A 288,358-nucleotide genomic window follows, 5' to 3' on the forward strand; every position below is an offset into this window, starting at 1 on the left:
CCCAAGGGGGGCAGAAATGGCCTAAATACAATTTGTCCCCCAGGGGAGCGACTTTTGCCTGATGGGTCGCTCCCCATCTCTAAAAAAAAAAAACAAAGAAAAAAAAAAAGAAAAAAAAGAAAAATTCCCCTGGCGCCTAGAGGTTTCTGCCCCTGCCCCCCGGGGGGGCAGAAATGGCCTAAAATAAATTTGCCCCCCCAACACCCACCCCCCCCGGGAGCGACCCTTGCCTACGGGGTCGCTCCCCCTGCGTGACATTGGTGCCAAAAAACAAATCCCCGGTGCCTAGTGGTTTCTGCCCCCTTGGGGGCAGATTGACCTAAAATTGGCCAATCTGCCCCCAGGGGGGCAGAAATGGTCTAAATACAATTTGCCCCCCCCAGGGGAGCGACCCTTGCCTGATGGGTCGCTCCCCATCTCTAAAAAAAGAAAAAAAACAAAAAAAAAAACACAACAAAAAAAATTGCCCTGGTGCCTAGAGTGTTCTCCCCCCCCACCCGGGGGCAGTTCGGCTTAATAATAGGCCGATCTGTCCCCCGGGGGGGCAGAAATGGCCTAAAATAAATTTGCCCCCCCAACCCCCACCCCCCCCGGGAGCGACCCTTGCCTACGGGGTCGCTCCCCCTGAGTGACATTGGCGCCAAAAAACAAATCCCCGGTGCCTAGTGGTTTCTGCCCCCTTGGGGGCAGATTGACCTAAAATTGGCCAATCTGCCCCCAGGGGGGGCAGAAAAGGCCTTCCCAAAAAATTGCCCCCCCTGGGAGCGACCCTTGCCAAAAGGGTCGCTTTGTTGCGTGACATTCGCGCGCAAAAACAAACTCCCTGGTGTCTAATGGTTTCTGCCCCCCTTGGGGGCAGATTGGCCTTATCAAAATAGGCCAATCTGCCCCCAAGGGGGGCAGAAATGGCCTAAATATATATTGCCCCGTAGGGGAGCGACCCTTGCCTAAGGGATCGCTCCCCACCTAAAAAAAAAGAATTCATCACAAAAAAAAAAAAAAAAAAAAAGGTCCCTGGTGCCTAGAGGTTTCTGCCCCCCCTGGGGGCAGATCGGCCTAATAATAGGCCGATCTGTCCCCCGGGGGGGCAGAAATGGCCTAAAATAAATTTGCCCCCCCAACACCCACCCCCCCCGGGAGCGACCCTTGCCTACGGGGTCGCTCCCCCTGCGTGACATTGGCGCCAAAAAACAAATCCCCGGTGCCAAGTGATTTCTGCCCCCTTGGGGGCAGATTGACCTAAAATTGGCCAATCTGCCCCCAGGGGGGCAGAAATGGTCTAAATACAATTTGCCCCCCAGGGGAGCGACCCTTGCCTGATGGGTCGCTCCCCATCTCTAAAAAAAGAAACAACAACAAAAAAAAACACAAAAAAAAAATTTGCCCTGGCGCCTAGAGGTTTTTCCCCCCCCTGGGGGCAGATCGGCCTAATAATAGGCCGATCTGCCCCCAGGGGGGGAAGAAAATGCCTTCCCAAAAAATTGCCCCCCCTGGGAGCGACCCTTGCCAAAGGGGTCGCTTTGTTGCGTGACATTCGCGCGCAAAAACAAACTCCCTGGTGTCTAATGGTTTCTGCCCCCCTTGGGGGCAGATTGGCCTTATCAAAATAGGCCAATCTGCCCCCAAGGGGGGCAGAAATGGCCTAAATATATATTGCCCCGTAGGGGAGCGACCCTTGCCTAAGGGATCGCTCCCCACCTAAAAAAAAAGAATTCATCACAAAAAAAAAAAAAAAAAAAAAAAGGTCCCTGGTGCCTAGAGGTTTCTGCCCCCCCTGGGGGCAGATCGGCCTAATAATAGGCTAATCTGCCCCCAGGGGGGGCAGAAAAGGCCTTCCTAAAAAAATGCCCCCCTGGGAGCGACCCTTGCCCAAGGGGTCGCTCCCTTTTGCCAATTTCAAGAAAAAAAAAAAATCCCTGGTGTCTAGTGGGGTTTCAAAAGCCGGATTGCAAGCAATCCGGCTTTTGAAACCTGTGAGAGACTTCAAAGGGAAGGAAATACATTTCCTTCCCTTTGAAGCCTCTCGGGGCCTCCCCCATGGGATTGAAAAAGAAATGCAAAAGCATTTCTTTTTCAATCGCGCTGGAAGCTCTGCTTCCAGCGCGATGGGGGAGACCCTGTGACTAATCAGCGCGCGCTCGCGCGCTGACGTCACAGGGGGGGTTGGGGGGGTCGGGGGTGGGAGGGGAAGGGCTTCCCCTTCCATCCCTGACTTGGGGGGGTGGGGGGGAACCCCACAGAGGGAGCGAGAGCGCTCCCTCTGGGCTCTGTGCACAGGACGTAATGGTTACGTCCTGGGCACAGCAGCACTGTGCCTCAGGACGTAACCATTACGTCCTGGGCACAGAAGGGGTTAACGGACTCAATTACGATGTCTACAAAGGCTAGTGCATCGTGAACCGGGTCCCAAGCATGTAAATACATGGCTAACGCTAATGTCCGGTTTCGGACTACAAGTGAATTTGGGGTGCCCACTAGACATTGCAGTGCCAGCCTAGTGAGGAGCTAATCCCGATGATGATGCTAGTCATCCATTAGGATGCTTGAGGGTTCTCGCTCCTGGAATTACAGGTTCTGTCTGTTTTAATGATCTTTGGCATATATATCTCTTTTTGGAACAGTGTACATTTACATTTTTGATTACTAGTGTAGGGAGACTGTACACTGGACCAGTAATACTCCCGGTCCCTCCCCCCGAATTTTGTTGTTAGCATTTCATGTACAGCTGCTTAGCTGTGGGACATTTTTGCTGTTACCTCTTTCCCTCTCATCCTCCCAAAGTTTTGGTTAAGATCCGCTACAATGGATAATTTTCAGGGTCTGAGTTATGATGACGAAATGGTAACGGCTATTTTACAAACACCCTCTATTTTAGACAACGATGGCTCTGCCCCGTCTGGCAGTTTAAAAACTGAATGGGACAAACTTTCCACCTTGAAACGAGAACTCATTAAGACTGTAATGCATGGGACAATAATGACCGAGTATCTACGTGCTAATATTGCTCCAAATGGTCTCCTTGTATCGAATATACCACGCATTTTTCTGCAAGATCTAGCCTTTAGGAAAGACTGGGCACAAATAGCCTGGAAATGTACGAGAGATTGGCTTGTACTCATTATCAATACTTCCAAGAGGTTAGCCGATACCATCACTATTCAGATAAATGCCATTGAAAATACACTCAAAACCACCATCTCCATCACTGCATTTAAGTGTCGCCTCTCTGAAATCACGGCCGAGTTAAATGATACTAAAGAATTTCTAACCCAACAGAAGATCTCCAAACTTCAAAAAGACATCACTAAATTTAGCCGTGAAAAGTTTACCCCTATATTAGAGACGATTTTGATTGTGATAATCGATCCCAGTCATCCGATGAGGCCCCTGCACCAATCAGAAAATCTTGCAATTACAGCAGTGGTTCCTCATCTGATGGATGGAGTACGGCGGAGAATCAACCACCACAACCATTTTATAATTACCCTCCATATCCGATACATCAAGGAGTACCGTGGCAAACACCTTATCCCTTCTTCCAACCTCGTCCAATGATGCCTTTTGCCCCTTTTTTAGGCCGAGGCCGGGGCAGAGGCAAAGGCAGAAGAAGAGGCAGAGGCAGACACGTCCAGTGGTCCAGAGACGAACCACAGATGATTACCAGGAGCCAGTCAAAAAACCCTCCACCGAAGACTTAGTTGTTAACCTTTCATCTAGGCAACTCTCAGACGATGAAACATCTGTGCTTAATAGAGGGTTAGGTTTTGTTCCAACCCCCCAAGACGACTTTTTTCGTCTTCACATCGAATTAGCACAATTTTTCCGCAAAATCCGTTTGAAATTCTTTTTCAAAGATAAGACTGAGGAACCTCAAGCCCTTGACTCTGGTCTCAAAAAACCTTCGACCTTCGTCCCCCCTTCCACCATGATACCTAGTGAGGTTTTAACATTTGAGAAAGCAGTGCTAGCTGATTTGAATAAGCTTCAACCTAAACACACTTACATGAATATTTCGTCCAAAGAAAGAATAGCTCTGACTTCGCTATCATCCGATCTGGAGATAACTATTAAACCCGCTGATAAGGGAGGAGCTATAGTGGTTATGGATACTGTTGACTATAGAAGTGAATGTTTACGTCTTCTCAGTGACCGTACCTATTATGCGGTAATCAACAATGATCCCACAACGAGATTACAGACACAGATTAGAATTATGATTGTAGAAGCCAAGAACAATTTATGGATCTCCCCTAGGGAAACGCAATTTTTGGATACATCATATCCACGGACACCATACTTTTATTGTTTGCCGAAAATTCATAAACAAAAAACTCCCCCTCCGGGACGCCCCATAGTGTCAGGATTGGGTTCTATTTTGGAACCACTCTCGATCTTTTGTGATCACTTTCTGCAGCCACTGGTGAGAAATTCTTCTACTTACCTGAAGGACACGAAAGAGGTGCTCAACCTTATAGAGACTATCAATGAAAGTGACACCATACAAGCAATCATCACACTAGATGTAGAGGCACTGTACACTAATATTCCTCAAGAAGCAACCTTACTGGTGATAGAAACCGCCCTACATGAAGTGGCATCAACTCTGTCCTCGCCAGTCCATTTTATTCTACAGTGTGCCAGATTAGCCCTGACTGAAAACTTTTTCCTCTTCGAGGATCAATTTTACCATCAAATCCAAGGCACCTCAATGGGGAGCACCTTCGCTCCGAGCTTAGCATGTCTTTACATGTTTGATTTTGAGAAGAAACACATTTTACAACCAAGCAAGCCATTCTTCAACTTTGTTAAGCTATGGCGCCGCTACATAGATGATATTCTCGTCATTTGGCAAGGACCTATGACTCAGGCAGAGAATTTTGTTGAATGGGTTAATACTCTCGATCCCTTTTTGAAATTTACTGCCTCTGTGTCTGTTCATCAACTACCATTTTTAGACCTAATGATTACTATTAACAATGGTAAACTACAGACCAGTGTATATCACAAACCGACAGATCGGAATTCCCTTTTACTCTATCAAAGCCATCACTCTAAGGCCCTGCGGGATAATTTACCCTTCGGTCAATTCTTACGCCTACGTCGCAATTGCAGTCTACTCAAAGAATTTGATCAGCAAGCGGAGAAGCTACAAGAAAAACTCTATGATCAGAATTATCCGTCCAAGATGATTACCCAAGCACGCAAGAGAGCCAGGAACAACAATAGACAGGCACTATTAGCGCCTAGAGAACATCAAGCCCAGACTAAACTGACATGTGTCTCAACTTACACTCCTCTATCAAACTCAATCAAAAAAATGATCAACAAGAGGTGGTCTATCCTCACAAGTGGAGGTTACGACTTACAAAAACCGCTATTTGCATTCAAACGGACGGCCAATATAAAGGATATGGTGGTGCAGACACGTCCACGAATTTTAGATAACCCCACACACCAAAAGACCTTATGGGATCTTCCACCAGTTGTGGGTCATCATCCTTGCGGTACCTGCAATGTATGTAGTCTTACTAGACCTCTTAAGCAAATCGATTTTGACTCTATTGGATCTTGGTACCTCAAGAAACACACTAATTGTAATACCAAGAACTGTGTATATATGATAACATGCCCTTGTGATCTACATTACATTGGTATGACATCAAGACCTGTAAAGATCCGTATTAACGAACACAGAAGCAATATCAGATGTAAGAAACTCACTACAAAACTGAGTATACATTTTTTTGAGGTGCATCATTCCCCGAATGATTTATGGTGGGTGGTAGTGGAAGCACCCTCCATCCATCCTTATGATTCTTGATCCTTGTTTAGGATTGAACAAAAATGGGTGTTCAAATTGGGAACACATTTACGTGGACTAAATGATGATATTCCTTGGTCCTCCTTGTCATTTTAGATCAGGGCTATCTATCCTTGTTTGCTGTTTTCTCTGTACATTAGGTACCTCTGCGTTAGAAATCACTTAATTTTAAAATATTTTTTTAAATAATGTTTTTGACTCACAGTCATCACCACATTATACATATTTTGCTTCAGTGAAGTTACTCTATACACTGGCTTCATCTCCGTTCATTCATAGTGATGCCGCCAGTCATCCTTTTTCTGCCTCCCTATTCACTTGTAGTCCGAAACCGGACATTAGCGTTAGCCATGTATTTACATGCTTGGGACCCGGTTCACGATGCACTAGCCTTTGTAGACATCGTAATTGAGTCCGTTAACAGTTTCGATCAAGCCGGCACGTAAGAGATACCTTTGTATCTCTTCGCCAAGACATCATCTCTGAGTCCTTCCTCTATGTCTATTAATAAGACGCGCGCGATCTGGCAGCGTCTATTTATAACCCGGTAACCGTCTAACCCGGTTGTTTCCGTGTGACGGTCTCCCAGGCTAGGTCCCGATCGAGGACTTCTGACAGTAATTGTAAGTACTTTGTCACTGTGTTTATGAGACTTGTCCTTGACTCGGCAATGGTCCTTTTATTTACCAATCAGTTGACCATATACCCGAGCTTTTTGTAACGAACGATATCGACTTTTGGAACATGATCATAGACCATTTCATGTTCATTACGGGTGCACTACACCGTTTAGAAAGATAACTTCACGATATATTTTTGTGTATTCTAATTTCAAACGATTAACTACCCAAGAAATGTGTATAAAAGTACAGCCTTTCAACGTATTTATTAAGCGTTTCCTAACGGTAGAGTCTAAACCTAGGATTCATCACATGTGTTGGCACCTTAACAAATAGGCATGTAACTAATGACTTTTATACATTTATCATTTTTAATGTCCTACCTTGGGGAAAATTTAACAATACCTTAAGCATGTTTCTCATTGTACTAGCACTGATTTTGTTCTATTAACATTTATAACCAGTGTCATCTTGAGTCCTAGAGACGTTTGACCCATGGAACCTGTTCTCACCTAGGGGGTGGTAAGCATTGTCTATTATGCAATGTACTGTTCAGTGTTTTATACCTTAAATTGGTTGTGTTGAATATTTTTCTTTTTTGAGATACATCACAGTGATGAGATCTTGTGCCTCCCCGTGCACCTTTTCTCTTGTGTTGCAGGGAACCTGTATTACCAGTCATCTTAAGTAAGTGACCGGTTTTGTTGTATCTATATTGATGATACTTACTTAAAAGAGGTTAGTTATGTATTGATTTAGGTCCTGAAGAAGCGTCGATGGATCCGGATGGACCAACAGACGCGAAACATGTCGACCGTATTATAGAGACTCTTTCCTATTCGAAGAACACTCTACTATATTTAATCAGTTTTTGAAAGGTGTTTTGAGCATAATCCTCTCTAGCACTTTCAACCCTTTTTTAATCTTGGTCCTCATCCTTCTAGCAGTAATCTGATTAAATAATGGAGTTTAATGGATGAGTAACCAATTTTAATTCTCCTCTTTTCTCTCTTTTTTTGATGGTGACTTATAGCACCTTTATCACATATTTTTTTTTGATTCACTATCTTAAAAACTGGCTGAGAGCCCCCTCTTTGGGGTGCCCACTAGGCATTGCAGTGCCAGCCTAGTGAGGAGCTAATCCCGATGATGACACTTTCTAAAAGTGCCATTTCTAAAATAGTAATATTAAATACAACTTCACCAGTCAGCAGGATTTAGTATTAACATTATGGCCATACTAAATATGACCTGCTTACTCCCTTCAGCCTCACAGCAGTGTAAAACGAATTTAGGAGTTTTACACTACCAGGACATATAGAACACATATGTTCATATCCTGCCTTCTACCTACCTAGCTCACTGCCCTCTGGGCTACCTAGGGCCTACCTTAGAGGTGACTTATATGTAGAAAAAGGGGAGTTTAAGGCTTGGCAATTACTTTTAAATACCAAGTCCAAGTGCAGCGGCAGGCCTGAGACATAGTTAGGGGGCTATTTATGTGGGTGGCACAACCAGTGCTGCAGCCCACTAGTTGCATTTAGTTTACAGGCCCTGGGCACATGTAGTGCACTTAACTAAGGACTTACAAGTAAATAAAATAAGCTAATTGGGTATGAGACAATGTCACTATGTTTTAAGGAGAGAGCACATGCACTTTAGCACTGATTAGCAGTGGTAAAGTGTGCAGAGTCCTAAAGCCAGCAAAAATAGAGGTCAGAAAAAGAGAAGGAGGAAGGCAAAAAGTTTGGGAGTGACCCTGCAGAAAGGCCATTTCTCAATACCCCTTGTTAGATATTGTGCATGTCAAATGTATGTTACACATAATTGTTATCCATGTGGGAAGCACTTATTTGGGAGATCACAGAATCCTATTTTGCTGCAAAGTTGGAAATCTGAAAGGTAAATTAATACAGAATGTACGTCTTAGGGATGTTGCACCAAAGTTAAGAATTGTAGTCTAACGTTATGATACATGTGAGCAACAAATGGTTGCAAATTGGTTGGTATGAGGTTACTTGTATGATCTTCTTTAACATCACTGTAATGACCCTCTCCCCATAGCACCCCTTGTTCCTGCCTTGTTCCTCCAGCACGTAGATGACATCATCCTGGTTTTTGTTCCTTATCCTGTCCTCTTGTGGACGTTCCCCTCCCAGGTGCCCCCTCCAGGTACTCAGATGGATTTTCTTTCCTGTTTCTCCTGACCCCCGGACACACGTACCTTTTCCCCTTCCCCCTCTTCCCCTTACCCAGCTTTGCGGCATGCTGCCCCCCACACCACCTAGTCCCTTGCCTCTGGATGTTGTGCAATCATGGTCAACTATGTCCAGGTGCGGCAGGCTCCTCCACCCCAGTACCGGACTACAATCCATTCTTTTGTCCCCTTATTTTTTTCTTTTGCCCCCTTGGGTATCATGTGGGCTACTTGCGTTGCTTCTCGGCTCTGCATGTCTCCAGCAGCTCACCTCCTCCTTGATGGTTGATCTTTTGGTTTCTATCCATGATATCTGATTGGTGTATAATCTGTTTGTGTTTTGGAAAAACGGAAAAAATCCTAGTAAAGAATTGTTGCAAAAAAAAACATATGACTAATAATCATGACTGTTAAAATGTTTAAGGAAAATATTTTTAAACACATCAGATCTACTGGACTTGGAACAAGTTTCATTTAGCAAAATGATTTTTTTTTTGGGTGGAATTAGGGGACATGTAGAACATCACCTGATTCTAGAGAGGATATTGGGATGTGTAGATGAGACTAGTCCCGAGAAAAAAAAAAATTCACAGTGCAGGATTTGCTGAGAATGCTATCAAACCACAGAAAACTGTGGTTACTTTCTTATGAACACACCAACGGTGCGATCCCCCATGGACTACAGAGAGCAAGGAGTACCTCAGCACCACATATCCTCTGAGATATTTTATTTCCACATCTGTGTATTATTTAAATAAAATAATCTATAATATTTAGCGTATTTAGGGGCATATTTATACTCTGTTTGCGCCGGATTTGCGTTGTTTTTTTTTTACGCAAAGCTAACTCCATATTTATACTTTGATGCTAGACCCATCTAGCGTCAAAATTCTTGGAGTTTGTGTCATTTTTTTGCGTGGACACCTACCTGCGTTAATGAGATGCAGGGTAGGCGTTTCCACGCTAAAAATTACTCTAGGGCCTTTGCGCCTTATTTAAACTCCTGTGTAAAAATGACACACGGGAGGGGGCTGGCCTTAAAAAATGACGTGCAGCCGCATTTGCGTCATTTTTTAACGCCTGGTCAGGGCAGGCGTTAAGGGATCTGTGGGCTCGGAAGGAGCCCAGAGGTGCCCTCCCATGCCCCCAGGGACACCCCCTGCCACCCTCGTCCACCCCTGGAGGACACCCATGGATGGGGGGACCCATCTCAGGTAAGTACAGGTAAGTAGAGGTAAGTATTTTTTTTTAAATTTTTAAGTGGCATAGGGGGGCCTAACTTGGGCCCCCCTACATGCCACTGTGCCCAATGACCATGTCCAGGGGACAGAAGTCCCCCGGGCATGGCCATTGGGCAGTGGGGCATGACTCCTGTCTTTGCTAAGACAGGAGTCATTTCCATGGTGGTTGTGCGTCATAAAATGATGCGAGTCAGGTTAGCGTCAAAAATTTTGACTCTAACCTGACTTGCACCATTTTTTGACGCACAACCCCCATTATTCCCTACGCCAGCGCTGCCCGGTTTGCGTCATTTTTTTTACGCTCACCAGGCAGCAGCGCCGGCTAGCGTATTTCCATAAATATGACGCCCGGCTGGGGCGTTGGAATGGGGTTAGCCTGCGTTAATTTTTTTTACGCAAAACTGCATTAGCGCAGTTTTGCGTCAAAAAGTATAAATATGGCCCTTACTGCGCCCAGTGCAAAAAGTGTGGTGCAGTAGACTACATGCGTTGGGAGCTCAGTGCAGGGCCTGGAAAATGTCAAGAACCTGCATCGAACCCCAAAGATACTGGGGTGGGTACAGGGCCTTACTGAAGGTCATAACTGTTATTTTTTTAATGCCTTATATACTTTATTGGTTTAACCAAGAAAAGGATTCTGGTGATTGCTTATGAGCAGATACATTTTCAATGATACAAACAATACCATTCTAGCCAGTGAATCAATGTAATCAGGCTATAGAATCATATCATCATCAACATTCCTAAAAGTAGACAATAAAGAAATGGGTTTCTACTTACAAAGTTAGTCCTCACCTTCGAGGATTTCAGGGTCTCCTTATATATGGGAACCCCACCTCTATGATTAACTTACCATGGGGTACATGAAGAAAGTGAAACATCTATGCAATCGAACAAGTTTGTACTTGTGTCAGCTTCAGGTTAGGTATGAGTTCCAAATGGCTTTAAAGATATACAGTTGGTCGTTAAGTTGCAAATTAAGGTATGTAGGTTCATTCCAGCTGCAGACTATGCATCGTTTTGTTATAGTCAAGTTATAGGCCACCCAGTGTCTTCTATGGTTAGTCTTACCTTGGATTTTGTGGGTATGGTGGAGCAGAACTAGCTTTATCAAGGGGCAAAGTGCAAGGCTGCTGGTCCTAATCAGTTTCTCCCAGATCTTTTCCTAGAATTCTTGGATAGCTTCGGATAATCAAAGTATATTGATCAGATTGCCTCCAGGCTTGCGGCATCTCCAGCAGGCATCCGTTTGTGCCAAATGTGTCTGGAACAGTTTCTGATGAGACCAGTGCAATCTGGGGAGCATCTTAAAGTAACTGGAACTAGTCTGGCCTCTTGGAGGCTTTTATCATGCAAAATTAGAAGATAGGCTCATGCCTATTTGATCAGCAACGGGTGCGTATGCGGATGCCAGCTGGAGAACAGTCTCACAGATGTTGGTGCTGGATACACGTAATTTATCAACAAACAATAGAGTCCGGAAATGATCTTCTTATAAGCCGCCCATCTTTTGAAGGTACAGGTGCACTGTAGAGCCCTGTATCTGGTCTTGCTTTCAATGGAGAGTGGCATTTACCCAAATCTGCAGCTGATTATAGTGTAGGAGGAAACTCCGATGTGAGTGGTTTTCCTCTTGCAATTCCTGGAAATTCTTTACCCTCTCTTCTGTGAGAACTTGAAGTGCCACTATGATTTTCTGCTTCCGTTTGTGCCAGCTGAAGGGGTGGCCCTCAATCAACAGTTCTGCATTGTGCGAAATGGGTGGATGTGGACAAAACTACCCAGCTGAAGGAAATGATGCCTCTTATTCCATATTCGAAGGATAGTAGAAATGACGGAGTTCACTTTGACTTCCCTATTTCATAGGTACTGTATTTGCATGCTCGTCATGCCGTATTGGAGGGTCTTTCGAGTATTTCGAGTATTACCCAGTATCAAATGTTGTGCATAATAGTACATAATACTGTGGTCGTATCGGCATATAGATTCACTATTGACAATAAAGGATTTTTGTCAAATTTAGGGGCTGATTTAAAAGCCCCCAGCACCTCCTTGCGCCACAGTAGCGTCATTTTTTAGGCTAATTTGGCCCAACGAGGCCAAGTCGCTGCACCAAATTTACAAAGTGTTGCAATGCATGCATTGTGCCACTTTGTAACGCTTTGCACTACATTATGCGTTCGCCAGGCATAATGTATGCAAAGGGGACATTCCCCCATTGGGCAAGCCAAACAAAAGCCGCAAAGAAATCTTAGTTTGCAATGGGCCTCAATGGGCTTTGCAGGATTAGCGTCACAATTCTGATGATAATCCTGCAAAACTTTGAACTAGCATCAAAAATGTTGATGCTAGTTCCCCTAATTACCACCATGGTGCACCGTATCATATGGCGCAAACATGGTGGTGTTAGGTGGGCACTAAGGGGAACAAGAAAAGTGGCGCAGCACTGGGTACAGTGCCACTACTCTTAAATCCGGCCATAGCATTTAATCATGAGATCTATCTGGCGAAGCAGGTGGTGCAGTACCGTTAAAGGCAGCATCCCCAGCGTGTGATTCTAGCGGGTACTATGACCATTTTTTACAGTTTGCACGTGGCCCATGAGCGACAGTTGCAACACACTTCATTTCTCAAGATCTTGTTGTTTTTGTTCTCAGTATCAAAATGCGGGTCCTGTTTCCATTGGTCCTGTGAGAAACTGGGGCTGATTGCAGAGGCCCCCTAACTTTTTGCCTCCATTTTCCACTTTATGCTGGTGTTTTCCTGACTCTGATGGTGCCCTGGGTACTGCTAACCAGTCCCAGGGCCTGTGCTCTGTGTAAAATGGATATGCAAATTAGGCTAATTATAATTGGCTAAGTTAACCTACCTATAAGTCCCTAGTATATGGTAGGGCATGTAGGTTTAGGGACCACAGCATAGGTGGTGCACACCTAGGTGCATTGCTGAGGTGCCCAGTGTCATTTTAAAAGCAAGCCTGCCTTGCTGGCTGCTTTTAAATTAAAGTTATATGCAAATTCGACTTTGGAATTAAAGGTACTTCCAAAGTTTTAAACTACCTTATTTTTACATATAAGTCACCCCTAAGGTGTGCCCTATGTGCCCCTAGGGCTGGGTGCCATGTAACTATAAGCAGGGACTTTATAAAAATAGATTTATAAGCCCTGGTGAGGTAAAAACAGCCAAATTCGTTTTTCCCTCATTGAAGAAAATGGCCTTCATAGGCTAGAATGGGCAGACTTTATTTTAAATTTTAAAGTCTCCTTAAATGTTACATACCAAGAATTTGGTATCAAATTGATTGTTATAATAAATCCCACAACTTCCAGTTGTTGGATTTAATATAACTAGTGCAGGTAAAAAGTTTAGACTTTACCTAAAAAGTTGCCAATTTCAGCTCTGCATTGTTTTTGCTGCTGTGCTCTGATTGGCCAGCCTGCAGCAGCTTCTGCCAGGCCACTTTAATGAGGTGTGAAGTGGCCTGGCTTCACACAAAGGAATGTGCTTGGGGGAGAGAATCTCCCCTCAGCAGATGGGGAAGCAGGAAGGGGGAGGGCTGCCAAACTGGTCTTCAAAGGCAGAGAAGGACATCTGGAGCACCCAGCAACACCCCCACATCCTGCAACCCCAGACAGCTAGGTGCCCCCTTGATTAGATTAGGAGAGGGCAGGAGAGGGGTGTGTTTATGATTTTTAGCCACACCAGTGGGTGGGCTCAGCCAGATCTCTCCTCTAAAAATCAGATTCATCCATTTTGGATTTTTAGAGACTGTTGCCTTCTGGGATCGATTTTTGCCACACTTCCCAGGAAGTGGTCATCACAGGGGGACGACCCTGTCCCTGATTGGAGGACCAGGGCCCCCCTGCTTTTCACCCAGGAGCAAGGATAAAACTGGCAGACCTGCACCCATGCCTCAGATCCCCACCAAATTTCAAGAAGAAAGAACTACAAGGAGAAGAAGGACTGCCCTGCTGGACCCCTGGCCTGCACCTGGACCCTGCACTCAGAAAGACTGCACCAGCTGCACACTTGGGCTTCACCACAAGAAGGACTTTGCCTGGCTTCCACTGGTTCAAGGAGGGACTCCCTGTTTGCTACAGGTGAAAAATTGCTAACCAGAGTCCCCTGCACCAACTCCTGAAAAAGTGACCAGCTGACCACTGTCCAGTGGCCAAAAAGGAGTTTGCGCCAGGTGCATTCTGGGAGTTGAAGTCCGCACTTCCCAAGGACCATCACAGAACTTCTGGACCCTTGGGGTGAGCTGTGGACCCCAAAAGAACCTTAAAAGAACATCTGGGTGAAGCCCCAGAAGTTTGGAAAAGATTGGAGAAATTTTAGAAAAAAGCTCCATAAAGTGACCGACTCGACGCGGAAATTCTAGCCGGCTTGCCTCAACCGCGACCCGGCCTGACTTCGTGGTTCGTCCCGGTCAAGAAAAACATCAGAAAAAAAGACTAAGTCCGAACGTAAAAAGTTGACCGGGACCTTCCAGCCATCGTATCCGAGAAGGGCTCCACGGACGTCGGATCAAGATCCAGGTTTACCCCGGTCGAAGGATTTTCATCTCGAAAAAACGACTAAGTCCGAAGGTAGAAATCACCACCGAGGAAACCGACTTCGCGTATCCGGACAAGGGCTCCAGGAGGTCGGATCCAACTGGCAGGTTCGTCCCGGTGAAGAAAAACTTCAAAATAAAGACTAAGTCAGAAGGTAACTTTTTAACCGAGGCTTCCCGCGACCTGTAGCCGAGCAGGGCTCCATCGCGGTCGGCCTGAAAGTTTGACTTTGTCCCGGTCCTGGTGCAACCAGATGACCCGATTGGCGCTTTTTGTTTCTATGCGCTAGAAAATAATAATACTTTAAAAATTCATATCTCCGGTTCCCCTGAACCGATTTTAATCGTTTTTGTGTCATTTTAAAGATAAAAATATAAGCTATTTTTATAAATTGGTTTTGGATTTTTAAACTGTTTCCTGTGTTTTATTTAATTACTGTTGTGTGATATTTGAATGCTTTACACTTTGTCTCCTAAGTTAAGCCTTGACGCTCGATGCCAAGCTACCAAGGGTAGAGCTGGGATTAATTTACTGAGACCTAACTGTACTTTTGTGGAGGTTTGTGGCTTGTTGCTAGGTGTAGGTACCTACCTGCCCTACCAATAACCCATTTTCCAACATAATTGGAAGCAGCGACGGGATCCTGTACTTGTGTTCAATATCACGTTACAGTTTTAGATAAAACAAATTAAAAATCCTTTAAATTGTCCTAGTGCAAAAATTGTTTTTAATTTTTAATTTTAATTTTTTTTTAATTAATTTGGATTAATTTCAATTATTGAATTTTTTTAATTTTTCTAAATTCTTGTTTCCAATTTTTGCAAAAAGTTTTTGTTGACACAAAACTAGGGAACCATGGAGCTTGATCTGGCTAGCCTACCCACACTGACAGTAGTCCAGCTTAGGGGGTTGTGTATTGAGAGGGGGTTGCCTGCAACCCCTGATCTCAGGAAGCAAATCCTGATTAAATCCCTGACAGCATGGGCTGAGGCCCAAGAGGTAGAGACAGAGGAACTCCAGAGGAGGAGGAAAAAGAGGAAGATGCTAACTCTAACCACTCAGGGGAGGGAAGGCATCAGACCCCAAGTGAGGAAGAGGAGGAACGGACCTCAATGGATACAGTCACTAGGGGCAGACCCAAAGCTAGTGGTAGGAAGAGGGTCCTTTCAGGAGGAGAGAACCCATCCATCAGGGAAAGAGAGCTGGAAGCCCAGCTAGCCTACATAGCTTTGGAAGCAGAGAAGCTGGCCCTAGAAAAGAAAAAGTGGGCATACAAAGAAAAAAGAGATGGAAGCAGCGATAAAGAAGCTGAGGTGTCCATGGGTGGGGGAGTTTGCCCCAGATTACCCAAGGGGGTGGTCCCTGCTTATGTAGAGGGGGATGACATAGATAAGTGGCTGGAGGCCTTTGAGAGGGCACTCCAAATGAGAAGGGTTAGGCCTCAATACTGGGGTTCCCTTTTGTGGGAGTTGGTCCCCAACTCAGGGAGGGATAGGCTTCTGACCTTAAGGGGGGAGGAGGCAGATTCATACCCTAGTATGAAAAGGTGCTTAGCCAAGAAGTTTGGTCTGACCCCAGAGCAATATAGAATGAAGTTCAGGGACACCCAGAAGGTCAGTACCCAGTCTTGGGTTGACTTTGTAGACACCTCACTAAAGGCACTGGAGGGCTGGATTATTGGCAACAAAGTTAATACTTATGAGGGGTTATACAATCTGATCATGAGAGAGCACATCTTGACCAATTGTATCCAAGAAAGGTTACGCCAGCATCTAGTGGACTCTAAGCTGACCAACCCTAGAGAGCTAGGGGAGGCAGCTGATGAGTGGTTGAGAACCAGGGTGGTTGTCAAGTCCCAGGGGGGAGACTCCAAGAAGGGGGGGACAGGTCCCCAAAAACCTAAGGAGGGAGGTGGTAAGCCCACCACAGAGACTCCCTCTGTACCCCAGAACCCTAAGAAGGAGGAGAGTAAATCCCACTCCCAATCTGACATGCAGAGACAGGGAGACCCAGGGTTAAAAAAGCTCTTGGACAGTAGGGCTTGCTTTGACTGTCAGCAGACAGGTCACTTCAGAGGAGATGCAGCCTGTCCAAAGAAAGTGGTTAGCACTGGGCTGTCCAGTGTAGCCATAGAGGAGGATTCCTCAGATGATGAAGTCCTCCTAGCATTGTGCTGGGAGACAGGACCAGATGGTAAGCTGGTGATCCCTGAGGGTGGGAGTAGGCACTTCCACCACATTCAAGTGAATGGGATCCCTACCACTGGCCTGAGAGACACCTGTGCCAGTCACACTGTAGTGAGTGACCGGTTAGTGACCCCAGACATGTATGTCCCAGGAAAGACAAGGAAAGTCAGGATAGCCACAGGGGAGGTCACCTCCAAACCTGTAGCCATAGTGCCCCTAGAGAGGGAGGGTATCCTTGACTGGATTAGGGTGGTAGTCAGTGCTGACCTTCCCCTAGATTGTATCCTGGGCAATGACCTCCCAGAGGTGAGTCTGGTCACAGATGGGGTGGTCGCCCAGGGCGCCCCCCCAACCCAAAGTCCTGGGGAGTCAGTCCCTACAGTTAGGAGACAGGGGTCCCCAAGAAAAGGAAAGAAGAAAAGGAGGGGTAGGCCACTCTTAAAGAGAGTTCCAGGGAGCCAAAGGCCTTCTGCCCCAGTAGGGGGGGAGCCCAGAGTTGGCACTGGTGAGGCCTCCCCTGACCCCAAGGAAGTCCTGAATAGTCAGGCAGCTGTCCAGATGCAAGGTGTTGCCCCTGCACTGACAGAAGGGAGAGTGGAAGGAGGGTGTCTGCCACAGGAGGTGGTAGCCCCCCACTCTAGACAGCAAGAGGGGTGCCAGGACCCCAAAGATGCCCCTAAAGCAGCTCAGCCACCTGTCAGTGGAGAGCTTAGGGTGTGGTTCTGGGTACTGACAGCTGTCAGTAGCCTCTGCTGGGTGCTAGCCTTCCTGGCAGCACTGTACTTGGCCTGGGAGGCAGACCCCAAGGCCAATAGCAAAGTAGGCCCCCTGACCCTGTTGGTCATGGTGGGGTTGCTCAAGTGTTGGGTGACCTCTTTAGGTAAGCTAGGTGTTGCCCTAGCAAAGTTAGGAGTAGGGGAGGTGGGCACCTCACTACCCAAGTTGGCAGAGAGAGAGGAGGAAGACCCCCCTAGAGGGAAGTTTCAGTTTGGGTTGGGTCCTTTTACTGTTGGGATGGCTTCACTACCCAGAGGGAGTGACCCTGACAGGAGGATATAAGGCAGAGTAGGCCCTGCAAAGGGACAGCCAGTTTTCTTCACTGTCTTCCTCGCCTAACAAGCCAGGAAGACTCTCCCAGGGTTGGGCTGAGTCTCCTGGGCGTGTGGGCTGGGGGGGGGTTGTGTGAGAAACTGGGGCTGATTGCAGAGGCCCCCTAACTTTTTGCCTCCATTTTCCACTTTATGCTGGTGTTTTCCTGACTCTGATGGTGCCCTGGGTACTGCTAACCAGTCCCAGGGCCTGTGCTCTGTGTAAAATGGATATGCAAATTAGGCTAATTATAATTGGCTAAGTTAACCTACCTATACGTCCCTAGTATATGGTAGGGCATGTAGGTTTAGGGACCACAGCATAGGTGGTGCACACCTAGGTGCATTGCTGAGGTGCCCAGTGTCATTTTAAAAGCAAGCCTGCCTTGCTGGCTGCTTTTAAATTAAAGTTATATGCAAATTCGACTTTGGAATTAAAGGTACTTCCAAAGTTTTAAACTACCTTATTTTTACATATAATTCACCCCTAAGGTGTGCCCTATGTGCCCCTAGGGCTGGGTGCCATGTAACTATAAGCAGGGACTTTATAAAAATAGATTTATAAGCCCTGGTGAGGTAAAAACAGCCAAATTCGTTTTTCCCTCATTGAAAAAAATGGCCTTCATAGGCTAGAATGGGCAGACTTTATTTTAAATTTTAAAGTCTCCTTAAATGTTACATACCAAGAATTTGGTATCAAATTGATTGTTATAATAAATCCCACAACTTCCAGTTGTTGGATTTAATATAACTAGTGCAGGTAAAAAGTTTAGACTTTACCTAAAAAGTTGCCAATTTCAGCTCTGCATTGTTTTTGCTGCTGTGCTCTGATTGGCCAGCCTGCAGCAGCTTCTGCCAGGCCACTTTAATGAGGTGTGAAGTGGCCTGGCTTCACACAAAGGAATGTGCTTGGGGGAGAGAATCTCCCCTCAGCAGATGGGGAAGCAGGAAGGGGGAGGGCTGCCAAACTGGTCTTCAAAGGCAGAGAAGGACATCTGGAGCACCCAGCAACACCCCCACATCCTGCAACCCAGACAGCTAGGTGCCCCCTTGATTAGATTAGGAGAGGGCAGGAGAGGGGTGTGTTTATGATTTTTAGCCACACCAGTGGGTGGGCTTAGCCAGATCTCTCCTCTAAAAATCAGATTCATCCATTTTGGATTTTTAGAGACTGTTGCCTTCTGGGATGGATTTTTGCCACACTTCCCAGGAAGTGGTCATCACAGGGGGACGACCCTGTCCCTGATTGGAGGACCAGGGCCCCCCTGCTTTTCACCCAGGAGCAAGGATAAAACTGGCAGACCTGCACCCACGCCTCAGATCCCCACCAAATTTCAAGAAGAAAGAACTACAAGGAGAAGAAGGACTGCCCTGCTGGACCCCTGGCCTGCACCTGGACCCTGCACTCAGAAAGACTGCACCAGCTGCACACTTGGGCTTCACCACAAGAAGGACTTTGCCTGGCTTCCACTGGTTCAAGGAGGGACTCCCTGTTTGCTACAGGTGAAAAATTGCTAACCAGAGTCCCCTGCACCAACTCCTGAAAAAGTGACCAGCTGACCACTGTCCAGTGGCCAAAAAGGAGTTTGCGCCAGGTGCATTCTGGGAGTTGAAGTCCGCACTTCCCAAGGACCATCACAGAACTTCTGGACCCTTGGGGTGAGCTGTGGACCCCAAAAGAACCTTAAAAGAACATCTGGGTGAAGCCCCAGAAGTTTGGAAAAGATTGGAGAAATTTTAGAAAAAAGCTCCATAAAGTGACCGACTCGACGCGGAAATTCTAGCCGGCTTGCCTCAACCGCGACCCGGCCTGACTTCGTGGTTCGTCCCGTTCAAGACAAACATCCGAAAAAAAGACTAAGTCCGAACGTAAAAAGTTGACCGGGACCTTCCAGCCATCGTATCCGAGAAGGGCTCCACGGACGTCGGATCAAGATCCAGGTTTACCCCGGTCGAAGGATTTTCATCTCGAAAAAACGACTAAGTCCGAAGGTAGAAATCACCACCGAGGAAACCGACTTCGCGTATCCGGACAAGGGCTCCAGGAGGTCGGATCCAACTGGCAGGTTCGTCCCGGTGAAGAAAAACTTCAAAATAAAGACTAAGTCAGAAGGTAACTTTTTAACCGAGGCTTCCCGCGACCTGTAGCCGAGCAGGGCTCCATCGCGGTCGGCCTGAAAGTTTGACTTTGTCCCGGTCCTGGTGCAACCAGATGACCCGATTGGCGCTTTTTGTTTCTATGCGCTAGAAAATAATAATACTTTAAAAATTCATATCTCCGGTTCCCCTGAACCGATTTTAATCGTTTTTGTGTCATTTTAAAGATAAAAATATAAGCTATTTTTATAAATTGGTTTTGGATTTTTAAACTGTTTCCTGTGTTTTATTTAATTACTGTTGTGTGATATTTGAATGCTTTACACTTTGTCTCCTAAGTTAAGCCTTGACGCTCGATGCCAAGCTACCAAGGGTAGAGCTGGGATTAATTTACTGAGACCTAACTGTACTTTTGTGGAGGTTTGTGGCTTGTTGCTAGGTGTAGGTACCTACCTGCCCTACCAATAACCCATTTTCCAACAGGTCCTGTTTCCATAGCTTGGATGGAGGGACAGATTCCCAAATCTTTTTATCTGGGTGGGTTTACATTTAAAGGGCAAGTTTCGTAACGAAGTCAACGTGGTAATTTTCGTCATTGCCTGGCCTCGCTTATGGCCCAGTTTACTTTATAACAGAAGAATGCTGAAAATGATTCATGACTGTCATTATGGTTCTCCAGAAAACCCAAACCATCCCTGGCAATTTTTTCGACCAGGGAAAATTACCCCCCCCCATTACTATCCCCTGGGGAAGGGGGCACAGGGGGTTAGGTTGAGGAGGGGCAATGCTTGGCCCCAGTAGGCTGGAAATGCTTGCTTGCTGCTTTCAGTACTGGGTGCCGATACTGCAGCAGCTCTGCAAAACTGCCCCTAGTAACAAAACCGGGCCCACTGCTTCAAAACTGGCCCCCACCCTTCCAGCCTCTTGGCAAAACACCTAATGCCTATTGCAGCCAGTCCAGCCCTGGGGCTCTCACAGAAGATTCTGGAGAGGTCAGAGTTAACCGGATGTTGTCTGGAGAGAGCATGAGTTTCAAGTGTGTTGCAGCTGTTGGTATGCCCAGAGTTTCGAATTGCGATTGCCAACATCTCCAGTACCAGCAAGAAAATCAAGAGGGAGAAGGCACAGCCTTACAGGTTCAGCGGTTAATGTAGAAGGTGCCAGAATGTATGCTGTTATCAATTTCGCCATTTGGTTGCTATACAGCCAAATTGTCATGGCAATAAAATTGTGGCCAATTTCCATTTGACCCATAGTTTGAGTAAGCAGTCCCAATCCACCTGATGGAAAGCCTTCCAGGAAGAGGCACACTCTCTTGGGCCCATATTTATAATTTTTTTTAGCGCCACATTTGCGTCATTTTTTGACGCAAAAGCGGCGAAACCTTACAAAATATAATTGTATTTTGCAAGTTTGAGCTGCTTTTGCATAAAAAAATGACGCCAATGCGGCGCTAAAAAAGTATAAATATAGGCCTTGGTGTCTGTGATCCTAGAGCTCCACAGTAGTTGAAGTGATGTGTCAAGATGGTTCCATGAAGAGCGTCCGTGGGGGAAACCCACCTGACTTTTGTGTATTAGGAATGCTATTACTTTCTTCAGCCTATTAGCCGACACTTTGGAAAAAATCTTGACATGCTGTTGATCAGCAATATTGGGTTATTATTTCTACAAAAATATATTGTATTTTAGAGGCTTTGAAATCACTGTTATGTACGCTTGTAAAAAGTCTGCATTCGGACCACCTTCGAATAGTATCTCTTGGAATAGCTTACCTAAAATGGGCACCAAGGGCCAAATTTATGAAATTTTGCTGCAGGGCAGCGCATCAAGTCATCTTGCTGCATTGCCCAGTTTCAAAGGGAAAGGACAGGAATGCACTGTGTCTTTGCAATATGGCGTTTTTACTTTCCTTTCCAACTGCACTGGTACTGTAATGACTGTCTAACCCTAACGCAGACACCCTTGCACCATGGTTCAAGGGTGTGTGCAAGGGTGTCTGCGTTGTCGCCAGGATTGGTTTTGTGCAGGAAGGGGCACCTTCATTCACAAAAACAATCGAGGGAACTTTTTTCCTCTTTCTGTAGAAAGAGTTAGAAATGTGGAAAAATGAAAAATATGTCTCCTTGTAGTGCCTCCTCTGAGGAGATGTAAGGTTTTGGCTCTTCCTCAGGTTTAAAGGCTCACGTAAATTTGGGGATGTGTCAAAATCCATGGGTGTTGCATAGGAAAACCTACCACAGCACCCATGGAATGCCTCCCTGGTGCAAAGTAGGGAAACGCAGTGACTTGCACTGCCTTGCCTTACTCCATAGCTATGAGGTCATTCAAAGCCACGCAAAGTGGCTTTGCATGGCCTCATGGATATGGTTGAGAGGTTTGCATGGCCGGTGCATCACTAAAAATGACTCAACAGTGGCGCAAGCCTCTCATAAATAACCCCCAAATGTTTTGCTGTTATCTTGTAAAATTCAATCAGGAAGGAGTCTTGCCCTGGGGCTTTACCAACTGGCATGTCTTTAACTGCCACTGCTATTTAAGCATTTGTGAGGTTCTCTGAGCATTTCTCTCATGTCCGCTAGCGGAACTGCTAGTGTCAACTGATCCATGAACTGGCTCTCTGAAACAGTGGTAGCCAGGGATTCAAAAACATTGAGGATAGAATAGTAGGACTTAAATTCCCCATTGATGGCCTGAGACTTTGCAGGAATGTTGCCTAGGTGATCGTGTAATGTTGGTTAGCCGTTCATGGCTGTCTCTGTGTAAGTTGCCAGTCAGAGAGCCCTTCTCCTTTTTGCTGTGTTTGTTGCTCATGCTTCTAATTCTATGTAGGCCCTTTTTGGCTGATTGGTAAAGGAGGGCGTTAAGATCATATTTTTTCTGGGTCAGAGCCTATAGGTGGTGGGCTCCCTTTATAGTAATCATGTGCTTCTTTGTTATCTTTTACCAGTTCTCTGTGCATTGTTTGAGCTTTGTAGTGCAGGTAGGCCTGATCTCTGATCATTACGCCTCAGATTTACATTTTCCCTGTTGCTGAAAGAGTCTGCTGTGAGGGGACAGAGTGCTCATTAAGGGATAGATCGTCTTTAAGTTGAGACTGCATTTCTTCCTTCATGTCCAGTTGTTGGTAGTATTGAGCATGTATTCTCCAAGGCTTGTCTACCATGAAATGGAAGCACTAATAAAGAATTATTGAGATCAGAGTGTGGTCTGAAATTGCACTCTCACAAATAGTACAATGTTAGGTAGTAGAGGCCCCTTTACCTTGAAATAGTCAACCCAGGTCTCTGTACCATAGGGTCATGATAGGAATGTGTAGTCCCTGTCTTTTGGGTGATGTAGTCGCTAGTGGTCGATTAGTGAGTGTCAGTCATAAGATCCTTGAGAAGGCTCCTATCATTTTTTTTTTAAAGGATCAGGTATTGGAGTAGTCCAAAACAGGGTCAATGGTGGTATTCCAACATTCCAATGGTTGTCTTGGGAGCATGGATTTCCACAAAAACACTGTTCAGCTGGGTGAAGAAGGATTTATTCACTAGATTCAGAGTATAGATCGAGCACACTATGAGTGAGTGTTTGTAGTTGGAGAGGGTAGCAAAAACATAACAGCTGTGCCGGTCCAACAATGCATTAGTTACTCGGGCCGGTAGGTTCTTCTTAATAAGGATTGACACTCTAGTCTTCCTTTAAGGCGCTTGATTATTTAATTCCGGTGAGTCCATGTCAGGGATTATTCTTGAGGCCAAGAGTTCCTGTTCTAAGCAGTCTCTTTGCAATTTGGCAGATTTCAGTGAGGACATGTGGGACTCTAGAATTAGTACATTAGCACATTTTTTAGACTTCAGTTAAGTTAACATCTTCTTATGATGTATAAAACTTGTCATGCTATTGACACTCATGAAACATATTGCAGGGGTCTGGTGAGTGCCATTGTGGTCACCTAAACATCCTGCAGAAAGGGAATTGCTTTTGCAGAGAAGAATTTAGCGGGAGCTACCGCAATGTCAGGCTGACTTAGGATGCACCTTCGGTGGATCGGCTGGCAGGTAAGTCTGGTCTTCTGTCAATTCTCCAGAAAGCTTTTGGTGCAAAATTTTCTAAGTCACAAGTTTTAGGGTTAGGCAGAAGCAGTACCACCAACACCAACTCCAATTGTCCAGGACCTGGGTGTTGCCACTTGGGGGGTTAGGCCTCACTACAGCAGGGACCATGTGCAGATTTCCAGGTCTCAGGAGCTTGTTATATCCCTGTAGCTCACACAAAAATTCCAACCAACTAGCCCTTGGAGTTACTTCTAGTGGTCCTGGGTTCAAAGAGATGGTCCAGTTCTCCTTCAAGCAGCAATGTTATACAGTTCCCATGAATAAAGTAGGGCTGTGTATTTGGTCAACATAAATGTCAGGTAATAGGGACTCAGTTTATCCATACCACCAGGAAATGTCATGAAATGTTGGCATGATTCTGAGTTAGCTCACAGTGCCCCATCTGAACCCCTTAACATCAGAACCTCACAACCTCAAACATGACTGCTTAGATTTCCTAGAAAACTGTGGAAAATGACCTACTCATTCGTTGTCACTCAGAGTACCCAAGATCAGACAAAAGGAAGAATGCAAAAGTGTTATTTAGAACATTTATTGCAATAGTCTTAATTTTGCATAGAAAATAGGAGCTGCGATTATTAGGCAAACATGGTAATCGGCATTACAAAGATAGTGAAAAAGGTAAAGTTTAGCCACAGTTCTGTGATTAAGTTGGTAAGCTCCTATCTGTAACTATATACACTGCTGACAGCATAGTGGATGCACCCTCTGCCAGATGTATTTGGAATCTCGTCTCCCCAGGCCTGAGTATGATGTACCAGAAGGCCAGGAAGCCAGTCTGCTGTGGTTCAACTATTAGTCCGGTGAAAGGTAGAGATAGGATTCAGAATCGGTATCAGATTTAGCTAGGATGCATCTTGCATACTGGTGCGTGCAAGGTTCCAGGTTAAGCCCAGTGGGAGTGCTTCCCTGCCTCATACAGTGCAGAGCTGTTTTTATGATACAAGCACTCCCCGTGTCGCACTGTGTCAGAAGTGCAGCTTGACGCTGTGATGTGCCTAGAAACACGGAGCTGTCTCCATGGACAATCAATATGTTCAGGCATCTTGTTCTGTTTGCTCAGCCTTGACAGAGTGTGCAGATTAGATGGCATACTAGGAACAAGCAACATGTACGGCGATCTCCCAGTACATTATTACATAAATGAGAAGCAATGTGAAAGGTTACAGACAGAAAGAAAATGCTAGGTTAAAAACGTGCACTTGAAAAACAGAGTCTCCAAGCAGGCCCTAACATGTCCTCAGTACAACCCCCCCAACCCCACCCCCCTTTGGCCATGAGAGAAAGTGGAAGTTAAAATCAAAATATAAAAACATACTAAAGCTATAAAAGTGTGACACATAACAAAGAAAAATGCATTTCTATAATAAAAGCAAATGAAAGGCATATGTCTCAAAAATATGCTAATTAAAATCAGGAAAACTAAAAACATTTTAATAAAAACAAAAAGCCAGAATCATAATCTAGGGAGTTCCTGACACACGTCCATGTACAAAGTCAATGGAATCCACGATGGAACATCCAACTGCAGATGACAGATTCACCGAAGCCGGAGTAGCAAATTTTAGAGAACAGAGATAGTCAGGTCTAGCCAAATCAGCAGACTTCAGTATCCAACTATGTAGCTGCATTATCCATAACAACCAGAAGAGAAAGCTGTTAGCAGCAGAGGCATCCTCATGGGGCAACACTGACGGTGGATCCTTAATGAACTCACATGCAGATTAATGTCCACAGGGTGAATTATTTACATAGCTAGACACAGTTCCAGTGCACTCTCAGAAGGGCACAGCAGAACACAGGCTATAAATTGTTACCAAACCGGTTAAAACTGATTCAAAATTAATTCCCGGAGCAGGGACACTCCAAATATCTGTATCATGTGTTCACAGCAGCAATAAGTGTGACAGATTCATTGCCATCTGGCCACGTGATGGTGGAACATCTATTGCGAAGCAGAAAAAATGAAAATAAATAGCGATGACCAGGTAAAAGACAATCAGCATCCCTGTAATACACTGGCAATCAAAGAGTGCAGAAAGGGTAGAATAACTCAAAATACTGTCTGGAATGTGCTCATAAAGCCAGACCCAGCCATTTTAAAAAAGTGTACCATGCCAGCCATATTTGAGGCATTGAATATCCAGTGAATAAGCTCACTAAGGCCCACATTTATACTTTTTTTAGCTGCATATTTGCATCATTTTTTGACGCAAAAGCAGTGCAAGCTTCCAAAATACAGTTGTATTTTGAAGCTTTGAGCCTCTTTTGCGTCAAAAAGTGGTGCAAATGCAGAGCTAAAAAAGTATAAATATGGGCCTAAAATATTGGGAAAAGCTAGCACGTCGGAGTGATTGTACTTCGACAGAGGACCTTGCTTCTTGTAGATCAAGGGTCTCTCTAATAATAATGATTTCAGTCTTCACAGCTTATCAAAATGTATGCCAAAAATGGGTCTGGAAGGCCAAATCATATTTTCCCCTATTACATGCGTGAACAGAAATAACACATTGCTGCAGCAGATCATGACCTTGGAGACCATCACCACACATGGGACATGTGCTTTTATCCTACAAAAAATTGATCATTCAACACCAAATAACACCAGTTTGAGAGAAATCAGAACACTGGACGAATCGAGACAAATGCACCTATCAGGTAACACACTAAGGGGGTCATTCTGACCCCGGCGGTCCTTGACCGCCGGGGCCAGGGTCGGCGGGAGCACCGCCAACAGGCTGGCGGTGCCCCGCAGGGCATTCTGACCGCGGCGGTTTGGCCGCGGTCAGAACAGGAAAACCGGCGGTCTCCTGCCGGTTTTCCGCTGCCCTGCTGAATCCTCCATGGCGGCGCAGCTTGCTTGCTTGATTCAGACACCCCATACCGCCATCCTGTTCCTGGCGGTTCGCCCGCCAGAAACAGGATGGCGGTATGGGGTGTCGTGGGGCCCATGGGGGCCCCTGCAGTGCCATGCCGTAAGAGGGCCCCACAAAGAATTTCAGTGTCTGCTCAGCAGACACTGAAATTCGCGACGGGTGCAACTGCACCCGTCGCACCTTCCCACTCCGCCGGCTCCATTCGGAGCCGGCTTCCTCGTGGGAAGGGGGTTTCCCGCTGGGCTGGCGGGCGGCCTTCTGGAGGTCGCCCGCCAGCCCAGCGGGAAACACAGAATAACCGCCGCGGTCTTCTGACCGCGGTGCGGTATTCTGGAGGGGGGAACTCTGGCGGGCGGCCTCCGCCGCCCGCCAGAGTTAGAATGACCCCCTAAGTTCACCATGGAGACATTGCATGCACCATGCAGCGTGACCTCTTTACAAAGTCCTAAGTGGCCAAATGAAGTCTCACAATCATTTCCACTAAAGAACACTTCAGTTTCCTCATGCACACATCTGTTATCAAAAGATAAAACCCAGGATTCATGCACAAAACTATCCCCCATGACATCATATCTGGTAGTATTTTAGACATGATGTAAACTGAAATGTAGAGATTGATAATGAGATAACTCCATGGATCAAACATACTGCTGATGGAGTCTCAGCTACTGAAAAAAAAAACTTTTCTAAAAGCTCAATATTAAGCATGGTGTAACTTGGATATTTCTTTGCTATGATTTTCTGAATGTGTGTTAAATTAAATGGCAGAAACAACTTTGTTGTTTTCAGGTATTTAAAGGGCACTCAATTTGATTTTAAAACCTGCAATGTTCAACTCAATTGCATTACTGATCCTAAGTGGTTCTGACTACGCTGCAACTGAGACATATCATTTTACATAATATTTAATGCAGATGGCATAACATTACTCAAAGAATGAATCTGAGTTGAAAGAGTGGTCATACTCTTGTCCAAAACAGTCAAGGATCTATTAAAGTTTCCCCTATCAATGTGTCTCAAATGTTTAGCAGCACATTGAATTTTTCCCAAATCTAATTTGTTATTGCATATAACAACCTTTTCTGATGTAGTGTACTAGGACCTAACAAAAAATCTTGTAAATCTATGTAATCAGATAGGCGAGATAGATGTTGTTTAATTGCAGCTAATATGGAATGTTGTAACCATTGTTTGCATGAATTCTCCACACTGTAAGTGGTCACTATCCTTGAATGTTGTGACTGTGAATTTTGAGGGTCAGGTCTACAAGCTTTAAAACCCAAGGTGGAGTTAAAAAAATGTGCTTGATAGCCATTGGTGTCTACTAGCCACACTAACCACCTGTCTGGGCCTGAAAGTGAAGACTTATAAGTACCATTCTGCATCATGTCATTCAGTTCATTGTCAGAGTAGATCACAAAATGTTGCCAATTTTCAAAACATGGAATAGAGGGAATGCAAGGTGTAATCATGTCTTTCATTTTAGCCAGACCAATACATGTTGTTTGTTGCACTGTTTTGTTCCTGAAAATCATTTGTTGTGGATTTATACATTCTCCAAATAATGCCTCTGTACCCTCTACCCAACATAGTTTCTGTGAGCATCTTTTTCTGAGCTCGGGAAGATGTGAGTTTGCAGTAATATGAAGATGTGTCCTGGCAATTAAGTCCTAACAATATGCAAACTTCATATATGTTTTGGAACTTTCTGCTGAGTCAGACAATGTTCACATTGTGTGTAATCAAAGACTGTATGGGGAGAACTAGCCCTGCGTAGGTAATGGTGAGCATAATTATGATAACAAAACATTTCACCATAATTCAAAGAATTCCGATACACGTCTTCATTCTCAAATACGGAAAAACTTTCTAACTCATAGAGAATACTTCTCATCATTGTCACATCCCATTCATCGGAGATAGGTCCAGGAGCAATAATGTCATCTAGTGATATTTTAAACATGCATATTATCTGAAGAGTTTCAGTGGGACCAAAAATATCAAAAAGGACCTTATCCCATACAAATCCAACCAAAACCAGAAAGGCAGAAACATTCACCAGGGACAGGTCTCTTTGCACACTGTGCAAGGAAGAATGAGGCTTTTATAGCTCAGCCACGAGATCAGGAACAGTGTGATCTGGAAAACAATGTGCATTCAGAATCAAGAAAAATACTGTGACAAACCCAATTCAAACAAAGAGAAAATTCAGTACAATAGTAATACAAATGCAGGACCAAGGTGGAATCAGGTAAGTGTTTTTAAGTCACACAAAAGTGTGGGAAGAATTTGAAGAAAAAAATCATCAATGTTAAAAACTTAACCAGAGGCAGTTTGTGCAAAACAGGGACCTCATGTGGTAAAGGAGAACTTGTAGCCACTTACAAAGCTTGTTGGTAATATATAATTTCATTGCTGGAAACAGCAGTTGGAGACTGTAAACTCACATCTGGCACTTTTCATAACAGTAGTGGTAGCAGGACTCAGTGGGAAATTAGTATCGTCATTGCCCAGCCGGGGAGCAATGTTACTTGTGTTCCTTAGTCCTTGTGGAGGAATTCCATGCAGAGTAGTGAGACCGATAATTACTCAGGAGCCCTTGTGGCCTACTGTGTAGAGCTGTCCACATGGCACTATGTTATCTGGTCTATTGAGACAAGCGATTACTTTTACAACCAGAAGGCGGTGGTAAAATTACAGTTCTTGTACCTTGAATGCCTATGACTGGTACCGGTACTCTGTATGCTGGTCCAAATTCTTTCTTATTGCAATCTTCTTGTGCATTAGATGCCCAAACTTTGGATTCCAGCTGGGAGTTGCTGCTTGCTATTTCACTCTATCAGTGGCAGATCTTTTAGTAAGTTCATTTGAGTGCTCACATCGGAAATCTTATAGTTCCTGTAAGAAAGCAAAATGTTCATTTATGTCAAAAGGTGTGTTCGTAGACAATGTGCCAGCATTATCACGATCTAGAACGTACATTTGAATGCCAAACAGGACCTCGTATTGGGTGGGGCCATCCAAAGATCTTTTAGGCATATTATTTGAAGCTCTATGTACTCCATACAAGTGATGAATCCAACAACGACTTGAACTTAATACTCTAGCTAGTAAGTATTTGTGAGAGAACAGGGCTGATTGCAGAGGTAGTCTTAAACTACCTTATTTTTACATATGTCACCCCTAAGGTGTGCCCTATGTGCCCCTAGGGCTGGGTGCCATGTAACTATGAACAGGGACCTTATAAAAATAGTTTTATAAGCCCTGGTGAGGTAAAACAGCCACATTTGTTTTTCCCTCATTGTAGTGAATGGCCTCCATAGGCTAGAATGGGGAGACTTTATTTTAATTTTAAAAATCCCCTTAAGTAACAGATACCAGATGTTTGGTATCAAGTTAATTGTTATAATAAATCCCACATCTTCTAACTTCATCCCTGCAGTGTTTTTGCTGCTGTGCTCTGATTGGCCAGCCTCTGGCAGCCTGACCAGGCTTCCCTGATGAGGTGTGAAGTGGCCTGGCTCCACACAAATCTCCCCTCAGCAGAGGGTGAAGCAGGAAGGAGGAGGGCTGCCAAACTGGTCTTCAAAGGCAGAAAAGGACATTTGGAGCAACCCAGCAACACCCTCATCCTGCAAACCCAGACAATTAGGTGCCCCTTCATTAGATTAGGAGAGGGCAGGAGAGGGGAGTGTTTAGGATTTTTAGCCACACCAGTGGGTGGGCTCAGCCAGATGTAACCTCCAAAAATCACTTTCAGCCATGACGGATTTTTGAGGAATGTTGCTCCCTGGGATTGATTTTTGCCACACTTCCCAGGAAGTGGTCATCACAGGGGAAAGAACCCTGCCCCTGTTTGGAGAACCAGCCCCCCCTGTTTTTCACCCAGGAGCAAGGATAAAACTGGCAGACCTGCACCCACACCTCAGATCCCTATCAGATTCCAATAAGGCCTGTCCTGCTGGACCCCTGACCTGCACCTGGACACTGCACTCTGGAGGACTGCACCAGCTGCACGTTTGAGCTACACCACTAAAAGGACTTTACCTGTCTTCTACTGCTTCAAGAAGGGACTCCCTGTTTGCTACAGGTACAAAGGAGCTGCCCAGAGTCCCCTGTATCAAGTCCTGCAAGCAGAGCCCAGCTGACCAACGTCCAGTGGCCATTTGAGGATTCTGACCAGGTGCATTCTGGGAATTGTAGTCCCAAATCCCAAGGAGCAACTCAGAGCTTCTGGAACCTTGGATCAAGTTGTGGACACTTCAAGGACAGAAAAAGGACCTCTGGAAGAAGATTCAGAAGTTTGGAGACGTTTGGAGCAATTCCATAAGTTAAAAAGGTGCATTGTGGGAGTTGTAGTCCCAGACCCCAAGAGGCACACCAGAGCTTCTGAACCCTTGGCTGGTGATCTGGACCACTTTCCTGAATAAAACACTTCTGAAAGTAAGTGTGACAGTGTTACCTCGTTGCTGGCCTGAACTCTGGACCTTTTTTAACCCTTTGAACGCTAGTTGCTTCTATGCGCTAGAAAGCATTATTTCTTTAAAAATTCATACCGCCCGTTCCCCTTATCCGATTTTATTCGTTTTGGTGTCATTTCAAAGATAGAAATATAATCTATTTTTATAAATTGATTCTGGATTTTTAAACTTTTTCCTGTGTTTTATTTAATTACTGTTTTGTGATATTTGAATGCTTTACGCTTTGTCTCCTAAGTTAAGCCTTGTCGCTCATTGCCAAGCTACTAAGGGTTGAGCTAGGTTTAATTTACTGAGACCTAACTGGACCTAAGTGGAGGTTAGTGGCCTATTGCTAAGTGTAGGTACTTACTTGCCCTTACCAATAACCCATTTTCCAACAGCATTGCTTCAAGTCAAAGTTCTTCCTCTCCACTATTGAATTTCCTTTCGGATGATAATGAAGAAGAGTAATGCACAGCAACACCCAGGGTTCCCATAACATCCCCGTAAGCCATGCAAGCAACAAAGGGCTTTGGTCTGAGTGGAATGCCCTTACTGCATATATCCCCAAAAAGACTTGCAACAGTTTGTGCATCAGCTGATCACTCTGGCCACATTCATAAGAATATAGAACATGAATCTACAGCTAGGAGAACACATTTAAAAGTTCCATCAGAATACAAGAGCCTACAATGATCTTAATATACAATGGAGAGATTTATTGGAAACTAAAAGGGGTGTCTGTGGTGGGCATTCAGTGGTAGAACTTTTAATTTGTTGGCAAATGTCAAAACTAGGGACAATTGTTTTGTCTGTTTGTATCGATCATGCCACCGGTAGTGCTTCTGAAGTAAAGAAACTGTGACTACCACAATAACACGTGCAGACACTAAACCCTTATGTGCAGCTATTGTTAGCTCTAGCCTGTGGTTTTCATTTGGTATCAATCAATCACCCAATCTGGGAATGCAACCAAAAAGGATGTTTTTGAAGATCAACAAACAGGAGTATTTTGAAGAATATTTTGTAGGTAAAGGAATGCCACTTCAAGAAGCAGTGACTGCAGTCATGATGTCATCATCCACCCTCATGTGAGAACAAGTAATTGCATTTCCTGCAGCAGTCTGAACTGTGGCTTACATAGGTTCATCAGCCAATTAAATTCCTGCAATGTTTACACCAACATCAGCCCATGGCAAACAATCTTTAAGATGTGCCACCTTTCCCCAAAGTAGTTTATGCTTGATAGTATTTCCCTGGGAGTCTCTGTAACCATTCAAGTGCCAATAGTATAAATAAGCCTGGACACAGTAATATTAATCACACACAGTCAGTGTGAGGAATTCATAATCCATATTTTCTAGAGGGAGAAACAGTTCAGCTAGCTAGGCTGTGCAGTCCCCTAAGGACAGTGTGATTGTATCAGCTAGAATTCACCATTTATCATAAGACTATGCACCACTACACAAGCAGTGAGTATTGGTCTTTTTTTCCTATCACAGGTTGCGCAGAACCATCTGTATAGATCACATAATCATACTATTCAAAAGGCAATACATCACTTGGCACAGGCTATTGTAGTTAATTTTGATGGCATTTTTGAGTCTGCAAAGTTGGGTAAAAAGCATAATGTACATAAGAAGCTGTCAGGGAAGTGACCCACTGTATCCATCTTGGATTTAAGGCTTTTACATTTGGGACGCATGCCTTGGTAACAGCCACTAGGGCTGGGACGGGGGTTATGACAATTAGATGTTTTCCCTGAGCCAGTGGTTTTTATTTTATGACAGTTGTCTGAACTGCAGTCAGTATTTTTTCAGTGGATGTGAAACGCATTTCAGCCTTAGACTATAGATGCAATTTATATGCTGTAGACACTGTGTCACCCTAATTGAAGGTCATAAGTGGAACCCGTACATCCTTCAGCGTAGCATATTACCAAATTTGTTGTGTTGATACGAGAATGTAAGTTTCTGAATTCTAGCATGTCAGTCTATAATAATCTGAGTATTTGTGTGTTTTCAGGTGTCCAATGTGTGTTGGAGAAATGTGAACAAATTAAGTCATCAAGCTGTTTTTTCCATTGTGTGTAGTCTGGTATGTATGTTCTACCAAAATTTAAGAAACCTAACAGTGACTGCAATTTCTTTATGGTGTTTGTTGGTTGCAAGAGAGCACACTTCTCTAAGTACTGCAGGACAAGGCTTCTGCCTTCATTGGACAATTCATATCCTAGGAACAGAATATTTAAAAAAGCAATTTTTCTTTTTTTTAAATGTGAATTTATAGCTGTGTTCGGTTAATCCCAACACTATCTGCTTATCTTAATTGTCTGTTTAAGTCATCATCAGTTAGGAAGATTTCATCAACAAAGGAAATTGCTTCTGAGTCAATGTAATGTAAAATTGATGTTACTAGGGCAGTGAACAGTTCACAACTATTCTTACACTATTGAGGGATTCGGCAAATCCAACGTTGTGAGCCTAGAGAACAGAACATGGTTAGATCCTTGCTTTCAGGCCCTATATTTTTACAGAAAAAAACATTGGAATTGTCCAAAATTGTTATGTATATTTTACTGACTATGTTGTTCATTGGAGCTGTACTGTGTGAGTTTGAATTGCAAAGGTATGTGTGTGACTATTTAAGGGTCTGTAGTCTAAAACTATACAATAGGAATGATCTAGTTTCATAATCGGAAAAAGAGGATTATTCATAGGAGGCACACAGGTTTCTATTACACCATGGTGTTCATGCTGTGAGAGTATTTCCCTCACAGGAGCTTTCACTTCATTTTAATTGGGTATTGTGCTTGTACCTGTGGGCTTGAATATATGGGTATTATATGGTAGAGGGAACCTTTGTCCCAAACCACATAATTGTGATACAGCACATGGTCTTCTGCAAGAGCCCAATCTTCAGCATACCCTTGATTAACTGCTTCCAGAACATGAACCAAGAAGGACAGTAGTATAACAAACTCAGAAGGCCCATCTACATCAGCCAAGAGAAAGTCATAACTGCATGTTAATTTTCCTCAGAAAATCACTCTAGTAGTGGAAACGTGCCCCCCTCAATTTGAATGTCCAATTCATATAGACTGCTTGGGGGGTCTAACCCACTGATCTGGTGTTTCAACTTTTACAAATTTACTAGTTGTCTTGAAACCAGAAACGCTTGAACATTTTTGCAAACTATTTTGACCTCTGCTGCAGTGTCTAACACTGTCAATGCCCAAATCATGTTCAGAAGGAGCATTCTCTGTATGTGTGGCATATTTAACAGAAATACCTGCCACTTTCTTCTTCTTGAATTGTGGTATTTGTTGTGGAAGATTCTCTTCCTTTTAATGATGATATCAGATGAGCGTTGTGAGTCCGTTTTTAGTTTCACATACTCTTTATGCCTGCATTAAAATTGCTCTCCTTAATCAGAATGTTGGTTTGGTGAATCCTGAAAAGAACGAGAAGGATCGGTATTAGTACATTGATACCTATCAGACTGTTTAAATGTATCATGGTTACAAATATAATAATGTTTCTCAGTGTGCTCCGGATGTGGAGATCCATCCTGTGTTTTCATTCTTTCTTTATTTTTTAAGTGTTTCCCCCTGCATTTTTAGAGTACTCAGATGTCTGTTTGGAACGTTCTTAGTCTAATTTGCTTTAAGCTGGAGATTATTAGGCCTTGTTCTCAAACTATCTCTAACCTATAGATGTTTAGGTGTCCCTGATACATTTTGGTAACTCACATTCCTGATCCTGTAGCTTGCGTGAGTCATTGGGGCACTGACAGCACTGCTGCCTTCCCTTTGATATTGCTTAAAAAAATAGAAGAAACTGCAGCAAAATTGCCAATTAATTTCATACCTAAGTCCACATCAGGAGCAGACCCATACTCTTTTTTAATCTGTTTTAGCACCTCAGGCAAAACAGCTATGGATAGTGTACCATGAGTTATGGTATAGACTGCAGCAAAGGCTGTGCCCCAAGTGGAACGATCGTCAACAGGAAGAACCATACCAAGAAAGGCACATATTTAGAATCCTGAGTGTTGGAAAGTGGAATATTGGTAAGGGCAGGGAAGTACCTACACTCTGCAATAGGCCAGAAACCCCCACCCAATAAATTAATCCCAGCGTAACCCTTGGTAGCTTGGCAACGAGCAGTAGGCTTAACTTAGGAGACAGGTGTGCAAAGCATTTAAAAATCACAAAACAGTAAATAAGTAAGACACAAACACAATAAAAGTCTAACACCAATTTATAAAAAGAGAATATATTTTTTAGTTTAAAATGACACTAAAATTACAAGAAACCAATAAATGGAACCTGAGATATGAATTTGTAAAGATTAAGGTGGTCATTACAACCCTGGCGGATGGTGTTAAAGCGGCGGTAAAACCGCCAACAGGCCGGCGGTAAAAAAATTGCAATTACGACCGTGGCGGAAACCGCCAACAAAGACAGCCACTTTAACACTCCGACCGCCACGGCGGTACAAACAAACAGCGTGGCGGTTACCGCCAACAGACAGGCGGGAGGCAACGTACCGCCCACATATTATGACAGACCAATCCGCCACCTTTTCCGGGACGGATTCACCGCGGATAAAAACACAGCGGAAACAGGAATTTCGAAGGGAAAATGCTCACCTCTACACACCCCACGAGGAAGAGGACACCATGGACCCGGAACTCCAAATTCTCCCTGCGATAGTCTTCCTGCTCCTCTACCAGGAGCAGGAACACCAGCGGCGAAGACCATGGTGAGTACTGCACCTATGACACAGGGGAGGGGGGAGGGAAAAAACAGGGACACACACACACAACACCCCCACCCTCACCCACTACAACACACACAAATACATATCAATACAGTAACCCCCCCATACCCCCCAGAAGAATGCAAAGACAATAGAAAATTAGTGTAACCATTGTAATATATTAAAAACAAGTAGGCAGAAATATATATACACCATGTACAAAATAAATACCAAGCATAGTAGTCTAGGTAGTGCACCAAGATAGGCCGTGGAACACTGGGACCACACGGTATGGGCGAGGCCCACACAAGATCCCCGACCATGACGGAGACAACACTGCAGGGGCATCAGATACCAAGAAAACAGGCACCTCAGGGGGAAGGGAAGGTTGGGCACCTCAGCCGGATAAGTGCACAACGCCAGATCCACGAGGAGGCTCCATGCCCACTGCTTTATCCTGTGGAGTGCAAAGCCACAGTCTCACAAGTGCAAAGCCACAGTCTCACAAGTCTTTCCAGTGGGTGGTTTGCCCACTGCTTTATCCTGGGGAGTGCAAAGCCACAGTCTCACAAGTCTTTCCAGTGGGTGGTTTGCCCACTGCTTTATTCTGGGGAGTGCAAAGCCACAGTCTCTCAAGTGGATAACCGTCTCCACTGGTTCTGGACGGGGCTTTGTGCCCAGAGTGCTTCATCCTCCCAAGGACTGAGGTAGTGGATGTCAATCTCTACTGGTTCTGGAGGGGGCTTTGTGCTCAGAGTGCTTCATCCTGCTCGTGGCGGCGTCAGTAGCGTCGGAGCTTTTGGCGCTCATTGGCCTGCGGTGCTTGTGGTGGCGGTGTCCTTGGCAGCGGTGCTTGTGGCGGCGGTGTCCTTGACAGCGGTGCTTGTGGCGGTGGTGTCCTTGGCAGCGGTGCTTGTGGCGGCAGTGTCCTTGGCAGCGGTGCTTGTGGCGGTCTTGTATGCCGTGCAGGTTTTTGGCGACTTGCCTGTTTTTCTGTGCCCCTTCCCCACCTTGGATGGTGGCGCAGCTGTCTTCCCACTTGCAACTGTACTCCTGGGAGAGGCTTTGGTGGTAGATGTTTTGCCCTCTTCCGCCGGGCAGTGGCCATCTTTTTATGCTTTTAAGGTGGGGGACTGTCCGTGGTCTGGCTCCTTGGCACACTGGCTGCCCTGCTGCTTGGCGCACTCCAGAAGCCGGTTACTGCTGGCACCACTGTTCCCGCAGATGTTGTGGCTGAGGTGCTGGGTTGGGACCTGGAAAGGCGGGCCCTAGGGGACTGAAGGGGTGGGGGAGGTGAGGGGAAGAGGTCAAGGTTGGACAGGAAAAGTTTTTTGGACACACTGGGACGGGTAGATGGAGGGGGTTTGGGAGTGGAGGAAGAGGTAGTGGTTGTAGGAGGTGTACGTTTGCTGACTTTGGGTGAAGGTGCATGGGCTGGAGGCTGTCGTGAGGTGAATGGCTGTTGGGTGGGTGTGTGGCTGCATTTGTGTACCTTGGGAGGTGGGCTCACAGACACACTGGGAGAGGACACAGGGGAGTGGGGGTGGTGAGTGCAAGTGACCGGGGTGTGGTGATGGCTGTGCTGGTGATGAACGTAGTGGCTGAAGATGTAGTGCATGCAGGTGTGAGTGGAGACGAGACAGGGAGGGAGGAGGGAGACGAGGAGGAGGGGGACACAGTGGAGGCAGTGGATGTTGGTATGTGTGCATGGGTATGATGCTTGTGTGAGTGCCTGTGGGATGTGTGGTGCTTATGTTTGCCTGAGCTTCCCTTGTGTGTTGAGGTGTGTGCATGCTGGTCAGATGGTGTGCTTAGGATAGGCTGAGGTACAGGTGTTTGGGTCTGGGTGGAGGAAGTTGGAGGGGGGAGGCTGGACACAGGGACAATGGCTGCCATCAGTGCTGAGGCCAGAGTCTGAAAAGCTCGCTGTTGGGCTGCCTGACCAGAATGAATGCCCTCCAGGTATGCTTTGGTCTGTTGCAACTGCCTCTCTACACCCTGGATGGCATTCAAAATGGTAGACTGCCCAACAGTGAGGGACCTGAGGAGGTCAATGGCCTCCTCACTGAGGGCAGCAGGGCTGACAGGGGCAGGGGCTGAGGTGCCTGGGGCGAAGGAGATGCCCACCCTCCTGTGTGAGCGGCCACGGGGCACACGCTGAGGGGCTGCTGGGAGGGTGGTGCTGGTAGGGGGGGTGGCAGCTGTACCTGTAGATGCGGTGGGCAGAGAGGGTCCCGCCACTGCAAGGGAGCTCCCATCAGAGGAGGAGTCTGTGTCGCTGGTTTCAATTCCTGTCCCCGCCGTGGAGCTCCCCTCGCCCTCCGTCCCACTGGTGACTTCTGACTCCGTTGTGTCGCCCTCCAGGGCCCTGTGGGATGCAGCTCCCTCCTGCTCCGGTGCCACTGCTCCTCCGCCTGATGATACTAATGCACACTAGAACAGGGAGACCACAAAAGTGGGGGGGAAACAGAAGAAAGACATGTTGAATGCATGCAATACCGCTACCGTTGGCGGACACTACAGACACAGAAGCCCCATGCACTACGCCATGCACTTTGAGTTCCCTAATTAATCACAGGGACATGGGGTACAAGGCCTATGCCCGATTGCTCCACACATGGAGGTCACAGGAGCCTGACTAGGTGTAGTTGGCTCTGAACACAGGTGGGGTTGGGGTGCCACATGGCCTGCCTTACAAAGGGACCTTGCCAACTAAACTCGCCCTGGCCTACTGGAACCCACAGCCCACCTCCCCCACCCAGACACCTCCAATGCTCGCTGAATAAGCAGAATGAGAGTGTACTCACCCCCTTGTGGCTGCTGTGATGCCCTCAAGCGCCCATCCAACTCTGGATACGCCACAGCCAGGATCCGGAACATCAGGGGGGTCATGGTGCGACGGGCACCCCTCCCACGTTGGGAGGCCATCCCCAGCTGGGCCTCCGCCGTCTTCTTGCTCCAGCGGCGAATGTCCTCCCATGTTTTCTGGCAGTGGGTGCTCCATCTGTGGTGGACCCCCATGGTCCGGACTTCCTTGGTGATGGCACACCAAATATCCTTCTTCTGGTGGGCGCTGACCTACAGGAATAGTACAGGGGCAAAGGAGAAGATATAACCGTCCGCACCATCACAGTCATTGGCCCCCATCCCTACCCTTCCAATGATGCACATGTACTCACCGTTGTTTCATGCACGCCTCATTCTCCCGCCCCCTATCTTTCATCCACACCACTCCACACAGGCATTGCCCATTCGGCATGCTCACAGTGTACTTACCTGTTTGTCTGGAGGACTGTAGAGTAGCGTGTACTGGGGGAGGACCCCATCCACTAGTTTCTCTAACTCCTCTGTGCTGAAGGCAGGTGCCCTTTCCCAAGACACATGAGCCATTGTCTCTTCCAGACTGAGGTCACAGCAGCATTTGCAGTGTAGATCCTCTCCTGTCAAAGATCAGGTATCAAGTGATTGAACAGACAGAAAATGGCGGTCACGTCCACGGCGGTGCGTACCGTCACCGCCGGCGTACATCGTCATTGGCTCCTGGGATCCATAGGGTTCAATGTTAACCAATGCATGATTGCTCTGCGGTCTTCGACCGCCTACGGCGACGGTGTAAAACGCCAGAGCAGTTACCTCATATCCCCTTGTCCCACATTACAGGTCAGGCAGCCGCCATTTCACGGGGCCACATGGCATTAATTTTAACTGCGTCACACATATCTAGGCCTTGCATACACACTAATACAGGCACATAGCAGTTTAAACAAATTGTGGAATCAAGTTGTGTTTATGTTCCTCAGTGTTGGTTGACTCTCTGCTCGCTGTACTCCTCCATAGAGCACGTCCACTGGGGCAGGTGAGGAGATGACGGCATCCTCCGGTGTACAGACCGCTGGTGGACCTGTCGACAGTGGAGGAGCGACATTTAATTGTCACCTACAGACTTGATCGTACCACAATCCTGGAACTGTGTGCCCAGTTGGAGCCAGACCTGATGTCAGCTATCTGTCATCCCACAGGAATCCCCCCTCTAGTGCAGGTGCTGTCAGTACTCCATTTCCTGGCAAGTGGGTCTTTTCAAACTACAGTGGCCATAGCATCATGGATGTCCCAGCCTATGTTCTCCAACGTGTTGTCCAGAGTGTTGTCTCCCCTGCTGAAACACATGCGCAGCTACGTCGTGTTCCCTCAGGTGGAGGACTTACCTACAGTGAAAGGTGACTTCTATGCCCTGGGACATATCCCCAACATCATTGGGGCCATTGATGGGACACATGTGGCCTTGGTCCCCCCGCAGGAGTGAACAGGTGTACAGAAACCGGAAGAGTTACCATTCGATGAATGTACAGATTGTGTGTTTGGCCGACCAGTACATCTCCCATGTGAACGCCAAGTTTCCAGGCTCAGTGCATGACGCTTACATTCTGAGGAATAGCAGCATCCCTTATGTGATGGGGCAACTCCAGAGGCACCGTGTGTGGTTATTAGGTGAGGACATGGACCCTATACAGTGTGACTAGGTGTCTGGGTCTGAGGATGTCCCTAAGAGTTAGTGTGTGTCTAACAGTTGTCCCTCGACATTTGCAGGTGACTCTGGTTACCCCAACCTGTCATGGCTATTGACCCCAGTGAGGAATCCCAGGACAAGGGAAGAGGAACGCTACAATGAGGCACATGGGCGAACTAGGAGGATTATAGGAAGAACCTTTGGCCTCCTGAAGGCCAGGTTCCGGTGCCTCCATATGACAGGTGGTTCCCTATTCTACTCACCAAAGAAGGTGTGCCAGATAATCGTGGCCTGCTGTATGCTTCAAAACTTGGATTTGCGACGACAGGTGACTTTTCTGGAGGAGGATGGTCCAGATGGAGGTGTTGTGGCAGCTGTGGAGCCTGTGGACAGTGAAGACGAGGAAGCAGAAGTAAAGGACATGGACAACAGTAACACAGTGATTCATCAATACTTCCAGTGAGACACAGATAAGAAGACATCAATGCCCGCTACATCTGATACCCTTGTTCTACCTCTCATCTGTCTGTCACTTTCACCCAGTATATGGACCCTGAGTTGTCACTTTCCCTTTCAATTTCACAGTTGTGGGTTCCACTGTGTGACATATGCTTTGTTTCCACATGGACTAGAGCTGTGTGACATAGGTATGTTGACAATACATAGGATATAGCATTTTTCCACAGTTATTGCAAATAAACATTTTCGAAAACACAGACTGACTCCAGATTGTTTTGTGATTTAAGGGTGTTTATTTAAGTGCTAAATATTGGAGGGGGTTGTAAAATGGTCAGGGGTGATGGTGGAGGAAAGTCCATGGCAGAGTCCAGTCTATTAGTCTCACAGGTGCCATGTCCAAAGGGGCATAGGAAGTGGAGCTGGGGCAGTTTAAGGATGGACAGGGTGACAAAGTGGGACAAAAGGATGACAATCAGGGTGGTCTCATTTCTTGGCGGTGTTCTTGGCATTCTTCTCTGTCTTTGTCCTGGATCTCAGGGACTGTTTGCGGGGTGGTTCTGCATATGCAGGGGGTGGGCTGCTGGTGTCGTGTTCCTGTGGCGGTGCTTCCTGTCCACTAGCGCCGGCAGAGGTGGTGAGCAGTTCATCGTGCAGGCTAGTGTCAGGGGCCCCTTGTTGTGCCACAGTGTCCCTCCTGGTGTTGACGAGTTACTTCAGCACCCCTACAATGGTGCCCAGGGAGGTATTGATGGATTTGAGTTCCTCCCTGAACCCCAAATACTGTTCCTCCTGCAGCCACTAGGTCTCCTGAAACTTGGCCAGTACTGTTGCCATCGTCTCCTGGGAATGGTAGTAGGCTCCCATGATGTTGGAGAGTGCCTCGTGGAGAGTGGGTTCCCTGGGCCTGTCCTCCCCCTGTTACACAGCAGCCCTCCCAGTTCCCCTGTGTTCCTAGGCCTCTTTCCCCTGAACAGTGTGCCCACTACCACTGCCCCCAGGTCCCTGGTGTTGTTGGGGTGGGGGGTTAGCCTGGGTTCTCTGTAGTGGTGGACACACTGCTGTTTGACGTGTCCTGGGGACAGAGGTATGGGCCCGGTGGGTGGGTGCTGTGCTGGTGTTTCCAGAGGGGGGAAGCTCTGTAGTGGCCTGTGACTGTGTGAGGGGAACAGACTGTCCCGAGGTCCCAGATGGGCCGGCTGGTCATCTTGATCCAGTTGGACAGAGCTGCTGTCATCACTGTGGGCCTCTTCTGTGGGTGGAGTGGACATGTCTGGACCCTCCTGTCCGGTGACGTTGGGTAGGGGTCCTGCAGGGGTGCAAAGGCATGATTATTGCATCTGTGTGTGCAATGGTGTGCAATGGGTGGGTGACCAGGTACCCCAGTGCTTGCATTCTTGTGTGGGACCTTGTGTGATAATTGTTTGGGGGGGGTTGGTATGTGCAGTGACCATGCATTGGTGATGGGTGTCCATGCTTTGGTGTTGCATGTAGGGCTTGGTGTTGGGATGTGTGATTTGTGATAGTGGGACATCTGTGAGGAGTTGGAGTGATGGGGGTGAGGGCGAGGGTGGGGTTATGTGATAGCATGTAGGTAGGGTGGGGGATGAAGTAGTGAAAGAGTTGCCTTACCAATGTCCATTCCTCCAGCTACTCCTGCGAGGCCCTCAGGATGCAGTATAGCCAAGACCTGCTCCTCCCATGTTGTTATTTCTGGGGGAGGAGGTGGGGGTCCGCCGCCAGTCCTGTGTACTGCAATCTGGTGTCTTGAGACCACGGAATGCACCTTCCCCCGTAGGTCGTTCCACCTCTTCCTGATGTCATCCCGTGTTCTTGGGTGCTGTCCCACTGCGTTGACCCTGTCCACTATTCTGCACCATAGCTCCATCTTCCTAGCTATGGTGGTGTGCTGTACCTGTGATCTGAATAGCTGTGGCTCTACCCGGATGATTTCCTCCACCATGACCTTGAGCTCCTCCTCAGAGAACCTGGGGTGTCTTTGTGGTGCCATGGGGTGGTGTGGGTGATGTGTGCGGTGGTGTGTGTTGTGATGTGTGGGGTGATGTTTAGGGGTGTGTGGTGTTTTGTGCGTGGATGTTGTGTGAGTGATGGTGTTGAGTGCCTGTGGATGCTAGTTTGTAGATGGTGGTGTCTCTCTCTGGCCTTCAGTCGCAATTGTGGTCGTAGGGGTTTGTGGGTGATGTGGGTGTGTGTTTTATATTGTATTGAGTGTGTGGGAGTGGTGTGTGTATGTGTATCAGGTGTGTGTATTTGGAATTGTCCAATGTGGTTGTGTTTTGTAAGTGTGTGTGTATTTTGAGCAGGGCGGTGTGTACCGCCAATGGAATACCGCGGTTGAAAGACCGGCGCATGGATTCCTGGGTCGTGATAGTGTGGGCGTATTCCTGTTGGCGTGACAGTGTCGGTTTTGTTATCGCCAGTTTATCACTGACCTTTGGTGTGGCGGACTTGTGTGGGTGTCTAAATTTTGGCGGATTCCGAGCTGTGGGTCATAATAGCTGTGGCAGAATTCCGCAGCCGCAGCGCTGTGTTGGCGGTCTTCTGCACGGCGGTAAGCAGCTTTTACCGCCAATGTTGTAATGACCCCCAAAGTCTCTCCATGTTAGGCTATAAAGCCTATTCACTACAATGGGGAGAACAAATGTAGCTATTTTTCCCTCACCAGGGCTTATAAATCATCTTTTATCAAGTCCCTGCTTATAGTTACACTGCAGCCCACCCTGGGGACACCTAGGGAACACGTTAAGGGTGACCTATATGTAAAAATAAGGTAGTTTAGTCTTTGGAAGTACTATTAACTCAAAAGTCGAATTTGGGCTTCACTTAAACTTAAAAGCATCCAACAAGGCAGGACTGCCTTCAAAATGACATTGGGCACCACAGCAGTGCACCTACAGGTGCACTACCTATGCTGGGCTCCCTAAACCTACATGCCCTAACCTATATTAGGGGCTTATAGGTAGGTTGATACAGCCAATTAAAATTAGCCTAATTTGCATAATCCATTTTACCCTGGCCCAGGGACTGGTTAGCAGTACCCAGGGCACAGTCAGAGTCAGTAACCACCAGTATCTGTCCAAAACGCTTATGGGTGACCAGGACAAAAAGGAGGACTTTCCCATACTGTGTTAATCTTGGGGTTCCATGTGTGGAAAAACTGGTTCAAACTGATTTGATTTTTCTGCAATCCAAAACAGAATCTGTTACCATTGGTGGGAAGCTGATAGAGATATCACTGTTCATTTGTACTAGCCTGATATCCTGACCCAGCGGGCGTGAAGTTTTTTGATTGCCTGACCACACCCTCATGTTTTTTCTGTTTGTATAGTCACCGTAAGTGGCCAAGGTATGCCCAGATATGCGTTCCTTGCTCGCTGTACCACTGGATTCAAGGTGGCCTGGCTGATGAGGGATGGTACCCCCAAACCAGTCCCAGGATGTTTGTTTTCGGTCCAGGGAGGATCTGGTCTGGCAGTTCCGGCTAGACTATTCCCATGGGGAGCAGGGTCAAGACTGATTTGCATATGGCTGGGTTAGAACTGGATAAGCATGGTAAGGAACAAAACAATGAATTTAACCCAGATCTGTGACTGAGTGTGTGTGTGTCTTAAATATTTCTGCACTCCATTCATCACCTTTTGTTATTGCTATAGTCACCCTAAGTGGCCAGGGTATGCCCAGATGTGTGTCCCTTGCTTGCTGTGCCACTGGATTCAAGCTAGCCTGGCTGATGAAGAGTGATACCTAGAAACTAGTCTCAGGATGTTTGTTTTCTGTCCAGGGAGGACCTGGCCTGGCAGCTCCGGCTGTCCTGTTCCCTTGGGGAGTGGGGATCAAGATGTATTTGCATATGACTGGGTCCAAACTGGGGTTACATAGTAATCAAAAAAACAATGGATTTAATCCAGATATGTGACTGGGCATGAGAGTTTGAAAAGTTTCAGCACTCTGTCCATCATCTTTTTGTGTCACAGCCTCTAAAGCTCCATGGACTACTATGCTACTGTCCAGATTAGCAATAAAGGGAATGGGGGAATGGGACAAAATAATAAACAAGATCTGGTCCATTACTTCATGGAGTTACCCTTGTCTGTGAAGGTTACCACTTGTCACCACTACTCTTCCTCACACACTCTTCTCACTACTCATTGATCTCTTAGCATTACCTCTCATGTGGCCTGGTCAGCATAGAACCTATGATGGCTGCATAGTGCTTGAATTCAGGTATTGCACCCCCAGGTACAATACCACATCTGTCACTAGTCGAAATGTCTTATAATGGCTCAAATGCCCATTTGGCACTGGAGTGCGTGCAGTACTGCCTGGTTGCTGTGCACTTTCAGATTAGTCTTTGGATAGAAGCACTGTGCACACACTGCACACATTATGTGGGAAAGCCTTTAGGAGGCACAATCACATTTGTATATTTGCCTTGGTTGCTCACAAGTCTTGGGAGCATTAATCTTTTGTTGTTAGCATGTTTCTGTGCAGTATTTTCTTTGTATGCAGCATTACAACATTAGTTCATTTACAAAGTTTGCAGCGTTAGTGTTTTGTATCCAGTGTCTTTATGCTGCTATTGCACGTGGGCACACTAGGATTTGTGCAATTAGTTATGGTATGCACCGGTATTGTATGCAGATTAGGATTGTGCTCGTATTTGTGCATGCAGCCTCCATGTGTGCTCAGGGATAAATCATTGGTGCCTAGTCAGTCGACTGACATCAGGCTGAGGCACGTGGTAATTGCTAGGACTGGTTTTGAGTTAAGGGATGCAGGCATTGGTGGACATACTACAGTCTCTTTCATGGTTCACTGGTCCAAATATGCGGGGAACCAGGCTGGATGCTGCAATGAAGACTGGAGCAGATCAGGTGAGTGCTGTCTATACCACATAGTCCTGATTGCCAAGCAGGCGGGAGCAGTTGGGGCATAGCATTTATACTCATAGTGCCTCAAAATGGCCGCTGAGATCCAGCGGTCTCTCAGGACCTCATGCTCATTCTCTGCACATGGAGTGGGCCCGCTTGGTGTATTGCTCCACTTCCTGGATGTTTAATTCTTATGCTTAGCAGTAGTCAATCATTCTCATTGCACTGCGCATAGTGGTAATGCTTGGCAAACATAATATAGAGCTTAGCAAACATGCTATCAGGAATAGCCCATGTACACATCCTCAACTGAGTAGTATTCTGTGCACCCTAAGTGCATGTATCTTCTCTAAGAATGGACCGCGCTAGTCCAAGACTGTGTACTATGCCATGCTTTGTGAGTCACTAAGGGATTTGCATATGTGTTCATGACACCATCATACCCATTATTACATTAACAATAACTGGACTAATTGCAAGCACAGTTTGGTCTGGATGGACAGCCTGAAGAACTCTCACTGGAACAGCTGTTATTGTTTAAAATGTGCGACTCAGTACATGTTTGTATCCACTTTTAACAGGAGATGAAATTTCCTTGCGTTTCTCATATCCTTTATGGAGTACCATGCATGAACATATTCCCTCAGTTAGGTCTTCTTAAAAAGATTTCATGTCTTTATTAATTCATCCGTGATGGTCCATATATATATTCAAATAATAGTCAAACTAGCCATAGCCAACGCGTTCCGCCCCGACGGACTTCTTCAGGGCTAGAAACATACAATTTCCTCTCCTGTTAAATGTGGATACATACATGTGCTGAATCTTGGGTTTTATTGTAGTACTAGGAGTCCTGGTGATTGAGGATTAGGGGGCTGGCCCTCAAGACTCGTGCATTATTAATATACACTAATCATTGATGTAATAGAATGAAAAGGTGCAGCAGCAATCACCTTGGCCCCTAAGCTGTTACTGTTTGTATAGCAATATATTCTTACAAAATTATTGTAAAACGGAAAGAGTTCATTATCATTCATTGATGCTGTATTGGGCTGTGGTGTGTAACCAGCTAGTACTGACCTGGTCATCCCATCATTACTGAGGCCTCCCAGTCCTGAGTTTTGTACTGCATGTGGAAGAGCACCTTAAACCCAATCGTGGTGTTCCTGATATGTTAATGGTATTTATAAGTGTTGATATGATCTGTATTGGTTAGGTGCTGCCATCTCAGTGTATGCTTGAAATGTCTGTGTTTTTTGGGTCTGTCTACTGCGGGAAATTCGGCCCATGAATAAAAGAACCTTTCAACCTATAGTCTAAAATGCGGGTTTCCTACTAAGCTGAGGAGGATTAATCCCTAACACCACAAACGTTTCCATATTAGGTGAAAAGGGCAAATTTGGGTTCTTAACAACTACTTTAGAGACCCATTAAATAGGTCCCTGACCTAGAACGTTGGTGGGACCATGTTATATGGTTCTCATGAATGAAGTAGGACTGTGTTTTTGGTCCATCCACACCATCTGGAAATGATTCCTAGCTAGCGCACAGTTTCCTGCATGAGCCCCTAAACATCAGTGTAAGCTCTCAACCTCAAACATGACCACCCACATTCCGAAGGAAACTGTGAAAACAGATCTACCTCTTCACTTCACTCTACACTGCTGAGAGCATAGTGGAAGCACTCTCTACAAGATGTATTGGGAATCCCATCATCTTTTACCTGGGTATGATGTAACGGAATATCGGGAATCCAGCCTGATATGGTGCGGTCATTGGTCCAGAGAAAAGTACAGGTAGGATTCATAATCAGCGTCCGAGTCAGCCAAGCTGCATCTCGGGTACTACATGCAAGGGCCCAGGATAAGCATAGAGGAAGTGGTCATCTGCCATGTATAGAACAGAGAGTGTCTAGAGATGCAGAGCTGTCTCCACAGACAATCAACATGTTCAGGCATCATGTTCTGTATTTTCAACCATAGACAGAGTCTACAGATTAAATGCCATACTAGGAATGAGCAACATGAAAAATGATTTCCCAGTACATTATCACATAAACATGAGTCTATATGAAAGGTTACCAACAGGAAGGAAATGCTAAGTTAAAAAATGTGCGTCTGAAAATGGAGTCTCCAAGCAGGCTCTAATGTGTCCTTGCTAGAGCAATGCATTCCTTCAAGCAGGAGGGCAGTTTTCTGGTAACAGCAGGGCCGTCCTCTATTGGCAAACCAGTTCTCCTGAAGTCTTCCACAGGTCCAGAAGTGTAGTAGAGAGGCATTTTGAGGATCTAATGCCAGCTTGTGAAGGTTGGGATTCCCTATACAACCCCCACATCTGATTTTTAAATGTTCTTCCCTTCCCCTGTCCCGCCTCTAAAAAGTCTGGAATGACAGAAGACTAGTGTCAGGTTGTCACGTTCCTTTGTATGTCCAGGAGGCAAGCCCCTTTCAAATGCAAGTGGGGCAGGAAACAGCTCTGACCCAGCCAACGAAGCCGGATGGCCCATCCTGTTCACATCAAATTCCCTTTGTGTCACTTTCTGGGAAGATTATCAAAATCCCAACAGCAGAGCCAGGTACTTCAACCACATCTTTCATCTCACAGAGCTCAAAGAGATGTCTACACTGCAAGTATCAAAGCTTATCCTATGCTGGAAGGCATAGCTTAGGAAAGGTTTCCTTACCAAAGTATGGGACCAACTGAGACATTGCAACTACCATTTGTTTTGAAGGTTTCAATGAAACGTGATTATTTTAGGAACTATGTCAGATGAATGGGATACGACTGCAAAACGAATGATGTCTGATTTACAGGCATATACCACTTTGACTAATGAAGATCCTTATTTGAATGAATTGAATTATAAAGTCATTATTTTCATTATTACACAGACTATTACATTCATAGAACAAGTTACCATAGAGACATATACAATTACACACAATGGGAGCATTGTGAGGGTCCTCCTTTCAATAACCACCCAATTTCTTACAGAAATGTCACTTGTTTCAAGGGTGGGTCCTCACGTTCACCAGCCTTTTATTTTTTACACAATCCAGAGTAACGCCAGAAAAAGTTAATCATGACTAACAAAGCTGATTTATTCAAGTGAATTTAATGAGAATTTATATAGCCAAGTATATGAGTATTAGAAATAAAATGTTGATGGGAAAAGCATTTTGGCAAATTCAAGGCAAAACATCATTATTCTGGGCACGTATTGCTCCTAAAGCATTTTTTTCCTGAACAAAGATATCCAGCAGACTACCTGTCTGGGATTTAGAACCATGAAAGATATTTAAAAAATGTTGATACTAAAAAAACATTTCACCTTGTTCTATAATTGGAAATCACAAATTAGCATGTCAAATTCTGAAATGAATTGATCAAAAATGGTAGGTTTAATTCTTTTCGATTCCCTTCTGAAGGTTCAGCCTAATGGCCCTAATACCTGCATGCTTTGTTTTGTGTACAATATCTGAAGCTAAGTGCCCTGATCCACAATATACACACACACATCCATGGTTATTACCACATATAGAGTCTAATTACGAGTATGGCGGTAACTAGACCGCCAGACTCACGGTGGGGGTCTGGACAGCCACTGCTGTGGCAGTCCGACCTCCACATTATGACGGTACTGCCATCTCCACTGGGATCTCCTGGCAGGTGGCAGCATTGCCACTGGCCCGATTACGAGCCGGCGACAGTGCTGAAGCCATTTTCCCACTGGGCTGACAGGCGAAAACCTTGGCATCTGCCCGTAATCAGGGCCATAGTATGGGCAAGATGTTCCAACAATTGTTTGAAGAATCCAGTCTTTTGGTTTTGACAAATGCATTTATTCTTAAATAAAGGAAAATTGATCTTTCTGATTTTCTCCTGGCACCAACGCTACTAGAACTAAATGATTCATAGCTATGGGAACGTATGCCATTTATAATAATTGGAGTAAAGGAAGCTAAAGAATGGATCTAACAAATAGATAAAGAAAACCTCCAAACAGTTATTTAAATTATCAACAATGCCATGTATACGCTTTATAAAAGAGTATATTTATTAAACCACATCACGTCTTCAGCTATAGTTCATCTCAAGGAAAACTTGGGTTTGTTACAACATTGCCAGACTCAGATAAGGGCTATCATACAGTTCAATTGGGCCTTACAAACCCTTAAAGCAGGTTCTGTGCCATCGATACTTCTGAACGAAACTGCAATTTTTGAATCTTACAATTTAACATTAATATTGAAAACAATGATGAAAAACAATCCACATATATTTGTTGAGTATCGAACAAATAGAAAATGAACCATTTTTAAATATAGAAAATCCACCTGTTACAAAGTTGATATGTGGTATTATTTCTGAATCTATTACAACTTTTCTGTTTCATGACTGTCAGAAATATATATTTATAGGATGGTATGGAACAATGCACAATTCACCTCTGTTCCATTCAGTAATTCTTCTTACATGTTTTTACTTGAAGATGACCCTGTGTTGATCACCACATCTAGCTGCAAAATCCTCTGGGTTAATCTCTTCTATGTGATGCAATTTCTTTGCATGGAATGTGTATTGCTTTGATGCCACAGTTAGGTTGCGCTCAATCCATTGCTCCTACTTTATCCAGGCCCACGCACCATTAACTACGGAACAATAGTTATTTAGAAATGATAACTAAAATCAGTTGTTGCACGTTGAAACCTGGCCAACTTTATGGTATTACGGTTTCTAAAACAATACAGTGCTGTGGAAGAACCTTGTACCCTCCGCCCCCCAAAATGTAATAAAAAATGTCAGTTAACCTAGTATTGTTAGGAGAAGCATGCATTATGACAAATTTAGAAAATTAGTTGCTGTGTGACTATAAAAAGAAGTCCCTTTGACTTTTGCAGCAGAAACTTAAAATGTGCAGACATCCGAAATGTGCTTTGGAGATTTAGAATCTGTTAGAGACAAGAGCCCTCATTACAACCCTGGCGGTCGGTGTTAAAGCGGCGGTAATACCGTCAACAGGCTGGTGGTAAAAAAAATGGGATCACAACCACGGCGGAAACAGCCAACACAGACAGCCACTTTAACACTCTGACCGCCACGGCGATAGCAACAAACACTGCAACGGTCACTGCCAACAGACAGGCGGAAGACAATGTACCGCCCGTCCCATCACAGCCCGCCAATCCACCAGCTTTTCCGGGGCATTACCAACGCCATCAAAAGCACAGCGGAAACAGGACTTGGAAGGGAAACCACTCACCGCTTGACACAAACGAAGAACCAGGACGCCATGGAGCCTTAGCTGCAGGCCCTGCCCATGCTGGCCTACCTCCTCATCTACCAGGAATACAAAAGGCGGCGGAGAAAAAAGAGAGTGACACACACAAGCAACATGCAACACCCCAACCCACAACACCATACACACAAAAACATGCATCAACATTACATTTACACCCCGTAACCCCCTGGAAGAATGCAAGGAAAAAAAGAATAGAGTCAAATCAGTGATACATTAGAAATAGGCAGATATACGTAATAAATAGAAAAACAGTATTTACAAAAATATACAATATGTACATAAGGCGGTACATTGTCCATTCTAAATGTCCGTGGGCCACTGGGCCACAAATCGTGGGCCAAGCCCACACTTGACTACTGCCTCAATATGGAGAGAACACTGCAGGGGCATCAGGTCGAAAACACAAAGGCACCTCAGGGGGATTGGGAAGGGGGGCACCTCAGCCAGAAGATGGAATGACGCCACTGCTCCTCGAGGGGGCTCCATGCCCACTGCTTGGTCCTGGGGAGTAGAAGACCACAGTCTCTCAAGTGGGTGGTTTGCCCACTGTTTGGTCCTGGGGAGTGCAAAGCCACAGTCTCTCAAGTGGGTGGTTTGCCCACTGCTTAGTCCTGGGGAGTGCAAAGACACAGTCTCTCAAGTGTGTGGTTTGCCCAGTGCTTGGTCCTGGGGAGAGCAAAGCCACAGTCTCTCTAGTGGGTGGTTTGCCCACTGCTTGGTCCTGGGGAGTGCAAAGCCACAGTCTCTCTAGTGGGTGCCTTTCTCCACTGGTTCTGGAGGGGGCTTTGTGCCCAGTCTGCTTCATCCTGCCAAAGATTGGGTGAGTGGATGCATTCCTCCACTGGTTCTGGAGGGGGCTTTGTGCCCAGTCTGCTTTATCCTGCCAAGGATTGGGGGAGTAGATGCTTTTCTCACTGGTTCTGGGGGGGGCTTTGTGTCCAGTGATGCAACACTTGTTGGTGTGACAGTTCCCATTCCCTCACCTGGGTGTCTGAGGCATGAGATTTGCAGGGACCAGGTTCCATGAAAGTCCATGGAGGCAGGGCTAGACTCCATCCTGCGTCGGCTAAGGCTGCATACTGGTTGTAGTGCCAGTGCTGGTGGGGGTGCTGCCAGTGGTGGTGAGAGGCTCCAGCCCTTCTCCTGCAGCCTCGGACGGCTGTCCACTGGGGCTGCTGCTAGTGGTAGTGGTGCTATTGTCAGCGATGCAGGTGGCGGTGCTTGTGGCGGTGCCTGTGGCGGTGCTTGCGGCAGTGTAGCTGGTGGTGCTGGCCGCGGTGCAGATGCCGGTGCTGCCATTGGTGGGTGGAGGCCCCAGCCCTTCTCCTGCAGCCTCGGACGGCTGCCCACTGGGGCTGCTGCTGCTGATAGTAGTGGTGCTTGCGGCGGTGCAGGTGGCAGTGCTTGCAGCGGTGCTAGCCGCGGGACTGCTGGCGGTGCTGGCCGTGGTGCATGTAATGGTGCTGGCTGTTGTGCTGGTAGCCACCAGGCCTTCACCTGCAGCCCCCAAAGGCTGAAGTGCCTTGCCTGTTTTTTTCTGCCCCTTACTCACCTTGGCAGATGGTAGTGTCACCTTAGGTCTGGCAGCTGGAGTCTTTGAGGTGGCCTTGCTGGGTGGTTGCTGCTCCTTCCCCTTGCTGCATGCTGTCCCCCTCTTCACCATGGCAGGTGGTGGAATGGTTTTGTCCTTGGCAGGTGTTGGTGACACATTGGCTGCGATGACGGGTGCCCCCTTTGCGCCTCTGTTAGCTGCAGGTACCACAGCGGACGTTGACTTGGTGGCTGAGGTGCTGGGCTGGGTTCTGGACACCGTGGCCCGAGGGGAAGGACGGGAGGAAGGGGTAGGGAAGAGGTCAATGTTTGCCAGGAAAAGCTTCTTAGAGACAGGGGGGCGGGAAGAGGGAGAGGGTTTGGACTGGAGGAAGATAGAGTGGTTGCAGGAGGTGTCTGTCTGCTGTGTTTGGGTGCAGCTGCATGGGGTGAATGCTGTTGTGAGGTGGATGGCTGTTGGGGGTGTGGGTGCTTGCTTGCACTTGTGTACTTTGGGAGGAGGGGTCACAGACACACTAGGAGAGGGCACAGGGGACGTGTGCATGGATCTGGGGGTGGTGACTGCCAGTGAGGGGTGTGTTGTGATGGGCGTGCTGGTGATGGAGGTAGTGGATGAGGATGTAGTGCATGCAGGTGTGAGTGGAGACGCTACTGGGAGGGAGGTGGATGATGAGGAGGAGGGGAACACAGTGGAGGTAGTGGATGTTGGTGTGTCTGCATGGGGATGGTGCTTGTGTGAGTGCCTGTGAGATGAAGGGCGGTGCTTGTGTTTGCCTAAGCCACTTTTGTGTGGTGATTTGGGTGAATGCTGGTCTGAAGGTGTGCTTGGGATAGGCTGGGGTTGAGGGGATTGGGACTGGGTAGAGGAAGTTGGAGGGGGGATGCTAGAGTCAGGGACAAGGGCTACCATCAGCGCTGAGGCTAAAGCCTGAAATTCTCTCTGTTTGGCCGACACGCCAGAGTGAATGCCCTCCAGGTATGCATTTGTTTGTTTCAAATGCCTCTCAACACCCTGGATGGCATTCAGAATGGTTGACTGCCCAACAGTGAGGGATCTCAGGAGGTCAATAGCCTCCTCACTGAGGGCAGCAGGGCTGACTGGGGCAGGGCCTGAGGTGCCTGGGGCGAAGGAGATTCCCACCCTCCTGGGTGAGCAGAAACACGCTGAGGAGCTGCTGGCAGGGCAGTGCTGGTGGGGGGGTGACGGCTGTACCTGTTGTTGGGGTGGGCACAGAGGTGTCCGCCACCGCAGGGATCATCATAGGAGGAGGAGTCACTGCCTGTGGTGTCCCCTCCTGTCCCCGTCGTGGTGCTCCCCTTGCCCTCTGTCCCTCTGGTGCCCTCAACGTCGGTGTGATTCGGCATCCAGGCCCATGTGGGATGCAGCTCCCTCCGTCGCCAGTAGCTCTGCTCCTCCGCCAGATGATGCTAATGCACACAAGGACAGGATGACAAGACAAAAAAGGGGAGAGAGAGACAGAGGATGCACTTGGTCAATGCCAGCAACACCACCACCGTTGGCGTACACAACACACAGGGAGCAGCCCTATGCACTAGGCCATGCACTACCAGTTACTACGATAGTCACCAGCCCATGGGGTACAATACCTACCGCCAATCAGCTGCACACCTGAAACCCACAGGACCATGCCCAGTAGTAGATGCCCACTAACACCATTGGGGTAGGAGTGCTCCAGAACCTGCCCAACAAGGGACCTACCCTGCCTTCTTCGCCCTGGCCTAGGGGCACCCACAGCCCACATTTCCCACCCAGGTAACCCTTAACGTATGCAAAGTCAAGATTCAGAATCTGTACTTACCCCCTTGTGGCTGCTGTGATGCCTTCAAGCGCCCATCCAACTCCAGATAGGCCACAGCCAGAAAGCGAAACATCAGGGGGGTCATGGTGCGACAGGCACCCCTTCCTCGTTGGGAGGCTAGCCCCATCTGGGCCTCCGCCGTCTTCTTTGCCCAGCGGCGCAGGGCCTCCCACCACTTGCGGCAGTGGGTGCTCCCCTTTGTCAAAGACCCCCAAGGTCCGCACCTCCTTGGCGATGGCACGCCAAATACCCTTTTTCTGGTGGGCGCTGACCTGCATGGAAAAGACATCAGAAAAGGGAATTAGTCAACCGTCCGGATCGTCACACTCATGGCCCACCAGTTCCCTCCCATCCCCTGACGCACATACATTGACCACCATACATGCAGCACTTTGGCCTCCCCCCCACATGTGGCTTACACACACAGCAATCCCTACATTCGTGGCCCATGCATCATGCTCACAGTGTACTCACCTGTTTGTCTGGAGGACCGTAGAGTAACGTGTACTGGGGTAGGACCCCATCCACCAGTTTCTCCAACTCCTCCGCAATGAAGGAAGGGGCCCTTTCCCCAGACACATGGGCCATTGTCGCTTCCAGACACAGGTCACAGCAGCACTTGCAGTGTAGGTCCTCTCCTGTTGAAGGTCAGGTAGCAAGTTAGTGAAGATATAGAAAATGGCGGTCACGCCTGCGGCGGTGCGTACCGTCACCGTTGCCGTACATCGCCATTGGCTCCTGTAACCCATAGGGCCCAATGATAACCAATGCGAAGTTGCGTGGCGGTCTCCAACTGCCTACCACAACGGCGCAGAACGCCAGCGGAATTACCTCATTTTCACTTGTCCCTCCTCACTGGTCAGGCAGCCGCCATTTCATTGGGGCACAAGGCATGGCACCTAACTGAGTCACAGCAGACATTGGCACAGCAACTGATTTTTGGATTCACATACTGGTTCTTTTAAGGAAAGAATGCATCATTAGTGCAATAGATGTATGAATATGACCCACTGATCACCGTTTTCTTCCATAGGCTTCAACCGCTGAGCATGAATATGAGATGGCAACATCCTCCGGTGTACAGCCCCCTGGTTTACCTTGCGACAATGGAGGACACATTATCATAACATACATACTTGATCAGGCCACAATCCAAGAACTGTGGAGCCAGACCAATGTCAGCTATCCGCCAGCGCACAGGTATCCCCCCTCTAATGCAGGTCCTGTCAGTGCTCCATTTCTTGGCAAGTGGTTCCTTCCAAACTACAGTGGCCATGGCATCAGGGATGTCTCAGTCAATGTTCTCTAACGTGTTGACCAGAGTGTCGTCAGCCCTGCTGAAACACATCTGCAGCTACATCGTATTTCCCAGGTGGAGGATTTGGCCACAGTGAAAGCTGACTTTTATGCCCTGGGACATATCCCCAACATCATTGGTGCCATTGATGGTACACATGTGGCATTTGTCCTCCCCCGGAGAAATGAACATGTTTTCAGGAATAGAAAAAGCTATCACTCTATGAATGTGCAGATGGTGTGTTTGGCGGACCAGTACATCTCCCATGTGAATGCCAAGTATCCTGTCTCTGTGCATGATTCCTTGAGGAATAGCAGCATCCCATTTGTGATGGGACAACTCCAGAGGCACCGGGTGTGGCTAATAGGTGAGCCCAAGGTCCCTACCCAGTATAAGTAGGTGTCTGGATATGGGGTTGTCCCTAAGGGTTAGTGTGTGTCTAACAGTTGTCCCTCGATATTTGCAGGTGACTCTGTTTACCCCAACCTCTCATGGCTACTGAGTCCAGTGAGGAATGCCAGGACAAGGGCAGAGGAACGTTACAATGAGACACATGGGCGAACAAGGCGGATAATTGAAAGAACCTTCGGCCTCCTGAAGGCCAGGTTCTGGTGCCTCCATCTGACAGGTGGATCCCTGTACTACTCACCCAAGAAGGTGTGCCAGATTATCGTTGCATGTTGCATGATGCATTATGCACAATCTGGCCTTGAGACGGGAGGTACCTTTTCTGCAGGCGGATGAACCTCGAGATGGTCTTGTGGCAGCGCTGGAGCCTGTGGACAGTGAGGAAGAGGAGGCAGAGGAAGAAGATGTGGACAACAGAAGTAATATAATACAACAGTACTTCCGATGACACACAGGTAAGACACTGTAACTTCACTTTACATTTCAGTTTTCTGTTGGACATTGTACATGGCAGCCTCATTTCCCTATGTCTATGGCCACTTACTGTACCCTTTGGCATCTCTATTTTCATATCTCTGTGGCCCAATCTGACTCCTGGTGTATTTACTGCTGCCCACTAAAGGTCATTCCAATGAAAATGTAACTGTACATATGAATTGCTATGCTTTGATAGTATTGTACTAATACATATTTGAATCATTTGACAGACTCCAGATTTGTATTTGTTCCAAGGGTGTTTATTTAAGTGCTCATACGTAGAGGGGGATGTGCAATGGGCTGGGGTGATGGTGGAGGAATATCCAGTTAGAGTCCAGTCTCTTGGTATCATAGGTGCATCGTCCAATGGGGCATGGGAAGGGGAGTAATGACAGTTCAAGGTGGACAGGGTGACAGAGTGGGACAGAAGGGTGACAATCAGGAGAGTCTTATTTCCTGGCGGGGGTCTTGGCAATGTTCTCTAGCTTCTACCTGGATCGCAGGGACCGTTTGCAGGGTGGTTCGCATTCTGCAGGGGGTGGGGTGCTGATGGCCTGTTGGTCCTGTGGCGGGCCTCCTTTCCACTAGCGCCGGCGGAGGTAGAGGGATGTTCTTTGGTGTGGCTAGTGTCAGGGGCCCGTTGGTGTGCCACTGCCTCCCTCATGGTCTTGCCCATGTCAGCCAGCACCTCTGCAATGGTGACCAAGATGGTGTACATGTTTTTTAGGTCATCCCTGATCCCTAGGAACTATCCCTCCTGCAACCGCTGGGTCTCCAGCAACTTGTACAGTATCTGGCCCATGGTCTCCTAGGAATGGTGGCATGCTCCCAGGATGTTGGAGAATGTCTCCTGGAGAGTCGGTTCCCTAGGTTTGTCCTCCCTCTGTCACACAGCAGTCCTCCCAGCTTCCCTGTTGTCCTATGCCTCTGTCCCCTGAACCGTGTGCCCACTGACCCCAGGTCCCTGATCATCCTGGGTTTGTGGGGTTGCCTGGAGTCCCTGTAGTGGTGGACACACTGCTGATTGATGTGTCCTGGGGACAGTGGCCTGGGCCCGCTGGGTGGGTGCTGTGCTGGTGTTTCCTGAGGGGTAGGCTATGTGGTTGTTTGGGACTGTGGCAGGGTAACCGACTGTCCGGAGGTCCCTGATGGGTCTGGTTGGTCATCCTGATCCAGGCGTGCAGAGCTGCTGTCATCACTGTGGACCTCTTCTGGGGGGGGACTGGGTGTTGCTGGCAACTCCTCTCCGGTGACATTGAGTAGGGGTCCTGTGGGGATGAAAATGCAGTGTTATTGTATCTGCATCTGCCATCTTGTGCATGGGTGTGTTTTCCTGTATGGTTGTGATTGCCCTGTTAGCTTTGCCTTGTGTGCGTGATGATTTTGTGGGGTAGGTGATTCTCTCTAATGGGCATGCTGTGGTGATGGGTGTCCATGCAGGTCTGTGATGGGGGTCCATAGATTGGTGTTACATGCAGGGCTTGGTATTGGGATGGGTGGGTTGTGATAGTGGACTATATGTGAGGTGATGGAGTGATGGGGTGAGTGTAGAGGCAGGTATTTGTGATGGCATGCAGGTAGGGTGGGGATATAGTAGTAAAGATTTGACTTACCAGAGTCCAGTCCTCCTGCTAATCCTGCTAGGCCCTCAGGATGCATTATTGCCAAGACTTGCTCCTCCCATGTTGTTATTTGTGGGGGTAGAGGTGGGGGTCCACCGCCAGTCCTCTGTACAGCTACCTGGTGTTTTGCAACCACGGAACGCACCTTCCCCCATAGGTCGTTCCACCTCTTTCTGATGTCATCCCTTGTTCTTGGATGCTGTCCCACGGTGTTGACCCTGTCCACGATTCTCCGCCATAGCTCCATCTTCCTAGCAATGGACGTCTACTGCACCTGTGATCCGAATAGCTGTGGCTCTATCTGGATGATTTCCTCCACCATGCCCCCTAGCTCCTCCTCTGAAATCCTGGGGTGTCTTTGGGGTGCCATGGATGTGGTGTGAGTGATATGTGTGCGGGTGTGTGGGGTGCTGTGTTGGAGTGTGTGGTGTGAGTTGCGTGGATGGCATATGGGTGAGGTTGTTTTGTGGCTCTGATTGAGTGGGTGCTCCTGGCTTCTATCTCTTTCACTTGCTAAAATGTTTGGGTCGTAGAGGGTTGTGGGTAATGTGGGTGTGTGTTTTATAGTGGTGTGAGTGTTTGGGTCTGGTGTGTGTATGTGTGTCAGGTATGTGTAGTTTGAATTGTCCAATGTGGTGCAGTTTTGTTAGTGTGTATGTATTTTGAGTGCAGTGGTGTGTACCGCCAATGGTTTACAGCGGTTGAAAGACCGCCACAGTGATTTGTGGTTCGTGATACTGTGGGTATATTCCTGTTGGCGTAACGGTGTGGGTTTTGGTACTGCCAGTTTATCACTGACCTTTGGTGTGGTGGACTTGCGTGGGTGTCTGTATAGTGGCGGATTTCTCAGTGTGGGTCATGATAGTCGTAGAGGAATACCGCCACGGTCACAGTATGTTGGCGGCCGTCAGCACGGCGGTAGGCGGCATTTACCGCCAGGGTTGTAATGAGGGCCAAAATACCCAACTCACTTTGTGGCTATTGCTCATACTATTTTAAATTCCTCAAAAACTATTAACATTGTTAAAAAATTGGATCTGGACTGATGACCGGATTTAAGACTGTTTTTGGGTGGATACCAGCATTTTTCTACTCGTTATTCTTTTTGGAGGATTTTTTATCATTCTTCTGTTCGGCGTTTGTAGTATTGTCACCATTCTCCTGATCCAACAAGGAAATTATTAACATGGACAACATCTATCCAGCTGAAAAGAAAGACAGAGAACCCCTAGCATGCTATCTGGGAGAAACTTAGCAAAAACTAGATGGTGTTTTTTTTTTTGGACCTCTCAGCCTCAGGGTGGTCTTCCTTCAAAGTTTTTCCCTTTACCTTGTGTTTGGACAAAATATTGTTGTAAAAATATTGCGTACCAGAAATATCGAGTTATATATATCGTGACATAGAACTCTCATGAGCAAAAATATCGTTAACAAAAATATTGATGTTTTAAGGTAAGAAATATCATTTTTTAAGGTTCTTTATGTGTTTAAATAATATTTTAATTGTTTATATTTTATATTGTTTGTATAATTGTTGTTAATTTTTCAAATTTTCGGGCCAGATGTACCTAGATGCAATTTTGCATTTCCTAAATAACGACTTCATAGAAATCGCTATTTAGGAAATGCAACATGCAAAAGTAGGAATATCTATTAGGAAATTGCAAATAAGAAATCCCATGCCATTTGGGATAATAGGCCGGTTTTGCATTTCTCAAATAGCAATTTCCGATTTGCATTTCCTAATGGCGATTTCCTATTATAAGTCTGGCGGTCACTAGACTGTCAGACTCACAGTGGCAGTGAGTCTGGTGGTCCTATTAGGACATTGCTATTTGGGAAATACAAAATCAAGGATGGCTTTGGGCAAAAGGCCCCCCAAAATGAACCCCAAAAATAGTGTTGCACATGTAGAACATACATATGCTCAAGGGACATGTATGTGCTCTACTGCAGTTTAAAAAAAATATATATATTTTTTAAATTGGACATGGTTACCATTGATTTGAAGTCGATGTTAATTGCTTTTTCTAAATGCCCAATTCACATTTAGGAAATTCTTTGGACATCTGAATAGTTATCGCACATAGATAATCCCTATTTGTGATTTCCTATTCAGAGAATCGCAAATTGTGTTTTATACTGGGTAGAATTCACAATTTGTGATTACCTAAAGGGCTTTCTAGTCTGAAAACCCCATTTTGCATTTCTTAACAGCCCGAAATAGCTATTTCGATCATTAAGAAATGCAAAATGGCTTTGTACATTTGGCCCTAGTTTGTGATTTATAAGTTATTTAGATTTTTAATTTAATTGTAAAATAGTAATTTATAGTGTCATAGTTGGTTGTGAGGTTTGAGGGGGTATAGGGTGGAAATGTAATTATATATAATTAATTGATATATATTTAAATTAATATTGATTATTTACTTGATTATTAATTATGTGAATTCTGCAAATAACATTTTTAAATTAAGTTTTAGGTGCAGGTTGTTGGAATTGTCGGGGTATAGGGTGGGAAGTTGATTCAATACTAAATAGTAAATTATTAATATTTTTTAAAATAATTAAATGATAAATAATTGTGTAAATAGTGTAATTATTATAATTTTTTAATTTACTTTTAAGGTTCGGGTTGTTAGATTTATAGGGCGATAGGGTGGAATTAATTAATAATTGATTAATTATAATTTATGTATTTATAATGAATTAATGGTTAATTAATTATGTAAATTGTGTAATTATAATTTTTAAATGAAGATATATTTTAATGTGCTACTATGTTGTGGGAATCTAATGAAATATTTAATAAATAACATTTGTAATAATAAGTATTAACAAACTGATAATTATTTTAATTGTTTAATTGATTTTTAATGTATATATTTAATGTTATGCTAATAATTTCATAATTTTATGACATTAATAATTGTATTAAAATAAGGTGTGTGTCTGAAGTAAAGTACTTTTCCTACTGTTGCGTAGACTGGAGTAGAAATAGTCAACTTTACCCTTCCTAAGTCCAATGTTTTCCCTACTGTTGCACCAACTTGAGTGGGAATAGTAAATTTTACCCCTCCTAAGTCCAACGCTTTCCCACTGTTGCACAGACTGGAGTGGAAATAGTAAATTTTACCCCTCCGCAGTCCAACACTTTCCTTTCTATCTTACTGACTGGAGTGGGAATAGTAAGTTTTACCCCACCTGTGTCCAACACTTTCCCGACTTTTGCACCCCCTGGAGTGGGAATAGTACATTTTACCCCTCCTGCATCCAATGCTGTCTCTACTGTTGCACAGACTGGATTGGGAATAGTACATTTTACCCCTCCTGAGTCCAACGCGTTTCCTCCTGTTGCACAGATTGGAGTGGGAATAGTAAGTTTTACCCCTCCTGAGTCAAAGGCTTTCCCTACTGTTGCACAGACTTGACTGGGAAAAATAGATTTTACCCCTCATGAGCCCAACGCTTAGCTTACTGTTGCACAGACTGAAGTGGGAATATTATGGGGGTCATGACCGCCATGGTGGAGGGCGGCGGAAGCACCGCCAACAGGTTGGCGGTGCTTCCTGGGCTATTCTGACCGCAGCGGTAAAGCCACGGTCAGAAAAGGGGAACCGGCGGTTTCCTGCCGGTTTTCCCCTGGCCCAGGGAATCCGCCATGGCGGCGCTGCTTGCAGCACCGCCATGGGGATTCCGACCCCCTTCCCGCCAGCCTGTTTCTGGCGGTGTCCACCGCCAGAACCAGGATGGCGGGAACGGGTGCCGTGGGGCTGGGCAGTGCAGTGCATGGGCAGTGCAGGGGCCCCCTAACAGGGCCCCACAAAGATTTTCACTGTCTGCTTTGCAGACAGTGAAAATCGCGACGGGTGCCACTGCACCCGTCGCACCCTGCAACTCCGCCGGCTCCATTCGGAGCCGGCTTCATTGTTGAAGGGGCTTTCCCGCTGGGCCGGCCGGCGGTCTTCTGGCGGTCGCCCGCCGGCCCAGCGGGAAAGCCGGAATGGCCGCCGCGGTCTTTTGACCGCGGATCGGTCTTTCGGCGGGAACCGCTTGGCGGGCGGTGCCCGCCTCCCGCCGCGGTCAGAATGACCGCCTATATGTACTATTCCTAGAAATGTATAGTTTTGTTTCTATTGTTTAAAATTATATTATTATTATTATTATATTTCTGTGTAATTTAAATTATATTTTTTTGTTAATAATGTTTGTGATATATATTATATTTTTAGGAAACTGCATTTTTTAACATTGTTTGCTTTTTTATATGTATTTAAATTGGTATTTTTTGTTACAGTTTTCAATTTATTGTGTGTGTGTGTGTGAATGTGTCTGTGTTGTTATATTATTACATTACAAAAATAGTAAATTATAATATAAATAAAAAATATTATTTTAATAATAGATTTACATTATATATGTGTAAATAAACATGCACACATATATATGTATGTGTGTGTTTGTTTAAGCAAGCATACATTTACATATATATTTTATATGTTTTAACTATGGATTTACATTATATTACTTTTACATGTTAATATATTTAGGGCCTGATTACAAATTTAGAGGTTGGACCACCAGCCCACCAAGCCAGTGGTCCCAAAAAGACTGCTGAGTCGACGGTCTCTGGCTGCAGTATTATAATGTTACCACTAACCCAGCTGCGCTCCACTTAATGGCGGTGGGCCAGCGGGGGGGCACGGTCAGCAATACAAGGTATATTTCTACATTTGTGTTGAACCAGAGACAATGCAGAGCAATGCATCTGTCCCTACTGCAAGGTGTTGATTATGGTGGATCAACATCACCAATGTCACTCTTCAACAAGTTGCCACAAGATTGGCCTCAGTTACTGCTATTGTCAGAGCCTTCAATTGCAGTACTCTAACCATTGCTGAATTCTTTGGATTGGCAACCGCTTGCTAGCCCATAGACTAAATGAGCTGTTGACAACAAGCATGATTGACATGCTTTCTCTCCAACCACATGTAGTAGCTGCATGTGAACATGATGGCATTAAAATGTCGTCAGATGAGGATTAAGATGAACTTGTAATTAGAGAAGAAGCATGGACTCAGGGCCTGATGATGAGTTTTGTGGTCCGTGAAATGCCATGGTGGTTGCCTGACCATCGGCGGGTTGGTGGTCGAACTACCAGTTCCATTGACGAAAGACTGTTGTAGTCCTGTCAGCATGGCCAGGAAATGCAGACCACCGTTACCACAAGATAGGCCAATGAGGCTGTCAGAGGACTGCCTGCTAGTGTTTCCGCCAGACATCATAATGTTGCTTTCCGCTTACGTCACTGAGGCTGCCCAACCACCATGTCTCAGCTGGTGGAAACGGAGGCATATAAATCAGGAACCCACCTGTGGACAGCTTCACACATCCTGTGCTGCAATGGAGTGGTTCTTCATGTGCTGCCGCTGCTGCTGCTTACAGAAGAAACCCAAAATCAACGCTGCATGGACGCAACCAATGGTAAGTCACAATACTTACCCATGTCCCCAAACTCAACAGCAAATCAACTCACTGGCATAGACCTGGTAAGGGGCTGTGCGCCATGGACCAAGTATAGATTTGTGTGTCTAGGGTCAGAGTAGTGCACAACGTATGACCCAATCACAGCCCCATGACACTCCACAAACCACACAAGTCTGCTCATCCCAGTTTCAGGGACAGTGAAGCGTACATAACATTGTGTCACACAACAGCAACACCACATCGATATCACACCTACTAATTGAACTGACATCCTCACACTGCTCACATGCCATGGCCTGTCGTGATATTGAAGACGCATATGTGGATGAAACTAAACACCCCTTCCATGCAAAATCGCTGTAATGGACCCAAACATATCACCCACATTGCAAGAGAATGGAAGGTAAATGGGATGAACGTTATTTTGTGAGACAAACATCAAAAGGTCACAATGGAAACAAAACCTGCAAAATCAGGATGGCGGCATCAGGGGGATCCCAGGAAGGATTTTGCCCGGAGACACATTTCATTTTGCACATGCACAGCAACTGGGGCTCCATGTATCTCAGGACCAACCGATTGTATAGACTAGTGCCATGCCTATTTGCCAAAATGTGTAAGTGCAGGTCAAGGGAGCAAATACAAAAGCAAAAGCATGGGTCACACATTTAGATGAAGTAGCTCAAAGGTATTCACATGAAAATGGATATATGGTCAGTCAAATGTATTGGAAGGTAGCACAATTGAACACCCTCCATGTGTGGACAAAAAAAAAACCTCTAGCTTGCACACAGGAGGCGAATTTCCAATCGATATCAAGGGGACAAGTTAACTCAACAGATGTTGACGCTGGCCAAACCAAGATGAAATACTTACCATATCAAACAACACACAATGAAATGATACCATGTTATTCCTGAAAGCCTTAGGGTGGTCACCACCAACTTTTTGCCTACCTCCCTCCACTTTTTTGACACTGTTTTTGCTGGTTTTAGGACTCTGCTCACTTTGCCACTGCTAACCAGTGCTAAAGTGCATATGCTCTCCCCCTTTAAACATGGTAACATTGGTTCATACCCAATGGCATATTTGATCTACTTGCAAGTCCCTAGTAAAGTGCAATACATGCGTTAGTGGCCTTTAGCTTGAATGCTAATAGCGGGCCTGCAGCACTGGTTGTGCCACCCACATAAGAAGCCCCTTAACCATGCCTCAGGCCTGCCACTGCAGAGCGTGTGTGCAGTCTTACTGCCACTTCAATTTGGCATTTAAAAGTCCTTACCACGTCTTAAACTCCCCTTTTTCTACATATAAGTCACTCCTAAGGTAGGCCCTAGGAAGCCCATAGGGCAGGGTGATGTGTAGGTAAAAGGCAGGACCCACGCCTGTGTGTTTTATATGTCCTGGTACTGGAAAACTCCTAAATCCGTTTTCCACTGCTGTGAGGCCTGCTTCTTTCATAAGTTAACATTAGGGCTACCCTCATATCCAGTTTGAGTGGTAGCTTCTGATCAGAAAGGAGTGGACAGGTCATATTTAGAATGGCTAGAAAGGTAATACAAAATACTGCTGACTGGTAAGGTTGGATTTTAAAATTACTATTTTTTAAATGCCACTTTTAGAAAGTGAGCATTTCTCTGCACTTAAAATCCATCTGTGCCTTATAGCCTGTCTCTGGTCCACGTCTGCGATGGGCAGGTTGACAGCTCCCTTGTGCATTTCACCCAGACAACCACAAACACAGGATGCTCAGTCACACTTGCACACATCTGCATAGCGAAAGGGTCTTCCTGGGCTGGAAGGGAGGAGGGGCTTGACCCTTACATTTCAAAGGCTAGTGGCTTGCCCTCACACAAAGAACTGCCAATCCCCCTCCTGGGACCCTGGCAGACAGACCTGTATTGAAAGGAGACGTTGTCACCCCATCACATTATCACCTCACATATACCCCACCATCACAACCCACCCATCCCAATACCAAGCCCTGCATGCAACACCAATGCATGGACCCCCATCACAGACCTGCATGGACACCTATCACCAAAGCATGCACACTAGTGACAATCACTTGGCCAAACCAAGCACAACTCACACAAGCCAAAGCTGCCTTGCTAATAACAACCATAGAGGGAAACATATCTATGCACAGGATGGCATACGCAGATACAATAACACTGCATTTACGTCCCCACAGGACCCCCACTCAACGTCACCGGAGAGGAGGTGCCAGCCACATCCAGTCCCCCCCCCCCCCGAAGAGGCCCACAGTGATGACAGCAGCTCCGCAACCTGGCCCATCAGGGACCTCTGGACAGTCGGTTACCCAGCCACAGTCCCAACACACCACAGAGCCTCCCCCCTCAGGAAACACAACCACAGCACTCACCAAGCGGGCCCATCCCTCTGTCCCCAGGACACATCAATCATCACTGTGTCCACCACTACAGGGACCCCATGCAACCCCACAAACACAAGATGACCAGGGACCTGGGGTCAGTGGGCACACGGTTCAGGGGACAGAGGCACAAGACAACAGGGAAGCTGGGAGGACTGCTGTGCGACAGGGGGAGGACAGGCCCAGGGAACCGACTCTCCACAAGGCACTTACCAACATCCTGAGAGCATACCACCATTCCCAGGAGACCATGGGCCAGATACAGGCCAAGCTGCAGGAGACCCAACGGCTGCAGGGGGGACAGTACCTGGGGTTCAGGGAGGACCTGAGGGACATCCACACCACCCTGGTCACCACTGCACGATGCTGGCAGACATGGCCAACACCATGAGGGAGGCTGTGGCATACCAACGGGCCCCTGACACTAGCCAAACTGAAGAACAGCCCTCCACCTACGCTGGTGATAGTGGACAGGAGGCCCCGCCAAAGGAACAACAGGCCACCAGCACCTACCCCCTGCAGAAGGAAAACCACCCTGCAAAGGGTCCTTGCAATCCAGGCAGAAGCCAAAGAACATTGCCAAGACCCCCGCCAGGAACAACTCTCCTGATTGTCACCCTTCTGTCCCACTCTGTCACCCTGTCCACCTTGAACTGCCAATGCTCCACTTCCTTTGCCCCCTTGGACAATGCACCTAGGATACAAATAGAATGGACTCTACCCTGGACTTTCCTCTATCAGCAACCCAGCCCATTCCAATACCCCCTATACTTATTAGCACATAAATAAACACCCTTGGAACAAATGTCAGTATTGAGTCTGAATTCTATGACAAATGTATTAGTTTCACAAATTGTAAACATTGCAATTCAAATATACTGTAATTTTCACATAGGTATGACCTGTAGTAGGCAGCAGTAAACACACCAGGAGCCAGAATGGGGCACAGAGATGTGAAAATAGAGATGCCAAAGGGTACAGTAAGTGGCCATAGAAATAGGGAAATCAAGCTGCCATGTTCAATGTCAAACACAAAACTGCAATGGAAGGTGAAGTTACAGTGTCTTACCCGTGTGTCACTGGAAGTACTGTTGAATTAGTGTACTTCTGTTGTCCACATCTTCTTCCTCTGCCTCCTCTTTGTCACTGTCCACAGGCTCCACCGCTGTCACACGACTATCCCCAGGCTTATACTCCTGCAGAAAAGGCACCTGGCGTCTCAAGGTCAGATTGTGCAACATGCAACATGCAACGATGATCTGGCACACCTTCTTCGGTGAGTAGTACAGGGATCCACCTGTCAGATCGAGGCACCGGAATCTGGCCTTCAGGAGGCCAAAGGTTCTCTCAATAATCCTCATTGTTCACCCATGTGCTTCATTGCAACATTCCTCTGCCCTTGTCCTGGCATTCCTCACAGAGGTCAGTAGCCATGAACGGTTGGGGTAACCAGAGTCACCTGCAAATATTCGAGGAATACCTGTTAGCCACACAATGACCCTTAGGGCCAAACCCACACCCATATACCTACATCAACTGGGTGGGGACCATGGGCTCACCTATTAGCCACACCCTGTGCCTCTGGAGTTGAGACATCACATATGTAATGCTGCTATTCCTCTAGATAAAGGCATCATGCACAGAGCCAGGATACTTGGCATTGACATGGGAGATGTACTGGTCCGCCAAATACACCATCTGCACATTCAGAGAGTGAAAGCTTTTCCTATTTCTGAACATTTCCCCCTGAGGGGGGAGAAATGCAATATGTGTACCATCAATAGCACCAATGATGCTGGGGACGTGTCCCAGTGCATAAAAGTCAGCCTTCACTGTGGCCAAATACTCCACCTGGGGTAATACGATATAGCTGCGCATGTGTTTCAGCAGGGCAGACAACACTCTGGTCAGCATGTTTGTGAACATTGTCTGAGACATCTCTGATGCCATGGCCACTGTCGCTTGAAAGGAACCACTCGCCAGGAAATGGAGCACTGACAAGACCTGCACTAGAGGGGGGATACCTGTGGGCTGGCGGATAGCTGAAATCAGGTCTGGCTCCAATTGGGCACACAGTTCTTGGATTGTGGCCCTATCAAGTCTGTAGGTCAGGATAATGTGCCTGTCCTCCATTGTTGCCAAGTCCACCAGGGGTCTTTACATGGGGGTATGTTTCCATCTCCTATTCATCCTCAGCAGTTGAACACTAGGGTTGAAAAACAACGAGCAAAGGGTCATATTCACACATATGTCAATATTAATATGCATTCATTTCTTCATTTACAGAAACAGTATGTGAACTTGAGAATCAGTTGATGTGCCAATGTCTGCTGTGATGCAGTTAGGTGCCATGGCCTGTGCCCCCCTGAAAAGGCAGCTGCCTGACCTGTGAGGAGAGACAAGTGGAAATTAGGTAATTCCGCTGGCGTTGTGCGCCGTTGAGGTCGGCAGTCGATGACCACCGCGCAACGTCGCATTGGTTATCATTGGGCCCTATGGGTTCCAGGAGCCAATGGCGATGTACGCAGGTGGTGACGGTACGCACTGCAGTGGACATGACTGCCATTTTCTATCTGTTCACTCATTTGCTACCTGACCTTCAACAGGAGAGGACCTACACTGCAAGTGCTGCTGTGACCTGTGTCTGGAAGCAACAATGGCTTGAGTGTCTGGGGAAAGGGCCCCCACCTTTACTTCGGAGGAGTTGGTGTCCTACCCCAGTACACTTTACCCTATAGTCCTGCAGGTGAGCACACTGTGAGCATGATGTGTGGCCCATGAATGTATTGATTGCTGTGTGTGTAAGCCCTGTGCATGGGGGGGCTGACGGGTCCTGGGCCGAGTGCTGCATGTATGGTGGGGAATGTATGTGCATAAGGGGATGGGAGGGATATGGCGGGCCATGAGTATGACAGTCTGGATGACTAATCCCTTTTTTACTGTATTTTTTCTGCAGGTCAGCACCCATCAGAAAAAGGATGTTTGGCGCGCCATCACCAAGGAGGTGCAGACCCTGGGGATCTTTGACAGGCAGAGCAACCACTGACGCAAACGGTGGGAGGACCTGCGCCACTGAGCAAGGAAGACGGCAGAGGCCCAGCTGGGGCTGGCCTCCCAACGAGGAAGGGGTGCCCGTTATACCCTGTACCCTGACCCCCCTGATGTTCCGCATTCTGGCGGTGGCCTATCCGGAGTTGGATGGGCGCTTGAAGGCATCACAGCAGCCACAAGGGGGTGAGTACAGATTCAGAATCATGACTTTGCTGTGTTAATGTTTTACCTGGGTGGGGGATGTGGGCTGTGGGTGCCCCTAGGCCAGGGAGAACATGGCAGGGTATGTTCAATGATGGGCAAGATCCGATGTGGGCATCTACTACTGGGCAGGGTCCTGTGGGTTTCAGGTGTGTAGCTAATGGCGTTAGGCATTGTACCCCATGAGCTGGTGACTAACATTGTAACTGGTAGTGCATGGCCTAGTGCATAGGGCTGTTCCCTGTGTGTTTTGTACGCCAACAGTAGTGTTGTTGCCGGCATTGACCAAGTATAACCTCTGTCTCCCCCCCTTTTTGTTTTGTCACCCTGTCCTTCTATGCATTAGCATCATCTGGCGGAGGAGCAGAGGCACCGGTGACAGAGGGAGCTGCATCCCACATGGGCCAGGAGGCCGAATCCACCGACGGTGAGGGCATCAGTGGGATGGAGGGCGAGGGGAGCACCACGGCGGAGACAGTAAGGGACACTACCGACAGGGACTCCTACACCAATGGAATCTCCCTGGCAGTGGCGGACACCACTGTGCCCACCCCAACAACAGGTACAGCCGCCACCCCTGTACCAGCACCGCCCTCCCAGCAGCCCCTTAGCATGTTTCCTGTGCCTGCTCACCCAGGAGGGTTGGGCATCTCCTTCGCCCCAGGCACCTCAGGCCCTGCCCCAGGCAGCCCTGCTGCCCTCATTGAGGAGGCTATTGACCTCCTGAGATCCCTCTCTGTTGGGCAGTCAACCATACTGAATGTCGTCCAGGGTGTACCAGGGCATTAGCAACAAACAAATGCATACCTGGAGGGCATTCACTCTGGCATGGTGGCCCAACAGAGAGCATTCCAGGCTCTGGCCTCCGTACTGATGGCAGCCATTGTCCCTGTCTCTAGCCTACCCCTCCAACTTCCGCTACCCAGTCCCAGTCCCCTCAACCCCAGCCTAGCCCAAGCACACTTTCAGACCAGCAATCACCCAAATCAACGCACAGAAGTAGTTCAGGCAAACACAAGCATCATACTTTATCTCACAGGCACTCACATGAGCACCATCCCCATGCAAACACACCAACATCCACTGCCTCTACGGCATCCCCCTTCTCCTCATCGTCCACCCCCCAGTAGCGTCTCCACTCACACCTGCATGCACTACATCCTCATCCACTACCTCCATCACCAGCACACCTATCACTACACGCCCCTCACTGGCAGTTACCACCCCCACATGCATGCACACGTCCCTTGTGTCCTCTCCCACAGTGTCTGTGACCCCTCCTCCCAAAGTACACAAACACAAGCACATACACACCCAACAGGCATCCACCTCACAACACCATCCAGCCCATGCACCTGCACCCAAACACAGCAGACTGACACCTCCTACAACCACTCCCTCTTCCTCCACTCCCAAACCTTCACCCTCTTCCCACCCCAGTGTCCCTAAGAAGCTTTTCCTCACCACCATTGACCTATTCCCTACCCCTCCCCCCGTCCTTCACCTTGGGCCAGAGTGGCCAGAACCCAGCCCAGCATCTCAGCCACCCAGTCCATGGCCACTGTGGTTTCTGCAGCAGTAAGAGGCTACAAGGAGGCACCCGTCAGCCCAGCCAGTGTGCCAGCAACACCTGCCAAGGCTAAGAAGGGTCCTCCACCTGGCAAGGGCAAGAAGGGGACAGCTGCCAGCAAGGGGTAGGAGGCACATCCAGCTAGCAAGGGCAAGTCAAAGTCTCCAGCTGGCAGAAGTAAGGAGGCACCACCATCTGCCAAGAGCAGGAAGGGGCACAGAACACCAGCCATGGCACTTCAGCCATCGGAGGCTGCAGGTAAAGGCCTGGAGGCTACTGCCACCACTGCCAGCACTGCCACTTGCACTGCGGGCAGCACCGCCACCTGCACTGCGGCCAACACCCCCGCCTGCCCCACCGCCAGCAGCACCACTGCCAGCAGCAGCAGCCCCAGCGGGCAGCTGTGTGAGGCTGCAGGTGAAGGCCTGGAGGCTACCACCACCACTGCCTGCACCTCCACCTGCAGCGCAACTGGCATACACTGAGCAGCCGTCACTGCCAGAGAACAGTGTGTAGTGGTAACAACATAGACTGCAGTGCGTCCTGGCCCCTGCAAAACCTGTCATTGTGACACCCAGGAGAAAGACCTGCACTCCAAAAGATCTGCATCACAGGGCACAATGCCCCCTCCAGAACCAGTGGAAGAAGGCATCCACTCACCCTATCCTTGCCAGGATAAAGCACACTGGGCACAAGGCCCCCTCCAGAACCAGTGGAAGAAGGCATCCACTCAGCCCCTCCTTGCCAGGATGAAGCACACTGGGCACAAGCCCCCTCCAGAACCAGTGGAAGAAGGCATCCACTCAGCCCCTCCTTGCCAGGATGAAGCACACTGGGCACAAGGCCCCCTCCAGAACCAGTGGAAGAAGGCATCCACACACCCTATCCTTGCCAGGATGAAGCACACTGGGCATAAGGCCCCCTCCAGAACCAGTGGAAGAAGGCATCCACTCAGCCCTCTTTGCCAGGATGAAGCACAATGGGAACCAGGCCCCCTCCAGAACCAGTGGAAGAAGGCATCCACTCAGCCCCTCCTTGCCAGGATGAAGCACAATGGGCACAAAGCCCCCTCCAGGACCAGTGGAAGAAGGCATCCACTCAGCCCCTCCGTGCCAGGATGAAGCACACTGGGCACCCCCATCCAGAACCAGTGCAAGAAGGCATCCACTAACACTATCCTTGCCAGGATGAAGCACACTGGGCACAAGGCCCCCTCTAGAACCAGTGGAAGAAGGCATCCACTCAGCCCCTCCTTGCCAGGATGAAGCACACTGGGCACAAAGCCCCCTCCAGAACCAGTGGAAGAAGCCATCCAGTAGAGAGACCGTGGCCTTGCACTCCCCAGGACCAAGCAGTGGGCAAACCACCCACTTGAGAGACTGTGGCTTTGCACTCCCCAGGACCAAGCAGTGGGCAAACCGCCCACTAGAGAGACTATGGCTTTGCACTCCTCAGGATCGAGCAGTAGGCAAACCACACACTAGAGAGACTGTGGCTTTGCACTCCCCAGGAACGAGCAGTGGGCAAACCACCAACTAGAGAGACTGTGGCTTTGCACTCCCCAGGACCAAGCAGTGTACAAACCACCCACTTGAGAGACAGTGGTTTTACACTCCCCAGGACCAAGCAGTGGGCATTGAGCCCCCTCCAGGACCAGTGGCATTGTACCATCTTCCGGCTGAGGTACTCCCCATTCCCTGTCGCCCAGAGGTGCCTGTGTGTTTTCGACCTGATGCCCCTGCAGTGTTGTCTCCGTATTGAGGCAGGAGTCAAGTGTGGCCTTGGCCTATGTGTTTTGGCCCAGTGGGCCACGGACATTTTTGAGTGGGCATTGTCCCTCCTTTTGTACACATTGTATATATTGTACATACTGTTTTTTCTTTATGAACGTATTTCTTAAAATTACTAATATTACACTCATTTTACTCCATTCCTTTTGTCCTTGCGTTATTCCAGAGGGTTACTGGGTGTATATGTAATGTTGTTGCATGTGTTTATGTGTATAGTGTTGGGGGTGAAGGTGGGGGTGTTGCGTGTGTGTGTAACTCTCTTTTTCCTCCCTCCTCCCCTGTGTGCCAAGAGCAGTACTCACCATGGTGCTTTTGATGGCGATGGTACCGCCCCGGAAAAGCTGGCGGATGGTCGGGTTGTAATGCAGTGGACGGTACATTGTCTTCCGCCTGGCTGTTGGTGGTTACCGCAGCGGTATTTGTTGCTACCACCGTGGCGGTCAGAGTGTTAAAGTGGCTGTATGTAATGGTGGTTTCCGATGTGGTCATGATTCCATTTTTGTTACCACCGGCCTGTTGGTGGTATTACCGCCACTTTATCACTGACTGCCAGGGTTGTAATGAGGGCCTAAAAGTCATAATCCCTAGATAACAGAGAGGATGTTTTTGTTACACAAAGTACCTGGTTAGCATAAAAAATAAAGCCGTTCCATCGAGCGTGCGTCAGAAAAGTCAGCGATGCATCGATTCCTTATTCGCAAGTGAGGCCGTGCGTAGTTTCCTTCTCCGGTCAGGTCAGCGATGCGTCATTTTAATCCCTCGCAAGAGAGACATGCATCAATTTCCAGATGGGCATGTGTGGAAAATACGGTCGTATAGTGTTAGAAAACCACACTGTGTAGGGTTTGCGTCGTTATCTGCCTCCGTAAGCAGGTGTTGCTCGTTGTTTCTCCAGCTGGGATGCATTGATCTATCAGGCGCAATGCAGTGGAGCGTCGATTTCAGCCGTGAAGTCGGCGGCGTATCGTTTATCAGCCGCGTTGCGGAAGGTGCTACGTAAATTTCCCCACATGCCGTTCTGTGTGTGGATTTTCAGTTCTTGTCTGCCAACTTCACCTTTCAAGGTCCCAGGGACTGGATAGGGCACCACTTGGAAGGGTCCAGTCTTTGTCCCTTTTCACAAGCAGAAGCAGCAACTGCAGCTCTCCAGCCTTCTCCTTGGCAGAGGTTCCTATTAAATCCAGAAGTGATCTTGAAGTAGTCTACAGTCGAGGGTTTTGGGTCCACTACTTAGACCCCTTTCTGTCTTTGAAGTAGGCAAACTTCAAAGGAAAGTCTCTCTTGTTTGTAAGATCCTGCCTTGCCCAGGCAGGCCCCAGACACACTGAGGGTTGGAGACGGCATTGTCTGAGAGCAGGCACAGCCCTTTCAGGTGTGAGTGACCAGTCCTCCCCTCCCTCCCAGCACAGATGGCTCATCAGGATATGCAGGCTACACCCTTGCTCCCTTTGTGTCACTGTCTAGTGGAGACGTTCAAACAGCCCAACTGTCAAACTGACCCAGACAGGGAATCCATAAACAGAGTTACAAAATGGTTTAAGCAAGAAAAGACCTACTTTCTAAAAGTGGCATTTTCAAAAACACAATCTAAAAACATACTTCACCAAAAGATATATTTTTAAATTGGGAGTTCTTAATATTTCTATCTGCTCCCAAAGGGAATCTACACTTTAATAATATTTAAAGGCAGCCCCCATGTTAACCTATGCGAGAGATAGGCCTTGCACAGTGAAAATCGAATTTGGCAGTATTTCACTCTCAGGACATATAACACATTAGTATATGTCCAACCTTAAACATACACTGCACCCTGCACATGGGGCTGCCTACGGCCTACCTTAGGGTGGCTTACATGTAAGACAAGGGAAGGTTTAGGCCTGGCAAGTGGGTACACTTGCCACATCAAATTGGCAGTTTTTAATTGCACACACGGACACTGCAATGGCAGGTCTGAGCCTTGTTTACAGGGCTACTAATGTCGGTGGCACAACTAGTGCTGCAGGCCCACTAATAGCATTTGATTTACAGGCCCTGGTCACCTCTAGTGTACTGTACTAGGGACTTACTAGTAAATCAAATATGTCAATCATAAAAAGCCAATTACACATACATTTCATAAAGGAACACTTGCACTTTAGCACTGGATAGCAGTGGTAATGTGCCCAAAGTATCAAAAACAGCAAAAACAGAGTCCAGCACACATCAACAACCTGGGAAACAGAGGCAAAAAGTTAGACCACGCCAAGGATGCCAAGTCTAACAGTGGGTATTTGCATCTCTCGGCTTTGAGGCAGAGGTGATAGCTAGGGTGGGTGTGGTGTATGTGGGTGTTGGGTGTAGCTGTGTCTGTGAATGTTGGTGTGGTGTCTGGGGGTATGGTTATGTGGTGTGTGGGTCTGTGAGTACTGGAGTGGTGTCTAGGGTATGGTGTGTGTGGACTGTACTTCTATGTGAGTTGGGGTGGTATCAAGGGCTATGGTGTGTATGGTGTGATGGTCTGTGTGTGTTGGGGTGGTGGTGTGGGAATGGTGGTTGTGGTGTTGTGTGTTAGTGATAAATGCTTGTGTGCTAGTGTGTCTTGTTGTGCTTTTACTTATGTGTGCTGCTTGTGTGTGTTGAGGTAGGTAGATGCTGATGTGTGTGGGACAGGTATGGGAAGATGACAATTTGATGGGGAAGAGGTAGGTGGTTGGGGTAGGATGGTGGGGTGTGGAAGGTAGCTGTCAGTGAGAAGGTCAGAGCCTGAAGAGATATCTGTAGGCCTGACATGGCAATATGAATGCCTTCCAGGTACACAACCACCTCCTGAAGCTGGCTGCCTTGCACCTGGATGGTCATCAGAATGGCACTCTCACCCACAGAGATACTCCTCAGGAGGTCAATACTTTCCTCACTCAGGGCAGCAGGGGTAATGGGGGTAGGTACAGAGGTGCCCGGTGCAAAGGAGATGCCCACCCTTTTGTGTGAGCAGGCATGACAAACTGATTTGGCAAGCAACGGGGAGGGTTGAGATTGAACTGGAGGTGGCAGCCAAGGATGGACCAGGTACAGGTCCTGATGGATCTGCCACTACTAGGATGTGGCCACTGGAGGAAAAATCCAAAGATGAAGATGTTGATCCTGTGTACTCTGTGGCACTCCCCTCACCCTCTGGCCCACTGAGTCCCTCTGTATCTGATATCTCTTGACAGAGGTACTATGGCCAGCTGTTCGGCCCTGTCTACTCTGCTTGCCTGTGCTGATGCTAAAGTTACAAAGACAGATAGGGTCACTACATGTGTATGTTGTAACAAATAGGGTCACAACGGCTTTGATCACCAAACATTATCATAATGTACAGTAGCGTCCAGCCACATGCTTCAACATAGTGGCTTCAACATTTGCAACACTATATGCATACATGCTACATGAACTGTGAACAGTTGCCCACAGGAAAGTCAGAATTACAGACAACTGCAATTGCAAGGGTGTTAGGGTTTGTACACAGCAAAGAGCATGTCCCCTCTCACTGCACTAGTGGGTTCTGTAATAGCTCCCTTTTAAACTTACTATTCAAAGCCTTTCTTGTTATCTCACCTCCCCCCCCCTAGGCTTCTGTGTATGTTGTTTAATGTGCTGTTTTGTTTACACATTGGGCCTTGCTTTTACCAAGGCTTCTTTAAAACACTCCTCCCTAGGCCATGTGTTAATCCAACTCATTTGCATAATAACTGAAACTCTGCACACCTTTCAAGAACATGTGCAGCATGTGAGGACCACACCCAGCTCTTCAAACCACACCCAGCTCTGCACACCTTCCAAGAACATGTGCAGCATGTGAGGACCACACCCAGCCCTTCAAACCACACCCAGCTCTTCGAACCACACCCAGCCCTGTCTATAAAAGGCATCCCCCGAGCCTCACCCAGTGCTTGTGCTCGTCTACCTCCCGCTTACCTGAGAACAGATCCCTCGGCGCTGGCATTCCTGCTCTTTACAGACTTTCTTTGACTTCAATTGGCGCAGCTGCTGGCTCTTCCTTCTTCCGGTTTCCGGTTCCTCCTTGCCTCAGCCTCTCTCCTACGAGTAACCTGCAAAAGAGAAAGAAGACAAGGTTAGACTGATCAGTATCTCTTGCCAGCAACAAGTAAGTGCAAAACTTTTTAGTACCTGAGAGAGCTTTGACGGCAATTTCTGGATTCGTGTATAGACAGTTTGAGGCGAAGTGCCTTCCACGAGCATTGTGATTAAGGCTCTTTGTTGCAGGATTATTTTGCAGGACTTTGTGAAGCGGACATTGTTTTTTTTCATGGAACTTTTGGGAATCGAACAGTGGAAACCATTGACAGCAAGGAAAACAGTAAATCAAGGACTTGCACAAATTACATGCTGTATTTTGATGTAAAAGTACAGTATTTGTTTTATAAAAGATTCTGGAAATATGCGAAAAGTGAGTCTGCTATTGGGAATTTAGGCTTTAGTTATATTATGATGAATGTTTGATATTGGTAATTCTGATAACGGTATTTGTTTAATTTTTTTAGAAGCTTAACAGTAATAGAAAACACATCCCAGAGCAGTAACACATTCCAAACCTGGAAACTAGAGACCAGGATCCAAGAGGTACTTTTAGAAGAGAATTTCCAATAAATAAAGGGATAGTCAGGAACCCATTTAGGAATAGGTTGCACTTATCTGTTCTTTGTTTATGTTTCATTAGGCACCAGTTTCTACAGAAGTCAGAAAGGGCCGCAGATTTGTGCAGCACTTCAACAGTGGAAACGCAAGAACGGTGTTGTCTCTCTTTTTTTGATTTTATCCACTTCCCCCCTTCCCTTGAGCTTCTGTTCTTAGTGCACTGTTTTAAAAACTAGTGTGCTGGAACAAGCAGTTTCAGGGTGGGGTCGGATTGTCTTCAACCTCCATCAGAACTGAACAAGAACTCAGGTGAGCTGGGCTTTGACAGAAGCACAAGCCTTAAAAAATAATTTCAGTTCTGGTGGACGATGAATACCGGGGAAGAAATAGAGGGCATTGACGTCACGGATATGGCGCAGGCCCTAAATGAGGACTTGGCTCATAATGAATCAGTGTCTGGCATCTTGCAACATATGCAAGAGGAAATAGAGAGATTAAAGATGGAGAATACCTCTTTAAAACAGGATTTAAGCAGGTATAAATTTAGGGGATCTCAGTGGAACACAGCTTCTACGCCTTTGTTTAAAACCTCCTCAGAGACAGGGGCGCCATCAAAACATACAACTTTGCCTTCCCCAGTTGAGGTTACTGTTAATGTTCCTAATGTTGTGCCCTTAGCAGCACCTGAACGTTTTCATGGAGATAGTAACAAATTCCATGTTTTTATCAATCAATGTCAATTACACTTCATTTGTAAGCCACAACAGTTCCCTACTGATGATACTAAAGTGGCATTCGTCTTGTCTTATTTGGGTGGCACAGCAGCCAATTGGTCAATTCCGTTCGTGGATAGAGATGATCCCATCCTCCATAATTGGAATCAATTTAAACGTACCATGACCAGCCTTTTTGCAAAACACACTTTCATGCAGGCAAGTGATAATGAGCTTTTAAATCTTAAACAAGGTAACAAGGATTTATTGACCTATCTCACTAGTTTTAATCGTTTACTCACCGAGACACAGTGGCCAGAAGAAAAGCGTGTCTCCCTTTTTTATAAAGGTTTGAGAGACGAGTTAAAAGACGCGCTGGCTCATATCTTTGATTTGCCAAAAGACTATTCAGACTTTGTAGATTTACTTGTGAAATTAGAACATAGACTAGGAGAAAGAAAGAGAGATAAATACAAACTGGAATCACGGTTAAGTTTTATTAGACACGAGAAGAAAGACACAGATAATAAACTCCCTGAACCAGAGCCTATGCAAATAGGGACACTCAGAGGTCCACTCACATCAGAGGAAAAAGAAAGAAGGAGAACATTTCAATTATGTTTATATTGTGGCAGGGCAGGTCACTTTGCCAGAGAATGTCCAGTAAAGCCTAAAACTCCACAAAAGGGTGCTGTTTCCTCCACCTCCTCAACTGAATTGGGAAACGATTAAGCTCGACAAGGGGAGAGGTTACTTGTTCGAGAAAACATCTTAATCAAACCTCTAATGCTGCAGCCTTCAGGGTACCGCACATACCTAGACATTTCATAATTCAGGTCGTTTTAATTGTTACTACCCAAGTGAGGCATTCTCTCCCTGTCCTACTGGACTCAGGCGCGACAGGAAATTTTGTGGATAATAAGTTAGCTGAAATCTTAGGACTTCCTATGTGCCTAAAGCCTTGTCCAGAAGCAATATGTGCAGTGGATGGGTCAGAATTGACCTCTGGATTAATCACAAAACAAACAAGTCCACTTGTTATGGTCTGTCAGAACGGGCACACAGAGGTGATTAGCTTTGATCTGATAGATACTCCTAATTTTGGTTTGATTCTCGGGGTACCCTGGTTAACAACTCATAACCCAAAAATTGATTGGGTGAATAGAACTGTTACTTTGGATTCCTCTTTCTGTAGAACCAATTGCTATCAAGAAGCAGGTACAGAACAGAGCACAGTATTACACTGTGCTAGTGTTACACAAGATGAACCAAGTCTCCCTCCTGAATATTCTGACTTTAAAGACGTCTTTGATCCAGTAAAGGCTAGTGTGCTGCCCCCACATCGGTCTTATGACTGCCGTATAGATCTTATCCCAGGGGCCCCTTTACCTAATAACAGAGTATATGCTTTGACTGACGAAGAAACCAAATACTTAAGAACCTACCTAGATGACCTACTACAGTCTGGGTTCATCCGTCATTCCACATCTCCAGTGTCATCTCCACTCTTTTTTATCCCGAAGCCGGATAAATCCCTGCGCGCGTGTATCGATTATAGAGGACTAAATAAGGCTACAATAAAGAATAAATATCCTCTTCCTCTAATACCTGTGTTGTTGGATCAATTAAGACATTCTACTGTATACACTAAACTAGATCTGCGGGGAGCTTACCACCTGGTCCGAGTAAAAGAGGGGGATGAGTGGAAGACAGCTTTCAAGACAAAGTTTGGTTTATTTGAGTACACAGTAATGCCCTTTGGGTTATGTAATGCCCCTGCGGCCTTTCAGTTCTTTATAAATGAGGTCCTACACGAATTCCTGGACGTTTGTGTCATAGTATACATAGACGACATCCTCATTTACTCTAAGAACTCAGAAGAACATACCCAACATGTTCGTGCAGTATTATCAAAGTTAAAAGAAAATCATCTTTTTGCTAAGTTAGAAAAGTGTACTTTTAATGTCAACAAGGTGGACTTTTTAGGATACTGCCTGTCACCTCAAGGAATAACTATGGATGTAAAGAAAATCAGTGCTATTGCTGATTGGCCAGAACCATCCTCTGTAAAAGATATTCAGAAATTTCTGGGTTTCGCCAATTTTTATAGGAGGTTTATTGCACATTTTGCAGACATTGCAGCCCCAATAACTACCTTATTGCGGAAAGGGCAACGATTTCTTTGGACTGATGAGGCGGCACACGCCTTTCAACTCCTAAAACAAAAGTTCACTTCAGCCCCAATTCTGAAACATCCTGATCCTGACTTGCCCTTTTTTGTTGAAGCGGATGCTTCACAAGTAGCTTTAGGAGGAGTTCTCTCTGAACGAGATGCAGTAGATGGCCAGTTACATCCTATAGCCTTCTATTCCAAAAAGTTATTACCAGCTGAACAAAATTACACTGTGGCTGAAAGGGAACTACTAGCTATCAAAGTAGCCTTTTCAGAATGGAGGCACCATTTAATGGGAGCCAAGTACCCAGTTACAATCTTTTCTGACCATAAGAACCTACAGTTTTTTGGATCACTTAAAGCACTAACACCACGTCAGATGCGCTGGTTAAATTTTTTTAGCACATTTGACTTTGTTATAACCTATAGACCACGTGCACAACAAATTCAATCTGATGTGTTATCTAGATACGGACATACCTCATACATGAAACAAGATAAAATAGGAGAACCCATTATTCCTCCCCAAAAGTTGTTGGCACCAGTACAAGAGAAGGATTTCATCACAGATCTATATAATGCACACATGCAAATAGCACCTCAGGATTGGTTAAAGGATTCCCATAACACAATACAACGAGGTTTATTGTATCACGACAACATGCTGTTAGTGCCCACCTCTGAATTACAAACACAGGTGATAATTTGGCATCACGCCTCACCGTTGGCAGGTCATCCTGGTTGGGTAAAAACCCTGGAAAATGTGCAAAAACACTTTTGGTGGGACACTATAAGAAAGGACATTAAGCAATTTGTCACTACCTGTCCAATTTGTGCAAGACATAAATCTTCTCATAAGGCTCCTGACGGCTTGTTAATACCAATGCCAACACCCAAACAACCTTGGCACACTGTGAGAGTAGACTTTATTGTAGGTTTACCACCTGTAAAATCCTTCACAACAGTGTTGGTTATAGTGGATTTTTTATCTAAAATGGCACATTTTGTACCATTACGGAAATTACCCACAGCGGCAGAATTTGCCGATATTTTTATAAGGGAAATTGTGCGTTTACATGGTTTGCCAAGCAAAGTGGTGTCAGACCGAGGGAGCCAGTTCAACTCCAGATTTTGGAAAAAATTATGTGAAAAACTGAAAATAGATGTGGCCTTATCCACTGCTTTCCACCCAGAGACAGATGGACAGACTGAACGACTGAACCAAACCTTACTTCAAACGCTACGTTGTTTATTGGCTGATTATTCTAGTGAATGGTTGGAAGCTCTTCCTGTAGCAGAGTTTGTTTATAATAATACTGAGCATTCAGCTCTACTTTGCTCACCATTCTATTTCTTGCAGGGGTATCATCCAAGAGCTATACCCATTTTGTTAGAAGATTCCCTGTTGCCTACAGTAACGGATAGACTAACGAGGTTAGGTGACATACAAGACAAAGCCAGGAAACATTTATTAAAGTACAAGGAAAGCATGAAAAGACAAGCAGACAAACACAGGTCTGAGGCCCCAATGTATAAAATTGGTGACAAGGTATGGCTCTCCACAAAAAACCTAAACATAGAGGGATCCCGAAAGCTGCAACCACGTTTCATTGGACCCTTTAGTATAACTGCCATAGTAAACCCGGTAACAGTAAAATTAGATTTACCAAAAGAATATCCAGTACATACTACATTCCATGTGTCCTTGCTTAAGCCGTACAACTCAAAAACCCGACCTGAACCACCACCTCAACCCATACCAATTAAAGGAAATCTGGAATATGAAGTGAAAAGCATAAAAGACTCAAAAAGAATTAGTGGGCGTCTGTTTTATTTAGTAGAATGGAAAGGATATGATGAATCTGAGAATTCATGGGAACCAGCATCATATGTACATGCCCCACAGCTGATTAGACGGTTTTATTTAAAAAATCCAGGAAAACCCCGTCCTGTAGGAGGGCCTTTGAGGGGGGCAACTGTTAGGGTTTGTACACAGCAAAGAGCATGTCCCATCTCACTGCACTAGTGGGTTCTGTAATAGCTCCCTTTTAAACTTACTATTCAAAGCCTTTCTTGTTATCTCACCTTCCCCCCCCCCCAGGCTTCTGTGTATGTTGTTTAATGTGCTGTTTTGTTTACACATTGGGCCTTGCTTTTACCAAGGCTTCTTTAAAACACTCCTCCCTAGGCCATGTGTTAATCCAACTCATTTGCATAATAACTGAAACTCTGCACACCTTTCAAGAACATGTGCAGCATGTGAGGACCACACCCAGCTCTTCAAACCACACCCAGCTCTGCACACCTTCCAAGAACATGTGCAGCATGTGAGGACCACACCCAGCCCTTCAAACCACACCCAGCTCTTCGAACCACACCCAGCCCTGTCTATAAAAGGCATCCCCGAGCCTCACCCAGTGCTTGTGCTCGTCTACCTCCCGCTTACCTGAGAACAGATCCCTCGGCGCTGGCACTCCTGCTCTTTACAGACTTTCTTTGACTTCAATTGGCGCAGCTGCTGGCTCTTCCTTCTTCCGGTTTCCGGTTCCTCCTTGCCTCAGCCGCTCTCCTACGAGTAACCTGCAAAAGAGAAAGAAGACAAGGTTAGACTGATCAGTATCTCTTGCCAGCAACAAGTAAGTGCAAAACTTTTTAGTACCTGAGAGAGCTTTGACGGCAATTTCTGGATTCGTGTATAGACAGTTTGAGGCGAAGTGCCTTCCACGAGCATTGTGATTAAGGCTCTTTGTTGCAGGATTATTTTGCAGGACTTTGTGAAGCGGACATTGTTTTTTTTCATGGAACTTTTGGGAATCGAACAGTGGAAACCATTGACAGCAAGGAAAACAGTAAATCAAGGACTTGCACAAATTACATGCTGTATTTTGATGTAAAAGTACAGTATTTGTTTTATAAAAGATTCTGGAAATATGCGAAAAGTGAGTCTGCTATTGGGAATTTAGGCTTTAGTTATATTATGATGAATGTTTGATATTGGTAATTCTGATAACGGTATTTGTTTAATTTTTTTAGAAGCTTAACAGTAATAGAAAACACATCCCAGAGCAGTAACACATTCCAAACCTGGAAACTAGAGACCAGGATCCAAGAGGTACTTTTAGAAGAGAATTTCCAATAAATAAAGGGATAGTCAGGAACCCATTTAGGAATAGGTTGCACTTATCTGTTCTTTGTTTATGTTTCATTAGGCACCAGTTTCTACAGAAGTCAGAAAGGGCCGCAGATTTGTGCAGCACTTCAACAGTGGAAACGCAAGAACGGTGTTGTCTCTCTTTTTTTTATTTTATCCACTTCCCCCCTTCCCTTGAGCTTCTGTTCTTAGTGCACTGTTTTAAAAACTAGTGTGCTGGAACAAGCAGTTTCAGGGTGGGGTCGGATTGTCTTCAACCTCCATCAGAACTGAACAAGAACTCAGGTGAGCTGGGCTTTGACAAAGGGTGGAGTTATGCTATCACAATACCCATGGAGCAAGTAGGAGACCTTATCACCTAGAATGGTCTGGCTTATGTAGCATCCTTCGGTGATTTGTTGTCACAAAATAGTATGGCAATGCCAAGTTCAATCTCATAGACCTCGCACAAGGCCATACAGCCAGCTAATCTTCCTATACCCAGTACCACATCATGATGAGATGATGGCCAAAAAATCCAGCAATGTTTTAAAAAGGAGTACAGTAGCCAGAAGAAGGTGACATGGAAACACTTATGTCACACAGTAAAAAATTGCAAATGGTAACTTTATAATATGTCCATTGATGAAAAACACTGAGGGAAGTTGTACTACTGTTTCTCTCATAAATAACACATGCTGAACAGAAATGTACACTGAAGACAATTTGGATAAAAAGTCTGGGATATTTGTCTACAAATATCCATACCACAATTAATAAGCTTGCCCCAGGGAAATCACCTGTCTTGATTAAAACTGCTGGGAATACCCTGCTCAGATTACAGAAGTAAAAGCCAATAGTCTATTGAATGTTACAGAGGATCAAGCAATCTTGAGTACCTGTAGAAGGCCCCTAACCTGTTGCCTAGTGGGAAGGCACATCACTGTCCCTTTTTGTCATGCAAACACAGTTTCACTTCAATGAATGAGTGTACACAACCAATTATGATTCCTACATTCCTGCAAGTCACTCCCTGATGCATGTCAACAGTTAGGCAATGATCCTTAACATGTGATAAGCACTTTGCAAAATGATTCTACATTAACGGCATGGAAATCTATAGTGTGAGTAAAATCTGTAGTCTTACCTGTCATGGCCTTAATTGCTTCTGGAATTCTACATTCCAAAATACATGGAGTGATGGGTGAGGGCATGTGTGAGCCACCAAGCAATGGTGACACACTCCGGTCTGTGGCACCACATGAACTGTAGCCCCATCACGTATGTCCAATTTAAAACACATGTTGGCATGCGCACACATGTGAGGGAATCAGACATCATCCCATGAAGACAGGTAGACAATGCATGGAACAGCAGTGAAAAGGAAGTATCAAAAGTGAACGGTACACATGCTAACATGCAGGCATAAGGAATGATGGCAACAGTGATGTTACCAAAACATTAACTACTTATTAAGAGAAAGTAATGCTCCGTGACTGCTCCCAAAGGGCAATGTATTATCTGCCACATGTATGATGGCCACCTTCACATGAGAGACAGTAGTAAGGCACCAACACTCATCACACACTGAAGACAAGTAGCCTGTGGGGGACTGATGCCAAAACACTCACTTGAGCAGACACATGGATGACTAAAGTGATCTATTAGATCATGTTGTTTGTTGTTGGGGTTGACACACTGAAGACAGGTGGACTGTTGGGTACAAATGACACACCCAACAACAAACAACATGGCTTGATTGATCACTGTAATCAGCCATGTGTTTGCTCTGGAGAGTATATTGCTAGAGAACTGTACTCTGCTGTGTCCTAGGTCAGTGGGCCAATGGGCAAGGCACATCAGCATGCACCAACTTCCATACCTACACAAATAATAACTCATCTTGTGTGTCACACATGGCCCATCTCTAATCCTCAAGGGGGATGGCACACTGTAGCACTTCAACTTGACAATGGAATAGGCAAGAAAATGCCCAGGACTCAACCCCCTTGTAGCTAATATGCTCCCCTCACCGCCAGAATGAGGGCTTTCAAGTGCAGCAGGCTCTGGCATGCACCCTGTCCACATTGGGAAGACAGCTCCAGCTGGACCTCCACGATCTTCCGAACCCAGTGTCTCAGGTTCTTCCTCCTCTTGCGAGAGTGGGTGCTCCGCCGGCTATGGACCCTGGGGTCCACACCTTCAAGGCAATGGCTCTCCAAATCCCTTTCTTTTGATTGGTGTTGACCTGAATGGATGCAAAAGACAAATGGAAAGGCTACAATTCCAATTCTTTGTATAACTAGTTTTGTAACACACATTTCTGAAACACCAGGCACAAAGATTGTGTGAAGCACACATGCTAATAAGTACAGGGACAGAAATTCACACTTTTGGAGTCATCTGCAAACTAAACCACAAACCTACTCATGGCCTACACTGACTAAGCAAGCCCAATGACATCAGGTAGCCCAGGCTCAAGCAACATGTACTGTGATGTGAGCCACAATGAAACACAACACACCATTGTGACCTTCTGAAGGATAAACTCCTCTGAACCAATCAACTATCTGCACTGTAGGTTTGTTACTTGTGCAATACACCTGCACCGTACAAATAGGACTCATGTAAAGGATGACAACAGTGCTGTGGAAGTAAGGGACCTGGCATAAGTCAATGACACACCTTGCCAATGAGGGACACTGCAATTATGTACTAGGGCAGGGGGTTACATCAGTACCCATTCCTAATGTAGTCACTATACAAAGGCCTTCAGGCCAAGTTGTGCCACTGAAGAATAATTTTGGCCACATCCAAGGATATGCAGGTCAACAGGGAGTGAGACAGGTGCCCAAGTTGCATAACCATAGTAACTCTACCCCAGCCTGGTCTAAGTCACATACTGGGAAAAAACATTTGACAGACCTTAGTCTCTGCAGGCTGAGCATACAGAACCTACATGACGCTTGAGCACACAGAACCTACATGACGCTCACATTTTCATCACTTCCATGCATGACAGTACATCTGGTGCCCATCCTCTATGTGAGTTCAGGATTGTGTGGAAGTGTGAAGGGCAAAGTGAGTTTTACATGGATCTCATACAACAGTTTGGCAAGGCCAGATGTGGGCTATATGATCTCTGGAAATATACACATTGATAAAGAGATCCTAAAATGACTCAACCAGTATACATACACAGCTGATGCTGTCATGCACATACATGTTGTTTTACATTTACAAACATCATATTCAAAGATATGTCATTTGATGTCTGTAAAGTCTCCTTGCACAGATATATGAATGTAACAGAAAGAGGATCTAGGGCTCATCACACATCATACAACACAATGGTAATGTGAAATACATAGAGTACTCATCTCCACTACCAGCAGCATGGACATCCCATGTATGGAACACAAAATGTGACAACAGGCACCCAAAAATCACTGGCACTCAGATGCACATTGCACTCTATGAGGAAGGAAATGATGGTGTCAAACAGTGAACAGTGTCAAACATCATATGCCTATGAGGTTTTTACCTGCTCCTCTGGTGAGCCATAGAGCTGGCGATATAGGGGAAGGATCTCCTCAATGTGCCTCTCTAGCGTCTTAGGAGAGAAGGAAGGGGCCCTTTTATCTGCTTGGCCTGGCATGATTGCTCCAAGAGATGGCAGACAGCAGCTGAAGCAGTGGAGGTGTTTATGGCAACAGTTTCAGAAGTAAAAAGAGTGATTTAGCAAAACGTGGCATACATGTACGCCACGTATGAGGTCATTGACACTGCCAGCCACAGCCATTGTCCTGCGACTGTGACAGTCACCAGCGTTCCATCATGGTTGAAATCACCCACCATGCGGTAAACGCCCACTGGCGTCCAAGGAAGGTACCTAATGTCCAGTGAACTAGGTCAGGCATCCGCCATTTTGGTAGCTTTAAATACAGTGTTGGGCCCTGTTAAATGCATCACACCATCAATATATGTGTCTGATCATCCCAAACGAAGTAAAGCAGCCTTGTTGTGCAGGTACTCCTGCACAATCACCAGTGTAGTGTTTTGCTGGTCACAGATGAGATATTACAGCGGTGCACTATCCAGCGCTGGTAAGGGTACTTTTGGTGATCAGAACAGACTGTTAAATTCTGAGGGGTACATGAGGAGCAGATAGTTGGGTAATGTCCAAATCCATGTTGTAGAAACATGTGTTGGCAACCATGGGGCTCACATTTGCCCCTTGTGTTTTAGACAGTTTTGATGTGTAATTGGTGTAATATTTTTCCAGTCAGTAATGCTTTATCACATGATTTTGGTCCTATTCATCATATGTGTTGGTGTGGATACAGTGACTAATGGTCCAACTCATTTAATTTCACAAATAGGTACCCTGGGAGAGGAAGGAGGTGACAAGCTCCAGTGTACCGTCCATTGCCAGACCTGCAAACAATGGAAGAACGTCACATCATCCAACAGTTCCGTCTGAATGGGCTAACTTGGATTTATGTCATCAGTTGGAGCCAGATCAGATGCCTAAAAACACAAATCCAACATGCATACCGCCCATTGTTCCACTCATGGCAGTATTACAACTCTTGGCCAAAGGGGCCTTCCAATATACAGTGGCCATGTCTGGTGGCATGTCCCAACACATGTTCAGTGGTGTGTTAAGAGACACACTGTCAGCAATGGTGAAACACATTGACAGCTATATCATATTCCCCAGACATGAGGATTTAGCTAATGTGAAGGCTGACTTCTATGGTTTTAGTTGACTCCCACATATGGTGGGAGCCATTGATGACACACATATTGCCTTGGTGCCACCACAGGCAAGTGAAAACGTTTATCACAACAGGAAGCTCTTTCATTCTATCAACGTAAAGTTCTCTGCTTGTCAGATCTCTACATCTCAAACGTCTGTTCCCAGTTTCAAGGTTCAGCCTATGATTCCTTTATAATGTTGAACAGCACCATACTCCAGCTGATGTCACTACTATAACCAGAGAGGGCCTGGCTGGTTGGTAAATCACATCTGTCGTGCTATTGTGTGTTCAATGTCAGGTGCTACAATCATGAAGCGAGTGGCTCATTGTGGCACTTATGTCTCATTCCAAAACAGGAGACTCAATATATCCAAACTGCACTTGGTTATTGACACTGAGGAATCCAACTACGCCAGGGGAAGTCAGCTTTAATGAGACCCATTGAAGAAAACAGAAGGCAGTGGGCTTTTGGGCTTCTGAAGGCCAGATTTTGCTGTCTGGACAAGAATGGACAAGCCCTCCTCTACTCATATGGGAAGGTGTGTTAGATTCCAGTGGAGTGCTGCATTCACTATAATATTGCCTTATGGAAGAATATTCCTTGCATCCCAGAGTAGGGGTAGCCTCCGGTGCCATCGGATGAGAATCCTGAAAAGCCAAATGAAGATGGTAGTGGTGAAGAGGAAGTAGCTGATTTGCAACAAGATCTCATTGACAGCTACTTCTCATGAGTGTAAGTATGTAATGTGATGTCATGACTTTCACTGTACAATGAACTGTAGTTGTGATAATGTATGGAGTATGTTTTTGGAAATAGAGAGCCTATGCTCAGGCAAAAGTTTCCAAATGGTGTTTGATGAAGCAGCTTTTGAAATATTCACATTTTGATGATGTTGAAGAGTGTAAGTTATGATTGGTTATACCTGATTGGCATACTGGATTTACTAGTAAGTCCCTAGTACAGTGCACTGGAGGTATCCAGGGGAATGTATGATGCAACAACGAATGTCTTTACCACGCATGCCTTTACAATGATTTTTCATTGTAAAAGCATGCCTAGTAAAGGCATGTGTGGGAACGACATGTGTGGTTCTAGCATGCAACCCCCCACCTGCGCTAAGGCCCAGAAGTACCCCACTCCTAATATTAAAACTACCTTGACCCCCACCCCTAAAACAAAAGTACCCTGATATCTCCCACCCACTCTGAGCCCTAAACCCTTCCCTGACCTCCGCCACCTGCCCTAAAAACAACCACCCCCACCCCACCCCTAAAAACAAAACTACCCAGATCCCCCACCGACAAAAAACAAATTATACCGATCCCCCATCCCCAAAAACAAAACTACCCGACACCCCCACCCGCCTCAAAAACAAAACTACCCCACCCCACCCACCCCAAAAACCAAACTACCCCGATCCCCACACCCCCAAAAACCAACCTACCCCGACCCCGCCCCATACCAAAACCCTAACTACCTTGAATCCCCAAACCCACACCCCCAAAAACCAAACTACCCCGATCACCCCAAAAACCAAATTACCCCAATCCCACATCCCCAAAAACAAAACTACCCCAACCCCCACCCTACCTTCAAAAGCCAAACTACCCCAATCCCCCACTCCAACCCCCAAAAACCACACTACCTGATCCCTCCACCCCATCCTCAAAAACCAAACTACCCTGACCCCCACCACCTACCCGCAAAGACTTAGCTAGCCCGATTCCCCCGCCTCCTCATCCCCAAAAAACAAACCTAAAAAACAGAACTACCCTGATACCCCACCCCTAAAAACTACCCCCAACCCTGCCTCATCCCCACTTACCTGACCGTGTCCTCTCCCAATGTGCTCTCCTTTTTCTCTACCTTAATCATGCATGTGCATTGTTCAGCAGATGCGTGGTTAAGGCAGAGAAAAAGGGAGTCATTGTTAACGCAAGCGTGGTTCAGCTTGCGTTAACAATGTAATCATTGTTCCAGAGTCGTTGTTCCAGACATTTCCCATCGAGGGCCTATAAATCAAATGCTACTAGCGAACCTGTAGTACTGATTGTGCCACCCACATGGGTAGCGCTGTAAACATGTCTCACACCTGCCACTGCAGTGTCTGGGTGTGCAGTCTTGCACTGCCAATTCAACCTGACAAGTGTACCTACTTGCCAGGCCCAAACCTTCCCTTTTACTACATGTAAGTCACCCTCAGGTAGGCCCTAGGTAGCCCCATGGGAAGGGTGCAGTGTATTTAAAAGATAGAACATGTACTAGTCTGTTTTGCATGTATTGATAGTGAAATACTGCCAAATTCGTTTTTCACTATTGCAAGGCCTATCTCTCCCATAGGTTAACATGGGGACTGCTTTTAAATGTCTTTTAAGTGCAGCTTCTAATTGGGTGTAGATAGTTGTTGGAGTTTGGGGTCTCTGAACTTACAATTTAAAAATACATCTTTTTGTAGAGTTGGTTTTTAGATTGTCTGTTTGAAAATGTCACTTTTAGAAAGTGGGCATTTTCTTGCTTAACTATTCTGTGCCTATGCCTGCCTTTGGAATCAACGTCTCGATCAGAATGACAGTTGGGCTGTTCATGAATTCACTGTAGACAGTCAAACAAAGATAGCTGAGGTGTGTCCCGCATAACCTGATGGGTCATCCTGTGCTAGAGTGGCGGGAGGAGCTGACACCAGCACCTGAAATAGGGCTGTGCCTGTCCTCACACAATACAGTCTCCAGTCCCCCAGAGTGTGTTTGTGGCCAGGACAGGGAGAGGCAGGGTCTTGTACACTACAAAGACTTTCCTTTGAAGTTTACCTACTTCAAAGGCAGAAATGAGTATAAGTATTGGACTGCTGAACCCACAACTTTAGAACACTTCTGGACTGAGGACATTCTGCCAGGAAGAAGAGCTGGATACTTGAGGAGGACCTGACACTCTGCCTGTTACTTTGCTGTGCTGGCCTGCTGCTGTAACGTCTACCCTAGGAGTGAAAGGACTGGACTTTGCTTTCTACAACCCGCTTTCCAAGGTTCTCCAAGGGCTTGAACTGAGCTTTCCTTCTTTTGTGAAGTCTTAGGGATATCAAAGACTTCATCTGCCAGTGCTTGTCCTCTTCTGCTGAGAGTCCTGGCTTGCTAAGTGGTGCCATATGCAGTCCCTGGGCCCTTAGAACCAGAAGCTGGTAACCTGTTGGGGAAAATCCACGCACTGTTGTGTGCACATCAGAAGAATCGACACAGCACCTGTCCCGCAGCTGAAAATTCAGTGCAGTGCCTGTCCCGTGGCTGGAAATTCAATGCAGCACCTTTTCTCAATGCTGACCATTGCCACAGCGTGTCAGTATTTTCCATGCATTGACCCTATGCGTCAAATCTTCAAAATCGCAGCAAAGACCTGAGGCTGCGTGTCTGGAAATTGATGCATTGTTTTTCTGTGGGGGAAAGAATTGAAGCATTGCCTACCCGGCAGGGAAAGATTCGACTCATGGTCTCACTTGTAAGTAAAGAATTGACGCATCACTTGCTTTTCTGACACATTACCTCTTCTGCAGCTTTATTTTTTACGCATACCAGGTACTTTGTGCTAAAACAATGCATCCATTGATTCCTATGGATTAAGACTCTTTTAAATTTAAAAATAGATATCTTTTCTTGTGTATGTTGGATGTTTGTCATTTTGGTCTTGTTTTATTCAGATAAATATTGGCTATTTTTCTAAACTGGTGTGGTGTCCATTTGTAGGGTTTTCACTGTGTTTACAGTGTCAAGTCCTAGCCCACCAGACTCGTAATTGGATCCTTTGTGTGGTGTGATTTGGTAAATGTTGGAGTATGTCTTCATATTTTTTTAAGAATCATCTGTGTTTCCCCGGCTGTTCTATGTAGTCTTGCAATTTTCTTTTTTTTAGGGTTGCTATGCCGAGCAATTGGCCTTAATTAGGAATGTTTGGTATGATTATGGTGAGTGTTGTTCCTGTTGACTCTTGTGAGCTCGTACATGTTTCTTTTAGGCCCTGTTAAATATTTCAGTAACATTAGGAGGATGGATATGTTCCCTAACACTGTCAGCTATTTCATTTTTAGTAATAACCCTGCCATAACCTGCATTTGTTCTTCTAGTGTGTTTTATTTTTGATGGTGTTCTCCTTACTATAAGTACATGTTTGATAATTTAATACTAGCTTTCCTTTTTGTGATTTGATGTATTTTGCTGTTTCTAATATTTTTATCTATAAGCTTTAGAGTATAGAAAATATACATTAATTTTATAAATGGAATAAATGATGTTTTACTAATTTTAACATTTTTACTTTGCAGGTGAACATTTTATCTTACTATCGTGATGTTATCTTTACTTCATCTTAAATGTAAGATTGTGCTTTGTTGGTCGATTTGGAGTTGTTTCGGCACAGTATTTATTTTTTTTGCAGTCTGTTATTGAGAGTATTTAAATATTTATTGTTGTTGATATGGCATTGAAATTATTTTGTTAGTTGTGTTAGTTTAATTTTCAATTTAAAAGTTATATAGGGTTGGGTTTTCCTTTATTTTTGAAACAGGTTAAAGCATTATTTTTTGTTTTATTTTAGTTTTGTGCTTTGGTTCCTATATTTATTTTAGAAGTGGTCTTTTTTCTAATTTTGAGCTAGTTAATATCTTTGCCTTTATTTAATTTTCCTTTTATTGTGTTTTCATATTGTATTTGTAATTTGAATAAATAAAAATGCAGCACAATTGCATCATTTTCCTAATGACATACATTTTGCCAATGCAAGAGATGTCTGCTGAGCCAGCGGACCTTTCTAAATTCAGCAGGTGAGAACTTCCTCAAGCAATGGAGTACTTCTCTCTGTCTCCCTGTTGGAGTAAATCCTGTCTGCCTATCTCTAAATTAGACCCTTTGAGGCATATCTACAAAATGCACTTTGTAGTATATTGTATAGTATGTTAATAGTACTAAAAGCATACTACAAAGTGCTATTCACAAACCACATGAAGACGATTATGCTTTCACTTTTCTTGTCTTTTTCTGTGCAGCGATCCCCACCCCTATTACGAAGTTTCTACACACAGAGGTACACATTTTAGTAGCAAATGGGGTGGAGCAACAAGAGTATTTATATCTAAAGGGAGACGTTTATTGAAGAATAGGGAGATGTTAAGGGAAGGGTAGGAAGAGGAACAGGGAGGGACATGCACTCACAGATAAAAGAGTAAACCCACCCCTATTCATGAACTGTACTTCTTAAGTTACTAAAGCTACCTTAGACACTGCGGTCACAAAGAATCCAGAACATTAGCAAAGGTATTCCAGCTTATCCCTATACTTTACCAAAGGGAGATTCTGCAGTCAGGGCAGAGATCTCCCTGTGGTAAAGTATAAGGAAAAGTTCCCTATAATTTACCACAGGGAGATCTCAATGCAGGTGGTAGAGATCTCTGTATGGTAAAGTATAGAGAGATTTTAAAAAGATTCAAAAACATGGAAAAAACTTAGCAAAAATATTTCTATGTTAGATATTAATATAAATGAATGGTATGTAGTTATAAATGTAGAAGAAAAGAAAAAAAATACAGGCTCGCTAACCTAATTTTTTAATAACAATTGCAGTATTTTAAAAAATTTATTTAAAATGTAAATTATTTTACTGAAGTTTAAATTATAATAAATCCCAACTTAAGTAAAAAAAAAAAAATTGATTGTGTATTAATGATTATAAAAGGTGGTGCATAGAATTATTTAAAACTTATGTAATTCTATTTTAATAAGAAATAATATTACATTCATTTTAAAATTTAAAAAAGAATATTAGAATATCTCAAAGTAAAATAAAAAAAGGTTTTATTTTTAGAGTGTTTTTTTAACATTAAATGATATGAATTTCTATATTTAACAATTTTTAATATGTTAACTATGTTAAGATATTTCATATGGGGTTTGATTTTAAGTCCCTTCCTCCATTATTTTCTGTAGGATGATTTTGCAGCATCAGTGGTTGGCAATGTGTTATGCTGGAATTACTACTCCTCCTTTTGGCAATAATACTTTTACATTTGTTAAATATGCTTCTCCCCCTTTTTCGGTGTTGGGGCATGTAATTGTTAACATTGAGTAACTTTACACTCGGATTTTGTGACTAGCCCAAAGTTGTGAAGCTACTACAAAGTGTGATAGTAAACTTTCACATGTAAATTATCCACAAGTGTAACTTATATTTGTGAATAATCAACCCCCAATTTATATATGTTATAAATCAAATGAAATAAACAATTTATACAACACAAGAAAATCAGGACTCTCAATACAATATTTCTCTATTTATGCATTTCAGTTCACTTTCAAAACAAATATAGCTAGGTGGTACAAAACAGAGAAAATAAGTAAATCCAAGTTTTGTACAGGGCTCTTTATGAGGTTGGCGGTCGGACCACCAGACCGCCTTTTTGACGCTCCCAAAAAGACCCCTACACTGGCGGTCCCAAGACTGCTGTATTACAATTCATGCTGGCAGGACTGCTGTCCACCAATCAAAAAAGGCAGCCCACCAGTGACATAGCAGCTTAGATATAGGCATTTGACCTCCAGTGCCATCAGCGCTGCGGCCAACTACCGAGCCTATTACAGTGCCATGGTGGTACCGTCATGGTGGTCAGCCCATAGCAGTTGACCACTGCAGTCCATGTTCAGCAAAGCAACAGACAAGTACACATTGGATGAATTAAAAAACAACGCAGCTGACCCAAATTGGCTAAGTGGAAACACCTTCAAAGGACACTATAAATTACACCCCCTCACAGACCACAATCCTTTGCATCTCCACTGTAGCCCAGCAAGACAGACCACACATCCTTTTGTCTACTTTTTTAATAGCCCTTCCCTCCCCCCCAAGTTACACGTTTCACACACATTGTCTATTTTGTCTCTATATTCACTTGTCTTGTTTGGTTAGTAACTGTCACCCCCTTTAATTTCCAGTCATATCGCAGGTCAAAAACCCACGATTTTCAGAAGATGAGTTGAGAGAGTCATGGTCTATAAAATCATTAGAGTAGAGCTACAATTGTTTAGAATCCAAGTCAAGCTCACTCCTATCAGTAGGAAAATGGAAATGTGCGACAAGTGAATGCAGTAGGCACCACTCTGCTCACAAAGGAGGATACGAGGATGAAGTAGAACTACCTTAGGTGTAAGGTCTGTTCACGGTCTCCATGCAGTATCTGAAGGCCATGAACACTGGCAGTGGCCATCCAGGTATCCATTAAGACTCTTTCCATGGGAGCAGAAGGTCGTGGCCATCCTGCATCCTGAAGGCTTGACAGGAATACCTGGGGGACTGGAGTCTGGTGAGTTACAACACAAACACTGTCACAAAAATGTAATGTCATGCATGCTCACAGCTCAGCTTGTGACACTGTGTTGTTCATATACCTTACCAACATTCAGTACCAAGAGTATCTGAGATTAACACTTTCAATCCATTTAATTGGATCCAACATCACAGCTGTTGAGGCCCATCACATACCATATGTCCAAATAGTGCCTGGAAATCTCTCAATAACAAAAACACATTCCAGGGTTCATGGTATGTTCCAAAATGTAAACATATGCTTATACCTAAAGGCAGCCTGCATACAGATATGTAATATAAAACATTTGTCAAGTGTTGGGGAGTGTTGGGGAGTAGAGAGAGTGACCTGGCTGCAACTCCCAAGAGGGCTGTTTCTCTAACTCCAAACACCAGCCCAGTGATCACTTGTCCAAATACCCCTGTGTCTTAACTCCCAATTGAAGTGTACTTACTTGGGAGGATACCATTTGTGAAGTATGTGTAGTAAAGGGACTAACCGGACAGCAACTCTCAGGAGGCATGATTTTAGTAACTCTAAACAGATCACTCCAAAGAGTGATGTGACTGCAAAGCACAATTGGCCCTGTTCCAGTACCTCCAATGAATTGGAACAGTGAGATTGTGATTTAAAGCATCACCTTTAATTGTACCCTCAGATATGGGGGTGTGATGACACAAAACACCAGAACAAGAATCATAGAGCATAATAGCAGTATTAGATAGGATATCTTGACCATTAATTTGGTGTCACATTGAAATGAGTGGAGACACTTGGAAAACGACCTAAAATGGACTTTTATTAAAAACAGATGGCCACTGTACAGTCTATCAAATGGCTAGACTGTTCCTATGACAATGTTAGATGAATGCCCAAGTGGGCAAATTAGCACGAACAACCTTCATCACCTTGAAGACTTCACAATGCATCTTCCCCCACCTCGAATTTCCACACAAGGTGCAGGCTACTATCTTGCTTGTACTATCAAAACTGGATTATGCCAATGGCCACTACCATGGATCATCTCTATCTAATATGAAAAACTACAACGCATTTAGAACTCCACTGCCAGGCTGCTATTACATGTAAAGCCACAAGCCCACATCTCACCTGCCTTGAGAGCATTACACTGGTTACCCTTTGCCAGAAAATGCACCTTCAAGCGGCTTTGTATCACCCACAAAGCTATACATGGAACAGGACTGCTCTTTATCAGAAACAAAATAACCTATTACATTCAACAAAGAAACCTCTGCTCAAGATTGGCACCCCGCCTTAGAACATTGCCATACCAGAATAAGACTATAGGTGGTACATCCGTCTCCGTTCAAGCAGCCAAACTATGGAATTCATTACCCCCAAATATAAGATCCACAGATAACTATCTTGTCTTCAGAAGATTACTCAAGAGTTGGCTCTTTCCTTCATAACCAAAATATTCAAACAGCTATGGACTGCATATGGCTGTTTTGATAAATATTTTTAATCTGATTATGTGTATATTCTAGATATGTATAGTTCTTTAGGAAATATGTATTGCTACTATGCCATGCCGGTCGGTGTCCGCCAGGGCTATTGTGGCGGTAGTGCCGCCAACAGGCTGGCGGACTGCATACAACATTTTGACCATGGCAGTACTGCCATGGTAACACCTCCGGGACCGGCGGTATACCACCATGGCAGTCCTGACAGTCGTAATCTGCCAGGGCAGTGCTGCCCTGGGGATTTCGACTCCCCTTACCACCAGCCTGTCCATGACGGTAGGCACTGCCATGGAAAGGCTGGCGGTAAGGGGACTCGGGTTGCCCCTGGGGCACCTGCACTGCCCATGCACTTGGCTTGGGCAGTTCAAGGGCTACAAGGCACAGCCCCATAGTGCATTTCTCTGCCCAATTTGCGGGCAGTGAAATGCTCATCTGGTGCTACTGCACCCGCTGCACATCAGCATTACCGCCGGCTCTATTACGAGCAACACTGTTACCGTCCGCTGGCCCAGCAGAAAAGTCAAAATAGGGAGCCAGTAATACCGCCAGCACTGGCGGTATTCTGGCACCCGCAGCCTTTGCGGTCTTCACAGAAGACTGCCGAGGTTGTAATGAGGCCCATAGTAATGTGTTTTATATGTGCCAACAATAAAATACTGCTAAATTTATTTTTCACTGTTGCAAGGCTTGTCCCTCTCATGGTAATCATGGGGGATACCTTTAAATATGATTAAAGTGTAGATTCCTTTTGGGAGCGGATAGACATGTAGAGTTTGGGGTCTCTGAGCTCACAGTTTAAAAATATATCTTTTAGTAAAGTTGATTTTAAGATTGTGTGTTTGAAAATTCCACTTTTAGAAAGTGAGCATTTTCTTGCTTAAACCATTTCTGTGACTTTGCCTGTTTGTGGAGTCCCTGTCTGGGTCAGTTTGACAGTTGGGCTGGTTGCACCTCTCACTAGACAGTGACACAAAGGGAGCTGGGGTGTAGTCTGCATTTCCTGATGAGCCATCTGTGCTAGGAGGGAGGGGAGGAGTGGTCACTCACACCTGAGAGGGCTGTGGTTGCCCTCACACAAAGCAGTCCCCAACCCCCTGGTGTGTGTCTGGGGCAAGGCAGGATTTCACAAACAAGAGAGACTTTTCTTTGAAATAAGCCTACTTCAAAGGGCAAAATGGGTATAAGAAGGGCACCCAAAACCACAGACTTTAGAACACTTCTGGAAACTAAGAGAAACCTCTGCCTGGAGAAGAGCTAAAGAGCTCCCTGTCTGTGACTGTGATTTGTGGAGCCCTACTGCAGTTGCTGCTTCTGCCTGTACTAGAGGACAAAGACTGGACTTTGTGTTGCCTTCCTTCTTGTGAAGAACTCTCCAAGGGCTTGATTTAGAGCTTGCCTCCTGTTGTTTGAAGTCTCAGGGACAGAAAATACTTCTCTCTGCCAGCACCTGGAGCGTCTGCTCAGACTCCTTCTCTGCCAAGTGGTGCCCATCTAGTTCTGGGACCATGAAAGGAGAAGCTGGCAGCCCAAGAGTGAGAAATCCATGCACCGACCGCCATGCAAGGAAAAGATCAACATGACTCTAATCTGCAGCTGAAAAATCGACGTGCCGCTGGCTTTGTGGCTGAAAATCGACGCTCTCCTGTAACGCGACCGGAAGATCAATGCCTGTGGTTTGAGAAACAACACACAGCATCGCTGATGGAGACCGGTGAGATCGCAACCTGCGCTGCATGGTTTTCGGATCATCGTGCGGCAGGGTTTCTGATGCAAACATCGCTGGCCGTGCAAAAATGACGCAAGGCCTGCCCGGATCCGAGAGTGCGGTTCGAATCGATGCATCGCTCTCCTGCAGAGAGAAGAAACAACGCACGCCGACTCGACTGAAGGAGAAATGACGCACGGTCTCGCTCGTGAGTGAAATCGACGCATCGCAAGCCCTTTTTTACGCTCAATCGCCCATGCGTGGTTATTTTTTTACGCACCCCGGTACATTTACAAGCTAACAGCGTTAGCATTGTTTTTAAAATTACATGAAGACTCTTTTTGGTTTTTAATTGATAACTTGACTTGTGTATTGAGGATATTTGTTGTTTTGGTCTTGTTTTGATTAGATAAATATTTTCTATTTTTCCAAATCTGTGTTGTGTCATTTTGAAGTATTTTCATTAAGTTACTGTGTGTGTTGGTACAAATACTTTACACCTAGCACTCTGAAGTTAAGCCAACTGCTCTTGCCAAACTACCAAGGGGTGAGCGGGGATTAGCTGAGGGTGATTCTCTTTTACCCTGACTAGAGTGAGGGTCCTTGCTTGGACAGGGGGTAACCTGACTGCCAACCAAAGACCGCATTTCTAACAAGGCCCATCAACATTGGTGGCAGCCAATGGAAGGGAGGCCCTACCAGAGAAACAACTAGCCACAGACACCCATGCCTCTGTAGCAGCTGATCTCCCAGCAAGCGGAGAGGTCCAGCAAAGAATCCAGGAGGTGTGGCCGGCAAGACACCCACCACTGTCAGCAATAGCCCTCTTCCTTAAGGTCCTCCTTTGTGTGTCACACATTCACTTTGTGGACTGACCCTGAACAACCTTCCATTTCCAATGGGAGGAGTACTCTGGGCTTTGGACTTCTAATGGTGTGGCATATACTCCAATGATTTCATTCACTATGAATGACTCCTTAACATATCAATGGGCACTTCTGAACTTTCATCCAAACACTGTGCAAGCTGTCTTTGCACAGGTCTCATAGACCCAAACTATGTGACCTACATTATCTGGAATAATCCATGTCGACTTTGTATGCCAGAACAGCATCACATACGTGCCAATATCAAAACTCTGAAATGCCCACATGAGGATGTCATGGTGAAGGTACCTGTACAAAGAGCAAAACAAGGGGTATAGGCTTCAAACCATAAACATGACACAAGTCACATAGCAAGCATCTGGAAAACAAGGTACATTGCAATAATTCTGATACCAACAAAGAAACGTCATCAAGGTAGGGATGTGTCAAAAGCTATCTTATCAATCAGCCTTTGAAGGATTTTTACACAGTATCAGCTCCCTAACTGTTTCAGAAACACTAAACTCTACAAATTCTCACAACTACAGTTTATTGTACAGTCACAGTCTTGACATCACAGGACATAAATACACTCATGAGAAGTGGCTGTGGATGAGTGTTTCCCTTAGGTCAGCTCCTTCCTCTTCACCACTGCCATCTTGTGACCCCATGGTAGTGTTCTATGCTGATGACACCCAATAGGTGGTTTCCTTTTCTGCTAATGAGACCTTAGAAGGAGCTGCTTTCCTTACTTGTATGCAAGCAGTTTCAAGTTGGATGACTCAGAGTGAATTGCAACTAAATGAGGAGAAGATTGAAGTCATGATACTGGGCCCTGAACCAAGGCCTGGAATTTCTCACACTTGTCCTTCGGCATTTAGTGAGTTCCCTCCTCCCAAAAAGCATGTTAAGAGCCTGGGGATCAGTTTGGATCCCCTTCTGACGCTAGACCTGCAGGCTACGAACATATCTACTACTTACTTTGCCTTATTGAGACTTCTTAGGAAGATTTTTGTTATTCTTCCAGCACTGGCTAGAAGACTTATTGTGCAAGCTATTATTCTTTCAAGGCTACACTGTGGGAATGGCCTTTTCCTAGGTTCCCCAGTATATGTTAAAAAGAAATTACAAAGAGTTCAAAATGCTGCAGCTCGTTTATTACTGAACGTCCCGAGAAGGTCTTCTGTGAAAGCTGGATTGGCCACTTTGCACTGGTTGCCTGTTGTACAGCGGATCAAATTTAAGGCTCTATGTCATATCCACAGGTCTTTGCATGATAGAGGACCTATGCTCCTTAGGAATATGGCCTCTTTTTATAGGCCGAATAGAGATTTGAGATCCACTACTCTAGCTTTAGTAACCGTACCAAAAATAAAGAAAGCAAGATGGGGTGGGTCCTCTCAGACGTTTTTAGGAGCTAAATTGTGGAACTCGCTGCCTCTTAATCTTCGGTTGATGGAGCAAGAACTGGAATTTCGAAAGGCCTTGAAAACTTGGTTATTCTAGGTCCGTTTTTCTTATTCCATTCCTTGCGTATCATTCTCATCCCCTCTGTGGTTAGGTTCAGTAGCGCTGGGAAACCTGAGGGTAGCCATGCGCTCTATAAATTGTGTAACATAACATAACATAACTCTTCACACTGGCTAAATCATAACATTGGGAGAACTTGATATAGCTGTCATGTTTCAACATTGCTGATAGGAAATCTCTCAACATCAGACTGAACCACCAGATAGGGCCACTGTATGTTGGAAGGACCCTGTGGCCTGGAAATGCAATGCTGACATAACTTGAACAATAGGTGGTATGCAGGTTGGATTACTGTTAGCTGGCATCAGATATGGCACCAACTGATGGCATAAATCCACTACTGTTTGCATATTCAGATGGAGGAGCTGGATGATGTGGCATTCCTCAATGGACTGAGGGTCTGGCACAGATCGTAGATAGGAGGTTGTCGCATCCTCCATATCCAAGGGTACCTGCTGTGTAAAAAAACATGATTTGGAACATTAATTACTTTGTCCACAGCAACATGCCAACAGTATCATGTGACAAAGCATTTTTGTCTGGCTATACATCACACCCAGTAAACATCACAGCTGTTAAGTACATAAGCGTCAAATGTGATCCCATGGTTGTGAACACATCATGGGTTCAGGGGACACCCAACTATCAGCTACACAAATGTCCCTCGAAATGTGACTATATTTTCCGACCACCAAAAATACCATTAGTGGTAGTGACCCATGCACCGTCATCACATGTCATCTGTGCCCTGCACTGGTGGTTCTGTAGTCAGACCTACACAAGAAGACAGATTGAGGATGTTTGTGATAATATTAAACTTATATAGTTTTTGTGATGCATATAACAGGGCCATATACAGTCTTTCAAACAACAAAAATGGTGGATGCCTGACCTACTGAACTGAACATCAGGAACCGCCCTCGTCTGCCAGCGAAATATATGTGCACAGTAGGCGGTTTCAACTGCGGCTGACACGGCCATATGCTGACGTTGTTGCCTGTGGCAGTTGCGGCCCAATGGCTGTGTCCGTCGGTGGTGATGACCGCGTATGTGGTATACATGTACACTGTGTTGTCCAAAATCAGTCACTTGACTCCTGACATTGCTGCCAGCAACACCTCCACCACTTCAGCTGCTGTATTCTGCTTCTGGGAGCAAGCACACCACGTCCAACAGGTGAAAGGGCCCCTGCCTTCATTCTAGAGGAGCTGGAGAGGCATGTGATGAGGTCCTTCCTCTGTATGGTCAGCTCTATGGCTCACCAGAGGCACACATAAGTACCACACAGGCACAATTGACTCTGTTCAATACCTACCTTTCCCCCCTCACAGGCCGCAATGTGCCCCTGTGTGCCAGTTAGCGTTCTTGTGTGCCTGTTGTTGCAGTCTGTGTGGATCAATAGGATGTACAGGGTGCGGGTATTGGAGACCAGCATTATGGCCATCGTTATGACCTTGGCGGTAAATACCGAATACTGCCACGCTGACTGCCGCAAGCATACCGCCAGAGAGGTGGACATCTGTCTGCCACATAATGACACATACATTCAAAACCGACAGAAAACAGCCACAACCACAAATCTGCCAGACCCACTGAACATGATAAACTGTCAGTACTACCACCCATAACGTTACGCAACTAACACTACGCCCTCCAAATAATGACCCACCAATCACCACAGCGGACATTTAACGACGGTAAACCATTGGTGGTGAACACCACCATGGCAGAAAAGGCCACCCAAAGACAAAACTAGACAACATTGGCCAGAACAAAAAACCCACACCTAACACAAATACACACACCCAACAAAAGCTCTATAAAACACACCCCCACAATCCTTTGCTAACACAACAAGACTGCAATAGCTAGCCATGCAAATCACAGAGACAACTTCACACACACACACACATACCACAACCACCCATTCATACATCACACACTACACACCCCACACTACAACACCTTCTGCACAACACACACACCACACAACACCCATGACCCCACAAAGGCTCCCCGGTTTCACTGATGAGGAGTTGCGAGTCATGGTTGAGGAAATAGTCAGGGTAGAGCCACAGCAGTTTGGAGCACAGATCCAGCAGATATCCATTGCCAGGAAGATGGAGCTATGGCGAAGCATCATGGACAGGGTGAAAGCCGTGAGACAGAATCTACGAACAAGGGATGACATCAGGAAGAGGTGGAACGACCTACGGGGAAAGGTACGTTCCAGAGCAGCAAGGCACCAGCTCGCCATCCAGAGGTTTGGCGGTGGACCCCACCTCCGCCCCCCAGCTGACAGCATGGTAGGAGCAAGTCTTGACAGTCCTGCACCCTAAGGGACTCACTGGAGTTGCCGGAGGACTGGACACTGGTGAGTCAATGTTACTTCCTATCCCCCATACCTGCATGCCACCACCACCCCTCACCCTGAAAGCCATCACTCCGCTCCATCCCATACAGTGCATCACCACCATTAACTAACCCAAATGCCAAGCCCTGCATGCCATAACCACTGCATGCCATAACCACTGCATGCACATCCCTTCAAGCCCTTCATGTACACCCACCACCAATGCATGCATAGCATGGAGAACTAACAATCCCACAATACATCACCATACACAAACAAAGGAGGCAGGGCTACAGCAATGATATAGGGAAGCTAGGGATGCAGAATATGTCACAGACATGAGCATCATATACCACTTACATCCCCACAGGTGCCCCAGCCACTCTCAGCAACAAGGAGGTGCCACGCCTACCCAGTCCCCCACCAGAAGATGCCCCCAGTGATTACAGCAAATCTGGAGTTCTGGATATGGATGAACTCCCTGGCCCATCAGGGAACACTGGTCGGTCAGATACCCCAGCCACGTCAATCAGCAGTGTGCCCACCTCCATAGGGACCACAGACCACACATCACAGGCAAGACAATGAGGGACCTGGGGTCAGTGGCAGTGGGCACACCGTTCAGGGGACACAGGTACAGGGGGTCAGGGACACTTGGAGGATAGCTGTTTGCCAGGGGGAGGACAGGCCCAGGGAACTGACTGTCCAGGAGGCACTCACCAATGTCCTGAGGGCTTACCAACAATCCCAGGACAAGTAGGGTCAGGTGATAGACATCATGCAGGAGAACCAGCGGCTGCAGGAGGAACACCACCAGGAGACCAGGAAGGAATTGCAGGCCCTCAACATAACCATGGTCTTCATAGCAGGGGTACTGGGTGATATGGCTGACATCATGAAGGAGTATGCATCACAACACCGGGGCCCTTCCACTAGCCAGTCAACTGACCAGCCCTCCACATCTGCTGCAGCTAGTGGACAGGAGGCCCTGCCACAGGACCCACAGGCTACCAGCACCCCTCCCCCTTCAGAAGGTGAACCACCCCGCAAACATTCCATGTGTCCCAGACAGACACCAGAGACACTTGCCAAGACTAAGACCACTGCCAGGAAAAGAGCCCCTCCTGAATGTTCCCATGTGTTCCACTGTGTCACCTTGTCCACTTTGAACTGCATTGCTCCCTTTCCGATGGCCCCTTGGACACTGGACCTGTGCTACAAACAGACTGGACCACTAACCTGGACTACTCCCAACCACCACCCCACTCTATTGCACTTCCCATTGTAGAACAATTTTCAATAAACACCCTTGGACACAACGTGTGTAATAGTGCTTTATCTACAGGTAATGTACAATGTAATGAACTGTAATGAACTGCATGATCCTGCTGGATCAAATGTGACCTATTGTCCACATCCTTCTCCCCTTCCTCCTCCTCACTGTCCTCAGTGTCCACTGCAGTCACACCCCTCCTCCTGCAGATAGGGTACATGCCGTCTGAGGGCCGAATTCTACAACATGCAGCACACAACAATGATCCTGCAGACCTTTTCACTGGAGTAGCATAGGGATACACCTGTCAGAAGGAAGCACCTGAACCTAGCCTTCAGGAGACCGAAGGTCCTTTCGACAATACTCCTGGTATGCCCATGGGCATCATTATAGCGATTTTCAGCCCCTGTTGTCGGAATCCAAGCAGGGGTCATGAGCCAGGACAGGCTTGGGTAGCCAGAATCACTTGCAAGAAGTAAGGGACACACATTAGCCCAGCGCAATGGCATGGGCCATGACTCCTGAAGGCATACAGTCACAAACATTGGGTGGGGACACAGGCTCACCTATGAGCCACACTCTGTGCCTCTGTAGTTGTGCCATCAGCTGCAGGACACTGCTATTCCTCAGGACAAAGGCATCATGCACTGACCCTGAATACTTGGCAGTGACGTGGAAGATGTGCTAGTCAGCCAGGCACAACATCTGGACATTGAGTGAGTGGAAACTCCTCCGGTTCCTGTACACTTGTTCATAGGTCCTGGGGGGGGACAAAGGTAATATGGGACCCGTTGATGGCCCCAATAACATAAGGTATATGTCCCATTGCATAGAATCCAGCCTTCACAATGGGAAAGTCATCTACCTGGGGGAATGTGATGTAGCTTCACATGTGTTTGAGTAAGGCAGACAAAATCCTTGCAAGCACAATAGAGAACATTGGCTGTGACATCCCTGCAGCCAAGCCCACTGTCACCTGGATGGAGCGTGTTGGCAGAAAATAGAGAGTGAGAGTACCTGCACAAGAGGGGGGATTGCTGTGGTGATACGGATAGCAGGTAGAAGATCAGGCTCCAATTGTGCACACAGCTCTGTGATTGTGGCCCTGTCCAGACGATAGGTGAGTATGATGTGCCAGTCCTCCAGTGTAGCCAAGTCCACAAGGGGCCTGTACATGGGTGTTTGCCTCCTCCTATTCCTCTGCAGTGGTTGATACCGAAGGGACCCAAATGTAGAAAAGGAATGTCAACAGGAACCATGAGCACACTACTGCAGTGTACACAGAGCATGTTTGTATGTTGGACACTGGAACTGTGTAGGTGAGTACATTCAACTACAATGACACATTTATTAATCTGTACATGTGTACCAGCACTAGAAAATTGCACCCGCCTGTCCTGTATTCAGGGACAGGTGGAAGGGACCTCACACCGCTGGAGTTGGCCTCATGGCAGAAGGTGACCACCATTTCCTTTCTACCACTCCACTTGATTCCAGACTTTCCACAGAACAACATCTCCACTGCATGTACTGCTGTGACCTGTGTCTGGAACCTGCCATGGCTCATGCTACAGGGGAAAGGGCCCCAGCCTTCACGTTGGAGGAGTTGGAGTGCCTTGTAGACGGGGTTCTACCCCAGTATGGCTAGTTGTATGGGCCTCCAGAGCAACAGGTGAATACACCATGGGTACATTGCATGCAACATGACTGCATGGAGATGTGTGTGTGTGCTGGCAGTGTGTAATGTGGGGGGGAGTGGCTGATGGCACTGTCAATGCAGGGGTATGGGTCATGTGTGTGCCTGATGAGGGGAAAAGCTTTTTGTGGGCCATATATGTGACAGGCTAGATTGGCATGTTCATGGTGTAACGCCTTCTGTGTTTTCTCTGCAGGTCAGGACCCATCAGAAGAAAGGATTGTGGCCTTCCATCGACAAGGATGTACAGACCCTGGGGGTCTATAGCAGGCGGAGCACCCACTGCAGGAAACAGTGGGAGGAACTCAGACGCTGGGTTCGGAAGACTGCAGAGGCCCAGCTGGGGATGGCCTCCCAATGAGGGAGGGGTGCCCGTCAGAACCTGACCCCCCAGATGGCCCGCATACTGGTAGTGGCCTATCCAGAGCTGGGTGGGCGCTTGAGGGCATCACAGCAGCCACAAGGGGGTGAGTACAGTGTGTATTTCAACCATCTCTGATGGCTGGCATGGGATTTGGGTGTAGGGTACTAGTCAGTAGGTGCCCCAATATGCCATTTCAGATATTGCTGAATGTCCAGCTCAGGATAATAGTGTGTAAAGCATGAATTAGATAGCTAGGTAGGTGGCGTTCCATGTCAGGCAGGGCTTAGCTGGTCTCAGTTGTTGTGTGGCTGGTAGGGTATGGCTCCTCCCTGATGTGGTACTTAGCCAATGGTATGCCAGTGTGGTCCATGCTGCCCATTCTCAATGTCAGGCCCTCATTCTGACTTTGGCAGAACCTGAACCGCCACGTCAGCAGCGGTCTTTTGACCGCCACCAGGGTGGCGATGCAGACCGCCAAAAAACGAGTGTGGCGGTTTGGCCTGTGCCAAACCGCAATATTCCCGTTGCTGCCGCCAGGGCGGCTGTACCAGCTGGGCTGGAGTCGAGCATCTCCAACCCGACAAGCCACCCTATACTGCTGCCAGTATTCCGAGTCCCCATTCTGCAAGGGATTCCGTGGCAGGAGCACCGCCGCGAAATCCCTGGAAGAAAGGCTACAGGCAACAGGAATCTGCATTCCTGTTGCCGGTAGATGACAGCCCCCCACTCCCAGTAGTGACCCCCCACCTCCCAGTAGAGAGCCCCTCACCCCCCTGATCCCCATACTGCACCCCACCCCTAAACACACACATCCTGACACACACACACACTCACAACACCCTTACACACATGCACACACACACTCATCACCACAATTACACACAAACACACACACACGCACACACAAACACTCCCCTCCCACCCCCATGCATTACACGCATACCAACACTCAGACACACCCATTCACACATCCCACTCCCCTCCCCTTGTGGAGGACACTTACCTCGTCTGACGAGATGCTCCTCCCTGAGGGGACGGGACACAGCTCTTCCACCACCAGCCCTGCACCACCATCACGACAAAGCCAGGCCATGTTACAGGTCGTAATATGGCTGGCGGAGTCATTTTGGCTGACCGCCAGCACGAATACTAGAGGATTTCCACCCAAATTGAAGCGGAAGGCCTTCAATACTCAAATATGGTGGTCGGAGGACCACCAGCACTGGCGGGCCTCTGGCGGCCATGACTTCGGCTGTATCACCAGAAGACCGCAAAAGTTGGAATGAGGGCCTCAGTGTGTGACAGTGATGTGTCTGCAATCTGTGTTGTTGGTGTTGAGATTGACCATGTACTCCCTTTCTCCCTCTCCCACTCTCCTTTTGTCATCCTGTCTATGTGTGCATTAGCATCATCTGGTAAAGGAGCAGGGGCACCGGTGAGTGAGGGAGCTGCAGCCTATGGGACCCAGACGCAGAGGGGACCAGTGGGACAGAGGGCGAGAGGAGACACCACTGACTCTGAATCGTCCTCTGATGGGAGCACCCTGGTGGTGGCGGATCCCTCTCGGACCACCCCAGCTACAGGGTTGGGTTGGCGGCCCTAAAGAGATAGTTTTGAGGCTCTGGCCTCTTCACTGATGGCAGCCAGTGTCCCAGTTTCATACATTCCCCCTCCTAGCACCACTACCCAGTCCTAGTCCCCTTACCCCAACCCATCCCACGCACACATTCTGACAAGCATGCACCCAAAACAACACACAAGACTCGCACAGACAAACACAGGCAGCACAATTCAGTCAACAAGCACTCACAGCCAACAGACAGATGCACACAAACATCATCCACTGCCTCCACTGTCTCCCCCTCATCATCCTCCCTCACATTCACATCCTCACTCACACCTGCATGCACTGCATCAACATTCTTAGATCCTGCCACCTGCACAGCCTTGCCCACAGTCACCACAACAGCAGACCTGCAGACATGCACCCCACACACCACATGTGCACTCACCACTACCACCACCACATGCAGCACACCAACCTCACTTTCAGACACCACCACAACATCCATCCACATGTCATGTTTGTCCTTCCCCACCCTGTCTGCCCCCTCTAGTAACACACACACGCTCACACTCAAACCCCCAACAGCCATCCACCTCTCACACGCACACTGTCCATGCACCTGGATCCAAGTCCAGCACACCTCCTCCTCCTACAACCACTCCCTCTACTCCCATCCCTCCTCCCACATCCTGCCCATTGTCCCTAAGAATCTTTTCCTTTCCCGCCTTGACCTCTTCCCTTCTCCTCCCCTCATCCTGCTCGTATAAAGAAGGTTCCACCACCCTAGGCCAGTACCTCAAGCACCCAGTCCGACACAGCTCCACCCCCAAAGTTTCCAGCTGGCACTATGGGGCACATGAGTGTTAAGCCAGTCCCACGCAACATGGACACCCCCCCAAACAGAAGGCTAAGGTGCTGCCCCCTCCCAAACGGACTGGCAAGAGCATGGGACCACCTACAAAACCCAGGACCAAGGAGGTCCCCGAGATATCAATGTCCAAGGTGGCTCCCCAGAAATAAAAGGCAAAGGAGGCTCCCCAGACATCAAAGGCCAAGGAGGCCCCCCAGACGTCCAAGGAGATCCCCCAGAAATCAAAGGCCAAGGATGTCCCCTAGACATCTAAGCCCAAGGTGGCCCCCTAGAAATCAAAGGCCAAAGAGGCCCCCCAGACATCCAAGGCCAAGGAGGAGCTCTAGAAATCCCTGGACAAGGAAAAGCTCCAGAAATCCCTTTGCAAGGAGGAGCCCCAGACATCCAAGGCCAAGGATGTCCCCCAGAAATCAAAGGCCAAGGAGGCCCCCCAGACATCCAAGGCCAATGAGTAGCCCCAGAAATCCTTGGACAAGAAGGAGCCCCAGAAATCCCTGGACAAGGAGGCCCCACAGAAATTTCTGGAGAAGGATGCCCCCTAGATATCTCTGGACCAGGAGGCCCACAATATAGTGGCCATGGGGCAGCATCTGGAACCAGAGGCCAAGGAGCAGCATCCGGAACCAGAGACCTAGGGGCACCATAAGTAACCAGTGGGCAGCCAGCTCCCTCCTCATCCTGTGGGCAGGAAGCCCCCTCCAGAACCAGTGGACAGCCAGCCCCCTCCTCATTCTGTGGGCAGCCAGTCCACTCCATAACCAGTGCACTAGGAGCCCCCTCACAATCAGTTGCAACCCCAAATTACCCCACCCCCAGCCCCTCATGTGACTGCCCATTTCCAACATGATGCCCCTGAACAGTGGAGTCCTGATGTTGCCAGGTGTCGAGTTGGGGCTTGGACTTTGCCCTGTGGGCATTAGTGACATAGGACTGGCCTTTCGGCCTGCATTACTTTATTTCTGCAGCTATGCATGTTTTTGCATTTTAAATATTCACACAAAAGGAATACCGTGTTTGGAACTGTGTATGTGTCCTGCTTTTATTTACTCTGGGGTTCTGTTGCTGTTTATACCTGTGCATGTGTTTCTGGGTGTGTGGTGAGTGTATGATGTGTATTGTGCGTGTGTGTGTCACTCTCCCCCCCTCTCTCCCATCCTTGTGTGCTAGGCGGATGTACTCCCCGTCGTTGTCTTCGTTGGTGCCCCAGGATGGCCATGGCGTGGTATAGCATTGGGAATACCTGCAGTTCAGGTTCCATGGCAGATGTGGACTCCTGTGTGTCCCTGGAGGTGAGTTGCTCCTTTTCAGTGATGTATTTCTGCCAGGCTTTTGGTGTCATTGCTACCGCCCCGGAAATCCTGGCGCTGTGCTATGTCATAATTTGGTGGGTAGATCCTTGTCTTCCACCTGCCTGTAGGTGGCTACCGCCATGTTTGGTGTTCGTACCTCGCTGGAGGTTGGTGTGGTACATTGGCTCTCCCTGGGAGGGATTACCGCCATGATCGTAATTTGGCAGTCATTACCCCCAGCCTGTTGTCGGTGATACCACCACGTTAACCCTGACGGTCAGAAGACCACCAGGGTCATAATGACCACCTACATGCTGTGCTCATTAACATTGTGTTGTATGATGTTTTCTGGGGCCCTAGATTGTCCTTGTGTTGCATGCACAAAACTAGGCATGGAGACTGCCCTGCCATACAATGACATTTCTTTGATAATGAATATTGTAAATGTTAGACAACATATCTGCAGGACAGCATGAGCTGTGTATTCATCTTGTGTGAGTCATTTGAGGATCTGGTAAGCAATGTGTATTGTGTCACAGATATTTCACCCCACAATTGCTGTCTAGAAGACATATCATTACTCACTTTGCCCTTCAGGTTGACACACAAGCTACAAGCCACATTGCTGATGGTCACATGATGTATTGTTATGAATGGAAGTACTGGAAATGTGAGAGGCATGTAGGTTCTGTGTGCTCAGCCTGCAGAGACCAGGGCCTGTCAAATATATCTCACAGTATAGTCCAGACGGTGGGAGAGTCACTGTGGCTATGCATCTGTGGCACTGTGTCCACTCCCTGTAGACCTGCAAATCCTGTCAGGTGGCCACTATGAAGTTCTAGTGGCAACACTTGCCCTGAATGCCTCAGTCCATTGACTAAATTAGGAATGGGTACGGAGATAAATCCCTGAACTAGTCCATATGTGTATTTTGCATCACTGTCCATGTGTGTCTTTGACTTGTTACAGATCCCTTACTCCCACAACTCTGGCTTCACCTTCACATAAGTCATATTTGTCCTGTACAGGCTTATTGAACAAATGGCAAACCCACAGTGCAGACAGTATGTAGATTCCTGTGAGGCTATGACCTGTGACTCTGTAGCTTGGTTACATTTCAGAAATTATACAATACATACGTTTGTATGTTGGATACCATCTCTTTACATTAGAAACACATGTTCAATGGGGTGTTCTGTGGTACAGGTACATACCTAAGAAACCCACCCTGAAGTGGGTTGAGTCTGTCTTTGGTAGGCCACATGTTCACACATGCACAGGGAAGACACTTTCCGTACCCACCATGCCAGTCTTTTTATTGTTACTTAAATGTAAGGGTGAAATCTGTACTGTGGTAATTGCCTTTAGGGGCTCTATGCATTGGGTCAATCTTGCAGAGTGTAAATGTATTTGTGCAGTCAGGCCTAAGGAGTTTACCTTTCCGAAGCCGAATTGGTGTGTAGTGTTTCATTGTGGCTCACATCACAGTACATGTTGCTGGAGCATGGGCTTCCTGATGCCAGTAGCCTTGCTTAGTCATTGTAAGCCATGAGCACGGTACTGGGTTAGTCTGCAGATGACTCCAAAAGTGAATAGTCATGCCCCTGTACTTATTAGCATGTGTGCTGTGCACTTGTGATATGTTGACAAATTGTCAATTTTTGTGCTTGGTGTTTCTGACTTGTGTGTGACACAACCATTTGGGCAAACACCCATCAGAAGAAGGAGATTTGGAGAGCCATTGACTGAAAAGTGTAGACTCTGGAGGTTCACAGCTGGCGGACTGCCCACTGTATCAAGAGGTGGGAGCACTGGAGGCGCTGGGCCCAGAATATCACAAAGGTCGAGCTGGGGCTGCGCTCCCAACATGGGTGAGTTGCACGTCAGAGCATGACCCACCCATGGCCTGCATTCTGGCGGTGACGTACCAGACCTTTAGGAGAGCACAGCAGCCACAATGGGGTGAGTCCAGGCCATATTCCTGCCTGTCATAGAGCCAAGTTGATGTGTTAGGTTCTGACATCGCCCCATGACGATTGGGGATGGGCCATGTGTGACACACAAGATGAGTAACTGTATAGATATGTAATTTGGTGCATACTGATGTGCCTTCCCAATTAGCCCAAGGACCTAGGACACAACTGAGTACAATCCACAAAATATTGCTCTCCAGGGACAACACATGTCAGTGTACATTGATCCATCAAGTAATGTTTGTTGTTGTAGTGGGTCTAAATTCCACACAACAGGCCACTACTTCTCAGAGTTACAGCTCAAAGAAAAAGAAGTGATGGATCACTGTTCTCAGCCATGTGTCTCTTCAAGTGAGTAAATTGGCATCTTCCCCTAGAGGTCACTTGTCTTCAGTGTGTGGCGAGTGCTGGTGCCTCACTGTCTGTCATGTGAAGGTGGCCATCTTACATGCGACAGAACATGCATTTTTCTTTGGGTGCGTCTACAGATCAAAACCTTCCTTTGGTAAGTGAAGAATGTCCATGTGCATGATTTATGTACCATCATTGTTGACAACATTCCTTGTGCCGACATATTAGCATGTGTCCCCTTCTCTTTTGACAACATGTGTACACTGCAGTTTCATGCATGGTCTACCTGTGTTAATGGGATGAGTTCTATATTCCATAACATATATGTGCATGCCAACCTGTGTTTGGAATTGGACATATGTAATAGGGCTACATTTCATGTGGTGCCACAGACAGGAGTATAAACAACAAATGATGGACGGAATGCAGAACAAATCAAACATTCACCCCCAGTCACAGATCTGGGTTTAATCCATCAGTTGTTTTGCTTGCCATGCCATTCCAGTTTGGCCCTAGCCCTACGCAAATGAGGCTCAACTCTGTTCCCCATGGGAACAGTACAGCCTGAACTGCCAGGCCAAGTTCTTCCTTGACCAGGAAAAGCATCCTGGGTTCAGTTTCAGGGTGTCACCCTTCATCACTCAGGCTAGCTTGAATCTGGTGGCATAGCAAACAAGGGACCCACGTCTGGGTATACCCTTCCCACTTAGGGCGACAAATGCAAAAACAACAAATGATGGATGAAATGTAGAACAAATCAAACATTCACCCCCAGTCACAGATCTTGGTTTAATCCATCAGATTTTTGCTTGCCATGCCATTTCAGCTTGGACCCAGCCATATGCAAATCAGGCTTGACCCTGTTCCCCATGGGAAGGACAGGAGTATGTCACCATTGATTGTTGGCTCACACATACCCTCGCTCATCATTGCATGTCATTCGGCATGTACAACTGCAGTAGCAATGAGGGACATGACAGGTAGGACTGCAGATGTTACCCACAATGTGCATTTCCATGCCATTGATGTGGCATCATGTGGAAAGTGCTCTACACATGTGAAATGGGAAAGGCTTGTTACCTGACAGTTTGGCATGCATCATGGAGTGACTGACAGTTATGTTGGATTCACATGTGGTTGGGTACAACCATTCATCCACTGACATCTGGGACTAAAATGGAGACAGTGATGTAGCTTCCCATTGCCATTGGGTAACATGTTGAGGGCCGTCTACAAGTACTTGCAAATCCCTAGGTCTCTCCAACATACAAAGGACCAATGACTTCTACTGATGCAATCAGAGTATGTCACTGTAAGGGGTGCCATATAGTAGTGGTGATTTCCCTGGGGCTAGCTGATTCATTGTGTTGTGTATTTTAGAAACATATCTCCCCTACAATTTGCACATTTTGTCTACAATGTACATTTCTATGCCAACTGTGTAGTATGTCTGAGTAACATTAGGACTACCTCGATGACTCCATTTGGACAATTTACACATGGTGAAGAGTGCATTGTTGATTTGTTTCCAGTGTGACATAAATATTTCCATATCACCTTCTTCAGGATACTGTACTGTTGTCAGCAACATGGTAGGATTTTGGAGCATCATTTCTTATTGTTCTGTTATTGTGTAATTGACAAATAGATCTATGCATGACTTTGTTTGGGATCTGTTGAAATGAACTTGGCATTGGCCTACTATTGTATGACAACAGGTAACTGAGGTATAGTAAAAGATGCAAAGTATTGAAGGTGATGTGGTCTCCTACTTGTTCAGTGGTTACTGTGATTGCACAACTTCACCCATGCAATTGCAGTTGTCTGATATCCTGATTTCCTGTGGAAAACTGTTAAAAGTTCATGTGAGATGCATGCATGTGGTGTGGTACATGGAGGAGCCACTTCAATGTAGTTTGCAGCAAGGACCTACTTGTCATCATAGTAATGTTTGTTAGCTGTTGTTCAAGTGTGATCAGGAACATGTGGTGATCCTTTTCTTCTTTGTATTTTCAGCATCATCCCAGGCAAGTGAAGTGGGGAAGCATCTGTCCACGGTACCTCCAGTCATGACACCACTGACACAGAAGGGCCCAGAGGGTGAGGGGAGTGCCATGGAGGACACAGGATCAACCTCATCATCTTCAGATTCTACCTCCACTGGCCACTCCCTAGTGGTGGCAGATCCATAAGGATCTGCTCCTGTACCATCCTTGTCTACCACCCCCAGTTCTATCGCCACCCTCCCTGTTGCTCCCCACCCAGTTGTCTGTGCCCTCTCACCCAAGAAGGTTGGTCCCTCCTTTGATCAAGGCACCTCATCCCCAGCCTCTGTTACGCCTGCTGCCATCAGTGAGGAGGCTATTGACCTCCTGAGGAGTATCTCTGTTGGGCAGACTGCCATTGTGAGCGTCATCCAGGGGCTGGCAAGCCAACTTCAGCCGACAAATTCTCTCTTGGAAGACATTTATAAGGACATGTCTGGCCTATGGGGATATTTTCAGGCTCTGGCCTCCTTACTGATGGCAGCCATCCATCCCCCACAATCCTACCCCTACCACCACCTTCTTCTCAATCCAAGTTCCCTATTCCACTTCCTGTCCCAAGCAAACAGACACATCTGCATGCACCCACCTCAACACACACAAGCAGTACAAATAAGCACAAACACCACAAGAAACACCGGCATACAGGCACTCAACATTGACCAACAGACACCACATCAGCCACCATTTCAACAGACACAACCACCACCCCCACTGACCAACACACCACAACCACCATTTCCACAGACACCACCACAACATCCAATTACACATCCACCACATCAACCATATCGACAGACACCACCCCAACACACACAGACACATCCACAGCATCCACCGCACCCATAGACACTACCCCAACACACACAGACACATCTACAACATCCACCATTCCCACAGACTCCACCCCAACAGACACCCAGCACCTCCACCTCCCAGCCCCGAGACATGCAAGTACCCACACTCACAACAAGCAACAGACACCACTCAAACAAAAGCATACCTCACACACACACACACACACACACACACCCCCAAGGCATCTATACCCACAGACAAGCCCACCACCCCTCAACTTCCAAATCTCCAACCCCTTTTGATGAACCTACCCGTTTCTCAAAGGTGAGTTTCATTTTCAACCTTGCCCTTTCCGCTGCTTACTCCAAACTCCCTCCCAAACCCAGGAGGCCCCCTCCCACATCGCAAACCATTCCTTCCACATCAAAGTCCTCACCTATCATGCCTGTCCCCCCACAGGCACCCATACTCCTCCCTAAGAAGAAGCCCACCCACTGAAGAAAAAGCCCCACTTTCCAAGCCCAAACCCACCCATCCCAAATCCATTCTCGCCCCAGTCAAGGAAGATCCCTGAGGTGCCTGCCTGTCTACTTGATGCCCCTTCCTGTTGAAGTCCCTGTGCAGTGATTGAAGTGAAGGTTGGTCACAATAATGTGCATCGAGTCATATGGACTGGCCATTGGCCTTTGCTCTTCAGCATTTGCCCTGCCATTACTTTTCTGCCTTTGTGTTGTTCTTGAGTAACTTGTGTTGTATGCCTACAGTTGTGTGTGTTTCACTCTGATTGCTGATCCATTGCCGTTGTTTGCAATATCTGATGTTGTGGGCAGTGCTGGTGTCACCTAAGAAAGGGTGGATATTCACTGTATGGATATGGGGGTGGTGATCCAATTGGGGTGTCATTGCGCTGTGTTATGTTTGCTAGAATAATTATTTCAGCTTGTGTTGGCCAATGTTAGCATTTATGGTGTTAATTTAGCCCCCTGATATGGATTGTACATGTGTTTCATGTATTGGAGCTAGAGGTTTGTTTGTTCACACATGGAGCGTGTTCAATTGTGCTACCTTCTTTTGCATTTGACTGACCGTGTGTCCATGTTGATGTGTGCACCTTGTAGGTACTTCACCTAGATGTATGGTCCATGCTGTTGCTGTTATATGTGCTTTCTTGACTTGCACGTACACATTTGGCTAGATATGCATGTCATTTGGCTCAAATTATATTTGTCCCTGACGTACATTATAGTTCCTGTGTAAATGGTGTTTTAGAGGCATGTGCAAAGTGAAATGTGTCCCAGGGCTGCAACCTTGTATGAGTTCTCCTGATGCCCCCATCTGTATTGTGCAGGTATTGTTTGCATTGTGCTTTGCATTGTTGTGAACTTTGGATATTTGCTTCACAAATTATTGTGCATCCTATTGACCTTCCATTGTGTTGCCATGGTGGTGATGTATAGGTCCACTACAGGGATATTTCATGGAAAGGGTATTGGTGTTCCATGTCACATCTGTACATATGTGTCTTCAATCTGACGACAGTCCAAGGCATGTGAGCAATGTGAGGGTGTCAGTTGAATTGGTAGATGTGGTGTTGCTGTGGTGTTGTTGTTGTGTGACTCAATGTTCTTTACACTTCACTGCACCTGTGCCTGAGATGGGGAGATGTGTGTTTTTGTGGAGTGTGGCACTGCAGTATCAGTGACCTGCCCAAAGGGGCATTTGATAGCCTGTGAATGTTCCATCATGTGGATAACGGCGTGAAGATCTGTTGTTGAGCCTAATGCACAGGTAAGTGTGTGCTCTTACTGTTGGTTGTGTCTTCGACGGGTGGATTTTGGGCTCCATCGATGAGCAGAAGCAGCGGCAGAACGTGTGTGATGAGCTCCACAGGATGAGTAACGCTGCCTCCAGGTGAGTTGCTTCTTTATGCTCTCTGTTTCTGTCTGCTGGGATGTGGTGGTTGGACCACCACAGTCATGTTGGCAGTAGGCAACATCATAATATGTCCAGCAGAAACACTGGCTCTTTCAGCCTGTTTGTCCTGCCTCGCCATTGCGGCGGTCTGTGCTGCCTGGCGGTGCCAGTGGGACTGCAGCTGTCTTTCCTCTATAGAACCACCAGCATCATAGTACAGTGGTCCAACCTCCAATGACAGTCAGACCATCGCCAGCGCAAAGGTGCATGAACCGCCAAACTTGTAATGAGGCCCATGATTGCATAAAAAGGCACACAGGAATAAGGTAATACATATCCCTAACCAACAGGTCATGACCACACTGACCTTACACAGATCCTGGCATTGTTAAAATTGCCTCCACCTTCCAGTGAGCCTCCTCAGGGAAGCTGCTAGTATAGCCATTTACATCCCATTGCGATGCATGAAACTGTTCCACTAGTACCAAAACTGGGGGGGGGTATATGACTTACCAGTACCTGGGAATACTTAAGCTTGCAATGATTAATGCTGTAAATACATAGCTATGTATGCTGATTAAATAAACATTCTCTCAGTTTACTACAAGTCATGAATATATGAGCTAAGTCAATCTCTTTTTCACAACATCACAAGAACCTAAAATCAGGTCTGAAGCCCCGTTGATAGTGGGCCCAATTCACAAAGGTAAACTTAGACCAAAAGTTTTAAGTTTACACCAAAAGTCTAGATTTAGACCTAGAGTCAAACTTTACTCATAGTAAAGCTAGAGTTTTGATCTAGTTTTAGACTTTTGGCTTAAACTTACACTAAAGGTCTAACTTTACTAAGAGTAAGGTTAGAGTTTTGGGCTAAGTTTGGACTTTTAGTCTAAACCTACACCAGAAGTCTAACCCAATGTTTTTAGGTGTGTAATGAAACCAACAATAGTTGCGTAATACAGCCTCTTCAGATTGGCTGAATAGAGTACACAATTGTGCAGGGAAACTCTCTCACTTACTCCTCCAACTCAGCACTGACCTCCGGTTTTTTAGTCCAACAAGTAGCCTATGCAAAACAAAATTTCTTTATGTCTAGAAGACAGCACTTTACATAATTGCTAAATTATGCTGAAATCCCTTTTTATGAGCACTGGAAAGCAGGTCAAAAAGAGGACTGGGTTCCATATTAGCTTCAACTGGCGGTATTCAGTAAGAAAAGTCTCAAAGGAGTAAATACCCAAAAATACTCCTTCACCACAAAAGAACCACATCATCCTAGAATATCATTAGTAGAGAAGTGTTATATAGATATTCATGGAAATGTTTATAGATATGAAAATATACTTCTAGGGTTTTAAACCTATGTTTCTTATAATAAAATGGTTTAAAAGAGTTTAGAGGTCCAAATCCTGCTCCTGCCAAATAAAGGGTTCCTCAGTCACCAAACCAACAGAGCCATGCCCATAGCCACAGGGATTCTGTATCTTATATTGCACTAGAAATAAGGTCATTGATCAGGTAAAATGGATCAATTGAGGACTGGATCTGTCAGTGATAAACAATTAGATGTCTGACCTTTAATCTTCTTCATCAGCCCATCACACCATAGTTAGATTTACAGAAACGGATCTATAACCTGATATGGGCTTCAGTAGGATCTAGACTTGTGCTTTCTCCAGCAATCCTGGTTCATATAAAATGACATCTATGTGTAAATATTGTCGATCAGGATTAGGCTAGTATATAAAGCCTATAAATTTTGAGTTTTACCTCATTCAGGTAATTCAGGTTACATGTATCCATAATATGTTTACTAGCCCAACACACACTAAAATTTGCATTTGTGGGGTTTAGTGGAATTCTATGGTCTCTACCAGTGATAACTACTCCTGCCCACTATAAAAGCTACAGTAATAGCTGGGAAACATCACCAACATTCAACCTATAAACAAGAAAAACTGTTAATTGGAGCCTGAGTTGAGTATTTCTGTCTGGTTCTCTAATTATTCACCAACACTTATCATAAACCGTTAGTATGCAGGGAAAGTCACAAGAGAAGGGGCACTGTCCTAATGGATCTACTTTCTGTAGTAATGTCTCAATCTGGTCTTGCAACTGCTGTAAAAGTGCTAGCTTGGAATATAAAATGCGGGTTCCTTGAAAACAAACAATTTGTGCTTTTGGTGTAGCTAGTTCCTCATGAACCTCTCTCCTGTTTTGCAATGAGTTTAAACCATTTGCCTTTCAAGTAAGGATTCTCTCATGGCCCAATTGATTTTTAGGAAACATCTTTGGTATGCTGAGTTATCCTATACAACCACCATGTAAGGAAAGTACCCTAGTTCCCACTTTTAGGCTGCACCCTTTCAGCCAAGGATCCAAGCCTCCAACCACACCCATTCTGACTCCAGCCTCCGCAGTGTTTCAAACCACAACCTAGAGGCCCCACATCCAACCATAAGGGAAATCATCCACATCCAGGCTGTCAATCTGATAGCCATCAGAAGAGGAGACCTCTCACACTCAAAGTTGATCCACTCCATCTAAAAGAATGATAAGAGTAAAGAAAAGAAGGGAATATTTTGTTTTAATGATCTTATTCTGCAACCAGTAGACCACTGTACAATCAATCCACTAGCCACACTAGTTAAAGCAGCATCTGAGGAGTACTTGACATAGATAATCATGATCAGACCTCCAGGTGGTAAAGGAAAGTAAGAGAAAGAATATAGAAGAAGCTTAAAAGCAAAAATAAGATCATTACAATGGCCAAGGCTCCCCCATATCGGGGAAGCCATCATATGGCAGGCCTGCCAGGCCGGAGCATGGGGGGCGGTGACGCAATCTGCCGCTGCACCAATGTAAGGCAGGCAATGATTGGTTTTAGCATCCCAGGAGGCACTTGGAGGGCTTCTGGGTTGCACTTCCTTAACACGTGTCTCTGCCCCACCCATAATGGGGCCGCAAGGCAGCAAGTGGTGCTTTCACTCCTGCTCACCACCTCACGTACAGTTACACTGCCGCTCCCTCTCCCGCAGATGCCAAAGAGATTTTCCTTGTGCTTGTTTGTGTCTTTGTGCTGATTACAGGAGGATTTTTCTACTTCCTGAATTCTGTTTTTCTCAAGCTTTGGGGCAGCGCTCCACTTCACATGGACTTCCTTATGCCGAAATACCCCCTTGCATTCATTAGGCAAAGCGCATGCATAATGTGGTGCAAAGGGTTACAAAGTAGGGCAATGCATGCAATGTGCCACCTTGTAAATATGGCGCGGGTAAAAGGACACATTAGCGTAAAACAAATTATGCTAAGGTGTGCTAAAATCTTAGTTTCAAACACAGCAGTACAATTTCCTTTAGCAATCTCAGAATCATACTGCATTTCTCTGCTTGCTATTTGATGCAGTCTACAGCTGTCATATTACCAGACCAGTACACGCCTGACTGATTGCGAAACTGCTCTAGCCAAATGGACAATGCTACAAAGATTGGAAACAGCTCCAGGAAACCTATGCCAGTAACCAACCCAGATTGCACCCACTCCCTGGGCCACTGCTATGCACACCATGCTATCCCAAAAATGGTGAAAAAACGTTTGTTACCTGCTGCGTCTGTGAAGAGACCCAGCTCCCCATTGGTTATGGGCTGCCGGACCGCACCACTGCCCCATTAAATTGGTACAGAAATGACTCCCAGATTCTCATGTCTTCCCTGACCTCACTAGATATTCTGGTGTGATGATGCTTTACCTTAGGCCCAACATGGCTTGGACAATGAACAGGGAGAAGGGGTGACCTATAGGAATGATTCACCAAGTGAAATTCAGATGCCCAACCAAGACTTGTAACTGATGTAATATGACTTTCTTAGCTCTCAGACATGCTTGCAAAGCCTGGGAAAAGGTGTTACCCTTCTCCAAGGGAAGCCTGGAAACCACTGCCACAGAATCCAACTCTATTCATAGGAACTCAGGCCCCAGTGCCCTGTCCCATGCTAGGGGATCCCCAAACTCTACCATTAAGTCCTTAAAGGTTTGCAAGGCCTTGGGGCACTGCCCCATACCAGGTGACACTAGAAAGAGAAAATCATCTAAGTAGTGCAAAACCCATTGGTGTCCTGGCCTCCTCCTGGAAACCCATTCAAGGAATGTGATGAACTTCTCAAAGGAGGAGCATGACACAGAGCAGCCCATAGGCATACAAGTATGAAAGTAAAAGGCACACTCAAATTGAACACCTAGTAGATGATAAACCTGTGGATGTACTGGGAGTAAACAGAAAGCACACTCAATGTCAGATTTTGCCAACAGGGTCCCTGGCCCCAGCTCTTTCAGCATCTGAATTGCTTTTTAAAGGAAAACATATTTAACAGGGCATAACACTACATCAATAGCCTCATTCACTGATTGACCCCCTGGAAGCGGATACATTAAATATCGATCTAAACTCACCCAGCTCTTTTTTAGGAACCACCCCCCAGGGTGAGCAGACAAAACCATCAAGTGGGGCCATGTCAAATGAACATTAAAATTCATGCCAAAAATGGTTCAATTAAATCTTGTATATCAAATGGACCTGCTACTTTCCCAAAGAGTCAGCTCATTCAGGACCTTTTCCCTGGCCACCTCCGGATTGGACCTGAGAGACTGTTGGTTTCTACAATAGGGAATCCCACATAACCCTCTGCTGGAATCCTGAAACCTTTCTCAAAGCTCTCTTGTCTGAGCTGCCAAATGATTATTGCTAATATTTGAGCCATGGGACCATTGCTACCATGTTAACCGGCAAGGGAGATTTGTCAAAACCTAGACGGTCATTCCTGCTTCTTGGTGCCTTTTTCCTTGGGCTTTCTAAAACACATGGATTCTGAGTGGGATGCTTCACCACAGAATGAACATCCCCCACTCCAAGATGGTTCAGGTCGGTAAAGGTGACCAAATCTTGTTGCGTCAGGCCCCGGGTAATGCATGCTACCCTGTGCATAACTTGCAGTTATTGCTAGCTCACCATTCGCAAGGCATGGGGGGACCCTTAGTTGTCAACGCTGATGGAACTCCTCTAACCAGATACCAGGTCTGCAGAATACTTAAGGGGGCCCTGTTGGCAGCTGGGTATGACACTTCAGAGTTTGGGACTCACTCCTTTAGGACTGGTGCTGCCACTGCAGCAGCAGTAGGGGGCTCTACTGTACAAAAAATTGGCAGGTGGTCTTCTGACTTTTATATGAGATTGCACATTATGAAGGCCGAGCCTGATTCCTGTTTTTCTTCTACCCCTTTTTTCTCATGCTAATGCAGGTGGAATGTGCAGAAAGTCGAGTGAGCGGCCGGAGTTCTTGGTGGTCCCTGTCCATGTGGCGACAGCCAGGATCACAGACATGTGGATTTTAGGCCATTCTTACATATGGTGAGCAAAGGAGGTTTATTTTGCAGGTGGATTTGCATCTGGGGCACAGAAGGTGGGTTACCATGTGTTCTTTTATGGTCATGGCAGTTTGTAGCTGGCACACCAGAGGTTTTAGTGGATTCAGTGTTGCCCAAGGACTACAGGTCCTTGATGACATCATCATCCTGCATTGAGGTCGCAATGATTTGTTGCATATTGGCTGTAAGGACCTATCTGACCTATTAATCTCTGAAATTGGTTGGCTCGCTAAGAAATTCCCTAAGACCATGCTGGCATGGTCTAACATCATCCCAAGGTTACAATGGAGGGATGGTAAGTTGGTTAGGGCTTGAAAGTATTCGGTGAAGTGGATAAACAACAAGATTGGTAAGCTGTTCAGATCACCTAAGCTGTTGTCTATACCCCATGGGTACATAAATGGTGAGAGTTTTTTTCTGACAGGAAGGAGTACACCTGTCAAAGATTGGTAATGAGATGCTTTTAGAGAACCTATTGGCCTGGCTGGTGCACTGCCCTCGGAGGCCAGATAGTAGGGGAACTATGCTTGGCCTGTGGTAAGATAGGTCATGATTGGCTTGGTAGGGCAATGTGGCATACCTTCCCTTACTTAAGCATGGCAGCAATGTCAAAGGGCCCTCCATGGGGTGCTGGCAGGGAGTCAAACAGAGGACCCAGGAATACAGGGAGTAGCTAGCAATCACTGATATCTGGTCCTTCTGTTCAACCACCCGTGCATGTACAATTGGCACCAAGCTAGCACTGGGGAGTACTGATGGGTGGAGGGGGTGCCGAAGTTGTTATCCTGGTTGGCTAACGTGTGCCCTACACAAAGTGTTCTCCAGCAGGTGTTGAGGGTGGGTGGGGTCCTGACCTAGGGAAGGACCCACCCCAGGTCACAAAGATGAGAAAGGGCGGTTCAGGACCAGGAGACACCATTGGGACCACTCATGATCTCATTTGTGGGAATTAATCGTGATACGAAGGAACATGTTTAGATAGTGCTGGGAAATCAAATTTATTAGTGTCTCTGTTAAGACTAGTCACTGACAAATGCAAATAAAGCTGTAAAGCTTAAGGGTTACTGGGTATACACATTTGAAATGGTGTGTGGTTTTACTGCAAAAGAGTTTGTATTTTAATAAAAATACATCCAGGAGTTCACGACCCCTAAACCCAAAGATGTGTGTATTCTTGCCTATTAATATGGGTTGTGTGGGGAAGGTGGATTTATGGTGAAGGAGGGAGGCCTCGACAGTCCTGGGCTACATACATAGGGCCTGATTACAACTTTGGAGGAGGTGTTAATCCGTCCCAAATGTGACGGATATATCACCAGCCGTATTACGAGTTCCATAGGATATAATGGACTCGTAATACGGCTGGTGGTAAATCCGTCACTTTACCATAACTTTTGGGACGGATTAACACCTCCTCCAAAGTTGTAATCAGGCCCATAGTGCCAAAATACAGAGGTAAGAATTCATGCTGTATCTAACACAGTCCAATTTTGTTGCAACAGTATCAGAGCAAATTATTAGATACTCAATATCAGATGACCTTTACCTTTTTCAAAGAGTCCAATTGTTCTTAAGCTTTAATCTCAGAAGTGCACAAAAATGGGAGGGTTATTATACATGAGTAAATTTGCAGTATCACTCAAGTACAGCACAGCACCAATATCCTAAGAAGAAGGAATCATCCGTTGAAAATACCACCAAGACTGTGTGGTTACGTGGCAGAATTCGATAGAACATAGAAAGAATGACAATTCACACCCAACGGTTTATTCAGATAGGCCTGTTAATAAATTGACTGGCCTAAAATGAAGTTTCCAATATCTAACAAGTTGGCCCCTGGCTTATTCTTTGGGTTCATGGCTTGTAGAGAGGGAAGCTGTTAGAAATGGGGTCTCTGGTTGACAGTCAGGTTACCCCCTGTTCAAGCAAGGACCCTCACTCTAGTTAGGATAAAAGAGAATCACCCTCAGCTAACCCCTGCTTACCCCCTTGGTAGCTTGGCAGAGCAGTAGGCTTAACCTCAGAGTGCTGGGCGTAAAGTATTTGTACCAACACACACAGTAACTTAATGAAAACACTACAAAATGACACAACACCAGTTTAGAAAAATAGGAAATATTTATCTAGACAAAACAAGACCAAAACGACAAAAATCCAACATACACAAGTCAAGTTATGATTTTTTAAAGGTTTAAAATAAAAAGAGTCTTTAGGTAGTTGTAACACCACACTAGCGCTGCTAGCGTGAAAATGTACCTGGTTTGCGTCAAAAATAACCCCGCACGGGCGGTGGGCGTCGAAAGTAACCCTGCACGGCTGTGTGCGTCGAAAACAACTCGGCACGGCGGTGCGCGTTGAAAAAGCCAGCCACACGACGATCCGAAAGTCCCGCGGCGCAGAGTGCGATCTCTCAGCCTCCGTCAGCGATGCTGCGCGTCGTTTCTCCTGCTCCGGGCGTCGGTTTTTCGGTCGCGTTTCCTGCGGCGTCGTTTCTCAGCTGCGGAACCGGCGTCGCGTCGTTTTCTCAGCCGCGATCGGATTCGCGTCGATCTTTTCTCCGCACGGCGCTCGGTGCGTGTATTTTTGTCCTTAGGCTGCCAGCCTCTCCTTTCAGGGTCCCAGGAACTGGAAGGGCACCACAGAGCAGAGTAGGGGTCTCTCCAGAGACTCCAGGTGCTGGCAGGAAGAAGTCTTTGCTATCCCTGAGACTTCAACAACAGGAGGCAAGCTCTACATCAAGCCCTTGGAGATTTCTTCTTCAAGATGGAAGGCACACAAAGTCCAGTCTTTGCCCTCTTACTCTGGCAGAAGCAGCACTGCAGGAAAGCTCCACAAAGCACAGTCACAGGCAGGGCAGCACTTGTTCCTCAGCGATCAGCTCTTCTCCAGGCAGAGGTTCCTCTTGATTCCAGAAGTGTTTCTAAAGTTTGTAAGTTTGGGTGCCCTTCTTATACCCATTTTAGTCTTTGAAGTCACCTTTCTTCAAAGGGGACTCACACCTTCTTGTGAAATCCTGCCTTGCCCAGGCAAGGCCTCAGACACACACCAGGGGGCTGGAGACAGCATTGTCAGAGGCAGGCACAGTCCTTTCAGATGAGAGTGACCACTCCACCCCTCCCTCCTAGCAGAGATAGCTAATCAGGAAATGCAGATCACACCCCAGCTCCCTTTGTGTCACTGTCTGGTGTGAGGTGAAAAACAACCCAGCTGTCAAACTGACCCAGACAGGGAATCCACAAACAAGGCAAAGTCACAGAATGGTTTAAGCAAGAAAATGCTCACTTTCTAAAAGTGGCATTTCCAAACGCACAATCTCAAAATCAACTTTACTAAAAGATGTATTTCTAAATTGTGAGTTCAGGGATCCCAAACTCCACATGTCCATCTACTCTCTAGGGGAATCTACACTTTAATCATATTTAAAGGTAGCCCCCATATTATCCTATGAGAGAGAGACAGACCTTGCAACAGTGAAAACGAAATTGGCAGTATTTCACTGTCAGGACATATAAACCACATTACTATATGTCCTACCTTATCCATACACTGCACCCTGCCCTTGGGGCTACCTAGGGCCTACCTTAGGGGTGCCTTACATGTAAGGAAAGGGAAGGTTTAGGCCTGGCAAGTGGGTACACTTGCCAAGTCGAATTTACAGTGTAAAAATACACATACAGACACTGCAGTGGCAGGTCTGAGACATGATTACAGAGCTACTTATGTGGGTGGCACAACCAGTGCTGCAGGCCCACTAGTAGCATTTGATTTACAGGCCCTGGCACCTCTAGTGCACCTTACTAGGGACTTACTAGTAAATCAAATATGCCAATCATGGATAAACCACTTACATACAATTTAAACAGGAGAGCATATGCACTTTAGCACTGGTTAGCAGTGGTAAAGTGCTCAGAGTTGAAAAGCCAACAGCAACATGTCAGAAAAAAATAGGAGGCAGGAGGCGAAAAAAGACTGGGGATGACCCTGCATAAGCAAAAGTCCTACACGACCCCCTACCAGCCTAAAGCCAGGGGAGAACAATCAATACCTTGATGTACTTCCCTGATTGGGGCGATAGAACAGGGACCCAGGCCCACAACAGCAGGGGCATGTTCCAGTTCTACGCCGTCCTGACTCCAGTTGGATCCCTCTGTCCATACTCTCAGGGCCCACTAAGCTAACCCATGGGGAACCCTTCTCCACATCTACAGACACCATCTGTGCAACACCTAACTTTACTTTGCTCACAGATGTATTGCAATGGGCAGATAGTACCACCAGGGCCAACACAGTGGTGTTGCCCACTCCACCCCCGGGGTGTGACTCTCGTCCTCCCCCCCCCAGGGGCAACTCTGTCCACCAGGACAGCAAGCCACAGTGGCCCCAGACAACTGTCAGGGATGAGAGCCCGACCTCAGGCCTCTCTAACCACTGTGACTGTGGAGAGTGGGGGGTGGTAGCCCCAGGTGCCTGGCACCCTTTGACCACTCTCTCTTCCACCAGGTCAGGGATGACAACCTGACCCTGGTCCTCCCCTCTGGGGCTCTGTAACCTCCCTGCAGAAGCGGCACCCCCAGAGTCAAAAACTGTCAGGGTGCTTGTAGAAGCAGTCCTGCACAATTCTTCCACCAGTGCAGGGATGTTAACCTGCAACTGATCCTCCAACCTGGGGTCTGTACCTTCAGGTTGGACCAGGGCCAGGGGTGAGGCTTCCCTCCCCCTGCCCTCTCTTCTGGGGTCCTGAACCACCCAACTAGGAGTGGCCCCCCCAGAAGACAACATGGTAGGGGCACTGTTAGCAGTAGCCCCTTCCTCCAGGTCAGGGGGGACACCCTTAACCTGGCCTCCCAATCCAGGGTCTGTACCCACAGACTGGATCACTGCCTGGCAAACCAGGACTTCCTGGGGGGCATACCTACCCCCTACCAGGTCAGAGTTTACCCTCTGAACCTGGTCATCCAACCCAGGGTCACCACCCTGCGGTTGAACCACTGCCTGGCACACCAGGACTTCCTTGGGAGCACACTTACCCCCCATCAGGTCAGAGTTTACCCCCTGAACCTGATCATTCAACCCAGAGTCACCACCCTGCGGTTGAACCATTGCCTGGCACACCAGGACTTCCAGGGGGGCACACTTACCCCCCTCAAGGGACACACTGTCCCGAAGGGCCACACAAGAGTCTGGCTGGCGCAGGTCTCCTGACCTCTGCCCATCTGACAGAGTCTGGATTCCCCCCAACCCAGAAATGGTCTCACCAAGGTCATTCATGGGGGGCTCTGCTCTCAGAGCTGACCCCTGACCCTCCAGGTTCTCCACTGGGGTCCGCAACCCCCTCTCAACCCTCTGTCTGGACTTCTGCACCCCCTCACTAGGAGTGGTACTGCCAGACACCAGAACTGGTGGGACGCTGGCTACAGCCGCCCCCCCAAGTTCTCCTGACACTGTGGGGTCTCCCTCAACAGATGGCCCTATGGTACAGGCTAGGCTCCCCTCCTGGTGTTCCCGCAGGGAACCCTCCAGGACCTGGGACCGGATCTCGGGCACCTTGGGCCTCAACCCATCCCCATTCCCTCTCCTCTGAGACTGGACATGGGGTCCCTCACCCATCCCACTACACTGGGACCTACCTGGGACACTACAATCCTTCCCTACCTCACCTGGTTGGGAACTACCTAGACCACTCCTCTCAGGAGCACCCCCAAATGCCTCTTCAGACTCTCTGGTACTCACCCAGAAGTCTGCCTCCATTGTAAGCTCCCTGGGGTCAGAGAACTCACACTCCACCTGGTGTTGGCATAGCTCTGGAAAATAAGGACTAGACATATGCTCTCCAGCAATTACATCACTCAGCCCCTCACATGAATTAACCAAAGTACCCTTCACCCAACCATCCAGTGACTCTGCTTTGACAAAGCACCCCACATCACCCTCCTGAGACTGGTGAGACAGTACCTGACTGTCCCTGACACTCAACCCACACTCTTCTGGGATGTCTTCACACTCCATACCCAGGACTTCTACCTGGGGGGAACCCCTCTCCCTGTCACTCTCACCTAGAGTCAGTAGAGTGTCCCTCCCACCAGTAGGAATATGACTCCCCATGCCAGTTCCCCAATCCACCTCAGGGACCCTGTGCATCACTGGAGCTACCTCATACCCCTGAACCTCCTGGCGTGTGTTAACTCCCTCCTTCAAGTAGGGCACCTCCTCTCTGGGCATGTGCACTTCTGCAGCATCACTGGATATACAATTGTTGCTGCCACCATTCCAGCTGGACTCAGCCCTCATGACTTCCAGCTCTTTCAATTTAAGCTCGTAAGCATAAATCATTTTTTTAATCTCTAAGTTCCTCCTCCTTTCTTCCAACTCCCAATTGAGCTTTTTCATCTCCCATTGGAACTCCCTCTCTGCCTGTCTGTCCTTTAACTCTTCAGGAGTCAGACCCTTGGGTGACACCCTGCCATCCCTCCTGGGGACCTTCCCCCCAGGCGTAACAGGTTCCTCCACTACACCACTGTGTATCCTCTGCACTTCCCCCCCCATATTCTCCTCCTCTGTGTGCCTTCCAGCCTTCTTGATTGTCACCCAGGCCCTCTGTGCCTGTTGCAGCTCCCCCTCCCTGGTGGAGCTCTCAGTGGGACAGTCAAGATCTTTAAGGAACTGTTTCAATTGAGCAACTGAGTACTCCTTCAGTTTCTCCGTTTCAAACACAGCTCCAGCTGTTGCATCTCCAGATTGAGACATGATGGTCACAAGTGCAAAGTTCCAAAAGGCAGAAAAAAATAATTTCCCAATGAAGTAAAAAGACTCAGTCAAGGGATCAGCAAAATCATGGAAGTAGAATAAAAAGAGTCCTTAAGAGAAAAATCAAAAGATCACCAAACAAGTAGTATGTGGTCACGTAGTGGTCTGAGATCAAAACAGTAGTGTACACTTAATTACTGTATGTCAAGTACAAATACAAGTCCAATCCCGACCGCTGGTCACCAATGTTAGAAATGGGGTCTCTGGTTGACAGTCAGGTTACCCCCTGTTCAAGCAAGGACCCTCACTCTAGTTAGGATAAAAGAGAATCACCCTCAGCTAACCCCTGCTTACCCCCTTGGTAGCTTGGCAGAGCAGTAGGCTTAACCTCAGAGTGCTGGGCGTAAAGTATTTGTACCAACACACACAGTAACTTAATGAAAACACTACAAAATGACACAACACCAGTTTAGAAAAATAGGAAATATTTATCTAGACAAAACAAGACCAAAACGACAAAAATCCAACATACACAAGTCAAGTTATGATTTTTTAAAGGTTTAAAATAAAAAGAGTCTTTAGGTAGTTGTAACACCACACTAGCGCTGCTAGCGTGAAAATGTACCTGGTTTGCGTCAAAAATAACCCCGCACGGGCGGTGGGCGTCGAAAGTAACCCTGCACGGCTGTGTGCGTCGAAAACAACTCGGCACGGCGGTGCGCGTTGAAAAAGCCAGCCACACGACGATCCGAAAGTCCCGCGGCGCAGAGTGCGATCTCTCAGCCTCCGTCAGCGATGCTGCGCGTCGTTTCTCCTGCTCCGGGCGTCGGTTTTTCGGTCGCGTTTCCTGCGGCGTCGTTTCTCAGCTGCGGAACCGGCGTCGCGTCGTTTTCTCAGCCGCGATCGGATTCGCGTCGATCTTTTCTCCGCACGGCGCTCGGTGCGTGTATTTTTGTCCTTAGGCTGCCAGCCTCTCCTTTCAGGGTCCCAGGAACTGGAAGGGCACCACAGAGCAGAGTAGGGGTCTCTCCAGAGACTCCAGGTGCTGGCAGGAAGAAGTCTTTGCTATCCCTGAGACTTCAACAACAGGAGGCAAGCTCTACATCAAGCCCTTGGAGATTTCTTCTTCAAGATGGAAGGCACACAAAGTCCAGTCTTTGCCCTCTTACTCTGGCAGAAGCAGCACTGCAGGAAAGCTCCACAAAGCACAGTCACAGGCAGGGCAGCACTTGTTCCTCAGCGATCAGCTCTTCTCCAGGCAGAGGTTCCTCTTGATTCCAGAAGTGTTTCTAAAGTTTGTAAGTTTGGGTGCCCTTCTTATACCCATTTTAGTCTTTGAAGTCACCTTTCTTCAAAGGGGACTCACACCTTCTTGTGAAATCCTGCCTTGCCCAGGCAAGGCCTCAGACACACACCAGGGGGCTGGAGACAGCATTGTCAGAGGCAGGCACAGTCCTTTCAGATGAGAGTGACCACTCCACCCCTCCCTCCTAGCAGAGATAGCTAATCAGGAAATGCAGATCACACCCCAGCTCCCTTTGTGTCACTGTCTGGTGTGAGGTGAAAAACAACCCAGCTGTCAAACTGACCCAGACAGGGAATCCACAAACAAGGCAAAGTCACAGAATGGTTTAAGCAAGAAAATGCTCACTTTCTAAAAGTGGCATTTCCAAACGCACAATCTCAAAATCAACTTTACTAAAAGATGTATTTCTAAATTGTGAGTTCAGGGATCCCAAACTCCACATGTCCATCTACTCTCTAGGGGAATCTACACTTTAATCATATTTAAAGGTAGCCCCCATATTATCCTATGAGAGAGAGACAGACCTTGCAACAGTGAAAACGAAATTGGCAGTATTTCACTGTCAGGACATATAAACCACATTACTATATGTCCTACCTTATCCATACACTGCACCCTGCCCTTGGGGCTACCTAGGGCCTACCTTAGGGGTGCCTTACATGTAAGGAAAGGGAAGGTTTAGGCCTGGCAAGTGGGTACACTTGCCAAGTCGAATTTACAGTGTAAAAATACACATACAGACACTGCAGTGGCAGGTCTGAGACATGATTACAGAGCTACTTATGTGGGTGGCACAACCAGTGCTGCAGGCCCACTAGTAGCATTTGATTTACAGGCCCTGGCACCTCTAGTGCACCTTACTAGGGACTTACTAGTAAATCAAATATGCCAATCATGGATAAACCACTTACATACAATTTAAACAGGAGAGCATATGCACTTTAGCACTGGTTAGCAGTGGTAAAGTGCTCAGAGTTGAAAAGCCAACAGCAACATGTCAGAAAAAAATAGGAGGCAGGAGGCGAAAAAAGACTGGGGATGACCCTGCATAAGCAAAAGTCCAACAGAAGCAATTAGCTCTTTGGATTAGGCAATTCCTGTCTCAAACTGAAAAGTCTTTTTCATAATTTCTGAATGAGACAGACTGTATTTTTTTGGTTTTACATACCTCATACCCTTTTTCTATTCTGAGAACCAAAAGATTATTCCAACAGGGTTGATTCTTTAGATCCATTTTCCAAGCAACATCATAAACTGTCTCATCATGCATAGTTAAAGATTTATAAACCTTTGTTGATATGTCTTCTAATGTATGCAGTTCTACCACTGCCATTCAGCTGATTAAATCACCCATCTGATTAGCCAGCTTTCTAACAGTATCCTGTATTTCTTTATAGACTGTGCAGGCACCCTGCATGGTCCTTCTCAGTTTTATCACTGCAAGCTAAAGTCAGATTATAGACTGCAGACAATGTAGGTTCAGGCAACAACAGTTGATGCTGGTAAAGTTGCTGAAACAGATGTTGATACAAATGCTGAAGATTCTTGCTCTTAGTTGTTTCTTTTGTATCTATAGCCCTCTGTATCACAGTCCGATTGCCAAATGGTGTTATTATATTGCCAGAGTTAATCCACTGTGGGCATAGCTCAGCCACTGTATCATTTGTGTCTTTGTCTTCAAGTATATGAAACTCCTTACCTCTGATGATATTACCCCAATGTGCAGATTTATCCAAATGAATGCAAGTATCGGAGTCCGGCTAGAAGCAAGACTTTGGAACAAAAACAGTTTTAATGTCATCCAATAGAAAAAAATGTGATGTACCTAAATTAGAATCAACATAGGGCTTAATCTGAAGGATACTACTTGTCTTTCCAGATACCAGTTTAGTTTTAGACTATGATTTAAAATGTACTGGAAAGAATCTTAATCAGTTGGGGCAATAAAATTAGCCGTAGATTTTTGATCCATAACATGGGAGATATCTTCTATATTTATTACATCAGAGCAAGGCAATGAAACACTGTTCTGTGATGACGAGACTTGCATGAATACCCCATTCATAGCTAAATGAACCAGTACCAAACCAGAATGTGAAGGGAGGAAATATATAGATGATTAGGGGCCACAATAGACAAAGGAGTATTCTATTTATACATAATGATGATATGCTAGAAATTAAACACAAGGAGCTGCTTTCTTAAAATAATATTTTTTGTGTTCACAAATGTCCACAAGAGCAGAGCTTTTCATACAAGCCTATGTCAGCACTAAGGAAATAATGTGGTAGTTTTCCCAATAGATGTTTGCGGCTCAGGCCCAATAGATATCTGCGGTTCTGGCCTGGGTTTATCATAAGTTCTGTCTAAGGATTTGCAACCCCCTTAGAACTTGCATGTAGTTACGTGGCATTTAAGTCTGTCATTTTGCACTATTTGTTAGTGTGAAATGCACCCTCACATCAAGTTTTCAAACAGACTTAAAGCCCCCTTGAAAGTATGGTGCCCATTTCAAACCATTGACAATTACAGTCCAAAAAAGGCAAAGGAGAACTAGCACACACTTTCCCCTCATTATTATGCCATACTCAGTCAATGATTCAAGCAAAGGGACGGTAGTGAGCTGTCGTTAAACCAGGGACTTTTGGAATCACAGCAGAGCACAAAAAAAGCCATAGCGACAAATTGCCAGGAATCAATAGTTACTCAAACCTTCAATGTACTATAAATGTTTTGTATTGGGAGATAAGCAATGTCCCTAATGTGAGATTAAATGGGATGATAAAATAAGAGGGACAGAATGAGGGGTTAAGAGGAGAGGGAGAAGGAAAGGTCAAAGGTTGATAAGAGAGACAATGAATTAATAAGCCAGGAAAAGGCTCCTTAAACGGATTCCGAAAGGAATACCACTAAGGGCTTTTAAAAAAAGGTAAGGAAACAGATAACGAAGAAAAGATAGAGAAATGAGTAGGAAAGGATAGATTTTTGGTCAAAGTCAGCTAGGCAGTGAAAAGCAGTTTCCCTGGAGTAGACAATTGTCCCTACTTTGCATTCACTGAGATGCATACCATTCGGTGAATGGTTAGAAACTTCCCCAGTCTTTTGCAGTTCAGTGTGGAATCAAACCAATCCTATCCCATCTAGAACTGACACAAAATTGTGTGTATAACAATTTGATTTGTAATCAACTGCTTTTACACTGAAAATGTCACACCAATTATTGAAACAAAATCAAAATGAAATGTAAAGGTTTTGTTTTTGTATTCTAAAACATATATCTATGTGTGTACATGTAGGAAAGTCCTCTTTTTTGCCTTGGACACCCCTAACGTTTTGGACAGATACTGATAGTTACTGACTCTTGGCTGTGCCCTGGGTACAGCTAACAACTCCCAGGGTCAGTGCTCTGTGTAAAATGGATTATGCAAATTAGGTTAATTGTAATTGCCTGTATCAACCTACCTTTAAGTCCCCAGCACAGGTTGTGCACCCATAGGTGCGCTGCTGTGATGACCAGTGTACGTTTAAAGGCAGGCCTGCCTTGCTGGCTACTTTTAAGATAATGTTAACCCCAAATTCGACTTTGGAATTTAAAATCCTTCCAAAGTCCTAAGCTACCTTATTTTCCAATCTGTCACCCCTAAGGTGTGCCCTAGGTGCCCCAGGATTGGGTGCAGTGTAATTATGAGCAGAGACTTAATAAAAGATGTTTTATAAGCTCTGATGAGGGAAAAATAGCCACATTAATTTTCCCCATTATAGGTAATGGTCTTCATATGCTAGCATGGGGAGACTTTACTTTAACATAATAAGGTCTTATTTCCCATAGAAAGAAGCTTAATATGTCATGTGTCATATCAAATTAAAAGTTATAACAAGCCCAACACCTTGCCACTGATGAATTTAATATAACTTGCACCTAGAAAGAGTTTTAGAACTCTTTCTCAAAGTTACCAGTTTCAGCTCTGTAGTGCCCTTCTCTGATTGGTCAGTCTCTGGCAGCCTGAGCCAGACTGCCTTGATGAAGTGTGAAGTGGCCTGGGCTGACACAAAGGAAGCATCTGGTAGGAGGAGATCTGCCTCAACATGTGCTGAAACAGGATGGGTGGAGAGCAGCCAAACTGGTCTTCAAAGGAGTGATGAACATTTGGGACAGCAACTGTACCTCCCCCATTTCCTGCAAACCCACACAGCCAAATACCCTCTGATTAAATTAAGAGAGGGCTGGAAAGGGGTGTGAAAAGGGAAACTTAGCCACACCATTGGGTGGACTCAGCCAGACCTAACCTTTGAGATTGGATTTTTGCAACCCTGGACTTTTGGAGAATGTTGCTACCTGGGATTGATTTTTGCCACTCTTCCTAGGAAGAGGTCACTCAAGAGGGTGGTGGCCTGCACATGACTGGACCGAGGCGCTCCTTGCTTTCCACTCCCAGGAACAAGTATAAAACTGGCAGAGCTGCACCCCACCTCATATCCCTATAAGGAACAAGACAAGAAGGAGAAGGACTGCCCTCCTGGGCCCCTGACCTGCAACTGGACACTACACTCTGAAGAACTACACCAGCTGCACACTTGGTCTTCTACTGCTTCAAGAAGGGGCTCCTTGTATGCTACAGGTAGAAAATAGCTGATCAGAGCCCCCTGCATCAAGCCCTTGGGAAACTGACCAGCTGGTCAGTGACCAGTGGTAATTTTTGGATTTGAGTCAGGTGCATTCTGGGAGTTGGAGTCCTAACTCTCAAGGAGCAACTCTGATCTTCTGGAACCTTAGGGTGACTTGTGGACTCCTAAAGGACCTTCGAAGAACTTCTGGAAGAAGATCTAGAAGTTTGGAGAAGTTTGGAGCAACTTTAATTGTGAGTCAAGCCGGCTTACTTTGATCACGACCCAGCCTGACTTGAAGGTTCATCCCGCTGAAAAGCTCAGGAGCCCCATACTTCCAGGATTTCACCAGGGGCTTGTGGAAAGGTAATCAGACAACATCAACTTGAAATCAACTTGCTGTGGAGGGTCGTCCGTTGTCAGAGAGAAAAAGCTCCAAAACGTTTCCAAGTCCAAACGTAAAAAGTTGACCGAGGCTTCCCTCGCAGCGTATCCAAAGAGGGCTCTAGGGAGGTGGGCTACAATTTCAAGTTGGTACTGGATGAAGATTTGTGTCACAAACAATTGACTAAGTCCAAATGTAGAATCCTTCACCGAGGTCTCCTGCAATGCATTTCTGAAGAGGGCTCCAGGTAGGTCGGATTTGACTTGTGATTTTGTCCCGGTGAAGAAAATCTTCAAGGAAAAAGACTAAGGCGGTCAGACCGCCGCCCGCCATGTGGTCACCACCAAATGGCTGCTCCGCGGTCAGGAGACCGCGGATGCCATTCTGGCTTTCCCGCTGGGCCGGCGGGCGACCACCAAAAGGCCGCCCACCGGCCCAGCGGGAAAGCCCTTGAACATAGAAGCTGGCTCCGAATGGAGCCGGCGGTGTTGCAGGAGTACGACGGGTGCAGTAGCACCCGTCGCGATTTTCACTGTCTGCAAAGCAGACAGTGAAAATCTTCATGGGGCCCTGTTAGGGGGCCCCTGCACTGCCCATGCCAATGGCATGGGCAGTGCAGGGGCCCCCAGGGGCCCCACGACACTCGTTCCAGCCATCCTGGTTCTGGCGGTGTAAACCGCCAGAAACAGGCTGGCGGGAAGGGGGTCGGAATCCCCATGGCTGGAGGATTCCCTGGGCCAGGGGAAAACCGGCGGGAAACCGCCGGTTCCCCTTTTCTGACCACGGCTTTACCGCCGCGGTCAGAATGGCCCTGGAAGCACCGCCAGCCTGTTGGCAGTGCTTCCGTGGTCCCCGGCCCTGGGGGTCTTGGACCGCCAGGGTCGGAATGACACCCTAAGTTTGAAGATAAAACTTTGACTGAGGCTTCCCGCTCACTGTAGCTGAGCAAGTTGGCACTTTTAGTTTCTATGTGCTAAAAACATTTATTATTTAAAAATTCATATCTCTGGTTTTCTTCATTGGATTTTTGTTGTTTTAGTATCATTTTAAAGATAAAAACATAATCTATTTTTATAAATTAGAGTTTCATTTTTATTGCATTTTGTGTTTTATTTATTTACTGTTTGGTGATTTTTAAATGCTTTACCCACCTGTTTCCTAAGTTAAGCATAACTGCTTGTTGCCTAGCTACAAAGGGTTGAGCTGGGATTAATTTATTGAGACCTGACTGGACCTAGTGGGAGTTAGTGGCCTATTGTGAAGCGTAGGTACTTACCTGCCCTTACCAATAATCCACTTCCCAACAGTACATTTATAATTGCAATTGTTTTTATTCCAAATCAGCAAATTAACGCCTAATAGTCAAGCCTTGAACAATAATGACATTACCACATTCAATTTGGCATGTCAATTCAAGAATATTCTGTTGTGTATACGCCTTGCAATCACAGATACAAAACATTCATTAAAATATGTAACGTATGGACAAACTTAAAAAATTATAATATCAATAAACACACATCTAACCCTGGATTAACTAGGCACATTTTAGGAGCAATGCATATCAAAATAATTGCAATAGCAGAGCACCAAAACACTCCTCATTTGAGTATCTTTCATTAGCAAAAAAATCAACAAAAGAACTCATTGTAAACTTATGAAAAAAACTGAGCTACACAAAACACGTAAGGTGTTGCTGTCTTGACAACTGATTTCATTGCACACTTTATTCTAAAGTAAACCTTTATTTGATTAAAATAAATATTCCAAGAACATTTATAGTGATGCACAAGTATTAGCATTATAATGTATTATTTTTCCTTCGAGATATCAAACAGGGCAGGTCCTATTTGCACAATCCTTAATTTGATTCAATATTTAGGATTCATTATAAGAATCTGGAAGTCTCAACATATAAATCTGAGGGCAGATTTTAGTCTTACTCGGTGAGGCTGAAATACATCCACCAGAGAAAATCCCCAATTTTTTCCATAAGTAAACATTATTGAATTACTTTAAATCTTCCTACCCTGTGGAAAGTACCTTAAATAAATTACATATAAAGCTTCATTAATGATCTAGGTTTAAAATGAGCTGCACATAGGCAATCCTCTATAAAATATGTACAAGCAAAGGAGAGAAAAAGTTAATTTAAAGTATGTTTCTCAGTTCTATTTAACTCTCTGAAATTGGAAGCTCCGCTTGGTCCCCAATCATTCTGCAAACACGTCAAAGTCAGGTGTGTGCAGGACCAGTGATGCCTTTTCTGATTATCCTTTTAGAACACGGAAATAGGCTTTCTAGACCCCGTGGCACTAAGGACTTTGGGCCTGATTTAGAGTTTGGCGAAGGGGTTACTATGTCACAAATGTGACAGACATCCCGTCTGCCACATTGTGATCTCCATAGGATATTATGGAATTGTAATACAGCATACAGAATATCCGTCATGTTTGTGATGTAGTAAACCTCTCCTCCAAACTCTAAACCGGGCCCTTTGTCAATATGCCAACCTGAGAGAGAAAGACAGTTGAACTACAACCACCATACAACCCACTAACCACTGAGATGATTATAGGCAGCAATCAATACTAAGATATCGCAAGAAAAAATGATATAACCCTCTTTCTTAATGGAAAGGCACACTCAAGAACACTAGGAAACCAGGGATAAAATCAAAGATTTTTTTAAAAATCTTAACTCTATCAAAGTACACACAGTATGAATAATATCAATTATAATGATTGACAAAATAGTGGTGGAAAACTTTTCCAATAGAGTGAACAATATAACATCTTGGATGATTTTGATGTATTTGTAAGATTCTTTTGGATTGAAATCTCCAGCCACCACTCTTTGGTATGTGCATTTGTAAAGCACACTATCACCTGCAAAGGCATACTTGCCTAACTAAACTACACATAGCATGTAACCTTAAGCAAAGGCCAATGATACAGTTCGACGGGTCCTCTGCCCCAAGTCATTGACACAAAGTTCATTTACATCTTTTCACACTGTTTTAGTATATAATATGCCAGTTCATTGTTGAACCTTGCTGAAACCTGTGTATTTTATATGTTGCCATTTTTCACCTCATATTCAACATATATACTTCAGAAAGGAAAGTAACCGAAAGGAAAAAAACATGATAATTTGAACGCCAGAAAAAGGGTGTCCCAGTTTAAGGAACTGGAAATATGGCCCACTAGTAGAAATCAGTGAAGGGACAAGCCAACACTGGTGTAGACATATAGATATTTAGCTTTCAATGAAAGTTGCCTGCACTGAGTGGAGACATATGTTAATGAGAGGTGTTTTTCCCTTTGAATTATATACAGATCATTAGAAATGCCACTGCTACACCACAATTCCCCATAAAGTGAGTCAGATAGGGTTGATGCTGATGAAATGGAATGGCTGTATCTGTTGCTTCGGCAGCCGTAGTTCTTGATAATTTGTTAATAATGGTGAGTGCAGATATAGCTACCAAAACAAGAATTAAATCATTTGCTGAAGTATCTATTGCAGATATTCTCTGACTCTGCATTCATGCATTTTTTCACAATATCACTCTATAGTCAAAAGGAATCTAAGTTATCCTGTTTAGAATCTTCGTGGAAGCCTTCTGTATCTGAAAATCTATCACCATATGTGTCAGATTTGTCAATAAGCAAACAAAACTGGTCCCCTCCTTGAATACATTTCATCACAGATTCTTTAATATTTATTTTATCTCTTGCACCTGTTAATTTGATGAAGTAGGCTCATTCGTGGTCACTGTTACTGTTGTTTCTTTACCTACTTAAGTTGCTTGTAGACATAGTCAATTTCCATAAGTCTGCAGACCTAGTCATTCCTATACACTATGGGAGTTTAGAAATATATAAGCCATCACCCCACGTCAAGGCCACACGCAGTTGCTCTGGTCAAACATGTTTTACCTTCATTTCCCCTGGCCCTACATTTCCTTTCATAGACATTGATATATGCACTGAGACCTAGACCTGAAGGGTTATCAAAGGCAAAATCATAGATGACACGGTAATGGTAGTAGGCATGACCATTGCAATATGATTTATTCTATGCCAATTTTGATGACTCCAGTGTGCTAACTTTATTCTTGTAGCACAAAGACTGTTCCAGGACCTCTTGAGCTAGACTTGCAATGTACAGTGAAAGACCTAAAAAGTGAAAATTACTCAGAGGAGAAACAGTAGGAGAGAAGGAAATCAAAAAGAGGAGACAGGAAGGGAAATGGAGACAAACAGGAAGACGGAGGAGCTAGACCTATCCAGAAGTAGGCATACCAAAAAGAAAGAAGACCTGGATGGCAGACTTTAGGAAAGAGGAAAATATGGTAGTCCTTCAGCTGACCTGCAGGACTCCAGAACCATCCAAGAAGGTACAAAGTCTGCCAAGGAGAACAATGGGCTGAGGAAGATCTACAGGCCCAAAAGAAGTCTCCAAGCTGCAGGAGAGGAATTCCCACCTGCTGAGTCACCAGAGGAGCATCACAGAGAAGGCTGGTTGATTGTTTTTGCCTCGACATGAAAAGGCAAAGTGTCTCTACCATGGCTGAAGGACAAGACATGTTTGCTGGGGCAGAGAGAAGTGGGGAAATGATACCCAAACAGGAACTTCAATTCCCACAAATTGCCAAATGGTACATTTTAAGTAACCACCTAGCTGAGAGATGAACAATTACCCATCAGTAGCTAATTGAGTACTATTAATTTTGTTTGGGTTGTTTTGTTTTAATTTACTCCTGCAGAGCTCGGAGTTTGTTTGAGGTGGCTGCATAGACCAGCCATTTTCATTGCTGTCAAACATTTGTTGATAAAGTCAGAAGCCAAAATGCATCCAGCAGTTGTTTGAATAAGAATGTTCATTGATGCTCGTGGAGTGCCAGCTCTCTTTCTTCATGGACAGCTGCTTGATGTAACTTATAGGACCTGCAGTATGAGCACCACCATTGGAGATGGCAGCAGTCATGTCTGCAGACCAGCTGTACCTGTATATATAATCTGCCACTGTGTAGCAATAGTTAGCTTGGAGTTTCCATAGAAAAGGCATGTTTTTCTTATTAACATTGGTGCTATGTGATGACTCTGCGTGAAACATTAAAAAAAAAATAAGCTAATAAACTTTAGCTCGTTCATGGAAAGTTTTGCCATGATTCATCAGGCAGTTGCCAAGAAAAAAATGGGTGCAAAAATATGATTTTCGATTTCACTTCCCGTTAAAAAGATTGACCTCCAATACAAACAAAAATTTATTGACACCAAATTTTGCACAAAGAACTTTACTCAGAATGTGTTCTTGGTTGGTTGAGGGAACTTTTCATCCCATAGATCTTTTCAGTACTGCAGTACGGGTATAGTGTACCACTGTAGAGAAACAATCTGTTTTGCTGGCTGAAAACATTCAGGAAAATGTTGCGACTACCGTTGAGGGACTCAGGGACTCAGGGACTTGGTCCTCAAGCTCTGGATTAGAGAGAAAAAAGGCATGCAAGAGGCCATGGTGAATACATTCTGATCCCAAAGACCACGTTCAGGAAAATCATAACGACTCCCCCAATAAACATGATTTTTTTTTAAAAAGAAAAAAGGCTGATTTTGGTTGTGCTTGCTGTGGTAAACAGTAAGGCTCCATGAGGACCACAGTACATAAAATATTATTAAAAAAGAGGTGGCTACCTTGCTAAGGCTGTGAGCAATGAGGGTTTGCCACTCTCCAGGGATATGGGTGCAGGCCATCGTGTAGGCCAGGCATCTCTGCAGTCGGTTTGGCTCAGGGTATGGCCAAAGACCTGGCCTTGCACTCATTCTCCACTGTGCTACTTTGCGAAGGATCACAAACATGGCAGAAAATAGTATTGCAAGTGACTATGATTCAGTGTTTTGTGAACCAGGCTTTTAATAAATAGGTCACAAAAATCATTGGATTTGCAATAAGTCATTACAAATAATACAACACCTTTTGCAAATCAAACATTACTAGTTATGGACGCAGGTCCATGGAAACATACTTAATAGTTAGAGACAGTCCTTGGACTAGAGGTAGTTCTAGTAAAAATCTTTAATTTTCTTTACATGATGTTATGGACTATTTCTATTGTTGTGGGGATTAACTAAACATAACAGCAAACACAGCATGAAAATATGGGTACAAAACAAATGCATCACTTTTTTCAAGCGGGTCGATGGGGAGCCTCCTGGTTGTCATGAGCTGTGGCACTCTGCTCACCAATATATATCATTTTGGAACACTGTATACAATACAACCCTATTCTTGAATACAAAGGATTGAAATCATGTTGTTGGGCAGGAAGGACTTGTATTGGAACAGAATTGCCAGGTTGCACATTCTGGACTACAGCAGTAGACGTACACACCATCTTTTTCATATCAAATCCACTTTGCAGCATTTAACTGCCCCATATGCCATGTATTTAAATGCCTTAGCATGCCAGGTGTAACACAAAAGTACTTTTTCCAGTGCCTCTGCTGATCTCTCTGGCACAATTTGCAGGAATCAATTTTTCAGACAGCTTCTTTTCTCTAGGAGGTAGGGAGAAGAACTCCCATAAATATGACTCAGGAGATTTTTTTGAGGGTCGTCAGATGTTCTCTGGCCTACTCCAGATGTCAAGTTGTATCAATTAATCAGAGTATTAGCCCAAAAAAGAGAAAAAAAAGTAAACAGAACTACTTCAGCTAACATGAGCTTTTACTTTGAGTCACTGGTACCACATACCAGTTTTTGGTACTATGGTACGCTACACTAAAAAATGCAGGAATGGTCATAAAAACTACAAAGTTTTGGCCTGGCAGAAAACCCTTAAGCTGGAAACATGAAATATGATGTACCCTTTAGAGCAAAGTTAACTTTATGTTAAAAGTTCAGAATTGGAAGTAAAGACCTTGTGGCAATGACTCCATCAGTGATTCTGTGGTTCCCACAGTTTTACCACAGTACCAAAGGGACAGTCCAAAAATAATAAAAACGAAAGCAATCATCTGATTTGCCACTCAGTGTACACAACTCCAAATGTAAGTGCTCTGGCTTAAAATAAAGTCAAAAGGAATATCCTAAACACCATTAGTGTATTAGTGTTTTGCTCAGGAAGATTAATTTTCATTTCCAGCTGGCCAAAAAAAATGACATTATTTATTTACACCTTGTGTAAAGAGATGCTTCCTTCAGGGCAACCCTGTTTAATACTCCACAGGTTTGAACAGGATATGGAAGCACCTGTCGACTATGCACCACAACCACATAGCTAATGGGGAGATGATAAGAACACAACAGAGAGCATAAAACTGCACCAATGGAGCTTCATCAGGAACAGGAGGGTGATGACAATATGCAGCTTATACAAAGGTAAAGCTCTTGAAGTATTCATGTAAAACTGGCATCTTTGGAACAGATATTTTAGGGTCCTCAGGTTAACTAAATATACTTCATAGTGGCTCACTCCATCACTTCCCGACTTTTAGGGATCATGGTTTAAAATGCTGGTGAAACTCTAAAATGCAATATTTGGGTCAACCATAATGACATACTTCATTGTCTTTATCAGAAGGTGTATGACATACTAAGAACAGGAAAACGTTTTAAGATCTTCTGCAATGACTTGAGTAGACCTAAGCAAGATCTACTAATGTCCTGGGTATAAGGTTTTTAAGAGGGGTCTGTATCAAATTCTACCCTGTGATTTCTGACCATTGATGCAGTCATCAGGAGGTCAGATACTCCTGGGGTCAAATGGAGGTGAATTCCAAAGACCAAACCATATGATTTATTAGAATTCTGCTTGTGACAGCTTAGAGGCATACAGTTTGCTACTGTGGCCTGGCATCCCTAAAAACATTCCACCACTGTGGCAGCTAGATTCTGGAAAGATAGAAGAAGTTGAGTATCATCCGCATGAGATTATATTAAAGTCCCATGGTTCAACCACCTTAGCCAGTGGATCCATACCAATATTAAACAGTGTGGGGCCTACTGCAGAGCACTGCAGGACACTCTGGGGGTCATTATGACCCCAGCAGTCAGAGATAATGTGGCAGTAGTACCGCCAACAGGCTGGCGGTACATACCGCCACATTATGACACTGGCGGGTTGGCTGAAGCCAATCTGCCAATGCACCACTCCGACTGCCATTGCGGTAGCAGCCGCTGGGCTTGAGATAACAGTCTCCAGCCTGGCGGCCACTATTGTGCCACCAGCAGTATCATGGCCCTGCCTACCGCCATAGTTTCTGTGGCATTCGTAATGCCATGAAAACCATGGTGGTAGGCCCTATCAGTGACAGAGAATTCCTTCCCTGTCACTGATAGGAGGCCCCCTCCCCCCAACACTCCCCAGACACCTCCATCCCCCTTCATCCATGCTCCCCTCCCTTCCACTCTCCCCCATACACACACACACAGACACACACTCAGCCACACAGACATACACGCACACAAACACGCATGCATTCATTCATTCACGCACACATTCGCACACACATCCAAATTTACAAGCAGACACGCATTCATATTTCCATTTACACACGCACTCACACACATGCATACACGCACTCACACACATGCATACACGCACGCAAACAACACTAAACACACACTCGCATTATTTGACACAATACGGCTGGAGGCGGTCTACTGGTGTGCCGCTGCTGGTCGAAGCATCGCCACCTTACCACCATCCGCCAGTATGGCCACAGCTGGATTTCCGCCCTTCTTTTGGTGGAAATCTGGCTGTGGTCATAATTTGGCAAACGGATGGTAGCCGCGGCAATGGTCTTTTGGCGGCCGTCGCCGCGGCAGTAGGCGGTTTTCACTGCCATTGTCATAATGAGGGCCTGTGTCTTAAATCTTTGACACTGGAAATAAAAAGAGGGCAGTGTACAACCTGTACCCTGTATGAGCAAAATGATCTAATCCATAGGTTGGCCTTGTCCTTCACCCCAATATCCTCAAGGTGTTCCAAAAGCATGCTGTGAGACACAGTATCGAAAGCCTCAGACAAGACTAAAAAATGAAGACAGCTTTGGTGTCTTCATCCAGAGTACAATTAACAATTTCAGAAACCTCTAAAAGTGCCATCTCAGTGCTGTGACCTTTGTGAAAGACTGAGGGGCGGATTTATACTTTTTCACGCAAAACTGCATTAGTGCAGTTTTGCATGAAAAAGTATAGCACTGGCTAGCGCCATTCCAAGATGCCGGCCGGGTGCCATGTTTATGGAATGGTGCTATCTGGCGCTAATGCCTTGTTAGCATCCTTGGAAAGGGCTCTAACAGGGCTGGGGAGGCGTAGGGGGAACTGAGGCTTGTGCACTGAATTATGGCGCTACACTGCTTAGAGGCAAAAAAATTGCCTCTAAGAAGTGTAGCACCATTTTCTGGCACATATCCCCCACGGACTTGCCCACCACCCCAGTGGCCATGCACAGGGGACAAATGTCTCCAGGGCATGGCCACTGGGGCCAGCGCCATCCAGAGGGCCCCAAGTCAGTGTCCCCGAGTGGTGTTTGGGATTAAAAATACTCTCCTGGACTTACCTAGGATGGGTCCCCCATCCTTAGGTGTCCTCCTGTTGTGGGTGGGTGTGGGTGTCCCGGGGGCCAGGGAAGGGCATGTGTGGGCAATTTTCATGGTCTCCAACCATGGAAACATGCCTATAGGTACCCTTGCGCCTGCCCATATCCAGGCGTTAAATAATGGCACTAAGCAAGCTTAGCGCCATTATTTAAGGACCCCATCCCCCATGCTGGATTTTAGCATGGGGGATGAATATGACGCAAAGGCCAGATCGTCCTTTTCTGGACGGGAACGCCTACCTTGCCTCTCATTGACGCAAGGTAGGTTTTCCCCTACAGAAAATGATGTTAACTCCATAACTTTGGCGCTAGATGTGTTTAGCGCAAAAGTATAAACATGGAGTTATGTTTGTGCTGAAGTAGCATAAAAAATATGACAATAATTCAGTGCAAACTGAGAGTAAATATGGGCCTGACTGTGTTGCATAAAGATCATTGGCTTCTAAAAACTGACTAATCTGTTAGCTTACAATTTTTTGGAGAACTTTACCCATAAGAGAAATCAACAAATAGGCCTATAATTACTGAGATTTTATATATCAATATTTGTTTTTTCAAAAAGGGGAGCGCTAATGTTATTTTCCTTCAGCAGGTAACTGAGGCTAGTTGTAGTGATGAATTAAATAACCAGTTGATCAACTTATTATGTATGGGACTATGGCCCTCATTACAACTTCGGCGGTCTTATAGAAAGACCACCGAAGCTGTGGGCGCCATTATACCGCCAGTGCTGGCGGTATTTGTGGCTCCCTATTATGACCTTTCTGCTGGGCCAGCGGATGGAAACAGCATTTCCGTCCGCTGGCGCAGCAGAAAAGGCACATCAACATTGCAGCTGGCTCATAATGGAACTGGCGGCAATGTTGATGTGCAGCGGGTGCAGCAGCACCCGTCACGCATTTCACTGCTCGAAATTCGGGCAGTGAAATGCACGATGGGGATGTGCCTGGGGGCCCGTTACCACCAGCCTTTCCATGATGGCGCTTACCGCCATGGACAGACTGGCGGTTGGAGACTCAAAATTTGCAGGGCAGCGGTGTTTGCACCGCTGCCCTGGGGATCATGACCAACTGGCGGAAGCCTGGTGGTCAGTTGCAGGGGCCGGCGGGATGGCCGTGGCTATTGCGCCACGGTCATAATACACTGGCGGTACACTGCCAGCCTGTTGGTGGTGTGACCGCTGGTGTACAGCCAGCCGCCAGGGTCGTAATGAGGCCCTATATTTTTCAAAATCTGAGGGGGATAATGATATAAAGAGGATCCAGGGCGGACTTTCAAAATACGGGCTTCAGGTTCTGCTAGCAAGATGGCACTTCTCCTGACTGCCTCTGGGTATTATTTATTTATATTGCCTGTAATTAGACAAGCTGAAGCCATGCCGGTCTTTTCAGTAAGAAAGAGATGCCTGGAACACCTCCAGCACTGGCTGCACCTACGAGGGTGAAACACTTTTATATTTTTCTCTGCTGAAGAAAGGATTGACCTTGAAACAAGTGTCCAGAGATGATTTTATAACTTAAGGCCTGGAATAACGAAACTGCTTAAAGAATTCACTGTGAGTTGCTGGCTTTGCTTTTTCTTCCCGTTTATATAACCTGTTGGGAGTGCGCTTTCACATGAGGACAACTTCGTTTTTGATAATTAACCGGCCTGTCCAGCCGGGAAGGCAGCACCACTGCACATCGAAGCAGGTCTGTGTGACTAAAAATGGATTGTCACATAAGAGCAATCAGGTTGGGTTATTCACAGCAAATCTGACAATTTTACCTTGGATTCGCCTACAAAGGTTTTGCACTTTGGGTCATTATTTTGTTTGGCTCCAGCAACACACTTGGGGCAAAATGAAAAAATTGCAGGACCACCACAACCAGCATGCACTGCTCACTTGAGAGGCCCACTGGGGCGGACTAGTATTTAAAGAGACTAATCAGGTGCCTGTAATTAGACAAGCTGAAGCCATGCCGGTCTTTTCAGTAAGAAAGAGATGCCTGGAACACCTCCAGCACTGGCTGCACCTACGAGGGTGAAACATTTTTATATTTTTCTCTGCTGAAGAAAGGATTGACCTTGAAACACGTGTCCAGAGATGATTTTATAACTTAAGGCCTGCAATAATGAAACTGCTTAAAGAATTCACTGTGAGCTGCTGGCTTTGCTTTTTCTTCCCGTTTATATAACCTGTTGGGAGTGCGCTTTCACATGAGGACAACTTCGTTTTTGATAATTAACCGGCCTGTCCAGCCGGGAAGGCAGCACCACTGCACATCGAAGCAGGTCTGTGTGACTAAAAATGGATTGTCACATAAGAGCAATCAGGTTGGGTTATTCACAGCAAATCTGACAATTTTACCTTGGATTCGCCTACAAAGTTTTTGCACTTTGGGTCATTATTTCGTTTGGCTCCAGCAACCCACTTGGGGCAAAATGAAAAAATTGCAGGACCACCACAACCAGCATGCACTGCTCACTTGAGAGGCCAACTGGGGCGGACTAGTATTTAAAGAGACTAATCAGGTGCCTGTAATTAGACAAGCTGAAGCCATGCCGGTCTTTTCAGTAAGAAAGAGATGCCTGGAACACCTCCAGCACTGGCTGCACCTATGAGGGTGAAACACTTTTATCTTTTTCTCTGCTGAAGAAAGGATTGACCTTGAAACACTTGTCCAGAGATGATTTTATAATTTAAGGCCTGGAATAATGAAACTGCTTAAAGAATTCACTGTGAGTTGCTGGCTTTGCTTTTCCTTCCCGTTTATGTAACCTGTTGGGAGTGCGCTTTCACATGAGGACAACTTCGTTTTTGATATAAATATATATATATATATATATATATATATATATATACATATATATAGATAGATAGATAGATAGATAGATAGATAGATAGATAGATAGATAGATAGATATTCTACTTGAAAAAACAAAGGTTAAAGGAACGTTATATTTTGGTGAATCTACACATTCCATTTTGAACTAACTAAATCAGTGGAATTCACCAGCTATAGTTATCTCAAGTGACAATAATTTGTGCTCCCATCATGTACTGTGTTGTCACCAATTATATAATTTGAGATGTTTCAGTGATGTTATCAACTATGCCATAGAATATATTGTGAGTGATTTAATATGGGAAGTGCTTAGCATGGTTGGATGTAACTCGCATGATTCGCTGTAGCGTAACTATGCAAACATTCACCATGATTATCCGGAATTAAGCAAGAAAAGTAATTCTGCATTTAGTTCTATTGTCTTAGCACAAAAATTCTCCCTTGCATCCAAAATGGAGACAAGGATGCATTTTGAGCTCAGAAATAGCACTAAATGCAACAGAACATGAATGACGAGCAGTTGCTCGCACTTGCTAAATTTGTACTTAGATTATGGTTTTCCCCCAACTTTATTCTTCGCATTTAGCACTGAAGTCTTTGTGCAAAATATATCCAAGCATTCAAAAATAGTGCTAAATGCAGCCGAACATAAACAGCAGTATGAGCACCTGCCTGCGCTTGTCAAATGTGCTATTGTGTTAGGATTGTTTTCACCCCAATTTACACTTAATTAATTACGCAAGTGGGCTTAACAGCATTGTTATTGGTAATCCCATGTTTGTGCATGTCGAGGGTGGAGTTATAGTTACTTGAGGGCACAAGTTGCAGTTACTTCAAAGAACTATGTCAGATGAATTTCAGTGGTTTGATCCATTTAAATAATATGTTTTAACTGATATTTTCATCCAACTATAACACCGCTTTAACCTTTTTTTTCCAGTGAAATTCTATTTTCTTTTTCTAATATAACAAATTAGTACAATTTGTAACTACAAAAAAACTTTAGGCTTTCTTTTTTCTGTGAAATTCTATGGTTGTTTTTACATGAAGTCAGATGTTCATCGTCATGCATGGCATGGGGTTGGATGCAGTGCCTGGCTAGACTCCCAAGCCCCACTGTATCGTACAGCTCACTATGTCACATAACAATTTAAAGAGTGCAATTTTAAGATAGATCTACTGGATTGGCCAATAAAGGTTGTGATTTTAAGTAAGGCACACCTATTGGCTTTGTCATAAATTTACCAATAACTATATTTAATTGTATATGTCATAAATTCACACATTACAATGTTTAATAATAATGATTATAATGATTGTCTCAAATTGTTTTTAATAAAGCGTTTCAAAATACTTTTTTCAAGATACAAAGTGCATCCATAGAATTAACCACAAAGGTGCCCTGAACTCCAACTGAAGAGTATACGACTCCAGCTGCAATTGTTTCAAAAATATTAAAAATACAGCAAACTCTCCTGGGATCATAAATTAAATGACCCAGGAGAGTTAGAGCCTGATTTAGATTTCGGCAGAAGGCTTACTCCATCACAACTGTGACGGATATCCTGTCCACTGAAATATAAATCTCATAGGGAATAATGGGATTTCTATTTCCACGTATGGGATATCTGCCACCATTGTGATGCAGTAACCCATCCACTGAAATCTAAATAATACCCATATTGTGCTTTTTTATGTTATGTTGCTAGGGGGCTGCTGCACTCCCTGCAGTCCCCCCATACCATTACAAAAGGCCAGTGGTGCCCCTGTCCCTTATAGGGGCACTACAAGGATTTAAAAATATTTTTTTTAAAGCTCTACGGCATTATGGTGTGCTAATTCCACACAGCAATGAATGACAAATGAGTCACTCTTGCTGCTCATCTATGATTCTTATTTTGCATTTTCTTCCTGGGGAAGAGAACGTGAACCAGAACCTGCATCCTGCCAAGAAGAACTGCGTGGCTACCTAAAGGACTCACCTGTATGCTTTCTGTGAAGGACTGCTGCCTTGCTGTTGCCCTTCTGCCTTGCTGCTCTCTGGCTGTGATGAAGAAGTGCTCTCCAAGCGCTTTGATAGAGCTTGCCTCCTGTTCCCTGAAGTCTCAGGGCCAAAAAGACTTCATCTCTACAAGAAGTACTCCTTGTGTGGCGAACTTCGATGCACAGCCTGCCAGAAACGATGCACAGCCTGCACCGCAGTGAAAATTTCACTGCACGCAGAACTGGAACAACGCAGTCCGACTTCGCATCGAGAAGATCGACGCAGCGCCAGCGTAGCAACCGGACATTCAACATACGGCCTACCGGATCAACGCACAGCTGAGCTGGAATGACTCAGCCCGACTTCCAGAGAGGAATCTATGCAGCGCCTGCCGTGCAGTAGAAAATTTGACGCAACGCTCACCGAATCAACGCAGCTCCTGTGACTTGGTCCTGCCAGTGCAGGAAATTCACGCATCGTCCCCGGGCGTCCGAAATCCCCACAACCTGAAGAGGATCCACAACCGAGCCCCGGAAATCGACGCACAGCCGTCCCTGAGTGAAAACTAAATGACTCATTGCTGTGTGCGGCCCGAGAAATCGACGCACGCCCCTTTGTTTCCACGCATCTCTTCCTCTGCGGTTCTTTGCAGAGATTTTTCATGCGAACCAGGTACTTTGTGCTTGACACAGACTTTGATTGCTTTTAAAAGACTTCAGACACTTTATATCACTTTTACAGTGATATCTCAACATATACTTATTGCATTTTAATAGTTTTGACCTGCATGTATCCAGATAAATATTATTTATTTTTCTAAACACTGTGTAGTGTATTTTTGAGGTGCTATACTGTGTTGTTTTATGATTTATTGCACAAATACTTTACACATTGCCTTCTAAGTTAAGCCTGACTGCTCAGTGCCAAGCTACCAGAGGGTGGGCAAAGGATAATTTGGATTGTGTGTGACTTACCCTGATTAGAGTGAGGGTCCTTGCTTGGACAGGGAGTAACCTAACTGCCAACCAAAGACCCCATTTCTAACAATACATCTATAGTATTGAGGACTTGTTCAGTGGTGAAGGACCTAAGAAGTTTGAGGACCTGATTTAGAGTTTGGTGGATGGATTACTCTGTAAAAAATGTGAAGGCTATCCCTTTCACCTTATAAGAAACACATTATGACCAATCATAGTTTCAGCAAGGCAGATGGGATATGTGTTACATTTGTGACAGAGTACCCATCTGCGATCCCCTAAATCAAGCCATAAAACATATGTATCAGGTGAGGTACGGTTCACCTGTGTGGTCCAAAGGAGGTTCAGGACAGGAAGGGATCCTGTCACATTGATTTATGGGTTGAGTAATTCTTAATGAAATGGTTTTTAAGATATTTGATGCATGGTATTGTTTTTCAGATGAAAATATTAATTTGAGTGTGTTTTTATAAATAATGTCAAAGATACAATAAATTCTTTCCAACAAATAAGTCTTGTCGGACTGCGTGGGGCAGGTGTTGGGGTCAGGGCTTTCTGGTGGCCTCCGGGTTCTATGAACTAACTCTCTACAGTGCACTCAAAGGTGATTAAAACCAGATGGAATGTAGCATTTAGTTTGTTTTCATTGTGCTTATGCGCTTATGAGGTAATTGTGAATGTTGCACTCTGTTTAGCACGCAACTCTTTTCTGCAGTCCCTGATTTTACAGGCATTTCCCCAGCTTTTCCCCTGATTTATCGTTTGTGCAGAAAATGAGACATACCATTGTTTGTGCCGAAGTAAGACATACCAAGTGCAAACATTTTCCATTCATATTGTGCACATTGGTAGGCTTCTACTATGTCATTTTACATCAGGTAATAACTAGGGATAAACTAGATTGCAAAAATATAAAGGAGGTAGTGCATCTTTAATAGGTGCAGCAGTAAAATGTGAAGGTAAAATGTTTTTATCATTTGCACCACTAGCCTAGTTTCTTTAAGAACGTCAGACTACTGAAGACCATGCTATGTGGCAAATCGTCCAGGACCTGGAGGGTTGCACTAGTTTAGTTGAGTTTAGTTTAGTTTAGTTTAGTTTAGTTTAGATTACCAGTGTACCATTTGTTAGGCTCTTTCAACCACACTAGGGTATCTTGGTGCTAGAAAATCCTGAAACAACTTAACAATGCAAGAGACACCACATAAACAACAAGGAAGACAGCAGAGTAAAACTTGGAATGGAAACAGTCATTCCTTCAAAGGTTCCATAAATCTGTGTATATTAGGTTCTTGGTGTAGCAAACTAGGGAAAGAGTTCCATTTTAATGCACATGAAAATGCACATGAAAATGCCCTACCTCCTAAGCCTTCCAACAGTTCTTCAGAATAGTCAGAAAAAGCATAGAGGGTTATTAACAAGCCCCTTGAGCTGCCGGTTCATCACTTTTTATATGGGGTGAAAAGTGACAAACTGGTGGCACAAGGAGTATGTGAATATGCCCCATAGGTTTAGATCTAACCTTGCCATCTGGTGGGTAACAATTGAAACACGAGTTCAAAGGAGAATGGTCAGAAGAGTAGACTGTCGTCTGAACCAAGCATCCATTCTCTTTCAAGAAGTAAGTGCAGTGAGGCCTTCGTCCCAAAAAATCAGTCTCATTGCATAATTCTGAACCAACTGAAACTTTTGATTTGAAAAAGCTGGAAGGTCAAAGTAAACTGGGTTGCAGCAGTCCAGCCTAACAGATATAAATACATACATAATTTGAACCATGTACACAAATATAAGAAGATGCAAAGCGCATTTTAACTTGTGTAGTTGGAAAAACACACTTTCACCGCCAAGAAAATTTGAGCAGCCAGAGTATGCAGGAAATAAATCTTTAGCCTCAGATTTTTTACCACATTCACCTGTGCAAGTGGGGAGCCCAGCGAGGACGGCCAAAAAGATAATTCCCAAAAGATAGATGGCCATTGCTTCCGCTGCCACTGGGCAGAGCGGAATTCCATCCAGGAGCTCAAGCTCTGTGGCAAACAGAGGAGGGCGGCCTCCCCTTCTTCTTCTGCGTGCGCACGGTTCCCCCTTTTTCATTCCATTGCGAGCAGCCGCTTGGTTACTGTGCCTTTTGTTGTCAGAGAGGCGTGCAGTCGGTACCCCGTCTCCTGCTGCGTGCTTGCGGCACCCGACTTAGTAACTCTGTAAAGCGCTCACGCTACGCTATTCCGGCGCCCCCCTTTTTTGGCTCTCCGCTTCTCATTTCTCACTAAGCCCCTCGGTTCGAGACACAGTGCGACTGGGGTGCCCTTTCGTGTACTGAGCCAAGTAACTCAGTGATTGCCTCGTATGGTCGGCCGTAAACACTGCAATCGGGGCAGGTTTTGTTGATATTGGCTAACCTCTTAAAGCCCTAGGGTTTGTACCTCACCCGCGCTACCCTGCATTTAGTAAATACCATTTAGGCCTTCCTGACCTGGCTGGGTGACTACCAGGTTTATTCGTCAATGTGGGCCCAGTCTGGGCCAGGAACGCTCATCAGGGCAAGTGGGGGCATTGCGGGGTGGAGGCTAAAGAAGTGAAAGAAAATATTGTGTAATTGTGGATTGACATTAATTGCCACTGCAGTAGTCCTGTGTTATATACATTTAATTACAAAAAAGTGGTGCTTAATTAATAACATCGTGTAACACATTGCGTGATCATGGGTGTCAATCGCAGTAAAGTTGGTAAGCGTAAGGGCAAAGACCCTGAATTATCGCAATTGTTGAAATTATTATTAGCAAAATTAGGAGATGGGGACACAGACAGTGGGAATTCTGGGCGTTCGTTTGTGCCTCCTTGTGCGACATTCCCACCTGTGAAGCACAGAACTAAGAGGCAGCTTCCAAACAATCAGCAGGCAGCTTCCCCCCGGCATTAGCCCCCCCTGCGCACTCCCCGGGGGCCGATAATTTAACCGAATCTTTGTGCATTACTCCAAAGGTCTCAGTAGAGCAGAGAGCAGTCTCTACACCGGAGTTAGGGGTCATGGCCATTCTAACGGATATTTCTAACGGCAGAAATTGGCAACCTTAGCTGCACCCCCTGCGTTAACAGTAATCCAGCCCGCAGCGCAAGTGGTCCCTCCCCACGTCTCTCAAGGACCTGGCAGCGCCACTGCCCAGGTAGTTACCCAAGATGTGACCACACAGGCGCTGCTTTTGGCAGCGCAGAGTTTGTCCAGCCTTGAAGCTCCCCCACCCCTGTTCCCCTGTTCCCCTGTTCCCCTGTTCCCCCTACTGCTCCATGGGCCACAACTGATAGGCTAAAGGACACAGTGGAGGAACTCAAGCCCCAGATAGAGGCAATTGTGGCAGTGTGCAGTGTTAAACCTTCAGCTACTGTGACTGCTGGTCCGAATGTCATTCCGTCACCGGGCGTGCAGGCACATATCCCCAACAACATTGACAAAGGTAAGATCACAGAGTCTAGCACAAATACATCTGAGGGGGCAGCGTGGCAGTGGTTGCTGGGCAGAACACTTTATTATCCCGGCCAGGTAAGCTCGCTGCCCACGTTGCCACAGATGTGAAAGAAAAGATCTGGAAGGGGGAATTTGTAGACATATTTTCACTCATCAGAGCTAAAAGAAGGGAGATAGAATTGAAAGATAAAGAGGGGATGAAATCATCTTCCAATGACAAGAAACCCAGAGTTGAAGAGAGCATAACCAATTGGCTGTTTGGATTTAATGTTTACATGTCAGTCATGCTTGAGAAGAAGCCAGATTTGGCAACATCTATGATTTTCTATGCTAATAAGATTTTGAAAGCACACCATAGGTATGGGGGTAATGTGTGGTTTGAGTATGATAGGGACTTCAGGTGGGCTAAATTTGAGGAGCCAGAAATAGGTTGGGACCAAAGTGAAGTGAATGTATAGTTGGAATGACTGAACAGCAAGCTGCCTGGCAAGCAGCCTTTCGCATACAATTTTCCAGTGACAAAAAGGGCTCATGCTGGGCATTCAATAGAAAGTTGTGTTCTCGGGCTGCAGGATCCTGCAAATTTAAACATGCCTGTTCCTTCTGCGGACTCCCTTTGCACCCAGAGTTCAAGTGCATTAAGAAATCCAAAGAAAAGTTTAAAAAAGGGAGTAAGCCCCCTAGCTGACATAACGTTGCCATCACCCATAAAGATTAACCCTCTCCTTTCCTGGCTTCAGTCCTATTTTAACAAAGACTCTGCAGACCTTTTCTTAAGTGGCTTCTCTTGTGGTTTCAGGAAACGTTGAAATATATGTAGTTATATTTTCATATATATAGGTATATATACATTTTTTTGTGTTGTTGTTTCTAGGTTTGATTGAACAACTTTGGGGAGTATAGTATTTAGTCCTGAAGAAGGTAGTGAAAAAGGTTTTGAGAGCCCACCGAAACGCGTCAATGCTTTATTTATACTGGACCCATAGGAGGAGGCTCCTATCGAACAAGGATTTATGACAATTATCGATAGCCCTATATCTACCAGAACTGGGACAGGTTTACTTCAGTAGGCTATTGTATATGTCTTTTATTGTCTCCCGTCTTATGAATTTTATTTTTGTTTTATTAATGGTTTTGGATTGATGTGTTTGTCTTGTATTGTGTGATTTGTTTTTTTTATTTTTGATCATATTAAATATATACCTTTGATTCCTTTGTTTTTAGACTGATCAATAGAGAAATTCATTGATTGCGTGAGTGTGGAGTGATCAGTTTGGTTTTCCCGTGGGGGAATTATTTTTTTTCACGGTTTCAGGATCCTCACCTTAAAAGTGCCTCCTATTCCACATTGCAACAATTTACTGTCAGCCAGAAGAAATCCCAGGGTGGTTGCAAAGAAGGTGGAAAAGGAAAGGTTCATGGGCAGGTTGGTGGGCCCCTTCTCATCCCCTCCATTCAGAAATTTTGTTTGTTCTCCCTTGGGGGTGGTGCCTAAAAAAGAGCCTGGCCAGTTTAGACTGATTCATAATCTCTCAGCCCCGTGTGGATCTTCAGTAAATGAGGCAATTGACCCCCAACTATGCTCAGTCTGATATGCAACGTGGACCAGGTCCTGAAGAAGTTGTGCGAACTAGGACACAGGGCACTTCTGGCAAAAACTGACATTGAGTCAGCTTTTCAGCTCCTCCCAGTACACCCAGACGATTACCATTTGTTAGGATTTCAATTTGGAGGGTCTTATTTCTACGATAAATGCATGCCAATGGGCTGCAGCGTGTCCTGCAGTTATTTTGAACAGTTCAGCTCCTTGTTAAAATGGATTTTCACCAAGGGCACTAGGCACAAGGATATGATTCACTATTTGGATGACTTTCTGGTAGGAGGCCCTCCAGGATCTGCTAGGTGTCTGTGGGCCTTGCGGGCTTTGACTTGTTTGAAGAGTTTGGTGTTCCTCTTGCCTCAGACAAGACAGAAAGCCCCACAACTTGTATTACATTTCTGAGGATCGAAATAGACTCTGTGGCGGGTGAGTGTCTCCTGCCCCAGGATAAGTTGTTGGCTTTAAAGAACTCGATTTATTCAGTCCTGGCTGAAAAGAAGGTCACTTTACACCAGCCATAAGTATTGGTGGGGCAGCAGAATTTTGCTTTACGGATTATCCCCATGGCGTGCCCCTTTTCACGGTCTATTGCTAGGGCGATGGCAGGATTGACAGAGAAGCATCATCATACCAGACTGTCGTTAGAAGTCAAGGAGGATTTGAAAATTTGGGCTTCCTTTTTATAAGATTTCAATGGGGCAGTCATCTGGCCTCCTCGTCCAATCCCAAGTTCTACCCTGGGCCTTTTCACTGATGCGCAGGCAGTGTAGGTTTTGGGACCATTCTGGGTAACAGCTAGTACAGAGGGGACTGGCCAGCTGAGTGGCATAATGAGGGGATCACAAGAAATGTGGCATTTTTGGAACTATTCCCCTTTGTGGTGGCTGTGACAATTTGGGCCCTTAATTTAAAAAAAATACATCAGTGATATTTTGGTAAGACAACATGGCGGTGGTAGAGGCATTTAATAGGCAAGGTGCATCTTACAGGCTTTTACTCCGACTTCTAAAACACTTAGGCCCTCATTACAACCCTGGCGGTCGGTGATGAAGCGGCGGTAATACCGCCAACAGGCCAGAGATAACAATAATGGAATTATGACCACGGTGGAAACCGCCAACACATACAGCCACATTAACACTCCGACTGCCACGGCGGTAGCAACAAACACCGTAGCGGTAACTGTCAATAGCCAGACGGAAGACAATGTACCGCCCACTGCATAACAACCCACCCATCCATCAGCTTTTCCTGGGCGGTACCAACGCCATCAAAAGCACGGCGGAAACAGAACACAGAAGGGAAATGACTCACAACGCCATGGAGCCCGAACTGCAGGTGTTCCCCATTCTGGTGTACCTTCTCATACACCAGGAACATGAAAGCTGGCGACTACGACCACAGTGAGTACTGCACCTAGCACACAGGGGAGGGGGGAGGAACAAGAGAGTGACACACACACGCAGCACGCAACACCCCCACCCCCACCTTCACCCCCAACACTATACACACAAATACATGCAACAACATTACATACATACCCCTTAACCCTCTGGAATAACGCAAGGACAAAAGGAATGGAGTAAAATGAGTGTAATATTAGTATTTTTAAGAAATATGTTCATAAAGGAAAAACAGTATGTACAATATATACAAAAGGAGGGACAATGCCCACTCAAAAATGTCCGTGGCCCACTGGGCGAAAACACATAGGCCAAGGCCACACTTGACTCCTGCCTCAATATGGAGAGAACACTGCAAGGGCATCAGGTCGAAAACACACAGGCACCTCAGGGGGATGTGGAATTGGGGGGGCACCTCAGCCGGAAGATGGTACAACGCCACTGGTCCTGGAGGGGGCTCCATGCCCACTGCTTGGTCCTGGGGAGTGCTAAGCCACAGTCTCCCAAGTGGGTGGTTTGCCCACTGCTTGGTCCTGGGGAGGGCAAAGTCACAGTCTCTCTAGTGGATGGTTTGCCCACTTCTTGGTCCTGGGGAGTGCAAAGCCACAGTCTCTCTAGTGAGTGGTTTGCCCACTGCTTGGTCCTGGGAAGTGCAAGACCACAGTCTCTCTAGTGGGTGGCTTCTTCCACTGGTTCCGGAGGGGGCAGTGTGCCCAGTGTGCTTCATCCTGGCAAGGATAGGGTGAGTGGATGCCTTCTTCCACTGGTTCTGGAGGGGGATTTGTACCCAGTGTGCTTCACCCTGGCAAGTAGGGGCTGATTGGATGCCTTCTTCCACTGGTTCTGGAGGGGGCCTTGTGCCCAGTGTGGTTCATCCAGGCAAGGATAGGGTGAGTGGATGCCTTCTTCCACTGGTTCTGGAGGGGGCTTTGTGCCCAGTGTGCTTCATCCTGGCAAGGAGGGGCTGAGTGGATTCCTTCTTCCACTGGTTCTGGAGGGGGCCTTGTGCCCAGTGTGCTTCATCTTGGCAAGGTTAGGGTGAGTGGATGCCTTCTTCCACTGGTTCTGGAGGGGGCTTTGTGCCCATTGTGCTTCATCCTGGCAAGGAGGGGCTGAGTGGATGCCTTTCTCCACTGGTTCTGGAGGGGGCTTTGTGCCGAGTGTGCTTGATCCTGGCAAGGATAGGGTGAGTGGATGCCTTCTTCCACTGGTCTCGGAGGGGGCACTGCACCCTGTGATGCAGATCTTTTGGAATGCATGGTCACAGTCTCTCACCTGGGTGTCACAACAACAGGTTTTGCAGGGGGCAGGATGCACTGCAGCCCATGTAGTCACCACTACACACTGCTCTCCGGCGGTGACGACTGCTCAGTGTATGCCAGTTGTGCTGTAGGTGGCGGTGCAGGCAGCGGTAGTAGTAGCCTCCAGGCCTTCACCTGCAGCCTCGGACGGCTGCCCACTGGGGCTGCTGCAGCTGGCAGTGGTGCTGCGGGCGGTGGGGCAGGTGGTGTTGTTGGCCACGGTGCAGGTGGCAGTTCAGGCAGTGGTGGTGGTGGCCTCCACGCCTTCACCTGCAGCCTCGGACATCTGCCCACTGGGGCTGCTGCTGGCGGCTGGGCAGGTAGTGCTGCTAGCCCCAATGCAGGTGGCGGTGCTGGCAGTTGTGGTCGTAGCCTCAAGGCCTTCACCTGCAGCCTTTGACAGCTGAAGTGCCATGGTTGGTGTTCTGTGCCCCGTCCTGCCCTTGGCAGATGGTGGTGCCTCCTTGCTTTTACCAGCTGGAGTCTTTGACTTGCCCTTGCTTGCTAGTTGTGCCTCCTTCCCCTTGATGGCTGCTATCCCCTTCTTGCCCTTGCCACGTGGCAGACCCTTCTTTGCCTTGGCAGGTGTTGCTGGCAAACTGGCTGGGCTTACGGCTGCTTCCTTGGAGCCTCTCACAGCTGCAGAAACCACAGTGGCCATGGGCTGGGTGGCTGAGGTGCTGGGCTGGGTACTGGCCACCCTGGCCTGAGATGAAGGATGGGGGGTAGAGGTAGGGAATAGGTCAATGGTGGAGAGGAAAAGCTTCTTAGGGACACTGGGGTGGGAAGAGGGTGAAGGTTTGGGAGTGGAGGAAGAGGGAGTGGTTGTAGGAGGTGTCAGTCTGCTGTGTTTGGGTGCAGGTGCATGGGCTGGATGGTGTTGTGAGGTGGATGCCTGTTGGGTGTGTGTGTGCTTGCGTTTGTGTACTTTGGGAGGAGGGGTCACAGACACAGTGGGAGAGGACACAGGGGACGTGTGCATGGATGTGGGGGTGGTGACTGCCAGTGAGGAGCGTGTATTGATAGGCATGCTGGTGATGGAGGTAGTGGATGAGGATGTAGTGCATGCAGGTGTGAGTGGAGACGCTACTGGGAGGGGGTGGACAACGAGGAGGAGGGGGACACAGTGGAGGCAGTGGATGTTGGTGTGTCTGCATGGGGATGGTGTTTGTGTGAGTGCCTGTAAGATGAAGGGTGGTGCTTGTGTTTGCTGAACCACTTCTGTGTATTGATTTGGGTGATTGCTGGTCTGAAGGTGTGCTTGGGATAGGCTGGGGTTGAGGGGATTGGGACTGGGTAGAGGAAATTGGAGGGGGAGGCTGGATACAGGGACAATGGCTGCCATCAGTGTGGAGGCCGGAGCCTGGAATGCTCTCTGTTGGACCACCACACCAGAATTAATGCCCTCCAGGTATGCATTTGTTTGTTGCAAATGCCCTGCTACATCCTGGATGGCATTCAGTATGGTTAACTGCCCAAGAGAGAGGGATCTCAAGAGGTCAAAAGCCTCCTCACTGAGGGCAGCAGGGCTGACTGGGGCAGGGCCTGAGGTGCCTGGGGCAAAGGAGATGCCCACCCTCCTGGGTGAGTGGGCACGGGAAAAACGCTGAGGGGCTGCTGGAAGGGTGGTGCTGGTATGGGGGTGGCGGCTGTACCTGTTGTTGGAGTGGGCACAGAGGTGTCTGCCACCACCAGGGAGCTTCCGTCGTAGGAGGAATCACTGTCGGTAGTGTCCCCTCCTGTCTCCATCATGGTGCTCCCCTCGCCCTCCATCCAACTGGTGCCCTCACAATCGGTGGATTCGGCCTTCAGGCCCATGTGGGATGCAGCTCCCTCCGTTGCCAGTGCCTCTGCTCCTCCGCCAGATGATGCTAATGCACACAAGGACAGGGTAACAAAACTAAAAGGGGGGAGAGACAGAGGATACACATGGTCAATGCCAGCAACAACACCACCGTTGGTGTAGATAACACACAGGGAACAGCCCTATGCACTAGGCCATGCACTACCAGTTACAATGCTAGTCACCAGCCCATGGGGTACAATGCCTAACGCCATTAGCCGCACACCTGAAACCCACAGGACTCTGCCCAGTAGTAGATGCCCACTAACACTATTGGGGTTGGAGTGCATCTGATCTTGCCCATCATTGAACATACCCTGCCATATTCACCCTGGCCTAGGGGCATTCACAGCCCACATCCTCCACCCAGGTAAAACCTTAACACGCGCACAGTCATGATTCTGTACTCACTCCCTTGTGGCTGATGTGATGCCTTCAAGAGCCCATCCAACTCCGGATAGGCCACCGCCAGGATGCGGAACATCAGGGGGTCAGGGTACGACAGGCGCCCCTTCCTTGTTGGGAGGCCAGCCCAAGCTGGGCCTCCACCGTCTTCCTTGCCCAGCGATGCAGGTCCTCCCACCGTTTGCGGCAGTGGGTACTCTGCGTGTCAAAGACCCCCAGGGTCCGCACCTCCTTGGCGATGGCACGCCAAATACCCTTTTTCTGATGGGTGCTGACCTGCAGAAAAAATACAGCAGGAAAGGGCTTAGTCTTACTGTCCGGACTGTCATACTCATGGCCCACCATATCCCTCCCATCACCTTATGCAAATACATTCCCCACCATACATGCACACTCTACCCAGGACCCTTCAGACCCCCCCCCTACAAGAGGGCATCGACTGACCCTATCCTTGCCAGCACACAGAAATCCATACATTCATGGGCCACACATCATGCTCACAGTGTACTCACCTGTTTGTTTGGAGGACCAAAGAGTAAAGTGTTCTTGGGTAGGACCCTATCCACTAGTCTCTCCAACTCCTTCGAAGTGAAGGCGGGGGCCCTTTCCCCAGACACTCGAGCCATTGTCGCTTCCAGCCACAGGTCACAGTAGCACTTGCAGTGTAAGTCCCCTCCTGTTGAAGGTCAGGTAGCAAGTGAGTGAACAGATAGAAAATGGCGATCATGTCCGCGGTGGTGCGTACCGTCACCGCTGGTGTACATTGCCTTTGGCTCCTGGAACTTATAGGGCACAATGATAACCAATGCGATGCTGCACGGCGGTCGTCGCCCGCTGACTGCAACGGCGCACTACGGCAGCGGAATTACCTTATTTCCACTTGTCTCTCCTCACAGGTCAGGCAGCCGCCATTTCACGGGGGCACAGGCCATGGCACCTAACTGCATCACAGCAGACATTGGCACATCAACTGACTCTCGAGTTCACATACTGTTTCTATAAATGAAGAAATGCATATTAATATTGACATTTGTGTGAATATGACCCTCTGCTCACCGTTTTTCACCCTAGGGTTCAACCGCTGAGGATGAATAGGAGATGGAGACATACCCCATGTACAGACCCCTAGTGGACCTGGCGACAATGGAGGACAGGTACATTATCCTGACCTACAGACTTGATAGGGCCACAATCCAAGAACTGTGGGCCTGATTACAAATTTGGAGGAGGTGTTAATCCGTCCCAAAAGTGACGGTAAAGTGACGGATACACCACCAGCCGTATTACATGTCCATTATATCCTATGGAACTCGTAATACGGCTGGTGGTATATGCGTCACATTTGGGACGGATTAACACCTCCTCCAAAGTTGTAATCAGGCCCTGTGTGCCCAATTGGAGCATTCACCATCCGTACGCTGACCATCCAGAACAACACCCTGCCATGCTTATCTGTCTGTCCTGTTTTAGGGACTTATAGAGTCGGGAGATGTGACCAATGAGGGTCAATAAGGGTAGCTGCAAGGTGGGATTCAGTTGGCTCCATAGGAAAAGAGGTCCAAACCTCCTGTGCCATCCGGGAAAGGCCTGTGTATTGCAAAAACTGACCCCGGTCAATGCCAAAGAGGGCCTGCGCTTCCTCTTGAGTAATAAACGTATTGTTCTGGTAAAGATCACCAGCAGCATTACAGCTGCCGTCTCGCCATTTTCCAAAGTCCAGCGTTTCTGCAACATGGGCGAAAGGGTGCAACACCCAAAGCGGAAGTAAGCGCGCATACGGCTCCCTGCGTTACACCTTCACAATGGCCTGCTCCCAAGCTCGCAACACCTGTGCGACCAGGAAGGGGGACCCCGGTGGCGACCTAGAGCCGCCCATCAAGAAGCTCGGTAAAAGCGACAAGCAAACTGAGCCCTCCAGCAGCTCTTTCTCCCAATCAGAGCGATTGTCGCACCACAGAGCCGCATATTGCAGCCAGCATGCCGCATAGTAGAGGAACAAATCGGGGAGACTCAGACAACCATCGACTAGGTCCAGCTTCAGCACATCCAAGCGTACCCTGGGCCGCTTACCCACCCATACCAGAGACAGAAGTAGCTTATCGACCTGCCAAAAAAGAGGGGTTGCCATTTCACAAAAAGAGTTCTGTAGCATGCATAGGTATCTCGGGAGAAGAATCATCTTGCAGAGTGTGACTCTGCCCATAACTGACAGTGGGCGGGAGGTCCAAAAGTGGACCGAGGCACGGAGACTATCCATCACCCTACCCATATTTAAGGCATATTGTAGGTGAGGGGAGTGTGTCACCCACATACCCAGATACTGAAACGACTCCATCTCCCACTCCAGATACATTCATTGCAGCTCAGATACAGCCACGGACGACAGACCCGCCATAGGGAACAGTACCATCTTCCGTCGATTTATACAGAGCCCCGACACCCTACCGAAATTGTTCATCAGCTGTAATAAGAGAGGGACTGAGCACTCCGGATCATACCCCAGTGCATCATCAGCATATAGTGATAGTATGCGTCTTTGTCCCAACCTGTATGCCCCAATTCCGCAGGTGTTTTCGCAACCATATAGTTAGGGGTTCCATGGCCAAAGCGAATAATAGTGGAGATAACGGGCAGCCTTGTCAGGTGCTCCACTATATAGCAAACGCCTCAGACACTAGAGCCCCCATGCAAACCCGAGCCCGTAGGGACGAGTAAAGCCGACGTAGCCATGACAAGAAGGAGGGTCCCAGGCCCACCCTAAGCAGGACATCCCACAGTTATTCTCAGGACAGAGTGTTGAAGGCTTTTTCTATGTCCAGGGCAACCAGCGCAGCACGGCCAGGGAGTCTGCGCGTCTCGTTCATAGCATGTGATAGTCTCCGCAGGATCATGTGGGTCCCTCTTCCAGGAATAAACCCATACTGGTCCTGCCCCACTAATGAAGTCACCACCCGTGCCAATCGCATTTCAAGGACCTTGGCGAGGAGTTTCACATCCATATTTAACATATAAGTGGCCTATATGAGCTCGGGTCCACAGGATCTTTCCCAGCTTTAGGTAGCATCACAATCAATGCCTCCCTCATCTGCTGTGGCAACAGGCCCCCTTAGTGTGACTCCCAAAGTATTTTCAGAAGTTGGGGGAGCAGTGTTGGAGTAGGGGCGATAAAACTCGACCGGGAGGCCATCGGGACCCAGCACCTTTCCGGAGGCCATGTCACCCAAGGCTCTCTGAAGGTCCTCCAGGGACAATTCAGCCTCCAACTCCGCCGTCTGAGCGTCTATGAGACTGGGTAACTGGAGGCCATCTAGGTATTCTCGTATCTGAGAGCTCGCATCACACCACGAAGAGGAATAGATGGTCTCAAGGTGCTCTCGTAAATGAGCATTCACACAAGTTTGACCTAAAATCCTATCACCAGTTGGACCCCGAAGAGATAGAATTATGGGGGTGGAGCGTTCACGGCGGAGCAGCCAAGCGAGTAAGCACCCAGATCGGTCGCCTTCACGATGCAATCGCTGTCAAAAATCTTTACGAACATAACTATCCAGTCTACTCCACAGGGCACCTATGTGACCACGCACCGCTCGACCCTCCCGATCTAGTTTCTTCCGAATACCATATGTTTTAGCGAGGCTTACACCTCTTATAACAACTTTAAGGGCCTCCCATTCCAAGCCGCGACTCAGGGCTGTACTCCAGTTCTCACTAAAATACCCAGCCAGCACTTCCTGAATATCATGCCCATACTCATGGTCACCCAGTAATTCCGACTGCATGCGCCAGAGGGGGATCGCCAGCCTAGGTGAATGGGTACCACACTCCAACAGAAGAGGGTAGTGATTCGACAGAAACCTGACCTGATAGCCAACCCGAAGAATATCAAGGGACCCGTCGTTCCCCAGCAAAAATCTGTCTAAGCGGCTATATGCTCCATGTGTGGGAGAGTAACAGGAAAAGGTTGTAGAGGTGGGGTGCATCTCCCTCCGTATATCCACGAAGTGTAGATTATCCAGTATACCGCAAAGCATGGAGGTCATATGGGGCTTAGTGCCCAACTTGGAGGTACTTCTATCCAAGGCCCTGTCCAATACACAATTAAAATTGCCCGCCCAAATAATAGGCATCCCACCACAGGACACCAACTCACACTGGAGCCTGCAGAAAAGCTCTGCATCATCGGAGCTGGGGGCATATATATTCAGAATGCAAAGTTCACAGCCATCCAGTTCCCCATGCAGAAAGACATAGCGGACCTGTGCATCCGTGGTGAAACTCCTCAACTGGAAAGGCATCCCAGGGGCCACCCAGATCGACACTCCCCTGGCATAAGATGAATATGTCGCTGAGTAGAGCTGACCTTGCCACTTTCTTAATTTTTGTGCTTCATTATCTAACAGGTGTTCTCCTGCAGGAGGACAATAAGCATCCCAAGTCTCCGTAGATACGTATGCACCCTATAACACTTTACAAAAGAGAGAGGGGGGAAGGTAGCGTGTGAACCCACATGAACCCCGCCCCGTGTCCTACAGCCTACCGAGACTCCACCAATAAAGGAGCTGGACAGAAAGGAGAAAAAGGAAAGCGGGGGGAGAGGGGAAGTGGGAGAGCAACTGAAAAACAGGAGGAGGGAAGGAGGAAGAGTAAGTGACCAAGGCGGAGTCTCAAGTCTGGTAGCAGTCACCGCCCATCTAGTTCAGAAGTCCATTCCCAGCAGCTCTTCAGGCGTTGGTGCTGTCTGAATTCTGGGTCAATCCACCATCCTCTCGAGGGAACCGGACTGATTGGACACTTCGGTAGTGACAGATGCACCAACAATCTCGCCTACTCCCACTCCTGATGCCTCCTGTCCAATCTCAAGGTGCCATCCGATTGCACTATCACCTTGGTGCCCCGGGTGGCACGGCATCGCCTAGTGGTCTGGCGTAAGGCGGATTGTATGTTACCCATTTTGGCGGGCTGCTCGCAGACTCCGCCACTCTGGGGCCTTGGTGGCCATCTCCACTACCCAGATCCAGACAATCCCATAACGCCTCGGGTGTCTGAAAAAAGTGAGAGCGACCTGCATGAAGAAACTTCAGTTTAGCTGGGAATAGTAACATGTAGGTGTACCCAAGTTCTTTTAGTTTGCGCTTAAACCCATGAAGGACTGCTTCTGGAGCTGCACCTCCCGGGTGTAATCAGGGAAAAACCGGATTATGTGGTTCTCATAGGAAGGGTCTCCATACTTGCGCACCTCTTGATGGATAGTGTCCTGGTCCCTATAGTTGAGAACCTTGGCGATGATCGCCCGGGGGGCACCCGGCGGCGGCAGAGGGGCCAATGCCCTGTGCGCACGTTCCACAACAAACAAAGTTAACAGGGAAGCGTTAGGCAGTGGTCTCTCAATCCAGTCTTCCAAGAAAGCCTCTGGGTTCGAGCCCTCCGCCCCCTCAGGGAAACCCACCACTAGGAGGTTGGAACTATGCGCTCTTCCTTCTGCATCCTCAACTCTCAATTCCAGTCTGCGCGTTTTAACCTCCAGAGCGGCCACCGAAGTCTTTAGGGACTTGACAAAATGTTTGGGTTGTAAAGTGTTGTGGGTATTGTGGGTGTGTGTTTTATATTGGTGTGGGTGTGTAGGTGTGGTGTGTGTATGTGTGTCAGGTATGTGTATTTTGAATTGTCCAATGTGGTGTTGTCTTGTATGTGTGTGTGTATTTTGAGCGTGGCCTTGTGTTCCGCCAAAGGTTTACTGCGGTTCAATGACGCTGCGGTGATTCATGGGTCATGATGCTGTGGACATATTTCTGTTGGCGTAATGGTGTGGCTTTTGGTACCACCAGTTTATCACTGACCTTTGGTCTGGCAGACTTGTGTGGGTGTCTGTATAGTGGCGGATTTCTCTGTGTGGGTCATAATACCCGTAGCGGTATACATCCGCGGTCATGGTATGTTGGCGGCAGTCAGCATGGTAGTAGGCGGCACTTACCCTCATTGTTGTAATGAGGGCTGTTAGAAATTGGGTCTTTGGTTGACAGTCAGGTTACCCCCTGTTCAAGCAAGGACCCTCACTCTAGTCAGGCTAAAAGAGAATCACCCTCAGCTAACCCCTGCTTGCCTCCTTGGTAGCTTGGCAGAGCAGTAGGCTTAACTTCAGAGTGCTAGGTGTAAAGTATTTGTACCAACACACACAGTAACTTAATGAAAAGACTTCAAAATGACACAACACAGGTTTGGAAAAATAGAAAATATTTATCTAAACAAAACAAGACCAAAATGAAAAAAATCCTCAATACACAAGTCAAGTTATCAATTAAAAACCAAAAAGAGTCTTCATGTAATTTTAAAAACAATGCTAACGCTGTTAGCTTGTAAATGTACCTGGGTGCGTAAAAAATAACCACGCATGGGCGAGTGAGCGTAAAAAAGGGCTTGTGATGCGTCGATTTCACTCACGAGAGAGACCGTGCGTAATTTCTCCTTCAGTCGAGTCGGCGTGCGTTGTTTCCTCTCTCTGCAGGAGAGCGATGCGTCGATTCGAAGCGCACTCTCGGGTCCGAGCAGGCCTTGCGTTATTTTTGCACGCCCAGCGATGTTTGCATCAGAAACCCTGCCGCACGATGATCCGAAAACCATGCAGCGCAGGTTGCGATCTCACCGGTCTCCATCAGCGATGCTGTGTGTTGTTTCTCAAGCCACAGGCATTGATCTTCCGGTCGCATTACAGGAGAGCGGCGATTTTCAGCCACGAAGCCAGCAGCGCGTCGATTTTTCAGCTGCAGATTAGAGTCATGTTGATCTTTTCCTTGCATGTCGGTCTGTGCATGGATTTCTCACTCTTGGGCTGCCAGCTTCTCCTTTCATGGTCCCGGAACTAGATGGGCACCACTTGGTAGAGTAGGAGTCTGAGCAGACGCTCCAGGTGCTGGCAGAGAGAAGTATTTTCTGTCCCTGAGACTTCAAACAACAGGAGGCAAGCTCTAAATCAAGCCCTTGGAGAGTTCTTCACAAGAAGGAAGGCAACACAAAGTCCAGTCTTTGTCCTCTAGTACAGGCAGAAGCAGCAACTGCAGTAGGGCTCCGCAAATCACAGTCACAGACAGGGAGCTCTTTAGCTCTTCTCCAGGCAGAGGTTTCTCTTAGTTTCCAGAAGTGTTCTAAAGTCTGTGGTATTGGGTCCCCTTCTTATACCCATTTTGCCCTTTGAAGTAGGCTTATTTCAAAGAAAAGTCTCTCTTGTTTGTGAAATCCTGCCTTGCCCCAGACACACGCCAGGGGGTTGGGGACTGCTTTGTGTGAGGGCAACCACAGCCCTGTCAGGTGTGAGTGACCACTCCTCCCCTCCCTCCTAGCACAGATGGTTCATCAGGAAATGCAGACTACACCCCAGCTCACTTTGTGTCACAGTAACTTAATGAAAACAATACAAAATGACACAACACCAGTTTAGAAAAATAGGAAATATTTCTCTGTCAAAACAAGACCGAAACAACAAAAATCCGACATACACAAGTCAAGTTATGAATTTTTAAAGGTTAAACTCACAAATAGCGCTTAGAAACACAAAATGCTTCGATGAAGTGTCAACACGACGTCGTGACGGAGTCGTTCCCAACAATCTGACACCAGCGGCACCGGACACGGAGTCGCGTAGACCCCTAGGTACATTACCTTTGGTGAAGAGTGAAAACAAGCCGATGCGCGAAGTCTGGGATAGCGACATTTGTACGAAACGTTGACTCTGCGCACTGCGAGCGGCATCGGTCACGACGTTATGCGTCGACTTCCACGGAGTCGCGGACTTCAGCGGGGCTGCAGCAGCGTCGGGCCTGCGAAGGTCGTCGCATTCCAGTGAAGATCACGGAGTCGGTTGAAGGCGGCGTCACCGGATTCAGCAGCGCGTCAGTCTGAAGTCGTCCGAAGTTGATTTCCTTGGATTTCCACCAGCTTTCCTTTCAAGGGCCCAGGGACTGGATAGGGCACCACTTGTCAGAGTAGGAGTCTCTCCAGAGACTCCAGGTGCTGATAGAGAGAAGTCTTTGCTGTCCCTGAGACTTCAAACAACAGGATGCAAGCTCTACATCAAGCCCTTGGAGATTTATTTACAAGATGGAAGGCACACAAAGTCCAGTCTTTGCCCTCTTACTCTGGCAGAATCAGCAACTGCAGAATAGCTCCACAAAGCACAGTCACAGGCAGGGCAGCTCTTCTTCCTCAGCTCTTCAGCTCTCCTCCAGGCAGAGGTTCCTCTTGTTTCCAGAAGTGTTCTAAAGTATGTGGTTTTGGGTGCCCTTCTTATACCCAATTTCTCCTTTGAAGTAGGCCTACTTCAAAGTAAAGTCTCTTTTGAATGTGAAATCCTGCTTTGCCCAGGCCAGGCCCCAGACACTCTCCAGCGGGTCGGAGACTGCATTGTGTGAGGACAGGCACAGCCCTTTCAGGTGTAAGTGACCACTCCTCCTAGCACAAATGGCTCATCAGGAAATGCAGCCTACACCCCAGCTCCCTTTGTGTCACTGTCTAGTGTGAGGTGCAACCAGCCCAACTGTCAAACTGCCCCAGACAGGGAATCCACAAACAGGCAGAGTCACAGAAATGGTATAAGCAAGAAAATGCTCACTTTCTAAAAGTGGCATTTTCAAACACACAATCTTAAAATCAACTTTACTAAAAGATGTATTTTTAAATTGTGACCTCAGAGAATCCAAACTCCACTTTTCCATCCGCTCCCAAAGGGAATCTACACTTTAATCAGATTTAAAGGTAGCCCCCATGTTAACCTATGAGAGGGACAGGCCTTACAACAGTGAAAAGCGAATTTAACAATATTTCACTGTCAGGACATATAAAACACATTACTATGGGGGTCATTCTAACTCTGGCGGGCGGCAGAGGCCGCCCGCCAGAGTTCCCCCGACAGAACACCGCTCCGCGGTCTGAAGACCGCTGCGGTGATTCTGTGTTTCCCGCTGGGCTGGCGGGCGACCGCCAGAAGGCCGCCCGCCAGCCCAGCGGGAAACCCCTTCCCACGAGGAAGCCGGCTCCGAATGGAGCCGGCGGAGTGGGAAGGTGCGACGGGTGCAGTTGCACCCGTCGCGAATTTCAGTGTCTGCTAAGCAGACACTGAAATTCTTTGTGGGCCCCGCGATCACGTGTGGGCCCCACGTTCTTTAGGGGCCCCACGACACCCCATACCGCCATCCTGTTCCTGGCGGGCGAAGGAGGATTCCTGAGGGCATCGGAAAATCGGCGGGAGACCGCCGGTTTTCCTGTTCTGACCGCGGCCAAACCGCCGCGGTCAGAATGCCCTGCGGGCCACCGCCAGCCTGTTGGCGGTGCTCCCGCCGACCCCGGCCCCGGCGGTCCTTGACCGCCGGGGTCGGAATGACCCCCTATATGTCCTTCCTTAACCATACACTGCACCCTGCCCTTGAAGCTACCTAGGGCCTATCTCAGGGGTGGGTACACTTGCTAAGTCGAATTTACAGTTAAAACTGCACACACAGACACTGCAATGGCAGGTCTGAGACATGATTATAGAGCTACTTATGTGGGTGGCACAACCATTGCTGCAGGCCCACTAGTAGTATTTGATTTACAGGTCCTGGCACTTCTAGTGCACTTTACTAGGGACTTACTAGTAAATCAAATATGCCAATCATAGATAAACTAATCAACAATACAATTTACACAGAGAGCATATGCACTTTGGCACTGGTTAGCAGTGGTAAAGTGCTCAGAGTTCAAAAGCCAACAGCAACAAGTCAGAAGAAATAGGAGGCAGGAGGCAAAAAGATTGGGGATGACCCTGCATAAGCAAAAAAGTCCAACAAGGGCCTTAGTCTAAATGTGTTTGAAACTGAACAATACTTTCTGTGCAAGACATGTCCCTGGTGTTCATATCAATGCAGCTGATGCTTTATCTCGCTTATTGATGCAGGACTTTCAGAGGTTCCATCCATGGGTGGCAGAGAAGATGATGGAGTTCCTAGCATATCTGTGGAACATTGGAGTCCTGCCCTCCCTTCCTTAGTATCAGCATCCCTAGCAACCCGCACACATAGGGCATATGAAAAGTCATTCCATCAATACAGACCGTTTCTGAATTCTTGTAAAATGACAGAGGGGTTTTCAACACGGGACATTTGCTATTTTTTAAGTCACCTAAAGGAACTTGGTAAACCTGTTTCCTGCGCAAAAGCGCACCTTTCCCCCATCCATTTTTTCACAAAACTACACAATCAGGACACCCAACTGTAGGAAGTTGGCTCTGTATATACTATCTTAAAGTAAGAGATAGTGTGCGCAGAGTCCAAGGGTTCCCCTTAGAGGTGAGATAGTGGCAAAATTAGATAATTCTAATGCTCTATTTTGTGGTAGTGTGGTGGAGCAGCAGGCTTATCAGAGGGTAATGTTAAGCATTTGTTGTACACACACACAGGCAATAAATGAGGAACACGTACTGAAAGACTTAACTCCAGGCCAATAGTTTTTATATAAAAAAGCATATTTTCTTAATTTATTTTAGAACCACAAGATTCAAGATTTGAAGTAAATACATAAAATGCAAGGTACTCCACACAGGAAAGTTAGGAACTTTGAATTAGAGCGGTAACATACACAGTTTTAGTTAAAATGGCAATAAGCTATTTTAAAAGTGGACACAGCGCAAAAATCAACAGTTCCTGGGGGAGGTAAGTAATTGTTAGTTTTTCAGGTAAGTAAGGCACTCACAAGTTCAAGTTCCTGGGCATAGGCAACCCCAAAGTTACCGCACCAGCAACACAGGGCCGGTCAGATGCAGAGATCAAAGGAGGGCCCAAAACACAGAGGTGCCCATGGAGAATAAGGGTGCTCCGGATCCAGTCTGCCAACAGGTCTGCGTCTTCGGATTGGCAGACCAGGGTGTTTTGTAGAGCACTGGGGGGGCCACAAGTAGGCACCTTAAACAATTCCTCAACAGCACACCGGCGGCCGGGTGCAGTATTCAAAGCAGATGTTGGGTTTTGAATAGGAATCAATGGAGGGACCAGGGGATCACTCTAGCAGTGCAGGCAGGGCACAGGGGGGCTTCTCGGGCTGGCCACTGAGTGGGCTAGGCAGAGGGTCACCTGATGGTCACTCCTGCACTGAAGTTTGGTTCTGTCTGGTCCTGGGGGCTGCGCGTGCAGTGCTTGGTCCAGGCATCGGTTTCCTTGTTACAGGCACTCGCAGTCAGGGGGAGCCTCTGGATTCTATCTGCATGCGTCGCTGTGGGGGTCCAGGGTGGTCGTCTCGGGTTACTCACGAGGTCACGGTCGCCTGGGAGTCCTCCCTGTAGTGTTGGTTCTCTGGAGCTCGAACCGGGGGGGTCGGGTGCAGAGTGTGAAGATTCACGCTTCCGGCGGGAAGAGTGAGGTCTTTCAAAGTTGCAAGAAAGTTTCAAAGTTGTTGCTGTTTTTGAACAGTGCCTCTGTTTACAGGAGTTTCTAGGACCTGGGATGCCTGGGGTGCTGTAACAAAACGCATGATACTTTGAGGCTCACCGCCAGGTGTTACAGTTCTTGCAGGGGGAGGTGAGAAGCACCCCCAACCAGTACAGACTTTGTTCCTGGCCACAGAGCGACAAAGGCACTCTCCCCATGTGGCCACAAACTCATCTGGTTGTGGCAGGCTGGCAGAAACTGCTCAGCCTCGCACTAGGAGTCGGACTGGAATTCAGGGGGCATCTATAAAATGCCCTCTGGGTGTATTTTACAATACATTCCACACTGGCATCAGTGTGCATTTATTGTGCTGAGAAGTTTGATACCAAACTTCCAAGATTTCAGTGTAGCCATTATGGAACTGTGGAGTTCGTATTTCACAAACTCCCAGACCATATACTCTTTATGCTACCCTGCACTTACAATGTCTAAGGTTTTGCTTAGACACTGTAGGGGCATAGTGATCATGCACATATGCCCTCACCTGTGGTATAGTGCCCCCTGCCTTAGGGCTCTAAGGCCTTCTAGGGGGGTGACTTACCTATGCCACAGGCAGTGTGAGGTGGGCATGGCACGCTGAGGGGAGTGCCATGTCGACTTAGTCATTTCCTCCCCACCAGCACACTCAAGCTGTGAGGCTGTGTGCATGTGCTGAGTGAGGGGTCCACAAGATGGCATAATACATGCTGCAGCCCTTAGAGACCTTCCCTGGCATCAGGGCCCTTGGTACCAGGGGTACCCTTTACAAGAGATGTATCTGGGTGCCAGGGCTGTGCCAATTGTGTGAACAAAGGTACAGTTTAGGGAAAGAAGACTGGTGCTGGGGCCTGATTAGCAGGGTCCCAGCACACTTTCCATCATAACTGGCATCAACAAAAGACAAAATGTCAGGGGGTAACCATGCCAAGGAGGCATTTCCTTACACACACACCCCCCCCCCCCAAACAAAAGAGGATGAGACTAACATTTCCCAAGAGAGTCTTTATTTTCTAAGTGGAAGAACCTGGAAAGGCCATCAGCATTGGCATGGGCAGTCCCATGTCTGTGTTCCACTAAGAAAGTCCATTCCCTGTAGGGATATGGACCACTTCAACAGTTTAGGGTTTCCTCCTTTCGTTTGGATCAGCCATCTGAGAGGTCTGTGGTCAGTTTGAACTATGAAGTGAGTACCAAAAAGGTATGGTCTCAACTTCTTCAGGGACCAGACCACAGCAAAGGCCTCCCTCTTAATGGCACTCAAATGCTGCTCCCTGGGAAGCAACCTCCTGCTAATAAAAGCAACAAGCTGGTCAAGGCCATCATCATTTGTTTGGGACAGGACTGCTCCTATCCCATGCTTAGAGGCATCTATCTGCACAATGAACTACTTAGAGTAATCTGGAGCTTTCAAAACTGGTGCTGTACATATTGCTTGGTTCAGGGTGTCAAAGGCCTTTTGACAGTCCACGGTCCAGTTCACTTTCTTGGGCATTTTCTTGGAGGTCAGCTACATGAGGGGTGTCACTATTGATCCATATCCCTTCACAAACCTCCTATATTACCCAGTCAAGCCAAGGAATGCCCTGACTTGAGTCTGGGTTTTTTGAGCTACCCAGTCCAGAATAGTCTGGATATTGGGTTGGAGTGGCTGAACTTGGCCTCCACCAACAAGGTGACCCAAGTAAACCACAGCACTCTGCCCTATCTGACATTTAGATGCCGTGAAAGAGAGGTCTGCTGCTTGCAGGGACTGCAAAACCTTCTTCAGGTGGACCATGTGATCCTGCTAGTTGAAGCTAAAGACAGCAATATCATCAAGATAAGCTGCTCTAAAGGACTCCAAGCCAGCAAGAACTTGATTCACCAACCTTTGGAAGGTGGCAGGGGCATTCTTTAAGCCAAAGGGCATCACAGTAAACTGGTAGGGCCCATCAGGTGTAGAGAATGCTGCTTTCTCTTTTGCTCCAGGTGCCATTTTTATTTGCCAGTACCCTGCTGTCAAGTCAAAGGTACTTAAGTATTTGGCAGCACCTAATTTATCTATGAGCTCATCTGCCCTTGGAATGGGGTGAGCATCTGTCTTAGTGACAGAGTTGAGCCCTCTGTAGTCGACACAAAACCTCATCTCTCTCTTGCCATCATTTGTGTGAGGTTTGGGGACCAAGACCACTGGGCTAGCCCAGGGACTGTCAGAGTGCTCAATCACTCCCAACTCCAGCATCTTGTGGACTTCCACTTTGATGATTTCTTTAACTTGGTCAGACTGTCTGAATATGTTATTCTTAACAGGCATACTGTCTCCTGTGTCCACATCATGGGTACACAGGTATGTCTGACCAGGGGTTAAAAAAAAGAGCTCAGCAAATTGCTGGAGGACTTGCCTGCAGTCAGCCTGCTATTGGCCAGAGAGGGTGTCTGAAAGGATCACTCCATATACTGAGCCATCTTTAGGGTCAGTGGAGAGGAGATCAGGGAGGGGGTCAGTCTCAGCTTCCTGGTCCTCATCTGTAACCATTAACATGTTTACATCTGCCCTATCATGAAAGAGTTTGAGGAGGTTCACATGGATCACCCTTCTCGGGGTCTTGCTAGTGCCTAGGTCCACCAGGTAGATGACCTGACTCTTTTTCTCAAGAATTGGGTAAGGGCCACTCCATCTGTCCTGAAGTGCCCTTGGAACCACAGGTTCCAGAACCCAGACTTCCCCCCCGGCTGAAACTCAACCATAGCAGCCTTTTGGTCATACCACATCTTCTGGAGCTGTTGGCTGGCCTCAAGGTTTTTGCTTGCCTTTTCCATGTACTCTGCCATCCTTGAACGTAGGCCTAGTACATAGTCCACCACAGCTTGTTTAGGATCATGGAGAGGTCTCTCCCAGCCTTCTTTCACAAGTTCTAGTCGTCCCCTGACAGGATGGCCAAACAGAAGCTCAAAGGGGGAAAACCCTACTCCCTTCTGTGGCACCTCTCTGTAGGCGAAAAGCAGGCATGGCACGCGGACATCCCATCTCCATTTGAGTTTTTCAGGGAGCCCCATGATCATGTCCTTCAAAGTCTTGTTAAATCTCTCAACAAGACCATTGGTTTGTGGATGGTATGGTGTGGTGAATTTGTAAGTCACCCCACACTCATTCCACATGTGTTTCAGGTAAGCTGACATGAAGTTGGTACCCCTGTCAGAAACCACCTCCTTAGGAAATCCCACTCTGGTAAAGATACCAATGAGTGCTTTGGCTACTGCAGGGGCAGTAGTGGACCTAAGGGGAATTGCTTCAGGGTACCTAGCATCATGATCCACTACTACTAGTATATGGTGATTCCCTGATGCTGTGGGAGGTTCAAGTGGACCCACTATGTCCACTCCCACTCTTTCAAAGGGGACCCCCACCACTGGAAGTGGGATGAGGGAGGCCTTTGGATGGCCACCAGTCTTACCACTGGCTTGACAGGTTACACAGGAGGTGCAAAACTCATTTACCTTCTGGGACATATTGGGCCAGTAGAAATGGTTGACTAATCTCTCCCATGTCTTGGTTTGTCCCAAATGCCCAGCAAGGTGAATGTCATGGGCTAAGGTCAGAATGAACTCCCTAATCTCCTGAGGCACTACCACTCTCCTAGTGGCACCAAGTTTGAGATCTCTTGCCTCAGTGTAAAGGAGTCCATCTTCCCAATAGACCCTGTGAATTCCGCTGACATTACCTTTTTCTTGCTCAGCTGCTTGCTGTCTTAGGCCTTCAAGAGAGGGACAAGTTTCTTGCCCCTTACACAGCTGTTCCCTTGAGGATCCCCCTGGGCTCAAGAGCGAAACCTGGTAAGGTCCCAGCTCCATGGACTAAGTTCCCTCAGGGGATAGAACATCTTCCTGGGAAGAGGGGTTCTGTTTCTTTTGCTGTGTTGAAGCTGGTGCCCCAGTCTTCTTCCCTTTTCTCTTGGAAGGTTGGGCCATTATTCCATACTCCAACACTTCTTTTTCACCCTGAGCCCTGCACTGTGCTCTTGTCTTGACACTCACCAGTTCAGGGATACCCAGCATGGCTGCATGGGTCTTGAGCTCTACCTCAGCCCATGCTCAGGACTTCACATCATTTCCTAGCAGACATTCTACTGGGATTGCAGAGGAGACTACCACCTATTTCAGGTCAGTGACCACTCCCCATTCTAAAGTTACCATTGCCATGGGATGGACTTTAGTCTGATTGTCAGCATTAGTGACTAGATATGTCTGTCCAGCCAGGTACTGTCCTGGGGAAACCAGTTTGTCTGTCACCATAGTGACACTGGCACCTGTATCCCTCAGGGCTTCTACTCTAGTCCCATAGATTAAGAGCTGCTGCCTGTATTTTTGCATGTTAGGTGGCCAGACAGCAAGTGTGGCTAGGTCCACCCCACCCTCAGAGACTAATGTAGCTTCAGTGTGAACACTGATTTGCTCTGGGCACACTGTTGATCTCAACTGGAGACTGGCTATTCCAGTGCTAACTGGAGTAGTATTTGTTGTGGGACTTTTCTAAGGACAGGCCTTGTCTCTAGTTTGGTGTCCATGCTGAGTACAGATGCGACACCAGGACTTCTTTAGATCAAAGTTTTTACCCTTATACCCATTTGAGAACTGTGAAGAGGCTTTGGGCCCACCCTCCTGAGCAGGTTTTTGGGGCCCTGTAGAAGACTCTTTACTTTTTCCCTTGGATGTCTCAACACTCTCCCCCTGGGGAGGCTTTGTGACCCCTTTCTTTTGGTCATCTCCTGTGGAAGTCTTGGTCACCCTAGTCTTGACCCAATGGTCTGCCTTCTTTCCCAATTCTTGGGGAGAAATTGGACCTAGGTCTACCAGATGCTGATGCAGTTTGTCATTGAAACAATTACTTAGCAGATGTCCTTTCACAATCACGTTATACAGCCCATCATAATCATTTACACCACTGCCAGTTATCCAACCATCTAGTGTTTTGACTGAGAAGTCAAAAAAATCAACCCAGGTCTGGCTCGAGGGTTTTTAAGCCCCCCTGAACCTAATCCTGTACTCCTCAGTTGAAAATCCAAAGCCCTCAATCAGGGTAGCTTTCATGAGGTCATTGGATTCTGCATCTTTACCAGAACGTGTGAGGAGTCTATCCCTACACCTTCCAGTGAACATTTCCCAAAGGAGAGCACCCCAGTGAGATTTGTTTCCTTTTCTGGTTGCACAAGCCCTCTCAAAAGCTGTGAACCATTTGGTGATATTATCACCATCTTCATATTTTGTTACAATCCCTTTGGGGATTTTTAGGATGTCAGTATTTTCTCTGACCCTATTTATATTGCTGCCACCATAGATGGGAGCTAAACCCATCTCTTGTCTTTCCCTCTCTATGGCTAGGAGCTGTCTCTCCAAAGCCAATCTTTTGGCTATCCTGGTTAACAGGAGGCCATCTTCATTGAGGCTGCCCTCAATGCTCCCAGAGTTACAGGTCTTCCCTGTGGAAGAACCAGTTTCTCTGACTATCACTTGTGGAGTCAGGGTTTGAGAGACCCTGTTCTCCCTAGTTAGGACAGGAGGGAGGGAATCATTCTCCTGGTCACTAACTTCCCCATCTGTAGGGTTATCCTCAGAGGGGTGGTCCTTTGAAAACTCTGCCAAAAGCTCCTGGAGCTTTACTTTGGTAGGGTTGGACCCAGTTTTTATATTGTTTAGCTTACAGGGAGTCCTGAACTCTGACATCCTTAGATGCAGGTAAGGGGTGAGGTTGAGTTCCACCAAAATCTCATCTGTGCTAGACATTACTTCTCTAAAAGTTGGGATATCTTTTTAAGAATCTAAAACCTACTTCTAGAACTTAAATCCAAACTTTTACAAACTTTTAAACTCTAAAAGAAATGCTAACAGGGACTTACACAAGGCCCTAGAAGGACTTTAAAAAATTTAGAAAAATAGCTCAAATTTCAAAAATCAGTTTCTAATAACAATTTTTGGAATTTAGTCGTGTGATTAGGTATTGGCTGAGTAGTCCAGCAAATGCAAAGTCTTAGACCCCACCGCTGATCCACCAATGTAGGAAGTTGGCTCTGTATATACTATCTCAAAGTAAGAGATAGTATGCACAGAGTCCAAGGGTTCCCCTAGAGGTAAGATAGTGGCAAAATTAGATCATTCTAATGCTCTATTTTGTGGAAGTGTGGTCGAGCAGTAGTCTTATCAGAGGGTAGTGTTAAGCATTTGTTGTACACACACAGGCAATAAATGGGGAACACACACTCAAAGACTTGACTCCAGGGGGGGACACAAGTAGGCACACAAAAGACACCCTCAGCGGCAAACGGGGGCCGGGTGCAGTGTGCAAAGCAGGCATCGGGTTTTGAATAGGAATCAATGGAGGGACCCGGGGGTCACTCTAGTGGTGCAGGCAGGGCACAGGGAGACTTCTCAGGCCGGCAACTGACTGGGGTAGGCAGAGCGTCGCCTGTTGGTCACTCCTGCACTGAAGTTTGGTTCCTTCTGGTCCTGGGGGCTGTGTGTGCAGTGCTTGGTCCAGGCGTCAGGTTCCTTGTTACAGGCAGTCAGGTCAGGGGGAGCCTGTGGATTCTCTCTGCATGCGTCGCTGTGGTTGTCCAGGGGTGTTGTCTCGGGTTACTCATGAGGTCGCTGTTGCCTGGGTGTCCTCCCTGTAGTGTTAGTTCTCTGGAGCTCGAGCCGGGGGCGTCGGGTACAGAGTGTGAAGTCTCACGCTTCCGGCGGGAAGAGTGAGGTCTTTAAAAGTTGCAAGAAAGTTTCAAAGTTGTTGCTGTTTTTGAACAGTGCCACTGTTCACAGGAGTTTCTTGGTCCTTTGGGTTCAGGGCAGTCCTCTGAGGCTTCAGAGGTCACTGGTCCCTGTCGGATGCGTCGCTGTGCAGGTTCTTTGAGTTTGGAGACAGGCCGGTAGTGGTGGGGCCAAAGCAGTTGTCATCTCCGTCATCTCTGCAGGGCTTTCAGGTCAGCAGTCCTTCTTCTTCTTGTAGGTTGCAGGAATCAGATTTCCTGGGTTCTGGGGTGCCCCTAAATACTAGATTTGGGGGTGTGATTAGGTCAGGAGGGGTGTAGCCAATGGCTACTGTTCTAGAGGGTGGCTACACCCTCTTTGTGCCTCCTCCCTGAAGGAAGGGGTGGCACATCCCTAATCCTATTGGGGGAATCCTCCAATCTCAGGATGGAGGATTTCTATAGGCAGGGGTCACCTCAGTTCAGGACACCTTAGGGGCTGTCCTGACTGGTGGGTGACTCCTCCTTGTTTTTCTCATTATCTCCTTCAGCCTTGCCGCCAAAAGTAGGGGCAGTGGCCGGAGGGGGTGCATCTCCACTAGCTGGGATGCACTGGGGTGCTGTAACGAAAGGCATGAGCCTTTGAGGCTCACCGCCAGGTGTTACAGTTCCTGCAGGGGGAGGTGAGAAGCACCCCACCCAATACAGGCTTTGTTCCTGGCCACAGAGTGACAAAGGCATTCTCCCCATGTGGCCAGAAACTCGTCTGGTTGTGGCAGGCTGGCAGAAACTGGTCAGCCTAGCACTCGGAGTCGGACTGGTATTCAGGGGGATCTCTAAGATGCCCTGTGGGTGTATTTTACAATAAATTCCACACTGGCATCAGTGTGCATTTATTGTGCTGAGAAGTTTGATACCAAACTTCCCAGATTTCAGTGTAGCCATTATGGAACTGTGGAGTTCGTATTTGACAAACTCCCAGACCATATACTCTTTATGGCTACCCTGCACTTACAATGTCTAAGGTTTTGCTTAGACACTGTAGGGGCATAGTGCTCATGCACATATGCCCTCACCTCTGGGATAGTGTACCTTGACTTAGGGCTGTAAGGCCTTCTAGAGGGGTGACTTACCTATGCCACAGGCAGTGTGAGGTGAGCATGGCACTCTGACGGGAGTGCCATGTTGACTTAGTCATTTTCTCCCCACCAGCACACTCAAGCTGTGAGGCTGTGTGCATGTGGTGAGTGAGGGGTCCCCAGGATGGCATAATACATGCTGCAGCCCTTAAAGACCTTTCCCTGGCATCAGGGCCCTTGGTTCCAGGGGTACCATTTACAAGGGACTTATCTGGGTGCCAGGGCTGTGCCAATTGTGGGAACAGAGGTACAGTTTAGGGAAAGAACACTGGTGCTGGGGCCTGGTTAGCAACGTCCCAGTACACTTTCAATCATAACTGGCATCAGCAAAAGGCAAGAAGTCAAGGGGTAACCATGCCAAGGAGGCATTTTCTTACACCAACTTAACGACTTTATCATTAAACGGGCGGTGGCTGGGTGGGCTCATTTAGATTGGACAAAGAAGGATGCTAGGCGCCCCATAACTGCTCACTTATTGGGGGGCCTCATAGACAGTCTACCGAAAGTTTGTTACTCCCCTTTTGAGGCGTCTTTATTAATCGCTGCAATTTTAACAGCCTTTTATGGAGTTTTTTGCATGAGCGAATTAGTGGGTTCATCAAAGGGTGACCACATGGAAGGCCTTCAGGAGTCAGATGTGCTAATCGGCCCGGGGAGGGTGACAATTCAATTGCAAAGGTTGAAAACCGATCAATTAAGAAAAGGGGTGACCATCGAACTGAGAGAGGCGCAGGGATCTCCCTTATGCCCAGTTGATCGTTTTGGCTCATACATAGCGGCCCACCCACCTTCTGGGTCATCTGCTCTTTTTTTACATGCAAATAGGGAGTGCTTATCACGGTACCAATTTTGGGCAGTGAAGAAGGCGGCTCTCAGGCCTCCAGAGTTGACCCGCGGGGGTACTCATCCCACTCATTCAGGATAGGCGTGGCAACCCTAGTGGCCGGGGCAGGGATGTCCATGGCAGAAGTAGAGGCCATTGGGAGATGGTCATCCAACTGCTATTGGAGGATACATTCGGCCTGAGTTACAATGATGAGTGTTTCAATCTCCTGCTTTGTGATTTTCCGTGTTGGTTACTCATGCAACTTTCTTTTGTTTCAATTCCATGCCATCTCACTTGGATTGGGTGCTGGGGGACTCCTTTGTCTGGCGAGCAGCTTACAGGTTGCAACTGTTATGTAAACCCAAGCCAGGGGCAATTCAGGGTGTGGGATTGGTGGCCTTGGAGTCATGCAGCTCCAGCAACTGGTGAAAATGGCGAGAAGGTATGAGGGACTCCAGTCCCCAGATCTCATTGTTATACATATTGGTGGAAATGACCTGGTGCGACTGGGCTGCAAGACTCTCAGGGAAACAATTTTCATGGAAATATCCAGAATATCCAAGGAGTTCCCTAATGCTGCCATCGCATGGTCACACATTGTACCTCGTTGCAGCTCAAAATGTGAAATCAAGGACCTTGAATGTTTCTGTTCGTAGACTTAATGCGGAGATATCGAGATTGTGTCCTGGTCCTGGTCGCTTATGGAACATTCCACAAAGACTACTAAAAGGTGCAGACATTTTCCACAGAGATATGGTGCATTTATCCGAAGCAGGGATGGATCAATTCATTGCGGACATCTGGTCCTTCTCTCGCAGCTTGTTTGGTGGGGAGGGCGAAAGACCTTTGAGCCCCTGGCCGCCCTCGTGGCAGGAGAGGGAGTACTAAAAGTCACCATAACCAACAGAGGGGTCCCCAATGCTGGGTTCCCTGGATAACACCAGAGGTAGGATCCTGAAGTCCTGAACCAACCTATGGATGTATACACCAGCTTTGGGGGGAGGGAGCCCAGATCGCTGGGGTGGCAATGGGACTTCCACTCCTGGCCGCCCCATTACACCCCCTTGGCAGATTGGTGTTTGGGGAGGGGGCGGAACCCAGTGCATGAGGACAAGGAACCGTGAAGTCGGGGAAGCCGCCCCCCCCCCAGGGATACAGGTGAGGTACGGTTCACCTGTCTGGTCCAAAGGAGGTTCAGGACAGGAAGAGATCCTGTCACTTTGATTTATGGGTTGAGTAATTCTTATTGAAATGGTTTTTAAGATATTTGATGCATGGTATTGTTTTTCAGATGAAAATATTAATTTGAGTGTGTTTTTATAAATAATGTCTGTAGGAAGTTGGCTCTGTATGCACTATTTCAAAGTAAGGAATAGTATGCACAGAGTCCAAGGGTTCCCCTTAGAGGGAAGATAGTGGTAAAAAGAGATAATACTAATGCTCTATTTTGTGGTAGTGTGGTCGAGCAGTAGGCTTATCAAAGGAGTAGTATTAAGCATTTGTTGTACACACACAAGCAATAAATGAGGAACACACACTCAGAGACAATTCCAGGCCAATAGGTTTTTGTATAGAAAAATATCTTTTCTTAGTTATTTTAAGAACCACAGGTTCAAATTTTACATGTAATACTTCAAATGAAAGGTATTGCAGGTAGGTACTTTAGGAACTTTGAATAATCAAAATAGCATACACAGTTTTCACATAAATCACATATAGCTATTTTAAAACTAGACACAGTGCAATTTTCAACAGTTCCTGGGGGGAGTAAGAGTTAGTTAGTTTTTGCTGGTAAGTAAACCACCTAAGGGGTTCAAGTTTGGGTCCAAGGTAGCCCACCGTTGGGGGTTCAGAGCAACCCCAAAGTTACCACACCAGCAGCTCAGGGCCGGTCAGGTGCAGAGGTCAAAGTGGTGCCCAAAACGCATAGCCTTCAATGGAGAAAGGGGGTGCCCTGGTTCCAGTCTGCCAGCAGCTAAGTACCCGCGTCTTCGGAGGGAAGACCAGGGGGGTTTTGTAGGGCACTGGGGGGGAAACAAGTCCACACAGAAAGTACACCCTCAGCAGCGCGGGGTGGCCAGGTGCAGTGTGCAAACACGCGTCGGGTTTTCAATAGGTTTCAATGGGAGACCAAGGGGTCTCTTCAGCGATGCAGGCAGGCAAGGGGGGGGCTCCTCGGGGTAGCCACCACCTGGGCAAGGGAGAGGGCTTCCTGGGGGTCACTCCTGCACTGGAGTTCGGATCCTTCAGGTCCTGGGGGCTGCGGGTGCAGAGTCTTTACCAGGCGTCGGGATCTGGGAAACAGGCAGTCGTGGTCAGGGGGAGCCTCAGGATTCCCTCTCCAGGCGTCGCTGTGGGGGCTCAGGGGGGGCAACTCTGGCTACTCACGGTCTCGCAGTCGCCGGGGAGTCCTCCCTGAAGTGATTGTTCTCCACAAGTCGAGCCGGGGGCGTCGGGTGCAGAGTAGCAAGTCTCACGCTTCCGGCGGGAAACGCAAGTTGTTTTAAAGTTGCTCCTTTGTAACAAAGTTGCAGTCTTGGTTGAACAGAGCCTCTGTCCTCGGGAGTTCTTGGTCCTTCTAGAGCAGGGCAGTCCTCTGAGGATTCAGAGGTCGCTGGTCCCTGGGGAAAGCGTCGCTGGAGCAGTGTCTTTAGAAGGGGGGGAGATAGGCCGGTAGAGCTGGGGCCAAAGCAGTTGGTGTCTCTGTCTTCTCTGCAGGGTTTTTCAGCTTAGCAGTCCTCTTCTTCTTAGGTTGCAGGAATCTGAGTTCCTAGGTTCTGGGGAGCCCCTAAATACAGAATTTAGGGGTGTGTTTAGGTCTGGGAGGGCAGTAGCCAATGGCTACTAGCCCTGAGGGTGGCTACACCCTCTTTGTGCCTCCTCCCAAGGGGAGGGGGTCACATTCCTATCCCTATTGGGGGAATCCTCCATCTGCAAGATGGAGGATTTCTAAAAGTCAGAGTCACCTCAGCTCAGGTTGCCTAAGGGGCGGTCCTGACTGGTCAGTGACTCCTCCTTGTTTTTCTCATTATCTCCTCCGGCCTTGCCGCCAAAAGTGGGGCCGTGGCCGGAGGGGGCGGGCAACTCCACTAGCTGGAATGCCCTGGGGTGCTGTAACAAAGGGGGTGAGCCTTTGAGGCTCACCACCAGGTGTTACAGTTCCTGCAAGGGGGAGGTGATAAGCACCTCCACCCAGTACAGGCTTTGTTACTAGCCACAGAGTGACAAAGGCACTTTCCCCATGTGGCCAGCAACATGTCTCGAGTGTGGCAGGCTGCTAAAACCAGTCAGCCTACACGGGTAGTCGGTTAAGGTTTCAGGGGGCACCTCTAAGGTGCCCTCTGGGGTGTATGTTACAATAAAATGTACACTGGCATCAGTGTGCATTTATTGTGCTGAGAAGTTTGATACCAAACTTCCCAGTTTTCAGTGTAGCCATTATGGTGCTGTGGAGTTCTTGCATGACAGACTCCCAGACCATATACTCTTATGGCTACCCTGCACTTACAATGTCTAAGGTTTTGCTTAGACACTGTAGGGGCACAGTGCTCATGCACTGGTGCCCTCACCTATAGTATAGTGCACCCTACCTTAGTGCTGTAAGGCCTGCTAGAGGGGTGACTTATCTATACTGCATAGGCAGTGTGAGGTTGGCATGGCACCCTGATGGGAGTGCCATGTCGACTTAGTCTTTTTATCCCCACTAGCACACACAAGCTGGCAAGCATTGTGTCTGTGCTGAGTGAGGGGTCCCCAGGGTGGCATAAGATATGCTGCAGCCCTTAGAGACCTTCCCTGGCATCAGGGACCTTGGTACCAGGGGTACCAGTTACAAGGGACTTACCTGGATGCCAGGGTGTGCCAATTGTGGAAACAAAAGTACAGGTTAGGGAAAGAACACTGGTGCTGGGGCCTGGTTAGCAGGCCTCAGCACACTTCCAAATCAAAACTTAGCATCAGCAAAGGCAAAAAGTCAGGGGGTAACCATGCCAAGGAGGCATTTCCTTACAATGTCAAAGATACAATAAATTCCTTCCAACAAATAAGTCTTGTCAGTCTGCGTTTGGCAGGTGTTGGGGTGAGGGCTTTCTGGTGGCCTCCGTGTTCTATGAACTTACTCTCTACATGGCACTCAAAGGTGATTAAAACCAGATGGAATGTAGCATTTAGTTTGGTTTTATTGCGCTTATGCGCTTATGAGGTAATTGTGAATGTTGCACTCTGTTTAGCAAGCAACTCTTTTCTGCAGTCCCCGATTTTATAGGCGTTTTTCCCAGCTTTTCCCCTGATTTATCATTTGTGCAGAAAATGAGACATACCATCGTTTGTGCCGAAATGAGACATACCAAGTGCAAATATTTTCCATACATATTGTGCACATTGGTAGGCTTCTATTATGTCATTTTACATCAGGTAATAACTAGCGGTAAAGTAGATTGCAAAAATAGAAATGAGGTAGTGCATCTTTCATGGGTGCAGCAGTAAAATGTGACGGTAAAATGTTTTTATCATTTGCACCACTGGCCTAGTTTCTATGAGAACTTTAGACTACTGCAGACCATGCTATGTGGCAAATCGTCCATGACCTGGATTGTTGCAATAGTTTACTTTAGTTTAGCTTGATTTAGTTTAGATTATCGGTGTACCATCCATTAGGCTCTTTCAACCAAACTAGGGTATTTTGGCGCTAGAAAATCCTGAAACAACTTAACAATGCAAGAGACACCACATAAACAACAAGGAAGACAGCAGAGTAAAACTTGGAATGGAAACTGTCATTCCTTCAAAGGTTCCCTAAATCTGTATATATTAGGTTCTTGGTGTAGCAAACTAGGGAAAGAGTTCCATTTTAATGCAGTTGCACATGAAAATGCCCTACCTCCTAAGTCTTCCAACAGTTCTTCAGAATAGTCAGAAAAAGCACAGAGTGTTATTAACAAGCCCCTTGCGCTGCCGGTTCGTCACTTTTTATATGGGGAGAAAAGTGACAAACCGGCGGCACAAGGAGCATGTAAATAAGCCACATAGGTTTAGATCTAACCTTGCCATCTGGTGGACAACTGAAACACGAGTTCAAAGGAGAATGGTCCGGAGAGTAGACTGTCGTCTGAACCAAGCATCCATTCTCTTTCAAGAAGCAAGTGCAGTGAGGCCTTCGTCCCCAAAAATCAGTCTCATAGCATAATTCTGAACCAACTGAAACTTTTGATTAAAAAAAGCTGGAAGGTCAAAGTAAACTGGGTTGCAGCAGTCCAACCTTACAGATATGAATACATACATAATTTGAACCATGTAAACAAATTCAAGAAGATGCAAAATGCATTTTACCTTGTGTAGTTGAAAAACACACACTTTCACCACCAATAAAATTTGAGCAGCCAGGGTACGCAGGAAATAAATCTTTAGCCTCAGATTGTTTCCACATTCACCTGTGCAAGTGGGGAGCCCAGCGAGAACGGCCAAAAAGTTAATTCCCAAAAGATAGATGGCTTGGTGGGGAAAAAAAAACATTTCCATCTTGTCACCATTGGGCTTCAAATGATTAGCATTCATCCACAGATGGACTGTGGAAAAGCAGTCATGATGCTGACCTGCCACTGACTGCAAATCTCCTGTTTTTCACTATTATTTGGGCATTGACCCCATGTAAAAACAGGAAGAATTCAAATGAAGGAGTCACGTTTTCTAAATATGCTAACTGGGAGATGGGCTTACGGACCCAATGATGGTTTTATTAGTAAAGGTGTCAGACTGGCACTTTCCAGAGGCGCTGGGGCTCGGCCTTCTACTAAAGATGTGTTAATTATGACTCTCAGTCACTAAGATCGAGCATCACACCTTTTTTTATGAAGCTTTGCAAGAATGGAAGCCTAACAAAACCAGGAGGGCTTATTTGAGGAAACTAGATGGTCAAATTCTACATAATTTAAAGTGGCTCCTGGACTGTTGGAGACACAGACATAAACATGTCAACAAGGTATCTGCAATAAAGTTGATGGATTGACAGCAATTTATTAAGTAAAAAAAAGTCGACAAACTGGTCGTATTTGTCTGCAGAGTGTGTTGGATCCACCAATTTAATGGGGGGGGGGGGGGGGCACATTGTTGTCTAATGGCTGAAAAAATTGCTGAGGTCTGGCAAGGTGCAATAAAGTGTTTATTATAGTGATTTGCTTGTCTAATTTTTTTTGTTTGTAAATGTGCTTGGCTTTACTCCATTGAGCTTTCTCTTCAGGGTTGTAGGTGTTAAGCTCCTGTTACCCAATCATTCGCAGATAGCGTTTAATTGATGTTAGGTCTTGTGAAAACCTACTGCGTGATAGATGGGTCCTTTTAGGGAGGGTGAGGGATATAGGAGTAAAGCTGTCTACTGAGGAGTTCAACTGGTTGTAATAGCAATCCACAACAGCAACACAAGGAATTTGACCAGCTCAGACAACTCAAATTCTGGGACAGCCTGATTGTGAGTCATTTCTTAGGTGTCACAGAGATAGCGTGATCTTCATTGGAATTTTTGCATCTACTTCTACCTCAATACTATGATGCAAGCTTGTGGGCAATGGTGTTTCCTCATTTGTCTAGATCCACAACCCACATATATGAATGCCAACTTTATAGTAAGGAGACTTATATATTAGATTCATGAAATGCAGTATTAGAGAACAGTCTTCATAAAAGTCTATGGCCACATCGGTAATATCAAAGTGCCCTGGTAGTGCCATTTATTGGTGTGAATGTAGGTGTTTTCATGGAGTTCTTTGTTCATATGACCCATGAATGCTTTTAATGAGAAGCAATATTCTCCTACTAATATTTGGAGCAAATGACACCAGTGTGTAAATATGGCTTTTAACTGAAGAGTATTTATTTTTGACAGATGAAAGTAGAACAAACTAAGGGCTTAAACTATTGAATTTTTATGTCTTTATTTTCAGGATTTCTCTATACCTTTGTCATACATTTAGCAATGAACAGCCAGTTTTGAACACTAAGGAAGAATACCTGAAACGTCTTTCAGCTCCGGATTGCAGTTCCTTACTGGAGATTCTGATCCGTGTGACTAAAATTTTGGAAAAAAAAGGCTATTTGTTGTTTTAAATATGCTCATTTATTGAATAATTCAACTACATACCAAAAAACAAACTAGAGTGTATCAAGCAGTTCACCCCGAGCTGTCTATTTTTAATACATCTGTCACTGTTTAAATAAATGTGTTTCCTTGCTGACTTTTTTTTCCTTTTCTTGGACTTTGCTTTTCCGGTGTTATATTACGGCTTGGTTTCCATACAGATGGGGCTTTCTCACTCGTGCAGCAACAGCCTTGCATGATTTTACATAATTTGGCGCTGTTTAATATATGCCTTAATCTGCTAACTCTTTAGTTGCCGTTGGTTTATCTCATCTGCGGAGACGAAGAACCATTCCCAGAGCCACAAAAGAGGTGATTTTGGGAGTGTTGCTTCTGTCTTTCAGCCTACAGATGGCTCACTCTTCAGTTATGGAGCCACCAGAGCACTTAGCCGTGGTCCATTAACAGTCGCCAGCACTGCCAGACACCCGTTGTATTTGTTTGTAAAATCAATTAAATAACCAATCATCAAAAGCATCTATCAATCATTCAGTACAAACGGTATACCAATATACCAGCCCTTCTACTTCTGTAAACCTCTTGATGTAAAATAATGCAGCATTACGCAGAGTAAACTAAATAGTCAAAGTCAATGCACCTTGTATAGTTTTTTTTTATTAAAACATTTTGTTACGCATGCGACTTTTTCAAGACACAAAGGAGATGTACAACTTGCAATGCTGCATTTCCATTTTTAATATTTATTTTGATCTCCAACGGCGACTCTTGCTCCTGCAAGGCTCTGCAGAAGGCTGCTTTTGTTGTGTGCAGTGGAAAGGTAGTGGCGGCCTCTGGTGCTTAACATCCTGTCCTATGCTTATGCAAACAGTTGTTAGCCGAGAAAAAGTTGCGTTACTTCTATTCATTCGAAGCATCATTCTCCTTATGAATTTGCACCCCGCCATCCCTATGCCCAAAGTCCAGCTAACTGCAAATATTTCCTGCTGTGTTTAAGCTCGAGTCCTGCTGGATACACGATAAGGTCCTAATAGCTTTGACACTGCCCTGCTTTCAGATGCATGCGCACGTTACGGATCCAGCAACAGAGCAGCGCTTCTCTGTGCATCTCATTGGCTCGGGTGCGCTGCCTTAAACTGTCTGAGTCAAGGCCATGTTTTAATGCCATAGACGCGCTATTCAGACACTAGAATGACCACATTTTAAAAGCCACCCTGTACCACTTCATTGCCGCAGATGTCCTTTACATCTGGCAAGGGCCGTTTCTCTGCATGTCAACAGTAATTCAGTTTAACAGCTGTCTCTTTGACAAGCTTAGTGTCAGACTCTGAAATGACAGGGTGACAGTTTTTCCTTTCTTTCGCAGAACGTAGTGCAAATTAACCATTTGAATACAGGATTACTGAATGAATTTAGAACAACACGTTTTTTTTTCTTGCGAGCTGAATAGGGTTTAAACTTGTTTGTATTGTAACTAGGAAAGCGCTGGACGGCATCAATGCCAGGCACAGTGAGCATTGTGGAGATCTGTCCCCCACCATCCGAGCAGCCACTGCCCTGAAACGCTTGGGACTGAGTTCAAATACACACACGCACACAAAGGGCATATGGCCGGTTCAATACATTATAGCTGAAGGCTCATACAAGAAGGACATGAATATGCATAGCGCCGCTATATTTACCTGTGCAGCGTGATTGTGAGGAACTCGGCGTTAGCAGAGGGAGGGGAAGAGCTGAATGTCAGTCCTTTCACAATCGAGTGAGTGCATATAAAGAAAGCCATGTCTGATGGGCACTGTAGGCCACTTTTATACATGCAGGTGTTTGTGCGGGAGTGTGACGATAACTGAGAGAAAGCTAAAAATAGAGGAAATACTGTTTACATTTCACTAACACTCTTTCTAGTTATAGATGCCTTCGAAGCAGCGAAAGCATATTTTCGCTTGAAGTTAATCGACACATTTACAACTTTTCTCACAACAACTTCATATTTGGCAAATATGGGAAAATGATATTGACTAAGACGCGGAACTAAACCCGGGTCGTTGGATTGTTTAAAGGTATTTCTTCCTTTTATTTCAAATCATAACCAGTCACATGCGTTACGGAAATGCACCCCTCGATATCATTAAGCAGGTCAACATTTTGCCTACCTGCATAAAGTCAAAACATTTCGCGCCTCATTTTTCACCTACAAGCTTCATCACGTGCAGCTTAGTCTAATTTGAAGATAAATAATACAGTAATATATAAACTAACAGCTTCCAAACATGTACCATGCTATTAAGTATCACAGTTTTCTTCGTGTACATTAAACACAAGAAAAGCTGCAGGGAAAACTGGAGAAAGCTGCGCGCCATTGTCATAGAAAAGGTCTATAACACCGTTTATATGTTTTGACTCTGGACTTGGAAGTATGATTATTAGTGATTACCTGGCACTGCAAGGATTTTACTGATTGTTTTCCCATTGGCAGGACTACGACTTTGAAAACCAGGAGATGTTTCATGCACCCTGAAGACCATATATAGTGGTCAGCTCTAATTTTATTCTTCTTGTTTCATTTCCTACTTTAGATACAGCGACACGAGAGGAAAGAGTTAAAACAAGATATTCCCAATAATAAGGCAAAAGGCTGTAGTATTGGTGACAGCAGTTTGAAACACATGGTATTTCACAAGGTTTTGGTGCTTCCCATACAAATGATTTTACCGATGCAAGTCTTTACGAAGAACTCACCAAGAACCACACCGTTAAACAGAAACCAAAAAACAGTTTAAATACGAAATGCACCAGACACATAAATAATCCCTCTCAGGTGAGGCTAAATGTAGTGCACACCTTTATTGTAATAATACATTAAAGGGCTGAAACATGCTTTACAGAATGGATATATTTTCAAATGCACACTTGAATCAATGTTGGGTATATTGTGCATAATAATAGTATTTTATTACATTTTTTATCAAAGCAACCTTAGATATTAACAAACAAGGCCACAATGTACCGAGTGGAAAACAAAAACAAAAAAGGTAAAACAACCCCACCTTAGCGTGCATTTCTCCTATGCTCATGTGTAAGTGGTATAATGTTGACCAACATTTTTTTAAACCTTATATAGGGATGTTTTTCTTCTCATATTTTGGGAGCTCCAGTTCATTGTTAATAGAACTGCAGTGTCGTTTTCTTGCTCTGAGAGCACATTGAGAAGCTGATGCAACTGTACTCAGCACTTCCGTAAGGAGGAAAGGTTTCAAATCGCCTAGATGATAGAAAAGTCCTTCATCATTCGCACTGCTTAAGAATTTCCTAAAATAAACAGCTCCACTCAATAGCTTTTTCTGAACAAAGTGCTTCTATGAATATCATGTCTGAACTATATCCGTCTCTTGCAGCTGCTGTGAAACAGACCAGCATTTAACTCGGAGAGAAACAACTTTGTTTGAAACAAAATATACCTTTACGGGATGTATGGTGGAAGAAAACAGTTGCAAAATGAATTAAATGTGTAAAATGTAGCTAGAATGGTATACCATTTCACGAGTTATTAGGAATACCATTACATAAATGTACATTTTTGACAATAGGCAGCAGTGCTTAAAGCCTTTTAAAGAGGGCTGTGCCACGCATGCATAAATGTATTGACAAAAGTTTTTAGGAGCATACTTAGTGAATTATGCATTTATGCATGCTTTGCTATTTTTGTATGCATATTTACTTTTTACTCTAAGACTGTCTTTATGTTGATGTGTTTGCATACGTGTGCTTTGATGCACAAGTATGTCTTTCCGTGGGTGTGTTTGCCTACATAAAATTTGATGTGCGTAAGTAAAATACACTTTTTCGTTGGGCAAATTGGCCTGAAGATACAATAACCAGATTTTGAAAAACAAAAACAGGGATATTTCGCAAAAGAAGAAGAGCTGCAATTTTACATCAAGAGAAGAGCACAGAATGACTTAATTGACAGAGCTCATCAACAACGAAACATAATAAAGCATTAAGTGCATTTATTAAATGCAACCTTTAAACCCAGTATCATGCTTGATAATTACATTACTTTCTGATAAGAGCTACTACCTAGTTCTCCCTTGGAATACATAAAACCTTGGCTCCCTCTGTTTCAGTCATTCCTCTCTAATAACCAGGGCATGTGCTAAATTGGCCAAAATCTGCTGGGACAGCTTGTGAAAAAGCTGGACTGTTTTGGCTATTCCAGGATGCCTGGTCACGTTACCTAAGGAGCTTTCATAGGAGATAAACACAAGACAATCAGACGCAGCAACATTACCAAACAGAGGGAAAGAGATAACATTAGCATGGGATATAAGTCATGGTATGAAGGGATCAGCCATGTTTACATCTATGAATGTAACTTTCTATACAAGTATATATGACTGCGAAATAATTGTACAAAGCTATATAGACAAATTCACTTCCCAGAAGTGTGATTGTCATCACAAACATCCAAAGCTCAGCAGAATAACAACATTTAAATGCCCTGACTTTTAAATCCTTATATTGTAATTAATCACCCTTTAGGTGCAAGGCCTGGTATTCATTTATAATATTGAAATTCAATTATTTCACTATGTGTTGTCCACTTGAAGCTTAATACCGTGGAAATCCTGATTTTAGACATGCAGGCCCTGATTCTGAGTTGCACAGTACTACGGCCCAAAGTAAAATAACATGATTTTACCATTTCAAAATATGAGTAAAACCCCATGGAATGGGGAATTACCAAGTGCGAATTGATCTTTCTAGTCATGAGACCACACAGAATCCCCTATTCCATGTACTTTTACCACTTGCTCCGAGCATGTAGTAAAGGTATGCTGGCGAATGTGTGTGGATAGATGTGGGGAGGGGCATGGGTGAAATAACGAAGAGAAGGGAACGTTATTTCTAGAAGGGGAAGCATTGTGTGCTTTCACTGTTAAAAAAGTGCTATGTGATTTGGCTGCTTTTTCAAAGTGTCAAATATGCCAGTTATTAGATTGAAGCAGGACTATGTAATCTCAAAAGCATATACATTCCTTTTACAGCCAAACTGTCTAGGTATGATGTTGATTGGACACACATAATTTCTAGTTGACTGAAAAATACAGTTCAAGTAGCTGAGGGCCAGAAGTATGTAGTTTTGGGTTTGCGATTCCCTAATATTAAATCTTAGCGATTTGCTGTTAGAAAATTGCAAAATGGGATGTATAACAGGGTGTTTAACACTGTTTGCGATACCCAATGAAGTCGCAAATTACCTACCCCATCAATATCCATGAGGTAGGGCACAATCTGCGACCTCATTGGGAATGGCCACACTCACAGGGATGGTGGCCCGCTAGGGACCACCATGTGTGTGGAGACCAACATGCCTGTGACTGCTTTTTAAATAAAGCAGGATTTTTTTTAATGCAGCCCGTTTTCCTTAAAGGAAAACAGGATGCATTTCAAACAAAAAAATGAAAATTTGTCTTTTCATTCTTTTAGAGTAGGCAGTCATCCATGGGACCACTACCTGCTCTGAAAAAATATTTTTTACTTCCACTCACAAAGGGAAAGGGGTCCTGTGGGGACCACTTCCCATTTGCAAATGGGTTACTGTAGGAGGCTGGCCTGGCTTGTAGTGGGTACCAAGGGGTACTTACACTCTGTACCAGGTCCAGTTATCCCTTATTAGTGTAGAAGAGGTGTCTAGCAGCTTAGGCTGATAGAAAAGGTAGCTTAGCAGAGCAGCTTAGGCTGAACTAGGAGACATGCAAAGCTCCTACTATACCACTGGTGTCATATGCACAATATTATAAGAAAACACAATACACAGATATACTAAAAATAAAGGTACTTTATTTTTATGACAATATGCCAAAAGTATCTCAGTGAGTACCCTCAGTATGAGGATGCCAAATATACACAAGATATATGTACACAATACCAAAAATATGCAGTAATAGCAAAAGGAAGTAATGCAAGCAGTGTAAAATTACAATGTATTGCAATAGGAGCACATAGGTACAGGGGCAACACAAACCATATACTCCAAAAGTGGAATGCGAATAATGTATGGACCCCAAACCTATGTGAGCTTGTAGAGGGTCGCTGGGACTGTAAGAAAACAGTGAGGGTTAGAAAAATAGCCCACCCCAAGACCCTGAAAAGCAGGTGTAAAGTGCACCTATATTTCCCAGAGAGCAAAGAAGTCGTGATAGGGGAATTCTGCAAGAAAGAACAACACCAGCAATGCAACCAAAGTGGATTTCCGGACGAGAGTACCTGTGGAACAAGGGGACCAAGTCCAAGAGTCGCGACAAAGTCGAGAGTGGGCAGATGCCCAAGAAATGCCAGCTGAGGGTGCAAAGAAGCTGCCACTGGATGGTAGAAGCTGTGGATTCTACAAGAACGAAGAGGGCTAGAAACTTCCCCTTTGGAGGATGGATGTCCCACGTCATGAAGAAGCTTGCAGAGGTGTTCCCACACAGAAAGACCGCAAACAAGCCTTTCTAGCTGCAAGGGTTGTGGTTAGGGTTTTTGGATGCTGCTGTGGCCCAGGAGGGACCAGGATGTCGCCAATTGTGTGAGGAGACAGAGGGGGCGCCCAGCAAGACAGGGAGCCCTCACAGGAGCAAGCAGCACCCGCAGAAGTGCCAGAACAGGCACCACAAAGAAGAGTGAACTGGAGCTCACCCGAAGTCACAAAAGGGCATCCCACGATGCCGGAGGACAACTCAGGAGGTTGTGCACTGCAGGTTAGAGTGTCAGGGACCCAGGCTTGGCTGTGCACAAAGGAAATCCTGGAAGAGTGCACAGGAGCCGGAGCAGCTGCAAATCGCGCGGTACCCAGCAATGCAGTCTAGCGTGGGGATGCAAGGACTTACCTCCACCAAACTTGGACTGAAGAGTCACTGGACAGTGGGAGTCACTTGGACAGAGTTGCTGAGTTCCAGGGACCACGCTCGTTGTGCTGAGAGGGGACCCAGAGGACCGGTGATGCAGTCTTTTGTTGCCTGCGGTTGCAGGGGGAAGATTCCGTCGACCCACAGGAGATTTCTTTGGAGCTTCTAGTGCAGAGAGGAGGCAGACTACCCCCACAGCATGCACCACCAGGAAAGCAGTCGAGAAGGTGGTAGGATCAGCGATACAAGGTTGCAGTAGTCGTCTTTGCTACTTTGTTGCGGTTTTGCAGGAGTCCTGAGCAGTCAGCGGTTGATTCCGTGGCAGAAGGTGAAGAGAGAGATGCAGAGGAACTCTGATGAGCTCTTGCATTCGTTATCTAAAGAATTCCCCAAAGCAGAGACCCTAGATAGCCAGAAAAGGAGGTTTGGCTACCTAGGAAGGAGGATAGGCTAGCAACACAGGTAAGAGCCTATCAGGAGGAGTCTCTGACGTCACCTGCTGGCACTGGCCACTCAGAGCAGTCCAGTGTGCCAGCAGCACCTCTGTTTCCAAGATGGCAGAGGTCTGGAGCACACTGGAGGAGCTCTGGGCACCTCCCCTGGGAGGTGCAGGTCAGGGGAGTGGTCACTCCCCTTTCCTTTGTCCAGTTTCGCGCCAGAGCAGGGCTGGGGGATCCCTGAACCGGTGTAGACTGGCTTATGCAGAGATGGGCACCATCTGTGCCCATCAAAGCATTTCCAGAGGCTGGGGGAGGCTACTCCTCCCCAGCCCTGACACCTATTTCCAAAGGGAGAGGGTGTAACACCCTCTCTCTGAAGAAGTCCTTTGTTCTGCCTTCCTGGGCCAAACCTGGCTGGACCCCAGGAGGGCAGAAACCTGTCTGAGGGGTTGGCAGCAGCAGCTGCAGTGAAACCCCAGGAAAGGCAGTTTGGCAGTACCCGGGTCTGTGCTAGAGACCCGGGGGACCATGGAATTGTCTCCCCAATGCCAGGACAATTCCATGATCTTAGACATGTTACATGGCCATGTTCGGAGTTACCATTGTGACGCTATACATAGGTAGTGACCTATGTATAGTGCACGCGTGTAATGGTGTCCCCGCACACACAAAGTCCGGGAATTTGCCCTGAACAATGTGGGGGCACCTTGGCTAGTGCCAGGGTGCCCACACACTAAGTAACTTAGCACCCAACCTTTACCAGGTAAAGGTTATACATATAGGTGACTTATAAGTTACTTAAGTGCAGTGGTAAATGGCTGTGAAATAACGTGGACGTTATTTCACTCAGGCTGCAGTGGCAGGCCTGTGTAAGAATTGTCAGAGCTCCCTATGGGTGGCAAAAGAAATGCTGCAGCCCATAGGGATCTTCTGGAACCCCAATACCCTGGGTACCTCAGTACCATATACTAGGGAATTATAAGGGTGTTCCAGTATGCCAATGTGAATTGGTGAAATTGGTCACTAGCCTGTTAGTGACAATTTGGAAAGCAAAGAGAGAGCATAACCACTGAGGTTCTGGTTAGCAGAGCCTCACTGAGACAGTTAGTCATCACACAGGGAACACATACAGGGCACACTTATGAGCACTGGGGCCCTGGCTGGCAGGGTCCCAGTGACACATACAACTAAAACAACATATATACAGTGAAATATGGGGGTAACATGCCAGGCAAGATGGTACTTTCCTACAGTTACCACCAACTTGAAGTTGGTGGTAACTGTGATTGATTTGTGACCGCATTCACGGGCCTAAATGATTTTGCACACAAAAATGTATCATTTAGAGTTACCTATGCAATTGTTACCTCCCCATGCACTGCAAATAACTTTACAAAATGTGTCACTGATGCAGTGATGGCTGCTAGGTTTTAAAAGTGGTGGGTACATAAAAAACATACATTAAATATAAAAATAAATGTATCTTGCTTGATGATCTTTTGCAGCACACAAACTCCAAAGTATCTCCTACCTTAACTGCTTGCTGGATAATGGCAGTCAAGCCAATCCAAGGACTGCTCTCTTGCTGAACAGCATAAGTGCAATGCTAGGTTTGGCTGGAGTAGGCAAACACAGTGTTCCATCAGACATCTACTGGGCTGTGCTTCTGCTTTTCAGCTGCCTTGCAGATGTTGATTGCAGAAGCCTGAACTGCGCTTATCAGGCCAGCCATAATGAAAACACCGGGCAATCTGACATGCGCAGTTCAGTTAACAAAGCCTCAGGTCACCTCACTGAATTGCTGTGATGCAGTTCCGAGATCAGGGGGTCAATGACCCCACATTCCTATGGACAAACCGCCCCTGCACTGATGACATCACAACTGACATAACAAGTGACATGACAGTTTACATTACATTATATGATCACATATGGACAACTGACATTATCGTACATCTTTTCTTATAGGTATGCGTTCTACTTGCTCTAAAGTATATTTATTGTACTCAACAATTTAGTGGCTAAGTGGATATGTAGAAGATTGAGTGAATATTACAAGTAGGATAGCATGTGACTGAGTGGATTGTCCACTGACACATATAGAGAGTGGTTGAGTTAATCAATGAGTGAGTGAATGAGACAAAGAGTCATTAAATTAGTGTTGGAATGTTTCCTTATTCAGTCATCCTCAATCTGTTTGCCTCCTGCCTCCTATTTTTTCTGACCTGTTTCTGTTGGCTTTTGAACTCTGAGCACTTTACCACAGCTAACCAGTGCTAAAGTGCATATGCTCTCTGTGTAAAATGTGTATGTAAATGGTTTATCCATGATTGGCATATTTGATTTACTAGTAAGTCCCTAGTTAAGTGTACTAGAGGTGCCCAGGGCGTGTAAATCAAAAGCTACTAGTGGGCCTGCAGCACTGGTTGTGCCACCCACGTAAGTAGCTCTGTAATCATGTCTCAGATCTGCCACTGCAGTGTCTATGTGTGCAGTTTTAACCTGCCAATTCGACTTGGCAAGTGTACCCACTTGCCAGGCCTAAACCTTCCTTTTCTTACATGTAAGGCACCCCTAAGGTAAGCCCTAGGTAGCCCCATGGGCAAGGTGCAGTGTATGTTTAAGGTAGGACATATATTAATGTGTTTTATATGTCCTAACAGTGAAATATTGCTAAATTCGATTTTCACTGTTGCAAGGCCTGTCCCTCTCATAGGTTAACATGGTGGCTACCTTTAAATATGATTAAAGTGTGGATTCCCTTTGGGAGCGGATAGACATGTGGAGTTTGGGGTCTCTGAGCTCACAATTTAAAAATACATCTTTAAGTAAAGTTGATTTTAAGATTGTGTGTATGAAAATGGCACTTTTAGAAAGTGAGCATTGAACTGCTTACACCATTTCTGCGACTCTGCCTGTCTGTGGATTCCCTGTCTGGGTCAGTTTGACAGTTGGGCTGGTTGCACCTCTCACTAGACAGTGACACAAAGGGAGCTGGGGTGTAGTCTGCATTTCCTGATGAGCCATCTGTGCTAGGAGGGAGGGGAGGAGTGGTCACTCACACCTGAAAGGGCTGTGCCTGCCCTCGCACAATGCAGTCTCCACCCCCCTGGTGTGTGTCTGGGGCCTGGCCTGGGCAAGGCAGGATTTCACAAACAAGAGAGACTTTGCTTTGAAGTAAGTCTACTTAAAAGGGCAAAATTGGTATGAGAAAGGCACCCAAAACCACAGACTTTAGAACACTTCTGGAAACCAAGAGGAACCTCTGCCTGGAGAAGAGCTGAAGAGCTGAGGAAGAAGAGCTGCCCTGTCTGTGACTGTGCTTTGTGGAGTTATCCTGCAGTTGCTGCTTCTGCCTGTACCAGAGGACAAAGACTGAACTTTGTGTGCCTTCCATCTTGTGAAGAACTCTCCAAGGGCTTGATTTAGAGCATGCCTCCTTTTATTGAAGTCTCAGGGACAACAAAGACTTCTCTCTGCCAGCACCTGGAGCCTCTGCTGAGACTCCTACTCTGCTAAGTGGTGCCCATCCAGTTCCTGGGCTCTGAAAGGTGAAACTGACAGAACAAGAGTGAGAAATCCACGCACAGACCGCCCTGCGGGGAAAAGATCGACGCAACTCTGACCCGTGGCTGAAAAATCGATGCGCTGCCGGCTTCGTAGCTGAAATCGACACTCGCCTGTTGTGCGGTTGGGGGATTGACACAAGCGGCTGGAGGAACGACGCACAGCATCGCTGACGGAGGCTGGTGAGATAGCACTACGCATGCATGGTTTTCAGATCATCGTGAGGCTCGATTTCTGACGCAAACACCATTGGGTGTGTAAAAATGTTGCGAGGCCTAGAGTGCTGACCAGATCGACGCATCGCTCTCCTGTGGAGAGAAGAAATGACGCACACCGACCCGACTGAAGGAGGACCGACGCAAGGTCTCGCTCGTGAGTGATATTGACGCATCGCAAGCCCCTTTTTGATGCACACTCACCCGTGCAGGGTTATTTTTGACGCGCCCAAGGTACATTTTCACGCTAATATTGTTAGCGTTGTGTTTAAAATTACATGAGGACTCTTTTTGCATTTTTATTGATAACTTGACTTGTGTATTGTGGATTTTTGTCGTTTTGGTCTTGTTTTGTTCAGATAAATATTCTCTATTTTTCTAAACCTGTGTTGTGTCATTTTGTAGTGTTTTCATTAAGTTACTGTGTCTGTTGGTCCAAATACTTTACACCTAGCACTCTGATGTTAAGCCTTCCTGCTCATGCCAAGCTGCCAAGGTAGTGAGAGGGGGTTAGCTGAGGGTGATTCTCTTTTACCCTGACTAGAGTGAGGGTCCTTGCTTGGACAGGGGATAACCTGACTGCCAACCAAAGACCCCAATTCTAAAAATGAGTCAGTGAGAAAGTAGCCTAGAAGGCCAAAAATATTCCCAAAATGCACCTCTATATCCTCTCTGGGTAATAAATGGCTTCATGTAACTCAGTAGAGTCCTCTTAATACCGACAGGGCAACATATGGCCCAAATAAATTATCATATGTTCACACAGTGCCATCATATACATGAAAATAATGAGAGGTGGGTGCAGCTTGTGATATTCTGTGTGGTGTAATCTTGCTGAATTACCTTAGAGACATGCAAGATTAGGCTTAAATCATGCAAGAAGAATAATTCTACATTTAACGCTATTTCACAGCGCAAAAATGACCCCTTGCTCCCCAAATGGAAGCAAGCATGCATTTTGCACTAAGAAATAGTATTAAATCCAACAGAATATGAATAGCAAGGGTGAGCAGCCATTGCATACATGAATGTGTTTTAGGGTATGATTTTGCCCCACACTAATACCGGCATTAAATGCTACCTTAGCAAAAAATGCACACTTGCATCCAAAATGGATGTGAGGATGTATTTCACACTAAGAAACAGCACTAAATGTAGCAGAACATGAATAGCAACCCTCTGCAACTGCTCACGCTTACGAAATGTGTTTTACTCATAATTACGTCAGCAAGAGTAATTGTGTAATTATCTCTAGTTCAACGTCAAAGTAACACAAAATTACCAAAATTACTCTGATACTTGGGCATAATCAAAATTCTTCTCTGAGCCTAGAAAAAAAATGTGTGGTCCAGAAGTCATATGATATATTAAGGGTTTGCTATCATATGGATCCAGAGAAAAAGCACACCCTAATTATAATTATCATTTGGTCTAAATATGCTAGCATATTCAAGTTGTCAGCTTTCATATGCAAGAGAAGTGCTCACATATACTAAAAAGTGGCTGACATATTCTCAGAAGTACAATTTAATCTCGGAATGTACCTTCATATGCCCATATGGTTTATGCATGTGCCTCTGGTGTGCTGTCATATGTGAAAAATATAACCTCATGCTGCATCCTTGATCTCATAAATTATTTATTTTTTGTATTTGTGATATCACATGTGACATCATCAATAGTACCACTTTATTGTCAAGTGTGAGGTAATGAGCAGCTGATAAAGGAAGGTATGGTTAAGTAAATATACTGCAACATTCTGGGGCCATCATGTTTTGGGTAGAAATGCATACAATTCAACTTTACATGGTGAAGTTGTACCAAGGTTCATCTGCAGGCCATTTTGTTTTATAAGAGGAATGTGTTACATTTTTATCTGCAAAACCAATGTTTCATAGCATTTTCACAACGTTTAAACATTACTAAGTTCACGAAGTTCCTTAAAATGGGATGATTTTATTTTAAATAAATACCAATTTGTGCAAGGTCAAACTGTATTCATTTTGCTTACTTCTAGTATTGGGTTGAAACTATGACATTGTTTCAATGTTTCTGTGTTGTGAGTTAATTGCAGACATTTTCATATATTTATGTAGTACATGGCTTAATTTTTATCATGAACTCCTCCCCAAATCAGTGCCTGAGGTGCCAGAAGGGCATGCCAGCGGCCATACATTGTGGGTACTAAAAAGTGCAATATGCACTTTGGTTGCACCTGCAGATCATGGTTAGTCTTTAGCATTTACTTCTCAAAGAAAATATAATATATGGAAGGTTTTGATCGCTTCTCAAAAGTTGATCTCTATCTTCCTATTATTATATTCAATTTGTGAATTTTCTAGACAATTGTTATAAGAAAATGGGATTGCCGCTCAACTCTAATACGTTTTTACAATCGAGTTCTGACATAGTGATGCTTACTGTCAGAATGCAAAGCGAAAGGCAGGTCAAAGATCATAATTATAGCGGGAAATTAATCGAGGAAAATGAGAAAATCAGAAATCTATCAAATTTAGTTCTAAACACCTGTTATTTTAGTAATTTACAGACAGACTGTGCATAAAACAATATATATATAAACCAAAAGGAAAATATGCCAAGTGTTCCTTTGCTTTATTTTACAATAAGAACATATGTTTCTGCTTTCAAACTCCTCTTTTAAATCACTGTAACACTTGAGCATGATTCTTCCTCCTTTACAGACCTCTGTGAAGTTTACCTTGGAGTGTTTCACTTCAGCTTCACAGAATGTTCACTAGAGTCCTAACTTGCGTATTGAGGTGCAATTGCAGGTTATATAGATGCTATCATTCGTCAGGACCCAACCAAAGCCCTTGTACGTGGACACCCCAGTCTGCTTAGTAGCCTTGACATTACCAAGATCCTACAGTGGCAGCATGGATGTTTCCTGTGCACATGTGTTGCTGCTGTTTATTTTTGTTGTTTACAGCCACAATCTTCACTTCATGTCACCATGTCACCCTCAATTGTTGAAGGCAAAATCAGCATTAACAGTGAGACAAGTGCTCATTTCACAGCATTATTTATAAAGGAACAAGGGACCCTTGGTGAGCAAAATGCAAAAGCAAATAAACCATAGAGATACAATAAAGTCTATGTTTGGTATCCAAATGGAAAATATTATACATTTATTTTGTCAGAGTAAAGAACATTGTACGGGAAAAACAAGCACCAGAAAGGTCATCAAAGCTTAGGCACTCAGACATTCCACCTGTGACATAAATGAAATACAATGATGAATTTGCAAACTGTAAGTGGCCATGCTCATATCAACAAATTAACAATTATAACAAGTTGAACCAAGGTACTGGAGTTGACGATGTTTTGATCCCTTAACAAAATGATAGGATCATCATCAGGACATAAGAATTATGCCTGAGATAAACAGTAGAGGTACCACATATGTAACCAAATGCCTGCCATGGAAGGAAAGGGGAGAAGGAAACAGAGAGAGAGAATGTAGATGGGGAGAACTACATTAGATTCCAAATGCTTAGCCACGAGAGGTATATTCAATCATCACACCATGGAAGAGGTTTGGAAGTGCAGGCATGCGGTTCGAAATAGTGACAGCAGCGTATCTATGCACGAAAAGTCAAAAAATGTGTGAGCTGACCATGAAGTTTTTTCTCAACAACAGCAGTAATGTAGAGTCCTATTGAAGCATGCAAAATGGTGCCAGCAACGTAATAACAAAAAACTGTAATATCAGGCAGAAGGAGAAACGCATTGAACACGGTGCAGTGGAGCAAACTAACCCTAAAGGAGTAAATTCTTAAAATAATACTCCTAAAAAAGATCAATTCTTAAAATAATGCTCCTAATCATAGGGGTTAATTCTTAACATTGTTTACACTCGTAGGTTTAATCTGAGGGCTAAATGTAGCAGAATGTTAATCCCTGCTCCTAAAATTTAAATCCTAAAACACAGCGTGAGGATTTCTGAGAATGCATGCCCTTTCTCATTCAAGAGGAAATGTCCTTCTAACTGGGGGCCATTTTAATTTCACAAAGTGCAGTGAAGAGGTGGACATGGTAGGACAAGGAAATGGATGGAACAGGGATGGCAGTGTAATACTGCTTTTTTAAGCGCACATAACGCTGTACCCTTGTGCTATTCTTAATAATACTTCCAGTTAGTCTCCTTTCATACAACCTCTCACAAGTGTACACTAATAAAAGATTGTCATTAGCGTGCTTGTGGAGCATTCAGTGAAATAAGATTTCCTCCAAAATGTTACAGGATGTGATGGAAGGTGTTCAAGGGTAGCAATATAGATCGTTTGCGATCAATGGATGTTTCAAAATGTGAAGTGCATTTAATACTCGAATGTGCTTCAGTGCTTTCAAAATGCAAAGCAATGCTTAATTAGTAAAATAAAAAGTACAAGGGCCCAAGATATTTCAAAGGAGGCCACTGATGCTTGTGCCACGTCAAGTCCCTGCCAGTGTGCCAAATATAAATGCCAATGGCAAGTATGTGTCATTGCAACCTCACAAATGTTACAACTGGAACCGTGCTCAGTGACCCAAAGGTCCAAGAATGGCCTGAGCTACCTAGTGTTATTATTTTTTGTCATATTTTTCACCACTATGCACTTTGCACATGTATTTTTTGTTGTTAAAACAGTTTGACAGTACCACCAAGTGGTGGACTGTCTTAAATATGTGCCGATGGTGAGCACTGGAACAAATTAATCACTGAACCCAGTTACTCTCCATGTATTTCCATTATGTTTTTTTATGATCTGTACAGAAACTGAAGTAATGGATGCTGGATTATTCTGGTAGTTTAACAAGCGTATGTAATCCAGTGTAGATGGGATTTTACCAAATCAGGGAACTCTCTGGTCATTCTCCATGAAAAGTGCTGTTTGTAAAAGGGATGAGCGCGTCTTTCGAACAAAAGCTAATCGAAAATAGTAAAAGTATAAGATTCTTTTGAATTCAACGTTCTTAAACTCCAATTCAAGGAATAATGGTGTAGTTGAAGTGTTCATAGTTAAATTTAGCACGGTTTGATTTTTTGCAGGGTTCTAATGTCGGCATAAAACCAAAGATGCTTTAACACTGAATACAATTGAAAGTAGAACGTGTAAAACTCCTTTAAAAAAGCACAAAGTTCCATTTACAAAAGGAAATCTTTATAATAAAATAAAACCAACATTGGTTCAGGAGCATTTACATCAATACCTCCCTCAAAATGTAGCGGGCAAGCAAACACTCTGTACTAGATGGGGCCATCAAAGTATCGCAGTTGATATACCTTCATCAACTTTCTTTCAAAATGGAAAATCACACGTCTTGAAAATCAGTTTTAATCATTGAGACACTTTAAGAATGGAATCTGCTTTAAATCGAGCCTAGCAACTATCACAACATTTAAAACAGTTGCGAGCATTACAATTTTACTATCAAGTGTAACTTCACACTCATTTAAATTAATATAAATACAGACAAAAAACGTAAAGTAAATACACACAACACAGTCCTTCAATTTCAGAATTACAGCTTTTAAGGCTATCCTCTATTAAATCTACTTTGACAAGCAGCAAGCATTCTTCCTGTGGCAATGTTCATTCGGTAAGACTAATGTCTGACTGTTTTTTTTTTTTACAGAATTTTTATGTTCGGCGCATCGTAGCCTTGTGCTGTATATTTGTGAAAGGAAAGCAGAAACGGTAATGGATTACCAAAGAAATTATTCGTTATGAAATCCCTGCCATCTAAAATAAAATCTGAAATGTATGTACATTTTTTAAAAGTTAATTTACTTCTGGCCATATCCTGTACCCTTTTTTGTAGTACCCACGTAGCCTATAGTCATACCTAATAACACTGGCCAGAGGGCAGGTGGCCAAGTCCCAGTCCTTCTTACATGGAGCCTGAAGCCACGTCAAAACATGAGTGAGAACATGTACATGAAGGAATGTGCATGTGAAATACACCTTTTGGACCCTTATCTATAACCTTTACCACCCCCTGATCAATTTTCTTCAATTTTTTCCAGATTTTCAAGGTCAAACATAAAGTGCCACATTCTGTTTTTGGAAAGCTCTGTGCAGATTTGTCAAATAATTTCCAATTAAATGTTGCACTCGCCTCAGCAAAATGGCACTAGACCATAATCAGCACAGAAGATACCCAGATGAAGCATTTGGGCACTAGTACAGTTCAGTGCACTCAGTAACATACTGTTAAAGTGAGGCGGCAGCAATGTGCCACAAAGAGATTGAGTCATTGGGGATTTCGAAATTGCCTGCTTGACAATATTAAAAATGATAATACTGGCCACTATTTGTAGAATGTTTGGAAGGATAGCAGCTGTGCCAAATAAAGACAAGTACCAATATGTTAAGACATGCACTGTTATAACCAATAACACTTAAATATGAAGGGATCTGCCAAAGATAGAGATTGCTTCTGAGATAAACGTGCATTGTCACCCCGTTTGGGATCCATAAGCATTGGGTATCCCTAGATTCCAGTACAAGAGGTGTCATTCAAACAACAAATCACTGCTCTGGCAAACCAAACCAAATTGCAACACATAATGCTTAGAATGGAAATACATTTATCTCAACAAAACCACATTTACCTCACAAATACCAATGGCCATGCTCAGCTAGGTTATTGCAACGTATTACATGTCGTTGTCTCCAAGGAGGCTTACACCAGACTTTAACAATCCTAAAGTGTCAAGACTCTGCTTCAGTCAAAGAAAACAGGACCACATCACCCAAACCCCAATAAAATGTAATTGCCACTGTTAGACCTGTCAGCCGTAGGATGGTCTGCCCTCAGACGCTTTGCCTTCTCTCTTCCTATTTTGCTGAGTTCATTTTTGATGGCCTTAGGACTCTATGCACTCTATCACTGATAACCAGTGCTTGTGTTCACTCCCTAAAACATGGTAAAATTGTCATGATTAGCATAGTTAATTAGCTTGTTAAGTCCTTAGTAAAGTGGTATGCTATCCTTAGTAAATTAAATGCTACTAGTGAGCCTGCAGAGTTTATTGGGCTTGCACTTAACTAGCCCCTTAAAACATGTCTTAGGGCTCCTATTTCAGCCTTTGAGCAGTTGTAAACTGCCAATTCAACTTGGGAAGGTAAACCCTCACCAAGCCTAAAACACTCTTTTTATTACATGTACGTCAATCCTAAGGTAGGCCCTAAACTGCTCATAGGACAGTGTGCATTGCAATAAAAAATGTGGGTATATACGTTTAAGTTTCACATGTCTTGGTGGAGAAAAACTGACAAATTCTAATAACATTGTGTTACCTTATTACATTCAATAAGTGCTAACCTTTTTAGGAGCAGGTGGAAACCTCATATTTGGTGTTCATGAATTATCATTTAAAAACCTTCTTAATTGTAAGATTGGATTTTAAGTCACAATTCTGAAACCACTACTTATAGAAATGTGTACTACATAACACAAGGTTAAGTCTGTGACCCTGGGTCCTTGTTGCCAGATTACCTGCACTTCACAATCTCGCAGATTTGGTGATTGATTGGACCTCAGTGTGCGGTCACACCATGCTGCAGATTGCTTGCTTCCTCTGATCAGCAGTGTTATATTGGGCAGGCCACATTACTATTCAAGCATAAATTGCTCTTATAGATTGTGGTGTACTCCCCTACATTCATATTTGATCATAACAGTTTCTTCTCACTCATAAATTAATGCACCTGCATCCCCCTTACAGAGATGACTGTATATACTACAATAGGATTTTACTCTTCACTTTCTCAAGCAGAATTTGATTTAAGTCCTGATGAGGATTCCTTTATGTATGTGATTCCAAATGCCATCAACTAACTGAACAGTTTTAAAAATGATATTGAATATACAGACTGCTACAGTTTATCTAAATTGTGACAAGCTCATTGTGTATTTCTATCACTTTCACCTGAGCACCGAATATGTTTTTGCATCCCTCTGTCACTTATGCACTTGAAAGCTATTTCTTTCATTTCCTTTATTAAAACGTTGTTTTTGGAATACATTTTTTATCCCTGTCCTATTTTTTGAATATATATGTTAGGGACCACTGTTTCTCTAAAATAATTTGAGAAAGTCAACATTTTCTTGCCCTAACTGTTTGGTTCCTGAGGCCTGTTCCCTGGGTCACATGACTTGGTGAAGTTGGCAGCTGGCCTTTTGGTATTCCACCCAGTCATCCACAGAATATGGAGACAGGGTGTCAGCAAGATGGGCCATCCTGACAGAATGAGAGGGGCAGAGCTGTGCACAGCCCCAAATGCACTTCTAAGTCATTGCTTGAGCACAAACACAAAAAATCACCTTTTGTGACTCCAGACCTCCTGGGAACACTGCACAGAGGCAGGAATGGTATGGTATCTCTTGCTTCTTCTGTGGGAAATGGATGCAGGGGTGAACTCCAGATCTTTCTTCCACTTCAAAACTGTCTCAGACCCACTCTACAGTACATTCCTAGAGCTGTAGACACTACAGAAGAAGGACTGCTCTGCTGCCAGAGGACTGCACGGGTCATCGAGGCCTGCCCTGCACTGTGACAAGGAAGACTGGACCTGCTCCCTTCATCCCAGACTGAGTGACTCCAAGGGTCAGGTGACTGACCTCCTCTTCTGAGCTACAGGAGCACAACAATCTTCAGAGGCCTCCTAGCATGTGCCTAGCTGTCCTGCTGCATTGGACCTGCATAGACCTGCATCTGGTACTGTCTGAGCCCTGCTGGCCTCAACTGGGGTGAGTTCCTGATCCCCAAGATGTACCTCCCTCGGTCCTGGACCCTTTGTGGCATCAGTTGAGCTCCTCCTGTGAATAAAAAAGAGAAATCCTAAAGTTTTGGACTCTTTGGGACTATCAACAGGTCTGTTGTCTCCAAGATCTCACCACCCATGAAAACCGCCAATGTGAAACCTTGATTAACCCAATTCTTCATGCTCCAGCGACTGCTATTGATGACTGTCAAAGAGAAATCTGCACTTTGTACAATGGCAACGACAGCCGGTGGTGACTGCCAACACAAAGCAACAACCATCCGCCACACTCAGCCTTCTCTTTGCACATGGATGACCATCTATGGCTCTGTCCCTGCTTCTCTTGGTCTCCTCTACTCTGAACTAGACTCTTATCAACGGGCTTTGAGAAGGTAATTTTCCAGCTGGACTAAACTGGTCCCTGTATCTGACCAGTACGCCATGATGATTGGCCTGAACTTCTGACCTTCCCTTGGTCTATCTCTACCCGATGACCATGAGTGGCATTTTGTCATTTTAGAACCTATACTTACCTTAAATCTTTGAAATTGCATATCACTGGTTTTACTGATTAGAATTTTGCTGATTTGGTGTCAATTTCTTATTAAATTGTAATCTTTTTTTCTAAGTTGATGTGAGATTTTTCTTGTGTTGTGTTTTCTCTTTATTACTGTTTGTATGCATATAAATACCTCAATGTTTTTGTGCCAAAAAAAGGGTTAGGCATAGGTTAATATAGTGACTTTTTGAGGTTCACCCTGACAAGGAGTGTGGCTGTTGCTAGAGTAGGGTTTCAACCCTCTCAACCAACAACCCAATTTCTCGGAGCTAGCAATCGAACAAAGGATACAATTCAACGTATAGATTTCATGTCATATCTAAGAAAAAAAAAAAAGTTCCTCTCAGCTATGAACCCTTATGATGAGCCTCAGAGGCAGCCATGCCAATGTAATTTTACTTCAGATTTACAACAGAAAATAATGGCAGAAAAACCATCAGAGCAAAGGGAGCCTAAATCTAGGGCTTACTTGATCCTCATTTGGATGGATGGCCACCTTAGCACCTTTCAAAAAATTCTTATCAGCATTTCTCTTCAAAAAGTCATTTAACTCATCATCGGACTTCATCAGGACATCCGTCCTGTGTTTAAAGGGACTAGGTCCGACGTGAAAAAAACTTTTTATCCTTTCCCTCAATTTATTTGCATGCTAACGGTTTCATTTCTAACTAGCTGATTAGATTTATGGAACTTCCTTCTGCTATTACTGTGTTGCTAAGTGATCTTGGTTACATATTACCACATTAGAAAACAAAAATAAATAAAATAATGCATGTTAGATGAGTAAGATCTTTCTTTGCTGCATGAAGCCAGTGGCTATGTTCATTATCAAAGTCAAGCTTGAAAACAGGAACGAACTCTACGCCGCTTGAAGCACATTTTACTTCACAGCCAACCAGGCAACTGGCACGCCGAAAAAATACCCAAGGGTCATTTTCATTAGCTCCAAAATAAATCCTGCATCACTTTTGAATACTTAATCTTGTCCCCAGAACATTATTTGACTAGGGCCGTCAACAAATGTTCTCCCACGGAGGGCAAGTATATGTATGTTGCCTGGACAGAAGTCGTTTGGGGTTTCCATACTGAAATAAGTTAGAGGAAGTCCATTAAAGTCCATTAAATTGTAGCTACTGTGCTACACTGGCATTGCACAGTTTCCCAGGTTATATCCACAGATAAAGAATATTTATTTTTGCTCTTATAGTTTTAAGACCTTTCCAAACAGTTCACATGAATTTTATGGAGAGGGCTTGGATGCCCAGTAGGGCACATAACACTTGAGAAATACATCGAAATCTAATGGAATGAAATAGCAAATAAAGAAAGACAATGAACTAGTTGAATCTACTTCACGCGTTAGTAAGTTACATTATGTTTGCTTTCCGCACTTTATCTCACACTTAGGGCATCCTTCTGAGGCAAGAAAAAAATACGTTTGGAGAGTACTGAACGTTTTCTGCCGAATTGAGATTACAAGTTTTGAATGGGAACTATTAATGTTTATTTTTTCACCCAAATATTTAATCTGTACGAATCTGGCGAAATGTGTGGACAAAAACTATTTTGATAAGAATTAATTACTGTTGGTGTTAGGTGTGAAAACCTCACATTTTATAAAAATTCTCCAACTTTTTGGATCTTTGAAGTTGGAATACCACTGTATTTATGCATCTTTCATTACCTGTACAAATGGTGTCAGTAAGAAGAGGCAACGGAATGCATTGGTGTTCCCGAATACCCTGTAATGAAAGTCTAAAAATATTTGACCACATTATCCATGCCATGTTCCCAGCTAACAATATGTCGACACACTTTGTTTAGTGCCAGCCTAACAGTCATGCTTTTTATATTAATTAACAATTTGATGGCATGCATCTGCTCTGATTTGTAGGCATAGTGTTCCCACTTCTGCCTTAATCATTAATCTCTACTTGAGTCCAATGGAGTCGATAAAAGCACTTACCAGCCCCATAAAAAGCATGAGATGTGCGGGAAATCACAGATCTGGTTACTTTCACTCGGAGGTGTAAGAATAAAAGATAGCCAAAACCTGCAGTTAACACTTGGCTCATTGCATGACCTTCACAGAGGATTTGGTTGTGTAAACGTGTGGTGTGGTGTAGGTGTATTTAACATCTATTGTGCTTGTTGCTTTGCAAGTGTTTCTTTTCTGTTTGTGAAGTACACTCGCAAGCGGTCAACAACCATTGTGTCTTTTTTAGTGCTTTGTTCTCTTGCTGCTTCAGGGAGTCGCAATCATCCCCTTACAATTCTTATTATTTGGCAAAAACATCTTAGTAGGTTGTCAATAGCATTAATTGTATTCTTTCGAAGAGGGTTTTATTCCAACCCACTCAATGTTTTAGGATGAACTCCATTCTTTAGTGCAGTGTGCAAACTGTACTTTTCCTTATCTTCATGTTGTTCACAGATTAATAAACAAGAAAGTAAATTGTTTCTTTTACTTAGTGTTATGAACTGTATTGTTGTATTACTTGACCTATTTCTTCTCTAGGGAGGGCTATTGCTCAGCCTGATAACAAAGAAGGCCTTCTTAAATTTCAATACTTTATTTCTGTGTACGTGATCTGAAGCTAATTGTGGTCATGTCGCTGACCTATGAGCGATATATCACTTTAGTCCTCCAGATCAGTGGACATACAAAAAACCTCCTATCAAATTGTGTTACGTGCCTGGAGTTGGTGCGAGATAAACACTTCACTTTGAGCAGAAGAAGTTTAATGTGATAACTATGTAATTTTATTTTTCATGGACTATACGAAGGGCATTAACAAGGTGCAGCTTAAAGGACACGTGTTATGCTAGTTGAAGGAATAAATGGTAAAAAAAAAGAGCTGGGAAGCATGCCTCCAGTGAAAGGACACCATAGTGAAAAGGGGGAGCAAGAGCAAATTGATAATGACATCAAATCACATCTCTTTTACTTCTAGCTCCTTTACCAAATATCTAGCATGGCCTTGTTTCAGTGTCCTCGGTAAAAAGGCGCCCTCTAGTTCTCCAAAGTGCAAGAATGGTCTTGAAAAGAGAAGGAGTTAGCCATTTGAAGGTTATGGGATCCACCAAATCCAAGGCCAGGAAGCTTAGCCCAGATGTCTTGGCCTGTTCTTCCTTTGAGTAGGAAGTTATGTAAAACATCTCTATAGAACATACCATATATCTTGAGATCCTAATTTGAAGAGTATGGATTAAGGACATTCTGTTTCATATTAGTAGGTCTTATATAGCTGCCTCCTGGATATGTACCTTTATTTCAGAGTAGTCTGAAAAGAGAGCTGATCTTATCTGGAAACATCAGGGGTGGCGTCAGAAGCAAGACCAGGATGTTTTCAGATTGATTTAATGTGGAGTAAAATCCAAAGGATTATAAGTGATAGGATATTATTACAAGCTACAGATTGGAAATAAAGGTGTTCATGCTTGATTTCTATGCTGCTAGATTAGCAGTAGCCCCACACCTGGCACCCGGGCCCTAGTTAATCCTGGATATAAGAGCTGCTTCAGGTCTGCATGGATAATTTTATTTGGCCTAATTGACACCCCTTCAACGAATCACATTGAATTGACTTCAGAAGTCAGTCAGGGGTTCAGTAACTCGATAGCGTTTTACTAATCTAATTAACTTTCTTGCGACAAAGCAGATTGAAACCAGCAAACAGGGCAGCAGCCAATCTGATTACCAAACTAGCATCTGGCCAAACTGAACTAGCTTTGTGGTCAGAAAAGGCTGTGATGCATGCTGCACACAGTATTTTGTAGCTTTCTAGATATTCTGTGCCCTTCAATGGGACTCAACCTGTCAAATTATAGAATTTCATTTAGGGTAGATGTGTCCAATGGAAGGGCTGGGTTATGGCAATTGTTATACTGCTTCAAGGAGTCGTGCAGCTTTGTAGAGTTTGGCCTCTCTTCTTAGTACAAGAACGGCATTTGGCGCTCCACAATTTATAGCTCAGTTGAGAACGAAACAAGGTTAAGGGTATAAAAAATTCAAACCTTCATTATTTAAGCAAGCCTTAAGTTTATTGTATTGTATTGTAATAGTATTTATATAGCGCTTATTACCCCTGACGAGGCATCGAAACGCTTTTCGGCGAGTAGCACGCCACTCTGGAACCCAACAAGAATTAGTGATGGATTAGTATAGGGAAATATGAGTACAGTTTTAGTATTATTATGAGTTAATTTGAGCCGCGGGTATGAGAGTTTGTTAGTTAGATTGACTGGAGTAATGGAGGGGTGGAGGAGGAAAGAATCTAGAAGTGTTAATTGGGAGTATATGGTAATAGGATTTAGGCTTGGGATGAGTAAAGGGGGATGGAAGAGGGAAGAGTGTGTGGAAGGGGTTAGGGAGATCATAGTGGCAGGGTGAGATAATTGAGGGAGAATTTACTAGGTTTGTTTGGGAGATCATGGTAGTAAAGTGAGGTTTGGTGAGTTAGATAAGGAAGCGGAGGGAAGAGCTTAGGCAGAGTTTTTTAGGAAATGAAAGTAGTAGAATGGATTTGGGATGAGTCAGAGTGGGACTGGAGGATAGATTGATAGAGACATTACATACAGTGATGGGTAGATAAGTGTGATATAAGATGAGAGCAGGGATTCATAACTATCTAGTATAACAACTTATCTAGGAGTTATGCACTGACCTATGAACATGTAAAGCATAGCATGAAATACATATATATATATATATATATATATATATATATATATATATATATATATATATATATATACACACACACACACACACACATAGATAAGTGATAGATAAGTGTGATATAAGATGAGAGCAGGGATTCATAAGTATCTAGTATAACAACTTATCTGCAATGATAGAATAACACACATATATATATATATATATATATATATATATATATATATATATATACATATACATATATATATATATATATATATATATATATATGCATATATGCACATGCACACACACATGAATACACACATATTCACACACATATGTACATACATTTTGCAATAGTCTGGAGATGAGCACCTAGTTATTGTACTATTTTCCCTGGAAGCACTCCTAGTACCAGAAACTCATCCAAATAAACTGCACCATGGTCAGACGGTCATAAGTGTGAAGCCTACTGTTGCTGATAAGAGGTCTTGGAAGAAATGTTTTCAAGTAAATCAATGAGAGTAATTTTCTAAATGATTTAATAACATATAAATATTTCATTTAATATTCATAAGAGATGGTTAAATGGCCACTGTTTTTTAAAATAATTTTTATTGTTCAATTATATTCCATCACAATAAGTAAAATACTTTCACAATTCAGTGCAGGCAGTTGCAGTACCAGTACCTCTCGAAATAGATTAAATCTGAAAGATGTGTATCAGTATTTTTTTAGTATATGGATATGTGTTCTGAAAGCTAACAAGATTGTGGCTGTGAACGTCCATACTCAGCATGTACATTTTAACAATTACACAAGATTCGTGCCATTAGGAAAAGAGATACAGAATCGTAGATAAATGCCCTTATATAGTGTGCTTGCAATAGTGGGATGTTGCAACATTTAGGGCCTGATTTAGAATTTGGCAGACAAGCTACTTCATCACAAATGTGACAATAGGCTATAATTGGATCCTAGTATGGTGGATGGGATATCCGTCATGTTTGTGACCGAGCAACCCCCTCCATCAAACTCCAAATCAGGCCTTCATTTCTATACAAATATATTATAACCTGGAGCAGTACTTGAAGGGGAAAAAGAGATAGAAGGGAGAGACCCTGCTTTTTCCAAAATAGAGTGACAAAGAAGTACGAAGTACAAAGACACAGCAGTAAACTATTCATTCACATACTAAGGGGAAATTACCCACTCAGTTTGTTTTAGTGAAAGGCATGCTGCTACAATCTGTTCGTAGGTCTGTCCATAACTATGCTGACAAAGGTCTCTATTTGATTCTTTCCTTGCTTTCCACCCCCCACTGCCATATGTCAGGGCCATTTGGGTTTCGCCAGCTCATGGCTATCTAGCCCTTTGAGAGTATGAGCAAATGATCATAAGGTAGTGTCTGGTCCGTGGGACAATGGCATTACAAAACTTGAGGGCCCCCCTGCAAAGTACTCAGAGGGTGGCCTTCTGAACCAGTCAGGAGTTCTTAGGCCAGGGGTCCACTGCCCTTGCAAAGTACAAAAATCTCAAATCCATATATGAGCGAAGATCCTATAGCTATGTTGAAAACACTGAAACACAGCTAAATTTGGAAGACTGATGGTCAGAGTGGGGGCTTGAAATCATGCCACTTTTAGACCAGGGCTTCACTGCCCGAGCACAGTGTACTGTGCCAAGGGGGCCACTTGGAGCTTGGTGCTTCCCTGCACCATAGGGGCTGCGTAGGCTATTGTTACATCAGTGCCTAGCATGTTGGTTGCAAGGGTTGGCGGACTGTCTTGTCCTAGTGAGCAATGTCAGAATGTAGGAATTGCCAGATTCCATCCCAGTAAGAAGTTAGCAAGGGGCAATAATTACTATATTGTACAAGTCAGCTCCTGATGTAGTGCACCTTAGCACACAGCATTTGCAGTGGGAAACATGCAAGTCTTTTAGACTGATGTATGCTCTGTGCAGATAGTAAAATTGGATTCATTTGAATGTAGCATCCTTAAATACTTAGGATAACACCTCAAGATAGTTCCACAGTCTCCATGCAGCAGTTCATTGCTCATTTCCTCAGCCCATCTATTCTTTAATGAAGTCAATGCTTCATTATATGGGTAAGTAAGTTCTATACAGAACTGTAACTGCTCTAGTCCTGCCATTCAAAGTGTAAATGCCTTTTATAAAGGAGTGTTCTTGGGGTTCCTTTGTACCACTATGCTGCCATCTTCCCATTATTACCCTGATTGTCCCATATAGTAAGAAATGCCCAACCAGAATGTAGTATTCCTCTTGTGGATCCTGAAAATACTTGTATATCCATCCCATATAAAGAGTGCTCATAATTTCAAGCCCCCACTCTGATCATCCATCTGGTCCCTTCCAATGTTATCTGTGCTTCAGTGTTTTCAACATAGCTATAGGATCTTCAATTCTATATGGCTGTGAGATTTTTGTCCTTTGCAAGGCTCTAGCCCAAACACATTGCAGAACTCTAATCAGAATGTCCTCTCCATTAAACTCCCTTTTCCTGTGTGGGGTTTATAACTGTCATGTTAAAACTATGCATGGCATGGTGGCTTTCCTATCTCACCAAGATGATTTCCATCCCAATATGCTGTACACTATATGCCCCCCCCCAGTGCAGTTTTGCTCCCAGGTCAACCAGGTAGTAGATATCCAAGTCAGGGAACACCAGCCCCCTTGAGTCAGATGCAGCCTTAACTTGCTCAGTGCCACCCTATGCCTCTTTCCATCTAATATTAAGCCCAGTAGCAAACAGTCTAGCATGTTGAATATGCTGCAAGGTACTTAGATTAGAAGATGGAACAAAATACAACAATCTTGGGTGAAGGACCAATATAGATAGAGCAAAAATGGAAGCAGTCTGTTCACCAATACTTTACTCTGAATATTCCAGTCAACATTCAACATTGGCAGTGGGCTTTACAAAGTAGCATTTCTTTTATCTTTGTAATTCCTGGGTAGGATCTCCTCCCTCATTGTAGCCCATTGTAGCCAGGAGTCACCCTTGAGATCTGGATTCAATATATCATTCTGTCAATTTAGAGGGCAAGCATTAACACATATGTTATGTAAAAATTCTGGGGGGCCCATCTGACTCCTGTGTCCTGCCCCTTGCAAGTTCTTTTATTGTCACTCAGATCATCGCATTTTCTTGTGGAAGAGTCCCTAGCACTACCCATATCGCATAGTCATAAAGCATCCAGCTATCTGCTTCACCTCATGAAGTGTATAGTGTTATAGTAGTCTTGAATTTTTTTGTTAATTTGAGGCTGAAAATAAAGCAATTGGTCTCTCCCTGTGCAGAAGCCTAGAGTATGTGTCCCCCACTTGTCATGATTCAACAGCCATGCCAATGGCCTCGCTGCCTTGTACCTCTAGTCATTTGCTCTAGTGAGATGACACCTATAGTTAAATTCCTTCAAGAAGTTTATAAGGGTGAGCAACTTCTCCTTGATGCACAGGCACTCCCTGCAATTGAGCTCAATACAGTTTCACAGTCAATGGTTTTGTTGCAGCGCCAATAAATCCCAGCTATTACTTCAAACTAAATAGTGGATTTCGCACCTTAGGCCAATGGATCGGCATGACATTGATTTGAGAGGATGTCAAGGGTGCATGTCATAATAAACATCAATACAGAAGAAATCAATAATCTAATCACTATACAATAACCATACCAGTTTATTAAGAAGGATATACATTTATTTCCCTATCTTAACAACACTAAAGTCACAAAATAATTCTCAAACATAAATGATAAGCATATAGAATCATCAACGGCTGATTAGAATGCCTTACATATCTGAGTTTAATCAAAGCAAGTAAACAAATTAATTTGAGTATTATAACACAACTTAATAGCACCAATATTTGTAACAGTGAAATAAAATACATTTACGCAAGAGATCAAAGAATGCCAATATAAATCATAAGCATGTAAAGACAAATTCCCTCACTAACCACTAATTAGCATTAACATGTTGGGCTTCATGTAAAAGATTTAGAAACACAAATTTAGAAAAAATATACTAACTCGGGTTATAACAAAAAGAATATCATTATGCAGCAATTAATTTATGAGTTGCAGCAGGCACCTGTAAAACAAAAGACACATACAACAATACACAGTTTATACATTACCCATAGAACAACAACAACAAGATCACTTCAGCAAGGGGACACCATCAGTAGGATGATCTATAAATCTCTCAAGCCTGCATGACTGGCATATCACTGGAAAATCTTGTAAGGTCTGGTCTGCATCAACAGCTAATCTACTTTACTAATCCAACTCTCTCCCAAGAAGAAGAAGAACCCCCAAGAATAGGCGACAGAACATTACATTAACTTTTACAAAACTCATGATTGGTCAAGACATGGGGTGTTATACATTCAGCCAATAAAACAAAAGTTAGATAACTAAAAGATACATCTTCATAATGCACTGAATTCGTATTTGACAACATTTCATTGTCGTAATCATTAGCTAGACTCAATTTATAGCAATTTCTTCTTCTCTTCCGTCTTGTCTGTGGATCCATTGTTCCATCTCCTCTGAATCTTAGGTTCAGGAAGAAACATCTAACATAGTTGCCATCTACTTCCACCCTCAAGGATGAAACCACACGTTAGTGACAGTTTTCTAAAGAGTAGGACAGTCAAACTCGAGCAATGACCTAATAAATCTAACCTTGTAAGACATAACACAAAATCCCACTGGGGGTAGCTGTCTACACGTCTATAAGCTATTAATCACACTCTTTGAAGTAAGCATTGAGCAATGAAAAACAACTGCAAATTTAGCTAAAGTTAGCCTAAGCAGAAAACAAAATGAATTATGGTGGCCATTTATAAAAGTCACCGGTTTTTCACATATTAATATATCAATGATCAGTACATTATTAATTAATAAAATCATCAGTAAAATGTCTGCTCCTGCAGTTTTCAGGAGCTTTTTTTCGTTGAGGATGACACTGTGTAACCATGCTCCCTCCCCTTATCTCTATACAATGCCTGATACCACTGATTTCCATTCCACTAATGCTGACAATGACGTTCACAAATGTTTTATGTGGGTTGCCCTGGAAATTAGTTGTTCACATCCTAAGAATATATCCAATCCCATATGGAAGTCATGCATGCCGGAGTAGAAAGATTACACTGCAATGGATTGTGCATTCTTCAGATATCCGTTAACTTTGATTGCAAAATCCAATTAGTGAATGACCTAGCCATTTTTTGAATCCTTGAGACCGGGAGAGGTGTGGTGTGACCCATTTAAGATAGTATCATCTATGCAAACGAAGTCACTTCCAGTCAATATAGGATAACATAGAAATTTGGATAATTGAGATGCCAAGCTGTTAAGGAAAATTAGCTGATCAGTGTTGGGTGGAATGATGTTTAGCAGATCTATATTGAGTCCATCCCATCTACCAAGCACCGTGATAGATCTCCCTTCTGTATCATTTCTATCAAAGGTTTGAATGGGGTGCCGTGTCTAATCCAGATCAGGACTCCCCAAGCAGATGCTGAAATTATTGTATGATACACAGGCCACAACATCGTTTCCATTGTGCTAGCCTCTCCTTAGTGCAATGTGGCTCCTGAAAAGACGCGATCTGAACTTGTCTTCTTTTAATATTGTTCTGCACAAAGTCCCTTTTGCTAGACAAAAGTAGACAGCGCACATTCCAGATTAATATTAAAACATGCCCAAGTCTCTGTTGAGTGATTGCCATGAGAAAGAGTAAGATGGTATACAGGGCTCCAGACCTCCCTCCCAACCATCAACATGATAGAACTATAATAATTCATGTAAAAAGAAAGATAACAAACAGCTGACCAAATGTTTACAGACAATGACAAATTTCTAACCTTTCCTACCGAGGAAAATTATGGTAATGCATGCTTTTCAAAGTAACAAGATATACCTCCTAATGTCTGCACTCATAACACCACCCACGCAAGGACCATGTTAGTGAGCGCTTCAAGGGGGGGCTAGTAGTAGAGAGAGGTAGACAAGAAGATCATTTACCTATATAGGCCCCCAGCCATTTCCTAGGGAAACAACTGCGGGGCTAAAGAAGGTACATATGTTTTGACTATGAGAGTATGTTTATATACATAATATCATCGGCTATGCCAGGCACCACATGGGGGGAAGATAGTGCTAAGTTTAGAACTGGTTCGTCAGACTTTCTTCACCAGAACCCAAGACCTTACCAGACTCTGATAGACCATTCATGATTCTCGTTGGAGTATCCAAAGTTGTACCTGCCACAACAGTCGGTTCCCGTTCATCTTGAACTTGCTGGCTAGTTAGATGCACTCTGACAGCTCAATGTGCTCTGATTCTTTTGTGTTTTCATAGTTTTATGAGAAAAGGGTCAGTGGATGGGTGCCCACCAGTATCATAAGCATCCAGCCAATCACTTGCCTCCGCAGGATCGATGAAACATATGGACTTCTAATCCACCTGTTCTCTGATTTTGGCTGGAAAAAATAAGGAATGCTCTACTCCTAGTTCATGCACCCTCTTCTTTATCACTGTGAAAACTCTCATTTTCTTTGTGTGGCTATCGTATCATATAGTAAAATTGATTCCCTGCATTTTTCACTGTAAGGGGGCATGTGGTCTGGACCTGAGGCAGCACAATGTCTTGATTCCTGAAATTCAAAAATCATGCCACCAATGGCTGCGCAGTTCACAATGTTTAGGGGATGTGCTGTCACTCTCTGTGCTCTTTCAAATGTGAAGAACATTGAGAATCCCTCAGAGTCCACTGTTTCCTACAGCAAGTCCTACAGGAAAGCAACTATGAAAGGGTCCTCCATCCCTTCGGGTAGGCATGTTCCTCCTGATCTGCCACCATGGTTTCCAGTGCCTGGACTTGATCTGTCACAGCAGCTAGCTTAGATGTAAGGATGTCTTTAGCAGGGGAGAATTTAGAGATAGCCAATTCAACTTTGTATACTCTATTCAACATTCTCCTATGTTCATCTTTCAGCAATCCAAGATCCATGCACAGGGAATCAATTTTGCTTTTGAACAATTCTCTGGTATATCACATGGACAACAAAATGGTGTCCAGTTTGTCCCCTGAGTCTTGTGTTGGTGGCAATATGGGACTTTTGGCTTGGTTGTGCCTCTGGCCCTTTATGCCAGAGAGTCTATAGAGCTTGTGTCTTGGTGTGTCTTTGTTCGCCTCATTTCCCCCATAGATACCAGTTTGTTAGTTGGACACCCCTTTAGCATCCACAAGAGCATGTTGCAAGACAGGGGCAAACAATTCAGCCGACATTATGCACAGTGCCAGTTATGTACTGATGATGTGCCACAGCCAGTGGTAGGAAAAGTCTGCTCAGAAGAGTGCATATCAAAGGACGATCCTATTTAGGTTATTGGTATTCAGTGACTGATGACTGCTCAGTTTTACAACAATACTTGTGGGCTTCCTGCTCTCCATGAATCCGGGAGAGTGCATGCACTCAGCACAGTCCACCAGGCTGGCAGCAATTCTGCCACTTTTATATGCAGATATTCCATGCAGACCTATTCAGCAATACAAATTACATCTGCTTTATTCAACATAAAAACTTTATTAATCTCAATTGCTTCTTTAACTAGGAAGGGTGCATTGAGGTTGCAAATACTTGTGGTGTTAGCCCCATATATAATTTAGAGGGCCTTCAATTATGTGATGAAGTGGTGATCAATACATTCCTCCAAAGTTGTTTAAAAAATAAAAATCTACTAGATTGTTTTCTATAGAATAAGAAGAGTATTGCCTAGGTTTAAAAAAAGCTGCAGTACAAGTTCGTAAACCACCATACTATCTTTCTCCTAATTACGTCTGGTCATAAATGGGCACAGACAGGCTTGCCTTTGGCTTGTATATGCCCCACCAGCAGGGAACATGCAGAATGTGGTCGCAGGATATCCATGCCTTGAATCTACTTTTATGGTTACATTGCTATTTTCAAACGCTCTAGGCAGCATCTTCAGAGCCATACAGCTAACCAGCAGAGCCTAAAACACTCATTACAAGACTAGTGGTCTTGAGACCACCAGCCCTGCGGTGACCGCCAGATGCAGCATTATGACCCTGGTGGATAGACTGCCAGGGGACCGCTGTTATCGATGGGAAAAAGGTTCCCAATGGGCTGATGGCAGGACATGGTGGCCCTGAACTCAGAGCCACCATGCTGATCACGACTCCTGTTTCTGCCAGCCTGTCCTCAGAATACGCACTATCGGCAATGGGAACATCGTAATACGACTGGAGGGGGGAAGCAGCTGGCATGACGGCTGCCTTCTCCCTGCAGCTTTGGCGGTCAGAGTATTCCGACCACCAAAGTCATAATAAGACCCTACGTCTCCAAATATTGGCTGTCAAAAGAAAGTGGCATGCAAAGTGCAAATACAAGTGATAATTTAAAAGGAAACTCTTTTGAAACAAAGGGCCTCATTACGAGTTTGGCGGTCGGACCTCTAACCTCCATGTTGGCGGTCACCAAAAGACCTCCATGTTGGCAGTCATACAGACTGCCGTATTACGAGTTTCACAGGCAGGTCCGTCAAAAGCCAGCCAAAAATCCAACCCCACCTGGACTGTGGGGGGCAGGAAATGGGCAGGCTGACCACCGGCACTGCCAACCCGTCAACCAACCACTGACGGTATTACAACTCGAAAATTGCCATGTGATCCCGCCATGTCGGTCTTCCAATGGCATTGAGAACCGCAGGCGGCCGGTGGTCGCTACGGTAATACACAACATCACATTGGCTGCATTTGAAAACAACACAGCTGACACATATCCACACACTTGACACACCTACAAACTACACTATAAAACACACCACGATCCTTTGCATCTCCATGCCGGGCACAAGCCAGAGCACATCCCCAAAACTTAAACAACCATAGATTATGCACTTGCACCAGGCACATATCCCACACCCTCAACAAACACCCACCACACATATTTGTACCTCTAGAGTCCATTTATTCCCTGGCACGGCCTCATTACACCGCACCTAACCAGTAAGACTATCTTACAAGTTAATTTCTACCACCACACCACCACAGAAACATCCCTGTTTCACAGATGATGAGTTAAGAGTCATGGTGGATGAAATCATCAGAGTAGAGCCAGAACTATTTGGAGCCCAAGTTCATCAAACTACTATGGCTAAGAAACTGGAAATGTGGCAAAGGATGGTCAACAGAACGAACTCTGTAGGAAGCTACTTGCGCACAAGGGACGACATCAGGAAGAAATGGAATGACCTCAGGGGGAAGGTTTGTGCCATGGCGTCGAGGGAGCAGCTTTTGGTACTGAAGACTGGTGGTGGTACCCCACCTCCTCCTCCACAACTGACATTATGGGAGGAGAATGTCTTGGCCTTCCTGCATCCGGAGGGCTTGGCAGGAATACCTTGAAGAGTGGAGTCAAGTAAGTCACAACACTAAAAATGGCACCACAATACATGGGCATGCATGCGCTCACTGATCAACCCTTTTGCCACCTACTATGTCATCCCACTCAACAGTCCAGTGTCCACCTGTCCATAGATCCCTATCTGGCATCCACCATATCAAGTAGACTCACATGGGGAAAAATATCTTTGTATAGTGGGTGTAGTAGAGAGATTGACAGCACTCCAAGTCCCAGCAAATAAAAAAAAAAATTGTAGAGCGCGCTACTCACCCGTGAGGGTCTCAAGGCGCTGGAGGAGGAGAAACCAGGGGGGGGAGGGAGGATCACTGATCGAACAACCATGTCTTGAGCTTCTTTCTAAGGCCAGTAGGTCCTTGGTTTTGCGGAGGTCGGTGGGGAGGGAGTTCCAGATTTTGGGGGCGAGGTAGGAGAAAGACCTGCCTCCTGTGGTGGTGCGTTCGATGCGGGGGACTGTGGCTAGGGCGAGGTCGGCTGATCGGAGGTTGCATGTGGGAGTGTGGAAGTTAACTCTTTCATTGAGGTAGGTTGGGCCGGTGTTGTGGAGGGATTTGTGTGCGTGGATAAGGATCTTGAAAGTGATTCTCTTGTCTATGGGGAGCCAGTGAAGGGATTTGAGGTGTGGTGAGATTCGTTCATGGCGAGGGAGGCCAAGGACGAGGCGAGCGGCTGTGTTCTGGATTCTCTGGAGTTTGCGTTTGAGTGTGGTGCCGGCGTAGAGGGCATTACCGTAGTCCAGTCTGCTGCTGATGAGTGCGTGGGTGACTGTCTTTCTGGTTTCTGGGGGAATCCATTTGAAGGATTCTTTTAGAGTGCGGAGTGTGTGGAAGCAGGAGGAGGTTAGAGCATTGATTTGCTGTGTCATGGAGAGGGAGGGGTCGAGGATGATGCAGAGGTTGCGTGCGTGGTTTGCGGGGGTGGGTGCGGGGCCTAGGGCGGTGGGCCACCAGGAGTCGTCCCATGTGGTTTTGTTGGGGCCGAAGATGATGATCTTGGTTTTGTTTGAGTTGAGCTTGAGGTGGTTAGTGGTCATCCAGTTGGCGGTGTCGAGGAGAGCGGCATGTAGGTTGGTTTTGGCAGTGGTGGGGTTGCGGGTGAGGGAGAGGGAGAGGATGAGTTGGGTGTCATCTGCATAGGAGAGGATAGTGATTCCGTGTGCTCGGAGGATGTTAGCTAGGGGGATCATGTAGATGTTGAAGAGTGTGGGGCTGAGGGAGGACCCTTGAGGGACTCCGCAGGTGATCTTGGTAGTGTTGGAGTGAAAGGGTGGAAGGTGGACTCTCTGGGTCTGGTCGGTGAGGAAGGAGGTGAGCCAGTCTAAGGCTTTGTGACGAATTCCTATGTTGTGGAGGCGTGTGCGGAGTGTGTGGTGGCAGACAGTGTCAAAGGCTGCGGAAAGGTCTAGGAGGATGAGTGCGACGGTCTCGCCTTTGTCGACTTTGGTCCGGATATCGTCAGTGCATGCGATGAGGGCAGTTTCTGTGCTGTGGTTCTTGCAGAACCCAGATTGTGAGGGGTCAAGAGTGTTGTTTGCTTCGAGGAAGTGGGATAGGCGGGTGTTGACTAATTTTTCTGCAACCTTGGCGGGGAAAGGGAGGAGGGAGATGTGGCGGTAGTTGGAGAGGATCTCTTGGTCGGCTTGTTTTTTTTTTTAGGAGGGCGGGGGTTTCTGCGTGCTTCCAGGGGTCTGGGTAGGTGGCGGAGTCGAAGGAGGAGTTGATTATGTTGTAGAGTATGGGGGGGATGGTAGGGCTGGCTTTGTTGTTGATGCGGTGTGGGCAGGGGTCAGAGGGGGAACCGGAGTGGATGGAGATCATGTTTTTTTTCGGTTTCTTCATGTGTGGTGGGGGTCCATGTGGAGAGTGTGGTGGGGGGGTCCTGAGTGGGGGTAGGGTTGGGTGAGTGAGGGTTATGTGTGGTGGGTGTGTGTGGTAGGAAGCTGTTATGGATGTCCAGGATTTTGTGGAGGAAGTGGTTGGAAAGGGCGTCACATAGGGGCTGTGTGTGTGTGGGGTCTATGTTGCTGGCTTTGCGTTTGGCAAGTTCATTGATGATGGTGAAGAGTTCTTTGCTGTTTTGAGAGTTGTTGTAAAGGTGTGTCTTGTAGTGATCTCTTTTGGCGGTGTGTATGAGTTGGTGATGGGTGCGAATGGTGGTTTTGAGGGTGGAGAAGTTGGTTGTGGAAGGTTCTAATCTCCATATTTTCTCAGCTTGGCGGCATTTGCGCTTGGAGTCTTGGAGTTCAGGGGTGAACCATGGGGCGTTCTTGATGTTGCGGGTGGCGATGTGTTTTCTGAGGGGGGCTAGTGTGTCTGCGCAGGTAGTGATCCATTTGGAGAGGTTGTGTGCTCCTGTGTTGGGGTCGTTGGTGTGGGGGGGGTTATGGGCCAGTTGGGAGTTTAGTCTTTCTGTGGGGATCTTGTCCCACATGCGGTAGGGTGTGGTGTGTTGATGGTAGTGTGTGGGGGGTTTAGCGAAGGAGAAGTGGACGCAGTGGTGGTCAGTCCAGAGGAGTTCGGTGGTGTGGGTGTAGGCTATGTGTTGGCTTGAGGTGAAAATTGCGTCAAGCGTGTGTCATGCTGAGTGGATGGGTGCGGTGACCAGTTGTTTGAGTCCAAGGTTGGTGAGGTTGTCTATGAGGGAGGTAGTGTTGTGGTCTTGTGGGTTTTCTAGGTGAAAGTTGAAATCACTGAGGATGATGTAGTCTGTTGAGGTGAGGGCGTGCGAGCTGATGCAGTCGGCGATGGTGTCGCAGAAGGTGGGCGTGGTCCGGGTGGTCTGTAGAATAGTGTACCTCTGAGGGTGGAGTTGTTGTTGATGTGGATTAGGAAGTGCATGTGTTCAGTGTTGTCGACAGTGCCTTGGGAGCTGGTGGTGACTTTGATGGTGTCTCTGTGTAGGATGGCGATGCCACCGCCTGGCCTGTTGAATGCGGTCTTTGTGTTGGAGTTTGTATCCCTTGGGGGTGGCTATGGCTATGTCGGGTTCTGAGGAGGGGTTGGTCCAGGTTTCCGTGAGGAAGGTGATGTCGGGTGAGTGTGATGTGATGTGGTCCCAGAGTTCTATGGCATGTTTGTGAAGGGAGCGGATGTTGAGGAGCAGGCAGTTAAGGTGGTTGTGGTGGGTGGCGTTGGTGTGGTGCGTGAGGGTGTTGTTGCAGGGTGTGTTCTGGTTGTGGGCTGGTGTGCTGCGGGGTTGGTTGGTGGGGGCAGGGTGGGTGAGTCTTGTGTTGGGGGTGTTGTGTTTGTTGAATGTGGGGTCGCTATGGTTGGTGTGTGGTGTGAGGGATGATGAGCAGGAGAAGTGGCAGGTGTAGCAGGTGAAGGGGCCATGAGTGTGTGTGGGGCTAGATGTGGTGCATGTGGGGCAGGGGCCTGGGTTGAGAGAGTGGAGGGTGAGGGGGGAGTAGGTGTGTCTGAGAGGGCCAGGGGTTCTGGCGCTGGGCGCGATCCAGGTTCGGACGGGCGCAGACGGGCTTGCCTTTGGCACGCCTTCGGCACGCCAGCGGCGCGGTGCGCCGCAGCTGCCATAAGAGAAGGGGAGGGTGGGAGTGGAAGTGGCAGCTGGGAGGCGGGAGGGCCTGTCCAATGAGAGGGCTGGGGGGTGGGGCCGCAGGGGACGCAGCGGTGAGAAAATGGAAAAGGAGCGGTGAGAAAGGAGGGGGAGGTGGGAGGGGCCGCAGGGGACGCAGCGGCGGGAAAATAGAAAAGGAGCGGTGAGAAAGGAGGGGGGAGGCGGGAGGGGCCGCAGGGGACGCAGCGGCGGGAAAATGGAAAAAGGAACGGTGAGAAAGGAGTGGGGAGGCGGTAGGGGCCGCAGGGGACGCAGCAACGGGAAAATGGAAAAGGAGCGGTGAGAAAGGAGGGGGGAGGCGAGAGGGGCCGCAGTGGACGCAGCGGCGGGAGAATGGAAAAAGGAACGGTGAGAAAGGAGGGGGGAGGCGGGAGGGGACGCAGCAGCGGGAAAATGGAAAAGGAGCGGTGAGAAAGGAGGTGGGAGGCGGGAGGGGCAGCAGGGGACGCAGCGGCGGGGAGAAGCAAAGAGGGAACGGGAAAGGAGGTGGCGCAGAAGGCAGAGCGGGGAGCGACCTACCTGCAAGCAGGGTCAAAGGTTGCTCCCTGCTAGCGCGCAGCGGCTGCCATAAGAGGAGGGGAGGGTGGGAGTGGCAGCTGGGAGGTGGGAGGGCCTGTCCAATGAGAGGGCTGGGGGTGGGGCCGCAGGGGACGCAGTGGCCGGAAAATGGAAAAGGAGCGGTGAGAAAGGAGGGGGGAGGCGGGAGGGGCCGCAGGGGACGCAGCAGCGGGAAAATGGAAAAGGAGCGGTGAGAAAGGAGGGGGGAGGCGAGAGGGGCCTCAGGGGACGCAGCGGCAGGAAAATGGAAAAGGAGCGGTGAGAAAGGAGGGGGGAGGCGGGAGGGACGCAAAGGACGCAGCGACGGGAGAATGGAAAAAGGAGCGGTGAGAAAGGAGGGGGGAGGCGGGAGCGGCCGCAGGAAACGCAGCGGTGGGAAAATGGAAAAGGAGCGGTGAGAAAGGAGGGGGGAGGCGGGAGGGGCCACAGGGGACGCAGCGGCGGGGAGAAGCAAAGAGGGAACGGGAAAGGAGGTGGCGCGGAAGGCGGAGCGGGGAGCGACCTACCTGCAAGCACTGTACAAAGTCACTAAAACCAGAACAGTGTAGCAAAATTAAAATTACCTTGCTTGTCAAATCCCCATTGGAGTGTACCCACCTGAGAGGATGACATTAGTATAGTGTGTGTAGTATAGGCAATGGCAGGACTGCTAAGGCCAGGAGGCACTGGCACTCTCACTACACTGCCACAACGGTGTGCTCTGCTACCATGACCATCCTTCTAGTCAGCCATAAAATTGTACTTACCTGAGGGAATCACAACTGTATAGTGTGTGGATATGACAGGGAATGACAGGAATGCTAAGGCCAGGAGGCAGTGGACTGCACTCTGCCACACTGTGTGCTCTGCTACGTTGACCATTCTCCATTTAGTCAGAAATACAACTGTAGTCACAAGACAGGAGAATAACTCTTCATGGTGTGGAATACAGGGTTTGAAATGGTTAGTACTCATAATCCAAGCAACAGTACACTGTACAACTGAAAAAGTACCTTTACCTGAAAACACACTCATGACGTTTACACACCTGGGAGAGTTTAACTGAAAAACGGAATGTAGTACAGGGAGTCACATAACTGCTGAGGCCAGGACGCTCTGTCTACCAAATCCAACTACGCAAACCACTCTGCATATGGTCAATTATCCCTATTGGTGTGCTTGTCTTTTAAGTCGACACACCTCAGTGGATGGACAAAGTGAACTGTGAGTTGTGTCAAGAGCAAAGTCAGTATAAATTAATGGAGGATCCGCACATGCAACCCCAAACACATACCACTGTCCAGATGATATTGTGCCACAGTGCCTGAACCCACATTGAATGTAATACACCTGGGAGAGATAAGGATAAAGTTCATGGTACACCCTGTGATGTGGCAACACACGCAGATCCATCTAGAGCTAACATGCTAAGATGACAATAGTGTAGACAAGAAGGTTAGCTCAAAATGTCTGGGAGGAACTTCCTACACAGATCAAAGCCCTCAAAATGTGTTTGCTGTATGGCATTGGCAGCACTCACTTCCACAATGCACTGACCACCGGATGATAACTAACACACATCATCCAAGGTCCTGACAATGCCTGCATGACAAACAAATAGCTTTCAAGACGGCTCAAACAACATCCTGCCCAGCCAATGTCCTGCCTGCGCTGCTGGCAACACATGAGTCTATTACCATCCCCCCAACAGCTAAGGATTCCAGACAGTCTGAGGCTAGGTCACTGAACAGGAATTGGTATGGGGCTGCAATGTCAGCTCACTACAAATGACAATATGTGTACTTGTCACATAAAGGAATTCAGCAAATATAATGTGAACATGGCCCTAGCCCAATGTTACTGTCAACCATTGAAGGTAGATGTTACAATACAACCACTAATATAATCTCTCCACATCAACAGGTTGTGCTGCCACTGCAAGTGGGAGTGCTATCACCGACACCACAGAGGAGACTGCGACTCCCCCCATGGAGGAAGCCCTCTGTCAAATTAACACTCCTGGACCGCTGGACATGGAAGATGGTTCTGGCCCATCCAGGCAACCTGGAGAGATGACACCTGTCAGCCTCAGCCTGACTACAGCCACTCCTCCTCAACATCCCAAGCAGCCAGTGGCCCCCAGACCTGCGTCCCTACAACAGTCTCCTACATCTTGAGCCCCCAGTCCAGTTTCCTGAGTCTCAACCTGCCAACACTGACAATGATGGACCTGGAACCAATGGAAGGGGGGCAGGCTGCACCAAGGGCATAGGCATGTGGGGGTAGGGTGTGTGGGAGAAATGGTGAGACCCAACAGCAAGAGGCTGCTGGTGATACCCCTACCCAGGATACCATCAGTCAGTCCTTGGCTGCCTACAAACCTTCCCAAGGCGTGTTGGGCCAGGTACTGAACATACTCCAAGAAATCAAGGAGCTACAGAGGGTTTTCCATCATGAGTTGTGGGAACAGTGGGCGGCCCACAATTCTATTATGGCCTCACTAACATGGGTGCTGAGGGACATTAACAGTACCATGAGCAGGAATAGACAACAACATCACAGCCTTTCCCTTGGCACATCCACACCAATCCGTTCATCAGTGACAGCCACTGGAAGGGAGGCCCTGCCAGGGTAAGCACCCACCTCAGACATTTCTGCCTCCGTAGTTACCAAGCCCCACCATAAGTTGGGACATCCAGCCAAGCATCCAGGGGTGGCGGGTAGAAAGACACCAACCACTGCCAACAACTGACCACTTCCTGATGTCACTCCTTTGTGTGCCACAGACTCACTTTGTTGACTGTTCCTTAACCACTTTTCTCATTCCATGCTAGTAGGACACTGGACTCTGGGTCCCAAATATTGTGGCCTCTACTCTATTGATTGAATCCACCATGACTGATCCCTTCACCTTAAGCATAGATTATTATCCAGTATCACTATTCATTTTTGTGGAATGTAAATAACACACCCATCAATAAAAAAAACTGCCCACTGCCTCTCTTTGCTATCTGTCTGGCATGTTGAATGCTAATCACATGTTATGTACATGCTTGAGACACTAGGAGACAATGGATGGAGGAAGATGTCTCAGGTAGTGTCATGCTGGGAATGACTAACAACACAATGTCACAAGTGCCTGGTCACATCAAGCGTTTTATTGTACTGTATTGTACTGTATTGTATAAGCTGTAAAGCATGTCTGCACAGTCATAGCGAAGAACGTCCCAGCCATATGTAGTCAGGCCAGATATCCAATTACCATCATGCACCAGACCACACCAGAAAGGGCCTGTACAACATTGTCCCATAGATTAGGCAAAGAGAGTTTGGGATTTTGCCTCTCATATACCAAAACCAGGCCTGCCAACTCAACATATGCCATTGCACAGCAGAGGGCAGTAAAAGGGAGTGTAAGCTCAGGCCCTTCCCATAACAATGAGCAAGCACCTGGTGGAATGTCACAAACCTGTTTCAGTGTTGTGGCACAGGCACACTGGACTACAATGAGGAAACACATTGACAGCCACTAACCGGCCATACACGATCAATGTCATCACAATGTGACGGTAGAAGAAATGGATTGCACAGGATGACATGTTACAAGGCCACATGATCACACACATGCAACCATTGGATCAACACATCACGGCAAACAGACCTATTGTGTAGCTCAGATTCCTGCCCTCCCACTGTCCAGGCAGCCTGGCCATAGGACTCATACACCCCACACCTCGCACCAACAGTACCTTGATCAATCCATGTCCACTTCACATGTCAGACCAACAACAGCCGCCTGCCAATGACACAACTCTGAAAGTCCACATAAGGATGGCATGGTGAAGATACCTGGAAGGAATAAGTGATAAACATGGAGTTTAGGCAGGTAAAGTCATACATAAGACACAAACCTCATTTCAAGCTACAATTGTTTCACTGGCAGTGCAATGTGACTGCCCCAAACAAAGGAGCTTCTCAAGGGAGTCACATCTTCAAGCCGGATATAGCCAGCAAACCAGGGCTGTATGATTCATAGTATGAGGTGCCCTGTCTCATGGTGACAGAGATACCCTTCTCAACAAACAGGTACCCCTACAGTACCCGATACAGTCACACTAATCACAGAACATCACATACTGACATTCAAGTGAAGTACTGATTGATGAGATCTGCCTGCATGTCTCCACCTTCATCCTCATCACTGTCATCCTAATTTGGCGTTTCAGGAGGCCCACTCAGTGACACTGTTAGCTCTGATCATCAGGGATGTATGGGATGTTTCTCCTCAGAGCAAGGTTGTGAAGCATGCAGCAGGCCACAATGATCTTACACACTTTGTGGGTGAGTAGAGGAGGGATCCACCAGTCTTGTCAATGACCCAGAAACTTGCCTTTTGGAGCCCAAAAGCTTGCTCCACGGTGTGCATGTTCTGTCATGTGCCTTGATCAAGAGGACTACCCCTGGAGTAGTTGGGTTCCTCACTGGAGTCAACAACCAGGGACGGTTTGGGTATACAGAGTCCCTGGTAAGTGAATGTGACATGTGTGCTAACATAAGTCCAAAGCATTGTCTCACTAGCAGCAGACATGGCATACAAACACACATGACATATGTTACTTACCAACCAGCCAGGCCCTCTCTGGGTACAGTCTTGTCATCAGCTGTGGAATTGCACTGTTCTACATGATGAAAGCAGCATGGACTGAACCCTGGTACCGCATACAGACTTGGGAAATATAGAAGTCCACCAAATAAACTGCTTGGACATTGATGGAATGGTAGTTCTTCCTGTTATGATAGACCAGTTCATTGCCATGTGGTGGAACCAAGGCTACTTGGGTACCATCAATGGATACCACAAAATGTGGGATGTGTGCCAAACCATAGAACTCTGCCTTCTCATGGCCAAAATCCTCATGTTGACGAAATCGGATGTAGCTGCCCAGGTGTTTCAACATTGCTGAGAGGACATCCTTAAAGAACAGACTGAACATAGGCTGGGACACCCCAGACAAGACAGGACAAGGCCAGCACTCAAGATTCGCCAGGACATCACTTTTCGAACTTGTGACACTTGTAAAACTGCTTTAAATTACATTGTATGCCTCTTAAATGGCAGCTGCCAGACATACTCCACTGGACATTAGGAACCACCCGCGACCGCCGGCCGAAGTCGTCATGCCTGTCGCGGATAGTACTGCGGCGGTCTTTGCCATTAGATGACATTGCTGCCTGTGGTGGTCTTCGCCCAATGGCAGTGTCCACCGGCAGTGACGGTCACGTACGTGGCAGATGTGACCGTAGTAGTGAACTGGCTGCAAAGCAGCCAGTCAATCACCATCCCCCACCAGGCCAGATTCAACCACTGGGCCAACTGTGAGCATTTGACCCGGCGGTGGAGGCCAGACAGGAGGTGGATTATGATCCCCTTTCCACCACTGAGTTACCCTGCCAGGTAATGCCTGGCAGAAAGCATACGAGTGACAGGAATAATCATTCCTGTCACCTGTATGTGACATGCCAGGCCCCTCCCTCCCTTTCCACTATCCCTACCTACCCCCAAGCCCCTAAAAAAGCCCCCACCCCGAACCCTGAAAACAGAACCCCCAACCTTCCACCCCTAAAACCCCATGTAGGCCCCCACACCCTGAGCCTCACCATCCCCCACCCCCCAACCCCACATACAGGTCCCCCAAAACCCCAACCCCCCACATGCACCCATTCATGTACATGCGCACATGCATACATGCCCAGAGACACACATGCCCCCATATACACCCACGCACACCCCCATGCACTCACACTCCCCTCCCCCTTCCCTCTCAGACAGCACTTACCTTTTCTTCATGCTGCTCCTCTCCATAAACCGCGATGCCTATAACTGATTCATTATAGGCGAGGCAGTATATGGAATGATGTGGCGGTGAGGGTGGAGCAGCATCCACCCCTGCCACTGGCCGCCAGTATGGTGCATGGCGGCCCTCACCACCATCAATGGTGGTGAGGCATCATGCATCATTATTTGGTGGGATGCCAACCGCCAACACTGGTGGTCTTTTATTGACCGCCAGCACGGTTGGTGGCAGGACATCCCGGCAAGTACATAATGACCTCCTTTGTGTGCTCCAAGCACAACGCCTCAGTGTTTAGGCTGACTGTGGCCTGTAGGGACTGTATGCAGCGGCTGTCATTCACAGTTAGTGGTTGTCTGTGCATTATCTTTGCTGGGTGGTGTACATGCCACTTGCCACTTTGTATTATGTGCTATATTGTGTTCCTGGTCAATGTAATGTAGTTAGCTCATGTCCCGCAAAAATCACAGTTGGCCTACCTGGTCAGTGCAGGGCCTGAGCTGGGAGGTGTGCAGGGAACCCTACTGGAGAGTGTTTGTAGTCAGGTCCCAATGTCCAAAGACTGCTATGTACCACAGGTGAACAGTATGGTCAAGACAGGATGTAATTAGCTTGGTGCACTGACATGTATGTGACTCAGCCATTTTGTATGAGACTTGTGGACATAATATACTGTCTTGCCTTTTGCATCTATGTAGGCCAACACCCTTTATAAGAAGTGTGCACTATATGTGCAAAGGAACCAATATATTTCAGAAAGCGGATAACTCACTCTTTCGTAAACTTGACAGATAATTTACTACATACAATCCACAAGGTTTGGGGTTAGAGGTGGGGAAATATTTCATAATTGGAAAGCCATAAAAGAGAAATTTTGCAAAAAACATTTTTAATTTGCCAATCCTAAAAAATGGAAATATAAACAAGCATAGTTCTGGCTCCACTCTTTGATTTCTGAGAGGCCCAGATTTCTAATTAAATCAAAGCAGTTAAATGTGTCAGACAAGGCAAGAGGTAACATCAAGGTAGTCAAGAGCTTAGCTTTGGTGCAATGTCGGGAGTCCACATGCCCTTAGTCTTTTGTACTGGTACTTGTTCAAAAGTCAGGGAGCTATGCTCTTCATATGACTTTGACACACATGGACTACTATATAACAATTGTGTCTTCCTCTTCCACTTCCCTATTGGTTCCAAATATTCTGTACCAAATAATTTTAATGTAAAATGATTCTAACTGTATAATTTTGCTGTTTCCATCTCTGTCATTTAATGTCTCTCTACATGAACTACCATCTTTGCTTGGTATTCTTTAAAGATTGATATAAAAATGAAATAGAAACATAAAGTGATGTTCCAAAAATGTTTACATCTTGCACTAATTAAATTGATCACATACATTTATAGAGGTCCAAGTCCATACACAAAGTCTATATCACAATCTAACCCTTCATTCGTTAAAGTAGGAGTTCACTGAAACAGGGCACCGCAAGTGCACTTGTCAACAAATGAATCACTGACATAATATTGATGCAAAAAATATTGATTTGAAGTAATATCAGAGCATAAAAATTGTTTTCAAATATATCGTCTTTCTATATTTAAATAACAAAAACACAAATGTTGATTACCAAAATATCACTGCAGAAAATATCTATTTTCGATTATAACGCTATAAAAAATATCAGAAATAGAAATATAGTAACCTTTAGATAAACGTATAAATAGTGAAAAATAATAGAATTTGAAGAAATATCTAATACAATAATATTGGAATCAACAGTTGTTTTGTAAGAACATTAAAATAACAACTTTCTATTCACAAAAACAAAAATTAACCATTTAAAAAATCTATAAATATTCTAACTGTATTATAACAAATTTGTGTTACTAAAATAAACATAAATAACCTCGAAAATGTACTTCAAAATCTCAAAATATAAATCAAATATACATCTACAAGTATTAACATTTAAACATTAAACAAAAATAATGTTGTATATAAAGACATATTACATCTAATTTAACCAACATTATCAAATAAAATACTAATTAGCATTCACCATAAAAGGCAATAGCTTGAAAAAAACAAAACTAACAGAACATAATCATTTAAATCAGACCTCAAACAAAATTAACCAATAACATTATACAATCAATTAAACTAACAATATAAAAAATATACAAAATATAACTACTTACTCCTCTAAAAACTATAAAAGCTGCCAGAAGATGATACAATGCTGGAGTTTCAAGATAGGATTAGACAACATAAGTGTACAAATGTACACAAGTACTTACCAAAGTAAGAAGCACATTTATTTCTATTAACTTATAACTTAATCAATTTTAAAAGAGTCAAACAACAAATAACTAACTACTCTACTGCTTTTATGTTTTTAAATACAGATACTACAAAGAATTTATTGCAAAGTCTGGAAATTACTAATCTAAAGAAAGCAACATAAATTACATGTCTGAACAAATGTGATCAAAAAGTAAGTTATTTAAAAAAATAATAGACAATTAACCTTAAAATAGTTATAATCTAAGTACCTCCCTCAGCTCCTATTAACTACCAACAAACAAACGTTTACAATGAAATTAAATGCATTTTTTCTCTCCAAGAGAAAAAGAGGCACCTGACTAACTTTACAGGACCCCCAGCGGAAAGCCTGAGAAAAAAAAAAAACTGCAATTTTCCTCAAGCATACCTGCACAAATATAAAGGACTAAATGAACAACAAAATGTTGCATGTAAAAATAAAAATATATTATATATATTTTTTTAAATAAGTACTAAATATTATTAAATAATTTTCAGACATAATGACAAAAATAGCAAGGTGTGTCATATTACAGAAAAACAATTAAAAGGAAACAATTACTCCCTCACATTGACTACACTTACAGCAAAGAAGGAACAAGCATGTAAGCTACTAAATGGAAATGTACTAACTATTATTCTAATGCTTGCTCTGTGATGTCCTCTACAAAAGATGATGTTAGTATTAATGTAAGAGGACACAACCATCCCCAAATGTCATAGAAATCAAAGTAACTCATGTTCTACAAGATTTAAAAGAGATAAGCATTTGTTCCCATGAACCCACAACTAAAAAATTAAAAGATTGTGGGAAAACAGGGCTGATTGCAGAGGCCCCCTGACTTTTTGCCCCCATTTCTGCTGGTGTTTTCCTGACTCTGATGGTGCCCTGGGTACTGCTAACCAGTCCAAGGGCCTGTGTCCTGTGTAAAATGAGTATGCAAACTAGGCTAATTATAATTGGCTAAGTCAACCTACCTATATGTCCCTAGTATATCGTAGGGCATGTAGGCTTAGGGACCCCAACATAGATGGTGCCCCCATAGGTGAACTGCTGAGGTGCCCAGTGTCATTTTAAAGGCAGGCCTGCCTTGCTGGCTGCTTTTAAAGTAAAGTTACATGCAAATTCGACTTTGGAATGAAAAGTAGTTTGAAAGTCTTAAACTACCTTATTTTTACATATAAGTCACCCTGGTGAGGTAAAACAGCCAAATTTGTTTCCCCCTCATTGTAGTGCATGGCCTCCATAGGCTAGAATGGGAGACTTTATTTTAAAAGTCCCCTTTGGTAACAGATACCTCAAGTATGGTATCAAATCAATTGCTATAATAAATCCCACAACTTCTAGTTGTGGAATTTAATATCACTTTTTTAGGTAAAGAGTTTTAAACTTTACCTGAAAACCTGCCAACTTCAGCCCTGTAGTGTTTTTGTTGCTTTGCTCTGATTGGCTAGCCTCTGGCAGCCTGGCCAGGCTGCCTTGATGAGGTGTGAAGTAGCCTGGCTCAACACAAAGAGATGTGCCTGGGGAGGAGATTTACCCTCAGCAGATGGAGAGGCAGGAAAAGGGGAGGGCTGCCAAACTGGTCTTCAAAGGCAGGGAAGGACATTTGGAGCAACCCAGCACCTCCCTCACATCCTGCAAACTCTGACAATTAGGTGCCCCCCTGATTAGATTAGGAGAGGGTAGGAAAATGGTGTGTTGAAGGTTTTTAGCCCCACCAGTGAGTGGGCTCAGCCAGATGTAACCTCCAAAAATCACCTTCAGCCAGATGTAACCTCCAAATAAACTTTCAGCCATGATGGATTTTTGAGGAATGTTGCTCCCTGAGATTGATTTTTGCCACACTTCCCAGGAAGTGGTCATCACAAGGGGAAGGACCCTGCACCTGATTGGATAACCAGGGCCCCACTGATTTTTACCCAGGAGCAAAGACAAAACTGGCAGACCTGCACCCACACCTCAGATCCCTACCAGATTCCTACAAGGAAGAACTACAGAAGAAGAACTGCCCTGCTGGACCCCTGACCTGCACCTGGACACTGCATTCTGGAGGACTGCACCAGCTGCACACTTGGGCTTCACCACAAGAAGGACTTTGCCTGGCTTCAACTGGTTCAAGGAGGGACTCCCTGTTTGCTATAGGTAAAAACCTGCTAACCAGAGTCCCCTGCACCAACTCCTGAAGAAACTGAGGAGCTGACCACTGTCCAGTGGCCAGAAATAAGTTTGTGCCAGGTTCATTCTGGGAGTTGTAGTCTGCATCCTCAAGAAGCATCTCAGAGCTTCTGGGACCTTGGGGTGAGCTGTGGACCTCAAAAGATCCTCAAAGGAACATCTGGAAGTAGATCCAGAAGTTTGGAGAAGTTTAGAGAACTTTTGGATAAAAGCTCCATAAAGGGACCGACCCGCCGCAGCAACTCTATCTGTCTTGCCTCAACTGCGACCCGGACTGACTTGCAGGTTCGTCCCGGTGAAGAGAATCTCAGAAAAAGTGACTTAGTCCGAAAGTAGGAAGTTGACTTGAACCTCCCAGGCAGTGTATTCGAAGAGGGCTTCAGGGACGTTGGGTCAAGATTGAGGTTTGCCCTGGTCGAAGGATTATCATCTTGAAAAAATGACTAAGTCCGAAGGTAAAAAACTCCACTGAGGGCTACTGCGACGCATATCTGAGGAAGAGTTCCAGGAGGTCGAATTGGACTGGCGACTTGGTCCCACTGAAGAAAATCTCCAGAAAAACAACTAAGTACGAAGGTAAACTTTTGACTGAGGCCTCGCGTAAGCTGTAGCCGAGCAGGCCTCAGACATTGACTTTGCCCCGGTCGAGGTGGAACCAGATGACCAAATTGGCGCTATTAGTTTTTAAGCGCTAAAAAGCATTAATTCTTTGAAAATTCATATCTCCGGTTCCCCTTATCCGATTTCATTCATTTTGGGGTCATTTTAAAGATAACAATATAATCTAGGTGTATAAGTTGGTGTTGGATTTCTATTCTGTTTTGTGCTTTACTTATATACTGTTTTGTGATTTTTAAATGCTGTACACATGTCTCCTAAGTTAAGCCTTGTCACTCATTGCCAGCCCTAGGGTTGAGCTGGGTTTAATTTATTGAGACCTAACTGGACCTAAGTGCAGGCCTATTGCTAAGTGTAGGTGCTTACCTGCCCTTACCAATGATCCATTTTCCAACAAAGATGTTCTGTCCAAAGTCCCTAACCACAACAGATGCTACCAACCATCTATACCCACCCTAAAATGCTTACGAGCAAAAACTAAATAGGTCATCAGCAATAACCCTCCTTCCCCTTAAACATATCACAATAACCAGATTTGCTAAACCTTCACACATAGGGCCTCACTACAAGTTCAGAGGACGGGAAGACCCGTCCACCGAATGTCCGATGGGGAGGTTGCCGCCATACTGGCTAGCTCCCTGCCAAGCCAATTACGACTTTCCTGCTGGGCTGACAGGTGGAAATCAAGATTTCTGCCTGTCAGCCTATGGTTATGTGGCAGCAGCATTGTCGCTGGCTCGTAATAGAGCAGGTGGCAATGCTGCCACCAGCAGGGGGCACCAGCACCCTCGCAGTGCTCACTGTCTGAGCATTGCAAGTGGGCTGGGCAGGGGGACCCCTGCATTGCCCATGCCAAGTGCATAAGTAGTGCTGGAGCCCCCCTGTGGCCTGCTGCTCCTGTTCTCCACCAGCCTTTTCATGCCAGTAATACCTCCATGAAAAGGCTTGCGGAGAACCAGGTCATAATCGGTAGGGCAGCGCTGTCAACACCAGAGCAGTACGCCTCTATTGGCGACAAGAATGCAAAAACCAAGCACTCTCAAAACAACGTAATTTATGCATTGTGCTGATATGTTGTGGTTTAACCTTTTGCATTGCAGAGTTCAATCCTGAAAACTTATTTTTAATATGCTTACAAATACTGTTCCTTTGCAATGTATTGCTGCAGGTTTTCAGAGTGTGTTAGGGTGTGGCTCCTTTCCAGGGCCTTCCAGAGACTTTCCCTGCAACATGCCTGAGCGTGGTTGTGGGCTGGGCCAAGACTCTATAAAAGAGAGCCAGCCCAACTCCCAGTGCTCACTATTCAGAGGTCCCGGTGCAGAGCAGCAGCTTCTTCCTGAGCTCCTGTCCCAGCGGCCTATTGGATCTTCCAGGCTTCTGCCCTTCATCCTTCATTGGTGATCATTGTTCCAGGCGGTAAGACGGTGGTTGGACTGTTCCGACACCGTTATCGAGAATTTTCATATTCTTGGTTTAATTCTGTAATGATTAACAAATTACTTGAGCGCTACCATTTCTTGACATTTATATGGTGGTTTACAAATCGGCAAGACGCGCGATTTGTTTCAGAAAGGTTTAAATTTGTTATTCATTGCGCGCTACCATTTCTTGGTATTTCTTGGTATTTACATGATGTCTTACGAATCGGCAAGACGCGCGATTCGTTTCATGAGGATTTAACTTTGTTGTTCATTGCGCGCTACCATTTCTTGACATTTACATGGTAGCTTAAGAATCGGCAAAAGACGTGCGATTCGTTTCATTGTACTCTGATCTTGTTATTCATTGTGAGCTGTTATTTCTTGGCATTTACATTGTGGTTTACGAATCGTCAAGGCGCGTGATTCGTTTAATGATGATTTGATTTTGATATTCATTGCGTGCTACCATTTCTTGACATTTTACATGGTGACACTCGAATTGGCAAGACGCACGATTCTCTCCTCGAGTTTAATTCATTTTGTTTATTGTATGCCACTATTCTAAGATATTTATTATGTAATATTCGAGTTGACAAGTTATGTGATTTGTTTCCTGAATCCATATTGTGTTATTCATGGTGCACAATCCTTTTATGGTGTTTACTATATATATATATATATATATATATATATATAAATCTGCAATATTCACAATTTGTGTTAAAACATTTTAAGAGTATACAGAAGGCCAGAGTTTCTAGATGCAATATTGTATGGTCCTAGTATGCATTCTCAAAAAAGGATTTATATGACTGGTTTAAAATGTAGTCAGAATGTTTTTCTGATTCTCATGTAAAGGAAAGTACTTGAATAAGAAAGTTTTCATTTAATCCATCTTGATTCCCTTACAGGTATCCGACCATCTTGAAACTTAGTCATTTTAAGCTTAATTCTTAGATTGTTCATGTTTTCAGAACGACTAGGCTTAGAATCATAGTCTAGTATTGATTTCAGGAGATATAATTTTCATATTGTGTGTTCTAACCTTTTTCTTAGTACAGATCTCCTTCCCAGCTGTTCCCTTCCTAATCCCCTCTTCCCCTCTTGAACTCTCTTAGCCTCTGTGATTTATCTATCAGAGTCTTGGAGCTGTTTAGTGGTGGACATGTTGGGAACGTGCGCAGACCCCGAGGATCTGGTGACTCTGACAAGCGCTGCATTCAATGCTGCCCTGGCTGATTGTGACCTGCACCCGCCGTCAACTCGTCGGGATCACCGATCCCGGCAGAGATAGTGGCACCCTGGTGGTATGACTGCCAGGGTCATAAGGTGGTGGTCGGACCACCACAGCAGCAGCGGTCCTACTTGCCACCATGATTCTGGCAGTCTAGTGACCGCCAGACTTGTAATCAGGCACAGAGTGAGAAACTCTCCCTCTTACAGGATAACCTTAAAAATTGTGAACGTACCATAATACTTTTTTAACACAGATAACTTACTGACCTACCCAATGCCAAACATCAATGATGGATGAAACATTTACTTTTTTTACCACAGATAACTTACTGACCTAGCCCAATGCCAAACATCAATGATGGATGAAACATTCCAAATGTGCCCGAAACCATTCACTCAAATATACACCATACATTGTGATTATCAAAACACTAATATACCATTTGTATACTCCCCACTACCCAATACAAAAGTAGCACTTACTCCAAAATACTAAACCACATTAAAAGTGAAACAAATAACTATTTCCCACATTAAATAATAATACATTTTGATCAAGCCATATAAAACTATCCTAAAAGTTTACCCACACAACCATGCAAGGCTGTTACTACAACTGTAACCAAAGTATTTGGAGACATCTCCAACAATCTACTCTAAGGGTATGATTATGACTTTGGCAGCCTTACCGCAATATTACAATACATGTGGTTGCTTCAACAAAAGACCACTGCAGTCCCACTGACACCACCATCAACACTAGACCACAGCACTGGTTCCAAAGTCACATCTTTCCAACCACATCAAATGGACTATCAATCAGGCTGAAACAAACACAACGGTAGTCATATATCTCAAATTATTTAATAACATCAAAAAAGGCCAATGGTCAGTCGATCACTCAAATGTCCTGAGCATACTGCTATGCCCCACAACTTGCCTCACAGATCACTGCCACAGGAACCTCCGCAAGAAGGGGCATCTAGTGGGCATTCTAGGCACCTCAATGATCACCCTTCGGTAGGGTTGGTCGGGTTTCAAATGGGTGGGTTTGGTCTTAAGAGGGTTGGGGTTCCTGCTAAGAGGGTTGGACTTCTTTTTGGGTTTGGTACGGTTATGGCTAGTTTCAGGGGGGGCAGATGTCATGGGGAGGACGTGGACATGGCAGGAATGGGTTGGTGCCTGGGCAGGGTCTTTTTTGCTTTGGGAGGGGGGTTTCACAGGGGTAAGGGTAAGGGCAATCATGAAACGTTCTTTGGAAAAATGGATAGGATTTTTAGGAGGGATCGTGGGTTGGGAGGTTGAGGAAATGCTCTTGTCATGTTTGGGTTTGGCTGTTGTTAATGTCTGTGAGTGTCTGAAATATGTTTGTGTTTTGTTGGTGCCTCTTGCATGTGTGAGTGTGGGAATTTGCATCTTTTGGGGGGCTGAGGCATGGATGTGATGGGTAATGTGGGAGTGTTGGATGTGTCTGTGTTGGTGGGGTAGTGTCTGGGGGTATGGTGTGAGTGGTGGCTGTGTTTGTGGGTATTGGGATGGTGTCTGGGGTTATGGTGTTAGTGGTAGTTGAGTCTGTGGGTGCTGGAGTGTTGTCTGGGGATATGGTGAGTGGTAGCTGTGTTGTGAGTGTTGTGGTGGTGGCCTGTGATATGGGGTGAGTGGTGGCTGTGTCTTTGGGTGTTGGGGTGGTATTTGGGGGTATGTTGTAAGTGGTGAATCTGTCTGTGGGTGTTGGGGTGGTATCCGCAGGTATAGGGTGAGTGGTGTCTGCATCTGTGGGTGTTGGGGTGCTGCTTGGTGATATGGGATGAGTGGTGGCTATGTCTGTGGGTACTGGGTTTGTGGCTGGGGGTATGGGGAGTGTGGTGGCGGGTGTGTATGCAGTGAGTATCTGTTGAGTGCTTTCGTGGTTGTGTGACTTTTGGTATTTCTGTTTATGTGTGCTGCTTTTGGCTGTTGATGTCTGTGTGTGCGTATGTGTGATTATGCTTGGAAAAGGTATGGGAATAGGGAAATTGGATTGGGAAGAGGAAGGGGGGAAGTGTGGGGGCTGGAAGACTGCCATGAGGGAGGAGGCAAAGCCTGAAAAGAGCTTGGTACACCAGGCATAGCACTGCTTTTGCCTTCCAGGAACACAACTATCCATTGGAACTGGGTGCCCTGTACCTGGATGTATGTATGTATGTATGTATGTATGTATTAAGTATTTATAGAGCGCGTTCCGGCCCAAGGGCATCGAAGCGCTAACTGAGTGAGGCGGGGTGACTAACCAAGAAACTCCAAAACTTATTGAGGAAACAGCCAAGTCTTGACCAATTTCCTAAAAGTTAGATAGTTATGTTCTTGCCGTATGTTCAATGGTAGAGAGTTCCAAATTTTTGCCACAGCATTGGTAAATGCTCTGTCTCCCCACTTTACTTTCTTCATGTGGGATATATGAATTTGGTGGGCATAGGCCGAGCGCAACAATCGCTTCGGCCTATGCCATTGCAGCTTTGTGGTTAGATCCGTAGGCCCAATCCCATCGACAGCCTTATGGGTGATGCAGAGAGCCTTAAAAGAGATCCGCTGGATTACCGGAAGCCAGTGTAAATCTTTAAGGCACTTCTCAACAGAGGCCACGCGAGGTAAATTCAATAGTAGCCTAACAGCAGTATTCTGCATCAACTGCATTTTGTGCAAAGATTGTTTGTCCAGATTGGGTAAAAGAGCATTTCCATAATCCAATCTGGAAATGACTAAAGCCAAAATGACAGTAGTTCTACAGGTTTGAGGAATAAAAGGAAATATTTGTTTTAATTTCTTCATAGTCCATAGACAGGTCTTAATTGTCAAGTTAACTTGAGGTTTAAATGACAATTGCTCATCAAATACTATTCCTAAATTTCTTGAGGTAGACCGTGGAACAGGAAGCGTCCCACATCCTTCAGGCCACCAGCTAGAAGACCAATGTATCCTTCCTATACCAAAACACAGAATCTCAGTTTTTTCACAGTTGAGTTTCAACCAGTTGGTCTTCATCCAATGATTCACTGCTGTCATGCAGGCGTTGAAGCGGCAAGCCACTTCTTCAAGATCTTTGTCAATAGGGATAATAATTTGAGTATCGTCTGCATATGAAGTAGGAATAAAGCCAAAAGAGCGGACCAGATCTGCCAACGGAGCTACATACACGTTAAATAGTGTCGGGCTTAATGAGGAGCCCTGCGGAACCCCACACGGGAAGAGATAGGCAGGGGATCTAAAGTCACCACTGCTAACTGTGGCCCACCTGTCAGATAGAAAAGATTCAATCAATTTCAGAGCCTGGTCTCTAATACTTGCCTGATATAAGCGGTCTAACAGGATGTGGGGAGCAATGGTATCAAAAGCTGCCGACAGGTCCAACAGCACCAAAAAAACTCCCTGCCCCCTATCCACCAATCTGCGTATGGTGTCTGAAGATGCAATGAGAGCTGATTCAGTGCTGTGGGACCTCCGAAAGCCATGTTGCGAGCTGTCTAAGCCCTTAGAAGCAGACAGGAAATCAACCAATTCTTTATTAAGATGTTTTTCTAAAAGTTTGGCCACATAAGGAAGAAGGGCTATTGGGCGTAAGTTCGTCAGGTCATCGGGTTTACCAGCTGCCTTCTTTTTTAACGGAATGATAGTGGTTTCCTTCCATTCCCTAGGGTAAAAGCCCGTTATAAGCACTTCCTGAAAAATAGGGGCAAGCATAGAAACCACTAGTTCTGGTGCTAATTGGAGGATAGCAGGGGGGCAAGGATCCCTAGGGGAGCCAGATTTACCTTCCAAGAGCAGTTTACACAAAGCTTCCTGAGAGGGCATCTTGAACTTTGAGAGTAAAAATGGCTTGTCTGGCACCTCATTCATTGTCACCCCTGGGTACAGATTCTTAGTTAGCCCGTAGACCAAGTTAGCTGGATTCTTATCCACCCTAAAGCTAGAGTAAATATCAAGAACTTTACATTCAAAGAATTTGGCTACTTTATTACAAAAATCTTGAGAGTTTTCAACTTTAGGAGTGCCTAAGGGAGTGGTAAGAACATTAACGGTTCTGAACAACTCTCTAGAAGAGTTGACTGCTTCGCTAATTTTACGTGTAAAATAGTCTGATTTGGCTACCCGACAAGCTTCTTTGTAACTGTTTAGTGCGAGCTTAAGATCCACCCTCTCGGCTTCACCCCGGCTACGTTTCCAGCAGCGTTCCTTCTGCCGGTATCTCCTCTGTAAAATTTTAAGGGTTTGAGAATACCAAGGTTGATTGAGTTTCTTCCTGGTGCCGGAAGCAGAAATCCTCGCCGGCGCTAGCGTGTCCATAGCTTGACTAATGCCCAGATTAAATCTAGCAAGTGGTGACAGCATGGACACCTTTGGGTCATTCCAATTATGTATGAGAGTAACTTTCAATTGTTCTGCTTCAATATTTCTCCAGGCTCTTATCATTCAGAATGACAGTCTGGCACACAGAAATGCTCCTCCAGAGGTCAATAACCTCCTCACTCAGAACAGCAGGGGTAACAGGGGCAGGAGTGAGGTGCCTGGTGCAAATGGGATGGTTACCCTCTTGGGGGAGCGGGCAAGGCCCACTGTCTGGGGAACACAGGGGGGGTGGAGATAGAAGTAGGGGTGGTGGCCAAGCATGGAATGGGTATAGGTCCTGAGTGTTCTGCCACCACTGGTAGTGTCAACTGGAGGTCGACTCTAAAGAAGATGATATAGAGCTGGTATACTTTGTGGCACTCCCCTCACCCTCTGGGCCACCAAGTTCCTTTGTGTTTGATGTTTGTGACCAGAGGTACCGATGTTGGCCCTGTCTCCTCCGATTGCCTGAGATGATGCTGAAATGACAAAGACAAATAGTGTTATTCTGTGTACCTGAACACACTTGAACAACAGCTTTGATTACAAAATATTACCATAATGTACAGTAGCCCCCAGCCAGAAGATCCTCTAAAGTGGCTTCAACATTAGCAACACCACATGCATGGATGCTACGTGAACTGAAAACACAGGAAAATCAGATTCACAGACAACTTCAATTGCATGAGTGAAGCTGTCCAATCACAATACCCATGGGTCAAGAAGTGAAACCTTGTCACCTTGAATGGTTTGGCTCTTGTAGCACCCCTCATTAAACTGTTGGCACTACATTTGATGGCAATGCAATGTTCAGTGTCACAGATTACACACACGACCCTGCAATCTGCAAATGTTCATATACACAATACCACATCATGATGAAATGATGGGCAAATAATCCAGCCCTGTTGCAGTAAGAAGTACAGTAGCCATAAGAAGGTGACATGGAAACACTCATGTCACTCTGTAAGAACTCACCAATGGTCATTTCCCAATATGTCCATTGTCTAAATAGTCTCATGGAAGTTGTACTAATGTTGCTTTGCTAGATACATCTTGCACAGAAAAGTACACTGAAGACAATCTGGTCAAAATGTCTGTGAGATTTGTCTACAAATATCCACAGCACAATGAGTCAGCTAGGCGTAGATGACATGTAAATGCACATAGTGAGTAATTACTGTAGGTCGGCCTGTCATGTCCTTCATTGCTTCTGCAACTGTTCATGATAAATGACATGGAGTACCGGGTTAGGGTATGTGTGACCCAACAAATAATGTTGACACAATCTTGTCTGGGGTAGCACATGAACTGTATACCTGTCATATAAAACTATTTTCCAAGAGATTATGAAATGCACACATATGTGATGGAATCAGACATCGTCCTATGAAGACAGATAGATCATGTATTACAGTAGTGGAAATGATACGCAAATTTGCAAGGCACATATGCTAACATTTAGGGACAAATATTGATGCCAACAGGGATGTTACACAAATCATGTAGCTGTTAATTCCCTACTTACTAAGGGCAAGTATTTCTCAGTGACTACACACAAAGAACAATGTATACTATGTCACTAGTATGATGGCCACCATCACATAAGAGACCTTAGTGACACATCAGCACCCTTGACACACTGAAGACAAGTGAACTGTTGGATACAGATGCCAATCTACTCTCTTGAGCAGACACATGGCTGACTACAGTGGTCTCTTACCTCATGTTATTTGATTTTGGGGTTGACACGCTGAAGACACATGGACTGCTGCTTACAAATTACACCCACAAAATGAAAAACACATGTGATGATTGACCACTGTACAATCAATCAGATATTTGTAAAGTGTGACTCATCACCTGGGGGGAGCCTCAAGTCACTGACAGAGGGACGCAGATCAGTTGAAGAGCCAGGTCTTCAGGTCCTTCCTGAACTGAGCCAGTGACGGGAACTGCTTGACGTGAAGCAACAGTGTGTTCCAGGTCTGTGCGTTGAGGTAGGAGAAGGATTTTCCTCCAGCTGTGTTCTTCCGGATCCTAGGGGTGGTGGTGATGGCCAGTTGAGGACAGCTGAGTTGCCTGGGAGTGTTTAGAAGGAGAGGTGGTGGTTGAGGTAGGCAGGTCCAGTGTTGTGTAGGGTGTTGTAAGGGTGTATCAGGAGTTTGAAAGTGATGCATTTGTTGACAGGGAGCAAGTGTAGGTCTCTCAGGTGGGAGGAGATGTGGCTGTGGTGGGGGATGTCCAGGATGAGTCTGGCGACTGCATTCTGTATTCTCTGGAGTCTTGTTGGGGGTTTCTTGTAAATGCCGGCACAGAGTGTCTTTCCGTAGACGTGTTTAGTGCTGACGAGTGCATGGGTGACTGTTTTTCTCGAGTCGATGGCAATGCAGTTGAAAATGTTCCGAGGCAGGTGGAGTGTGTGGAAGCACGAGGATGAGACATCGATCACTTGCCGGGCCATAGACAGCAAGGAGTCAAGAATGATGCCCAGCCATGTGTCTGTCCAGTAGAGTATATTGACAGTGGACTTTACTCTGTTGTGTCCCTTGTCATTAAGACAATAGGCAAGGCACATCAGCATGCACCAACTACCATATCTACACAAATTGATAACACATCTTGTGTATCACACATGGGCCATCTCCAATATTCAAGGGGAGATGGCTGCACCTGACACATCAACCTGGAAATGTAACAGGTAGGAATCTGCCCAGGACTCACCCCCTTGTAGCTGTTGAGCTTTCCTCAAACACTCATCAAGCTCTGGGTAGGCCACCACCAGTATGGAGGCCATCGGGGGGTTAGGGATCCTGGTTGTGCCTCACCCATGTTGAAAGGACAGCCCCAGCTGGACCTGTGCGATTTTCCGAGCCCAGGGTTTCAGGTCCTTCTACCTTTTGCAACAATGAACGCTCTGTCATTGATAGAACCCCAGGTCCGCACCTTTTGGGTGATGAATCTCCAAATCCCTTGCTTCTGATGGGCGTGGACCTGTATGGATGGAATAGACACAAAAAGAGGACAAATGCATTGTTTAGAGTACCTGACTGTTTAAGACACATTTTGGAAACACCTAGCGCAAACATTTTGTAATTGTCAACACTCTACATGTGTAAAGCACACACAATGATAAGTACAGGGGCATAAATACACACTTTTGGAGTAATCTGCTGACTATGCACAACCTTGGTTATGGCCTACACTGAGTAAGCAAGCCCAATGACATCAAGTAGCCCAGGGCCAAGCAACATGTACTGTGATGTGAGCCTCTATGAAGCATAACACACCATTGTGAACTCCTGAAGGGTAAACTACTTGTGCATGACTGTACAGAAAACTTTACATTCAGGCACATTGACTTGCTGCATATGGTCCATACAGACAACTACCATGGTACAGACTACACCCTTAGACTTAGGTGACAATGATAGGGCTAACATGGGTGTCACTGAAAGCTTCTTCTCTGTGGATGTATGGATATGTAGTCTACCTAATAGATTCTCATACTAATTCTGAGTGGGTCTGTGTGGTATGTACTGGTATCACGGGGGACACCTTTTACCATATGTGGCACTCCTACAGAGTAGACATTCAACATGCCAAGGTATGTTTGGTCTGTTGGTTGCATGTAACAAAGCTAGTGATTCACATATTATGATCTCTCCTGAATTAACCAACTATCTGCACTGTGGGTTTGCCACTTTTGCAATAGGCCTGTACTATACAATTAAGACTTATGGAAAGGTGACAACAGAACTGTGGGAGTAAGGGGCCTATCATAAGTCAGTGACACACATTGACAATGAGGGTCATTGGAAATAAGTACCAGGTCAGGTGGTTACCTCAGTCTCCATTCCTAATGCAGTCAATACAAAAGCATTAGGCCAGATCTTGCTTCTGATGACTCATTTTGGCCACATTAAAAGATCTGCAGGTCTACAGGGAGTGGGAGTTGTTCTCATGTGGCAGTTCTACCAAGGCCTGATCTGGGTTGAGTGATCTGCAGGACTTTACAAATTGCTAACAACTACCTCAACTGACTCAAAAAGTATACATACACAGCTCATGCTGTAACACAAATACATTTACTGTGTCATTTACCATCATCAGATCAACAGATATATCACTGTTTGGCTGAAAGGTTTACCAGCATAGATATATGAATGCAACTGCAGGAGGATCTAAGGTATATCACAGAACACAATGGTCATTTGAAATACACAGAGTACAGGGCTTCACAATCCACAACCTGAACATCTTATGTATGGACCACAAACAACTCACTGGGACTCAGAGGCACATTTCTGACTATGAGGAAGGAAAGAATGGTTTTGAACAGAGTCAAATATGTTAATGAGGTAGTAACCTGCTCCTCTGGTGAGCCATAGACCTACCCATGGAGGGGAAGGAACTCTTCCATGAGTCTCTCCAGCTTCTCTGGAGAGAAGGTAGGGCCCTTTCACCTGCTTGGCCTTGAATGATTGCTCCAAATGGTGGCACTCAGCAGCTGAAGTGGTGAAGGTGTTGATGGCAGCAGTGTCAGGAGGCAAGTGTATGCCACTTACGCAGTCATTACCATTGATGGGCACAGCCATTTGACAGTGACTGCCACAGTCAACAACGCTAGCCTATGGCTGTGTCTGCTGTGGTTGAAACCGCCCATCTTGTGGTTGACATACCCCGGTGGCGGGAGGTTCCTAAGATCCAATGAACGAGGTGAGGTATCTGCCATTTTGACAGTTGAAACTACAGGTTTGATTAAATGCGTCACAACATCTATAAATGTGTGGTAACATATCAACATATGTAAAGCTCCCTTGATATGTAGATTCTCCTACATAATCATCAGTGGAATGGGTTGCTGGTCACAGATGCCATATAACCACTATGCACTGTACCGTGACGGTAATGTTGGTGGTGGCAACATACTTTACAATATCAAGGGGCACAAAAGGAGGTGATATGTGTGTTATGTGCACATAAATGTTGTACACACATGTCTAGACAACAATGAGGATCATAGAGGGACCTTAAGTAGTAGACAGTTTTGATGTGTAATGGTGTAATGTTTTGTCACATTACTTTGGTCTTACTCATCAGATATGTTGGTCTGGACACAGTGACTAATGCTCCAACTCACGTCATTCCACAAATAGTTACCCTGGGAGAGGGAGGATGTGACAACCGCCAGTCTACCATCTATTTCCATACCTCCAGACAATTGAATAACATGAAGTAATAAAGCAGTTCCATCTAAATAGGCAAACAATCCAGGATTGATGTCATCAGCTGGAGCCAGAACTCATGTCTCAAATCAATAATTTGACATGAATACCCCCCTTTGTGAGACTCATGGCAGTATTACACTTCCTGGCCACATGGTCATTTCAATATACAGTGGCTATATCTGGTGGTTTGACACAACCTATGTTCAGTGGTGTGTTAAGAGATGTGTTATCAGCATTGCTGAAACACATTGACAGCTATACCAGGTTCCCCAGACCCAAGGATGTAGACAATGTGAAGGTTGACTTCTATGGATTTGGTTGCCTCAACATGTTGCGCAAGCCATTGATGGCACTATATTGCATTGGTGCCACCACATGCAGGTGAACAAGCATATTGCAACAGGAAGTACTTCCATGCTTGTCAGATCTGTACATTTCAAACGTCTGTGCCCGCTTCCCAGGTTCAGCCCATGATTCTTTTGTCATGCAGAACAGCACCATATCCCAGTTGATGTCACAACTGCAACCGGAGAGGGCCTGACTTGTTGGCAAGTTACATGTGTTGTGATCTTGTGTGTGCAATGTTAGATGCTGTAATCAGGGAGTGTGTAACTCATGGTGGCACATATGCCTCATTACAGAACAGGAGCCTCAGCATATCTCAACCATCCTTGGTTGTTAAAACTGCCCAGGAAGCCAACTATGCCAGGGCAGTCCGCTTCAACGAGGCCCATGGAAGAACATGGCGGTCAGTTGAGCAGGATTTTGAGCTCCTGAAGGCCAAATTTCACTGTCTGTACAAAGCAGGGGGAGCCCACAGAAAAGGTGTGTCAGATCACTGTGGTGTGCTGCATGTTCCAGAACATCACCTGCGAAGAAACATCCCTTAGAACTAAGAGGAGGGGGAGCCTGAGGTGCCACCGAGTGAGAATCCAGAAATGCCAAATGAAGATGATAGTGGTAAATAGGAAGGAGCTGACTTTGGACAAGATTTCATCAACAGTTTCTTCTCATGAGTGTAAGTATGTCATGAGATGTCATGACTTTGACTGTAGAATGAACCCTTTTTGTGATGATGTGAGAAGTATATTTGTTGAAAAAGCTCAGAAGCTGAAGCTCTCACAAATACTGCAAAGTGAGTCTGATGAGGAAGCTTTTGACACAATCACATTTTGGAGAAGTTGCTTAGTTTGTGTGAGATTTACAACATGGACTGTGTTTTCCATACATTTGCTATGTGAATTGTGTCACATGTAGTGTTTCATAACTATACTCCTCCTTTTATGTTTGTTCTGGTACATTCATCATGACATCTTCATTGGGACATTTCTGAGTTGTGACATTGGCCGGTATATGACACTATTGTGACAAACCAAGTGGACATGGATTGTTCCTGGGAATGTAGGACACAGACTTTTAGAATACAAGACCTGTGCCGAGACAGATTGCACAGTGACGGGATGGAAATTTTGAAGACTCCATTGGACTTGTTCGTTGTTGTGTGGTGGCCCTGGTGCATCATGTGTGTCATCATGTGGCCAGAAAATATATATACCTAGGCTGAATACATGTTAGTTTCCCTACACATTGGCTAAACACTTTTTGTATGAACTATATGTAGCTTTTGTTGTGTTTCATCACTGTAGGCCAAAGTGCCTGTGGCACATCGCTGACATTTGTTTATGTCATAGCACCTGATACAGAAGCACTGGATTGTAATGACCCCATGATCAGAAACCATTGTACTGCCATCTGTCTGAGTCTTGCATTATATGATGTTGGATTCCTTTTGTGAGGCAGACTATATGGCTCCAGTTGATGACATCAGCCAATTTCATGTTTGCTTATTCTATAGGGCAATGTCTGATATATCCCTTTCTTTCATGGCCTGGTGGTCTCTACCTGAAAATTTTATCATTTACCCAGTATGATTTAATCATGTATGATTTGCTATGTTTCAGACACATTGACAGCCTATGGGCAGAACTATGTAATATAATTTCTTCTTTGACAAGATACTTGTATCTATGTGTTTGTGTGGAATGGGCATAATTCTGAGCTGAACACTTTGTACGTGAAAAAGGCTCTGCTTCCACAAGTAACTTGATTTTTATTGTATAGTTCACATGTTCTTACATAACTACATTGATAAATGTGAAATTTAAGACAGCACACAAAGTATTTGTGACTGGTGAATTTATTACAGTGCTTAGGGTGAAAACAAACTCGTGGCAAAATTGTAACATACATGAAAAGTGAAAGGGTCATTCATGGTGAATGAAATCATAGGAGTAGATGCCACACCATCAGAAGTCCAAAGGCCAGAGTACTCTTCCCATCAGAAATAGAATGGGGTTTAAGATTAGTCCACAGAGTGAATGTGTGACACACAAAGAAGGACAATAAAGATGATGTTTCTTTCTGGCAGTGGTGGGTGTCTTGCTATCCGCACCGCCTCAATTTTTACATGGAGGTCCCTGCTTGCAAGGACAGGGAGGGTTCAGCTGCTGCAAAGGCAGGTGTGTCTGATGGTGGTTTTTCCTTTGGCAGGGCCTTCCTTCCTGTGTCTGCCACAGATGTACTTGGCCTTCATGTAGTTGGTCGACAGAAAGGGGTAGATGTTGGGGTAAAATTCCTGCTCAGGGGTGTATGGATGTCCTTCAGCACCCCTGTTAGGGTGGCCATTTTAAAATGATGGTCCTCCATTTGTTGGGTCATGTCCCTCTGCAGCTGCTTGATTTCCCGGAGTTTTGTTAGCGCATGGCCCATTATGCCATGGGACTCCTGATAGACCCCCAAGACTTGGCTCATGGTATCCTGGATGTGAGTGGCCCTAATGGCCTCACTCTGCTGGCCCACAGCATCCCTCCCACAGACTATAACCCCATGAGCCTGTGCCCTTGGCACAGGGTGCACTCTCCAACTGGACCCTCGGTGTCAGGATTGTTGATTTACATCTCAAGCTCCAGGACTGGGAGGAACAAGATGGTACACTAGATAAGGAACATGTTGTTTGTGATTTAGAAGCAACCAGGGTGGGAGATGTTGTGGGCACAGTGAGACTCACTGTTGCTGTCTGATCAGGCTACCCAGATAGACCAGGATCATCCTAAACATGTCCAGGAGTGTTATCATCACTGAGGGCTTCTTCCAGAGGTGGGTTGGGAGTCTGGTCAATGGGCAATGTCTGGCCAGGTGCTGTGCCAGCTCGATCTGTTAAGAAATTGAGTACATTGTTGTTGGTTCAAGCATGGAATCTACATCCAAAGTTTTTTTTTTTATCACTGTAAGTGGAGTTCTTGGACAAAATTAACTGGTAGGTTTGCTGATTGTGCTATGTTACCATGGTATTGAAGTTGTTGACATGTGTGAAGTTTGTGGAAACTATTAGGCTCAAGCCACTCATTAGATGTGGTGATCAGTTGTACTTTAGATGAGGGGATGGACATGACATCTTACAAACAGGTAAACTAACATAGTGGTAATGCAACAGGTGTATTTGACCATTCCAAGGCTTAGTTGTTTGAAATACAGACGAACACACAACATTGTAGTATATGCAGCTGTAGCCATCATAAGAGCAGTGCTGAATCAATTGCTAGCTGCCACTACTAACCCAATGAAGCAGCTTAATGCCTTAAGAATACTTGATGCATACACTCGGTAAGGTGTCATTCCTGTCATCAATAGTTTCATTTTGGGATACTAGGTTAAGAGCAAGCTACGCAGACAAACATGTTTCTTAGATGAGCATGATAGGTAGATTGCTCCCTACCATGTCAATGATCATCAGTCATGAGGTGGCAAACAGGTGTATTTGGGCAAGTGTAGAATGACCTGTTGGTTTGAGTAACAGAAACAGGGCCTCCTGGTAGTTGTAGGCATGTCACTTGCTGACTCCCCACACTACACAAATGCTAAACCCCTAGGGGAGGGTACATCATTTGAGAGATGGCAAACAGGTGGATTTTGGCAAGTGTAGAATGGCCTATTGGTTTGAGGTATAGAAACAGGACTTCAACCTCCTGGTAGTTGTGGGCATGTCACTTGTTGACTCCCCACACTAGACAACTGCTTACCTCCTAGGGGAGGGTACATCATTTGAGAGATGGCAAACAGGTGGATTTGGGTAAGTGCAGAATGGCCTGTTTGAGTTACAGAAACAGGGCCTCCTGGTAGCTGTAGTTATTTAACTCTTGCTACTTTCCAACACTTGACAAATATTTAGGGGGTCATTCTGACCCTGGCGGTTGGTGATAAAGCGGCGGCCAACCCGCCAACAGGCTGGCGGTCCAAAAAATGGAATTCTGACCCTGGCGGGAACCGCCAACAGAGCCCGCCACTTTAACACTCCGACCGCCACGGCGGGACACACAAACAGCGCGGCGGTCACCGCCAACAGGCAGGCGGCAGACAATGTACCGCCCACCCTATAACAACTCACCAATCCGCCACCTTTTCCGGGGTGGGAGCACTGCCGATAAAAACACAGCGGAAACAGACTACGAACGGGAAAACGCTCACCTCTATACACCCCACGAGGACGGAGGACAGCATGGAGCCCGAATTGAACATCCTACCTGCTCTCGTCTACCTGCTCATCTACCACGAGTACGAACTCCGGCGCAGACGACAACGGTGAGTACCGCACCTACGACACAGTGGAGGGGGGGAGGAGGAAGGGTTACGGGCACACACATACGCAATACACCCACCCCCCAACTATCTACACACCAATGCAGAGCACCAAGTCAAAGTGACCCCACCCAAACCCCCCGGAATAATGAAAAGATATAATTAAAGTGAGAAACTAAATTTATGTATAAAATAGGTTCATTGAAGTCATGGTAAAATAGGAAAATGAATAAAAAAATAATTCAAGTTTAAACATTGCGTAACCGAGAAATAGAGGCAATAAGTCCAGCACAGTCACTGAAATTTCAACTGTCCGTGGGCCAAAGTGTATCAACACATGGGCAAAGCCCACACAGGAGACCTGAGTCCGTTGGAGAGAACACTGCAGGGGCATCAGATGATAAAACTACAGGCACCTCAGGGGGAAGGGAAGGGGGGGCACCACAGCCACATGAGTCCACGACGCCAGATCCAAGAAGGGGCCACCATGCCCACTGTCATATCCTGGGGAGTGCAAAGCCACAGTCTCTCAAGTCTCTACAGTGGGTGGCTTGCCCACTGTCATATCCTGGGGAGTGCAAAGCCACAGTCTCTCAAGTCTCTACAGTGGGTGGCTTGCCCACTGTCATATCCTGGGGAGTGCAAAGCCACAGTCTATCAAGTGGATAACAGTCTCCACAGGCAATGGAGGAGGCAGGGTGGCCCGAGTGCAGCGTGAACAGTAGCTCGACACAGAACCAGCACTGTCATTGGGCCAGCGGTGCTTGAGACGGCGGGGCCCAGCGGAGCGGTGCTTGAGATGAAGGGCCCAGCGGAGCGGTGCTTGAGACGGAGGGGCCCAGCGGAGCGGTGCTTGAGACGGCGGGGCCCAGCGGAGTGGTGCTTGAGATGAAGGGCCCAGCGAAGCGTTGCTTGACAGGAAGGGCCCAGCGGAGCGGTGCTTGAGACGGCGGGCCCAGCGGAGCGGTGCTTGAGACGGCGGGGCCCAGCGGAGCGGTGCTTGAGATGAAGGGCCCAGCGGAGCGGTGCTTGACAGGAAGGGCCCAGTGGAGCGGTGCTTGAGACGGCGGGGCCCAGCGGAGCGGTGCTTGAGATGAAGGGCCCAGCGGAGCGGTGCTTGAGACGGCGGGGCCCAGCGGAGCGGTGCTTGAGACGGCGGGGCCCAACGGAGCGGTGCTTGAGATGAAGGGCCCAGCGGAGCGGTGCTTGACAGGAAGGGCCCAGCGGAGCAGTGCTTGAGACGGCGGGGCCCAGCGGAGCGGTGCTTGAGATGAAGGGCCCAGCAGAGCGGTGCTTGAGACGGCGGGGCCCAGCAGAGCGGTGCTTGAGATGAAGGGCCCAGCGGAGCGGTGCATGACAGGAAGGGCCCAGCGGAGCGGTGCTTGAGACGGCGGGGCCAAGCGGAGCAGTGCTTGAGACGGCGGGGCCCAGCGGAGCGGTGCTTGAGATGAAGGGCCCAGCAGAGCGGTGCTTCACAGGAAGGGCCCAGCGGAGCGGTGCTTGAGACAGCGGGGCCCAGCGGAGCGGTGCTTGAGATGAAGGGCCCAGCGGAGCAGTGCTTGACAGGAAGGGCCCAGCGGAGCAGTGCTTGAGATGGCGGGGCCCAGCGGAGCGGTGCTTGAGATGAAGGGCCCAGCGGAGCGGTGCTTGACAGGAAGGGCCCAGCGGAGCGATGCTTGAGATGAAGGGCCCCTGTTCAGCGGTGCTCCTCCCGGCGGGGCCCTGTTCAGCGGTGCCTTTCTGCACGGCGGGGCCCTGTTCAGCGGTGCCTTTCTGCACGGCGGGGCCCTCTTCAGCGGTGCCTTTCTGCACGGCGGGGCCCTGTTCAGCGGTGCCTTTCTGGACGGCGGGGCCCTCTTCAGCGGTGCCTTTCTGCACAGCGGGGCCCTGTTCAACGGTGCCTTTCTGCACGGCGGGGCCCTGTTCAGCAGTGCCTTTCTGGACGGCGGGGCCCTCTTCAGCGGTGCCTTTCTGGACAGCGGGGCCCTGTTCAGCGGTGCCTTTCTGCACGGCGGGGCCCTGTTCAGCGGTGCTTGTTCTGTAAGTCAAGGGAGTCAGACCTGGCCACGACTCCCTGCTCAGTCGCCCTCCGACCGAGCAGTTGCTGGACCCTTCGGTGACGGTGTCCTGGGCCCTTGTGTGTCCTCCCTCACACCCGGGATGGGGCTTGTGGGGCCCTCCTGGTCCGCGCTCCTGCTGGCTGACTTCTCCGCCCTGCTGCCCTTGCCCTCCTTCGATGTGGCTCTCTGGGCCTTGCCTCCCCTGGATGTTGTGGCAGGTGAAGTGGCAGAACTTTGGTCCTTGGGGGCAGCCGTGTCAGTCTTCTCACGGCGGCCCCTTACTTTACGGGTCCTCTTTCCAGGGGGGGGGCTGGCTGTCCCCTTGCTGCTGACCGATGTATCACTGCTGGCAAAGGGGGGACTCCAAAATCCATGCACTACGGTGACCCTTGAAGCCGGGCTGGTGGTGGCTGAGGCGCTCTTGGGACTCTTAGCAGATGGAGGGGGGGGGTCAGGTGAGGGAAAGAGGTCAAGAGTGGAGAGGTAAACTTTTTTAGGACCAAGGTAAAGGGTAGGTGTAGTGGTTATGGGAGTGGAGGAAGAGGAGGTGGTTGTAGGAGAGTCAGGTGTGCTGTCCTTGGGTGAAGGTGCATGGGCTGGAGGCTGTGGTGAGGTGGTTGGCTGTTGGGTGGGTGGCTGCCTGCGTTTGTGTGTCTTGGAAGAGGGGGTGACAGACACAGTGGGAGAGGACACAGGGGACGTGTAAATGGCAGTGGGGGTGGTGACTGCACGTGTGCGGACTGTACTTGAGGGTGTGCTGGTGATGGAAGTACTGGCTGTTGGTGGTGTGCATGCAGGTGTGAGTAGAGACGTCACAGGGAGGGAGGAGGGAGACGAGGAGGTGGGGGACACAGAGGTGGTAGTGGCTGTTGGCATGTCTGCATCTGGGTGTTGCTTGGGTGATTGTTTGTGTGATCTGTGGTGCTTATGTCTGGATGAGCTGCCCTTGGGTGTTGAGGTGTGTGCAAGCTGGTCTGATGGTGTGGGTGGGATAGGCAGAGGAACAGGAGACAGAGACAGGCTGGAGGCAGTTAGAAGAGGGAGGCTGGAAACAGGGACAATGGCTGCCGTCAGTGCTGAGGTCAGAGCATTGAACGATCGTTGATGGGCAGCCTGACCCGAATGAATGCCCTCCAGGTATGCATTGCTACGATGCTCCTCCCTCTCTACCCCCTGGATGGCATTCAAAAGGGTAGACTGCCCAACAATGATGGTCTGTAGGAGGTCAATGACCTCCTCACTGAGGGCAGCAGGGGTAACAGGGGCAGGGCCTGAGGTGCCTGGGGCGAAGGAGGCGCCCGCCTTCTTGGGCGAGCGGGCACGGAGCGAAGGCTGAGGGGCTGCTGGGAGGGCGGAGCTGGTGCGCTGGGTGGCGGCTGTACCTGTAGAGGCGGGGGGCACGGATGTTGCCGCCACCGCTAGGGAGCTCCCATCCGAGGACGTGTCGGTGTCGCTGGTGTCACCACGGCTCCCCGTTGTGAAGCTCCCTTCGCCCTCCGTATCACTGGTGGCCTCGGTGTCTGTGCCATGGCCCACCGGGGCCTTGTGAGTTGCAGCTCCCTCGTGCTCCGCTGCCAATTCTCCTCCGCCTGATGATGCTGATGCACACATGCACAAGAAGATAAAGAAAAAGGGCGGGGGGAGAAATAAAAACAGGTTGAGTGCATGCATTGTCAACACCGTTGGCGGAGAGGACAGACATAGGAGCCTCATGCACTAAGCCGCGCAATCGGGGTACACTACTCAGTACTTGTGACTAGGCCAACAGGTCTAGGGACAACAAACGCGAACATGGGTGATGCAGCACCATGGATAGCTGTACTTGTCACCCTACAGAGGTGGGGGGCGGGGCACAGGGACATGGCTAAAGGAGAGGACTACACTACAGAAAGCGCCCTGGCCTAATGTCACCCACAGCCCTCTTCCCCCACCCAGGCACCTCCACTGCGCGTAAAGATAGCTGAATGTGCTGGTACTCACCCCCTTGTGTCTGCTGTGATGTCCTCACGCGCCCATCCAAATCGGGGTAGGCCACCGCCAGGATCCGGGACATCACGGGGGTCAGGGTACGACTGGCACCCCTCCTAGGTTGGGAGGCCATCCCCAGCAGTGACTCGGCGGTCTTCCTGGTCCCGCGGCGGATGTCCTCCCACCTCTTGCGGCAGTGGGTGCCCCGTCTGTTGTGGACCCCCAGGTTCCGGACTTCCTTGGCGATGGCACGCCAAATGTCGACTTTCTGATGGGCGCTGACCTATTTGACATGTATAGGGTGGAATTGGAAATATCATCAATTTTCCGCATGATAGATGCGATTGGCCCCCCCTCCCCAACCTTGCCATGTGTCACATGCTCTCATCTGTCGTGCCTTGCACTCGTCATTGTCTCCCCACCCCACCATCTAATATCCACACCACTCAACACAGGCATAGCCCATTCAACGTGCACACAGTGTACTTACCTGTTGGTCTGGAGGACCGTAGAGTCGCGCATACTGGGGCAGGACCCCATCCACAAGTTTCTCCAACTCTTCTGTAGTGAAGGCAGGGGCCCTTTCCCCAGTCGCAGCAGCCATTGTCTCTTCCAGACCGAGTTCACAGCAGCACTTGCAGTATAGGTCCTCTCCTGTGGATGATCAGGTCTCGAGTGATTAACCAGATAGAAAATGGCGGTCATGCCCGCGGCGGTGCGTACCGCCGCGGTGCGTACCGCGACCACCGGCGCACCTAGTCATTGGCTCGTGAAACCCATAGGGTTCGATGTTAACCAATGCGGCTTGGCGCCGCGGTCTTCGACCGCCTACCGCCACGGTGTGTCACGCCAGCGCATTGACCTCACATCCCACTGTCACACTTCTCAGGTCAGGCAACCGCCATTTCAAGGGCCCACATGGCTTAATTTCTACTGCGTCACACAGGCCTAGGCCTTGCATTGCCACTCATACAAGCCATTCAATGCATTGAGAATCGTGTACTGTGCAAGCTGTAGTTACGTACCTGTGGGTTGCTTGACTCTGTACTCCATGTTGTCCTTCCTAGGCACCGTCCGCTGGGACTTGCGAGGAGAAGGATGAATCCTCCAGTGTACCGACCGCTGGTGGACCTGTCGACAATGGAGGAACGTCATATAATACTTCGATACCGACTTGACCGAGCCACTATACATGAATTGTGTGACCAGCTGGAGCCAGCACTGATGTCCCCCATCCGCCAACCCACAGGAATTCCCCCTCTGGTGCAGGTTCTGTCAGTCCTCCATTTTTTGGCAAGTGGGTCTTTTCAGACAACAGTGGCCATGTCATCAGGGATGTCTCAGCCTATGTTTTCGAAGATTTTGTCCAGAGTGTTGTCTGCCCTGACGAAATACATGCAGAGCTACATTATTTTCCCTGAGGAGGGTGATTTGGCCACTGTGAAGGGTGACTTCTATGCCCTTGGACATATCCCCAACATCATTGGTGCCATTGATAGGACCCATGTGGCCTTAGTACCCCCAAAAGACGATGAGCAGGTGTACAGAAACAGGAAAAATTACCATTCAATGAATGTGCAGGTGGTCTGTTTGGCTGACCAGTACATCTCCCATGTAAATGCCAAGTTGCCTGGGTCAGTGCATGACGCGTATGTTATGCGAAATAGCAGCATCCCCTATGTGATGGAACAGCTACAGAGACAACGTGTGTGGCTAATAGGTGACTCTGGTTACCCCAACCTGCCGTGGCTACTGACCCCAGTGAGGAATCCCCGGACCAGGGCAGAGGAACGGTACAATGAGGCCCATGGGCGATCTAGGAGGATCATAGAAAGGACCTTCGGCCTCCTGAAGGCCAGGTTTATGTGCCTGCATATGACAGGGGGATCCCTAATGTACTCACCAAAGAAGGTGTGCCAGATCATCGTGGCCTGCTGTATGCTTCACAATCTTGCATTGCGACGCCAGGTGCCTTTCCTGCAGGAGGATGGTCCAGATGGTGGTGTTGTAGCAGCTGTGGAGCCTGTGGAGAGTGAAGAGGAGGAAGACGACGGGGACGGCACGGACAACAGGGACACAGTCATACAACAGTATTTTCAGTAGCACACAGGTAAGAATCCCCCACGCCATTTTACATTTACTTCTGGCCTCCTGCATCTCTACTTTCTGTGTTTCCCCCCAGTTCCTTTCAACTGAATTGTGACTTTCCCTTCCCTTTTCAGAGCTGTATGACCCACTGCATGACTTCTGGTTTGTTCGCCCATGGAGTAAAGCACATTGACATTGGTATGTTGTCATCACAATGTAACTGAACATTTTTGAACCGTTATGTGTAATACATTTGTTAAGAATACAAGCAGACTCCTGAGTGTTTTAAGTGCAATTAGTGATTTATTTAAAGTGCTACATATAGGTCCATGATAGTAAAATGGTGATGGGTGGGGGTGGAGTGATGTCCATGGCAGAGTCCAGTTCTCGGTCGCACAGGTGCATTGTCCATATGCCTGTGGAAGGATGGAGCAGGGGCAGTTCAAGGTTGGACAGGGTGACAATGTGGGACAGTGGAATGACATCCGGGGGGATTTATGCTGGCGGGGGTCTTGGCATCCTACTCTGTCTTCCTTTGTGATCTCAGGTTCCTCTTGCGGGGTGGTTGATCTTCAGCAGGAGGTGGGGTTCTGGTGGCCTGTCGTTGTGTGGGGGCCTCCTGTCCACTAGCGCCGGCGGAGGTGGTAGGCTGTTCCTGGTCCAGGCTGGTGACAGGGGCCCTTTGGGGTGCCACATGGTCCCGCAATGTGGTGACTATTAGGTTCAGGGCCAGGATGATGTTCCTGAGCTCCTCTCTGTACCCCATGTACCGTTCCTCCTGCTGTGCCTGGATCTCCTGGAACCTGGCCAGTACCGTCGCCATCGTCTCCTGGGAGCAGTGGTATGCTCCCATGATGGTGGTGAGGGCCTCTTGGAGAGTCGGTTCCCTGGGCCTGTCCTCCCCCCCCTGTCGCACTGCAGCCCTCCCAGTTGCCCTGTTTCCCCGGGCCTCTGTCCCCTGGACGGTGTGCCCACTACCACTGCCCCCAGGTCCCTGTTGTTGTTGGGGTGTTGGGTCAGCCTGGGTGCCCTGTAGTGGCACTGCTGATTGACCTGTCCTGGAGACAGAGGCATGGGCCCGCTGGGTGGGAGCTGTGCTGATATTCCCTGAGGGGGTTAGGCCTGCTGTGGCCTGTGTCTGTGTGTGGGGAATCGACTGTCCAGAGGTCCCCGATGGTCCGGGCTGGTCATCAGGTTCTAGGTCGACAGAGCTGCTGTCCTCACTGGGGGCCTGTTCTGGGGGTGGGATGGACATATCTGGACCCTCCTGGCCGGTGTGTTGGCATTCGGGCCCTGCAGGGGTGAAAGAGTATGGTTATTGCTTCTGTGTGTTCCATGGCGTGCGATTTGTGGGTGCCCTTGTCCCCCAGTGCTGGCATTCCCTTGTGGCAGGAGTTGTGAGGGTGGTTTGTGGGGGGGATGGGTATGTGTAGTGGTCATGCATAGGTGGTGAGTGTCCATGGTTTGTGTTGGCATTCAGGGTTTGGTTTTGGGTTGGGTGGGTTGTGCTGGTGAGACATTGGCAGGGAGGATGTGTGCTGGGGGGTTGGGGGTGAGGGTGGGGGTGTGGGTTGGCATGCTGGTGGTTGGGGGGGGGAGTAGTTGAGACTAGACTTACCAGAGTCCATTCCTCCGCCTACTCCAGCGAGGCCCGCAGGATGCAGGATGTTCAAGACCTCTTGCTCCCATGCTGTGAATTCGGGAGGAGTGGGTGGTGGTCCCCCGCCAGTCTTCTGCACAGCGATGTTGTGTCTTGAGACCATCGACCGTACCTTCCCCCGTAGGTCGTTCCAGCGCTTTCGGATGTCTTCCCGGTTTCTGGGATGCTGTCCCACAGCGTTGACCCTGTCGACGATCCTTTGCCATAGCTCCGCCTTCCTGGCTATTGTGGTGTGTTGCACCTGTGTGCCGAAGAGCTGGGGCTCTACCCTTATTATTTCCTCCACCATGACCCTGAGTTCTTGGTCCGAAAACCTGGGGTGTCTTTGGGGTGCTATGGGGTGGTGTGGATGAGGTGTGGGGTGGTGTTTGTGGTGATGTGAGTGGTGGTGTGTGGTGATGTGTGCGTAGATGTGGTGTGGTTGATGATGCTGGGTTCCTGTGTGTGTTGGGATTTTCGATTGCTGTGCTCTCTCTTTCTCTCTCTCTCTATCGCCTTCTCTCCGATTTCCTACTAGTGGGGGTTTGTGGGTGATGTGGGTGTGTGTTTTATAGTTGCTTGGATGTGTGGGAGTGGTCTTTGTATGTGTATCAGGTGTGTGTATTTCAAATTGTCCAATGTGGCTGTGTTTTGGAGCTGGGTGTGTATTTTGACCGCGGCGGTGTGTACCGCCAATGGAATACCGCGGTTGAATGACCCCCGCGTGGATTCGTGGGTCGTAATGGCATGGGCGTGTTTGTGTTGGCGTGGCGGTGGAGGTTTGGTCATCTCCAGTTTATCGCTGCCCGCTGATGAGGCGGCCTTCCGTGGATGTCGGGTTTTTGGCGGCTTGGCAGTTGTGGGTCAGAATGACCGTGGCGGTTTACCGCGGCCGCGGCGGTAGAATGGCGGTCTTCTGACCGGCGGTAAGAGCCTTTTACCGCCGAGGTCAGAATGACCCTCTTAGTCTTACATATCTGTTGCCACAATGCAATTAGGTTGGCCCATACATTTACATGTTGACACATGCCATGGGTCCTGGGATGATCTTTTGATATTGAAACACATACAGACCCCATTCCAACATATGGCATTTAATGGGGATTCATACATGAGATGTTATGTACCACAATATACATTAACAAGCTTATATCTCTGCTACTCTGGTTGCATGTTGGGAAAGTAGATGAACAATGCAGTGGCAAAAGGGGAGATGTGAGCATGCAGGACATTGAAGATTTGCAACAGTTTTTGTGTTGTGACTTACCAGACTCCACTCCTCCAGGTATTCCTGTTAAGCCCTCTGGATGCAGGCTGGCCAAGATCTTCTCCTTCCAGGAAAAGAGTTGTAATGTGGCACTGGGATGACCACCAGTCTTCAGAGACTACATGTGTTGCCTGGAGGCCAGGGAATTCACCTTCAACTTTAGGTCGCTCTACATCTTCTTAACGTCCTCCTTTGTGCGCAGGCTGGTACCTACAGCATTCACTCTATTGACTCTCCTTTGCCTTATTTCCCTTTTTTTACTTAGACAAATATGCTGGACTTGAGCTTCAAACAATTATGGCTCTACTCTAATGATTTCATCAACTATGACTCTCAACTCATCTTCAGAAAAACTGGGATTTTTGGATCATGACATGGATGTTGAATTAAAGTGGGTGACAGAGACTTACTTAACAAGAAAAGTAATATAGGGCATAAATAGACAAAAGTTTGTGAAGGGTAATAAATGAGATGGTGAAAAAAGGGTGCCTTATCTATCAATGAAAAAAAACTGTGGATTCTGGTCACTTTCTTGCAGTGCTGTAGTGGAGAGGTGAAGGATTATTGTTTGGGAAGCGGTGTGTTTTACATTGTGATTTGTTGGCATGCCCACTGGGCCAATGGATGTCAGCTGTGTTGCTTTGAATCAATCCAATGGGCGCTTGCCTGTTGCTCTGTTGAATGCGTATCGTGACGGCCGACCACTGTCAGCTAACTGCTGCAGCAGTTAGATGACAGTGGTCGACCACCACATCGACTGAGTATTTGTAATATTCTTGGTGGTTCCCTGTGGCCATGACAGCGATGGAGTGTGCACCGCCAAGATTGCAGGCTTCCACACAGCTGGCAGACAGCCATTTGTCTTGGCAGGTTGAGCCTGCATACATCGCAATTAGGTGGTCTGGGGATCGCCGCTGCAGCGGTCTTTCTGGACCATTGCTGCAGAGGTCTGGCAGTCCGACCACCAAAGTCATAATTAGGCCAAGTGTAGGATGTGCCACAAACTGCCAATTTGCCTTTGAAATTAAATGAAAATATTGCATTACCTTATGTCCCTGTCACAGAGGTAAATAACCACTACAAATTATTTATAGAAAGCCCTTTCTACCAAACTAAGGGGGTCATTCTGACTCCCGCCGGCCGCGGTAACCGCGGTGCCGGCGGGAGCCGCCAGAATACCGCTGGGCGGTTAGAAGACCGCCGCGGTTATTCTGTGATTCCCGCTGGGCGGGCGGGCGACCACCAGAAGGCCGCCCGCCCGCCCAGCGGGAAACCCCTTTCCACGAGGATGCCGGCTCCGAATTGAGCCGGCGGAGTGGAAAGGGTGCGACGGGTGCAGTTGCACCCGTCGCGAATTTCAGTGTCTGCTATGCAGACACTGAAATTCTCAGTGGGGCCCTGTTACGGGGGCCCCACGACACCCCATACCGCCATCCTGTTCCTGGCAGCCAAAGCCGCCAGGAACAGGATGGCGGTATGGGGGTCAGAATCCCCATGGCGGCGCAGCAAGCTGCGCTGCCATGGAGGATTCCCCAGGGCAGCAGAAAACCGGCGGTACACCGCCGGTTTTCCGTTTCTGACCGCGGCTGTACCGCCGCGGTCAGAATGCCCTTGGGAGCACCGCCAGCCTGTTGGCAGTGCTCCCGCGGTCCCCGGCCCTGGCGGTCCATGACCGCCAGGGTCGGAATGACCGCCTAAGTCCCCTTATGGATTATTTTGAAGACTGGGTTGGCAGACTTCACCCCTCAGGACCGAGATGGCAACCTAAATTCCAACTTCGATGGTGGACTGTCTTTGATAGCACCATAGCTCAGTAAGCCAAAACAAAACACACACTGGAAGGATGGTGTAATTCCTTCCACTTCACACTAGGCAGAGCCCAACCTACACTGTACAAATTCATTAAAGCCCTACAAAAAGAACAAAGCTCCAAAGAACTACAAATGGAACAATCAGTAACCCAAAATAAAACTGAAGGAATCAAACAAAACAATAGAACATATATCATGCTACAATGCATAGTAAAAGTCTTTATTAACAGCAATGGCATACACTACTTAGAAACAATTGCAAAAAGCCTATTATTTAAAAAAATCATACACAGGGCCCAATAGACCAAAGGAAAACTAAAACCAGGAACAATCACATACTTTTTAACTAATTATTAATCACATTATTTCAAACATCAGTAAACAAAATATTCAACTTAAATTACAAACTAAACTGATGAATAAAATAAATATGTTTATCAATTATTTAAAAAACATGTCACCAACTACAAAAATCTAAGTACAATCAAAATCAAATATAAACATTTTAATAATAATAATAATGAAAATAGCATATAATACCTAACAACAATCACAAGCACTACACATATGTTAAACTATAGCATTTACCATAGAACTATAAGTGATTGAAATAACTCTTCTGTAGCTGCAGATCTTTCTATGTAGTGGTGTAGTCAAAAATATAATTCTCCAAAAAGGGAAAACTATATGTAAAAAAAAAACAAAAATGCAAAAATAAAACAGGTCCATCAAAGATCCCTCAAAGCAGTGTAGAACCATTAAAAAAAACAATTTAGAAAAAGAAAAAAAGCTATTAGAAACTGAAAATCCAAGGAAAAGATAAAATTAAAAGAATTGGTTTGCTAAAAACCAAAATCCAAACATCCATATAACACCATAAACCTGTAAAATAAGACACAATACCCACCTACAATTGACTACAATTGGCTAATTTCACGTTCTCTTTCTCTGAAATGATGACTGCATGCGATCCATGCCAGTCGTCATGTAGAGAAAAAAACTAAATAGCCTTGAGAGCTGGGGAAGTTCTTCTCCAGCTTCAGAGGCTATTTTAAATGAAGAAAATCACACCAGAGGGATTTCCTGCCTCGGTGTGAGGTCGGCCTAGAACCATTGTCTGCACAAGAGGAAAGATGTGGAGGACAGATTTGAGCTGTGCTCCTCATGATCGGGTTAAATATAATTATTTATATTTTCCTGTATGTAAAAATATGTATGCAATAAAAAATGTACATGTACATAAAGTACATAAAAATTACCATGTGTGTTATCTACCTTTATTAACTAAAAATATGAATATTAACTATGTTTGTATAAATTTCAATACTAAATCCTACCTAAAACATTGCAGAGAATGTTTAGTACCCTAAAGGTGTTACATGTACTATTTATGCATGCATCTAAACCATTTCGGGTAGGGTGTTGGACACCAAAGAAGTTGCTTTTACTACTGCTATTCCAATCTGAACTATTTTGTGGAAGGTGTTGGATACTAAAGGGGGTACATTACCAATTTTCACTCCAAACTATAAACATTTCAAGGAAGGTGTTTGACAATAAATGTGTTTCATTTACTATTCCCACTCCAATCTGAACCATTTGGGAAAGGAGTTGGATACTAAAGGGGTTGGATTTACTATTCCCACTACAATCTAAATGATTTCATGGAAGGTGTTGGACACTAAAGGGTTACACATATTATTCACACACTAATCTAAAGAATTTCGGGGAAGGTTTTGGAAATGAAAGTGGTCACATTCACTATTCCCACTCCAATGTTATACATCTTGGGGAAGGTGTTGGACACTAAAGTGGTTACATTCAGTATTCCCATTCCAGTCTAAACCATTTTAGGGAATCTGTTGGATACAAGGGGCATATTTACAAGCGTTGTGGAACAGGGCAGCACAGCAAGTGAACTTGCTGCGCTGACCTGGGCCACATGGAAGGGGCAGGATTGTACTGTATCTACAATATATGGTGCATTTTTATCCTCTCCCCCTGAACTGGCACTCAATGGGCTACCTAGCACAGACGCAGGCATTCTTGCACCATGATCCAAGGATGCCTGTGACACAGTCAGAATTCTTTGTGTGCAGCAAGGAACACCTTCCTGCACAAAAGCAATCCATGGAGTATTTTTCCTCTTTATATGTGTGCTGCATAATGCGGCACACAAAGAAAGAGGAAGAACAAGGAGAATTAAAGATATTTCCCCTTGTTGTGCCTCCCCAGGGGAAGGCATAAGATTTTGATGCATTTCCAGGTTTACAACACCTTGATATTCTTGGAATGAATCAAAACTCTGTGCGTGACACAGGTTTGGGTGGCTATAGGGGTTGGCAACCCCGACCATACCCGGCAGATTGGAATAACATATAGTAATTAAAATTACTTTACGTTAAAAATCCCATAGAAATTCACTGAAAGAAACAAAAGTTACAGGGACATTAGAGTTGGAAAAATAATTTTTTTAAAGCATAGAATTTCACCTAAAAATACAAAGGTTAGAGGGTCGTTATAGTTAGGATCTGAATGTCTTCATACTAAACCATAGAAATTCATCAGTTATAGTTAGAGTTCTTTCAAGTAATTTTAACTTGTGCCCCAAGGTGCCTTTAACCCGTGCCTCCGCCATGCACAATTTTTTAATCAATAATTTGACGGCTAATGTTTAATTGATATTTTTATTGATGTTATGAAAGTTGTCATGAGTGCTGTAATATCTCAGGTAATTAGCAGTGTATAGCAAGGGTACCAGTTTTAGTTACCTTAGGGTGTGAGTTATAGTTACTGTGAGAGAACAGGGCTGTTGCAGAGGCCCCCTAACTTTTTGCCCCCATTTTCCACTTTTTGCTGGTGTTTTCCTGAGTCTGATGGTGCCCTGGGTACTGCTAACCAGTCCCAGGGCCAGTGCTCTGTGTAAACTGGAGATGCAAATTAGGCTAATTATAATTGGCAAAGTTAACCTACCTATAAGTCCCTAGTATATGGTAGGGCATGGAGGTTTAGGGACACCAGCATAGGTAGTGCACCCATAGGTGCACTGCTGAGGTGCCCAGTGTCATTTTAAAGGCAGACCTGCCTTGCTGGCTGCTTTTAAATTAAAGTTATACGCAAATTCGACTTTGGAACAAAAAGGAGTTCCAAAGTCCTAAACTACCTTATTTTTACATATAAGTCACCCCTAAGGTGTCCCCTATGTGCCCCTAGGGCTGGGGGCGATGTAACTATGAGCAGGGACCTTATAAAAATAGTTTAATAAGCCCTGGTGAGGTAAAACAGTCAAATTTGTTTTTCCCTCATTGTAATGAATAGCTTCCATGGGCTAGAATGGGGAGACTTTATTTTAATTTTTAAAGTCCCCTTAAGTAATAAATACCAGATGTTTGTTATCAAATTAATTGGTATAATAAATCCCACAAACGCCAGTTGTTGGATTTAATATAACTTGTTCGGGTAAAGAGTTTTAAACTTTCCTGAAAAGTTGCCAACTTCAGCCCTGAGGTGTTTTTGCTGCTGTGCTCTGATTGGCCAGTCTCTGGTAGCCTGGCCAGGCTGCCTTGATGTGGTGTGAAGGTGCCTGCCTTCACACAAAGAGATGTGCCTGTGGGAAGAGATCTCCCCTCAGCAGATGGTGAGGCAGGAAGGGGGAGGGCTGCCAAACTGGTCTTCAAAGACAGAGAAGGACATTTGGAGCAACCCAGCAACACCCCCACATCCTGCAAACCCAGACAAGTAGGTGCCCCCTTGATTAGATTAGGAGAGGGCAGGAGAGGGGTGTGTTTACGATTTTTAGCCACACCAGTGGGTGGGCTCAGCCAGATGTAACCTCCAAAAATCACTTTCAGCCATGATGGATTTTTGAGGAATGTTGCTCCCTGGGATTGATTTTTGCCACACTTCCCAGGAAGTGGTCATCACAGGGGGAAGGACCCTGCCCCTGATTGGAGAACCAGGACCCCCCTGTTTTTCACCCAGGAGCAAGGATAAAACTGGCAGACCTGCACCCACACCTCAGCTCCCTACCAGATCCCTACGAGGAAGAACTACAGAAGAAGAAAGACTGCCCTGCTAGACCCCTGGCCTGCATCTGGACCATGCACTCTGAAGGACTGCACCAGCTGCACACTTGGGCTTCACCACAAGAAGGACTTTGCCTGGCTTCAACTGGTTCAAGGAGGGACTCCCTGTTTGCTACAGGTGAAAAATTGCTAACCAGAGTCCCCTGCACCAACTCCTGAAGAAACCACCCAGCTGACCACTGTCCAGTGGCCAAAAAGGAGTTTGCACCAGGTGCATTCTGCGAGTTGTAGTCCACCCCCCCCAAGGAGCACCTCAGAGCTTCTGGAATCTTGGGGTGAGCCGTGGACCCCAAAAGAACCTTAAAGGAACATCTGGAAGAAGATCCAGAAGTTTGGAGAACTTTGCAGAACTTTTGGAAAAAAGCTCCATAGAGGGACCGACCCGCTGCGGCAACTCTAGCCGGCTTGCCTCAACCGCGACCCGTCCTGACTTGCAGGTTCATCCCGGTGAACAAAATCTCCAAAAAAGAGACTACGTCCGAATGTAGGAAGTTGACCGGGACCTCCCAGCCAGCGTATCCGAGGAGGGCTCCAAGGACGTCGGATCAAGATCCAGGTTTGCCCAAGTCGAAGGATTTTCACCTCGAAAAAACAACTAAGTCCGAAGATAAAAATCTCCACCTAGGGCTCCCCCGACGCGTATCCGAGGAAGAGTTCCAGGAGGTTGGATTGGACTGGCAGGTTCGACCCGCTGAAGAAAATCTTCAGAAAAACCTTAAGGTAAACTTTTGACCGAGGCCTCCCGCGGGCTGTAGCCGAGCTGGGCTCCATCGCGGTCGGCCTTAAACTTTGACTTTGCCCCGGTCGAGGTGCGACCAGATGACGAGATCGGCGCTTTTTGTTTCTAGGCGCTAGAAAACAATAATTCTTTAAAAATTCATATCTCCGGTTCCCCTTATCCGATTTTATTTGTTTTTGTGTAATTTTAAAGATAAAAATATAATCTATTTTTATAAATTGGTTGTGGATCTTTAAACTGTTTCCTGTGTTTTATTTAATTACTGTTTTGTGATATTTGAATGCTTTACACTCTGTCTCCTAAGTTAAGCCTTGTCACTCGTTGCCAAGCTACCAAGGGTTGGGCTGGGTTTAATTTACTAAGACCTAACTGGACCTAAGTGGAGGTTAGTGGCCTATTGCTAAGTGTAGGGATTTAACTTCCATTAACAATAACCCATTTTCCAACATTTTCGTGCGCAGTGGTGGGATCCTGTACTTGTGTTCAGTATCACAATACAGTTTTAAGTGAAACAAATTCAAAATCCTTTAAAATGTCCTAGTGCAAAAATTGTTTTAAAATTTTTCATTTGGATTAATTTTAATTATTGAATTTTTGTGATTTTTCTAAATTCTTGTTTCTAATTTTTGCAAAAAAAAAATTGTTGACACAAAACTAGGGAACCATGGAGCTTGATCTGGCTGGCCTACCCACACTGACAGTAGTCCAGCTGATGGGGGTTATGTACTGTAAGGCGGTTGCCTGCAACAACTGACCTCAGGAAACATGTCCTGATTAAATACCTGACAGCATGGGCTGAGGCCCAAGAAGTAGGCCCAGAGGAAGCTCCAGAGGAGGAAGAAGCAGGGGAGGATGCTAGCTCCAACCACTCAGGGGAGGGAGGGCATCTGAGCCTAAGTGAGGAGGAGGAAGACCGATCCTCACTACACACAGTCACTAGGGTCATACCCAAAGCTAGTTGGGGGAAGGGGGTCCCTTCAGGAGGAGAGAACCGGTCCCTCAGGGAAAGAGAGCTGGAGGCCCAGCTAGCATTTATAGCTTTGGAGGCAGAGAAGCTGGCCCTAGAAAAGAAAAAGTGGGCAAAGAAAGAGAAAAGAGATGGTGGCAGCGACAGAGAAGCTGACGTGTCCATGGGTGGGGGTTTTTGCCCCAGATTACCCAAGGGTGTGGTTCCTGCTTATGTAGAGGGGGATGACATAGACAAGTGGTTGGAGGCCTTTGAGAGGGCACTCCAAATGAGAAGGGTTAGGCCTCAACACTGGGGTTCGCTTTTATGGGAGTTGGTCCCAAACTCAGGGAGGGATAGGCTTCTGACCTTAAGTGGGGAGGAGGCAGATTCATACCATAGTATGAAGAGGTGCTTAACCAAGAAGTTTGGTCTGACCCCAGAGCAGTATAGGATGAAGTTCAGGGACACCCAGAAGGTCAATACCCAGTCTTGGGTTGACTTTGTAGACACCTCACTTAAGGCACTAGAGGGCTGGATTCATGGTAACAAATTAAATACATATGAGGGGTTATACAATCTGATCATGAGAGAGCACATCTTGACCAATTGTACCCAAGAAAGGTTACGCCAGCATCTAGTGGACTCTAAGCTGACCAACCCTAGAGAGCTAGGGGAGGCAGCTGAAGAGTGGTTGAGAACCAGGGTGGTTGTCAAGTCCCAGGGGGGAGACTCCAAGAAGGGGGGGTCAGGTCCCCAAAAACCTAAGGAGGGAGGTGGTAAGTCCACCACAGAAAGTCCCTCTGTACCCCAGAACCCTAAGAAGGAGGAGAGTAAATCCCACTCCCACTCTGACAAGCAGAGACAGGGAGACCCAGGGTTAAAAAAGCTCTTTGACAGTAAGGCTTGCTTTGACTGTCAGAAGACAGGTCACTTCAGAGGAGATGCAGCCTGTCCAAGGAAGGTGGTTAGCACTGGGCTGTCCAGTGTAGCCATGGAGGAGGAGTCCTCAGATTATGAAGTCCTCCTAGCATTGGGCTGGGAGATAGGACCAGATGGTAAGCTGGTGATCCCTGAGGGTGGGAGTAGGCACTTTCACCGCATTCAGGTGAATGGGATCCCAACCACTGGCCTGAGAGTCACCTGTGCCAGTCACACTATAGTGAGTGACCGGTTAGTGACCACAGACATGTATGTCCCAGGAGAGACCAGGAAAGTCAGGATAGCCACAGGGGAGGTCACCTCCAAACCTGTAGCCATAGTGCCCCTAGAAAGGGTGGGTATCCTTGGCTGGTTTAGGGTGGTAGTCAGTGCTGACCTCCCCCTAGATTGTATCCTGGGCAATGACCTCCCAGAGGTGAGTCTGGTCCCAAATGGGGCGCACGCCCGGGGCGCCCCCCAACCCAAAGTGTGTATGAATGAGTCTGTGGTCTTTCTTTCAAACCTTACCATAATCACAAATATTTTGCACATGGTTCATGGAAATTCACGACAATTTGAGAATTTTCCCGTATATCTTGTGTTATGATGGAAAATTATATTAAACCTATAATTTGCCCCTAAAACACACACTTTTTCACACTCCTGGCATCAGGTTATTAAACCTTAAATATCTCCTAAACTACTAAATGGATTTACACCAAATAACAAAAAGCACAATCTGCGTACCGGCAGCTAGCATTCTGCCAAATGTAGTGTAATTCCATCCAGTCGTTCGCGCTGTAGATGTGTTGATAGGTCCTATAGGAATTAACATGGGAAATGCAGCATTTTTTTTGCCCCTTTTTTCTTGGCTCGCTTGGTGGATCACCCCGAAACTTCCTGTGCGCAACAAGAATCATCAGTCCAATTCATTTGGAATATTTAGTGAAGATTTGTCAAATGGTGCACCTTTTCTTTAGAAACATGGTCTGCCAGGATGTTTTACATATATATATATATATATACATATATATATATATGTATATATATATATACATATATATATATATAAATATATATATATATACATATATACCCTATTTCAAGGCTGGATACAGGAATGTTGAAGTATTTTTACTATGTTTGTTTCATTTGATTCAAGTGTAGAGTATATATACTGTTTCAAACATGGTGCTCTTTGTGTGTTACATGGGCTGAACAAACAGCAGATATGCGTCAGGTGTAGAACACTGCCTATATTTAAGCCGGAATCAACTCTTGTGTCCGAGGGCAGGCTTTCTCTTTATTGAGAGGAATTCTGGCATATGTTTACAGTGTTAGCAGAAGCGATTTGGATTAATCCAGCAACCACAGCCTTTTTAGGGCCGAGCGTGCAAGCGCTCTGACCCCTGTTGTAATCCCTTTGTGGGCTTTTAACCACGCCCATGTCACGCCCATCAGTTTCATTGGTTTGTGGGATTGTCTTTTAAAATTTGCTTGTTTTCATTTGTGAAAGGCATGCATACGTGACGCCTTTTCTGGTGTTTAGCCCTCCTCGAGAGCAGCAGTCAACTACTTAAAACTTAAAACATACAAGGCTCCATGTTTTCAGAACAGCTTCAGAGCTGGTTTTTATGTTTATTTCCTATGCAGTGTGATCTCGCTGGGCAGTAGTTGAGCGCTTTGCATGACACTGACCCTGTTACATAGATAATTTCATAAATGCTGATATGTTTGACTGTAAGTGAACTTCTGTTTCCTTTTGTGTGCTCCTTCACACTCATGCTCATGGTGTGGTGCTTTAAATCGGCTCACTTATGTAAAATTGTATTAGTTTTCATTTTCAATTTATGTGGCAAGAAAAGTCTGGTTAGGACTTTAGAATGCTAATAGCTCTAAGCTAAACAAATGAGAAACCCAATGCATTGCAAATGTTTGTTGTATTGAGGTGGGTGTGCCCCCAGAGCCAGTATTTCCAAGTGATGGTACGAGAGAATGTGATGATTAGCCAGCATTCAATTTCTAGAAAGGAGAAATACTTAAAATGCTGATTTGACTTGGGCCTTCATAAAAGCAGATAATGGCCTCTGATTGAGGGTGCCTACTAGCAGATGATGATTTATTGGCCTGGTATTGAGGGCTGAACAAACTGTTGAGAAATGCCGGTTTTGTTCACTTGTGGTATTACCCTGTGCACAGTTACTTTAAAGTTCTATACTTTGCTCAATCCAGGATGATATCAAAGGTACTTGCAAGTGGCCATATGCTCATTATTTTAATTTTGTGAACCTGTTTACTTACATTTACCTAATTTGATTTAGTTATGTGTGTTAGAGCTGCATTGATAATGATCTCTAGAGGCTGGATACAGGAATGTTGAAGTATATTCATGTGCATATAGTAGAGTATATATACAGTTTTAAATACTGTGCTCTTTCAGTGAGATAGAGGCTGCACAAACAGCCAAAACCTGTCCTGTGTTGAACGCTGACTATATTTATAAAGCAGAAATGAACTCTTGTGCAAGTGCAGGGTTTCTCTTTATTGGGATGAATTATGGTATATATATTAGTTGCTAAAAAAACGAAGGTCTTTGGGACATTATAGCAAGGTTCAGACTTTACACGCACAAAACCATAGAAATTGAGCTTTTATAGTTAGAGGTATTTCAAGTAATTATAACTTGTGCCTTGAGGCCGGAATCTCCCTGTAGTCTTGGATAATTTTGCGAATTTCTGCAGTTATTTTTACTCTATTTCCTAACTACTGTTGTGTAGCTGTTACTCAGTTTCCTAACTAGTGTTGTGTAGCCATTTTAGTTATAGTTTAATACACATTGTTTTAGCAAGCTAGGCCTGCCGCTGTGCACTTTAACCTAGATATATTTTATTCAACTTCGTTTATTATTTTAACAATAGCCACATTTGTGGACTTGTTTTATTTCTCTCTATCTAGCTGTTCTGTGCCTAGGTCAGCACTGCATTCTTAAACAAGACATGTTCTTCACTCTGTGCTTTTCTCAAGGCTGCAATAAGATAGGTTGCTGGTAAACTTGGTAATGCTTTGTCTCTAGTGTTCATAGAAACATAGACATCCTTACGTAGGGACATTTTCTCCACACAACAGCTGTTTTATTATAAAAACACTTCTCTGTCCCATACACGTTAGAGGGAGATTCCAGCCAGGTGACCATGACTGTATGCTGATTTCTGAATGCTTCGCTACAGCTGCTTATGTAGACTACAGGCCTCTTGCTCAGGTATGAGGGGTGACGTCTTCCCTGGGGAACCTGAAGGGCAGAAATAGAGCTTAACATGTTGTCCTATTTTATTGATTTTAGTGACAATATGGTAGCGTTATTTTTATGCTTCACTCTTCTTGTCACACTTTTAATCCTGTCATGCTTTATCGTGCTGGTTATTGCAGTACATGCTTTATTGTCTAAGATGCAGTTGCTTCATTAAAACCTTATTGAAACAAAAACTGCCTCTGATTGTCCTTGTATATGTGAGACTAATGTAACTCAGATAAATGGATGCGATCTGAGTGACCACGATTTCCCTGAGTAGTCATTTGTGTCATGCGCTCGGCTGTCCAATCATCCCTGCACCTGGGTAAAGTTGACGTACTGATAGTAAGCTGGAGCAAAACCCGGATTAGGCTGACAGGTGTCACCTGTAGTGGGTTAGACTCAGTCCCCCACAGTGCAAGTGATTCTGACGTTCAAATCCAGTAGTCTCATTAAAATAATGAGAGGCTATGGGACATGGCGCCGCCAACGTTTGGTCAGGCTCTAATTTTCGGGTCCTCCTGAGTATCCTTGTCTCACTACATACAAAGACAACTCAGTACTATATACGGAGACATCAGTGGTACTGAGGATTTTCCTCCTCAGCTCAGTAGGGAGTACCTAACTAACGCTGTAGGTAGTTCAAGCTTGAACTCTAAAAGGATAATTCCCATTTGGTGTGCTTATCTCTGAAAAAAACTCACCATTCGCTATGGCGAACCCGCAACGGGTAGGAATTTCAATCAATATGTGACCAATCCTTACTGCACATTTAATGGCACATGGCCTTCGGCCAGGGGGGTCCAGTTACATTTGTTGTTGAATCCCATCCAGCCTATAGAACAGATTTTTTTAATTCTTGGGTCACATTTCCAGCAGCTGATGGGAACACAAATACATTTCATCACTATACACCTGCAAATATATCTGCACAATACAGAGCATATACATATCTATAATACCTCTATCTTATCAAGAACATAATAATTGGCTTGATGCGCCTTACCCCATACAATTCTACACGTTTGGTTAGGTCCTTTAAGTAATGATGATCCTACCTGGCCTTTATTGGCCACTTATGCACCTCACCCTGATGCAGCAACCCTGACAGTAGCTGAAGTCCGCAGCTTATACGCTGAGCTGAACGAAATATATAGATGATTAGTACAGTTTGTAATGCATACATTAAATACAAACCCAGCACGTGCTGCTCCGACGCAACCACATACAGTAACGCCAGGCATTAATCCAGCGACTGTACATTCGATTACGGGTAAAGTACCCGCCAAACGAGAAGAAATTCCGTTTTGGTTAGCTCAAAAAATAAACACACTGGAAGCTGTATTTCCTCATACCGGACCTCAGGATAAGCATAGGATATTAACTATGCGCCTGCCATTTGCGATGGTTCCCACAATAGATAACTGCAATACTTGGGGCACAGTAGTGTTGAAACAAATTCAAGATGAATACGGGGCTGTCCCGGCCCTGGACTTGGGAATGCAACTAATGGGCAATTTTGCCACAGTATCCTCAATTATATTAAGTAACCTTAAAGGGAAAGCAGTTGCACTAGCATGCGCATACGCATGCGGATCCGGGACTTTCCTCCACAGGCTCAAGAACGTGACCTGCCAAAGTTTATCGCAGAGACCTACTCTAGTATTGGTCGAGATAGTCTGAAGGCCAGATCCACAAAACCACAATTCCAGGGTAAATCTGATAAAGATTATTCCGTGCAAGCTCCTGAGGGTACTAAGAAACGCTGGGATAAAAAACAACAAACACCTAAAAAAGAAAGAGGAGAATCTCCGCATACGGAGACCCCACAAAATAGATATTATCTTAGAAATAGAGATGACAATCTTGTTCCTTTAAGGACTCACCAGAAAAACGCAGTGAGAAAGGTGGGCGGTCAAAGCGAAGAACTGAGTACATGAAACCAAGACAGGAATCACAATGCTCAACAGAAGTTTCTGTTAAAAAGAAGAGAAACTTCCCCAACAAAAACCCCAATTTAAAAATAAAAAAGTGGCAGCAGTTGCAGTTCGACAGGACCTTGAGACCCTCATGGGTGAGTAGTGTGCTCTACAAATTCTTTGATTGATTGATTGATTGACAGCCACTCAAGAAGAGGACTCAATTGAAGAACAAGAAGTGGGCATTAGCGCTATTAGACAGCGCAGCAGAGGTCACAATAGTTCACCAGAATCTTCTAGAGCATCTGGAGGTGAAAGCAAATGAAGACTTCTTAAAAGTTGAAACTGCGGTCATGCCTGTCTCCATACCTGCTAGGTTGTACAAAGTAACATTACAGTTAAAAGGGGACATTGAAGTAGAGACTTAACAGGTTTTAGCACAATAAGCTTCCAGAAAAATTCTGTCGCTTACCGCAGGGGTACAAGAACAGTCCAGGACTGTTCGCGGCTTGTGTGACTTCAATATTGCATGGCATTGACCCTGAAGCATTGTCCTATGTAGATGACATCTACCTCACGGATGATGAATTGCAGCAACATCTAAGATGGGTAGCCCACATTGTTGTAGGATTAGCTGAATTTGGCTATAAATTCAACTTCAAGAAAACAAAAATAGCCTTCCTCAGAGTCCTGTTTTTGGGATATGAGCTATCAAGTGAAGGGAAGAGCCTAGCGCCACAATTCTTGGAAAAATGTGCACAGTTACACCATCCAAATACCATTAAAAAACTCCAATATCTATTGGGTTTCCTAAATTTTGCGCATCACGCATAAAATCTTTATATGACTTAATACGTCCTGACTTTTCCAGTAAATTTTGATCAGTCGAACACACATGCATTCTCAGAGCTTTGCAAATAGGCATGCTTTCAGCACAACATTTACACACAAGGGACAACAAAAAACATCTGGTCATCAGAATAATTGCTGGTACCATTGGTTTCACTTATGTAACTTTCAATGAGGGTGAGACAGTCCCGATTGCATACAAATCACATTTGTATTCAGCAGCAGAACAACGCTTTACTCCCACTGAGAAAATTCTCACTGCTGTTCAGATGGCCATCATTTCAATAAAGAAAGACCACTAGCCCAGGGGAAACGCATTATTGTTGTATCTCCAATTGCAGCCCTTGAGGTTGTTACTAAAGCCAGCGTTGCAATCACTAAAGCATTACATCCATGTTGGATTCAATGGGCAACGTATTTGACAGCCACTGATGTTGGCTACATTTTCAACCCAAAGTTACAAACTCAACAATTTTTGCAATATGAACTAGAATACTCAGTTCCAACAAATAAATTGCCTATTGATCAACATTAAAGAGTTATGTACACCGATGGCTCGGCACAACCTGCAATTGGCACAAAACATCAATACTCTGCTGCTTGCTCAGTTGTAAGTGGCTACATGGAGGATAATAGGTCCGTCCCCAGCAGACATTCACGCAAACCCTAGGGGATTGCACAGCACAACTAGCAGAGCTAAAGGCTCTGGTGGTGGCACTGGAACACATGGATCCTGCACAGCTAACACTCATTGTTTGTGATTCGTATTACTGTGTTCAGTCCTTCAATGAATACCTGCATTACTAGCACCAGAGTAGGCTCAGAGATTCTAAAGGCAACACCATTAAACACAGACTTCTGTGGGGGAAAGTACCGGATCTGCACGAAACACTACCAAACATCCATCTTGTACATACACTTTGACACCAGCGCGTTGGAATACACATTGCTGGAAATACACTGGCTGATGAAGCAGCCAAATCAACAGTAGCTACAGCTGCTGTTACTGCAGTAACAAGTTCTGGAACGAAACCGGACAATAACATACGGGCTGCCATAAAAGCCACGGCTGAAGGCACGCACTATCCAAAAGCATTTCCTGCTAAATATTCCTACCGAATGGGAGGCTTCCTTGATGCTCAAGTAAAGCTACCAGGAGTGGGAGTTCGAGTAATTCCCAATAAAAACATGAGATCACAGTCATATAAAGCATCGCATGAGGGGGTTGCATCTGCCCATGCTGGTGTGGCGGCTGCAATAGCATTATTGCAAGCACGTTATTGGTGGGCAGGTCTATACAAACAGGCCAAGCAGTATATCCTTTGTTGTGACATCTGCCAACAAATCAAGGGTTCCACCATCAAACGTCCACTGCAGACACCCCTCCTAATTTCCAACAAACCTTTACAATGTGTGTACTTGGACCATTGTGGTCTCCTAACACAGGACAGTGAATACAAATACACTTTAGTCCCTGTCAACCCTTGCTCCAGATTTCTATGGGTGTGGCCACAATGCTCGGCTGACGCTCGGACTCTTATTAAAGATTTGCAAATCTTTATTTGAACATATGCAGTTGCGGCTGTCCACTCGGACCGTTGCTTTCACCTCAACGGCATTCAGGGATGCTTCGTTAGGGATCCAACTGCATTGCTCGTCTCCGTTTCATCCCGAGGGAAATAGTGTCATGGAGCGGTGAAACAGTGATTTAAAGCAGTCCTTAACAGCCAGAGTCTTAGATATGGGTCGTAGTTGGTTCAATCACCTGTATGGAGTCCAGAGAACACTTAAAGATCTGCCTAGAAGGTCCTTGGGGAGTCGTACTTCATACAAGTGCCTGTTTGGAACTCAAATGTATGTTCCAGATCTTGACAGTCCTAGCATGGAGGCAGCAGAAACACCTTTTGACATATATGAATGTGTCACTGTCTTGCAGGAATTACAACAGTTGAGTGACAACAACACTTCTGCCAGTGCTGCCTCTACAGGAATTAAGGACGTACCAATAACACCTACCGGCTTGATTCCAAAAGTTTTGGATCTAGTACTTGAAAAAGTTGCTGTGAAAAAGGAGTTTGGACCTTCTTATCATGCACTGGTCCCAGTCTTGTTAATACATGGTACCAGAACTGTCATTCTACCACCGTTCCACTAACATCTGTTTCAACAAACAATACTGAAAGTACTGATCGATTTCCCACAACTTCAACACAGACAGATGGCGTCATTTACTATGAACCACCACGGGAGACCCCTACCAGTTCTCCTCCCACAAATACGGCTCCAGCTTTTGCAAGAACTGCTTCTGGATACTTTGCCAACATCAACAACACTTTCTCTGACTCATTTGCCTCTTCTACATCTGAACTTGCAAAAACATGTAAGCTGATAAACTAGCTTAAAACAAATTACTTTATTTTCCCATGGAACTATCTGTGGCTTTCTTTGTCTGCATTAACTTTCCTCCTTTGGATTGGCTTTGTCATAACATTCTTTCTATTAATACATGGTCATTTTCTTCATGAAAGATCAACAGTTGAACTGGGGGATGAGGTCCTAAAACCCAATTTTTCCTCTCACAAGGTTTGCAGAGACTTGCCTTTCGTGAACATTTTTGCTATACCAATTTCAGATGGGATTGTTTGGGATAAAGTCACATTTGATATATACGGCCCCATGGAGGTTATTCAAATACCATATGTGTTTAAACTTTCAATGAAAGATGTAATGATACCAGGAGTTGTCTCTGATGAATGGGATGTGAAAACAGTTAATTCTATGATGACTGAATTGCAGTATTTTCCTGTATTTGAAAGTGAAGATGTTTATCAATCTAAAGAGAATTATGGTGATATGTTTTGCTATTGGTATTATGGACACCATTTCACTCACAGAACAAGTACCCCAAAGACTATTTTTAATTACACGCAATAGGGAACACTGTCCAACTCCACCACAAGGGAGTTCTAAAACATATTCTGAAAAGTTTGCATATTTTTCTGGGCACAATGTTAAAAATGCTGGGTCATATTATTTCCAATTACCATTGATGGAAATTGTAGACATACTGTTGACAGATACAAAATTAATTTATTCGGATTCCTTTGTGTCTCGGCTGGCTATAGAAGGCTATGAATATTGGCTGAAGTCAATTGACTTAAAAAGTATGTGGGGAACACAAAACTGGCAAATAAGGGGAAAGGAAGCTTTATTTAGAGCATGCCTGATACCTGTTTGAATGATATTTTTAAATGAAACTGTACAACAGACAAGTTGTTTAGTCTTAGCAAAAATTAAGGATTTGAATGCGCCCAGTATTCCTGCCCCTGCAAAATTTTACAAATGGCAAAAGTATATAAATGCAACTGAAGATCAGCTCGATGAATGGGTCCAGAATGGCATGTTTAATGCTTCACTGTCACTTCCTGGCGGGTGGTTATTGTGGCCAATAGATACCAATGGGTGTCATTAACATTTTATAAACGCCACGGGGGTTTAGAACAGGTAGGCCGGACCCTCGCTATCTGTCATCCGAACAAGCAGATATAGTAACAACATACAGTGTAGGGAAACTTTGCCAGTAATGGTTGAAGAGTTCCTCACTAGATGCTGTTAGGGAACACCTCAGTCTCCTGTCTAATAACACTGACTTACAGGTCTTCCTCTTAGGCCCCAGAAAGCAACGCAGAAAGCGCTTCTTATACGCAGTCTATGCCCGGTTAAGGCAAATAGATCAGGAAAAATTACAGAAGGCATTGGCTGTTGTAGATTAATGGATTAATACCTGTCCGACCAGTCTGACCTGTCCGACCTGTCCGACCAAAACAACATTGTTTTTTCTGCAATAGACACAATACTAAGTGATATGTCTTCTTTACTCCATGGACAGAGTCAACTAAGGTCCATTATGCAGTTGGGTTGGACACTCCAAACATTGAAGGCAGGTCGCGTTCCCTGGCAACATGATAGCGTAAGGGACATATTTTCCACATTTAATTTAACGCGACAACAACAACCAATCACTAAGAAAGAAGCAACTTATGTCATGTTAAATATCAAAAAGTTAGAAAAGTTGCCTTTTACTGTGGCTGAAATACCATCTGCTGAGTGGTTAATACACGGGGTAATTAATCTGCCTACTTCAACACTTCAATTCACGTCCTGCTTAAAACACATTCCAGTAGGCAGATACGAAAGGCTAGGAGATAGTTACATCCATGAGGTGTGGGAGCTGCTCTTCTCGTACAAATGTCTCAGTGGCATGAAAGAGGTCTTTCTTAGCGGTAGTGAATGTGAGACTTCTGTCAGCCATTCAATGGTTTGTAAACAGCTGTCCTTGTATGGGCGTGTAACGCTTCAGCAGCAAACTTGGCTTGTTATCTGAAAGGAGTTCAAGTCCCCTTGATTTTACCTGCGTTCTAGGTGCTCTGAAATGGCAGCTATGTTCTCCTCAGTAGAGAAAACCGTTGTGGGATGCGTGCCGAAATAGGTTATGTTGTTTCAGTCTTTAAGATTGTTACATGCTGCGGGAAAGTACTTCTTCTCCCACAAGTAGAGAAGTAGCTGAGATTTGGCCCCATATCGCTACTTCAAATGTGAATTTTGACAAGTTGAGCAGACTCAAGGCTTTATGTTTCAGAAACATGGGGTGCTCACATCTGCATGCAAGAACTATGCGCTTCAGGTTGCAAGGTCATCAGCAGAGATACAGTCCCTTTTAAGTATTAACTTTCCGAGACACTTTGGTGAACTCGTGGGATGAATATTTAATGTGTCCAGTACTACTGGAATCGCAAATTTCTTTAGGGTTGTTGGCTTTGGTTTCATTTACACTATCTCCTCCATATTTGACTTAATACCATCAGCCCTCCACTCATTATTCTCCAGTATTTTCGGGGGATTTCCGATAACTTTGACTATAATAGGTGGCATATTGGTGTTGCTACTTTTTCTGCGCAATGGCTGTCCTGCCGCAACACGGAGGACTGAAAGCGCTCCGACCAGCACAGCTGTGTCATGAATGTATGATTCAGTACTTTGGAGCAACACTCTTGGAGCAATTGGAGTGTGACTGATCTTTGTCATTCAGACCAGTTTTTCATTGTATGCAACCCGTGTTTCAGTGTCTCTGGTGCTCGTTCGATCATACGCTAAAACTTTGTCTTTGTATGCAGCGCTTGCTTTCATTGGACACAGATCAATTGATGTTCTTGCTGAGGGCTCATTACCAGACATGCGTGTTGAGGGAGCGTTTGCTATGGGAAGCTGCTTTTGAGTTGCCCTTCATGGGGGATGTAGCTCTAAACTCATTGTTGGGCACACCACGGAATGCTGCTGCCTTGGCTGGAGCTCAGGCTTTAGAACACAAATGCTCCCTGGTTTTCCTTGGCGATGAACTTCCTCCTTTACCACCTGCTGTAGTAGAAGATTTCCTGTCTTCAATTATCCCGGATCCGATTGGCAACTTCCAAAATGACTCTGACTCTTGAAATTCGGCCTTTTTTACGCCACAGTTAACATTTTTAAATTGTCCTTTTACACATGCTCAAGTGTCTTTCTAACTTGTCATTATTGACATTCATATATATATGCCTTAGATTGAATTTGAGAAGCTTTTATATATAATTAGGCTTTGAACCACCTTTTAAATGGTAAGAGGAGGGTGTTGTGTAGCCATTTTAGTTATACTTTCATACACGGTATTTTAGCAAGCTAGGCCTGCCACTGTGAACTTTAACCTAGATATATTTTATTGAGCTTTGTTTATTATTTTAACAATAGCCGCATTTGTGGTATTGTTTTATTTCTCTCTATCTAGCTGTCCTTTGCCTAGGTCAGCACTGTGTTATTAAACAAGACATTTCTTTCACTCTGTGCTTTTCTCAAGGCTGCAGTAAGATTGGTTGCCGGTAAACGTGGTAACGCTTTGTCTCTAGTGTTCATAGAAACATACACATCCTCACATAGGGACATTTTGTCAGAACATCAGCTGTTTTATTATAAAAACACTTCTCTGTCCCATACACGTTGGAGGGAGATTCCAGCCAGATGACCATGACAGTATGCTGATTGCTGAACACTTCGCTACAGCTGCTTATGTAGACTACAGGCCTCTTGCTCAGGTATGAGGGGTGTTGTTTTCCTAGGGGAACCTGAAGGGCAGTAATAGAGCTTAACATGCTGTGCTCTAACATAGCGTAGGTAGGAATTATTTTAACGACTTTAGTGACAATATGGTAGCGCTATTTTCATGCTTCACTCTCCTTGTCACACTTTTAATCTTGTCATGCTTTATCGTCCTGGTTATTACAGTACATGCTTTATTATCTAAGATGCAGTTGCTTCATTAAAACCTTATTGAAACATTTGGTACCAGATGTATCAAGCTCCAAGTTTGCATTTTTTAAATAGTGAATTTTAAGAAATCGCTATTTAAGAAATGCAAAATGGGATGTATAAAAATTGTGAGTGGGTAATAGCGATATCTTAAAATTCGCAATTGCTATTACCAAATCGAAATTAGGGGATGGGTCTCCATTCATCCCTATGGGCCTGTAGGCCCATAGGTGTGAATGGTTTTGCATTACCTAATTTGTAAATTCGAGTTAGGAATTTGCAAATTAGGTAATGCAAACCCCAGGTGCTGGGGGCCTAGGATCCCCTTTGATGCACCCCAAAAAATATTTGTGGACATGTGAAGTGTGCCCTATATGTCATTTCTAAAAATGCATTTATGATGCATTTTTTGAAATTGCACATGCTTACCACCAAATTGCATTTGGTGGTAATTGCATTTCCTAAATGCCCAATTTGCATTTAGGAAATGCTTGATACATGTGCTTTGGAAATCGCAAATAGGAATTCCCTATTTGCGATTTCCTATTTAGAGAATCACAATTTGCGATTCTCTAAATCGGGTTGCAATTTTAAGGAATCAATATTTTTACGATTCTGTAAAATTGCACAGTGAATGCTTTTCATACATCTTGAAAGGCATTTTTGCATTCGCAAATGGCTGAATTTTGCGATTCGCACCGTTTGCGAATGCAAAATTGCTTGATACATCTGGCCCATGCTGCCTCTGATTGTCCTTGTATATGTGAGCCTAATGTAACTGAAAGAAACGGTTGGATCTGAGTTACCACAATTTCCCTGAGAAGTCAATTGTGTCATGCGCTCGGCTTCCCAATCATCCCTGCTCTTGGGTGGAGATGAGGAACTGCTAGTTAGCCGGAGGAAAACCCAGATTAGGCCGACAGGTGTCACCTGTAGTGGGTTAGATTCAGTCCCACACAGTGTAAGTGATTCTGCCGCTCAAATCCAGTAGTCTCATTAGAATAATGAGAGCCTATGCAACACTACACCTTCCCTGTAACCTTTGTATTTTTCAGTGAATTTTTAGGGGGTTTTAATGTTAATGAAGATGCCCATCGCAATGCATGGTGGGGCGTGGGTTGGATGCAGTACCTGGCCTGGCATTGTGCTGCCCCCCAAGATTTCAGTTCCTGCCACCCTCTTCCTTCCTGTCCATGCCCCTGCTCCCTCATTACAGTCCAGGGTGGCTGTTGTTCTGCCACTGTCCTTTCTGCCTCGCCTGAGCAGTTAGCTTTCTGCCCCATTCACCTCCTTCCCACCCTCTGTTGTCCAGGTCCATGCACCAGCCCCCTCCCTCCTGCCCATCATGGTCCAAAGGACTGCCACTGCCCTCCCTTTAGCTTGAAATCCTTGGCCACTCCTCCTGTCCCTCAGCTGCTCAATTCTATGCCCCATCATTGCCCACCTGCTTAGCCTCCCTGATCAGCTTGCTGCCCCTACCCTTCTTCCCGCAGCCCTCCAATTCCTTTGCGAATGCCCCTACTCCCTCCTTTTTGCCCACTAAGTTCCAGGGACCTGCCACTGCTCTTCCTATCTACTCTGACTTTTCTGTTGAGCTGCCCCTCCCACCAGTCTAGTGTGATCAGACGGCGGCCACCTGCTCCTACCACCACCACCCTGCCTGTCTGAGTTCCATGTCCCTATCACCTCCCTCCTGTCCGCCATGGTCCATTTTGCTGCCACTCCGTTCTGCCCTCCATGCTTCGATATGCTGCAACTGCTCCTCCTACCTGCCCTGCATGGTCTATTGTGAAGCTCCCTCCTCTGCACTCACTTGTCTGTGTCCAGCCTCTACCACCCTCCCTTCTGTCTTCCATGATCCGTTGTGCATTCCCCTGCCTCTTTTGTGTTGCCAATAATCCCCCTGCTCCCCATGAATGGTCTTCTGTGCTATCACAGACCTTCCCCCCTTTCCTGTGTGGTCAACGTGCTGTAACTGCCCCCTCCCACCTTCCCTCCTTCTTCTGGGTGTATGCCATTTTAGTCTCACTGTTGCCCTCCATGGTGTGTTGTGCTTCCTGCACCCATCCTGCCTGCCCTCCATGGTCAGCTTGCTGCTCCTGCCCTGCCCCCTTATCACCTGTCCACTGTTTTCCATGTGCAGGCCCGTATCTCCTCCCTCCAGCCTTGTTCGATGTTGTGCCTCTGCACCCTCCCTCCTGCACTTCATGGTCTGTTATGCTGCAACTGTCCCTCCTGCCTGTCGAGGGATGGTCAGCTTCCTGCCCTTGCCTCTTTCTCATCTGCTTTCTGTCATCCATGTGCATGGCCCCGTCCCCTTCCTATTGTTTTCCATGGTCCGTTGTGCTCCACTGCCATCCTGACTGCCCTGTATAGTGTTTTGTGCTGCTGCAACCCCTAAGGCCTGCCCTGTAAGGTCAGTTTGGTGCCCCTGCCCATGTCTCTCCATCCCACTGCTATCAGAGTCCATGTCCCTATCCGATTCCTCCTGCCCTCTGTGATCCAATGTGTCATAGTAGCTAACATTTTAAACTTGGTCAGAGGGAGATTTTGAAAAAAACCTAGGGAATCAATTTTCTCTTTTCTCTTATATTGAAAAATACAAGGTAATTGGCAGGAGACTGATGAAATAAATCCTTTTTCGGCTTAAAAACATCAGAAGTCTCGCGCTTGAATTGGGACCGTTGGCATGTATGATTGTACTGCAACTGCCTCTTTCTTCTGTCCCCAATGGTCTATTATTTTGCCACAGTATCTCTTGCCTGTTCTGCATGGTTGGTTTGATGCCCCTGCTCCCTTTCCCTGCCCTCCATGGTCTGTTGTGCTGCCACTGCCTCTCCTGCCTGCATGAGTGTTCAACTTATTTGCTCTGCACCCTCCTCCCTTCCTATAACTTTCTGAGTCTGTGCCCTTAACCTGTGCCTCTCAACAGTATTCTAATGAACAACTAGATTGCTAACATTCTATGGGGCACATTTAAGAAAAGTGGCGCTGCCCGCAGTGGAGCACCACTTTTCCTGCTCCCCTTAGCACCCCCCTAATGCCACCATGTGTGCGCCGTATTTAAAATATGGCACACAATGGCAGTGGTTTGGGGACTAGCACCAGAAATTTTTATGCTAGCCCAGCGCTTTGCAGGATTAGTGTAAAAAATTCTTACGTT

The sequence above is a fragment of the Pleurodeles waltl genome, chromosome 2_1 (genome assembly GCF_031143425.1).
Source record: "Pleurodeles waltl isolate 20211129_DDA chromosome 2_1, aPleWal1.hap1.20221129, whole genome shotgun sequence".
Lineage (NCBI taxonomy): Eukaryota > Metazoa > Chordata > Amphibia > Caudata > Salamandridae > Pleurodeles > Pleurodeles waltl.